The 218,755-nt window shown below is 42.5% G+C and overlaps 2 protein-coding genes and 1 long non-coding RNA gene across 12 annotated transcripts; 2 read left to right on the top strand and 1 right to left on the bottom strand.

The window, feature by feature from the left end:
- Nucleotides 1-21,170: 21,170 nt before the first annotated feature.
- Nucleotides 21,171-34,957, bottom strand: LOC148054560 (uncharacterized). Of its 2 annotated transcripts, none has more exons than XR_015706564.1 (6): nt 34,869-34,957; nt 32,604-32,725; nt 31,053-31,231; nt 25,218-25,372; nt 24,739-24,892; nt 21,171-24,607 (listed from the first exon to the last, which is right to left on the bottom strand). It is a non-coding gene; the product is annotated as an uncharacterized LOC148054560 (long non-coding RNA). The 2 variants fall into 2 exon arrangements; XR_015706565.1 differs by lacking the exon at nt 34,869-34,957 and adding an exon at nt 32,950-33,035.
- An 8,922-nt stretch (nt 34,958-43,879) lies between these two features.
- Nucleotides 43,880-141,371, top strand: OSBPL8 (oxysterol binding protein like 8). Of its 9 annotated transcripts, none has more exons than XM_087768159.1 (25): nt 43,907-44,028; nt 71,464-71,631; nt 77,687-77,792; nt 83,258-83,294; nt 87,986-88,123; nt 107,896-107,966; nt 112,558-112,638; nt 113,556-113,657; nt 114,914-115,117; nt 119,679-119,763; nt 120,925-121,096; nt 124,423-124,657; nt 126,045-126,229; nt 126,998-127,079; nt 127,780-127,878; nt 128,296-128,392; nt 128,746-128,844; nt 130,026-130,123; nt 131,496-131,585; nt 132,168-132,304; nt 132,634-132,819; nt 136,651-136,738; nt 137,127-137,229; nt 137,831-137,936; nt 138,192-141,371. In XM_087768159.1, exons 3-25 carry the CDS (start codon nt 77,751-77,753, stop codon nt 138,325-138,327), a joined length of 2,673 nt encoding a protein of 890 aa, XP_087624285.1. In that variant the 5' UTR covers nt 43,907-44,028; nt 71,464-71,631; nt 77,687-77,750; the 3' UTR covers nt 138,328-141,371. The 9 variants fall into 9 exon arrangements, with proteins under 9 accessions (XP_087624287.1, XP_087624283.1, XP_087624285.1 ...); XM_087768162.1 differs by lacking the exons at nt 71,464-71,631; nt 83,258-83,294 and adding exons at nt 93,177-93,280; nt 101,141-101,383 and having other exon boundaries at nt 43,979-44,028; XM_087768161.1 differs by lacking the exon at nt 71,464-71,631 and having other exon boundaries at nt 43,880-44,028; nt 87,989-88,123.
- A 767-nt stretch (nt 141,372-142,138) lies between these two features.
- BBS10 (Bardet-Biedl syndrome 10) lies at nt 142,139-144,951 on the top strand. Its single transcript, XM_087768167.1, has 2 exons — nt 142,139-142,878; nt 142,967-144,951. The coding sequence occupies exons 1-2, from the start codon at nt 142,694-142,696 to the stop codon at nt 144,918-144,920; spliced, it is 2,139 nt and encodes a 712-aa protein (XP_087624293.1). The 5' UTR covers nt 142,139-142,693; the 3' UTR covers nt 144,921-144,951.
- The last annotated feature ends 73,804 nt before the right edge of the window (nt 144,952-218,755 follow it).

Raw genomic sequence — 218,755 nt, 5'->3', positions numbered from 1 at the left:
CTTATAGCAAGCTACATTGTACAAGCACTGTGCTGTTTGATTAGAAACTCACTCAGTGCTCATAGTTTGCCCTTTGCAAATGTTTGGTTCTTATCCTAAACCCTGGGCAGATGCAGACAGAATGCAGAGCAGACATGCAAAATACAGCGAACGCAGCTAGCTGCAACTGTGTTATTCTTTAAAAGAAGCAATACTGGAAGACCCACAACATACCTGTAGTCATTTAAGGGTGAAGGCTAGCTCTCATCAGGCTTGAGCACTTCAAACATATGATTGTGAGCTTCGTTCTTACCAAGACATGGGTTTTCCTACACACAGGCAGCTGCCAGAATTGGGAAGCAGGCAGTTGCCAACCCTTGCAAGAAATTGGGTGGAAAAAAAAAAAAACAACAGTGAATTTGAAACATGAAATATTTTACTATTGACCATGAATATTTATCTCCTTCTCAAATTTGTTACCTGGCAAGAATGAAGCCTCTCAGTGTTTTACTGGGGAGACAGGTGATTAATGGAGGAGCTGGCCCAATTTCTCCCATGCACCCTAAGTAGATAAAAGCCAGTCTCTCTGGCTGGTGGGAAGGACCCTACATCCTGCCTGTGGCTGGTATTGCACCGTGCAGACATCAGCTCAGCGGGTACGGCGTTAGGATGGGAGAGTATATGAGTGACCCCAACAGAGGCTATCACCCATGGTACTCCCTGGCGAGGGATATCACTCCACCCTATCAGTCCTCTGAGTGCTATTTTTAAAAATTGCCTTGGCTCCAGAATAATGTAGGTGCTTCTGAAAATAATACGTATGTGCAAAAGGATGCTGGCTTGAATTCATGTGCATTTGTTTTGTAGTGGTATTTCAAGTGCTTGTCAAATGCACAGGGAAGAAGGTGTTCAGAATGACAGAATCAATAAATAAAATAAATTTGGTATCAATAGTCTCAAATTGTGGAACTTTTGCAGACATAAACCCAACATTTTTTCACCAAAATCAGAAAAATCATTGTAGTGGTTAGCCTTTTAGTGAAAAACCTAATGCTACTCTCTTACATGCTTGCGTAAGGACCCACTGGAATTATGTTAAGAAAGTCTATTGTGATGGTCTTGCCATTTAATATCTCAAGCTGTTGCCTTCCAGGTTCTCTATCTTCTCCTTTGATCCCAGAATATGTCAGCAGTCTGTAGTCTTGACAAGTTGGCTACTTCATAGCAGCCAGCTGGTAGGACATTTCCCAGATACTGAAACTGAGAAGTCTAGCCTGATTCCTTCACGTGCTGTCCATTTATTTCATTAACACATGTATTCCTTAAAATATCTATTTGAAAATGCCCACTATATGAATGAAATATGTTATGTGCAATGCTCCTAAGAAGTCTCATATATATATGACGCTGCTACTGTGATGACTGGAGGAAATAAAATTTTTTCCTGCCATATTTTCAGGATCCCCATTTTCAAATACAGTCTTAAGTAGCATAGAAAGTGAAGGCTGGAATGGCAGGTTAGACTTAATATTAATTAGAAAGGTAATTAATGAATTTGACACCTTTGTTTGAAAGCTGAGAAAATGCTCTTGCGGGTTTTTGCTGTGGAAAATGCAGGGCACAACGGACAGGTCTGAAGTGTCTTATTCTGGGGACAGCATTAACGTGCTTTTTCACTTGTGATCTTTTGGGGGGTTAAGACCACCTAAGGTGGGTGATGCTTGTCAGTATGTGAAGAGGACAAGGTATAGGCATGGGCAGAAAGAACAGCCAAAATATGAAAGCTTGCAAAACTATCTGCCGTCCTGTAGCCTGTTATTCTGCAGTTAAGGGGCTGTGTAAGAGATGAGCCTGGCCTCTCTGATGCATCATAACACAGGAAAAAAAGCGATAGGTGTTCTGTTTATCTGCCATGAATCAACAAGAAGGAGGTCAGCAGGAACATGAATTTTTATGAGAATGCTGGACATCAAAAACTATTCTCTCTCATGCCTGGATTATCACTCCAGCTCTTCTTTCTGTATTTATGTTTTTGACTTCTAGTGGGAACAATTAAGAAAAAACAATGAGCCTCTGCTGTCCTGACATAAAATCTGCAATAAAATCTAGCCTCTGGAAGAAAAGCTTAGAATCCATCAGGGAGAAAATACATCCTCCTGATAATTGTTTAGCAATGGCAGAGCGCTGAGGACACTCTGAGGATATGAGGCATGAGATTATAGATCTAATAAAAATGTCTGTAAAATAGAAAGTAATTGAGATGTTTTAGAATACATTCAGCAACCATGAACTGACACAATAGGACAAAAAACTATCAGTCTGCTTGAAAGAACAGAACCAGCAGCCTTGCAGTGTTCCCTTCAAGGACAATAGCGTTGGTTTTTTTTTTTTTTCTGTACTATACCTTGGAGGAGTTTCCAGTTTTTAAAGCACAATAGTGCCAGAGCAGGTTCTGTCGAACATGAATAATTGAATTTGAAGAGAAATGCAGAGACTCTCAAAAGACAACTGAAGATTTTGGAAAACACTCAGAGAAAATATATGGGCTAGGTTCACTACTCCCGGTCTCATTTATATCCCTAAACTTGGCCTATCTCCACTGAGATCAGTGAAGACCTCCTGGTGCAAAACTTCAGCCAAAATAGCTGTGAATCAAGTCCTGTATTTGCAGGAGTCATCTCCTGAGAGAAAGGGGCCGTCGGTGTCTTTGCAAGCACTGACGTAGACAGTATGATTCCATGAATATCAATGGAATTACTTAAGGCTTCCATCAGTCAATGCTCAGAGATCAGAATCTGCTCTTCCCTTTTGCTCCAGTGATATGCTATCACTCCGTGTTTGTGCTTATTGCGTTAGAACCTAATGAACCTCAACGCTGTCTCCCAGGGCATAGTGCAGATTACTGAAGCCTACTGGCTTCCCAAATTGTTCATTCCTTGAAGAGCTCATCTATGGAGAGAAGCCAGGTCCTCCCCTCTGCCAGTAGCCCTGTCTTAAGTCGGCAGCAGTCTCAATAAATAGGTTGAGAAATAAAAAGCGGAACAGACTAAGACAAGGTGCAAAACGAAAGGGTGGACTACAGGGAGTGGGGGGCACATGAGAAACCAGAAAAAAGACCCTTGAGTAGAAAGGAAAGAATATGAGCCAGTAAAGCTTTGGAGAAAAGAGAGAAAATGACAGACAAAGAAACCATTAAAACAGGCAGTAAAAAATAGAGAAAGGAGGGTACTAAAGAAGAAAAAGAAGGGTGGCTGGGAAAAGAATAGGGGCATTTCTTACTCGTCTTCTCTTGAAATAAATTTTTCTTTTTCATCAAGTGTTCGTTAATCATAAAAGCACTGCTCTTTAATTTTTGAGTTGTACTAAATCTTCTTCCACAGAATGTATACAGCCTTTGGGCTGGGGCAAGGGAACAAGGAAGCAATGGGGTCTCAGGCACCTGGAGCGGAATACTAGCCATAATCTCTTCTTTCTCTGTGATTAAGCAGTATTTGACTTTTAGCTTAGCTGACTTTTGAAATGTCAAGAACAGCATCAAGGCTTTGGCCTGTTTCTAGTGTTCACAAGTCCCAGGCACTCATAAATGGAAAAGAATTTACTTTCTTCCCCAGGGCTTTGCACAGCAAGGATGTTTCCAAAAACAATGCAGACAGGATTAGAAAATGAGGCAACAGAACCTCCTTTTTACCCAAGCAGCTGCTATTAAAACTGAAGACTGTGTGCACAGTGTGCCATTAGTGCCATTGCCCGAGAAGTGCATGTTTAAGAGGAGCTTTACACTCACCATGTAAGCCTTTGAAAAGAAAGCCTCATGCAGACAATTCCTCTTATGTAGCTATGTCTGCATTTCTTACTCTCCCACACTAGGAGAACAAAACCTTTTTATTTAAAGTTCTGTTTACTCCTGCTGGCTAGTCCTTATTTCACCAGGGCTGGATGATATCCAGTAAGTGGTTCAAGACACTTGAGATGCAGAAAACATCCTGTCCTGTCCAGAAAAAGGCCTGCGTGTTTGCCTGATTTGAAAAGCCATTGACTATTGATGACTCAGGATCACCAAGAACAGAAATCAATGCTACATGCCACTAGAAACCTAATCATCCAGTCCAGCCTTGCAAAGATGTACAGCAGTTTGTCTTCTAGGCTCCGTGGTTCATGAGATTTTGAAGATAAAAATCACATTATTTTCACTAACATCCTCTCTGCTCGCATTGATTCCCTGGTTCTGACCCAATTTAAATGGCTGCTGCCTTCAAGTGATTTAAGTTTGAAACAATGCCGTGTTTCATCTGAAAACATATAATCACAACTTCCAAGCTAGATGAAGCATTCATCTCCAACTCCAGCAGTTTGTGGAAATATTGGCTCCAAAGCTAATGCAGGAATTGAAAGATATGAGTGAGAATTATCAGAATGGTATCGTTTCAAAGGATGGTATCATTAACCATATTCACTTATTTTGGAAATATTCTGTTTAGACTGTAAGGTAGTCTCATAAGCAGATAGAGAAACATTTATCTAAAGAAAAGAAAATTGAAGAGGGTCAGAGAAACAGGAAAATGAGACAGAAAGGGGGACACATGAGTTGTCTGAGCTCGCAGTGGGTGAGGCAGAAGGTGGGACTGGAAAGGAGCCTCCGAGTCATTGAATTCAACTCCCTGCAATCACACTGTGATGGCATCGACATTAGGCTCAGGCGGATCCTCAGAGTACCTGCACCCCCACCTATATCTCGTACCATAAAGCAGTCTCGGAGGCCATGTAACAATTGCAAGACCATTAGTGCAAAAGGCAAAAAGCCTCAAAAATTACACTATGGCATCACTTTAAAGAGAACAGAAGAGATGCACAGCACTGCCATTAACTGAAACATCCCCGGAGAATTTCTAGCAGATGGACCCTGCATCATGCCCCGCAGGAACGCAAAAGCTGCTCAGCCTCTGCCAAGATGACATGAAGGAAAAACTTAATCCTCAAATAAAACCCAAATCTGGCAATTAGTTTAGCCCTGGGAATGTGAGCAAGATATGGCAGCCAGCAACCCGAGAAGTCTGTCATATTGTGGTCCTGACTTAGCGGTAATTGTGGCCAATGATGTACTACATGTCAGAGAAGGTGGATCCACAGACCTTTCTCTCTGCCCATCCCTAGCTGTGCAATTGCCAGATATCCCCTATAACAGAGGATATCAGGAATAAGGAGCAAAAATTTAGGGACATATACAAGATATTGCTTTCCCTCATTTGTCCTCTGCTTTCCCGCTCAAGGCCAGACCCCAGAGTTGCAGCACTCCCAGAAGTCTGGCAAGAGATTGGGAGATTTGGGCATTGGTCCCAAAATCCTGGCCTGGTCTCATGATGAATGCAGTGACTACTGCTCCATCCCTATGCCTGACCCGGGGCCTGTATCCCTTCCCCCATCACCTTACTGGTCATTTTGGGGCAGGGAAACTTCCTACCAGAGCCTTCTCCAACCTATATTTTAACAGTAAAGTATACCAACCCTGCCCAGGAGTTTTCTAACATTAGGTATCAAAACCTGCCTGGCATACGTACCCCAGCCAAGCGAGGCAGTGCTGTACATGAACCCAGTGAAATGCAGCCAGCCCGGACCTAGTGTACCCTATCCTTTTATGTACAGCCACAGCCTTTGGCCTTCAACATGTAAAGGTGAAATAATAAACTTCACCTCTATCTTCACCTTAGGCCATCATACCCTGCCAGTGTAGGACTTGAATCCATCCAAGCAGCCCATCCCAGTGTTCATTCAAAACCCAGTCCAAAGACCAGCTCAAAGGCTGCTCCTCTTTCTTGCTGGCAACACCCTCTCTCCAACAGCTCTAGCTCCAGCTCCAACCAAATTCTAGCCAGATAACCATCAACAGTAGCTAAAAGGTCAGAGTCCCTCTCCAGTTCCCCAGATTTGAAAATATGAAAGTTTAACACTCAGACAGTCCAGCCTCATTCTAGGCTACTTTCTGCTTCCCTAACTGGTGGAGTTCAAACAAGGCCAAGAGAGATGAGGTCACTGGTTATAAGTATTGATAAAGAGAAATGGGATCAGCACACAAACAAGCCGTTTTCCAACTGCACCTGCAGCGAAATGCCAGCCCTCTTCAATGGAGCCAATATTTTCATTTGTAAGGAATAGCTCAAGCAAGTCTATCTTAGATTTAAGTTGTGGTCACAACCAAAGGTGAAGTATCACTCCAGTAACTGAACCACAGGCAAGGATAATGCTGTAGAAGAGGTTGGTTTTATTATAAGGACTTGAGAAGTTCATTTTTTATCTCAAAAATGTCAAAGAATGTCAAGATATATTGTAATTTCATTTAACTTTCTCTGTTCAGTTTTGAACAATTTCACCATCCTATCTTCAAGTAACTTGCTTGTCATTAAATAAATGTACTTGGTCTCTTTAGATTATTTACTTCAGCAAATTCACCAAGCAAATATAATGAGTAGTCTTAACATAGCAATAGGGGAGTCAGCACTATGTTATCCCACTGGGGAGCAGTATATAGCACCAGCAGATATTTAATACCAGTTCTGAATCTAATAAATCCCGTTGCCCTGGTTGGAGGCAGCCCAGTTCCACCAGTTCTGAGTTTTAGAGAGACGTGTATGTTTGCTTAGGGGAAGAGGAGCAAGGGACAATTGATGGGATGGACAAAGAAGCTGATGCCACATTTCCTCAAGGACTTTTGTGACTCACTACCCCCAGACAATGATGACTTCTACTCAGAAGAACCACAGAAAGAAATCTACGTTGAAAAGCCTGCTAGATGTACTGCCTTGTCACTGAATGAAGAAGAAAATCTTAGCAATACAAGAGGAAAAGAATGGGACTGAATATGAAAGGAGTAAGTTGTAGCCTGAAAGTGAAACTTTCCATCTTAATACACTCTGGAGGACTAGAATAAGTGCTTTCTAATTAGCTTGCATTTCACTTGGCATATTTATAGCTGTCGTTGCACGAGTAGACCAATATACGAGGCTTTTTATTAAGCAGTCTCCAGAGAGAAGCATCCAAACCTGCCAGCAACCATGTTTCAGAGGTTTAACCTCCCTAACCTTTATGGTTCAGTTAAAGTTCTTCTTCCACACGTGCCGAATACATCATTCTGCCGAGTGAACTGTAAGCTTGACTTGGGCAAATACCTGCTCTATTTAACATGCAATTGCATTACTTTTTATTTGTGGTTACATTTTATCTGATTTGCTCATAAAAGTTGCCAAATTATATAAAGACATGGCAACAGAAATGCTAAACCTAGCTATGGAGTTAGAGAAATCAGATGCGGCAAGCAGACGCCGTGTTCGCGACCAGAAGACCATTGTACATCAAGGTGTGAGTGATCCACACAGCAGTTAATCCGAGCATACAATCATAGAATCACAGAATCATAGAATCGTTAAGGTTGGAAAGGACCTCTGAGATCATCGAGTCCGCCCTGCACTGCAGCATGGTCTTCTGGCCCATGCTGCGTGGTGAAGATCCCTTGGCCGCAGGGTAAGCGTAGGTGGTTGCTTGTAACAGCAGAGCCTGCAGGCAGCTCCCGCTCGGTACCTGCAATTACACTGCCTGCGTGTCCTTGCCTTTATCTAAAACTGCAGCAACAAGTTCTCATGTGAGCATCCTTTCTATCTGGCAGCAGCAATGATGAATACAGTTGTTTTCTTTTAAGAAAATCCTGTAAGAGCTCGAATTAACAAAAAAAAAAAGTGGTGTAACTCCTCCGTGGATGGGATCTGGAGGCCTGTCTGAAGCTGAACAATTCAGGGTTATCAGCACCTGATTATCTATACTACCCTCTCTTTCTCTATAATGTTGATGCTAATAAATAGCATTTTAAACAGTACTTGTCAGAGTCTGAGTGCCTTTCTTACTGTGACCATAACAAACCAGCACCTCCTGGTACAAAGCAGCAGTTAAGAAAGCAGTATCCGAGTCTCTACTCCTATTTATTTACAGGACTGGTGTCATTGTTCCTTCAATTTTCCTCTCAAAGGGTGCTTAATCAGACTGGAAAAGCTATATCTTGCTTGAAGTGCTTCTTCCTCATCAATTGGGAGAACCATCTGGTTTGACTTCTAATTTTGGTGGCTTTTGTTTGCCTTGTTCCCTCCAATGCAGGGGGTTGAGACTACCAATACAACCTTATCAATATCAATCTCTTTTTTTTTCTTCTTCAGGTTCAGTGTCACTTGATTATCTGAAAAAGAATTTTCAGGTCACAAACCTCCATGTCACCGACCTCCTGGCCACCCAGCCCAGCGCTTTCCTGACAGACCCTTGCTTCTCCATGGATATTCATCTTGGGCACTCAAAAGCTTTCTCAGGATTGACTAGCTACCAAGCAAATGAGACAGCTGCATGTTTTACCCTCAGAGTGAACACTTTTCAGCCTAGTTCTCTTCCTGTTCTCCACTGAACTGGAATACACAGATGTTAAGATATTTGTATCTGGCACTAATTAACAAGTACAACCCATCAGAGCTGCTAAACATAACCTTGTTTTCAAAATCCTGTGGAGGAATTCTGTGATTTTGTTCCATGTAGTGCTGGGCCTTCCTTCCAGATTGTTCCTTCATTTTCTGCTGTGGTAGAGCATCATCTTTTTTATCATTTGCTTTCAGCCAGAGACTCCCTAAGGGAATCCCTCGGATATTTCTTCAGGCGTCTCCCTTGTGTCTATAAAGCACAGTGGAGCGTGATGTACTGGTGCTGACTTGGAATCAGCTGAGCGGAGCACAGCTCCCTTCCTGATTGTGCTCGCTCGGCTAATTAGCTCTGCTGAGAAACCAGAGACATTAAATCCCAGGCAAATGGCACAGTTGATGCCGCTATCTTGTTTCCAACACCTAAACTGTGCATTGTGCATTTTTTTTCCCTGGGCTCCTACCCTTTTTCTGCTTGCACATCCAGTTTGAGCAATTGTGTATGCAAGCATGTTTTGAATATTGTCTTTATGCTAATTATTCCCAAACCTGTCTCTCTACATTGGACCTCTCTTTCTCTAAACTGAAATCCTGCTTTTTTCTTGGTTTGGGTTGTGGGTTTTTTCTCCGTATCTCTTCATGGACTGACCACAGTAAAAACTTGCCCAAAGTAGAATATACTCTTCCTCTCCAGCATGTCCTCATGATGAATATCCTGAGTGAGCTGACAAGAAGATTAAGAAAGATCATTAACTTTGTTTCCACTGCATATGTTCAAGCAAAGGGGAAATGAAAATGCTTTCAAAGTATTACTGAACAATAAACTCAAAAGATAGCTTTGTTCGGTGGTGACTCAATAAAAAAGAAATTATAATAGATGTATGATATCTAGATAAGAACAAAAAAAACCCCCTTGATCTGTGGAAGAAAATTAATGCAATCAAAATGAGCAGGCTCAGAATCCATATGTAAGTAATATACCATAATTCGTACAGGGTAAATATTTTTTGCTTAAACAAGAAGTTTCAGCATTGCATTGCAAGAATTGGGCAAAATCCAAATTGTTTATTGGCAAGCTGTAGTAGCTGTGTACAAACAAGAGATGAAAGATTTTAGCTTGTCATTCATGATATATTCTGAAAACATACCATGAATCATTCTCAAGTAAGCCCTATGCTGACTAAAGCAAAAGGGGGAATCTAGCCTCAATTTCCATAAAATAATAAAAAAAAGGCACATTTGTCACTTCTGTCTTTGGCATTGGTTTAGTGCTTAATAGTAGTTTTGGAGGTCTCGGAGATTAAGGGTTGCTTCCTTGCAGCATGGAACAATTAGGGGAGCATGAAGATTAATTTGTGGGGGGAAAGGAAGGGAAATGGGTTTCAGGAAAGATTATTTGTTTTGTAAAGTGAAACAAGCAATGAAAAGGTTGAGTAAACTTTGGATGTCAGTATCTAAAATTAAATATGTCTGTCTGTAAGCAGTTTGGGAAATAACTTAGCAATTAAAGTTAAATCCCATCCACAGTTCTGGCAAAACTGGATGAGTGAAACAGATCTGCGAGACACATAAGCAGAGAGAGAAGAACCTGGGTGAACACAGGGCAGCCCCAGGGCCAAGCTGCCCGGTGGTGACGTCCCCGTACGCGGGGGAGCTGCTGGGTGAGGGGATTACGTTGCTGCTGCCTTCCTTCGGCAGTACAAAAACATGACCAAAGAAAAGAAGTGCTGTTCGTATCAATGGGGCTACACCATTTTACGCTGTCTAAACCTTACAATGACCATGTATCTGCATGAAATGGCCAGTAATTTCCCTTTGGTTTTGCTGTCAAAAAACAGGCTGCAGCTATCGGATGTCCCTTAGAGTGATACTGAAGTGATCCCTTAGAGTGATATTGATTACCTTTAGTAATAACTTTACCAAATAATTTACTCTTTTTTAAATGAGATAGAACACAGGGATTTGGTCGTGCTGTTGCACAGACAAGCCTGGTGTGTTTGTGTACATACATACATACACACATATATAAGTTTGTACACTCACACTTAACACACACACAAAAACACACACATACACTTCTCTGTATTTTGATAATGCTTTGGCTACTGTAGTAAGGATGAGCCAGAGACACCTGGGTGTATTAAAGGTAGCATCTGAATCAATTCTAGCCTTCCAGTCCTCCACTTTGCTAATTATGATCTTCTAAATTGCACATTTGAGGTGAATTGCCTTAAAAGTACTTACTGGAGGTTGGGGGGAAAAAAAAAAAAAAAAAAGAGTAATGTTCCATAAAAGCTATGGAGTATTTTTTTTTTTTGTAAAACATTTCATTATAACTCAGAAGCCATTTTCTGCCCAGGTTATGGTAATTATGTTGATTGTCATTAACCATGCAACACGGAATTGTGTTTAGCAACCCTGTAAATAACACAGACATAGCTCATGAATACTGTATACTTAATTGGGGTCTTGGTTTGAGATACTCCCCAGCTGACAGTGAAAGATGGACAACATTATGCTAGGTGTAACCCCACTGAAGTAATGCACCACAAATATCTTACTTTCATGTATTTAAGGGAATTGGAAATAGTTTACTGAAACTGATATAAAGAATACGCAAGTCCAAAAACCTGACATGCTTGCAAAGCTGTGCCATGGATTCTCATAATGGTCTTGGACTCCAAATAATTTTCACTGTAGGCTCTAGAGCATTTCCAGTCTGACTACTGTTGTTAAAATGCCAAGAATTTATTCAGAAACTCATTTGCTGTTTTGCTTGTGTTAGATAGACTAGGACATAAACACTTGAATGCCCTGGTAAAGAGGAAATTGGAAAAGCCAGCACCATCCTGCAGAGGGTCTGCAACACAGGGTTTAAATTAAACAATATAGACAGATACTGTTTCTCAGACACCTCTATAAGCTTCTCAGTGGGGCCAGAAAAAATAGATAGGTTGTTGAGAGTTACAGTTACAAGAATCCAACTGTATTTCCAACAAATAAGGCAGGAAAAGCATCTTTTATTAGCTATCTACAAACAATCTCAATCCCTGTATATGTTCAAGGGAAAGTCCCCCAGTAGAGAGGGACTTTCTGCCAAGATCATAAAATCATAGAATAATTCAAGCTAGAAGGGACCTCTGGAGGTCACCTAGTCCAGTTGCCTGCTCAGAGAAGGTATGGCTAGAGCAGATTGCTCAGAGTCCCGTCAAGTTTTGAACATCTCCAAGGATGGAGAGTCCATAATCTCTGAGCGCAACCTGTTCCAGTGCCTGACTACCCGCACCCCCAGCCTCAGAGTCAAGCTTTTCAAAGCCTCTGGGTGACTGTAGCCTTTCTATGTTACTGTGCTAGTGTGAAGAACTTTTAATGTCATCTTACTCCCAGTGGTCTTTCCAAAACCAGAGAAGTCCCCAGTGATGCAGTGGATGGAGCTGGCTTGATCCTGCATCCCCTGTCTCAGCAGTGCTCGAGCTGCTGATGTAGCCCTTTGAGGCTGTAGGTAGCTGCTACAGTTTAGGTTAGCGGCAGAGACTATTCCTGAGGAAGGCAGATGCGGATACAATGCAAAACCACTGTTGCTCCCACACTGATGTTTTTGCTAACAAAATTAAGAATATAAAACTGAAGGCAGATATTTTTAACGGAGATTTAAAAAAAAAAAAAAAAAAGAAGACAGCTTTAAGAAAACATCACTTTGCAGCTTTCTTTGTAGCCCAAAAAAGTATCTCTATAAACTTGGGAAATAGCTTAATATTTACATTTATGCAGTGCCTTAATATTAAAATATAAATGCAGGGTTTATAAATAGATAAATACAAATACAATGCACAAAATATAAATATATAAATGCAGTGTTTAATATTTATATGGTGCTTTTCATTCTCAAGACTTCCAGCTTGGCTCTTTTGACTTAATACATATAGACAAGGAAAACCTTAATAAAATGAACAAAACTCCTATCCAGTCGTTCCTGCTAAGGATATGAGTTTGCAGGCACTCATTTCCATGTAGGCATCATGTTTCTATCTCAATAGTTATCATGGCCCTTTACAGCTGAGGATTCCTTTCTGTTCTGGTATACATTTCACCAGGAACATGGCAGACACTGACCATGCAGGGGCAGAGGACCTGTAGCAGGGCTTCCAGAGACTTCACTCCTCTGTGCCTACAGCAAACCTGTTGGCTCCAAAATTGCTTTTCAACAGCTGATAAGAATCAATATTTGCATGGCTTCACATAGCAGCCCTTTTCCTCTTGGGCCTGGGTGCTGACAAGAAAATTCACTGATTCTGGAGAGTAATTCAGTTCCTGGCACAAGGACTTAAACATGCTTCTCTCAACTCTCCACTGGTTATCCCAAGCTGCTGAATGATGTAGTCTCACCAGCTGATACTAATTTTCCAATTCCATACCCTCCTCTTGACAAGATAGCCTGGGTTATGGCTTAAATCCAGGGAAAGGGAGTGGCGCGAACATCTCATGCTTTCCCTGTATATTAAGTAACTCCATCCATCCATCCCTCAGGATGGTTTGTACCCAGCACAGATCTATCTGGCTCTATGTCAGGGGATGAAAATGGCCTGTGTCAGGCCTCAATATCATCACTGTTGAGCAACAGCATGAACTGCAGTAGCAGCTGAGCATTGAGCAGTCACTGACCTGGGCATTCGGGTTGTTCCCTATACAGCACGTGCTGGTCTGATCGCGTGATGTGCATGAGTCGGGCAAGACACGAACGCATCTGCTGAAGAGGCCAAGGGCAAGAAAGGGCAAAGGGCTACAGCAAACTATTGCACTGTGGTGGTGGCAGGGAATTGTGCCTAGCAGGAATGAGCAGCCTGTCCCATCCAGATCACAAACCCTAGCCTTGCAGTGTATGGGCACAAGGCAGTCCACACCACCTGGCTCAGGAATGAAAGCTTGCTCGCTGGTGTGGGTATCAAAACCAATCCAGACAAGAGTCTAGTAGCCTCGATTCTTTCCTTCTGCTACCTTGCACTGTTTTATTATTGCATCCCACCACCCCGCTAGACTTTTCCAAATGGCACCGCTAACAGCCTTGTCACTCCGTAAGGGCTGCTTTCCTGCCTGCTGAGTCAGGACAGATGGCAGGAGGGAACACAGCAAAGAAGCTAATGAGATTGGGGAGAAGAAGGAGGACAAAATAGTGAGTGGCTTCAAAAAATATCCAATTAATATTTTACGAAAGGGAAACAGTGTTTGTGAATTGGAGAGGGCTATTTTACTTCTCCCAGCTTTCCCACCTATTTCACTTGCAGAGATACCTTTGATGGCATGTCTGTCCCAAGCAGCCAGACAGGGCTTGCAGAGCCGTTCTCCTGATGTGTACGGCGCTGTCAAACTCCTGCTGGCATCAGTCTCCTGAGTGTCTCTTCCCTAATTCCCCATCACCCTTGCCTTTTCCTTCCTTTGTTATCTCACCTTATATATATACATATTGTGTATAATATGTATATATTATATACACGGAGCTCAGCAGCTAGCAGGAGAGGGCTCTCCCAGCCTGCCGGCATTCTCAGCCACAGTGAGCATTTCTTGGCTTTTATCACCCAAGAAAGTTCTCCAGTTGGTATTTTATCAACCCTGGAAGGAGCAATAACCTTCTGCAGGTTATTGGCAAAACTAAGCTTGACAGTTCGTCCCACCTGACCTGCAGTTCCCATAGGGTGAGATTTAAACAAGTTCAGCAAGCCATTTTATCGCTGGTAACTTGTTTCATTTCTTGGGGGACAGCGATGAAAATCCCCCATCCCTTGCTCTCATTCTCCACATTTCTTCCTGGGTCCAAGTTTGTTGAAGAAACCATCTACTTACTCCAGGCTTATCTGGTTCTCTAGGACCCTAGATACTGTTCTCACAAAGATTTCCAGGAGGAGACAAACACTGATTAAGAAGAGTTAAGCCAAGGCCACAGTTTTAAACCCAGCAGAGTGGGTTTTTTGAGTGTGCAAGTTGCAATACTGAGAGAAAGGAAGCATCACCTTCTGCATTAGAATTTGCCGTCTCCTGGTGGCTGCCTGCCAGGCGTGTGCAGGGCTTCCTACCTCATCTGCAATCTCTATCTCACTCCTTTGCAGAAAAGAAGGGAAGAGAATGAGAGAGGTTACAACCACAAAACAGGGTCACCTCACCCGAGTCTATCCTGGCACAAGCCTGCTCTGAGGCAGCTTCTCACGCTTTTCCCCTGCTTCCACACTTGGCTTTCGGGCAGACCCCCTCTCCCCGCTGCATACCCCACGTAGCCCCTTTTCTGACCGAGGGGGCATTTTTCCTGTGATCTCCCACCACAGCCGCTCCCTTTGGTACCTTCTCTTCCCTGCCACCAGAGGCTCATGTGGCCCCTGGTAGGGAGCAGGTTACACAGGCCTTCTCTTACAGGCACAATGAGCCCTTTTCATCCCGCTGTTCCCGCAGGATAATGTTCCTGCGTTATCCTCTGCTCTTTGGCACAAGTGAACATCTGGTCCTTTTCTGTAAGTGATGCTTTCCAGAAAATCAGAGCAACCTTTCTTGCAGAGATCTAGCAGCCAAAGGGCTGCAGCGGACAGCTGAAATGTGACACAGAAACATCCCCTGGTGAAAAGAAGTGCCTACAGGCACTATATTTAAAGCTGCCTTTTAGCTGACTAAGTTATCAGATTGTGTTTAACAGCAATAAGATATTTGTGATAGACAGAAGGGTTTTGAACATATACTGTTGTAGCAGAACAATTTGCATGTGATATTTCGTGAATGAATACAAAGTCTAAATTCAGTTCTTTGCCAGCTAAAAGATGGATCAAGAGGATCAAGACTAAAAGCCATTGCTATTAAGAATGCTGTCTCCCAGGCTATCTTTAGAAATATTGCAGCAAGAGGCTCAGGAGTCACCTCATGCAATGTGACTTCTCTGCCAGGTTAACCACCTAATATTTCATTAGTGACTTTTCCTTCTCCAGTCTTTTTGTCTTCTCTTCCTGTTTGTTAATATTAATTCCATTTCTCCACTCTTATTTATCTTCATCACAGCTTTACTCCTTTAGGAAGAAGGGGTCACCATGAGTTTCTTAACGAATATGATGATCTGGCATTTTGTTTAAGATTAATGTAGTTACTTCTGTGAGTTGTTCTCCATGGGATTTCTATGGTGCCAAGGATGTCCTGTCTGCCAAATGCTCCGCTTGTAACACAGGCCAAGATGCATCACAAATAATCCAAAATCATCCATTAATTAAGAGTTAATCAACGATGAAAAGCTTTAACAGAACAAAGTTAAAGTTGCCTAAATAGTACTTTGTACCCTTCCAGAAAGTCACAATAAATCAAAACTCAAACTTTCAGAAAATCAAGAAATCAAGAATTAAACATGAAACCCCAAACCTGATAACTCATCTAGACTCCTGCTTCAACGTAAGAGGAGCATATGGAATACTAGAAAAATACAGAGGCCCCAATTCTTTATATATTACATTGATAAATTATACAAGCTTCCTTCAAACAACAGCATCATGCTGCCATAAAACCAGCATCATGTTGGTTGGTTTGATAAACATCCTTCATTTCAAGTAAATTTGCAGTTCAACTTTTCTTTATATTGTTGCCAGGTAAATACCATTAAGTTTTGCTCTTTGTTGACCACAAACTTGATTTTACCTGTTGAATTGCAAATTGGCCCAGCTGAGCCCCAGCTTACAATGACCGGCAAACTGGACTTGAAGCTTCCCTCAAAGCCATAGACTGCTGTAGGAGATCCTGCCAAGCTCACATTATCTCTCTGTGTAATTACAGCTTTTTAGTTCAGTGGGGTGTGATTAGCTCAAGCTGTAACTCATTTAGTGCACTATAATTACAGTGCACTCAGCTTCACAGTTGGTTTTGACCTAGAAAGGGTGCGTTCCTGGGGTTATTTTTAACAATCTGTTGGCAGTGCTTATAGGTATTACCAAACCTCACAACAAAAAACATCTGAAATTTGACAGTCTCGTTAGTGGCTGCCAGTGTCAAACATGTCTAGATATTCCAGAGTATTCTGCATGTTGGTCTCATTTGTGTGTCTTTACCTGTCATTTCAAGACTTTACCTGTCATTTTAGCAACAGACGCCCAGTGAAACGAATCTCAGATAAGCGGTCTGATGGACGAAAGTGACTGGAAAGGGTTCTGCTTTAAAAAAAAAAAAAAAAAAAAAAGAGAGAGTTTATTTATTAACTGTGAGATTGTTAATTCGTTAATTTCTGATTAGAGCTATCAAAAAGATAAACATGCAGTAGTGCTGGAGTTGTAAAAGGCAGTAAAAAATACAAGCTGTGCACAGGAAAAAGTCTCATTTTATGATGGGGAATTATACCTTAGTGCAATTAGGGCAGCAGATGCTTAATGACTGGCCTGAAAAAAAAATACAGCTTCTACTAAAAATCTTCTATGACAATTTACCATTATAGATGTGTATAAAAGAAATAGCAACAGTAAAGCAACCCTGAAAAGATTGTCCTCCATTTTTTGCATGTTTTTTTAAAAAGAGCTTATTTGAATTAACATTACTAGGTATTGTTGCATCAATTTTACCACCCCTGTGTAGAAAGGCTGCCAATTCATTTACATTATGGTGGTGGCTTGGTGACGCAAAACCTTGCCTGCCGGTCACACAGAATAATCTCTCTTTTTTTCTGTGTTAAAAAGAGTCTTCCTGAAAATCTCTCTCCTCTGTGTTGCTTTCACCAGATATTTCTGGACATATGAATGCTGATAAACTACTTCTGCAGGAGCAGAATTGCTTTTCACCTACTAGGAAGGAAGAATTGGTTACGTGAACTATAGAGGAAAAACAAAACCGAATTAGGTATTTCTTTGATCAGTAGGAAAGGAGTATTCTCCATTCAAAATAGTCTGGAGGACTGGGCAATGTTTTTAAATCACACATAATTAAGCACAATGGCCTGCAATATTGTGAAAGCTTGGTGTAACCTTCTGTTGGTATTTTATACCTTCAGGTGGCAGAAAGGGATGCAGAAAAGCAGAGCTGGTATGGATGTAATTGAGAAGTCTGTAGCATAATGTATAATAGATACACTACACCGTTGTTGCAGAAAACAAACTTTTCCTCTTTGATGACATCAAAAATATCCTTGCTCTGCAAGAACTGATGCTGATAATTGGCTTTATTAAAGGTCGCCCTGATATGACGGGATATTCCTATCAGGGAGGAGCAGCAGAAGAGCTCAGAAGTATGCCCGCTTGCGAGGAGAAGTGGCTGCCATGGACGTAACAGGCAGATTTCTCTCAGCAGTGAGTTAACTTCACTCTTTTGTGTGCAAGGCTGAGCTCTCTGAATTGCTCTAAAGTTCTCCTGTCACTTACGCCTTGCTGATCTGGTCTTTTAGTCCAAAGGCCTTCAAGGCACCCCCAGCCAAAGCATGAAGAAACGTCCTCCCCACTAGATGATGAGGGTGTCCCAGCACATTAGCAGAGCACTGCTTGCGGCAGGCAATATCTGTGTGAACTGTGGATTACAAAGCCAAGCCAAGGGAATCTGAAAGAGATGAAACCCAAGGACCTTCAAGAACTCCTTTTCTTTAGGCTCTGCATGCCCGTGCGTGCTGTACAGCCTCTGTGGCTAATGAACATAAACGATGCTGGTTAAAAGCGACAGGAAACTAATGTAATCCTTCTAAAGTGACATTATTATAGATGGCTACTGTGGGAAAGGGATTCATTTACCATCCATGATAAATACAGTGGCCAGTCTTTACACATAATGACGCTATTCTTACATGTCCCAAAGGATTGCGTAATTCCAACAAAAGCTTCTGCTGCTCTAACCCAGAGTGGTTGGGATTTGAGAAAGTTTTCCCAAGGTCTCTTGTGCTTTAACGTGCATATTATTAAAAGCCCAAGTCTGCCACCGTTTGCCATGCAGAGAAATGTTGTGGGCAGTCAGGACAAAAGAAAATTAGGTAATGGAATCCTTATAATTCGACAGACTTGACTCAAAGTAAAAATATATTAGCCCCTTCTTTTTGTCCTCTCTGCATACTGGGTGCCTTTCATTTTTCCCCTGTCACTTTCCTAAGCCATTATTTCACAAATTCAGTTCCTACAATCAGGATGGAAAACTCCATTTATAGCAGCAGTTACTACTTCATGAAACATTGCCCAGCTGATTTTATTACCAGGAGTCTTGCTAAACTCAATAAATAACTAAACAGAGGAGGAGTGTTTCGTTCCAAGCAGAGAGTAAAGCATATATCATAAGCTAGTTATTAAAACAACAGTGTGCATTAATACAGACAGATTCACCCATTAGGTGACATTTTGATGACAATGGCACTTCAATGACTTTATTAAAACTTAATTATTTTTTTTTTTTTATTTTGTAGTGGTATTTCAACTGTTCCAGCTACCAAGTTAAAAAAAAAATCAATCGTCTTTTGTATTAGAATTCCAAAGACGTACTCTTCAAAGAAAACTTATTTAAATATGAGTTGTATCTTTGTACAAGGTGGTGCACTAAAGTCAGCAGAAGTTTTGCTAGAGTGAGGTCAGCTTCTCAAATGTTTAGGACATCTCTAGAGAAGTGGTTTCTGCAATTCAGCTGCTGGGGTAGCAGAGTAGGACATATGCAACTTGACTCAAATCTCTGTTTTGGCCAAGTTGGCCAGAGTAAATAGCCCTTTTTTTCTAGCAGTGTTCACTTACCTACACAACACCAACAGCAAAGAAGATGAAAAAGAAGAAAAAAATGGTACTTAGTCTGCTTGTTAAAGCTGGACCAGCATGCAGCAAAGATGAAGGTTCCTGGAGCATGGAAACCAGAGAACAAGAGGCAACATGAACCTGCAGACCAATGATAAGAGGACTTGATCTGATCTCTCCTCATTAGGCTATGTCCAAGCTCCTCCTTGTCTCCAAAATCTTGAATTTCCTTCTATGCTGTGTGCCTCTAAAAGGCAAAATGAGGAAGGAGAGTACCCAAAAGTCAGGTTAGGTGCCTAAGAGAAAAGGGAGTCCATCCTGGCATCAGGAGAGAGCTGGGATTCAGGAACACCCCCTGCAGTCTGCTTTTTTGGTGGCTATGTTTCCCTCAGTCCATCTTATCAGCACACAGGCTTGTCTTCATCCCATTTCTGGATTTCTGTCTCCCCACACAGAGAGCAGAGGTTCCTAACTCCAGGGTATGGATTTGAGGATCTGGCTCCAGCAATAGTGTGTTGTGGATCCAAATCAGTAAGAGGAAGTACATCAAAGATGACATGCTGCTTAGTTACTGGGGTATTGTCCTGGTTTCAGCTGGGATAGAATTAATTTTCCTCCTAGTAGCTGGTATAGTGCTGTGTTTTGGATTCAGGATGAGAATAATGTTGATAACACACTGATATTTTAATTGTTGTTGAGCAGTCCTTATGCTAAATCAAGGATTTTTCATCTTCTCATGCTCTACCAACTGAGAAGGCTGGGGGTGCACAAGAAGCTGGGAGGGGGCACAGCCAGGACAGCTGACCCCAGCTGGCCAAAGGGATATTCCATACCATATGACATCATGCTGAACAAAAAAACTGGGGGGACTTGGCCAGGGGGGCGCAGCTGTTGCTTGAGAACTGGTTGGGCATCGGTCAGTGGGTGGTGAGCTACTGCATTGTGCATCACTTGTTTTGTATATTCTTTTATCACTATTATTATTTTCCCTTCCTTTTCTGTCCTATTAAATTGTCTTTATCTCAACCCACAGGTTTTACCTTTTTTCCAGTTCTCTCCCCCATCCCTCTGTGAGGGAGCGAGCGCACCACTGCGTGGTGTTTAGCTGCCTGCTGGGTTAAACCTCGACAGGTATCAGGGGCAATTTTCATGCCCTTTGGCCATCTGCCATATGTAACGCTGCATCAAGGCCCTCTTAAAATATAACAATCACTGGAAGCAACTCAGACCATCCCAGCCTGTTCTATTTCCCATATTTCTTTTTCTTTGTGTGAATAAGTATTTTCCCCTTATGAGGGACGCAGGCACCTAGCTCATCTGCTCTCATGCTCGTTCCTTTTTCTTTGTCATTTTTCTGGAATGCATTCCAGCTCCTCACTCCGCTTGAACTGACTGGAGTAACGAGCAGTCTTATTCAACATCTCAGCTGTTCTCTGCCTTGTGTTTTGCCTCTTAATGAGCTGAAAGGGTCAAATTATTAGCATGAACTTGCTCCAGTAGCTGGTCTGACTATCCATACTTTCACGCACTGCGACTTTACTGGTGCCAATTATAGACATTCTTCTAATTTGCTCTTTCTTGCCAGAGTCAGCATCCCACTGCTTGACATCTTCTTCCACAGTTTCTGTGAATATTTCCCTCTCCAGCAGTTCTGACCCAACTGTGCCCAACTCTTCAGGAGGACTCAGACATTTGCATTACATCACCCTGATCGTTTTCTGGCTTCCTTCAGTGTGTAATGTAGTCAGTCTCTTTCCCCATCACACACAGGAGAAAGTGGGAGCCAAGGGACTTGTTTCCCTTGCTCTGCTTTAGGGAAGTGCAGGTTCCTATGGCACAGTTCAGACACACACTTGCTGACTGTAGGGCTCAAAAAATTACCTCCGTATCGCAGTGAAAGAATGGGAGGTGATACTCCCCCCACCCCCAAATTAAGAATCGCAAATGTGAGGCAACAAAAAGAATGAAAAGTACAGGTCCTTTTGTTAGACTACAATTTGAAATGTCTTCTAATTTGACTTTCCATCTTTAAATCCTTGGTCTGTCTATGGAAACATCAAAAATTCAGAAAGGGTTAAAAGTTACTGAGACACATCTGTAGACCATAATTAAGTCTTTCATTGATTTTCTGTACTGATATTACACTCCCTTGTGCATCTCAGTTTTAGTCCTGTAAGTAAATGAACATACATGATATTCCTCTTTGCCTGTGTCAGCAAGGTAGCAGCTATCCATCAGTGTCACGTTTGTTTATTGGTCTGGTTATCACCCACCCAAACTTGTGCCCTACAGAGGTGTCCTTTTGAGAGATGTGGCCTTTCTTTTCTGGCTACTCCTTGGCAGACAATTGCTGCTAATTTAGAAATAATTGTTTTGTTCAGACATGCATGCCTCTTGCTTACTTTTCCAAGGTATCACCTTTTTCTTACTCCTTGGAAACCTATGCAGGTATATAAGTGAATTTGCATAGGTAGATTTGAAGAGAGACCAAAGGCACCCTCTCTATTTAGAGAGTAGCATAACACCACCATCCAGTGGATTCTGATAATTTAAACTGCTTTCTGTGGTGTTAGGCCCACAGTAGATGCTGTAACTGATGCAAAATATTTACTGCCAAGTGAAAATATACGGTCATAATAAAACCCAAACAATTAAGCACTTTTTTTTTAAAAAAAAAAAGTATTTTCATATAGTTCTACAATCTGAAATGAGATTTTTGATTACAGGGTAGGGGGCTACACAGGACAGGACCAGAAATATTAAACAGATACAACTTCTTCTGCTTGACTAACTTGTTTTCTACTTGACTGGAAACCAAAGACCATTAGTAGAAGATGGTGCTCCTTAAGTATAACAAACCTGGATATATAATTTGTTAAAGCCTAGAAAGGTCATTCAGGGACCTGCTGAAAACACTACATTGGTCTTTATTAAACTGGATAACACACACAAATTCTAGTACCATCTGTACTGGACATCTAGAGATTAATATAGGATTGCAGCATTATAGTTGTCATTGTAAAGCCTTTCCTCCAAAGATAAAAGAGCTTCAGAGTCATTAGTAAATGAGACCATACGGTGTTCCTCTGAAACAAGCTTTGTAAAGATGAAGCACAGAAGCAGCAGCGAAAAGGGCCCCTCCGAGTTCTTGATTGCATTGAAAGGTGTGGTGGAGCTGCGTGTCCATTTGTGGTTTCTCACAGAGGCCTTTTATCAGCAGCAAACAAGACACACCTGCAGAAGAAGTTGCCGTACTCTGATATCTTTTCAGAACAGGAACAGTACTACATTTGAACACTCACTCTTGCCCTTAGGCTGTACGGAGAGCTCTGTCCACCTCCGATCTCCTCAGTGCCAGGCAATGTTGGGCTCCTCGAGTCCTGAACCACACATCTTCGGCCAAAGAGTTGGGCCTGGCACAAAGAACAAAGTCTGTGCCAGCTTCTAGGTGGCAGGGGTGAGAAAGGCAATCCCACATATAAGTCAACCATATGAACAGTATCATTTTGGCAAGTCAGTGACAGAACGAGAAACAGAATCCCATTTCTCTCCCACTTTTCTTCTAGATAGGCACAATTAACTTAAATGCTCACTACAAAGAAAACATTTGAGAATGCTAAGGCTATATTCAGTACTGCTCTGTCTCCAGCGAAATCAATGGATGGGCAGCAAGGATGAATTTTATTTTGGTCTAACTTACAGTACAAGAGAGTGCCTAATCAAATAGTTAAATGTGCTAAAGAGTCCACTTCCACTTCTCTCTTTGTTCTTCCCCTTTCATTCTCCTCTTCCATTTCTGCAGTTAATTTAGTTTAGTCTTCCTGCAAGAGCTCTACTGAGAAAGAGTAATGAAGCTACCAGTACCCTGTTAATTGAACTCCCTTGCTTTACTTATTGTGCCTGGAGTGCTCTGAAGCAAAGGGAGAATTTTGATGATTTTATTGATGACTGAACATTACCGGTTCCTCTACATTGCCAGCACTATAAAAGAAATCATAGGCCTAACTGTCCTACAACAACAATTAGCGTAGAAAGCAGGAGGGCAAATTCTTCTAGAAAGAACAGTTGTATAAGAGAAGATAGGTATGTGGTACAGTCTTGTAGATGTGTAGCAAGTTGCTGTTTCTGGTTTTAAAGCTGGTCTGTAAAGCTTCATGACAGCTCATGTCATCTTCATGTTTATTTTGTTTATCCATCATCAGTCTCCTATTTCAAATTACTTTCCTATTCTCTTCCCTCTGCCCCCCCCAGTATCCAGATGTTTCAAGCAACATCTTTGCAGCTCTAATTTCTTGCTCCTTCTGTTTCTTGTCCTCTCCTTTCTAAGTTCCATTACTAGCTAATTATTGGGAGTTTTGCTTCCATTCTATTTGGAAAGCGATCATTGCTCTTTCATAGTGTCACAATGTGGTTTCTTTTCCTTAGGAGAACCTATTTTTTCTTGTATTCCAGACTTGTTTCTCAAAGCACCTGAAACACTCAAATCCCTTATCCTTATCCAGCATTACACAGGTCCCAGTGTTTGCCCTCTTCCAACAGCTCCCTGCTCCAGTCTTCTTTCTAGGTGCCTTGCCCCTTTCCACCACTCTGTGCCACCTCCCCATCACTCCTCACTACTCCAGTTCTTGTCCTCTTGCTGCCAGGATTGGTGCAGTAGAAGGAGCACTGAAAATCCCTGAAAGACAAGCTCATTCCGCTCAGCTCTTGCGTCAAGTACCACAAAGCCTGAACCAGCCAGAAGCAGTTGCTGCAAGACTCTCAGTCCCTCCATCTCAGCTTGGGCAACATACGTGCTTACGCAGATCAAATTTACTGGGAAAATGGGTACCAAACTCTGACAAGTCTTTATGGAGTGGGGTATTATTCCCAAGCCACTCCCTCTGCTAGCTCTAAGACCTCCTTCCTTCTTCCTGTCTCCAATCTTATTGCATCTCCCTCAACACAAGAAACTACCCCCCTCAATTCTCCACTCGCCCTGCACCTTGCAGAGAGCTCAACTATGCTCACAGCTTCAGTTCGGAGCAACAGAGAGGACAGCTGCTCCTCTTGCAGATAGATATGCCCAGAAGACACAGCAAATTCACTTTCACCCTTCCTCTTCATCCCTATTCCCAGGTTGCACAACAGTAAATTGCTTTTTATTTGCTGGGTCAGCTGCTCTGACCAGCAACTAGATCAAAATGGAATCAAGGCTCTGCCCTCCACCCAGCTACACATGGTGAGGGGAATCATACTAACAGCTCTGAACACTTAGGTGTCAGGTCCTGGTGGCACCCTTATGGTTGTACCTGAGCTTCTTATTTCCCAGCACAGGTATATGGCTTTGACCATGGTCTTATTCCAAGTCTAACCCTAATCCGCAGGGCTCTGAAGCCATTAATTCCTCCTGCTTGCCTGCCAGCTCCCAGCAGCACCAGCACACAGCAGAAGGCTCCAAATGTTGCTCTTGCTGTCAGTGAAAGCAGCAAAATCTTCTGGGGCATATTAGTATTGCTGTAGGTGAGAAGGCAACAGATGGAAAATAGGATTAGAAGCTCTGGGGACATCCATGATGCTCCAGGGACTGCAGATGGCTGGGAACGATCACAGTAAAAGCAGCAGTAAAATTATTCAGGGCCTCTTACCTTACTAGAGCCGAAGGAGCAACTTGGCTACCTTTGTCGTTGAGCATTGTTTAAAGCTCATGACAGATGGTTGAATATCTATCTATTCAGAAGTTGCTAATACAGGGAAGTATTATGGCAAATGCTGAATTCTGCTAATCCACAAATTCTAAACCTGCACAAAAGATAAAGTTCAGGTTCACTCAGAAATCAAAGAACGTAAATAAAACCTACACATCTGTAGAGATAAATTAGTACTTTCATACCCTTATCTAATCTGGTTCATTAAAAGAACAAGAAAAATATGTGAGCTGATTTTTTTAAGTGACTTTCTCTCTGTTCCACTGACCTTGATTTTAAAAAGAATGCATGAATTCATGCAGAACCACACTGCATTCAAACCTCTCCTACTACCTTCGTGAAGAGAAGGGAAAAAGTTCTCGAACCCCCAACTATTTTAAATTCTGCTTATATTAAGAGAACACAGACAGAAGCATTACCTTTTGTTGCAGGGTCTTACAGCTGGGCTACAATTTGAGAAAGACACAGAAGCTGGCAGGAGGGCAGGGGACAGCATTCTAATTGCTGAGTTATCCCATCAATTCTAACAGGTTGACTTGCAGAATAGGACTCCATATAAGAAGGTGCAAGAACCCTGAAAAAAAAAAAAAAAAAAAAGTATTTTATTTATCTTAGAAAGCAAGCAACACAGAAAGAGACAGCATTGGCACAAGTTACATGAGTACCTGATAACTAGTTGCTGCTCCCAGTGGCTCAGGAAACCCTTCCAACCTGGGCTAGTCTATGATTCTATGAAGTTTCTAAACCCTCAGACAACAATTTCAACAACAAAATGGGAATTACAGACAAAAGCCTTGTATCATGAAGGAGAGCTGTTCTTACTTTGCAGAGCTTCACCTCTCCAAACGCAGATGTGTTCTGTGGTCCTGTGACTCTGAGTGGAGGTGAAAGAACGCCACGTAGGAAATGAGCGTAATGGTTTCAGCAGTTAAGTCAGAATAAAATAAGAATTTAAACATGCAAATCCACCTAATACAGTAGCAATATGTTAGAAAAAATAATGATCTATCCTACTTGTACAGGTTACTCCTGCTCGTAGTTGTTTATGAGGAAGATGGCAGGCCTAAGTCTATTTTGCGACTTTAAATTTGTACCAGTACAGTTATAGTGGCTGAGCACCTTAAAATAAATAAATAAAAATTTAAAAAAAAAAAAAATCAAACCTACCTAATCTACCATTTTAACAAGAATGAGTGGTTATTGTTAGCAAAGCCGAAATAAAGCATTTGGTAGAAGATGAGATCTCAGGACTTCTTTCAAAGTTTAACTAAAAGGACTTATTTAGATAAAGAGTTCATGCTTACAGTCCACCTTCCTAGCCATCATTCTAACTCTTCTCTGTTTTATCTGAGCACTTAATAAAGACGAAGTCATTCAAAGAATATATCCTTATCTCTTGAGGGCATTGTACCCAATTTGCAGGTAGAAAGCTGAAAAACCAACTGATGAGTGACTTGCCAAAAGACATACAGAGAATATCCGTATCGATGCTTGCAGTTCAAACCTTGCTGCCTTACCTACCAGCTCCTTCACCACATAGTGGTGAATAAGAACTTAAATAACACCTGTAGCAAAATTTTATTTCCTCACATTGTTTAAATAATTACTAGAGTAAGTAACATAGCAAAGTATCATAAGAGAAGCCATATGGGGTCAGATCAAAGGTCTGTCTAGCCCAGCATCCTATCTCTAGCAGGGGCTGAAAATAGATGTTGAGAAGTGCCACACCCAGAAGAGTTCAGATCATTGGAAAAGTTCAGACTCAAAAGCTGAAATATCCTTCTACTCAGCACATTTTCTTATCTGATCTCTCTAAACTGCATGTCAAAGGTATGTGCAAAAACACTGTTTGTGGGCTTTCATACATATTACAGACAAGCTATTGCATTTCAGCTGTAGTTTAAACCTGAGCTACATGGACCACTGCTAGCAGTCCTGATCTCTTCCAGCAGCTTTTGTTGTCTGCTGAACTCCTAACTCCACCAGATTTTTTAGGAATCTGCAAGTGAAAAAAGGCTGGAGATCACTTCTTTAAAGATTAGGTTTCGGGTGATTCTTCTTGCTGCTGCCTGTTTGTAGCTGAGAAAATCCTACCATCTGCTGGAGAGAAAATAGAACCAGAGAATCATAGAATAGTTTGGGTTGGAAGGGGCCTTTAAAGGTCATCTAGTCCAGCCCCCCTGCAATAAGCAGGGACATCTACAACTAGATCAGGTTGCTCAGAGCCCCATCCAGCCTATCCTTGAATGTTTCCAAGGATGGGGCATCTACCACCTCTCTGGGCAACCCGTTCCAGTGTTTCACCACCCTCAGCGTGAAAAATTTCTTCCTTGTATCTAGTCTGAATCTACCCTCTTTCAGTTTAAAACCATTACCCCTTGTCCTATCGCAACAGGCCCTACTAATAAGTCTGTCCCCATCTTTCTTATAAGCTCCCTTTAAGTATTGAAAGGCTGCAAAAAGGTCTCCCCACAGCCTTCTCTTCTCCAGGCTGAACCACCCCAACTCTCTCAGCCTTCACTCACAGGAGAGGTGTTCCATCCCTCTGATCATTTTTGTGGCCCTCCTCTGGACCCGCTCCAACAGGTCCATGTCCTTGTTGTGCTGAGGACCCCAGAGCTGGATGCAGTACTGCAGGTGGGGTCTCACCAGAGCAGAGGAGAGGGGCAGAATCCCCTCCCTCGACCTGCTGGCCACGCTTCTTGTGATGCAGCCCAGGATACGGTTGGCTTTCTGGGCTGCGAGAGCACATTGCTGGCTCATGTCCAGCTTTTCATCCACCTGTACCCCCAAGTCCTTCTGGTTCCTGCAGCTGTAACTATTCTTCACCTTCCTGCACCTCTTGTGCTCTTGTTTCAGCACCTTTTTTGTTTTGTTTTAAGTAAGCTAATGGTTTAATTATCCTGTGTGCTCAACCATTTGGCTAAATCATTTTGTGTGCGTACACATGCTGATATCTCAGATGTTCACTCTATTCTTTAACTCCCACTGCTGTTTCACAATGAGACAAACACAGCCTCATAGTAATTAGAAGCTTCATGGGGGGAAAAAAAAAAAGGCTTACTTTATCATATTTTTATTACTTCTTGAGGTATAATGTGACTTGATCTAGTAGGTTTCTGAAAAGCAGGCTTTTCATGCTGACTAGAACAGAATATAAGCAAATTAACCTAATATTAACGCTCCAATCCACTACAGCTCTTTACTTGTCACTTTTCAATTTCCCAGTAGGTTACTCCTAGGAAGCAAGGCCAGCAATCCTACCCGTGCCTTTGTCCGGGAACAGAAACAACTTGAGTCAGCTGTTCAAATCCTGGCCAATATTGCAAGTGGACTGCTTGAGCAAAGCACTCATCACAGCAGATACTTCTTTTATACTTTAGAGACCATCTAAGCATGAAAACAAAGAGAAGCTTCTGCACTCGATAACCTGCTGTGAGGTTTGTCCACCATTTCTTCTTAAAGCACACAGCAAATGCAGTGCCGACCCATGCACAACCTTCCCCTTGCAGCAAAAGGAATGCTGTGGAAGAATAACGTGGTCTGACCGCTTTTGGGGAACAAGACATCTCACACAGAATCCAGCTCTTTGGGACCCTTTTCACAGCCAGCTTTCTTCAAGACCCCAACCCAGTATAGAGCATACACCCATTACATGTTTAAAGCATGGTAACAGTTTCTCTTTGTCTGTCCTGTCAGCCTGGTATCAGTTTCAACATAGTTCAGGTTATCCAAAGAAAGAACACATTATGGTGACCCCCCTCTCTACGTTAATACATTAAATTCCACACCTTTATTAAAGAAAACAGAAGGCCGGCATATTTGCCATCCTTAGGACATGGTGTTTACATCCTACTTTAAACACGGGACACTGCTTCTTACATGCCAGCACACATACGTGCCTACAGGCTTGTTCATGCGTCCTGGCTCCAGCTGCCAGGGGTTTGATGGATGCATTGGTAGGAGCCAGAGCAATAGTTATGGCCCTCTTAGACTGCTGCAGCAGCACCATCCTGACTCCTACAGCAAGCCCAAGAGTAAAGACACCAGGAATGCATTCTTGGATGGGCCTGCTGGGGTCACTCGGAGCTTGGCTGTACCACAGACGTTTATTGCAACCCTTTTACCCATGTAAATCCTGTTGGTATTTTCTCTTCCAGCTAACCCTAGCCTTTGTGCTACAATACAGCATAACAAAAACCAGCAGGAAGCCAGGCAGACAGAGAAGTTTTTTCCCCCCATTCTCCCTCAGTTTCACTAAGGCCCAAAATGTAACCCCAGAATCCGATATACATCTATATTTACACTCCTAGTTTTCAAACAGTATTTATAATGACATATTATCCAAGAGTCCAACTCTTCTTTGACTCTGTAAGTCACAGGTTTAAAAAAAAAAAAAAATTATTCATTCTACCATGTGTAAAGCAAGGAAACCAAAGGCAAAGTGACCCATATTTTGAACACTGTTATTCTGCTTTGGGTGTAAGCAGTAAAACCATCAAAAGAAACAGAATGATTTATGGCCTAATATGTAGCTATCTGCATTATGAAACCGTAAAACAAAAAGGAGCACATAAAAATCCAGGAAGGTAGCAAAAGTATCTTTGATCTCATATATTATTTATCTCTTCAAATACATAAAAAAAACCAGTAGGTTTTGCTCTGCATTCTGTACATCTTATACCTAGACTAATAGTACAAAATCATGTAAAAGGACCCTTGTCTAACAATCCAAAATCCTTTCTATGAAAAGGTGAAAATCCATCCAGCCCACAGCTGTTAATTCCTGGACAGACAGGGAAAAATGAAAGAAAAGATGAGTTCTGCAGCTTATCCAAAGACTGAATAATCTAACTCTGGCCAGGAAACGACCAAGAGAAGGGTGCCTGTGCTGACCAGTTTCATCGCGTGTGTGTGGCAAGATGCAGTCTTCACCCAGCACGATTACTCTTTCGGATCAGGACTCCTGCCTGACACAACCAGGAGGACGTACCTGCCCTGGGGATAAGCAAGCAGTGAGCAACAGTAAGTAAACAATAGGTGCCTTCAGAGATCAAAACAGGGGGATTTTCAAAGGTAACACATGCTAGTAATAACATTCAGACATCAGAAACGTTCATTCAGTTTCCAAATCATGTTCAAAAGGTCACCATCATCAAAAACTTGTAAAGCTTTTTAATTAGGAAAAAAGCACACCCATCAGTGGAGATGAGAATTCGCACCTGAGCCTACCTTTACCAAATCAGCAAGATAGAGTCACTGCCTCTCACAGCCATTCTGCTTAGCCTTGCTCCATCTATAGATGTCTTGCCCTCACCCTCAAGCTCTTTTCCTCCCAAACCCTAAGGGTTTTGTTCATCCTATTTTTTTCCTATAGCCTTTTCTCTCTCAGACTGCTTCATGCTATGTTGGTCCCTCTCTGCAACTGAGACAGTTTTAGGTACTTCTTTCACCTGGTGTCTTGCACTCCCTCAAGTAAATATTGCCTTAAACAAAATTCAACATGTAGCACAACCAATCTGCATTTAATGTCATTTATTCTAGACACGATTCTAGGAATCCAAGCCAAAACCCAAAATACTTAACAAGCAGCATGAAAATAGCTTCCTATTGCCAGTAACAGAGTAAGAAGCTGTGAATTCTTTTTTTTTCCTGACAGTATGTTATTTATAGCAAGCAGGCAAGCACGGGGTGACTGCAAGTGACTCCAGGCCAAACAGAACGACAGTGAAATCTGTCAGGATGTGAGCTCGCCATCACTCCCTCTCACTGTAAAGCACAGAAATAGGGAATGAGGATTTCCTGCCTGATACTGCAGGCTTTCTAATAACCTCTTCTCTACCTTGATGAGAGTAGAAAATAAAACAGGCATTTCTTCCTGCAATGGAGTGATCGGCAAAATGCCGAGGCATGGGCTTTCCTGAGGGTTAAGTTCAGTGCCTTCTGCTTTTTGGCAAAACCCTTGCCGTTTGGGATGTTTCCCCGCCACCTCCTAATGAGTTATAATGCCCAAGATGCTGAAAGAAATAGCAGGCAGATGGAGCTAGTGAATTATGCATCATCGGGAACAGAGGATAAGTGAGAGTGTTTATAGGAGCCATCTGCATCTTTATACACTAATCCTACATCCATTATATTTGGGCTTGACAGCAGCAAGAGGATCCTCCAGTACAGAAGCAGCAGTGAACTATAGTGAAAGTGTAGTAAGATCAGTTGTAATGAAAATTTTGAGCTCCCTGGGAAGAGTAGCTTACCTCAGTCTTTTGCTGAAGAAGGAAGCTGCTGCTGAAGATACCCCAATGCATCACTCTCAGACATACTAGTCTTCCCAGGGTAAAGTTTTCCTGTGTTTGAGAAAAAGTCAAAAATCCTGGCATGCTTATCTTCTGTAGCTTGGGTCAAATCCTTTGACTTTCTACTTCAATATTTCCATCTATGAATAAAGAGGATACTTTTTAACCTCATATAGATATTGTGAGGTCATTTTTGTATTTCTATATTGCTTTTAACATACAAATGCACTCTACAGTGGAATACAGCGCATATTACTTTGAAAGGCCACCAGCTCACATTTTAGGACATATGAAGCATGTGTTTCAAAACTGGTTTTCTTATGCACAGTAGAGTTGGGTCCAAATTGTAGTAATTCAGACAAGGCTCACACTGTACCAAAACACTGTGTTATTTGGATTTGGACTTCAGGGTCAGGTCAACCTCTTATGAACAGACATTGTTCATGCTTTAGAAAATATTCAATGAAAAGTGAAATTAGAAGAAGATATAACCATTAGTTTTAATATAAGTGTCCTGATGGATTAGAACTGGAAAATAATAATCAAATGAGACCTTCTGACTGCTCGCGAGTGTTTCAAGGTTCTTTCTGTCCGTCCACATAGCAAAATTTGTCATGACATTCTTCCCCAGAAGTAGTATCCTAATAACTACCTTTTTACATAGGAAAAGTAGAAAGGGTAAAAAGAGTATAAAGGAGAAATCCCATGGCATCTAGATATGGGTAAAATCCTGGCCCCATTGAATTTAATCAGAAGTTTGACAGGGCTTATATTTTAGCACTTTGGGATGGAAAGTTTTGACAACGTCCTTTTGTTATCCCTCAGCCCCTGGCCCATAGATCTAGGTGAGCAATATTATGTTCCAGACTTAAAATAGAAAGAGGACTATCACGGTGCATCCCTACAGCTCCCAAAAACTACAGGCTGGAAAGTGCCGACACAAATGCGGAAATTTATCAGAGAGACATTTTGCCCCATAATTCAATACACAAAGGGAGGGCCCAGGGCTAAAGCACCTCTTCACTGATGTAGACAAATATTTAGTGATGTCCTGAAAAATCCTGAGCAAGGTGGGACAGTCTTGACATTGAGGAAATGAGGAAATCTAGACATTGTGGCATTAAGATGCCAACTAAGCAAGAAAAAAACCCATATACTTTTAGTACTAATGGCAAAATGATTTCTGAGATTGTCCTTCACCCGAGGTCTCCGCAAGTAAAGCGACAGAAGGAAAAACTTTGTGCCTCTGCAGCTTTAGATTAAGATCGCTTAAGAAGACACGGCATTTTCACAACCAGTCACCACCATCACAGAGTGGTATCATGGTAAAACATGGTAAAACTCATGTTTTCTGTAGTACACGATTTGCAGAGATAGAAGAAAGCGGGTCATGCAAGAAGAACTTCCTCTCTTTTTCAAGAAAAAACTTAGACTTCTGGGGACAAAAATAAACTTAGCTACCCTCGACTACATTATTTTTTACAAGTGAGTACCCTAACAGGTGCAGAGTACCTGGAAGTATTTTGCCTTGATTTTGGTTTGCACCACATGGAGCCATATGTTGCAGAAAGGTTTAGTAAGAGGCAATCTCTACCCCATCATCCATAGGCTGATGGCTGCTTTTAGAGTTGTACCTGATGGAAGACAGAGGAGGGTATTTAGAGGCAGAAACATGCAATTACAGTTGGATTTGGTTTGGATGTAATTAGTAGTATTTCAGAATTTTTCACATTAAAGTCTTTTAAAAGCAACATTTTCTTTTTAAAATTTTTTGCATGTATATAATTAGTGGTATCAACAACTCTACCAACAGCTTGCCTAGCCATTTTTGCAGTATCATACAAAACCATGGATTTACCAGAAGGAAAAGGTATTTAAGACCTCTGATACAGTTGGGGACATCATGGAAGATGCTGCTGGGGACATGCAGCCCCAGGGAGGCCTAAAGGGGAGGAGAAGGGAATCAGAGATCAGGTCGGCAGAGGTCAGCCATCACGCACCCACCACCACCTCCCCCTGGGATGACCGAGTGTGACCTGCAGTGAAACAGGGGATTAGGACAGGGGCAGGAGTGGAGCCTGGGGAAGGAAAGGTGTTTCTTAAAGTGTTTAATTACGTTCCCTCTTTTTTTTTCCACCCAATACCTGAATCAGTGAGCAGAAGTTGGTGCTAACCGGCAGTAAATTAAGTAAAAATTCCCTGAGTTGAGAGGGTTCTTCCTGTAACAGGATGAAACCCGCCAATCCAGCCATCTCCCCTCCTTGCAATTCCTGGAAGTTTAAAACTGTTCCCCTATGCTTTTTGTATTAATCCTACAAACGGGCTGGTTTTGCCGAGACTCATGGGCTGGGTACCTATCTGCAGTTATTCTCTCCCCCACGACTTGTGCGGCCCTGCCCTTTGTTGTCCTGCTGCCACGCAGGCTCTCTCTTATTCCTCATTTGCTTTCAGGTCTCACCTCCATATTTTTCCTCCTGTGCCTATTCGTATGCCTCCCTCTGCTGTTGTTTTTTATTCTGTACTTTACAGCTGTATCATTTGTATGAAGTACTGCATGAACTGCAGGACAAAACACATTCCCCTAACAGGAGGGCTCTTCCTAGGAGCACAGGGAGGGCTGGGGAAGGGGCAGGGGGTTTTAGTCCTAACTCATAGTTACCCTGCACTCATCACTCCACTGACTTAACAGAATCCTACCCACAAAGACAAGATCATACTCAGAATCACTACAATTTATTAGAAGTAATCATCTAAGTTTTGATTCAGCCATTTTTAGTGATGAGAAGCATTACTTAATGGAGCTAAGTTAAAACTTTCATTTTAAAAAAATCAGGGAAATCCTGGTTTTCAGCTTTCTGGATGCACCAAGCTTGAATCTGCACCCACCGCCACTGGTGCGACTCAGCTGGAAGAGGTGGGTTCATTTCTGTGGCATAGAAGTATCACGGAGCAGAATCAGGTCAGAAATACACACTGGAGAATAACATAATAAAGCGTCCAACCACAGAGGTGTTTTTTTTAAACATATGTTTCCATGGCTATTGAAGACAATTGAAACTCTGCAAATGCTTTCCTTTAACAAATAACCATGGTGCATAGGCATGTGAACATGAAGTTGCCTTTACACAAGTAAGAAGTTATTAATGAATGTTTTTTAACATTTCTATTGAACACAGTCAAGCTTGTTCAAAACCAGGAACACTATGCCGACATGCTACGTAGGATTTTGTAGCTCCATCTGCCTGGCAGATATTCCCAGACTTCCTCTGTATTTTTTCCATTCCTCCTTCTCTCGGAAAATTTTTATTACTAGAAATTGGCTTCAGTTATGTTAGCAAAAGACTTTAATTCAACAAAATATTTAAGCAGATTCCAGCCTTCTTTTTGGCTTTAATCAGCTAGTTAGATGACTTAACTACGAACCCCACTGCATTACAATTTTTGGAAGTACTCGCTATTCAAGCGAATCATTCATTTAAATTTACGGCCTACTCCTAGACTCTTATTTGTTCAAAAGTCTGTTTTTTCATAGCAACACCTGCCCAGTATGGTACTTGTGAAAGACTAACTTCTTATCAGTTTGGGGTGCTGCTTTCTATACTTTAAATCTAATGATAGAGGAAAATTAAAGTGAGCATAACTATCACTACCAGAGAACTTTCACATTCATTCCAGTAGAGAACATGGAATTAAGAATACTATCATGTTACCCATAGGAGCCACTGACAACTTTTCTGTTTTTCAAACCAGAGAATTAAGGGTAGATTATATCCTTACCTTACAGATCTTGTATTTAGACTGTATCTTCATACTTACTAAGGTGCTACTAAATTTAAGGCATATCACATTGACCTCCTCCTATTCAGAAAGTTCCTCAGGTAGAGGAAATTAAGGTAATTTGACATATTTATTCTGATTTATTAATGCCAGCTGTTGCTCATTACCTTCTTATCTTCTAGTGCTTACCCATGGATAATTTATCCTTGTCTATTTCTAGGAAGGAAAAGTGGGCTAAGTGTAATTCCCTTGGTTGTCTTCTCCCCTTCCATCCTTTCAAAGATGGCCACTGTGTTTTCCATTTTGCAGGCTTCTAGAATTTCCCTCATCCTTGAGATATATATATATATACACACACATATACATATTCTCTTCTGCAAATAAATAAAGGGCTCAGGGCTCCTGGGCTGTGGCTCATGGACAAGTTTCATGACAACTGTACTCACACACATAAAACCTAAAAGGAAAAGACAGTTCAGATATTTCATGAGACAGAAATGCAGAACCATCTGGGCAAATTCCAACTAGATTTGTAGACAGCAAGGTTACAGCAGAGAGGAATGACAAGAAGTTTCCTGTAGCTGGGGCAATGATGAGTATACACATCATATTTCATTTGTGGTGTTTATAGCTATTAAACATATGACAAAATGAAGCACATAGCTCTCAACTTATCAAGATCAGCCTGTCAAGGTCCAGATGTGAGACACTGGCCTTTAACATATTGAGAAGGTAACAAAAACATGGTGAAGAATGAAAAATAGCATTGCGTAACATGGAAAGGACCTAAAAAGACATGGGATGAGTTGCTTTTACATAGTTTTCTATGCATCAGGCTTTCTTATACCAGAAATAAAGTGTCAGATACCACAGGAGCTAAAATAGAGAAAATTGACTGAGCTGCCTTCCTCTGATTAGAAAATGTTTCATGAGCTTCTGACAGGCTGGAGACCACATAATCACAACACACATTTGCAGAGGTGGATGGAGTCTTGATTCAATTGCCCTACTGCTAAATAAAAATCTTAACAAGACTCTGAGAGATGCCTGTGCTTTGCACTGAATTAATGAATGCTTGTCTGTGAGAGAAAAATCAAATGTGACAGTAGACTTTTTTTGACAAAATACCCCAAGCGCTGACTAGATAACCACCCTGAACAGTGAATATATAAGTTTTGTTTTCAGTAATGATGTGCTAGAGACCAAGCATTTACAAGCTAAGCGAACTTAGCTATCTACCGAGAAAATGAAGGAACTGAGACATGGCCAACTCTGATTAAGGTTAAGATAAGGCCTGGAAATAGAATATGCTTTGAGGATTATGCATTAAGGACATACAATATAAAGACATAAAACCAACATACATTAAGGGTATGAATCAAGCTAGCAATCAAGGGTCAGGAGGGAGTCTTACAGCAAGACACAAGCTCTAGTTTGCAATCGGCTAAGGATCAATTGCAGTTGCTGCTTCAACTGAAGCATTGATCTCAACAGCTAGTCACAAGGGGACCATCTTGGTAGCTGTCATGGGCTAGCTGAATGGCCTTGCTTAGCCAGCAACTGATAATAGGTCTGAGAACAGGGAGGGCCTGGACTCACTCTGAGTTAAAAGCACTTCCTTTTGGTAAAATTTAGGCCATAGAATGGTATTGCATCCAATATAGTAGATAGCTATTGAAAAAATAAGAGGGAAAGAATCATCCCAGGGAATAAAAAGGACCACAAAAGGAGACTGAGAAGAAAGCCTTGATGAAAACCCTGTTATGGAGGGACCAGCAGCTATTGCCCACTGACTTGACAAGAGACCAGAAAGAAGCCTCACAGCTATGGAGGTCCCTTCCTCCCTCCACAAGTAGGTTATCTCCTTTTGGAAGACAGGCTTATGACTTTGAGTATGTTTTCTTCCGTTCTGTACAAGAGTCCACACTGAGAAGGAAAACACAAAGAACATGTCAGGAAGAAGTTCTGGAAAAGAAGGTTCAGCCTGGAGCACCTTGATCTTAATGTGCGCATGTCTGCCTTCCTTCCTGCAAAATCAACATGTGGTGGAGGAATTGTGCCCATGGGTTAGCCCTGGCCAGCAGCTCAGCACCACACAGCCACTCACTCACTCCCCCCCTCGGGTGGGACAGGCAGAGAATCAGAAGGGTGAAAGTGAGAAAAGTCACTTTGAGTTGAGATAAAGACAGTTTAATAGGTAAAGCAAAAGCCGTGCACACAAGCAAAGCAAAACAAGGAATTCATTCACTATTTCCCATCAGCAGGCAGGTGTTCAGCCATCTCCAGGAAGGCAGGGCTTCATCACATATCAGTTACTTGGGAAGACAAACACCATAATTCCTAATGTCCCCCCTTCCTCCTTTTCCCCCCAGCTTTTATTGCTGAGCGTGATGTCATATGGTGTGGGACATCCCTTGGGTCAGTTGGGGTCAGCTGTCCCAGTTGTGTCCCCTCCCAGCTTCTTGTGCACCCCCAGCCTGCTCGCTGGCAGGGCAGCGTGAGAAGCAGAAAAGGCCTTGACCCTGTGTAAGCACTGCTCAGCAATAGCTAAAATATTGTTGTGTTACCAACACTGTTTTTCTCACAACTCCAAAACATAGCCCCACAGGAGCTACTGTGAAGAGAATTAACTCTCTCCCAGCCAAAACCAGCACACAACAGTACTCCAGCAATCCCACAGATCTCTGTAAAAGCTGCTGCCTTACACTCTTGACAAGCCATGCAAGTATGGAGCAAGTGCTGGACCACTTACATTCTTCCCCCTCTAACATTCCACCACTTGGAGTCGGGGGGTGGCAGATAAGCAAGGGGCTTAATGGTAAGCTTTGAAAGGACAAACGTCAGGATCAGATGGGAGTCCTTGATCACAGTATCCATCTGAAAATAGAACACATGGATGACAGCAGTCAGGCAGGTGGGATAGCCTGTGCAGAAGGCTACCACCGTGTAGTCCTCCAGGTGTGGTTCTGGCTACCAGCTTTTTTGCCATGGCTTATCACCTTCACAATGAAATGGTGCTGCTGCAGTGAATGTTCTATGAAGAAATCCAGTTGTGATGGCCTGATCACTGTCATGATCCTGGTCCTGGACTAGGAGAAGACTGGCACCACAAAGTCTTGACAAAAAAATACCCTTGGAAGCAGGGGAGTTGACTTTGACCAGACACTACAGAGGCATATGCAGCACCTGCAAGAATCCCATCCCGTCAGCATCGGCTAGCAGGTTGAGAATTTAGATTGATCTCAACCTTAGAGTAGTCCAGTTCAGAAACTCACTTCAGTTTTCCATGATACCATTACAAGGACCTTAAGTTTCTCCCTCTGCAGTGAGTATCTCTTATTTTAAGAACTTTGATTACTTCATCAGTGAAGATCTTTTTTGATTTCTCACTGAAAAACTCTTTCAGATTACTTTTTTAGATGGGAGGGATGATATTAATTGTTTAACTGTTTTTAGGCAGAGGAAGAACAATCTACATTTCCACCTAGGAACAACTGCCAATGATATGTGACGGTGCAGAACCAGACCTATACTCTCCAACTGCAAAGTTCAGATTTGGATTCAGGAACGACTGTGTACTCTTGGCCTAACAGCTTCTGGTCAGTATTGCTGTCAACCAGATAGAACTGTATGCTAAGAACTGTGCTGGGGCCTTTCACCTCCTCCCTCTTTATTCCCTTCCTCCCCTTCAAGACCCTGGCCAATCTGAACTTCTCAAAACAAAAAGAAATGTTTCAAACCTGGGGAAGAGCTAGTCTGATGGTGCCACTTAAGCCTGATGCATCTGGTATTGGCAGAGAGCCTTATAACCAAAAGTTAGGAAATTTATTATTGGCAAGGGTTATTTCAAAGCCAGGAGAGAGCTGACATTCTATATGACGTGAATGTTTTACATCCTTTATGCACCTTTACCTTTTAGTGCAAGAGTGGATGCATTTTTGTTTTCTATTTCCTCACAATACCAAATACTAATACAAAGCGTTCTGAGAAAACTGACTGCAAAGATATGCAAGCTAAGTGGCAGGTGAAACAGGTGCATTAGGTCTCCTTGCTGCCAAGAACTCCCTCTCAGCAGGATCATTGGATTAAAATCCTACTGATACAGCTAAATATAATCTTATCAAGCTCAGTTCACTGTACATGAGAAATGTGAGGCTCTCTACACGAAGGTTTGAGGCTAAAAAGAGACAGATGGGGAGAAGGAGCTTTTCCAAGACAGCAGAGGAGCTGATACAGCAGATATTTAAAGAGGACTTGTCAGACAAGAGCATACTGAAAACTGCAAAAATGACAAGCCAGATCAGGGCTAAGAATACTTGAACACTGGGGATGCAAAAGAATAAAAATATGCTGGTGCTTGAAAAATGCCTGAGTTGAATTAAAACTCCTATAACGTCATGTCCTAAATAACTAACTATAATACAGAAGAGCAGGACTGACATATTTCATAGAGACAAGCTTAGACCGAAAGGAAGGAGGAACATACGTAATGGCATTCTGGAGCGCCAGTGCCTGTGACAGAATGAGTAGCTCTAGCACCTTATAAAATAAAAATGTGATCTAACAGTGGAAAAATAAGTTTGGATTTTTTTTTTTATGTTAGCCCCATGAATGAATGGAGTAAATTATGGATTACTGTGGGCAAAAGGAATTTCATAAGGATAGCAGGTGTAACGGTGAACAAACTGAAGACAATGAGAATTACTGTAAATGAGAAATACTTCAGATACCTGCAACACAGCTTTTTGAATCAGAGTAGAAATGTTGTCATCTTGTTTTTAATTTTAATTACTACACCCATGCTGACTTCAAATCATAAACTCAAACCATTCTTAGTAATGTCAGTAGTTTTAAAGCTTCAAAACATTTATTCCGTACCATACGTCACCAAACTCCATGATACAGAGGGGACTACAAAACGTTGTCTTCATCATGAACGATGTACTTACAACCAAATAATAACCCTCTTAGATTTTAATTAAAATTTTCATTTTTCTAATGTCACAATGCAGGTAGTTTCTCTAAACCCGAACAGAGCAATGCAGCGAGGGCAGGAGCGTTCAGCGGCTGCTCGCCGAGCAGTGCTCAGGCTCTCCCGCAGAGGGCAACGGAGGACCTCCGAAACTCCTGTTCTTGCCATAATAAGCAGCTGAAGCCCTTTTAGGTGAACATTTAGCTAAAAAGTCTTTTGCTGTTCCGCCCAACCCCAACTGCTTTTTAATTATAACCAAGCTTCGTTAATTATAACTAAGAGCCCAATTTTGACTTTTATTATAAAAATTGTTTTCAAGCTGAGAACAAAAGCCTCAGTTCTCTTTGAGATGTGGGAAGCTGAAACTTCCAGGAAAAGCAAGGAAAGGGCAGCTTCCCTGGAAACATAAAACTGTTGATATCTTTCATAGTAATGGTTTTAAAACAATATTTCTAGTTTATTTCTGTTTTTTTTTTTTCTTTCTAATTTTCAGAGCTGTCTGCGCCTACAGATGTAGCAGGAGGCTATACTACATGCATCAGAGAAACAAAAAAAAACCCCAGGGGTCCAGAAGGCTCCGTTGCCAGGACTGCAGAATTCTCACTTTACTTCAAACTCTCCTGTTGCTTTTAGTCTTTCTCTGTTTTCCTTTATCAGTAAAGCCCCATGTGGTATGTGTTACCACTAGATAATAAGATAACACCTAGCGGGGATTACAATGAATAATCCTCTAGTGACTCTGCAAGTATGTTATCTGAGAATAATGCAAATTTTCTTATCTTCGTTTCTGAACAGAGCTTGTTTGTATTCCTATAGCACCTACAGGCCCTAATCATAGCCCGCAAAGATATGCACAACCACAAACCAAAACATTCTGCCTTTTTGTTGTTCACCTTCAGCTCTAAAGTACTTTATCTTGTTTTCTGAACATGCAGTAGAGAACGCATGAATTTGGGAAGGAACAGTGAGATGGCGGCACTGTCATAAGCTCCCATGCTCCAGGTGGAAGCTGTTCTTGCCTGTGGCTGTGCCTCACGTCTAGCATACAGCTCTTCTGCTCACCATTTCACCCTTCCTTTTGCAAGAGTTGAGTCAGGAAGGATCAGCTGTAAGCAACTGAGGTGAAAGGCTTGCTTCAATATATTATTTCAAATTTTATTCTGTAAGGAAGAAAGGGGCTAGATGAACCCTTTGCATCTCCTGAGTGCACTAATAAGCCTTAATGGCTCTGAGCAGCCTCACCTGCAGCTTCTACTCACACCCATGGGCCCAGGAGCTCTATTTAAGCTCAGTCTTCAATCTTCATCTAAGCTGTGTTAGAAGAGTACTGCTTTCCAGTTCAGTTGTGTCTGTGCCATAGCAAATTCTTGATCTGTGCTTCAACTTGTGGACTGACTTCCTGGCTTGACTTCAGCCTGGTCTTGCTGCTATGGCTCTGCCTTGGTGGCTGCTGGACCTGATCCTAACTGTGACTGAGGGATTTTGTTCCTGGCTTTGCCTTGGATCTCTTTCTTCTTCATTGTGGTGTTGCCTTATGAGGTGTACTCTTGGCTGAATGTGACCTCTGTCTCCAGGTCTGTTGTCCTGCATAAGTGCTGTGAGAGTGGGTCCTGGATGGTGAGGTCCCTGCCCTTGCTAGCTATTTTGAAGGGGGTGGAAATATGCCCTAGGTAAAGGCTTATTTCAAAGCTGGAACAGAGCTGCTCCCCTTTCACGCAATAGTTTCCACCTCCTTTTCCTGACCCCCAAGTTAACAGGGGTTGGTAGCTGTAGCCTTCCTACAGGAAAAATAGATCATTCTTTCCCTGCTGCCTGTGGCCCTCTGGTTGTTTTACACCTGGTGACAGATGCATACAATGCAGTCAAATGCTCTCCCTAGTCCGTGTATTTGTGGTGACAGTTCAGTATTTCTTCCACCTGACAGCGCTGATGAGCATGAGGTACAAACTCGCACTAGTCATCAGTGCTCTGTGTCCCCAGATCTGAAAACATGATACTTTGTGGTCATTTCCCCCCATTTTCCCTATGAGAAGTCCTTTAATGCAAAATTTCCGTGACATAATTCAGCTTTGTGCAAGTTATGAAAACCTCAGCATTTATGTGATTCAGTTCAAGCCACGTGAGCAGAGGCCTGAGCTCCTCTATCAACTATCGCTGTTTTGGTGTGCTGCCAGCCTCTGCCTTCGATAGGACAGACAGGAATACAAGAACTCTGTAAAGCTAAGGAATGAGTAACAGGAGTTTGCTGGCGAGGTCCAGGAGAAGCTAAAAGCGCAGTATGAACTCACCTGGCATACTCACTAAGCGAACCTGTTCCCAGCTGCCCACAACTGCCTGGTATCGCATGCTTTGTACACCTGAAACTGTGACCCGTCCACGCGTGTTTAGCCCAACTCAAAGAACTCCACGCTTTTTACGGAACTCTCAAAGCGTGAAAGTGCGAAATACGGTGTCCTTGAAAATAGCTTGAAGAGAATTGCTCCGTCACAACGCAAGACACGAATTCGAGTCACGACTTGCACACGTGAGCGGGACTGCCTCCCAAAGCTAGACTCGGTCCATTCGCTAGACCACAGCCAGCCTTGCGAATCAAACCTCTACAGCGAGAAAGCCCACGTGTGTAACTCTTGTCGGAGTGAATTATCTCATCCCAGGGCCCTCCTTTGGGGAGAAGTATTGTTTAATTATAGCAAGCTTCGTACAAAGAAACTTCCTATCTAATGATGAAAACAAAATTGTTCTCTGCGTTTTTCAGCATTTTATACCTCCCTGCTGAGAAGAAAAAGCAATCTTCCGCAAACAGGAATATACACTTATCTTCCTACAGAAGCATTAAAAAGAAAAAAGTACTGAGGAAAGAATATTCGGCCTTTTAATTAGATTATTCAAGGAAGAGAATGAAAAGATTGTGAGTGGAACATCAGCTTGAGATAATGGACTCCTAGCAACACCGCTACGTAATTGAGGTACAGCAGATAACTCTATGAAAAATAGATTGAGCTGGAAGGCTTATTTTCAGAGTTGGAAACATTAATCCTTTGACAACTTTCCTGCGTCATCAGTTAGCAGGTTTGCGCTGAAGGTGCCAAACGTTTTCTGAATGTCCTGACGGTACTTTCCCTTGAAATAAGCGGAAAGAAAATGCTCAGCATTTCCAAAAGTTACTCAGCATTTTGCAACTGTTTTCGGTGATGTCAAGCGGCAGGAGATGAAAACCTGAGGTGCGCACTGATTTTATTTTAAATACGGCAACATACGTAAGCTGCTCACGGTGGTTTCGTATTACCGAGGACATGTTTAAAACTGCTGGGAGGGAACACATTTTGAGATGGGGAAAAAACCCCCGAAGCGGGGTTCCTGTTGGTATGTCAACTGGCGACCACCTCTCCTGCTGATTTACGGGTATTGTTCAGAGCACGTTTTATTTCTGTTGATACTACTTTTTGGCTGCCTAAGTTATTGCTTAAAACCACACCTGACGGTTAATACAGTGCTGCCGTGCTACTTGTGACCGTACTTTTTCCCGCAGCCTGTGCAGTTCACGGTTCCTACCCGAAGGCCTGGCGCCGCCTGACAGAAAGGGGTTTCTTGCACAAGAAAGCAGCACAGCACCGACACTGGGAGCCTCGGCAGCTCCCCCGCCCTCCCGGCGACCCCCAACGCCTTTTGCTTCTGCCCGCCGGACTATACCGTGCCTTCCGCTCCCCGTGGAACGACCTCCGGGCCCCCACTCCCCTCAGCCCCTGTCCCACAGGCCCAGAGCCGCTCCGCCTCCCGCGGCCTCCCCCCCCCCCCCCAGCTTCCTTCTGTTACCCCCCTTTAGCGACCGGCCCCGGGCCCTCCCGCCGCGCCCCGGGGCCGCCTCAGGCGAGGGGGCGGCCCCCCCCCCCGCCGCCGGCCGCCGCCTGAGGGGGCGGAGCGTGCCTGCGCTCGCGCCCGCCGCGGCGGATGAGCGGATCAAGCGGCGACCGAGCGCCGCGCGGAAGGGAGCGGAGCGCGCGCGTGCGTGAGGGAAGGGGCGGTCGCTGCCGCGCGCGGCAGGCGGAGCCCGCGGCGGGGAGGGGAGGGGTCCCGGCCACCGCCCCCCGCCCCCCCCCCGTAGCCGCCCCGCCCCGCCCCGGCCGGGCCGGGCCGGGCCGCCCCTCCGCTCCGCGCCGCGCCTCCCGCCGGACCCGGCTGCGGGGAGAGGTGAGAGAGAGCCCAGTGATCCCCCGCCCCGGCGGGCCCTGGGCCCGAGCCCCCGCCCGTGCCGCAGCGGCGGGTCCGGGGCGCGGGGGAGGGCGGCGATGCCGCTCGGGTCCCCGGCGGCGGCGGCGGCGGCGGCGGGAGGGGGCGGCGGGGCGTCGCGGAGCGTGGCCGCGTGCCGGCTCCCCGCGGGCGGGAGGGGGGTTCCGGGAGTCCCCCCGGGTCTCCGGTAGCGGCTCGGCCTTGCGCCCCCCCGCCCCGGGGGCGGGTGGTTGGTGGGGGGCGCCGGGAGGGCGCGGGGGGCAGAGCTGCCGGCGGAGCGGGCGAGGCGCAGCGGCGGGTTACGGCTGGGTTTGCTTCAGCCCCGCTGCGCAGCCGCGCGCCGCGGCTTCGGGCGCTGCAGCCGCTTGGCGAGGGGGTGGCTCTTAGTAGTTGCCTCGCTGCCGCCTTGGGCCCGCGAGGATCCGCAAGCCACGGTCCGAAAACAGCCGGGTTAGGTACCGGCTGCGGTTAAAATTTAGCTCCTTTGATTGTGGGTAACCTCCTTCCCCTCGCCCTGGGAGAATCGTCTTCTGATTTAGCAGTGCCCTGGGGAGCGACACCTAAATCCCTGTTACTGTCGCCAGTCCCTTGCCGCTGCCAGCCGCCCTTCGGTATCTCTATTAGCAGGCCTTATAAATGGCTGGCTTCCAAAGGAGTGCACTTGCGTGTTGCCTAAAGGTGTTCCGCTTAACGTACCCGGTGGTAGTGCAGATGAGCCTCAGACATTTGCTTGAAATAATAGTCTTCGTGAATCGTACGGTATAGAAATGCTGTATAGAATCCCTTTTCTGAAAGGAGGGAAGCCGTCGGTTCCTGTGTGTCACTGGAGACGTTTCTGACGTGAGATACTGCCGCTTGTGAGCTGCCGTCCAAACAAGACCGAGTTCTTGGGATTGAGAACAGGAAAGCTTTCAAAACTGCCGATTTTCACCTGGATCTTTTCTTAACTTCAATCTTTTCAACTTAATCACAGGAAATAGAAATCTGTTTGATCCATTAAGTGTTAACCCAGTTGAGGTCCTGCTGATGCTTGTTTGATACCAACCTAATTTTCGAAGTTTTGACAAGACAGTAGTTGATACGGAGCTGTTAGCCTGCAGCAAACCTTGTGGGCAGGAGGAGAAGTGTGTGTGGAGGGTTGCTCCCCGCTTGTCTTTGTCAGGTCTGGTCTCCAGCTAGTGAGAACTTAGAGTTGATATAGTACTGCTCTTAAATGAAGGGGAAAAAAGGAGAGGAGAAGAACATGATTTCACTTGTCAGCTATCACGTAGCTGTAGAAGGGACTGGTGAAATTCTCTGTGTGCTGTTTGATTTTAGAGTTCCCCGCAAACTTCTGAGGATGTTTGTTGTTTTGTACTAGTACTAGTTTTTCATCAAAACTCCTGAGCTTTGAAGTAATTTGTTTTGTGAATATACGATTTTCTAAAACTCAGCCGTAGAGCCCTCCTTTCCAGGTGCTGATTTAATGCAGCCTGCTTTGAAATTGAAACTAGTTGAGAAAAGAGAGATGTGTGATTGTGGTCGCTTGTGGGCTCTTTGGCTTCTTCTTTCTATTGTTGTGGAGTTGTGAAGGTGTTGTAAGTATACTGAATTTGTCAAGACTGATACAGCTTAGACCTAGCAATGAATAGATCTTTCTCCTGCTTTAATCATGGGTCAGGGAAGGAACTCCGTTTAAACATGCTGCTCTGTCAAATTAGTTAAAAACTGACTTTTCAGTAAAGGGCCATCCAGCTCATATTTCTGCCACAAGCGTGAACTTCTGGGGTACTTCAAACACTGTTTTATAAATGCTTGTTAAAGCTTGTTAACTTTTACAACATAAGGAGGAGTTTTCTGATGTTGCAGGAAAAAATGTTGGACTTCTACACTTTTTACAGGGAACCGAATTGGGATAGACAGTCAGGCTGCTGTGCTCCTGTTCTTTCATTAGTGCTTACTGTATTATCTCAGGGTTTTACTCCAAAGGGAAATGAAATGCTGAAATTAATAGAAAGTAATTTTGGGGGAAAAGAAGTTTATTTAAGATTGCTCTTTTTTAGATTGCCTTTTTTTTTAATTCTGTTGAAGTGATCAAGAAGGGTCTTAGGTGATGCAGTACTTACCCTTTTTCTTTTGTCTGCTGTTATGCTTTCAAAGAAATGTTTGTGCAATTACTTAGTACAAGAAACTATGCATGTTTTGTGTTCAGTGGTGTTCCAGCCCCCTCTCCCTCCAGTAAATCTTTGCATAGAGCACTCAGCCAAGTTTTAATAAACTGTGTCAAGTCACTTACTAGGTTTTCATCTCTTCTACTACTCTTTTACCACCTGCCACCCCCACTGCATTTCCCACAACTTCTGTTTCTTGAAGCCTGCAGGCGAGTTTTCTAAGGGGTTTTTCTCCCTTCTCCCTCCCCGTGCTGTGAAATTTCTCTCACTTCAGGCTGTCTGTCAAATAATTTATCTGTTAGTCTCTTGGGCTTCTGTTTCAGAACAGAAAATAAATTTGTTGCAGAAATTACATGCCATCATATAGTTAAGACTTCCCAATGGGCCAAGCAGTGTGGTTTGGGTGTGGTGTTTTGTTTTTTTTTAATTTGTTTTTAATGAACCTGCATCAAGCTCTGGGTTACTCAAATTTGTGATCAAACACAGAAGAACAACTTCTGGTGTTCAACAACCCAGAGAATTGTAAAGGAAGATGGAAAAAAGCCTTCAGTAAAGAAATAGTGACACCTCTTTTCTGGGAGACAGGATAGTCTTACTACCTAAAAGTGTGAGTTTTTCTTCAGTACGTGCGATATGATAGAAGCAGTACAAACACAGAAGTTGATGATCCTATTCTCCAAACTGTAATGTGGGAATCTCAGTCAGGTAGATTGTGGTTCATAATACAGTATGCTGTTAATGAAGATCTTGCTTCTACGGCAGACGTACTGTTGGGGCGGAGTGGAGCAGTAGCTGAAAGCTTTTTGAGGTGGGTATTTATACAGTCGCTGTTTTTACAGGAAATGAAACAGCACAGTTCTTCACCTAGGCTGTTTCACTGAACTGGTGAGGAAGTAAAAAATGCTACTTCTAAATGTCAAACAATTCTTTACTGAGTGAACTGTCTGTTTTTGTGTTTGTTTTTTTTTTTTTTCCCCTCTCCCATTCTGGTGTGGTCATAATGACGTTAAATTAATAAAGCTTTTCTGTTTCGTTAGACAGCATTTACAATTAACTTTTATTATAACAGGTAGCTGATGGTAATATAGTTCAGAAATATCTCTCTTTTAAGATACAAGAGGAGATGGGCACAGTCTTGGTGGTTTTTTATATTTTTTTTTTTTTTTAAAAACCCAACCAAAGAAACCCACAACAATAACAAAAATTTTTCCCAAAGGCTTTGACTCATTTTAGAGGACTGTTTCTGGATTTTGCTTGAGTGATTTCTTTTGCTGTTCTCTTGTGTTTTGGGTAAAGTTGATAAGCTCTCTTTAACTTCAGCTTGTCAATAGTGTCCTTCCTTCCCTCTGCTGCTTACAGCTCTTCCACCAGTACAGAGTGGAGAGTCGTGCTCAAGAGTTTACAGCGGGAGCAATGTAAAGGACTATGTAAACCTCTTGCTTCCATTGAAAACATATGAACAAATATTGAGACTAGCGTGACTTTCACAAGTCTTCTCGATATTGGAAGGTCTAATTGTAACCAGAAAGTAGAAAAAATAAGTTATTTACTTTGAAAAATTAACGTTCACTTTCATGGTATTGGGAATTAGTAGAGGAGATATATTGTTGCTGCTTTGTGGACTTACTTTGACTCTGGACTTGAAGAATCTGCATCATTTTGGTGATGTTTTTATAAATTAACTTCTGATCAAGGAGACGGTTTCTCCGTCAGTTTAGACACAGTAGAAGCAGCTCTGTGTAGCTTTATCTTAAAACAAACACTCGGCCAGCTTGTGGGAACAGCAAGTGCCATGCTTTTCTGGTAATCTGTCTCAATTAATTAATTTTTGTAATTTCATACCATAGTAGAGTGACTTGGTGGAGCTTGATGTTTTGAGGACTGACATTGACTTTTAAAAGGCAGGCATATGTGCAGTGTTGAACCCCATAAACTGAGTGATGTTTAGGAAACAGTGCTTGTAACAGGGCACTGATTAGCAGCAGATACATTAGTCAGAAGTGTTTTATTCAGAGTAACTGGTTCTGGATTGTACACAGTTGAAATTCGGTGCAGTATTTTGCTATGTTTGTTATAAAACAATGTTTTATTCCATCTGTACTCTACAACAAGAAAATCTGTTGCAGATGTAATGTATATAGTAGCATAAGAAGCCTTTTGAGAGCAGCTAAAAGTGTTTGACAGATGGTAAGAGGCATTTGGGAAGTGAGACTTCCGTTTTGAGGAAGTAGCTTGGACTTCGGGTGTTAGGAGAGGAATAAATAAACCTAATTTTCTTCACACTCTTAATTGTGGATGTGAGGTTTTATCTCAGCTTGTTCCCTCAGCACAGAGTGCAGCACTGATCCTTCATCCTCTAAAAATGCTACACCTGGCTCTTTGGAAGTTCTTACTCTTCTAGGGGCTTAGATACACACAGTCCCGTATTGTGTCAGATCTGCCCTTTTTTTTTTTTTCATTCAGCCATTCAGTCATCCATTTTAAAGCGTTCCCGTTGCATCTAAGCTTGGGCTAGTTCTTATGCTATCTGTACATTCGTACATTTTCCTGTGCAATAATCCCGTCGCCCAGTGTTTGTGTTTGAGTCCTGCAGAAGCTGTTAATATGACTATTCAGTTGAGATAAGGGCAAACAGTGTGTTTCTTCCAGAGTTATCTTTTGCTTGCCTGCAAACTGAAGCCATAGTACTTTGAAGGTTATTTTAAAGACCAGCAGGTTGCTTTTTAAGAGGCTTGGACTTGGAAGTGCAGCTATATTACTGATCATTTAAACTTGTGAAAAACTATTTTTATCGTATTCAGTGTTCTTGCACAACTTTGGGAAGCAAGCATATTGTAGGTGACTGGTTTTGATTAGACAGTTTTAGCTATTTAGGGAATTATGCATCAGAAGAAAATAGATTGGGTTTAATATTCATATGTTTAAAGCTGATAGTAAGCGTGTGGTCCAGTAAACTGAGTTGGGTACTTGGCTGTGGCTTGGACTTTACTAATCTTAGGAATGCTTTTTTCATCTTAGGAATAGCTTTAATAAATTAAAGGATATTTTCCACCTCTCCTTTACCCTCCAGAGTAACAAATAACACCTGTAAATGATTTACTTGACTCTTCAAATGGCAGCAGCATCATTCCAAACCTGGGTTTGTCTCATGGACAGTGGGTCTTTTTTAAGTTCCTGCAGAGGGCCTCATCTCAGTGGTTGACATATTTTTCCTCAAAAAGATGTTCCTCAGATGTTGTATTTCTTATAGATGATGTGGAGAGTTAAGACAAACAGCTTATTACTTACAACTTGATGATGCTACTTAGAAAGAGTGTTATATTGTTAATACATGATTTTTGTGGTAAATTATAGGTTCAGTTGGTGTCTAGTTCATGAATTATAAAAGATTCCTGGCTACATTCTAAAGGAGAAATGTGACATTTTATGTTTCATGAAACACTTATTGCCAGGTACACAGCAAGTTCCTTTGCTTGAAATTTTACGTGGAATTTTTATTTCTAATTACTGTTAAGACATGTAGTAAAAAGGATGCTTTTACAGGCAAAATGAGTACTTTTCTAGGTAAAATATGGGCAACGTTTGCTTAAGTATTGCATTGACTGATCTCATTTTTTAGTTAATATATTCAGACTTTATGGTCTTGCAGTCTTTGCAAATTTAAAAACAAAAAGGTGTGATGATGCTGTAAATCTGTGACTAGATACTCCTCAAGTGGCACTGAATTAAGAAACACATTTACTTGAGAGCTTAGCTTCCCTTGTCCAGTTGTGGTATAGTGGAAAAGATCACTCAGTATGAGCATACGTGGTGATGGATATAAGCCCCTTTTCAGTACTAAATAGCACATTTTTTTCTTTGTCCTTGCACGTTAAATTCTAGTGTAAATACCTGCTTATGGACCACTGCTTTTTCTTTGAAGCAGGCCATAGTGTGAGAAATCCCTCCATGGTCTGTTTCTGCAGGTGATGTGAATACTGTAGAGCAGATGCTCGGAGTTAGGGGAAAAATATTGCTCTCAGTCTCAAATAAATCTCCGCAAGTTTCTCATCCCCGGCTCAAGCAGTTCCTTCCAAACCTGTCTCAGAGGTGGCTGCCCAAGGGACCTGCTGTGACATGCTCCTCCGTACGTGGGGACGTGTGGTGGAAAGGAGCAGGGTGGGAGTCTTTTTCCTTGAGCAGCGGGGTGCCGGTGCTGCCGAGAGGAGGAGGAGGAGGAGGCAGTTTGCTCGCAGTGGAGGTGTCAGTGCAGCTCGTGAACCTTACGTGGCATAAAGCAAATACTGTCCTTAAACACAGAAGGGATAGCTAGGATATGGTTTAGACGTTAAACCAGTGAGTCTGCATAAACTGCAGTTCGTTGTTTTGCAACTGTGGGAGTCGAATCCCGCAGCGCCGTGCTGTACCAGGGGAGTGGGTTTACCATTGTTCGTCACTGGAGAACTAGTCTAAGAGAAGGACTGCAGCCTGAAAACAAATATTTAATGTGGCTCTAGAAGATTGCCAGCCTCGTTCCTTGTATGACTTTACCTTTGTCCGATAAGAGCTCCATTATAAGGCTTTCGATGTAAGCCATTTCTTTGGCATAATTGAGACCTCTTGTGATATTTCTTTCAATATTTTTTCCAGTGGAAAGCAATCACAAGAACAAGTTTATTTGTGTGTCTGAACTGAACTGAGCCAGTTTAGATATCCATTTAGAGTAGCGCAATATCAACTGCATAATGCATGGAAAATGTTTTGGCTGAAACAAATGTATTATGACTTGATGTATATAATGCAGTATACGTTACTTGGGCCTGACTCTGAGTGTGAACCATTTAACTTTTTCTTTCTCCTCATCCCCACCCTCACATGTGTAGCATGAAAATAAGGCAGCTCATTTGCTTGATGGATTCATTTATTTGTCCTTTCTTAGGCAGTTTACCGTTGGTGTATCTCTCAACTTGCAGACAGGCACAGATAATCTTTGTGCTTCTTGTGTAGGAAGACGGCAGTAGTGCCAACTCCTTGTCTGTATTGCCACCTGCACCCTGGCTGCTCAACGTGAAGCTGCATTTGTGTGTGTGCTTAATGAACGCTGGCTCCCTGGAGTTACAATTGGCAGTTAAACTAAATGTCATTGCTAGGAGTGGTGCTGTGTGGAGGTGGTGTGGATGACCAGGGAAGCTTTGTTTCAGACTTTGGTCATTTGCAGGTGAAGAGAGACTCTGAAGTGAACCAAGCACTTTAGAAAGCAGACCTCTTTTCCCCTGAATGGTGGATGTATAATTTAATGTTTTTGCAATGTTTTGCTCTATGCTCTCATATGACTAGTGCTAGTGTTATCCTGTTTTTCCACTAGTCCTGGAAGCTGCTGCACTGCTCTTTTTGAGGGACTATTGGACACTCAAGATTATGGAATTATTTTTTTTACAATCTAGAAGACTGAGTAACTTTAAAAAAAGAATATGTACTTCAAATACTTAAAACACACTGATCTTATTAATACATAGTCCATGTATAAATACAGAATGCAGTACCCACCAACATTAGGATGATGTGTATAGGATGGTAACTAAGGGAAACTTCAACTTTTTCTAGTATACTCATCCTAGAAATGTAGAGGTGGTTCCGAGTTGAAATATTAACATGATGAAAATGACAAGAATTGCAGAGAAGTTGCATAGCTATTGTTCTTTTTAGCAAACAGTCTTTGAGTAACTACTAATACGTTTAATTCAAGTCCGGAGGAAACAAAGTTTGCATAGAAGCTGAAGCAGAGTTAAAAAAAAAAAAGCTTTAAAATGATTTGTTGAAAACCTCAAATAATAGCTAGTGATAGGGAGGAAAAACTGCAGAGGAAAAGTTCTGTAGACTTCGGTCAGAAACAGGCATCAACTTGGTGTGAATTCATTGTTCCTAATAGCTCGGTCTCTTTCCAGCTGACATTGGCACGTGGAGGTACAGCACATCAGCTAAACTTTGTTAACAGTCTTTGCACTGTAAACCTGGGGCAAATGCAGTGATAATTTGGCTTTGACTAGTCTCTGTGGGCTTGTTACATGCATTGTACAGGCGATGTACATTTATTCATAGAATCATAAAATCGTTTAGGTTGGAAAAGACCTCTAAGATCATCGAGTCCAACCGTTAACCTATCACTACCAAGTCCACCACTAAACCATATCCCTAAGCACCACATCCACACGTCTTTTAAATACCTCCAGGGATGGAGACTCAACCACTTCCCTGGGCAGCCTGTTCCAATGCTTGACAGTCCTTTCAGTGAAGAAGTTTTCCCTACTATCCAACCTAAACTTCCCCTGGCGCAGCTTGAGGCTGTTTCCTCTCATCCTATCACTTGTTACTTGGGAGAAGAGACCGACCCCCATCTGGCTACGACCTCCTTTCAGGTAGTTGTAGAGAGCAATAAGGTCTCCCCCGAACCTCCTTTTCTCCAGACTAAACAACCCCAGCTCCCTCAGCCGCTCCTCATCAGACTTGTGCTCCAGACCCTTCACCAGCTTCCTTGCCCTTCTCTGGACACGCTCCAGCACCTCAATGTCCTTCTTGTAGTGAGGGGCCCAAAACTGAACACAGTACTCAAGGTGCGGCCTCACCAGTGCCGAGTACAGGGGCACTATCACCTCCCTGGTCCTGCTGGCCACACTCTTTCTGATACAAGCCAGGATGCTGTTGGCCTTCTTGGCCACCTGAGCACACTGCTGGCTCATGTTCAGGCGGCTGTCAGCCAGCACCGCCAGGTCCTTTTTCCTCCAGGCAGCTCTCCAGCCACTCTTCCCCAAGCCTGTAGTGTTGCATGGGGTTGTTGTGACCCAAGTGCCGGACCCGGCACTTAGCCTTGTTGAATCTCATACAGTTGGCCTCAGCCCATCGATCCAGCCTGTCCAAGTCCCTCTGTAGGGCCTTCCTACCCTCCAGCAGATCGACACTTCCACCGAACTTGGTGTCATCTGCAAACTTACTGAGGGTGCACTCGATCCCCTCATCCAGATCATCAGTGAAGATGTTGAACAGGAGCGGCCCCAGTACTGAGCCCTGAGGAACACCACTCGTGACTGGCCACCAACTGGATTTAACTCCATTCACCACAACTCTTTGGGCCTGTCCTTCCAGCCAGTTTTTTACCCAGTGAAGAGTACACCCATCCAAGCCGTGAGCAGCCAGTTTCTCCAGGAGAATACTGTGGGAGACAGTGTCAAAGGCCTTTCTAAAGTCCAGGTAGACAACATCCACAGCCTTCCCCTCATCCACTAAGTGGGTCACCTTGTCATAGAAGGAGATCAGGTTAGTCAAGCAGGACCTGCCTTTCATAAACCCATGCTGGCTGGGCCTGATCCCCGGGTTGTCCTGTGTGTGCCACATGATGACACTCAGGATGGTCTGCTCTATAACCTTCCCTGGCACTGAGGTCAGGCTGACAGGCCTGTAGTTCCCCAGATCCTCCTTTGAGCCCTTCTTGTATTCTGAGTATAGTATACCGAGTTCTATCTAATTTTGGATAATATGTTAGATTTTGCTAGTATGTGCTGTACAGTTGAGTAACTGGTTATGCTGCAGCAGAAGTTAATGCAGAAATGCTCTCTTCCCTTAATGCTCATTCTTCTTAGTGCTCTCTTCCCCCTTTGGGAGGGGAAGAGAGGGGTCTCTTCATCAGAAGAAGTCATTTAGGTCTTGTGTTGGGGAGCCAAGATCCAAGGTCTACAAGAATAAATTTCAGGATCAATAATAGTGTTAGACTTGTGTGATTTCCAGCTCTCCAGAAGCCAGACGATGAGTAAGTCTCTGAATAAGAGATGTGGTCTTCTGCTATTTCCATTTCTTATGGGGAGTTACTTACAGTGCTCTGTTCTTCTCTGTGGTATTGCCTTGGTTTTTTACCCTGCTCATATTCTTTTCCAGTTCAGGCAGTGTCATGAAAGTTATGGTAATGTGGAGAAGGGAAGCAGAAGAAGGATTGAGTAAAGCTGTTAAATTATTATCTGAAGCCACAGGTAGAATTAATTTAGTGTGACTGAACATCTGGCCATGCTTCTGGTAGCTGACATCTAACATACTTAAGGTGGATGTAATGTGCACATCACTAATGGAGGAGTATCTCTTGTGAGTGAATATGACCTGCATCACTTTCCTAACCTAATGGCATCTTTTCTGCCAATGTTGAGGTGGCCTTTTTGCTTCTCTTCCATTCGTTCTTCTGTGTAAGTAGGATGGTGAGGGCCTTCTGCTTGTTAGTTTTATTGAGGAAAAGACATCTGGGATTACTGTTGTCTTCTGCAATTCCAGCTACACTACCTATTCCAGTTTCATTGGTTACTTACCAACTTTCTCATGCCTCAGTCTCCTACACAGGTCATGGTTAAATTGCTGCAGGGAATTTTCTGTTGCATTTCTTGTAACTCCAGGCACCATCTGACTAATCATGACTTTAGCTGTTTTCAGAACGTTATAGTTTTAGAAGAGGGCATGATCATAACCTTGTATTCCCTGCAGATAGCTCAGACACTGCGGAGAACTACTAGCGGGGGGGTGGTGGTGGGGTGTTGGTTTTTTTTTGTTTTTTTTTCAAGCGATATGCTTGCCTGTGCTACATAGACAGTGGTATGTGCTGTCTATATGGGATACAGGCTGTGCCTATGTAGTATCTGCTTTACTTCAAGGATTTGCTTAACCTGTCAAACATAATCTGTGTGTGTGCATGTATATATTTGTGTGTATAAAAGAAGTGTACTAGTAGTACATCAGAAGCAGATAACCTCCTGCAAACTGCTAGCTGGCAATCCTCAGTGTAGGGCTCTCAGCTAGGTCTTCAGGCTGACACAACAGTAGGGGTAGCTGTGACCTGAAGTCCTTCACGTTATTTGCAGTCTCCTTTAGAAAGAGTAGCTTTTTGTGTGGATAAGCAAAGCAACTTTAATTAATCTGTATGATGCAAATTGTAGACTTTCAAGGTAACTCTTTGCTTTGATCAGCATCTTTAAAAAAAAAAAAAATTCTAAATTGAGCCTGCACAATCCATGAGAAGAAGTTGCAATTCTAGGCCAGTAATTCTAGCTTCAAAATTTACACTAAAGGTTTTGCTAGGTTGTCCATTATGACCTGTTGGAGGCTGAAAGATTCTTGTAACAGTACATATTTCCTGTACTGAAATTATAATTCTGTAATGTTTCTTTTGTGATCAAATGAAAATCTCATCCGTAATTAAAATGTAGTCTTTGTGATTGTAGAGAGAAGCCAATAAGCTAACAGTTGACTCTTGTTTTGTACATAGAATTAAGGACCCCATACTAACCTACCTATAAAGATGTACTGCCTGCTGTTTTTAAAAACAGTACCTTGATTCTGGCTTGCAAATAAGATTGTACTTATACTTAACTGTCACTAACCTGTGCTGCCTTGAAAAAGGACTGGATAAATCTTAATGCAAACTATGTTAAAATACCAGCGATAGAAAATCATCAGGGGAAAACACAGGCTTGAGGCCTGTGATATTTACAAGCAAAAAGGAACCTCAAATGCCAATTCTATCTATTTGAATAACACACAAAATTGCTGAGTGTAAGGAGAGGTTTTAAAACAGATTTTTTGAAATCATGAACAAGAATGAATGTTCTCCCTTGATGAAAAAGTTCTCCTTTCATTGAAAAAGAAAGCCTGCTGAGGCAAAGAAGCATCGAGTAGGAAGCTTATACATGTTAATCAAGGTAGAAAACAGAATGGAGAGCAACGAGCTGCCCTACAAAATAAGGGAAAAACTGGTGAAAAATAAACCTGAGAGAGTGTACAGATGGGTCTGTACCATCTCAGCTACTTGAATTAAATATTAACTATACATTCTTACTGTCAGTGCTTTAAAGAACAGTGCTCGATATTCTTCTCTATGCGTAACAGGAATATTTTCTTTTAAGCTTAATAATCAGTTCCTTTCAGTGTCATCAGCTCTGGTTCTCAGCTTGGAACAGGAAAACATGCTTGCTTTTTATGAAAACTAAGAGCCAGTGTAAGGAAGTCAGGCCTGTGGTGTGAGAAGGTTTGGATTTTGGTGGGTTTGGTTTATTTTGTTTTTTAAATTTGTAGGAGACCTCTGGTACGGTCACTGTCAGATCACAGGTTGCCAATCGTGCTCCTTCAGTTTTCAGAGGCATGTTCTTGTTGAATTAAAACAAGCTTTAATACTTTTTTCCCCTGTTTTTGGCATAAAAACGATATTTGTCTTCAGTGAACTTTAAAAAGTTGTCCTTGTATATCTTATTGTTTATTTCTACTTTCTTCCCAAACTGAGCTTGATTTATATCAAAAAGAAGATTAAAGATCTGGTAGGTGGTCATTATTTTTCAAGCATAACAAGTCAATGAATGTATATTGTAGCATTTTTTGAGTATAAATATTTATTTTTTGTTAATAAAAAGTAACAACAGAATTTTTATGCATAACTTTTGACTATGTATTTTATTAATAAATGATATTTGATCCTTCTTTATGAAATGAAGAAAACTGGTTGTTTTTTTGCTTACATTAAGCCACTTTCCTCTGTGACTGGCAGATTGTTTTTGTAAATACAACCTACTTATGAACAGGACTTGTGTTATCTTGTAATGTAAATACACTGAAGTAACCTCTGTTTTATTAATTGTCATATAAGCAGCTTAGATGGAATCGGGGCATGAACAGAATAAGGCAAAAGTCAATATTCAGCTGTACTGTTTCAGTTGTTCTAAGCTGTGAATGCTTCCAAGTATCACCTGTGGTCTTTCATTTGAAAAAAGAAGAAATTATTTATCTTTACATCCTACATATATATTAAATATTTGCCAATAGGAAGCTCAGAAAAAGGTAGAGCAACATCTGCAATATATATCTTCCTGCATTGTAGTTCTTCTTTGTTCCCCTATGTGGATTTATTTCTGAACTCTGTTCCTTAATTATTCTGTGTAATAAATTGCAGAGTCCTCCTTCCTCTTATTACAGGTACCAGAATTCATTATGCCTCTGAAATTCTTACCAGCATGACAATACTCATGCTGTGAACAGTTAAAAATCATACCTTTCTAATACATTTTTTCTTCTTCAGCAGAACTTGCAACAATACTTTATGCATCAGGTTATTGAAGATCCAGCAGAAATATTAAACTTCTGCATGGCTTAGTCTACTTTTGGAAAAGGAGACCAGTAACTCTTCTGTAACACCGTGTTCTCTCGGTATTGCTGAGTAGCAATGGTAGGCTCAGGCTTCTCAGACCTCTGGCTCTTTTGGTTTTTGTTTTTAATTTTAAACTTCAGGAAGCTAAGGCTTATTGTATCTTAATAGTGTAAAGGGTAACTTGGTTGTGTATTGTTCGTGAGAACTAAACACTAAAGACAATGAGTTTTTAATTTTTTTAAAAATTCTGAATACGGAATATTGTCTGCCAGTTGACCTTTTGTGAAGATGGTTGTGTACAAAAGCATTTGTGCTGGCAGGCGCCGTAGAGGAAAAGGAAACGAGAGTGACAGAGACCTGACATTACTCTCAATGTATGGTGTCCAGCAGTGATAGCTGAAATATGTCTGAGGTATTGCACGTAAGTGTGGACTTATTCATTGTAGACATTTTTGTGGGTTTAAAAAAATGCTTGCATTTCCAGTGTTAACAATCAATTTCATTTAATCAGTTTGGTTTTCTTTTTTACTATTGGTTTCTTGTAGGTGATTAAAACGTAAACTGCTTGCTTAGCGGATATTTCTATCTTAAAAATGCAGACTTAAGAAGCTTGGGTTGTCTTTCTTGCAAGATGAGTAGCATCTGTTGTGATTCATACGGCTTTAAGGTGTTGGGGGAAGTGGTGTAGAAGCAAGCTCTTGACTCGTGGAATGATTTTTCTGAATATAGTTTAGTGCCTTGATAGAAATGATGCTTGAATTTGAGCCTCTATCTGTTAATTCTTGGGTGGAGGGAAGGAAGGGAGGTGTATTTTGGGTTTGGTGTTTTGGGGCTATTTTTTTGGGTGTGTTTTGGTTTTGTTTTCGGTTTGTTTTTTTTTTTTTTTTTTTGTTAGGGAGCAGCTAGTGTTTTCCTGACTTGTAACTTGCTATAGCCGACCTTGCGCAGCCCGCACTGCATGTTCTGCAGCAGGGCAGCCCGGACAGTGGAAATTCTAGAGTAGTGAAAAGTGATGGCTAAACAAGTTTCATGTCAGTGAAAATTTGGAAAAAAACCCGAGTGAAGGAAGATGTGTGTATGTTATCAGGGTTTTAACTTGCAGTCTGAAAGCCCTCACTGAATCCTTGCCCCCTTCTCCAGTGTCAAGTGTACCAAGAGTTGAGTCTTGGAGGAGGAGAGAAGAGATGATGGGCCTTTTCTGTTACCACTTAAGAGTGTACTAGGTACAATTTTCCAGCTTCACTCAGCATCCACCCTCTCCTTGTGACACAACGTTGCTGTTGCCATCCATACGGAACGAAAGCCTTTAGCTCTGGCGGGCTTATTCTCCATCCTGTTACAGGATCATGCTTGCTTGAAATTTATTCTAGGTTTTTAAAAAAATAGATATTTTTTTTTTTTTTATTTCCATGTTTTTCCAGTTGTAGCCGTCTTTTAGACGGTTGCTCTGTGTCATTAACTGTTTCAGTTATACTTGCCTGACACTTCCAAATGCCTTTTCTCCATCCCAGCTTTATTCTCAGGTTTCTGCTTGGATAACCATGTTGTTTAGCATCACGCACAACTACCTTGCCTTACCGTCTGCTTCCATGTCCATAATAGTTTTATCTTTAGCCCCATGCACCTCTCTTTTTCTTCTTTCACTTAAGCATATAGTAGCATATTTGTTTTTCTTCTTGGCTGCTATCCTACCTGCCTTAGCAACTGGTAGCGTTCTTCTCTGTTCTTCTGCTTTTCTTTACTTTCTCTGGAGAAAAATACAGGTGTTTACTGACTTGAGCTTGCCAACATACATGCATATTTTGCTGTTGTGAAATTTTATATGTCTCTGCTTGAATCCTGTGTGTGGCAGTCATCTTTGCTGCTTAACTTGCAAAGATTGTGCTAGAGGAACAGTGTGGGAGAAGCTGCAGTGGAGGTGCTTATGTCAGGAAGTGTTTCCTCCCTCCCCAAACAAATTACTACAAGCAAAAATAGTAACACTCCACTCCTCCCAGTACTGTGGTTGAGGTGGTTATCAGCATAAATTTATTTGCTAGGACCAACACTTGCAGGAGCCTACTGCTGATACTCTGGTGGAATGCAGTGATACTAGTCTGCTCTCTGTTGCGGCCTTGGACTTTGTTATGTTTGCAGACTTAACGAAGATGCAGTGTTGTTGTGTCTTGGCTTCTGCTCCTCCTTCATCATTGTTTCTGATGTTTCGTGCCTCTTGTAGTTCCCAGCAACTGTTTTGCTGAGTAGTGATGACAGTAATTTTGATCTTAAGAGAAGCAGGCTGTCCTTTCTCATGGGAAATGGAAATGCTGGTCTTCTATGAATTCTGATTTGTGAGCATTATGATGAGAAGCTCTCCTGCTTGGTGCCCTGGGAGAACCTGTTTGAGCTAGTGTTTATGTGCTTCTCTTGAGACGCATAATGAGGCTGACAGCTAGGAGAGTTTTTAGCTTGGGGACCATTGAAATTGCTGTTGAGATGGTTCCTAAAACTATTGGCTTGCTAGTGATTGAGCTGTTTTTCTACCCATTATGACATAAATATGAACCCACCATGATGGCGGCATGGGATTTTCATAGTTGTGCTCTTAATTCAACCTGTGCCGCAGAGTCTGTGAGAGTGTAGCAGTGGGATATAGCATAATTTCCTTTTCTCAAAGAACTCTAGTTAAAATTTTAGGAAGAAGGCGAATTACAGGTCAAGGCAATATATACCTGAATACATGTCACTTACGTTTTCCAAGAGTGAGGGGTGATTCATTTTTGTGAAGCTCATGACATGAAGTGGGCAAAGTCACCTTTTAGACCAAAGTGACTGCTTTTGGGAGGTTCTGCATGGAAAGCTTGTGGCTGACGGACTGGAGCCATCTTAAAGAAAGGAGTTGGAGAGATTAGTGTGGAACTCAGGTGTCTGCTGTGCAGGCCAGTATTTTCTGGAAAGTCCGTGCCCTGATTCCAGGCAAACTGGAAGCCCAGAGGATCCAGATGTACCCTCCTACATCCTGACTTTCTAGCCAGGTATTTGAGGCTGTTACAGAAAACTTACGGTGATTTTTGGTCAGCTGAAGTAAAATGTCTGAGTGTGTTCAAATCCCATACACAGGAACAGTTTGTTGTGGGTCTCTGTTGTAAGGATGTTATCTCACCTGCTGTAACTTAACATTCTGTTTAATTGGCATTATGGTACATGCCTTTAGCTAGTCAGCTGAGAAGGGACCAAGATTTTGTTTTTCAAGTTAATACATCTTGCATACTTTCTTACTACGGACGGTATGTTCTGCAAATGCTTAAGCTGAAGATTCTTGCAGCAACCTTACAGTATATTCTGTATATCCTGCTGCTTAACCCTAGGTTAAGGTAGAGAGCTGAGCTGTGTAAAATACTGCCATCTACAGTACAGCTATGTAAAATAGCTGTCCAGGGTAACTTGACAGCAATCAAGATAAGTCCTTATGGGAGTTAAATGCTTGAAATATGTCTTAACTTGACATGAAGATGATTCTGACTTTTAGCCGCCTCGTAAGGGGGCTGCTTTCAAAATGAATAGCTAATTCAAGCTTGTCTGAATACCTGAACAGATGCTTGTTAAGGAGATACATTGTGTATATTTGAAAAGAAATTTTTAAAATGCAAAAAAAAAAAAAAAAAAAAAAAAAAAAGCAACTCTGAAAACTCTGAACTCCAGTAGTGAATGAATGAAGTTATACTAAGATATAAACGTAGATCACTGGAAACAAAATTCTGATGTTAAAACTGAATAGTAACTATAAAATGGTGATACTCAGTTCAGATTCACTAGAGAATCAGAAATCACTTTGTCTACTTTTCCTTCTGTTGGAAAAGTTACGTTTCTACCTCGTGGCAAAAAACCCATGAATTTATTTGTTCTGACACTAAGCACTAATAATGATGATTAATGTGAAGGAACAGATGCAACAAGAAACTAGAAAGAGATGCAGATTTTTCTTCTGTTGTCATGATGTGACAACCTTCTATACAGAATATCATGGAAAAATTGTGATGTTATTAAAAGAGCAGAGTTTCATACCTGGCTTAAAATCTTTTAGTATAATATGAATTTCAAGCTCAAATGGGAAAGTGTGGAAACGAAGAATTATAGTAATTTACTTTTAAGCAAAGCTACAGAGTGCTTTTGGTCTGCACCTGTGACAGTATTTGTCATGCAAAATAGCTCTTGTTCAGAGTCTGGATACGCTGAAAGGCTCTTGTAAGTGGCTGGAGATTGGTCTACTATAATCTTTTGTTCCTTTCATTATTTAGGGGTGTGACTATAATCTTCTATTCCCTTCATTATTCAGGGGTGTGGTAATAGAATAACGTAGTGATTGCCCCAGCTGCAACAAAGCCAAGGGGTTGAAAAGAAACCTGATCATCAGCTAGAGATCCACATGCAACTGAATTTCACGGCAGGTCAGCTTGATATTTTTCTTTTGTAAGAAGAAATATGATACCCATTGTAAAGTTGCTAAAATGTTTTTGTCTCAACAAGGAAGAAAAATTTAATATTCAACAAAATGTTTTAAAAGTTCAGAACCACTTTTGATCAGTTTAGAGCATTTTGTGTGTCTAAACTGGAATGCTGCCACTCTTGGAGATATTCTTGAAAATGGGCAATTGCTTGTAGTTTTATGGTATTTCTTATTATTTTAAAGCCAGTTGGATTTAGAGAGGTGATCTCCAAGGACACTTTACCACTCTGAAATGTGCTTTTATATTTTTTAATGAAGCTTTCAATATGTAGGCTTTTAATTGGCTGTGAGGCCTGTCTGAAGCCTTACCTTGCAATCAAATATTGTAGCCCAGGATTTTCCGTGCTTTTCACATCTAGGAAAGAAGGCGTTAGAGAGAAAAATGCGAATTCCAGGTCTATCTGTCTGTCTAGTCGTTCTGCTAATTTAAAAATGGCAACCATAGAAAAAGGAGGTTTGGCAACATAAGTTTTAAATAGCTTTCCTTGTCAATACTCGATCCAAAAGGCAGAATGAATAAGGGTACCTTACTGTGGGAGAGTGAAGTTAAGCTCTGTGAATGTGAACTGTGCTGTGCAAGCTGAGAATGAGTTCTGGCCCATATTGATACAATTAATATCTGTTGTTATAGATGAGCATGAAAAGGCAAAATCAAACTTCATAGCCCCCCTAGCTCATCTTTATCCTTTGTTTCTATGCCTGGTTTTTTTCTGTTAAACCTTCAGTTTTGCTAGGATCAAAGAATTCCCTTCATCAACCTTGAATGTTTCAGGGTCTTCATGGAGAATTGAAGAATTCTTCAGTTCTTGTTAAAATGTGATTTATTTATGAATTATGATTTTTAGTAAAGCAACTAACAGATCCTTAAAGGTGTCTAAGGAGACAATTGTGCCTTGCTTTTTTTTTTTTTTTTTTAATGGAACACAGTATGCCATTCTCCAGTCCCAAGTGGATAGACTGCTTAGCATTTTAATTGGTTTTCAAGCTGCATTCAGCTTTAATGTTCAAGGCCAAAGACAGGGTTATGAAGGTTAATTACACTTATCAACGTTTGGAAACAGTCTATTCTCATTGTGTGTGAAGGGTTGGCACAGTGCTTTTCTCCTGAGGGGGAAAGTGGCTTATTACTTCATGATGTAACTGGAATGCTTGTGTGCTTATCTTGGTTAGGTGGTTTCGATGGATAACCTTCTCGGTTACTTTACAGTTTGGTGCTTATAAATGGCATTGAAATAGCCAAGTGGGTGGATTTTATGAAGTTAATAGCACTCCTGGACTTACCAGGTCTTAATTTCATATTCCATGTGTGTTGCAGACAATCTGGATATGAAAAAGCTTAAGTTATGAATGTCACACAGACTTTCTAAAAGCTGTCATGGGAGCATAAAACATGCCATTGCATTAAGAAACTATTGTCTTATTGTATTTTTTCTCGAGGTGTGATCATTAGGAAGAGAGGGCAGCTCATCCTTCTCTGAATTCTGTTGAGGGCTGCAAAACGAAGCAACAAAATCCTTTCTTGTGGGAAAGGTTATGCATGCCTAGGTGTTTTTGAGAATAGGGGACTCTTCACACTTGTTGCTTTCATTGAAACCAGTATTACATGTGATTTTGCTTGAGAATTTGGGGGAAAAAAACCAAAAAACAACAAACCTTTATTCTCCTACATGTTCATTATGAGACTTCTTGGAGAAATCAGAGTTTGTAAAAGTTAAAGCCTCTAGTTGTAAGTACAGTGTACCTGCTGAAGTTCAGTGGTTCATATCTGTGACCACTGGTTTTGGATATTCAGTCTAGGCACTCAGTTAATAATGGATTGAAAACGCAGGACATGAGATTTCTCCAGTCACGCCTTTTAGCATAGCACATGGTTGGAAACGTGTAGCGCCGGTTATTCTTACAGCTACTCCTGCAGGAAATCTAAACGGGTACGTTCAGGTTTCCTCCTTCTGATATGGCAGTGCGGTGTGTGAAAATGAGCGTCAGAGACGGGATGTGCCCCAGGAGAGACAGGATGTGCCCCAGGACGTGGGTGCTCGGCTACGAGTACGTTGGGACATGGATTTCTGTTCAGTTATAGCTCTGAGACCCGAGCTATTGCTGCCTAGCTCCATCTACATCATGAAGCATGGAAATTAGTGTTTCATTCTTTTCCTAAACGCTGGACTTTGAAATACATGGGTAAGCTGCCTTCAAGGGAATAAAATGTATAACATGATACTTAGAGGTGTAGTTAACTGCTGTGGCAGAGATACAGGGTATTGAATTGCTTTATGCTCATATTATCTTGGTAGTTAAGCTCGTGTTATCTTGGTATTGTGTGATTTTAAATGTGAAAGTAAACTATGAAATGCTATTAAACTGATAACTCTTGTCAGTTTTGGTGACAATATTGGAATAAGGTAATGCTGTGAAGGGAAGGATGTAGTTTTTCTCTTTTAAAAGATAAATGCATTTTCTCTTGGAAGTATTCTTTCCCTTATTTATTGCAAAAACACCAACTGAATTTGCTGGAGCTCACAAGTGTTGCATCCTTCCTTCCAGACGTTTGTTTCTGCCTTCTGTCTGTCCCTGGGTTCCCAAACTGTGTGATCTCTCTCGCACCCTGCACCGTGCCGTTCCAACTTCCCTTAACTAGCTGAGTATTGAGGGGATGGATAGAGGATGCTGGGGAAGCAGGATTCAAAACTTTGTGTCACATAGTCCTATGGGATGGCACAGCTGAGAGGATAGCATTCACCTTAAATCACATGCTCAAGCTATCTGATGGCCCCGTTAACCTATTTTATGGGTAACAGAATTCCCAATACTTGAGTAGACTTGGGTGGAAGGGCAGGAGGAGGTGCCTTGTCCATTCAGTATTTGTTTGGCCCAGAATGGAATAATTCTTTGTCCAGGATGATAGTTTTTTTTCTCTCTTTGTTTTCTTCTCTGAAACATTTTAAAGAATTTCCAAGGAATTGTCAAGACTTTGTTTTCCTGGCTGTGCTGTGTGAAGTGACCTTACAACCGCTCCCTGGTTGTCAAGGAACAGAACCCTATTATCCCAACTGTGACACATACGTTCTTTTCTGCTTGAATGAATTTAGTATCTTCTATATTGGTCCCTTAAGCAGAACGTTAAATGTACCCTGATAATGTATGGTTCTTGCTACGGAGAATCTTGGTGTTTCCTCCCAGTACTGGGAGCAAAAAGCATTCTACTCTTCAGAAATGGGGTAGCTTTGGGAACAAATATGTTTAACTCCTGTGCTTGAGGGCTGACTTTGAGCTGTGAAAGGCTTGGCTTCTATTCTCTGGCAAAAATTATTTTTATGTAAGTTGCTTGTTTATTGTTGCCAATAGTGTGAGCAGTTGCCTTCCCTAGATTAGGCGGCGATATTGAGCTGATTTCTGAGGGCCATGAACTGCAGGTAAGTTGTCACTTGATTACGCTTGTATCTCTTCCATAACTGCTTGTTCTGGCAGGCTAGGTGCTTCTCATCGCCCAAAGAAATGTCATGGGTGAGCATGTAATTTGTTGAATAGGAATGGGTGGGGAAACGAGGTCTAGTGCTAGGTCACTTGCCAAGTCTGCAATGCGACAGTATTTTACAGTTCCTGTAGATCAGGTTATATCATTTAAATGCTATTGATTCATCCTGTTAAACTAAAAGGTATGATGTGAGATTCTTGCAGCAGTTCCAAATCAGAGTTGATCGGCAGTTACTCAGGAGCTTCAGACAGACAAGCTTGGATGCTTGGTGCTAAAAGCACTAGTCCTTATTAAGCCTGTACAAAGGCTATTTGAAATATTTGTTTGTGACTTAAAACCGCCCTACAAAACAACAAAAAAACACCGACCAAAAAAAAAATCACTTCCCCCCTAATACCCCAAAAAAACTTCCCAAACAAAAAACAAACAAAAAACCCCAACCAGGAAACCAACCCTCCCTCCCAAACCTCAGAAAGATACTGAGTTGCAAACATGTAGAATAGCACTAACACCTAAAAAACCAGAAGTTAGATTCATCAGCTTATTTTAATTAGGCAAGCAGTAAAGTGAAAAAAACTAAACTTGGCATATACAATGGAAATCTAAATTAGACTTTCTAAATCTTTTTAATAAACCATGATGTGTAAGCCAGATACTATCGCTGCCTGTTTGAACCTGCTGCTACTTTAAGTTTGAATTTCTAGGGTTTTTCCTATTGCAGTAGGCTTCTCTGACCTTTTGTTCTTAAATTCTCGTAGAGATATCCTGTATCTTGAAATTGTGGAAACTACCTTCTAGCACTAGACAAAAGAAATCCAAATGAAGGCCATCTCTTATGTCATCAACTCTATTTTAACATCAAGAAGAGACACTGCTGCTAAGATAAGAAAACTAAATTGTATGTGAGAATAAACATTAGGTTCTTCTTTGAAATATCCACCACATTTAATTCTGCAGAAAGTCCATTTCGTAAAAACCTCTCAAACATACTATAACTCTATTGCAGCAAAGCACAGCTCGCCTTAGACTTGTTTGTCTGTGTTAAGTCTGCTTTCACACTTTTAATGTTAGAACTTGCATTGATTTTTCTATTTTATGTATCTCAGGTTAGAGCAGAAACTAGGATTGTAGTTGCTCTCTTAGCTGAGCCCCTGTGAAGTGTCTTCATGGTTCTTATTAGCAGGACCCAGAGAGGTAGTCTCAGTTCTTTGGTGAAGCTAAGCCACTGGGGTATAGAAAAGTGATTCTGTACTGGTAGGTCTTTGGGAGCTCTGGATGAGGAAAGATGGTCTATTTTATTCAATTCACATTAATGCTATTCCTCCAGAGTGCTTCCTAATGAAAAAATTATTACCACTGTTAGACCTTTGGAAGCCTGCAGTCTGGTGGTATTTCTAAGTGAATGCAGTTAAATGGCATCACGCTCAGAATGTGAACCATTGTATTCTTCTTGGGCAGGTCTTAGTGAGTCACCTAAGTCATATTTTGAGATTTTCTTTTTTTTTCAGTGCACAGAACCAACTGCCCATCCCTCCCCTTTATGAAACTTAAGGTGTCCTTTCAACAGGTATGAAAATTTAAAAGAGCTCTTAGGGTGTATTTCACCTCTTTAAAATGAGTTAGCCATCCTTTTGAGTTCTGAGAAGCAGAAAAATGCACAGTGCAAAGGAAAGATTAAAAACCTAGTAGAATTGCCTCTTGGAAAATTGGTCCTTTGCACTGACTCAATTTTGGAGGTATATTAGTCATTTTACGAATTTGGTGTTCTTCTTTTTGCTGTAGATGCGATTATTCTCTTCCCCTTCAACACTCTGTTTGTTCAGCAGTAGTTGTTTATATTGCTTTGAACTTGAGAACCCTCATCACATTTGGATCAAATTGAACTTGGTAGCACACAGATACAGAACAAAAGGATAGTCTGTACTCAAAGGAGCTTACAGTCAAACACTGGCAGTTACTGGTTGAGTTAAGAGATACGGTAAGAAAAGTAAAGATTGGTGTCTGCTTTGGTTAGTTATTGTAATTTCTGGGAAGGCTGTGGTGGAACCTCATGTGATACCAAAAATCTGATACTGTAGGTCACTTGTAATCACCTCCTTACACATCTCTGCTCTTCTGAAGGCATGTGGGTTTGGGGGGTTGGTTTTTTGAGTATGGTCTGTCCTGCATATTCTGAGCTTTGACCTTTACAGCTGAGTGATTCAGAGGGTACCTATAGCCGTGAATGTGGTATTAATTTGAATTTGCTTTAGTTGGTTTGGATCTGTGTCCATTGTAAAAGAATGTACTGAGAAAGATTTGATCACTTCTGAGGAGGATGGTCATCATGTTCCCTGCAGGTGTCTGTAACTCCTGCAAAGGTGAGGGAGAGATGGCAGGTGAGAAAATGAGGTGGCTCTCCTTAAGCAGAGGATTGTGTAGTCTTTTGGACACAGTCTTGGAAAAATGTTCTTGTCCATCCCCTGGCAATAGAGACTTTTGAAACATAAATGGTATTCTAGCATAAGTAATACATACTCTAATGCCTGAGATAGTTGCTTAGTGCTCATGTTAAAACTGCAAATTGTTTGTGAACTCTTAGTAAGCAAAATGTTTTACAATGACTGTCTGACCAGGACAAGCTGGAATCTTGCTTGTGTTTCCTGAAGTCAGCTCAGAGAGAAGCAATGTAGGAAATCAGCTGCAATAGCTTCTGATGTGGCTATGAACCGTCTGCATGACGGTGCCTACCTGTCTAAGCAAAGTCACTGCAGCTTCTGAGATACAGAAACTTTACAGTAATTTAAGCTAACTTTTTACTTTATTTGCAGTAGGTAAAGAGCACTCATCTGGTCACGTATCGTTCATTTGGAAGTTGCTAATTCGTTGATCTGCAATAGTATGATTACTTGCAATCGTTTATATATAATCTCAGAATAGCTCTCTGAAACTTTTATTCCTTATGAGGTTGATTGTATTCCTGATGAGCACGTGAGACTTAAAATATTTCTGGGTCTATGATCGCATTATAACCAAGATGTTCAGAGGGTTTCATCACTGAAGGTAATATCCTGCATCATTTGAAGTATTAAAGCAGACTTTCAGCATCCCCCTATTGAGGCTTTTTCAGCACAATGAATTAGTTCTTATATGCTTAAAGTGTTTTTCATAGGCTTGAAATAGTAAGTGTCCTTTTTTTTTGTTTCTTCCCCTTTTTAATGCTTTGACTCTGTATTTGGCAGTCATGTCTGTCAAGGGAAAAAGAGAAAAATGTTCCTTTTCGGAAAAGCAAGGTTGGATTTTGTTTTGGAAAGTTCCACGCAGAGGAAATCCAGATCTATCTCGTGTCTCAGGACAGCAGCTGATTCCAGTTTGGCGTCAGAAACGGAAGGACTTGTTCTGCCACCTATCCATCTTGTCTGTGGAAACATCTCTGCTGACTTATCTTACTTTTTCATTTCAGAAAAACTTCTAACAACAACACTGCTTTTCCTTTTGCCTTGGCTTGACTCCTTCATTTCCTGCAGGAGTTTCCAGTCGGTGTTGGGCGAGTCTGTAGCTGTAGACATAGTCCATGCTTGCGCAGGCCGTTATGGTTGGAACGGAGGTGGGTTAAGAGGTAGCCCTCAGCTGTTCATTACCACTGCTGTGCCAGACCTGCAAGCAGAAAGGCAGGTGCAAAGTCCCATGGCCTGGCTCAGTTTAAATGATCTGTGTTTTCAGAGTGTCTGTTTAAAATAATTTGCAATAGTGGGTGTCCCTCTGACAGGAGCAGGTTAGGGAGCACCTGCACAGAGGGGGCTGTGGGCAGGTCAGAAAGGCAGCAGCTGCAGTGGGGAAGGTGGAGGCAAGGACCAGGTGTAGAGGATGAGTAATCTCTTAACCCCTTTCAGCTGTGTCTAGAGGAGCGTGTCACACTGCAACTTCATCCGGCTGCCAATGTGAGAGATGAGGAACCACAGGGAGTACCAGCTGGCCTTTCATCATAGTGCAGAACAACTTTTTTTTACTGAGCTATTAATAGGAGCAACTTGGCTTCTAATGCAAACTGCTAGATGAACATGAGTTCACTAGATAGATGGGGGAGCGTGTGAGGCTATCGGTAGTGCCTTTACAGTTGTGAAAGAAAGCTTCTAACACTGTTAGAAGAAAGGCAGGATTCCCTGACTTAAAATGATTACATTTGTCATGTTGCTTTCTTAAACCTTTTGGCAGGAAAAACACAAATAGCAAATGTGCCTTGGTGTCTGGGGTGGAGTTCTGAAATGAAAATGGTTTGCAATGGGTCTAACCATTTAGTCTGCATCTTTTTTTTTTTTTTTTTTTTTTCTTCAAAGGCTGTTGTTGACCAATTTAACCTTGTTTAAACAATGCTAGTATTGATACAAGTATATCTGCTGTAAGGTTAGTTTGGCATCCACTTGGTTATTTTGCTGGTTGGTACTGCAGCATCTTGAAGTGTAAAAATAAAATGCTAGATTTGGCTATGTAAGGTTCAATTGAATCTTCTTTTCCTACATCGTCACACAAAAGCAGAACAAATCTTTCGAGTATGTTATGAAACTTCGTAGGTGCTCTCTGGTTCAAGCTTAATAAATGCAAAGAATTTAATGATTTAATGCCTCTCTTGTTCTTATCCTCAAAAGTTAGACTGAGCCCTAGATAAAACTTGCCTGTAGACGCAAAGTGGGTAATGGTCTGGGTAACCAAGACACCCTTATGTGAAGCAATAACCATTTTTAGTACTGAGACCTGCAGCTCCTTTGGATTGTGGGAGCAATCTTGCAAAATATACGTCATGAAGACTAGGACAGGTTGGGGAGCTTTGAAGTGCATTTTAATGGCCAAAGGGCTCCAGAACACTTGGAACTTGAGCTTTGAGAGGATACTGGGTTTTAGTACCTGGAGGTAACTCTTACCACCTCTTCTGTACTCCTTCATTTTTATCAGGACAAGTTTACCTGTGGGACACCTGTTTAAGGTAGTAATTTATTAAAGTGGCAGCGGCTGTTCAGAAGTTTTCTATCCTTTTCTTGGCATTCACTGCCATCTATCACTCTCAAAAGATAGCTGAGGTATCTGAACTATGTTTCTGCTTTCCAAGTTTTTTCTAAATGAGAGATGTTTTCAAGTCTTGTTTTTAAGCATTTCAGTTTTTCTGGGTGTTTGTTTCCCCCCTCTGCCCTTTGAAAACAGCAATACAGAAACAGAGGAAGCAGCTTGCTTTGCACGTGGACTGTTTATTCAGGAAATGAGAAGGCAGGTGATGAAACTCGGGGTGGAAGGAAGCGTTTCATAAGGGTGTATTTGGGGGCTGATAGCATTAAGTGGTCACAGTGTGCTTGGGGGACATAGGTGAGGCAGTTGTTGAGTCTGATGTGGTTATACCTTAGCAGACCTTTGAGCATTCAAACATTGCAGTTCAGAGTTAACATAACCATGCAGTTAGTCATCTGTGACTTCCCCCATACTATTACTGGTTTTGTCAAGCTCTCCTATTTGGCCTGACTTCACAGCAGAAGGAATCGAACCTAGCGATTTACTCAGCTCTCAAATTTTTCTTCTAGAATTGCAGAATAAAACTTCTTCCTAGTTCTTCCAGGTTCTTGTTAGCGCGTGTAAGATACTTAGTTTGAAAGTTGAGAAAAATTTGTGATTTCTTTGTTTACCAGATCTTCTGCTGCATCCTTTGACCCTGTTGGCCCCACTCCATTTTTATCAGTAACTCACCTTCAGTTCCTTGGGTCCTTGGCATGCAGTGACATTGTGTCATGTGCAAGAAGCTGGCCTGATCTGTAGCTTGCTAATGAAGTGTACTTGGTGTGTGGACTCGGGAACGGAGAGAGACAATCTGTGGCCTCGTACTACAACCAGGGGCCTGTACTTCCTCTGGTGCACTGGATTCAAAGAGCCTTGAAAGCAAAACGTGTACCTTTATTACCTTCTGTGCTAGTGCTGCTCCCCCACTGCATGGAGCAAAATGAAGTGCCTTCACCCTGTCCTGTGACTGCTGAATGACACTTAGGTTATTTGAGAGACTTGGTTTGATCACTAGTTAGATTTAGGATGTAGATTTCCTTTAATCTCTTAAAACTGATCCTGTCCCCATTAGCTCTTAATTTTTATGAAACTACTTGTTCCTTTTTTTTTTTTTTTTTTTTAGCACTTAGATACCTTTCTCAAGACTATTACCTTAAACTTCCTTATGGACCTTACTGAACTGAATGCACTGATAACCACACCTGAGAACTGCTTACCTAAGGGCCACCTGGTGATCCTGATGGGCAGCAAGTTGAACATGAGCCAGCAATGCGCCCTTGCCACAGAAAAGGTGAATGGTATCCTTGGATGCATTAGACAAAGCATTGCCAGCAGGTCAAGGGTAGTGATCCTTCCACTCCACTCAGCACTGGTGAGGCCACACCTTGAGTGCTGGGTCCAGTTCTGGGCTCCCCAGTACAAGAGAGACATGGACATACTGGAGAGTCCAGTGAAGGGCCATGAAGATGATCAAGGGGCTGGATCATCTCTTATATGAGGAAAGACTCGGAGAGCTGGGGCTGTTCAGCCTGGAGAAGAGAAGGCTCAGGGGGTGTCTCATCAATGTGTATAAATACCTGAATGGAGGCTGTGAAGGCGACAGAGCTGGGCTCTTTCCAGTGGTGCCCAGCGATGGGACAAGAGGCAGTGGGGACAAACTGAAACACAGGAGGTTCCCTATCAACATCAGGAAACATGTTTTTACTGTGAGGGTGACCGAACCCTGCACAGGTTGCCCAGACAGGTTGTGGAGTCTCCATCCTAGGAGATATTCAAAAGCCATCTAGATGCCCTCCTGCAAAAGGGGGGTTGGACAAGATGACTTCCAGAGGTCCCTTCCTACCTCAACCATTCTGTGATTCCCTGTGGAACAGCATTTCTCTGGTACGGTAGTGACTCTGCTTTCCAGCAAGGACTTAGGTGGATTTTTACCCTTCTTGACGCCAATGTAAACATCTAGGTTTCCTTTCTCCTAGTGTGCCTTGCCCACGCTTGTTGCCACATTGATCTTTGAAGTCAATGTATTATGCATGTGTCATCTTAAAGAAATTTACAATATGCTCTTATCTGATACCCACCTTGGGCAATTTGAAGTGCATTAACTTATTTTAGGCCTTAAGGAAAAAAGGCAGGCATCTAGCAGAGCTGAGCAGGTCAGTTTTGGAGGCCAGAGCCGTGGAGAGCGCTTCCCCTTTGCAAAGGCCGGATCAGCATGCAGTAGCTATTTCACTGTGCACTCAGTGCAGCCCGTTAGCAGGTCACAGGTGAGGCCGTACCTTGTCTATGAGGTGTGATGCTGGAGAGTAAGTGGGTGCTCTGATACTGTAACAGATCACAAAACAGTATCGCAGTGCAAATGCCGTACCTAGTGACCGTAGGTGATAGTACTTAAGGAGAAAGCTAAAACCTGCCTATATAATACAGTATGCAGGTGTTCAAGTAACTTGGTCCATCGATTAAACAGAAAATGTATTAGATTCAGGGGTCATCTCTACCACTTTCACTTTGTGGCTGCACCTTGGCTGAAATTCAGGAACTCACGTGGGGGACAGTGAGGATACAGAAGGTAGCATAGCAAGCATCTCAGCCATGAGATCAGGCAAAGACTCTTGATTAAATTCTCCGAATTTAGTGGAGTGGAAGCTAATCTTCTGTGGGAGAAGGGGAAGAAGAGTCCTTTTGTGAATTGAATTACAGTATTAATGTTAGAAACATGCCTCCTATAGGGTATTACTGACATGGAGTCAGGTTTAAACTCTGTAATATGCCTGGAACAAGTTACATAGTTGGTGAGGAGCCTTTCTTATACTGGAGGAAAAAAGAGTTTGTCTTTCCTAATAACCCCTTTATTCAGGTAAATTAACATATCCCTGCAATAAACACTGATATAATCTGGTTAACATACAGGATTTATAAGTCAATACAGAACACTGCTTGTCTGTAAAGGTGTGATTAAAGGCGTGCTGCCACAGAGACTTCTGACACAGCCAAGGTATCTGGTTTCTGCTGCTTTTGCTCTGTGACCTGTGCAACTATACCTCAGAGAAGATCATGTGGTATTACGGAGTCATAGAATTGTTTAGGTTGGAAAGGACCTTTAAGGTCATCGAGTCCAACCGTTAACCTGGCACTGCCAAGTCCACCACTAAACCATGTCCCTAAGCATCACATCTACCTGTCTTTTAAATACCTCCAGGGATGGAGACTCAGCCACTTCCCTGGGCAGCCTGTTCCAATGCTTGACTACCCTTTCGGTGAAGAAGTTTTTCCTATTACACAATCTAAACCTGCCCTGGCACAATTTGAGACCATTTTCTCTAGTCTTGTTACTTGGGAGAAGAGCCCAACCTCCATGTGGCTACGGCCTCCTTTCAGGTAGTTGTAAAGAGCAATAAGGTCTCCCCCGAACCTCCTTTTCTCCAGGCTAAACAACCCCAGCTCCCTCAGCCGCTCCTCATCAGGCTTGTGCTCTAGACCCTTTGTCAGCTTCCTTGCCCTTCTCTGGATACGCTCCAGCACCTCAATGTCCTTCATGTAGTGAGGGGCCCAAAAATGAACACAGTACTCGAGGTGCGGCCTCAGCAGTGCCAAGTACAGGGGCACTATCACCTCCCTGGTCCTGCTGGCCACACTCACTCTGATACAAGCCAGGACGCTGTTGGCCTTCTTGGCCACCTGAGCACACTGCTGGGTCATATTCAGCTGGCCATTGACCAACACCTCCAGGTCCTTTTCTGCCAGGTAGCTCTCCAGCCACTCTTCCCCAAGCCTGTAGTGTTGCCTGGGGTTGTTGTGACCCAAGTGCAGGACCTGAGGCATGCTCTTATGGCTTTTGAGTTTTTTGTTTTTTTTTTTTTTTTTTTTTTTAAGGGTGGGAGTTAGGAAGAGGTAAGAAGTCATGTAAGACATTTCAGTATGCATATGTATGGATAGTTAGATAACATCCTGCTCACACAGAACAGTGCCTTTTATTGATGCATGCTGTCCTTCCCTTCTGCTTTAAATATATGCTTCTGAGCTGGTCACCCTAGATCCTCTTCACAGTCGAAGAGAAATACCTTATTTTGTGGCATGATTTGTCCCATTGGTACAGCTGCTTTAAAATGAGCAGTACCTTTCTAAGTGCCAGTTTGTATCCATTGTCTATAAAAGAAACATAGGTGATTAGCTGGGATGCCATCATATAATTCTGTTCAAATAATTTCAGTTTGCATGTGCCCTTCTGAACATTTAAACTCTTAAGAGTTGTGATTGTGAAGTAGGAACAGCTGTTAATTAAAGCACCAAACCAACCGACCAGGCAGACTACCAAATTGCAAACGCTTGTCAATGTGGAGAGAGGAGCAAAGGCATGTCATAAATGTCTCCCAGAAGCTAAAAAGGTGATGATTTAAATTTGGGGTTGTGTCTTCAAATCTAATGATTGGGTTAGCCGAAGTAGAAAAGAGCTCACTTACTGGTGGAAGCATCCCTCATAATAACCTGGCTGCATTTACAAATAAATAAATAAATTCCCCTTCCCTACATTGATCAGAAAGTTGTTTCAAAGCCTTGGGGCTTGGATGGGTGGAAGCATTCTGTAATTTTCAAAATAAATCTGTTCTCCAAGTTCATACTTAGTTGCCTTTTTGGCAATATCATTTTGCTGAGAGATCCCTTTTCCTTCCTTGGTATTTATTTTGGCATATTTCAGAAGCAATGTTGTTCACTTTCAGCCTTCATTTTGCCAAGAAAAATAAGCCAAGCTGGCTGTCTGCTGGTAAGCTAAACAATGTGGGGGAAGGTAATCCTTAACCATTTCTGCACCTGCTTTACTCTGCATTTCTGTTCAAACGTGAGCAGGCAGAATTTTCTCCCTCCCTCTCCCAGATAACGTCTCTGCAGTCTTTGGGACCCTGCTGGATTATGAGTTTTCTGGGGACCACGGACATCCATGACTGCTAAGAATTAGACATCAGGATACCTGTCTGATGATGCCGCTCTTGAGACTGAGACAAGGAAGGGTGTAGTGGCTGTGGTCATGTGAATAAACAGAGGAGCAGAATACACCAGGAGTGTTGACAACAAAAATTATGAGCTTAAAAATGTCTGTTAAAAATAGAGATGGGTTGAAAACTGTTTTAGGGTGAATGTTCGTGTGTCAGGAAAGATCTGTTCATTTGGATAACTGAGTAGGGTTGCGAGTTTGTGTAACTAAAAAAGCTGACTAACTGCTTTAAATATCAGTGTATACATCTGTTTACAACACCACTCATTTTTCATCCTGTTTAAGAGAGTTTGTGTTTCCGTAAATTGAATATGTATGCAGTCTGGTGTTGCTGAATTTCCTGCTAATAATAGAACCTAAAATGGGTGTTGGGGGGAGGGATGACAAGGAGCAGCCTCCAAGAGACATCACTGCATCCGCGCGCTGGTGTGTGCAAGGTGTGTGTTGCAGTGCCTGCCGCCCCGGGAAGCAGAGCTGCTGGGGTGAATTCCTCTTTCCGTGGTAATGCCATCTTTCATTTTATTAATGCAAATTAATCGCTTGTAGTCGTCTCCCTTCAGATGTCTACTGTTTCTAATTTATACGAAAGCATCTAGCCATACGCTTCCCAGTTACGTGCCACCTCAGTAATTACTTAGGCACTTGAGTAAGATCCTCATCAGTTCTTTGAACCGAGTCATAGGGAACTATAAACTTCGCAGTTTCTTTAGCACGCGGTCTTTTTATTAAACTTTTTATGTGTTTTAACACATAACTTTTTAAATTTCTTTAACACAAAACTTCCTTTTGTGTTTTAGTGGCATATGTTATGGTAACTTGCCATAGTGTGTTAATACTGTATGTTCTTCCTAAGGGATTTTTAATTCAAATGTGCTTTACGTAATACATGAACAAAATTATGATAGTAAAAACGTTGAAAGCTGTTGAACCAAATGGTTGTTCTTTATAGTGAGATTTGTTTTCATGAGTGTGTGTTTCCTGAAGCAGGCTTTGAACTGCGAGATCTTGTTGTGTCCTCCACCGGTCCTCTCCTTGGTCTTCTCCTTGTCCTTCTCCCATCCTCCTGCACCCAGACACTCCTCAGGCTCCCTGGAGAGGCTGTGATGCCCCCTCCCACCTCACCCCCTATGTCCTCAGTTAATCTGTTTCTGCTAAAGCTTGAGCTGAAGCCATAGCTTGATGTATATACCCTAAGCATAATATGCTAACACCGTAGCTTAAAAAAAAGTCACCATTTCCATCCTACCCCTGCTCTTGCACAAGTGATGGTTTAGCAACGTGCCTTGTAACTTCAGCTGCTTCCTGCCCCCTCACCACACCCAATACAAAAAGAAAATTGAAAAAAAATTGTTCTTGGGCTAATCCTCTGATCAAACACTTGCACTGGCTGGAGGGAAGGGCAGTGTGAGCGTGGCTTCATGGAGGGTGGGACCGCAGGGTTTTCTCCCTCCGTGGCTTTACTGTTTTGAACAGGCTAGCTTACAGCCGTCATGTCCACTTGTATCTTTTGCTGATGAGAGCCTTGGAGAGAGAAGCAGAGCAATGGGCTGTGGATGGGCATCTCTGCAGGCATCCTGATCTGCTTCCCTCCTCAAATCCATGAAACGAATGAACGGTTAAGGCATGTTTTTTCCATCAAGTTTTGCTTGATTCTAGACCATTTTCTTGTCTCACCGGTGACTTCAAATGTGGTATGAATACTAAGGTTTATTGTAGCTTTCATTCTTTAGCAAAAAAAAGTAGATAGGAAATGTCTAGAGAACAAGGCATTGCTTTCTGCCTGTGTGTGGTGACCACCAGCTGAGCGCCCACTCTGCCACAGAGGGTGCTGGCTTGCACAAACGATTTAATTTCTGTGTCTCTGTTCCACACAGGAAAACGTGGCTGTTCCTGGAGTTATGCTGGGAAGCCCTAAGCTCTGACTGCTCCAGAATAGCTTTTACGTACCCAAACAGCTTGTGTGTGTGTGCCTGCGGGGTGGGAGTGGTGTGCTGCTGGGGACTCTGGAACAAGCGAAAATACAGGGCAAAACCTATGGGTTTGGTTTTATTTTATTTTATTTTATTTTTTGGTTGTGTTCTTCCAGCATCCTTATTGGATGAAAGTGTGGTTAAAGGTAAATACTTGCCTCTGTGAGTAGCTTTTGTTTTGGCCATTTTATTTGAGACTATCCTCTCCTTTCATTCCTAAAAAGTTGATTTTTATGGGTAATGTGCATGTTTTGCAAGGAACTGTAATATACACAGTTTACAACAGGAGACTATTTACCCTCTTAAAACATAGAGGGGAGAGAGTGTGGCTCTTTAATGGATTTCAGCCACTGGAAGTAAATTACTGTGTTTTTTCTTTCCCCCTCCAGGGTCTCGGGTAGCAGGATGGAAGAACTCTAACTGACGGAGGGACAGACAGCACGCCCTTTCAGCATGGAGACCGTTCCGGTTGATGGGGAAATTGATCGAAATTCAGTGAGTAACTTAAATGTGGTTTCATATAATCAGATGCATGTGAAGATGCTTTTGCAGGGAGAGGATTAAATGGCTTGAACCTGTTTCTAGTTTCGTTTGAATTGATACTTTTCTGGTGAGTGCATTTGGAGTATCATGTTGTATCACCCATCGTTTGCTAGATTCTCAGGGCAAAAGGGCTGGATGTCAAGAAACATTCGGTTCTTGGATTTGATCCTTGGTGTCTCTGAGTCCCAAAAGAAAAAGGTATTCCTCTTGGTCTTACTATTTGGCACTTTACTAGTTAGTGACTATGGACAAAAGAAAAAAATAATATATTTCTTGGAGGAATGAGGAGCAGGAAAGGTATGAGGAGTGATAATTATATGTTATCAGAGTCATTTCAGGTGTAAGAATTGATAATCTGTGCTGATAATAAAATTTCTAAAGTAGTGAAAATACCAGCTCTTTCTTTCTAAGCACAATTTAAAAACAGGAAAGGCTAGTGGGTACTATGACACTTCATCATCATCATCATGTCGAAATTATTTAAGAATTTAATTTTTCCACAAGCTGTGTTATATGGAAACACTCTAATAGCTGAAGCAGGAAATGTTTTTTAGTTTCCAAAGCTGCTTTCTGATATAAAGCACTGCCTCCCAATGGCAAAATAGGATATTTTTTCTGTAACTGAAAAGCTCAAGTTTAACACCTCATTAGTGGCCAACTTCATTTGTGATGGTTCAACTATTACATAGAGATATTAATTTGATTAAGTATTTTATTACTGTTTTTATCTTAAGTGATTAGTTTGGAGACAAGATATTTTGCGGTGCATTAAGAAAATCCTTGGCTTTTGTCTGTAATAAACTTACTCATTGATTTGTTGCAAGGCCAATGCATCCGTATCCCAGGCACAACATACTGAGTCTCATCTGTCAGCTGTGCAATAGAATACATTTTTTTTTAAAAATCCTATCAACTCAGTTGCTGTGCTCCTTGTTTCCTAAAATAAAAAAAAACTTACCAGTTTACAAAAAAATTGAAAGTAACTTGAAATGTGTTAGTTTTCTTTCTGTGACATGCTTTCACAATAGTGTGATTTTAAGAAGCTGTCTTGAAATGAGGATCTATATGTTTTACCAAGTGTGCTTCAGAAAAATGCTGAGTGTAAGGATAGATTTGCCTTTCATCGTGTGTGCTTAGGCACCTGAATTGTCATCTCAGAATATTATTTTTTAACTGATGGTATGCTGTGATTGGCTACTCTAAGCATTTCTTACCAAAATATCATTTAGTGGGTCTATCTTAATTGCAGTTACAGTATGAAGCTTTGTGTGATGCACTACAGCTGTTAAAACCATTTTTGAAAGCTTATCTGGGAGTCTAATATCTTTGGTCTGGTGTACACCATAGTAAAAAATTGAAACTGACATACTAAAAAAAAAAAAAATATTATAAGAGAGATTGGACCAAGTAATTTTGAAGATCTGGAGTGCTGGAGTGTACACAAATCCTGACACTTCCCAGAATTTTAATTTTAATTTTTTTGAGGTTGTATTCCAGACTTTTAGCTGCAATCTGATTTTTTTTTTTTTTTCAAGTTCCATTTGTCTGATTAAAATTCATGAAATACATGAGTTGCAAATATGCATGAAGAACACTGATCAACATTTTGCTACACGGTTTAAGTCATTTGGGGGGATTTCTAGGAGGTACCTTAAAAAGCCCTTTTTAGAGGTGTCAGCTTTCTAATGTGTTTTTGGCTTGCATGTAAAACAGAGGAGATCACAGAACTTAATATTGTGGGCTTTTCTTTCCAGAATCAGTCTAGGGCGAAAAGTCTTACATGAAATGCTTTTCTTCTCTGATAATTAGGTTTATATATACTGTATCTGAACACAAATTTTATGACAGCTCAGCAAACTATTTTTGTAGTCTGGCACCATTAAAGCAGTGCAAAATCATAGAATCGTTTAGGTAGGAAAAGACCTTTAGGATCATCAAGTCCAACGATTAACCTAGCACTGCCAAGTCCACCACTAAACCATGTCCCTAAGCACCACATCTACCCATCTTTTAAATACCTCCAGGAGGATACTAGGCACTGGTTTGAGTTCTTGTTTCGGAACAGTTTTTGTCTTTTTTTCTGTAAAGTAATAATTTAATTTAAACAAGCCTGACTGGCCCAGAACTCAGAACATTACATGGGAATGTTTAGTTTAAACCATTCTTTTTCTAAATGATTTTTTTAGAAAACTTTCTAGTTGGCTCTAATTTTTACCAAAACATGTATTTCATAAATACATTGCCTTTGATATAACTTTTACAGTCAGTCCTTGCTATTTAAATACATCAGCAGACATAAAAGTACCTTTTTTCCTTGAAGCATTGAACAGAGGTCCTTTTTACTGATCAGCTTTGGTGGTCCTGAATTTAAATGTAACATGATTAATCTTAGGGATTTTACATGTATTAGAGACTGCTTTCAGGAAAAGTCCATCTTCAGCAGGGTGAAAACTCTAACTTGGCTTGAAAACGTGCATTCAAACTCCATTAAGAATTTGGCCGTAGGTTTAGATTGTAAATCCAGTAAATATTTTTAACAAATTTACCTTTTGTAGTGTGAGATTCAGACATGCTAGCATGACATATGTTTTTGCTTTTACCCTCATCTTGAACAGGAAAAGGATTTTGGTTTGTAGGACAAGTTGGCAGATATAATGTTAGGCTTAGTAGCAGTTGTTATAAGCTTTATTGCTGAGAAATTAATGTCTAAAAATAGTACTTTTCTGAAGCACAGAGCTGCTTTTGTATGAAAACAGAATTACGGCTGCCGTCTCATGTGATAGTTTTATTCCTCACCCTTAACCTAAAACTTTACTGGGAGGAGGGCTAGGTTTTATGTGTTTTGGTAGTAACATTTTTAACTAAACGTGCCTCAGCAGAAGCGAAATCGATCATGTAGTGTTGAGAACCTCCCTTGTCAAAGGGCTCGTTCTGTAATCTGTAACCAAAGTCATCCATTAAATGTGGAAATAAGGGTAGGCTGTGTCTCTGGAAATAAGTGTATACTTTTCTTAATTTTGTATATTTAGAATAAACATTGTGGGGGATGATGGACAGAGAAAACATCAAAGGAGTAAAACTGTCATGTTTTATTCCCTTAGGGGTTTGAATCCCCGATCTGCAGTGATAGGAATTGCAGACAATGAGGTGCAATAGGCTATTGGAACATGAAGAGGGTTTTTTGACCAGAATAGTCTCGTTTCAGTATCTTGCATCAATATTTAGAAATACGTAGCCTGCGGGTTTTAGGTAAATACACAGGCCCAAATAGCTCTCATGAAGAGAGGGGGTTGACCAGCAACGGAGGCGGTTTGGTGTGTAAACAGAATGTCTGTTGGAGAAGATCAGGGACAGAGTTAGACAGGCTTGTGTTTCAGCCTCTGGCGTAGGAGCTGTTTGTACCAGTTCGTAGGATTAACCATGCAATGCTAAAATATTTACATAAAAAGTCCCTGCATCGTCTCGGGTGACGGGTTGCCCTGCTCTGTGGTGTCGTGTTGTATCTTGGTCAAGGCTGCTTGAGAGGCAGGCAGTGAGACAGGACCTGCTGCGGTGCCTTTTCGCTCTTCTTTCTTCAACGCGTAAGTATGCACTGCGAGTGAACATGCTGTCTGAGTCTCAGAAACTTCTGATCCTATATGGCTGTTAACAGTTTATTTTTCCAGTTCTCTTCTCTTGCTTTCCAACTTTTAGTGTGAAATAAAGCAAACCAGCGCTGAATAGCGGTGTTCCCAGTCCTTCAGTCGGTTGCTGGATCTCTGTACAGTTACTGCATGCTCCTTTATCTTGCTCTCATATCAGTCCCCATTCTTTTCAATCTAAAACCAGGATAGGGTAATACAGTTCCACTCTGAACATAAACTGTTTCCTAGTCTGAAGTAAGTTAACCCGTACGTTAAAAAAAACCCACTTTGCCTTGAAAACCATTGAATTCTTGAATGCATTTCATGTACTAGTACCTAAACCTGTCTGGTAAGTTCATGGGTTCCCTTAGCAGTGTTTCACTCTTTGACCTAAATTTAGTCTCTGACAGGGATAGAAGGTTGTTTACCAAATGCACTTACAATTTATTTCAGCTTCTCTTGTTTAATCAGGTCCTTTTCCAGAAAGTGCAAAATTATGAATGAAGGGTTCCCTCACCTTTTCAATGATGTGTACTGCAATTGCTGTATTCTCATTGCAGTACTTTATATGTGAATGTTGCAGTGTCAATTTAACACCCCTAGGCAGCTGTGAGGAACAAAAATCTGTGTTTTGAGATCAGGAGTGTAAGACAAGACTCCTGCTTGCTAAGATTTTTATATTTCTTTTTTATGTTTCCTGCTGTTTAGTCCTGATAACAGAGAGGCAAGATTGAATCCTCTTTAAAGCAGAGAAAGGATTTCTCTCCATAAAGGAGCAGAAGTTTTTTCTTTGGGATACAGAAGATACAGCATGTTTGGATTTATTTTATTTTTAAGGAAGAAATGTTCATGCTGATCAGTATGCTTGTTTTCTCCTCCTTTTCTGTTATTTGTGGGTTTCAAAGCTAGTAAATCCTTTAAGACATAGGTGGAACTTACCTTATATCAGTACGTGGCTGAACGCAGTGGCATCTTAGCCCCGATTGTGGCCTTGGGTAGCAATGATTTATAAAAGATTCCAGATCAAATGTCAGAAAGGAGTACAGACTATTACTATGTAATTACTCTTCTGTAGTGCCTATATTTGATGCATTCAACAGGACAGATAATTTTGTATACAACTTGATTCTTTGGAAATACTTTGATGTAAAATGTCCTCTTAAATTTAAAACTGCACTGCTTGTCTTGCATCCTAAGCAATTTAAAATATTTCCTCTGTTTGTAGATGAACTGAATCTGTGGCTTTTAAGTTCATGTTTGTGTACAGAAACGGTTAGGCTTGGATCTGGCATTAGTGGGTACTTGCACATTACTGATGGCTTAAAAGTTTTTGTCTTTCCAAAACACCTGTCTGAAAGTGGAGCCGTTTTGGAAACAAATTTTGTGTTATTTCAGATTTCTTCAGAGCTTTAGTCTTCTGAAAACATTCCAGCTAAAAATTTCTTAAAATATATTGCGTATAAAGTCATATGAGCACTAAATTGCTGATGGAGAGGTTCCACTCAGAATTAGCAATTGGGGCAGTTGCTGTTTACTAACCATATATGATGATGGCTTCTAATAATCGCTTCCCTATAAGCATATTTGTCAGTTTTGTTGCTTCAACTTTTCTGAACTGCTAAGTCTCTTGAGGTCTTGCCTTTGGTATTGAGGTGCATGTTGTATTTTAGTTATGAACTAACACTGTTTTCATTGTCCTTCTTTCCCGCTGCTGCTGCTTTTGTGCACTTGCTTCTTCCTGGTCTGGATTTTTTTGTTTGCTGTTCTTCGTTCTTCAATTGTATGTGTACACAGCATCATGGTGATAACAGAGACTGTCATGGACCATCAAGTAAGTGACTCTCCTCTCCTATAGTATGTTTGCACACATGTTCATAATAGTTAGCATAAATCTTTGCATATAGGCTATTGGGCTAAATACTGGGTTTTCTTCTGTACTGTAATTGAGAAGCTGAAGTACTATGAAAATTTACTGTTGGAAAAGTACTTTACCTGGCATACTACTCATCTAAATGTTTCCCTACATTAACCTTTTTTTTTTTCAGTGGGAAAAGTTTATTCTTCGCCTTTCCCAGTCATGGCTATAAAAAAATAACTCTTTTAAATTTCTTACCTGGAAGAGAAAAAGACATATTTATCAGTTTGAAATGAAACCTTCAAATGTTATTGTAGCATAGATAATAAAGACATGGAAATAATGGTTCAGAAACATTTTTAGTTTTGAGCTTGTCTGTTTATAGTGCCATATGGTTCACTTAATTTTAATAAATTTACATCTTCAGAAATGAACAGGTATATATACTGTAATACTCAAATAAGGATTGGATCTGGTGTGGTGGTAGGGAAACTTCAGTGTTTTTGTATGTGCGTGCCTGCAGCCAAAGACTTATAGTGCCATTGGTTCATGGGCGTTAGTATGATTGGCAGAATAATTTTGCCTGGGATTAAGAGTTTGCATATGTGGGGAAGGGAAGGATGCAGGCACCAATTCTTTCTTTTTGGTGAGAAATCTGTGCAGAAGCCGTGGCCTTAGCTGATACCGCTTACTATGGACATTCAAAAATAATGTGGAATTGAATTATAATAAACCTTTTTCTATATCTGATGTCCTTGTGCTATTTTCAGGGGTGTAGGTACTTTCAAATGCTCATTATGGAAACAGAAGAACTAGGAATCTGCCACTTCAGATACTTCTTTTTTTTCTCGTAGCTTTATCTGATGAAATAAATTGGCTGTAAAGACCCCAATTTGTGTTTCTTCTGATGCGTGAATCTTACTTAAAACCCATATATTAGTAATTTTATGGCCAGTATGAGGAAATTGAACAAAGGATGTATTATTAACTCTAATAGTTCTGGTGGTATTGAAATGTGCCCTCGAAGGAGTCGCAAGAAGGCTTTGATATTTACTAAGTGCTGTTTCTTCTCTAAAATAACCCTCTGCTCATCTTTAAGGAGATAGATGGTATGTGTTTAAACTCAGGTAAAGGAGGGGGTGAACGGAGATGATCTTTCTCTTGGATGAGCGCTCTGAAGCCTGAGTGAAAGTCTAAAAATAAATCACCACTTTGAGGCCTTTGAGTGGAAGGAATGGTTGGCAATGCTAATGTATGTCTTGTCGGAGACGTTGAGTATATGCCTACCAAATCCATCTTTCAAGTTGCAGAGATGGCATGTGAAACCTAAGAAGAATTAGAATCATAGAGTTGTTTGGGCTGGAAGGGACCTTTAAAGATCATCTAGTCCAATGCCCCTGCCTTGGGGAGGGACATCTGCTAGATTAGGTTGCTCAAAGCCTTGTCCATCCTGACCTTGAACACTTCCAGGGATGGGGCATCCACAACTGCTTTGGGCAACCTGTTCCAGTGTCTCACTACCCTCATTGTAGAAAATTCCCTTACTATGTCCAATGCAAATCTATCCACTTTCAGTTTAAAGATGCTCCTTGTCCTGTCACTACAAGCCTTGATAAAAAGTCTTTCTCCATCTTTCTTATAAGCCCTCTTTATATATTGAAAGGCTATAAGGTCTCCCCGGAGCTGTCTTTTCTCCAGGCTGAACAACCCCAACTCTCTCACCTTCATAGAAGAGGTGTTCCAGCCCTCTGATCGTTTCCGTAGATGAGGCATTCCCCAGAAACATTTAAAAAAAAAAAAAATCATGTTTTGGTAGTCCTCACCAAAACTCACTAGAAAGTGTGAGTGCTTTGAAGATTAGTCAGAAACTGAGTGTGGTTTTTGAGATACACTGCAGGTACATGGGCACACGTGAGTCCAAAACTGTAAGTTTCAGTTTGGTATTTTGGGCAAATAAGAAAACGTTTGACTAGGAACATCATTTATTCATTCATGCTAACTTTTCTTTCACAAGAAGCAAGGTCACTAGAGTAAATGACCATTGCTCTCTTTCAGTATCACGGCTGGTTTTATTCTGTGAATGTAATGAAATTCCAGGATAAAATCATTCTGTGCTTCAAATGGGTTCATGCTTCAAAATTAGCTGTAGGACCATCAGACATTGTCAGTAAATGGATGACTTAAGTATGTACCATGCATTTTTATAGTGTTTATAGAATCAATCCATCAGAAGCTATAAACAGCAGCCAAGGAGCCTCTACAAATTGCTGACTTATCTATTAATATGTACTGATTAAATCTACTCTCTTAAAAAGATCTGCTTCTGAGTGGTAGGTGTTTGATTTAATGGCATCTTGAAAACTCAGGTTTGTTACTAGCGTAACTTTTGCCGCTCCTCTCTCCTTTCCAAGTACGTTCTCCTTTGTATCGTAATAGCTTGCTTTCTTTCCATCTCTGTCTTTTAAGGTTCCAGAGCTCCTGCTGTAAGATGTTTAAGGCATATCTTTACAGAGCTTAACTGCCTGAAGGTCTTGCTGATTTTACAGTTGCGATTACACAGGCACCTGTAAAAAGCAGATCATTAGTCAGTCTTTTAGAGAAAAAAGATGAAAGCCTCTTAGTAATCTTATTCACTGTCCCCTGCTTAAAGCAACAGGTATGTTCTGCCTTGCCTTGTCTTCCCCCTCACCCTAAAGCAAACATCTGGGCATCAGGATAAGGCATTTTGAATGAGGAGGACAACTTCTTCCTAGTGACTGCTACAGTGTGAATAGACATTTATGTTCTTAACTGATTTGTTTCCATTTGTTTAGTACTTTTATAATGCTTTGTATAAAAAGGAGATTTTAAAACTCTCCTGCTAATCATCCTTCAGCTTTATAGATTGAATTTCTCAAAAGCCCGCTTGATGTACAAAGTTCCTCTTGAATCCCCAGGCATGCAAACTGCTTACCACGAGATATTCTATGTTAGGTGATACGTAAACTGTGTTTTGTAGGAAAGGAGCCTTTCTGACACTGCTAGCAGTCTTCCCGCTGCAGAGCGGGTCTCCGACATGGCTGGCAGCGCTGCAGGCGAGGTGCCCACCCGTGGGGTGCCCCCCCATGGGGTGCCCCCCTGCGGGGCCAGAGCGCTGCCCACGGCAGGGGGCACCTGCCGGGAGGGGCTGTGAAATCCCGTTCCTATGGAGCTAAATGGCCAGTGGCTCTTCGAGAGCAGCTTTCAGCTAGTTTATTGAAAGCTGGTGCTACTTCAGCGCACCTGAAATATTTTTAAAACAAGTGAGTATAGCTCATTCCCCTCGAAGGGACCCATTTTGTGCAAGCCTGTGAAGCAGCTGTTTTCTGGTCCCTCTTTTATTTTTCAGTTCAGATACCGGACCTTTGGTGGTGCAGTCCCTTCCCAAGGCTTCAGCAACTCCCTCGCCCTTTACCTTTACTTGTAGCTGCAGGAAAATAAAAAGCTAGTTTGGTGCTACTACAAGTAGAGCAGTCAGTCACTGCTTTGAAGTATTGTCCTTCTGACACTGACAGACTTGAACTCTGAACTGGTAAAATGAGCTCTTTACCCCCTTGTCTATCTCCTCACATATTTTTCATGAGCATCAGTCTGCATAGGGTGTAGTTTGTCTGGAGCAGAGCTTTAGATGGTTTATCTGATGTAGAAAAATAGTACAGGTGGGTATCCTGGCATCCTTGCATTCTTCATACTGCCTTGTGTTTATGCTAGGCTTTGCTGGAAAAATGTTTCCGTTACTGTAATAATAGTACAAATAAAGCTACGAGGAGGGCCTCTGTACTTGGCGGATTCCATCCAGAAAATGGAATTTGTTTGCTTAGACTAGATCTTCTGCTGAACTTTTAAATCTGTTTGAGGAAAGCTTGAGAACTCTTAAAATGAGCCACGTTGTAAGTTCCAATCTTTTAGGCAGGCTCTTCTTTAGTAAGCATCTTTTGTGTCCCCCTCTGATGTCTTTTTGTCAGTACATCTACTTCCACAGGACAGGTGTTACTGAGTCAGCCATTCTTCCACTATCAAAAAAGGTACAGTTTTGTTGTGTGCAGCTTAAGGAAATGTACAGACACCATAAACAGGATGGCTGGGCAGGTGATCTTACAAAGAGCTAGAAGACATCAAACAAGTCTTTCAAACTGATAAGGTTCAAGGAGAGTAACTTCTGCTTTAAACCTTTCCCCTTGACAGAGTCTATACATGATCTTTATTAAATAGACTTGTTTCTTGTGATGTATGTACATACGTTCATCTTAGCTTTCTGGGATGGTGGCACAGCTTGATCCGGCAAGCCATTTCCTGGGTTGGCTGTGTTGTGGCTAGTTAAACCAAGAACTATCACAAAAGTGGTGAAGAAAGCAGGATTTCAGAAGTTAAGTAATAGCTCAGTGCTGTACCTGTATTCAGTAGCAGCCTTTCCTACCTCCTCCTAGTTTTTGTTTTCATCTTCTGCCTCATGTCTTAGACCAGTCTTGTCAGCTCCTTTCTGCTGTCCCCTCAAAGGAAATCTCTGGTTTGACATCCTCATTTTCTAGAATGAAAAATTTTTTGCAAGACAGCATTTGAATACTAGTTTCATAAATAGTGAAGCTGTTAGTAGAAGTCTATGCAAAAGTACTTAACATCATTGAACAAGCATCCATTTTGTATTCCAGCAGTGGTAACAAGCAGCGATGAATCACAGCTTTTAACTCCAGGAAAAATGAGCCAGCGCCAGGGGAAAGAAGCCTATTTTACTCCAACCAAAGAGTTACTCCAACCATCTCTCAGCCCAGGAACTGCCCACAGTCATGGTAAGACAAAGTTATTTTTTACAAAGGTTTTAACTTAAATGCTGGCATTAATTATCTGTTCCAAAGTTGGTTCAAAAACACTGCCTTTTACAATAAAGAGGTAAGGAAGAAAGCATATTGAAATATTGTATGTAATGCTTTGTATCCTTATGTGTTAATCTGAAAGAGAAAAAAATGCATTACGTGGTGCACTAGTTTATTAAAGCATGCTAAGATTTGTGGGAGAACAGTCCACGTGATGGTAAATCATTATCTGTGTGTAATCCTATAACCGATGGTCACGTTAATGTCTCAGGTATTTAAGTTATGTCTTTACGCAGCAGTGTTACGATACACCACCTAAGCCTGGAACCTTTGTGTAAAGATGTTTTAACAATTACACCTACTGAAAGATCCTTCTCTTTAGGAAAGGGGAAAAAAATGTCTCAGCACTGCTTTTTGCCAGCTTTCAAACTGTCCCTCTGCCTTGCTAAACGTGTTGAAAAGAAACTCTCAGTGGATCCATGTGAACTGATTGGATGCAGTGAAACTCGTCAGTAGACCTGACATGTTGATAATCTGTTTAAAAAAACAAAAATGAAAAACAAGCCATAGTTGCTCTCCTTGTGCTTATTTGCATTTGAACCTGCTTGTGTTGTCCTATTGCTTAGGATATCCTTAGACATGTTTGTCATGGTGCGTGGAGTCCTTAGTGAAAACTTCAGGCTTTTTTAATTAATATTCTCTCCTCTTTTACTCTTGGCAGCCATGCTAGTAATCTATGCTTCCTTTAGTTATTGCCATGAGTAGTGTTCCCGAGATTGATTCTTTTGTATGAGACTCCCTAAATCCCATCGTTTGCTTTGTCAAAGTAATGATATTAGTCCATTAGAGTAATGAAGGCAATTTCTCAGGTAACTTTGAATCATTTTCCTGTTTTCCCATCCAGTACTGTTCAAATAAAAAGAAGAAACTTTGAAACCAAAGCTAGCTGTTACCATGTTGAATCTGGTAGTCTTTTAGTGTATTTTAAGAATTATTATGGTAGTATTTTCAGTGCTACCCACAGCTAGCTCTGATATACTTTCTAAAAGCTGCTGTTATCTCACTAGAACAGCACTTGATGTTCTCTGGCTTGTGTTGTGCTTAGTCTGGAATTATTTTCTGTAGAGTGTACATATATAACTCGTTAGAATTTTTTATTATGTTTAAGGAAATTTCTGGTTATTCTCTGTGTGTCCTGTGTTGTATCCCTTACTAGACAAATGTTGTAGTTATATAAGTGTATTAGAATATTGTAGTAAAGTCTTCCTTTTAATGTTGCTGTTCCCACTAATTTATAAAGGCAAACTGTTGTGCCTTTTAAAGGCTTTCACTCATAGGAAAGTCATTACAACAGGCTTGAAAAGCACTAAGACTTGATTGTCCTGCGTCAACCTCCTTTGAGATATTAAGTATTCTCTTCTGATTTTTTTTTTCCCTCTGATTATTTCAGGGCTTATATAAGTGATTTTAAGCTGGTTAAATGTATCTGTACCTTTTTTAGCATCAGTCATCACTGACTTAGTCTTCCAGGAGCGCTACTAGAAAAGAGACTGTAGTTCCATGAAACAATAATTTTGGCTTGCAGTCAGTTTCAGTAGTGAAAAGGTATGATGTGGGCTAGGCTTCAGCAACCTTTAATTACTAACTTCTAGCCTATCTGCGACTCAGAATGTTTAGGTTTAACTTTTATGGAGGTGGTTGACCCACATTTAGAAGTTGAGTGGTTATTCTGTGGTAGTTATTCCTACAGGGAAATTACAGTGCTGGTGAAAATGTGAGTTTATTACATAGGGAAAAAGATATGCTCTGCAAGCCTGAAAAATATGAAGTAGAACAGAGTTTAAAGTGGTGGAGTACTCAAGACTGACTGTTGTAACTGAAATCCAATTAACAAAGGTCTTTGCAATATACCTGTAGTATTGTTTGATGAGAATATGCAGAAATATAGGAAATGTTTAGATATAGTGTTTAAAGGCATGTACAATGAACTAAATGGAGATGCTTTTTGTCACTGGGACCTGAATGCATCCTTAGGAGATGGATAATGTAAATAAACAATTCAAAAGTATGCTAAGCACAGGATAAAAGAGAATCGAAACAGAAAAACGTATGATACAGTCTACAAAGAACTGATTAAATGTATATAAAGGGGAGCTGTGACATGGGTACTTGGCTTTTGCCGCTGGAGAGTTGGATGTTGTTGGATGCTGTTTGGCCGCCATTACCTATGTTTCCTGCTGCCTGAAGAAAAGAGCCTGTGTGGCAAAGCCAGTTTTGTATAGAGCTTCTGGTTAAAAATAAATGAGTCGGAATGAAAAGAAACCTGTGAAGAGGCAGTCTTCAGAGCAACCAGCACTTTGGCATTAGCGGGGAGAGACCACCACGTGTGCTGGATTCTTTGGACGGCCAGCAGCAGCCCAGGGAGAGGCATGCTCAGTGCCCATCACTTAGAAAATCTGCTGGAACAAGCTTCATTTGCGTCTTCTGCTTGTGTTTTAAGTAAGATCCTAATTACAAGTATTAGGAATATGATTGAAAGTAGATGACAACTTGAGTCTCGATGTGAGGGAGTGGAGGTAAACATTTAATATCTGTTTGGGCCATTGGCTCCTGTTTGGAACTAAAGGTGAACCATGTAACGTGTCACCGTGAAGTTGCAAGTGTTATGTATTTCATGCTTTTAAGTGCTCCTGTGTATAAATACTGGGTTTTAATTTATGTGACCATATGTCTTTTAGGCTACAGACTGGCCTTTAAAGGTCTGGAGGTCAGACTTGCTTCCATAGAAAGCTTCAGCAAGGTTGTTTGACAGAAATGTATTAGAAAAACTGGTGGTAGGGATTATGCTTGTTTATTATGCTCACCAGTTTACATAGCCAGTTCAGAATTTTAGTATTGAAGGCTAACTCAGCTGTATATGGCATTGGTCCTGAGATGGACTTGTAATTTTAATTACTGTGGATTTAATTTATTTCTGCCTTGCCCATCATTAGTTGACTAGAGTGTCAGAATAAGCCAATCCTGATCATAATGCTGCAATTACAATTTGTTCTATAAAATAAATTTATTAAGCCTCCAAATGTCAGTGGCTTTAAGCTGGAGAATACCAAAATCTAAGTGCCATCTACTGCAAAAGCTGATAACACTCGGATGCGCTGAGGTTCAAGAGACATCAAAACAAACGTAAAAACTAGCTTTTTGCATCCACAGCATGCAAGAAGGGATTTAATAAAGGCACAAAGTTGGCTTCACTAGACAACCTTTAACATTCTGTGTGGTACCACCGTTTCTAGAAAGCCAGCAATACAACTTTGCACAGAAGCTCTAAGCTCAACTACACAAAGGAAAGCTTTCCGATTATGGAGCTTCTCAGCATCGTAACTCAGGAACTCCTTGTGAAAGTGGCCTTGAAGCAGCTCCACATTGAGTTGATCTTGAAAATTTTCACTGATTTTCCTCACTTTTCATTCTGTATGTTTAAGAAAGCAGTTTCTAGACTCTTTTCACTCAACAGCTCACTCAAATGGATTACTTTGCTTCTCAAATCAGGGTGGGAAATGATCAAACAGTGATAAAGATTTGGCAAGAATTTGCAAGATCAAACTTTCTGAAGGAAATCTCCCCCTTCCCCCTCCCCCTTTAATTCTAACTTTTGAAGTCTTTAATTGTCCTTTCATAACATCTGCCAAGTTAGTCCTGTCTCTAACTTGTCAATGCTGTATATTACATGTGAACGTTACCTTCTGGTATGTTGTATGTTCAGATCATTGTTGGTTTTCTTCTGCCTTACCTGCTAGGCAATGAAAGCTTCCTACTTCTCTGTGCCTTGCACGTACTAAACAATTGTACTGTGTTTTTTGCTAAATATTTTATTTAGAATTGTCAGACTTGGAATTGGACCTAAATAATTCGGTAGCTTTTTGATGGAAACTTTAATAGGTTTGGGAAGTTATCTTTTGCTGTAAAGCTTTGCTTATGTTTGTGGGATGGTATGTTTTTAGGCTCTAGTGAGGTAGCGTTGCCTTGCCAACTCACCAAGACCGTATTTTTGAAGTGTAGTGCATATAGATGTTAGGACTGTTAAAACATCTTTCAATTCTAGCAGTTGACACATAGATTGAACAATGTTAATTCAGCTCATTTTCTGTATTTGCATTCTATGGTTGAAAATGTTATAACCATTAATGGGCAAACAACTAAACTTCTATCAATCAAGCTTATTTTTGGGTTTTTACTTTTTTCAACCTACCATAAGTGCGACCAAAAGGCGTCACTGACAAAACTATTTTATTACAGTTAGAAAATGAACATGAAAAATATCGAGTCCAAGACTGCATTTTCAAAATCTGTAGAGCAGAACTCTGCTTGCTGATGTAAGCTGTTTATGTTGTTACACAAATTATCCCTGGTAAATTGGATTCTTGTAAATCTTGTTAACTCAGACTTACATTGGGATACCGCTTTATTTGTTTGATAAAATGGATTAATACAGAAACAGTGATCACTTAGAATTTATTAAAAAATCAGAAGTCTCCTCAGAGAGGGTTTTTCGTATTTTCTAACTTATAAATATGCTGTTAAAACATATTTCAACCTTTTTATGAAACAGCATAGATGCTTAAATAATAATAAGCTGTACTTGTGGTAAAGAGAGAAATCTAGCTGAGATAGTAATATTAAAAAATTCTGTAATAGCGTGTTTGAAAATGTCTGACTTTTCTTTTTTTTTTTTTACCAGTATTCATATTGTCTGTTCGTGGCTTTATTAAGTGAGAGTTTGTGCTGTTGTTCTTTGTGTGCCTTTGAGTGTATGTTGCAAAGTATACATGATGAAATGCTTTTCTAGTTTTTCACTTGCTAGTAATTTACATACGTGTTTATCTGCTCAGGAGTCTCTGGGCTTATTTTTTAAGAGTGTGAGGAGGTGAAAATCCGTATGAAGAAGAATGCAAAATTCACAACATTCGTTATAGAAAGATTTTTCCATTTTAGTTTTTTGTGGCTTTGAATGAAGACTCTTAATTTGCAGGTGGCACTAATGGGGGCATCATCCATACTTAAAGAGGAACAAACAGCAGTGGTGCTTGTGTTGACAGTATTGTATTTGATACTTTAAGGCTGGAAACTCAGCAGGTAAGATTTTGGAGCTCTAGTTTCTGTATTTCATGTGGAGAACGGTGACCTGTGCAGGCAAGCTTCCTGGCTCCTGAACTTGACTGTGTCAGCCCTCAGTATTTTTCCCATCTTTATCCAAAGCATTGATGAGATGCAGATGGGGTGAAAATGTGAGCAGTATCTGGGAAAAGTGTGTTAGGATGATAAAGCTTAAGAAGGAGATATTTTACAATAATGTAAATCTTTGAGCATCAAAGCTGACATCTTGCTGTCGTCTGTTTTGTTTTGTTTTGTTTTGTTTTGTTTTAAGTCAGCTCATCAACTAAAGGTAAGCAGCGAAAGTGTGTGCCCAGAAGGAGCTTGAGCTGAGATAAGAAACAGGATCTGCCCCTCCTTTCCAGTAGGGCAGTAGTAGCTGTTAATTCAGTTTGCAGTATGATGAAAATGTATTCTGTGTTACATGACTGAGAGACGGAAGTGGCTTAGGTGCAGGGAGGTGGATTGACAGTGGAAGCAGAATTATAGGTCTGCCAATAATGGTGATGATCACAATGGATAGAAAGCAGGAGGGGAAAGTGCTTTTGGTGGAGAGTAAGGGCATTTTTGGCTGTGCTGAGCTTGTACAAAAGGCTGTTTGCTTCAGAGTAGACATCTGAAGGACAGGATTTGATTTTAATCCGTAGGATGCTGCATTTGGGGAGAAGATACAAATTTAACTGTTTTTGCACGTGAGAGAAGGTGGAGAGTGAAAAAGAGATGTTTTCAAGCACTAGGTCCTAAGGAACACTTACTAACTACTGAAGGGATGAGATGCCTTCAGCACGGTGGGATGATAATGACCAAGAAAATGCAAGACTTGGACATTGCTGTCTATCTGAGGCAGCTAACAAGTTAAAGGTGATTTGTTGTAGACCTGTACAACTTGCAGCCTTTAAAAAAATGTTTGTTTCAGGTGTTTGGCTCAGTTGACAGCAGCAATAGTGCATTTTGTTTGTCCGGGTGGTAAGAAATATCTGGAGCTCCTGACTCGTCATCCCTCTTCTGGCTCACCGGTGGTCAGTATGCAAGAAGCTCTGGAGATGTAGCACACATCTTCTTTTATCAGCTGTTAGGGGAAAGAGGGATTACTGTGGTCCAGTGGAAGGAAAGATACAGCCCTGTGTCAGTGAACTCAAAGCCTTTTCAAAGAAGGGTAGACGTGGTGCTCAAGGACATGGTTTAGTGGTGGACTTGGCAGTGATAGGTTAACGTTTGGACTTGATGATCTTAAGGGTCTTTTCCAACCTTAATGATTCTATGATTCTGTGATTCTATGATTAGCAACTCTTCCCGAGATGGGCACTTGGCTTCAGTGCTTTGGCCAAGTTTCTGCCAGGAGGTTGTGAGAGCCTGTTCCTTCAGGTGGGTGCACGAGGCTGAAGCCAGAGGCGAGAGGCGCTGTGTTGGAGCTGGTGAGAGAAATCCTGCATGCCTGTGGTTGCAGCAGATGCGTGCATTGAGCACAGGGGAGGCTGTAACTCCACTGGTGGAACACTGATGACTGCTTAAATGCCAGCTCCTGCTTTTCTGTCAGCTAGCACTTTCAGTGTGTTAATATTTCTTTTTGATAATGGTATTTGGCTTGCCGATGATGAGATCTTGCCAATCTATCTGGATCCAAATCAAGCTGTTTCCTGGGTAGTTGGGATATATCTAATCTTTGATAATGGTTTCTGTTTTTCTTCTCATGTTTCCTTTGACTTTACGTTCTACATCTAGACACTTAGTCATGGAAGTAACTTCATGCAATCTCCTGTTTACCTCCACTGTATCTGTCCTTTGAATAGAGAAGCTGAAGAATGGCTAAATAATTTATAGTCTTAACACAGTAAGAGCAACTTCCTACTAAGCATGACATGCTTTTTTACCTCACTTCATCTTTCCATAAGTCTGTCTCACTCTCTCAGCACTAGAGAAAAACTGCTAGAGGGCTTGTTGAGGCTCTCCAACAGGCTTATTTTTTAACACTTCCATATGAACAGTAAGTATTACTTCTGAAGTCAGGCACCTTCTCTGTAGAGTAAGTGCATCTAATGACTTAGAGAAATGTTAATGCTTTTGCTTTATCCTCCCACGTGGGAATTCTGTCTAAAACCTTGCCCTTGGAGAGTCTTGGTGTCTCTTGCTGTGTTCTTGGGAGGTGTTTTGATTTGTCTTGTCTTGTCTTTTGATGCTGAGGAAGTATTTTGTAATCAGCAGTGTATAGGAGCCATGGGGACTGGTTGTTCTTTCGGTAGTTCTGGATTAGTATCTCTTGTACTGCTGCAGGGACCCGACCCCAGTGACACAGGTGGTCACTTTTAAGTTTTATGATGGAGTGTACCTCATGGAGGTGAAGCCCCAGTTCTGCAAAATTGTGTGACTTACTTGGAAGAGCTTTAGTGATGCTTGTCTCAAATGGGATGTGAGTGAGGTTCTGGTCACAGTAATCAAGGAAGGAGTTTGACCCCTAATTAATCTGGTTTTAGCTTGTGTTACCAGACTGAATTTCTTGTGAAATGTTTTAAGTTCTGCTGTGTGTGGTTAGTCTCCTGAGTCTATTATCCTGGCCTCCTGCTTTCTTACTGTAATGAATACTCTGGCACATTCCGCTCTGCAAGTCATTGTGTGTTTATTAAAACCTGCCATTTCTGAAATGCTGCTCCACCCAGTATTTGTGGCCTGGGTAAATTGCATGTACTGCTTTCTGTGCGGGTTATAGCTTTATGGAAGTGTGGTACTGGGTTTGAAAGGCACGGCAGGGCTGATTGCTGTGAAACTTCTCAAGCAAGTTCTCTTTCTCCATGGCAATCTCTGCAGAGCTGGCCTACTTGAACCTGAGCTGTGACCTTGAGAAGTTCCTAAGGGCTGAGATGAAAACTGTTGAAACCTGAGCAGTGAGCAAGCCTATTTACTTTGGGTGGGAGGAGCTGAGCAGGAGTGTTAGCAAGCAACGAGGTGCAGCCCATGCAGTTGCTAACCGGGCTCTGGGAGCCTTGGTGTTCATTCATAACCACTGTCGGGCATGCCTCTGGAATTACTCCTCAGCTAAACTGCACTTGACTTGGAAATACCAGAGAACAGAAGAATATTTGGTGAGAAACTTGCCGCTGTAAACTACCGACACAACATCATGGTTCAGATGTCTTTTTTTCTGAATCAATTAATACCTTTTCTGTTAAATAGGGGAAGAACACTCGCTTAAAGTCCATGTGCAAAAATTAGGTGTTGGATAAAACACATTTATAGGTATGATAGTCTAGCAGCTTGCTTCTTCTGTTTTCTCTGTATCAGAAAGAGTGTTTACTGCATGTAGAGAATTATTTATGACCTTTTCTCCTGTTGGACTGGGAGGAGAATTGTACTGGAAAATGTAGTGTTGGTGAGATGTCAGGGCAAATTATTGTCAGACTTGAAGGGCGAGTCTAAAAAGCTTCCATCTCCTCTGCTACACCATCAGTTTTCCTTCCTCCTCCTTCTCCCTTTAGCTTTTACAGAGTTTGGTTTTAAGAAGGTTTTGGGTTTTCCTGGTATATCTCTGAGGGGAAAAGGAATATTTTTACTTTGTATCACTAGATATACTCTTAGTTGTATTATTGCATCACTATCAGTTTGTATAATGTGTTCATTATTTTAAACTTCTAGAATCTGTATAAAAAGGATTATTATATTTAAAATTCCTCAGTTGGATAGTTCAGAATATATTTGATTTGAGTTCAGTTTCCATGCTTGGAATTCATACCTGTACAATTCAGAGAGGTCTTTTTTGATAAGCTTATGTTTTTTTCAGCTGTAAATATTTTTCAATTGGAGAAATGTATTAAAACTAAAACCAGGCTTTGTCAAAAGTGTTCATGTGCTGTTGGAATTGCACGTGTCTTCTATTTGCCTTTGTTTTGTATACTGAGAATTAAGTTTTGCCCCAGGCAGTATCCTGAAAGAATGTCTTAAACACAGGATTATGATTTGTTTTCCAGCCAGCATTTACTACTGAAGAAACCCCAATTGATTAACTGATATGAGAAATGCATTCTGTCCTTTAGAAAAATGTATGCAACAGATAAGTTTTCCTCTAAAGAGATGTTCAACAGATTGACTGAGAATGGATCCCCCCCACTCCGCCCCCCAAGACAGATGAGCTAAATATTTCAGTTGTGTTTTTTTTCGTCTTCATGCTGATTTAGGTATTATATAAAACAGAGAAACCAGGAGACTTTTTCTCCCTTTCAGTGACATATTTAGCCTAGTGCCTGCTTTCATGAAGTACTTAACTTTTGTTATGAGGAACCTTATTTTTTTCATGTACAGATACACTGTGGCATACACCCGATGCATTTAGGCTAGAGTGCACATACTTTCCTGTTCATGCGGGCTTTTCAGCTGTGTCTGACTTCTGCAGCTGGACTTGGCTATAGGTCTATTTGTGAGTATTCTGAAACCGTGTAAACTTCCAAGCTGTGTATGTTAGTGCATTTTCTAAGTATGTCAATTATTAAGGCACTGGGAACTGATATGAAAAGGATAGAAGGCTTCCTGGCGCATTTGTCTAAGATCACCTAATGAATGATACTAATTCTGATTTTATCGGTAGATTGACCTATTCTGTCTGAATTTATTTTCAGGGAGGGGAGAAGAGGAAAAAAGTTTTGTTTTTTTTTTTTTTTTTTGTCCGTCTAATATGTGATAGCTAATGAAGTGCACCTTTGCATTGTCATGTACAGAACATGTAAATAAAAGCCAGCTTCCAACTACTTAAAAGTACCTCTGTCCCTTCAGGAATCAAATTTATTGCAAGGAATTAAAAGGGTTTCTAAGACCTTTGGGCGCTGAGCGTGTGGAGAGCAGAAACCCCTTTATTATTACAGGCTGATGCTCAAGAGTTGCAACAAACTTTAGCTTAGAATCACACCATGGAGAAGAATGCTCATTTTTATTAAATGTTACTGATTCCTTTTGGTCTAACAGCCTTTCAGTTGTGTGTCAGCTATCTCTCTAGCAACATACACTGCTTTGAAGTAGTTGAAGCAAATCAGCATGTGTATACAAGTATCAGCAGGCATAATAAATCACAAGCTGTTGAAAAGGTGGAGAACTAGTGAATTTTTACAGCCAAACCATGTAATTAACTGTTTTACCACTGCAGATTTAAATGAAATATGAAGATGACTTGGTGGGGGGGAGAGAGATGAAGGAGGAATCTTAAATTAGATTTTTTTTCTTTTCCCCCTCCTTTGCGGTGGTGAGACAGTCATATTTTGGCAAAAGGCAGAGAGTCTGCCTCTCCTATATTGCTGTTGAGTTAAAGCAGAAGGTGCTTAGTCAGAATACCCAGATAATGGCTTCCTTGGTTGGGAGATATCTTCAGAGAGGGGAGGTGTAACATTATCCATATTGAAATTCTTAATTTTACCTACCCAAAGATTTCAGTTGCGCTTCTAAATGGAGAAAAGGGCATAGGAAGGAGAAAGAGGTTTTTAATCTGTTCTCGTTTACAGTTTGGCTGCATGAACAGTGTCAAGGGACCTGAGAGGGCATGGAGAGAATTAAGGGGAAAACCTTCAGGATTACACCGTTTCATCAGACCCCTGGATGTCTAGCCAGTTTTTAGTCACATGGACATAAGGTGGTAGAGAAGACTGTGCTGTGGAAGAACCTGGTAGGCTGGCAGAGTCATGCTCGGCAGCGGCTCCAGAACGGGCTGGCGCAGTGGCTGGAGGCCGATGCAGACAAAGCGGCAGGGGTGGCTGCCGGCGGAGCCTCCCGTTCGGCGGTGCGACCCTGCCGTTCCAGTGCAAGACATGGAAACGTCCTGATACCAGTGTCAGCAGAGCGTTCCCGGGCAGGGTCACAGCCCTGACTCTGGAAGACGAGATAACAGACCCATTAACTGGGCAAGATAGGTCTGTAATGAGAGGATACAGTTCCTTCTGTGTGTAAGAGGCGTTTTTCTACTGCAGCTTTCTCTTGATTCTAATTAGAAAAAAGAAAATGTGTATTTTGAAGAGATTTGGACCAAGGTAGTTGCTTTGTTTTGTAGTTAAAAAGATAGATTTGGAGAAGTGATGTGGAGATGTGTTTATTTAAAAAAAAAAAAAAAAAGAAGAAGAAGAAGAAAAAAGTGGTGTTCTCCCTCCTTGCATTTCCTCCTCATTGCCCCACCATTCCACTCCTTAAGTTTTTCAGCTGCTCTTTCTGTTCCTTCCGGGACATCTGGACAAGGACCGCTTCATCTGAGGGAGGTGTGAGACACAGTAATGGATAAATGGAGACAGGCCTGAACACAAGACATGCTCATCCAGTTTCTCCCCCTCCCTGTGCCCAAGTGAATGGAGTTTTTCACTTCTTGTACAAAAGAAGTGAAGGTTATGTATCACATATAATGGTTTCTATTGATGGCTCACATTTGGTTTTTTCAGTTACATCTTTTTTCCTTGGCATGTATTGGGACATTAGTCTGTTAAGAGGCATGAAGAAATTCTAGTGATTCATAGGATCCTGGAAGCTACTATGCTTCGTAATAAGCAAAATTATTTTCAGTGTTTTTTGTATGTGTCTTAGTGTATGTATCTATAGGTACTAATGCACATACACTCCGCACAATTAAAACTTAGATAGGGGTTATAAAATACTTCAGTCTACTGTATTATCCCTGAGCCAATGTGAACTGAAATAACTGACCACAAATCATAAGTACAGCTCTTTGCATAAGCAACTGGAGTAAACAGTATTATTTGAGGATTAATCAAATTCACACTACCATTGATGTAATTTGTGGGATATATTTCACTCTGTAAGAAGAGGAGACCTCTAGTATGGAGTAAGGGAGACCGCAAGTTCTTATTTTCAAGCCAGTTCTTAGTGTCTTATTTTTCTGCTTTCCAGCAAACAGAGTAGGTTTCAAAATGTATTTTGTCAGAAATAAGATGTGGTGGGGAAAATGGGATCAGCAGAGAAGCACCAGACAGGAAGGAAATTCCAAGTATGGAAGAGGGTGGCCATGCATGCTAGTCGTCAGGGCAAAGCAGCAGCTGATCTAACGAGCAGCAGATGAAGGAGGTTAGGGAGAGCTTATTTGACTTTATTCTGGTAGCCATCAGCAAGAGCAGTTTGGCTCAGCTGATTTCTAGTCTTGAAGTACAATTTACGGGGATATTTTATGTTTAAAATTTAAGTTGGTTCATTTAGGTGTTTTATTCATTGCATCAAATATTTGGGGCATTAATAATAAAAACCCCTTTTTGTGGAGCTTATTTTGCGCAACTCTTCCAGGAGTCAGGCTGTTTTGTATAGATAAATACGAGAGAGTCTTAGACAAGAAAAAGCTATTACCTCACCTTTTAAATAAAAATAAGAAATGAAGATGCAGAAGCCACGGCAATCAGTTGATGAAAACTAACTAGGTAAGTGCCTAAACAGGAAAGTTCAACATGGCTGCATAATGCAAAACATTGACTCCCTTTTCAGGTTCCCATAGCATACCACAATATCAAATAGGGAAGCCACATAGCTCGCGAGCTGTGCTTTGTGCAATATAAATTTGGGACTTGAAAGACTAACAGGAAAAAGAATCGGTTTAATGAATCCTTAAAACCTAAATAATCACCATTTTTGTGTGCTTAGAAAGCAGAGATGAATAGGACCAAAACTGAGATGTAAATAATGAGATGTGGTGTATTTGGGGAGAAGAGGAGCTGAGGCAAAGCCATTCTGCTTTAAGTGTCCTAATGGGTTTGATGAGAGGAGTATGGTGTTGCTTGGCTTGCTGCTGATTTGGCAGCCTGTCTCTTCACTGCATTTTTCACATGCCCTTCGTTTGTTTCTTTTTTTTTTTTTCCTTTCCTTTTGTATCTTACTCATCAGAATGTGAGGTAAAAGGCTGTTACTGCAACACTCTTGTTCCAAGCAGCTAATGCTAACCAGCTTTCACAGAGAACATAATCCTTACACAAACACCTTAACTCATGAAGGAAGAGGGTCCAGTGCGACGTAGGTTTTCTTCATGTGCTGGGATTTCATCTGTGTTTTCTCCAAGAGCTGATGGCCGAAAACTTGTCCGGAATGCTTCATTTGGAGGATATAACGAGCTCTCTCCTGCTTTACCAGGTTTGTTTTGGTCTTGCATTTCTTAAAATGTACAGAAGAGAATATAATTTCCACCTCAAATTTTTCAGCTTGAATGAAAGTAATGTACTGAGATGTTGGTAGAAATCAGAAAGAATATTGCTTGTATGCATTTAGATAACAGCCCTTTGTAGCGTCAAGATTTGTAGATAGGCGAGTAAGTTAGCTTACACCGCAGCAAATCTCTCTTTAAAAGGCATTTGTGTATTTGGTACTGACTGGAATATTTGTTTTGCTTATTTGGGCTTTTATGACTGAAGTGATGTGGTTTATAAATGCCTGCCTTGTACTTTCCGCTCCCCCTGCACACAATGGACTTGCTTTAAAATAGTAAGGTACAGCAGAAGGTTTTAATTTGGCTGTAACTACTGGAGAATCTGTGTGCTTGTTATCAGTGGTTTGACATAAACTGACAAGATAGAATGAGTTAAGGCTAAAAGCATAGCCTTGCTAAACTCTGTAGGGCAAGATTTTTAAGATATTTAACACCAGAAAGGGCTTAAATCTCTTTTTGCTCAGATTTGTTGTCTCCTGAAAATCAGTACTGGAATATTGAAATTGATTTCTAGAGTTTCGTTGTCCATAATGTGCACTTCTGATACTGGTACCTGAATTTCAGCAGTTTACTTCAGGAAACTTTGATGCTTGAAAATGTGTTACAAGGTCACCTCTTCCTGAAAGGGGACATTGTAGAAATCGTACATTCTTACCAGAATTACTCTCTCTGTGTGATTTGTCTTGTGCACGTGCACATACGCGCTTTGCTGCGTAGTCCCATGGGGCCAGAATGCTGGGGGGGGCGGGTGGCAGGGAAATAAAATAGTTTTCCCTTTTTATTGTATGCCTTCTGCAGAATGGCTCCCTGAATTTGTAAGCCCTGGCTCTGAAGCCATGGAAAAGAGTTGGGGTGCAGAGCACAGGGGAGGTTGCAGGCTGGCGATGAGGGAGCTCTCTGCATCGCTGGCCTGTGCTGGCTTGCAGAATCACTGGAGCAGCATGTTCAGCCTCGGGCAGCTGGGGGCAGTTGCTTGGGGCACCACATTCTATTAAACTTCATGTTTTACCCTGTGACATTTCCTTTCACTCTGCTTCAGGAAATGATTAGCCTTCTATCAAGAATCTAACACTGAGTTTTATTCAAGCTACTCAGGAAATAAAGATCTCAAAGCTTGAAAGCGTGGAGTTGGCAACCAGACAGATCCTCCCTACCTTTAAAATAAATATGTGTAGTCTGGTAATTGCCGAAACAAAAAGGGATTCATTTCCTGTTTGCTTTCTTCCTGTATAGAATTCTACATTAAAGCTGATCACTGCCCAGAAGTGGACAATGAATGACTTCTTAAAACACAGAACAAATGGAAAACAGTTTTTGATGAAAAAAAGTCAAGTGTAAACATATGACTAAAAGATGTTTTCTCTTTTGGAATCTCCCATATATCTGAAGAATTTAAACATTATTAAAATGCTGGAAGGTATACTCTTTCAGTTTGGGTTAAGCAAGAAGTAGTTATTATCTGTCTAAAAGATACTCATGTATAGTTACAGTGAGGACAATCTCTGGTTATTATTGCTTATTTTATATGGTGTTTGCAAAAGAAAACATGACCGTGAGAAAATACGTAAAAGGACTTTGCTTGCTTTTCTGATTACTTCAGTTTCAAAATCCATTGAGGAATCTGAATTAGTTAATATGGGATTGTATTCTTAAAACTGGTTGTCAGCAAGCTTTTGAAAATCAGTCAGTTAAAAAGACTATTGTCTCCTGTTCTCCTATCCTTTAAAAAGATTTTTCCTTTTTTTTCCCTGCTGTGTTTATTATTTAACACCAGTATTGATACCTCCCACTAAGTACAGCTCATAGTTCTTCCAGAAGCATATAGTTTTTCAGCTCAATTATTTGTTCTTCAAAACTACACATGCACACCAGTAATCGAATCAGGTTGTTCCTTGCTTTTCATTTGGAAGTCAGTAATGTTCTTGCTTGGCTTGCTATTTGTGATCGTTTCATGCCTTGCATTGCTTTTTTACTAGTTCTTCTGTTTGTTAGAAAAAACCTCCAGCAGATAGTAATTATTTCTTTTTGGATAAAATAGATCTGACATTAAAAAGTAACGTGTTTTTTCTGATGCATTTTTCTCAGGTATCCTAATTGCAGATGGTATTTGTTGAGAGGTACAAAACCAGTATTTGAGGAGATGTTATGTGATTGGTTTTGGTTTTTCCTTTCCTTCAAGACTGATTGAAGGGACAGATTGTGGGTGCGACTTTAAAGAACGACACCCGGGTTATGCTTCAAAATTGAAATCTCTTAACTAAACAGTTTTGTTTTAAAATGTACACTACCACAAACTTTATCCTAAAGATTCTTTAATGCTAATCCTACAATGTATATACTCCTTGTTTTTTGTCAAAGACGGGTGTTTTGGAGGATTTTTTTCTTTTGCTATTGACTGCGTATTCCAGCTCAGTCTCTAAAGAAGCGCTGCATGATTTTGTTTCGTTGACATCTTGCGTGTATGGAGCTCTGGCTGTTCCAGTTGCATGCAGTTGTTGGCCTCTTGCATCTGTCTGAAAGCTCATCGTGAGTTTTCACGTAGATTTGTGCCTGCAAGGTTTGGAAGGACTTGCTGAGTGCTCATGGTAGGAACATACGAATGGACCAGTTTGCCTTGGCTTCTAAGGTCATACCATGAACTGTGGCTGACTGCACTGGGGTTGGGATCAGCTTTCAGAGCCCATGGGGCCTGTGATGTTAAGATAAGGAAGGTCACACTAGGAGAAAGTCTGTTAAGACATAGCGTTGCTCTGAACACAATCCCTGATGTCCAGGACTGCTTTAGAGGCTACAGTAGTGGAGCTTGTGTTTATAAAAAAAAAAAAAAAATTTTTTTTTAAATCTGCAAGTGTCTTAAATAATACTGGGAGCTCAATCTGCAGCTCTGAAGGTTGATTCGAACGGCACTTGCTCGCTGTCTCCTAAGTCTGGGGATTGCTTTCAGGATTTTAGGTAGAAAATGATACACAAATTCAAGATATTTAATAGAGAGGAAATTACAGAAAGGGACTGCATCTTCAACACCTGAATTTCTACATTGTGAAATGTGAGCTCAGGTTATCTTGTTAGAGTTCCTGATTGAATTACAGGATGGGAAACAGCAAGTAAGCTAAAATATTAAGCCCGAAACCACTGTTGATAAATATTGAAAAACTTGAAACTCATTCTTTTTATTAGACCCTGCCTCTAGCCTCTCCTACCCTGGCAGTCTCTGCTCCAGATGCTGATTCAATGACTTTTTGTGGTGCAATTTTTAGTACCTCTGGGGTGAACAAAACTACAAAAAGAGGAATAACACAAGGCATCATTTAGAGGCACAGCTTTCTTCGCTTTGCTGTTGTCTTTGTCAGAAATCAGTAGAGAAATTTGTTCTTCATAACTGGTAGCAGGAAAGGAGAAAACAGTCTTTCTTATTAATGATCCTATGAATATAATTGTTCTGTTGTTGTTGTTTCCTTGACCAAGTATTTCCATGGCAAAGCATGTATCGTCCTCAGTTTGGGCCCATATATAGCTTTTTGTGATGTTTCAGTACAAATTTCCCTTCAGGTATTAGTATCAAACTGTTCTTGTCGGAAGAAGTAAGACTGCTTATGGTATTGAGGTCTCTCCATCTTAATAGAGGCTCCCTGGAAAATGCGTCCTTACGGTGGGTGAGGCTGTGTCTGGATCGGCACCTTAATTATGTTGGGTTTTTTTTTAACATATGTTTTAGTACATGGGGAGAAAAGCCTTCTGTCTGTATTCTGAGTGAGCTTACCCCTTCTACAGAGCGGGAGTTTCCAAGTAGGGTGGTGTGGGATGGGAAGCTGACTGGTTGGGTTTCCTCACAGACCAAGATGGAGCAGTGCAAGGTGTTCCAGGATCTGCAGCACCCTGACTTAGGTTTGCTAGCAAACCTCTCAGACAGCCCTTTGCTGTTTGTGTGAGTAAGGAAGGGAACAGTGAGTGTGGTGCTGTGTTTGTAAGTCAGCAAACACGTACATCTCTTGGGCTCGAGATACTGGAAGCAAGGAGGTGAAGTTCAGGGAAATGCAACTGAGCTTTGGTCTTCGTGTCTGATTCTCTGTACTTCGTTCTGTACTTCATTCTGGGATGCAGTACTTCATTCTGCGTTCATTGGTGATGCCAATGGAAAGCTTGTTTATGAAAATAAAAAGATACGTATGTTAGATGAGGATGTGTAAAGCCTTTAAAGCTGCTGTGCTTTAGAAAGCAAGCTGTGAATTATAGCTTCTCTTCTGTAAGAACAATCCTGACTTAGCACTTCCTCGCTGATTCCCATCACTAAGTCTTCTGTATGTGCCTATAAATAAATAAGTAAAAACGGGAAAGCCATTAGAAAATGCCTGCATTACATTTTCAGTGGAACTTGGTTCCTAATGAGGGATTTCTTTTGGGTATGGAGGTGAGGAGAAAACCTCATTACTATGGTTCTGGTGTGTGTTTGACTGCCTAAGATGGGTATCGAATCTAGTAACTTCTCAGTGAACTAAGGCAGGTCTGTCCTCTAAGGCTTGAAGCAACTTTTGTCTTGTTTCAGCACCTGATGACTGGTGCTATAGAAAATGTGCTTTTGTATTTGGTGTTATATAGGAAATGTAGCTTCTGGCCTCTGGATCATGACGTGCCTTTTTGGTTTTTTTCTGGATTCCGTAGTACTACAAATGTTCTGCCTGCCTACGTACTTCTCCGCTGTGATCAAGTAGTCTTCTGCATTATAGGTTTTCATTAGCTGAACAAACCTATCACGGATGTGTTGGAAGAATTTCAAAAGGAAGGGTTTAATGAACTGTGCACAGAGGGGCTTCTATAAAGACATGTAAAGATTTCTTTAAAGGCATGTAAGGTTTACTTTGTGTAAACACAAAATGAAATATTGTATTGCAGTGTATACTTTTAAAAAATCTGTTCTTAAAAAAGAAGGTATTTTTACCTGCAAAAGGTAAAAAAATACAAACAAAAAACCCCAAGAGACTGATTACCAGACCAAAACTAAGAGTAATCTCAGATTTCTCATGTAACCTGAAGACCAGCCTAATGCCTCTATAACTCAGTGAAACTTCCCAAGATGTGTATTTGTGATAGATGAATCAGTTCTATCTTAGAGTTTCTGGGTGTTGTAAGTTGTGGAAGGGTGAAGATACTAAGTTAAAAAAAAAAAAAAAAAATCCTATGCCGAACAAACTACTCAACACTGCTACAGAGAGTTATTAATTCTTTTAAAGCTCATAGTTTCACCACACATACCCACACTCCCCTGAAGAACGTGAAATCAAACTGTTTCTTCGATAAATCTTCTTATTTTAGAGATCCGAGTACCGATTTCTATTTCATAGTTCAGAACATGTTCAAAGGGAAGCTCAGGAGAGCCTTTGGTGTCCGTTTATGCAATTTATCTGCTGATGTAGTGCCCTCTGGTGGGGTAAAGCTCTAGGGTACCACTGTCAGGGCCGTGCAAGGCTTTTCAGCTGCGTGGAATATTCCTGAAATTCATGTATGACTTCATACTTATCTGCCTTCTGTCTGGAGGGCATGCAGATGATGGCATTTTTTACTTACTCAGATAAATGCATTGCACAATTTCTTTTATTCCTGTTTATAAAAGCTTTATGCTTCCACCAGCCTCTTCAAAGAAAATGCATCACTGAGATGCTGTGTCTCACAACCAGAGTAGGTTATTTTTCCTGAAGAGGATGCTAGGTTCTCGGTATGTGTTCTGTGGCATGTAGCAGCTGCGCAGCAGCACTGATGCCAGTTGCGACCCCCCTTTCCAGTGTCACACGTACACTGGCTACGGCCATGTCTCGCTTTGCTTTGGGATATTGGGGAAGCGTGGGGTTTGTACTATGAGTCACTCACAGAAGAGAAACGTGGGGTTTCAGCAACTGTTTTAATATAAAGCCTTGTAGTTACGCTTATGCAGTGTCAAGTTGAAAGCATAAATTCAAGGCTAACATAAGCAACCTTTTTCATTTTCTTGTAAAATACTGGCGATCTTAAACTGTGTTTCAGATTCACTTTCATGTAGGTGGTATTTAACAATTTTTTTCTAGCTACAGAAATGAATAAACCAAAAAAGGCTTTATTTAGCGTCCTGCTCTGTGCATGCATGTATGCAGATAGGGGAGAATGAGAAGATAAAAGATCAAAAGTTTGCACACCATATTTATGATTTGTTGGGTTATTGGATCGGGTACAGCACCATCCAAATACAGTGGACTGTTCTCACCCCTTAGTGGGTATTAAATTAGTTTATATTGTAGTAGCTGGTATGTTTTTAACTGATGTGATGGACTGGTATGTATACGGTGTTTGAAAATCCAATTTGCTTGCACTTTTTTATGCTAAACACAATTAGCAAATTTATTTCAAAGGCTAGCTCATATAAAATGTTATGTCTTCAAATCATTTGCAACAATGCTGTCTTTTCTTTAAGGTTTTGACAAAGGGAAGGACGATGTGTCACAAAGCAAAGAGGATACAGCACATTCTATGTCAAAAAGCAAGGTAAGGAAAGCAGCCTCCTAATCTGTCTTTAAAATGTCAGCGTGCAAAGGAGTTGAGTGCGTTTTTAATTAAATGCAAATGTATTTAACTTTCACTGTAGATAATCTTGAAGATTACTTTTCAGATTTAACAATAGACAAAGATCAAAGGGAATTTTTAATATAGTTCTTGAGATGACATCATATGAAAATCTACAGTTCAAAGTAGTGAAAATGAAACGTGGAAACTTCTCATTGTCATTTCGGGGTGGGATGTTGGCTCGCCAAATGTAACGATGGATGGAGGCCAAGTCTTGCTATGGAACAGAATTTAAAATCCTTTTAAGCTGTAGGTGCAGATGCTGTTCACTGAGCTGTAGCAAATCTTCTTATAAGAACGTTAAGGAAACTGTAATTGCAAAAGGTTTAGTTTAATGGCTTAAATTGCCAGAGTAAAACATAGTTAAGTGTAATCTGTTGTCCGGTCTGTTGCAACGGCTTCTGTACCTCAGAATTCAAGTATAAAGGCCCCTTTCGTTGAGGCAATGAGAGTGCAAAGGAAAGCACGCTCAGCAGAACATTAAAACATTAAAAGGCAGGAGCCAGGCAAATTCATAGTCATCATTGTGTAGTCCCGAGGTGGAAAAGGCTCAGTGAGATGCAGTGAAAACTGAGAATGTCCAAAGTGGAGTTGGGAGATGGACACTGCAGTCACCAAAACCATAGCATCTTGAGGTGGCTAAACTTTGAAAAGGAAGAAAACATGAACTACCTGAGCAACCAAAAAGGCTCTTTTTATGTAGTTATCCCAGGTCTTTTCTCTCCAGAGCTGTGTTTTGTTCTGATTGCGATTATTCACATGAATAGTTTGCAATAGCATTCTTATTCAGAACAAAATGTTCTTATCTGATGATATAGAAATAGTATGAGAAATACGATGAGAGATTTGTGTAAAAAGTCGTTGTAGTAGTGTAGAGAAAAATCTACCACAGCTGTCTTTTCCTTTCCCAAATCCTTTTAAATTTGTAGGTTACAGTTATAGAAGCTGTCAGTTTTAGGACATTGTATAGGTCGCTCTGATGACACCTTCTTTATTTGTTAGCCTGTTGTAAGTGTGTGAACATTTTGGTCAGCAAAAGTGCCTGGCACTAAATTTTTATCTAGAGATTTTTATGCATTAAGAATATGGAATTCCAGAAAAAAATATTTTCAGCTGGGCGTCTAGTAAAACAGGTGTCTCTTTCTATTCAAGAAATTAAAGATTAAAGAGAAGAGGGAAAGACTGCATTTTGCAGAGGGGGAGGTTGTGTATGGTTTGATCACTGAATGGAGTAGCTAAGTTCACTTGTTTTTCTTATTTAGGCATCACTACATGGTGGAGTTTAAAGACTTTAAATTATCCAGCTGTGTGGTTTCCTGTTTTCTGCTAGGAGGTCCACTGGTTTTTACAGAGGCAAATGTGGTAACAGACACTTAAACAGATTGTCGGAGTGCGGCAGGCGTGGGCTGCTCTGTAGGGGAAGGGGAGGACCGGAGCTCGAACACAGCTGGCTCCCAAGGGAGACGGGGGAGATGCCGGCTTCTCACCGCTTTCACGCACAGCTCTTTCTGTAGGGATCTGCTGCAAGGTTCGCGCTGCAATCTGTCAGGGCTGGCCCTGGGCACAGGCAGCTGCACCCCTGGGACACAGAGAGATTGCACTCGAGGTCTTGATGCAAATTTTCCTGTGGTATTTCATGTGTCAGAGCCTTAAAGAGAAACGTTAGAGAGGTATTGAAGGAAATCAAAGTGACTTAAAGATTATAGTAGCATTTCCCTGCTTAAATGGTGTAATCGGAATTGCACTGGGGTGAGCAGGTTAGTTTCTGCAGCTGATGCTGCAGTTCTGTGGTGTGTAGCTAAGCATTTCAAGCTGTTGGTGTCTTACATTTGACTTGGAATCACAAAACTTTGCGTCTTTTCAGCCTTACTGCATCCTAGAGCCTCGCTTGTCAGGGAGATCAAGGAAGCATACTTTACCATCCAGCTTGCTTCTGATCAAAGTGTTTATGTTCGTCCAGAAACCTCTAAATAATTTTTTACTTGGAAATCAAGTTAATACTGTCTCTTTTAACTTGGATCTATTTCAAACTCTATCAATCATTTATCTTTGACTATCCAACTTGTTTTTCCTCTTCCTTATATTTATTTTTCTTGGTTCTTGTCTTTCTAGGATCTTAAGTCTTTGTGTGCTTTGCCGTTACTTTTGTTTGTGTCTTTCTACTATCAAAGATGAGAGCAATATTCCTACTTCTAATACGTATTTTTCTTCATCTGTATTTTTGCAATGACTGCATGTTGGGCTTGATAAGACTAGTGGCTCCTTTATAACCCACAAATAAACTTCAGGCTGGCAGAAGATGGTAACTGTCTGTCACAGCTGTGGAGGTGAAGTAGCAACCCTTCTTTCTAAGTAAGGGTGGAAAAGCAGTGATGAGACTTGCCTGGAATCCGGTAATGAATGTACCTCGCTGGGAGTTGCAGTAGGTTCTCTTCTTTTAAATTTTGATCCTATCCACTTTGTGTGGATGTAACACTGAGAAAGTTACGAGCTTAAAAATATATGAATCACTGATCTGTCTCGTAATCCGTTGGACAGGTACATACGGACCTTTACTAAGTGTCATATTAATGAGCTTTAAAACCGAGATACTGAGAAGATGAGTTTTTGTAACCTGTGATACTTACTGGTTTGGGGCTTTTATATGCATGACCTTTAGATTGCATTAGCTTTCTGTTAGTGAGCAACTAGAATATTTATGAATGTTTTACTTAAGTTGCTCCATTATAGCTTGCATAACGAGTTCATTAGCTCTTCTTATGTGACAGTGATAAGCATTTTTCCCTCTTCTGTTATTACCTTTAAAGTACTGTATTTCCTTTAACTTCTAGGCAGAGGAATTAAATTTCAGCTTGTATGCTTGTCTTAAAGCTAAATTTTGAGTGTTAAGAACATGTCTTTACTACAAAATGAAGAGGTTTTCTTCACTTTTCCAAGACGTATATGGAAGTTAGAGAACATTTACTTACCGTTGACATGATTTTGAGATAAAATTACTTTTTGCCAGTTACTGCACATATCTTTTTGACACTAGCTATCTAAGCAGACTCCTGTAAAGTCTTAGTTCTGAATTAAAGGCATCAAAGTAGGATCAAAGTTAAATTGCCTTGTCCCACTTGTAAATCTTTAATTTTTATTTCTTTGGTTTGAGCAACTTGTGTGTTAAGAAAGAGAGTGCTCAAATGCACTCTTTTTATTATTGCAGTAAGTTTTCTCAAAATGTGCATATTTTTTGACTGTCATTTTATAGTATTCCAAAATAGAAATTCGGTTAATATACTTTGCATTGTAGTCTGAGATTTGAAATGACCAGTCAGAAATATTGAACAGTTTGAGAAGCAGTTCTCAAAAACTGTCCTTGAATTTACACAGTTTTAGAAGGTTACATTGATTTTTCTTTTTTCTTCCTTTTTTTTTTTTTTTTTTTGACTAGGCAGGAACTTTGGGTCAATCAGGCTTATATTTCAGTGCACAATGGAATGCAACTCTTTGTAATTATCTGAAGTTTATATATAGTGGATACCTACTCAGTGTTCTCTGACTTGCAGTAGGAATGACATGATAACTCTGTGACAGACTCCTCTTTTTTCGTTGTTTTTTTTTTTGTTGTTGTGTTTTTTTGTTTTTTTAAGAGCTCTGTATTCCAGGATGAATCTTTGGTGGCTCTAGTTCCCTTTCAACTTAGAGGCAACAGATGCCAAGGAATAAACTTTGAACTTTACAAGATGTGGGGAGAGGTGGGAGGGAGAAATCATGTGGTGCTGAGGCAGCATATTGTCTTGCCATGAACAAGGACTTGGGTTTCATGAACAAACCTGAGTCTTGTTCCCCTGTCTGTCACCACTGTGAGCTTCTCAAAGATGACTTGCAAAAAGTGATTAGGGAGGAAGGAGCAGAACGAGTGCCATTGGTGGTCGGTTGTACTCTGATAATTTATAGAGCACTGAATCCTAGATTGAAGAGGCTGTGTTTTCCTTCATGGGTCACGGGGTAAGTGCCTCTATAGCGATCCATTCAGAGGAGATGCCAAGTTATGAATGAAGATGTTGGGATTAGTATGTCATGGGAACATGGGAATGACTCCTGCGTTTAAACACTGGGATTCTCCTAAAACCTTCTCTTCTGCTAAAATAATGCCTAACTAGTCAAGACTATGACATATCAAGTAACAGGCTACATGGACTAAATATTTACTGTATATAGTTCAGCTTCTACTGGAATCTCAGACTTCTTTCCCATAAAACCCTTAGGAAAAAAGACTCCATAAATAGGTGGTGAACAGCTCATGTTACAAGTTGTGGTTTGTTGCAGGGTTTTTTGGGGGGAGGTGGGGGGTGTTTGTTTTTTGTTGTTGTGTTTTTGGTTTTGTTTTGGTTTTTTTTTTAAGTGGGAGAAACAGTAGAGAAGTGAGTGGGAATGGGAACCTTACAAACATAACTCTGCACTTCAAACACTTTCTAAAGTGCCTGCAACAGTAATATATCCTCGTATCTATCATTTTTGTGAATTTCAGTCTGAATCCAAGCTTTTCAATGGCTCTGAGAAGGACATCTCTTTATCTTCAAGCAAACTTACAAAAAAAGAATCTCTCAAGGTGAATTGATTTCCAAGTAACTCCTCATGGACTATAAATGCATTCACATAGTTTTACTGTATTCTCTAATGAGAAGACAAAAATGCCAAGTAGTGATGAGACCTATGGAATATTTAAGTATTATGAGAAGTTGCGGTGTTGATCCTCTTCAAATCTTACTGTACTGTTACTTGAGTATGGGCTTCTGTAATGCAGTCTTTAAGATGGCACAAGATTATAGGAGAACTCAGAAGATTATAGGAGAACTCAGAAGATTATAGGAGAACTCAGAAGATTATACGATAATTCAGGTTGGCAGGGACCTCAGGACTTCTACATGCAATGAAATGATGAATTGAATTATCAAAGTTACAATTTGGCTGCAGTGCCTGTGGGTTTTTTTACTGCCTTCTTCCCCCTGTGTTGTAACAAGACCAAACTCCACTGTTTGGCAGATACCATGACAGGAGAAACATGAAATTATTTGCCTCTAAAAGAGGGAGATACATTGCTCCAAATTTCTGCTGGGGATGGAAAGTAATTGGTGTGTAAAGACTACTGATCAGATAATGTACCTGTAAATCTGAATCTAGCCCGAATTTGGTTTTGTACATTACACGAGAAAGCGGGGGGGGGGGGCTGGGCTTGTTTGGTTCGTTGGTTTTCCCCCTGTGATTCTAACAGGAGTTTCAAAGTCCTCAGTCTTAAAAGCAAATTGCAGAAGAATCTGAAATTGGTTACGTCATAGCTGCTCTTGAAACAGAGCATGAAATAGTTGTTTACACCTTGAAGTCAAATACTGTGTTTTAAAGCTACTTCTCTGTGTCGGTATTGCAAATTTAGTTCAGCAGTTTTTTCCTCACCTTGTATTGATAGATATCTTTTTGTGCTCTGGTAACTGGCTGTAGCATTGTAAATATTTTTATTATTATTTACAGGTTCAAAAGAAAAATTACAGAGAAGAAAAGAAGAGAGCTACAAAAGAGTTACTTAGCACTATCACAGACCCATCGGTTATTGTTATGGCTGACTGGTTGAAGGTCAGAATCCAAGTGTGAAACCTGAGTTGAAGATGTAGCAGCTGCTTGCTGCTTTCTGGCCAGAATAGAAAAGGCTCAATCTTTTACTTGCTGTTAATGTTTTCCTACAAGCACAGCAGCCACTAATTGCATCCCAAGGTCTCTGTGCTCAAATCCTAGGGGAATAATAGAGGAACCTAGCTCCCACTTAAGTGGAAGAGTGCAGTCACCATAGTCACATGTATCTTGTGTGTGTAGCCATTAACTTCAGATGAGTTGGCTTTACAATTCTTATTTTGTCCTTTTTATTTTACATTTTGAATTGAAGCTCTGTTAGCCTGTAATAATGGTGAAAATGGTTCAGTCAGATATTCGAATACAGATTTCTTTGTTTATTTCTGGTAATTTTCATTTCCTCTCTTAGGAACTAACTGTCCTCTAATACTGGTACAAAAAGTGAGGAATTAATTTCTCAAAGATAGCATTCAGTGTCATCAACAGTAGTGCAGTTTATATATTTGTATATAATTCCTTAAATTTGTGAATATATTCCTTGGAAATCATACAAGAAAAAAGATCTGTTACCCATTTATATAGTTATCTCTAAACAATAGCTTGTCTGGAAAAAGTTTCTCTAGTTTTTGCAAGAATCTATATAAAGAGGCTAAAACATTGCTCAGAGGTCAAGTTGGCATTCAGTCCTACAGACACAGAAGTAATTAAAATCCAGAGTTGACAGAATTGATGCAAGCAGTCTAATCAGATGTGCAAATTCAGGGACTTGAAAGGACCTTATATTTCACATATGGGTTGAAGCAAACAGGTGTTATAAGAGGTTTTATCTAAGAAATTCAAATACATCTGAGTTATTTTGTGAATATCTTATTTTTCTTCTTAGACGTCTGCCCTGTTTTCAGGGGAACTCTGTTTCCAAAGTTTATCCTGTCTTCATGCTAGTGACAAAATATAGATATATACATTTCCTATATATAGGAAAATTCATGAAGGTTTCAGATGAATTGTCATACTGCCCATATCTGGATATGTGTATACCCATTTGTAGAACAAGTATTCATCAAGAAAGAATAGAAGAGCGAGCACTGAAATTGTACCATTGTATTGTCTTTGATAAACCTGGATAAACTTTTGATAGACCTGATAAACTTTGCTTGAAATAAAAACTAATAAATAATTTCAATTTTAATTTTCATTTTGTTGAGGAGGATGGTTTTGGTATTGGCTTCACTGAGATATAACTGTAACTATTTATCTTCTAGATTCGTGGTACCTTGAAAAGCTGGACCAAACTGTGGTGTGTACTGAAACCCGGAGTGTTGCTTGTTTACAAAACCCCCAAAAATGGCCAGTGGGTAGGAACAGTGCTCCTGAACGCTTGTGAACTCATTGAGAGGCCTTCTAAAAAAGATGGCTTTTGTTTCAAGCTTTTTCATCCTTTGGAGCAGTCCATATGGGCTATAAAGGTTAGTGGTAGCATATATGGTTCTTAATAGATGACTAGCATTAACCAGCTATGAGTAAAGACAACCTTAATGAAAATCTGAACTGCATTTTCTGTTATAACTTCAATGGTTTGTTTATTCTGAATATAAGCCTTCAACATCTAGTCCTCTTCATCACAAAAAGTATTTGATTTATGCTGCTCTGTATACTTAAGTAGCTTCAGAAGTGTGGTGTGCAGAGGGACTCCATTAAAGAGGTTAATACCATTACTGGCAATCATGTAAGCAGAAGGAATGAGTGTATAACGTTGTATTTTACATCAATCAAATCTGAGAAATTAAGGAGGGAAGCGATTTGCCAAAATGAAAGAGTTGAGATGTGTTATAAACACTTCTTGGCTTCCAGCCCTATATTCATGTGATAAAATGTCAGCCTAGTTCAATTTGCCTGTAAGAGTAAAAATTCAAATTACTTCCTTGTGCAATAATAGCTTATATTGCAACTTGCTAGCCAATGGTGTTCCTTTTTGGCTACAATTTTAGGAAGATAAATGTTCTGGTGTCTGTTTGCTTTGTCATACATGGCATAATATTGTGAGCAGCTCTTATCTGGAAGTGTTGAAAAGCAAAGGTGTTCTGCACAGCAAAGGTTTATTTCAGTTTCTCGTAAGAATCTTTAATGTTTGCTCTTACTCATTGTTTATACTCTAGTAAACAAACTATTGTAGTCCTTGTTTTGTGTTTGCATATGGAGAGGGGGTGTGGAAGCACAGCACAAGTGAACATATTTACCTCCTGAAATGACATCTTGCTTTAGATGAAATTACTGTACAATATTAGGACCCTTCTCATAATAAATGAATTATGCCCTCTGCAACATACGTCTTAAGATAGCTACTAATTGTGAGATTGTATCTTCTGAATCTTAAATCGATATAGATGTACTGTCACATCTGTAGAATATGCTGCATTGATTTTGTCTTCCTTATCTCAGACTGGGAAGTCAGTCAGCTAGTATAATTCCTGATGTTTGTTTGTGGTCTTTCTGAATTGTTATCATTATCAATGTTATCTAAATTTACCAAACTTGGATCAAATCTTTTGTAGTTTCTTTTGAATGATTTTATTTTAATATTGCTTAGGAGGACTTGTCACTAACTAGTGGTGATCTCACATTCGCAGAACACAAACTTCATATCCTTTTTCAAAGCCATAGGGTTTGGTGTTAATGTGCTTTAATTATTTATGATCATGTATACATACATTGCAAAGTGGTGGCCTGTCTGCAGAAGATCACAAATCAGTCTTATATTTCTTTATTGCTTGGCAATGAGAAATGGATTTGTTTGTTTTTTTAACTAGATATTTAGAATTTAGAGGACATGCCCCACCAGATTTTTACTTTTTTAAGGTAGGTCAAATTTTGAACCTGAACAAATTGATATTGTCCATTCTAAATGTGCTGAGAGCTGGAGTGGCGTTTGTTCATTTTGGTATGGCTATTTGCAGTTGAGAATTACTGGATTTAATTAGATGAAAGGCCTTGAAGTTTGAAACCTTTTTCTGCCTTGTTTTCCTATTCAATTATAATGTCCTAGTTACAGGTTTATTATCATGAGGCAAACTTTCGTAAGCGGTAATAGCAATTGACTGATTTAGAGTAGATTTACCGGAACGAGCCTGAAGTCTAAGGCAAAATGAGCCTTGTTTGCAGTCAGTGCAGGAAAATGACATTGCAAGAAACATTTACACAGGTATAAGTACTGCAGGAGATTTTCCCACTTGAACACACTTCCCATAGTGTGTCCTTCTGGCAGACTGCAAATTCTCTTCTGCAGTAGTTTGTGGCCAGTCACTTCACACGCTCCCTTATGCCTGTTGCTGTGGTCTTTGATGTTCCTCCTGCACTCTGAGGTAGCTGATGCGCTGTACTTTGTTCTGTCTTCCTCATGTGCCCAGTCCTGATGCCATTTCAGTTTTCTAAAATCAATAACTAGGAAAGTTACTGCAAATAATTTTTCACGAGTAAATTTAGTCCAGTGTGACTGTTTATCAGTTTTTATTGCTTTCTCTGGATGTTCATGGCATTTGAGTTTTATTGGCATGAATATTCTGTAGGAAGTAAACTTCGAAGTTTTTTTTTTAATCTAGTGGAATTTTTAACTTGCCTGTTACCTTGTATTGGAATAGATGTACCATCATTCTGTCAGGAACAGAGACAGTTCAAATAAAGTCACTGAACAAATGAAAACTAATGTCTCTCTTGTACAGAACACTAACATACCGAAAATTGATTTTGAAACCGTAATGGATGATATAAAAAAAAAAAAAAGTCCAGTGCATTTTGGAACAGTAATAAATTAGAGGAAATCAAGATCCACGAGCAGTTGTTCCAAAATAAGTCAACTTTGTCAAAGCACCTAGAGGAGTATAGCTTTCTTGCATTAAAAAAGAAAAAAAAAAAAGAAAAGCCAAACACCAAAACCATGCTTCATCTCTAAATTATAGTTGCTTGGTACAGAGTAAGTAGTGTACCCTGCATTTCTACAGTATAACTCTAAAGGGGAGATCTCACAGGCAGAGGTCTGCCCTTAGTGCGTGTCCTGTGACCTGAGAGTTTTGAGGACTTGTGATGGCCGAGGTGTTTGCGCGGCGCTGGTGCACCCATGGTGCTGCCGTCCGCTCCGTGCAGCGCCCCAGCACCTCTCCCACCCCTGGTGCTGCACTGTGGCTCGGTGCTCTCCCCTCCCCTGGGGCCTGGTGGGAGCAAGACCTCTTCCCTGCCTGCCCCACCCTCATGGCGAGGGTTGCTCATGCATGGGGTTGTCCCTCCTGGTTCTCATAACTCGCTAACTCCTAATCCCCGTGTTGCGGCTTCACCAAAGACTTTTCGTAGGCACACCTTTCTGCTCGCCCCGAGGGGGACTGAGGTTTGGAATCTTGTTTCTAACACCCCAGTTGCTGTTACTCTGTGCTGACTATTCGGGAATTTCTGAACATCATTTACACCAGCGCTAGCTTGCCTGTTTTGGTATTTAAGTGCCACCAAGACTCCTCGTTACTCACCTCTCGCCCTCAGAAACGTTCTGGCTGTTTCATTTGCTTGCTTCTAAAATACCTGCCTTTATCTGCTTTTGCTCAAAACTTCTGCTGGCTTTCCAATTCCCTCTTCTAAGCCTTGTACTGGCTTTTCAGTAGGCTTCTATCTGGGGGAAATCAATCCAGACCAAAATGTGTTAATTCATCAGTCAGGCAGGCTTAACCCAGCTTTCAGTGATAGCTTCAAGTATGTTTAATACAGCCCTCTTTGCCTACCGGTTATCTTAAAGTTACCATACGTAAACCTTTTTTGAAGGAGCTTTAAGATAGTTGTTAAGCATTTTATTCCAAAATGAAGCTCAACAGAAATGGAAAGGTCTTTTGGATTTTTTTTTTCTTTTAATTTGGAATGTGAAGAACTTCATAGTGAAAATTAAACTTCGGCATTTGAACATCCTCTGTGTGTCTTGTAGTTGAACATAATGTCATGGTGTCCTGCTGATACCCTTTATAGATTGAGACTTAAGCATCTAAATGTCTTTTATGGACCTGGGCATGATCTTTTTTTTTTTTTCTTATTTAAATGCCAAGCCTGCAGTTAGACACCTAAGTATTATGTAGAATTGACAACGGGATAGGTAGAGAGGTTAAAGGGGAAGGAAAAAGGATGAGTGGGTTCCTATAGCAATATAGTGTTTAGGTGGGAGGAGTTATTTCCATTTTATTTAAATAGCAATTGACTCCTCTGTCTTCAGAAGACAGGCAAAAATCGTGCAGTTCTGGAGCATGGGATGCTGCTGAGACACCAAACACATTGCCATGTAAAATAAGCATGAAGTGGATCACTGAAGAGGGCCTCCCGTTCTCTGCAGGGGTTTGGCTTGCCGTCGTGTCTCTCTGTGCTATGAACCGTAGCATCCTCACAGGACTTGAGGGGAACCTTTGCTCTCATCAAGAATGAATGGGACTGGAGGGGGAAGAGCCAGTTGCTGTACAAATGTGGGGTCTTCCACTAGGCAGTATTTGTTGTAAATCAGCTCTCTTAAAGCACCCGACAGACATGTCTTTTGTTTTGCTTGCTTTCAATCTTACCTCTTCAGCTGAAATATTGAGCTGAAGAGGAATGGCTTGTCCCTTGTGATCTCTCTACACGCATCTGCAGGAATCCCCGGACAGTGAGGGTGATTCCCCCATGGCATTCCTTTTGATGCTTTTGTCGTCTTGCTGTAAGTAGCATCAGCAGAGCATTTCCAAGTTACTATGCCAAGTCTGATTTACAAAAACAAAACCACCAAAAATTATTTGAATCCCAAAGACCGTTCTTTTTATAGTGGGGTTGAATTGGGAGCTATACTTAGAATGAAGTCTTTCAAGAAGAATCCAGTAAAAGAGGGCTGTCCATCTTTCCATTCATGTCTTCATTAGATGTTGCTGAATGACAGTAGATAGCCCTGCAGTGTGTCAGCTTGTTACTACATTGAATGATAAACTGTAAAACTGGATTAAAACACCTGATGCTGTTGCTTCTTTTGTGTATTTCAAGGGTCCCAAAGGCGAAGCAGTTGGTTCTATAACTCAGCCATTGCCCAGCAGTTATTTGATCATCCGAGCCGCTTCAGAATCAGATGGTAAATAGATATTTCGGTGTTTTTCCACAGTGACAGCAGTTAGTTATTAGAAAGAGATGGCTTCAGTTGTCTTACCATGTCTATTACAGCACTGTCATTGCAGTTTAGTCGCTGTTAAGGTTCTCCCTTAACTTAGTGCATTCAATTGTGTTGATGCTAGTAGTTTTTCATGGTTATTAAAGGAAAATTTTGACCTGAAGAAACTGTCATTGAACTCCTTGCAGTTGCCTTGCATTGGCTGGCTAGAGGAGGGGGAAAGGTTTATTTCAGATTTAACTATATTAATGTATGTCTGAATACTTAAGCTAGTGCCTTTCTAAAATGCTAATGTGGGCGTACTTTCTTTCTAATAAAAGCATTTGTGTGTTATGAAGTGCAGCAGTTGCACAGAGTTCTAGTAGTAAAAATTCCCTCAAAATATAGTTTTATACCACCCTTCATCACTGGGAATGTGGTGGTCAGTATCAATGCAACCACCGTCAAAGGTTACAATGTGGAAACAAAATTTAAGACTGTTGTGTAACCTTTCTAGCAGCTGCTTTCCTTCTGCTGGTTAATTAAGCATACCCCTGCAGACTTTAAAAATAGGACTCTATTTACCTTCTGTATTGAAAAACGGATTAGATACATGGAAACAAAGAAATAAGGAGCAGAAAGAACACAAATTGTTTAAATATTTTTTGCCAAAAAAAAAAAAAAGTCTGCTATTTTATATTGAAATGGCGTTTATATGCTCTCATTATAGCTCCTTTCCCGCATTGTTATTGTGTTACATGAGCAAATTTTGCCAACTGATGCAGTTATTTAGTCTTCAAAACCTAGAGCAGGGCTGCAGACAACTTTGCAGGAATTCAACAGTCAGGGCGTGGATGGAACCATACTTGCATTAAGGACGAAATGCTGGAATGTGCTCTAACAGAATCATGATTTACCTTGCTTGTCCTACCCTGAAGCATCCTTTGTACCAGAGCTGGGTAGTTGTGAGTTGTTTTTATGTCCCCACCAAATTATAAAATCCAATGCATGTAACATGGAACAACTCTGAAATATGTCTTCAAAGGCAATGTAAGGAGACCCAAAAGGATTGTGAAATCAGGAAATGGAAGTTGTACAGTTCGGTTAAATCCTTCATTTTCAGTCTAATAATAAATTTGTCTTTAGGCAGGTGTTGGATGGATGCTTTGGAGCTGGCACTGAAATGTTCAAGTCTGCTTAAACGTACAATGATTAGAGAAGGTAAAGAACATGATTTGAACTCTTCAACAGACAGTACTCATGTCTCTCTCTATGGTCTGCTTCGTGCTAACAACTTGCACAGTGGAGAAAACTTACCGTAAGTGAATTAATTACTAAACCTGATTGTCCCTTTGGCAGAACTTGTAGTGATAACTTCTCCACAGGGAGAATCTCCTTCTAAGGTTGCAATTCTTTTTGCTCCTGAATTTTCTCTATATGCCTTATTTGCACTGTTTTACATTTTATGTGGATAAAATGAAAAAACCTTTTTTCAAGCAGAGTGGATACAGAGGAAAGTTTGACCCAAGGAACTCAAAGTTGAGTATCACATGAGTAAGTTTAAGTACCCGGTTAAACTGTTAAAGTTTTAAATTTTTGTATCTTGAAGTTGGTCTCTCTTGTTAGCTTCGCCTGAAAATAAGTTTTGTACACGTGATAAAAGTTGGTAGATGTGAATATAAGTTGCTGTTCTTTGATTAAAAAAAATTAATAATCCTATTGTTATTTAAATGGTTTCAGCACGTCTCAGCTTTGAATCATCAGATGAATGAATGATGATTCAGTCACCATATTATATTGAATTAAATGCACAAAAGTTGAAATTATCTGGTATCACCTGGTATCTAATGTCCGAGTACCCTTCAGTAACTCCCTGTTTATTTCAATAAATACTTTCAGCCAGATTTTTGGGAGCATAAGCTTTTGTGGAAATACATTATTAAACAAGCATGGCGAGTGAATGGTGTTTTCAAACACTTCAATTGTGGTACCAAAGTGCATTAGAAAATATAAAAGATTTAGTCCTTTATTTGAAATAATTGGGTCTGAAGCTTGTGCTATGCACAGTTTCTCTCAGTAATTTTCCACCAATTCAATGTACTTTCAGGTGGAAAAGGTGGTGTACTTATTTCAAATAATCCCTTCCACCCATGAAGATTTAGCTGCCCATCTCTCTTTCCTGGGTGGGCAGGAATTTTGTACTGCTGTTAAGAGTACACATCTGTATTTGAGACAGAAGATGTGGACTGGGAGAAATGCAGTTCTTTCTGGCATAGATAGTCTGAGAAAAGCACAGAAAAGGCAAATTATTGCCCCTGGCCCAGATTGAAGGCCCTATCCAGATGACCAAGCAGGCTCAGCTACGGTTTTGCTCCTTCCATTATCTCATGGAAACAATAAAACTGCTGTGTACAATTCAGCTGGAGATCTGTGCTCATGAATAGTAGTTTAATATCAGCAGCTGGCCCAGATTACAATCACAGCAATTAGCTATAACTGTTAAGTCTAATTAAGACTAATGGATTAATTAAGTAGATCTTTGGATATAGCATATTCTAAGAATATTCAGTGTGCTTAACTAACTAAGCAACAAACCCTGCAGGCCTAGTTTTAATGAGGTTGGCAGGAGAGGGAGAAGAACAGTGAAAGCAATTTTAGCTTCAACTGAAAGCTAGCTTTTTTAAGTACATGAATAGCAAGAGGAGGTCCAAGGAAATCATTGGACCAATACTTGTTGAAGATGGTCACCTGAAAAACAGGGATGAAGAAAAAGCAGAGACATTCAATGCTTTTTTTGCCTCAGTCTTCAATAATACTGGTAGACCTTGGGCTGCCCGGTCCTCTGAGTTAGAGGACCACAAGTGCGGGAACAGTGACTTTCCATTTGTGGACACTGAAACTGTAAGAGACCAGTTGTATCAGCTGAATATTCATAAGTCCATGGGGCCTGATGGGGTTCATCCCAGAGTACTGAAGGAGCTAGTGGATGTTACGGCAGGACCCTTCTCAATCATCTGTCAAAGGTCTTGGGAGTCTGGGGAGGTCCCTGCTGACTGGAAGCTAGCCAACATTATTCCAATTTACAAGAAAGGTATGAGGTAAGACCCAGGAAACTACAGACCTGTTAGTCTAACCTCAGTACCTGGAAAAATTATGGAGCAGATCGTACTGGGTGCTATAGAAAGATATTTAAAGAACAGTGCAGTCATCGGGCACGGTCAACATAGGTTCAGAAAGGCGAAGTCCTATTTAACTAATTTGGTAACCTTCTATGATAAGGTCACCCACCTAGTGGATGAAGGGAGGTGGTGGATGTAGTTTTTCTGGATTTTAGTAAGGCTTTTGATAACGTCCCTCACAGCATCCTTCTGGACAAGTTGTCCAGCTGTGAGATGAGCAGATTCACGATGCGCTGGGTGAAGAACTGGCTGAATGACAGGGCTCAAAGGGATGCAGTGAATGGGGCTACATCTGGCTGGCGACCAGTCGCCAGTGGCGTTCCTCAGGGCTCAATCCTAGGGCCTGTTCTGTTCAATGTTTTTTCAATGCCCTGGATACGGGAGTTGAATATACCATTAGCAAGTTTCCTGACGATACCAAACTGACAGGTACTGTTGAGTCTCTCGAGGGACAGGAGACCTTGCAGAGGGATCTAGATGGACTGGAGCATTGGGCAATCATCAATGGCATGAAATTTAACAAGGACAAATGCTGACTTCTGCAACTGGAACAGAGTAACACCGGACACAAGTGTAAATTGGGAGAGGAGTGGTTGGAGAGCAGCCCTGCAGAAAGGGACCTGGGGGTGCTGGTTGACAGTAGGTGCAATATGCATTGTGCCCTGGCAGCCAAGAGGGCAAACTGCATCCTGGGGTGCATCAAACACGGCATAACCAGCTGGCCAAAAGAGGTGATTATCCCACTGCATTCAGCGTTGGTACAGCCTCACCTTGAGTACTGTGTGTAGTGCTGGGCCCACAATTTAAGAAGGATGTTAAGATCCTTGAATGTGTCCAGAGGAGGGCAACAAAGCTGGTGAAAGGGCTGGAAGGCATGTTCTATGAGGAATGGCTAAGGACTTTGCGTTTGTCTAGCTTGGAGAAAAGGAGGCTTAGGGGCGACCTCGTTGCTCTCTCCAGCTTCCTGAGGAGGAGAAGTGGAGAGGGAGGTGCTGATCTCTTGTCCCTGGTATCCAGGGATACGGCACGTAGGAATGGTTCAAAGCTGCACCAGGGGAGGTTTAGACTGGACATGAGGAAGCATTTCTTTAGTGAGAGGGTGGTCAAACACTGGAACAGGCTTCCTAGAGAGGTGGTGGATGCCCCAAGCCTGTCAGTGTTTAAGAGGCATTTGGACAAGGCCCTTAATAACATGCTTTAACTTTTGGTCAGCCGTGAGGTGGTCAGGCAGTTGGACTAGAAGACCGTTGCAGGTCCCTTCCAATGGAACTATTCTAAACTTGGTGTGTTTGACAGTTCAGTGAGAAAAGTACATCCTATATGTTTCTAGCGAAGCTAGTTTGACGTTGCTACCAGATCAGGCTGGATATTGGCAATTTTAGTGTGTATTTTATTAAGATCCTGGTTTGGAAACATGAAATTATTGTGTGAAGTTGAAGATTCATTTAGCCTTTATTTTTTGTAGGTTAAACGACAGTGAAATTGAAAGGCATCACTTTAAAGATCAAGACATGTACTCTGACAAATCTGATAAGGAAAATGATCATGATCATGAGGAATCAGATAACGATGGACTGGGGAAAAGCGAAGAAAGTGATAGTGACACATCGGAGCGACAGGATGATTCTTACGTCGATCCAGAACCAATTGATATCAAGGAAACTACTTATTTAGAACAGTGTCATGAAGAACTTGGGGAGGTAAAAGTGCTGTTGATGTAGTGAGCAAGCAGCTTCGCCAAACAGAAAGCTGATATTTTAGGGGTCAGACTACACTTAAAAGCTGACTTGCAGGATTGGCTTTCATATTTTCAGCAATAATGGGGGGAAAAAGTTCTGTTCACCCATGTTCTGCTCTGCTTTGCCACCCTTGTGCTTGTGTCTGAGATTTTGACAGAGATAATGAGATTATATGGAATATTGCTCAGACAGAGGGTGCTCAGTTTGAAAGGGCCACCTGCAGCAGAAGTTGGCCATGTCTACCTATCCTTTTGTTATTTCTATTTGGGTTTTATTAACTTACTCCTGGTTTTTTCTTCAAGTAAAAATCTTCAAGTTGAAGATTTTAATGCAAGCTGACACCTCTGTTTTTCTACTGCAAGAGAGGAGTTAAGCAGCCATAGGGTCTGCAGAATTCAGTGGAAGGCTTTCTGTGTTTCTGATGTCACCTTGCTTTCTAATATGATGCCCCAGAGCTGCCATTCCACTTCTGCATGTTGTCTTGCGTATCTCTACAGGCAAATATGACAGAGATTTATGTTTTACTTGCTATAAAGATACCAAAAAACTTAGTAACAGAAATGGAGATGAGCTTTTTCACAGATCTCCCCTTTCTTCTCAAGTGCTAACTATGAGATTTTTTTTTTTCATACCTATGGGACATACATACTTTGTACTTTATTGCTTTCTAGCATTGTTTCTAGAAGAAGCAGTAATTTAGGAAAAGTTGAGGAGTTTAAGCTGACAATAAATTCTTGAGTATGCGTTTTAGAACTGTTCTTGAAAGAGGGATGCTTTTTCTACAGCCTTTGCTTTGGATTTCAGAAACTGTAAGGAAAAATATCTCCCCTCTCCTTGGACAGAAAGGATCATATTGGGGTGTGGCTGATCATTTTGCTCACTTAGCCCTAAGCAGTGGTTTTCTTTAAGGAAAATCACTGATACTGTTGACTGGTCAAGGCAGTGAAAAGCATAAATGTGGCAGCTTTCATGGTGGGGAAAGGTTGGTAGAATGAAGAGCCCTTTGCTATGTAAGTCCTGCACATGAGAACACAGGGTGGTGTACTTGATGCCTAGGAAAGGACTAAGGGCCTGTTTCTGAACAACATTCTACCTCATTTTTTTCTGTTTTAGGGCTGATGAAAACAAATGCCATTTTTAATGCTGAATAGTATATCTGTCATACTTCATTAAAGATGTATCATAGGTGTATTTAGAGAAACTTGATTGTTCTCCCATAGTTGCTTCAGCTTCTCCGAGTTGTTCATTTTAACTATCCATTTTCCATTCTCATTGCGACCTTAGAATGTGTTGACCTGTCGGATTATTTTCTTTTTCCTTTCTGTAAGCAGTTTTTTGTTCATCCTAGGCAGGGGAGGCTGCTCAGACAGAAGTGGTGTCAGAAGAAAACAAAAGTCTGATCTGGACACTGCTGAAGCAAGTGCGGCCAGGAATGGACTTGTCCAAGGTTGTACTGCCTACCTTTATCTTGGAACCTCGTTCTTTCCTGGACAAGCTGTCTGATTACTACTACCATGCAGACTTTCTGTCCGAGTGAGTCAATCCTGTCTCTGGTTTTCATTCTTTTCATTTTTTTTTTAACTAATATGGGGTAAGTGTATACTGAAACGTTCGATCCGGTCTACTTAAACAACATTGTAGACTGCTTAGAGTTTGAATGTTTGTCTGACAATGTATCAGTCATCAGATATCCTTGTTTTCTGAAAGCTAACTGCCTGAGAGCTCATATGGTACATCTTGAAGTCTGGCCCCTCTTAGTAATAGCGATTGTGTTGCAGACACTTCTGGTTTCGCTTTTGGAGACTGATTAGAAGACTTCTCAAAATTAGTTTAATATTTTTTCTCTAGGAGGCATATTTAAAATGGTAAAACAGTACCAGTTAGCCTTTTAAATACAATGTTAAGTTCCATTCAGGTTTATAGTTGCCTGCTCAAATGTAGCTAATAAATTAAAGACTGTAAATCGAAATATTATTCAACGATGAGTTCTGTACATGAATAGGGCGGTTCTCTAAAGTAGTACCTTTTATAGATGGAAGAACTTCAGTGGGGGTGGAACAGGATTTAATGTTACAGACTCAATTATGGGAATACCATTTCTGATTTTTTTTTGTTTGATTTCCATTTTCAGACAATTATTTGAAAACTGTGAATTTGATGCAATCAGGCTGAAAGTTTTACAGTACTGCAAAACCTTTGTTTTAGTCAACTCCTAGGTACAAGATCTATCACAACGATTGATAGCATGTTATAACTGAAACAATACTGATATTTGATCTGTGTGTTCTGTTTCTTTCATAGAGCTGCTCTTGAAGAGAATGCTTACAACCGCATGAAAAAAGTAGTGAAGTGGTATTTGTCAGGATTCTACAAAAAGCCAAAGGTGTCCTCTCGCATATTATTTTGTCTTTACTTTAGTTGTTGTGTCTATTTTGAGGGTTTAGGAATGTGCTGGAGTAAGTTTTTGTTTTTGAATTATATTGTTCTGCATTTTTTAAAAGCAAGGTTAGGTGTTTGTTATTTACACAAATACATTGTGGACCTTTTTGATCACCAGCCATGCTTAAAATAGACTATATTCAATTGGTTTGGTTTTTTTTTGTCCCTTGGAGTAGAATTTGAACTAAACATTTTGTGATAAAGTTGAGCCACTTCTGTGTTTGCCATTCTTCAGTGATAACATGCTGCAGTTGGAGTAATATTTCCACTACTTCATTTAGCTTTACACTAAATATTCTTTATAGTCATGTTGGTGGGAAACAGTATTGAAAGAAGAAAGTACTTACTACGTAACTTCAGACAAAAGGTCTGTAATAATTCTCCTACAAAAATTCTTATATTTTGTTTGACCTTACGTGTAGCCTGGAATAGTTAGCAGATATACTAAATCTATGACAATTTCCTTAGAATAAGAAGCAGAGTAACTGAGCATAATACTCAAATGATGAAATCAAGTACAATGTGCTTCAGTATACATATTACGATTTTTTGTGTGAGTCTTACTTTATCAGTCTGTCACTGAAGATATTTTGTAAGTTCTGTACCTGCATTGTATGGTTACTCTCTGTTCTGTTTCTGTTTAGGGACTAAAAAAGCCATACAATCCTATACTCGGTGAGACTTTCCGCTGCATGTGGATTCATCCAAGGACGAATAGCAAGACCTTTTACATTGCAGAACAGGTAGCTGCGATAACCAGCACAAATATTTTGAAGAAAAATAAATATATCGCATTTTTGTGCTAGATAAATGATGTGGCAGTTTCAGAAAATGTATTTATGTGTATGAATAGTATCCTAAAAGCTCTCCTGATGAGTGTAGGTTCTTTTACAGATGTCTTAGTGTGTCTTCCTAGAGAGACAGAGAGAAAGGTGTTTCCAGCATTTGTGTCCTCTTCCTCCAGTAAAAGTCAGGTGCTAATTTTCTTAACTCTTGAAGTTCAGTGAGAATGTTTGCTTGATCTTTAAAGATTATAGTCACATTTTACATATATTAACTGTATTCTATTATGTGCAACTTGAATTTTGCATTCTGTCATTATTAGCTCAAAGTTTATGCTATCTTGCTCTTTGTTTAAAAATACGTGTTTTTTTCAACAGGTATCCCATCATCCTCCAATATCTGCCTTCTATGTTAGCAACCGCAAGGATGGTTTTTGCCTTAGTGGTAGCATTCTGGCCAAATCCAAATTCTATGGTAAATAATGGTTTTGGTTTTTTTTTTTTGGTTGTACCTTTATTGAGGAGTGTAAAATCGGTGCAAATGAGCTGTGTTTTGTGGATGAAAGAAGACTGTTAGAAGAATCAGAGGTTTGATCATTGTATTATCCTTTCCTTACAAATTTTTGCTACTGGTCTTTGCAATATTAATTTCTAGTTTTGGAGTATTTTAATTTTTAATTGGAGATGTGTGTTATAGTGGCTTCACTAGACAGGATAGATTGCAATGCTAAATGTACTGACGTTCTTAATTTTATTGCTCTGTTATTAGGAAATGTTGACTGTTGTCTTGCAGGGTGAGAAATGTGATTTTCTGACTTTGAATTTCAGGGAATTCATTATCTGCCATACTAGATGGAGAAGGACGGCTAACATTCCTAAACAGGGGAGAAGATTATGTAATGACAATGCCATATGCTCATTGTAAAGGTAGTGGTTTTTTTCATTCTCTAGATGGCAAAGTTATGAGAACAGAAGTTTATTACTCTAATTAATTCATTATTCTAAATAGTATACTGTGTTGGATTCAAGCTTGTCATCTGAGAAGAATGTTCTGAATATTGGCAACATTGGTGGCTCTAGGCTTCCACATATTGTATCAGGAGAAGAATTGTTTAAGCAATGATCTATTTTTTTTGGCACAGAAAAAGATTTTTTTTCATAAACAGTAAGAGCATATCTATAGCTATCTGTCATTACATGACAGTAATTTACTGTTTGAGTTGCTTCTTTTAAAGAACAGTGTTGAGCTTTTCCAGTATTTTCCTCTTGTAAACATAAAACCCAACGTAGTAGTTACACCTCACTGTGTGATCTGAGCGTAAGTCATGACCATTTGTCTTTACTTTCACTACGGTAAACCAGTCAGTAGTCGGTAAAGCTTTCTGGAAGGTCAGCAGTAGTATGAAATACATTGCAGAGTTGCTGATTTTTAAACTGTTACTTATTCAGGTATACCTACCCTTATATTCCCTGCCGGAATTCTTTTTCAGAAGCCTTATAGTCAGCAACTACAATATTTTCTTCATTTGAGATGTATGAAAATGACTTAGCAGAATTAGGTAATTTCTCTTCTTTTTCCATTGTTCATGGATGTTTTTAATACTCTGTTGGATTTTGGTTTTTTTGTATGGCTTTGGTGACAAAAATAATACTTAACAATTAAAAAGCATGTAACATACATACATGCATTCAAGTCAAATAGGAAGAAGGAGAACTAGTGTGACTAATAAAGCTGACAGAGAGGGAGAAAGGTAGAAGAATAGAGTTATTTTCCTGTCTTTATTTAACCTCAAGAGCTTCCCTTCTCCAATCATCTCCAATAAGACTAAATGCCACCCTTGCTAGAGCCAACAGCATACGCTGCCAAAGATATGTCTTAATAAACTGTTTTTCCCGGTTATCTGTAATTCACTTAGATCTTTTCATTTCTGTTTGGGTTATCTTACTTGGCAGAAAGACCATGCTTATCATTAGGAAAGGTCATCTGAAAAGATGCTTTTTCCTCTGGCACAGACATGTTTACTCTAGGAATTGCGCCCAAAGAACTTAAGTTTTTTGTCTTGTTCAGTTATAAACATTCATTTTAGCTGTTTCTTTTTCTCTTGCAGGAATTCTTTATGGCACAATGACCTTAGAGCTTGGGGGAACAGTCAACATCACCTGTGAGAAAACTGGCTACAGTGCAACAATTGAATTCAAACTTAAGGTTAGTAAATGCTGTGAGTGGGCACAAGAAGGAAAGTGAGCATAATGATGTAAAAAAAAAAAAAATTACTAGGTCACTCCTTAGATATGATCTGATATAATATGGAATTGTCTTTCTGGAAATGGAGGAATTTTCATTTTAACTGCTACATGTCCAGCTATGTGTATCTAGCAAATAGCAATTATTTTTTTTAAAAAAAGGAATTCTATTGTCATCTCTCTTTTTAATGTATTCTTCTGGGCCCAAAGGTTTTGACTGAAACTTACAGTGCTGTCTTCATCTCTAGGCATAAGAGATGCAAACATATTGCTAGTTGTATGAATCTAAAGAACAGCTCTAGCAGGGAAAAAGCAACAGTCTGTCTTATCTCTAGCAGTGGCAACAGTGTGTGTCTAGGAAAGTATAAGAACAGGGCAAGTGTTTAGTGATCTGATCAGTGGTTCAGGTATTTTGTGTGTTGTTGTTAATACACCTTGGTGATTTTTAGTTCTCTAAAAATGGTCACGGTCTTTTTAAATTCCTGGAGAGCCCTTGGAGGAGAACGCAGACCCAGGTTCTCCTCTTCCATCCTGGGTAAAATTTAAGTTGCTTATGACACCTCGAATCAAGATGATGCAAAGGCTTTGGCTAACATTTATATCAGCCTAATGCCTAGTGCTAAGCAACAGTTTACATGGATTATTTTTGGCAGCTGTGCTTGCTGTAGGAGCACGTTCCCACTCACAAAAGCTAAACAAAAGTTTCTAAACTACTTAGAGATGGCTTGCACTTCATAAAATACATTTGCCATCTTTGAGGCAGAAACTGATTTAAAGCTGAACAAACAGTTGTTAAGGAGAAGTGCGCACATGGAGCGGGAAACTGTATTCAGTTGAAATTATAGGGGAAGCATAAAAGTTAGGAGGCTGTGTTAATTGATACTTTGCCTCATCAGCCCACAGGATACATGTGCAGACTATCGAAAAAGCTGAAGAAAATCCCTGGCAATCATTTTTGTTGTTGCTTCTGCAAGAGTTAATCTCTAGTAACAAATGGTCCTTGGCAAGGTGGTGAAATTAGTGTAGCAAACGACTGTTTCCTCCAAGATACCATTGTGACACTGTTTTCTGCATTATTTTCCGTTTTCTTTCCACATTTCTTAGAAAATGCTTTTGCTCAGCAAATCTTTTATGAAAATACGGCATGAAAGAACAACATACTGTGTTTTTAGACTTGTTTTGGGGATTAAATGGGCAGAAGTTACAATATTAAAAGCCATCAGGGCCGTTTACATCACATTTCCTAAATGCACTTTTTTCCTTAACACTAAACATAAATGCAAAAATAATTTGCTATTATAACAAACATGGAAGCATTTCTTCTTGTTTTGCAGCCTTTTTTGGGTAACAACGACAGCGTTAACCAAATATCAGGGAAAATTAAGCTTGGCAAAGAAGTTCTGGCTATTTTGGAGGGTCACTGGGTAAGTAGTGAGGGATGGTATTTTACAAATTCTGGCTGATAGTTGAGACAGGTGAAAATAGCACTTAGTTACAAAAAAGACTCAAGTTTAAAAGAAAGAGTTGATTAAGTACCACTTTTCTAGAAAGTATCTCTTTACAGTTAGTTCTCAAGAAAGTATGGAATCAACATAGTGTTATTTGCAACCGTTAAAAGATGGAAAAGTTGTGTACGTTTGAGCAGTTCATGAAGAAAATACATTTCAGCTTGTGAAATGTTTGTAGTATACGTGTTAGTGCTATGAAGAATTGCTATGGCACCAGCATGAAATGTTTAAACTTGTTTCAGTTCTGGTGAGGTGACACTGGCACCACTAGTTTTTGGACGTGGTAATGGTTCCATTGCATCTCTGTTCCGAGTTAGAACTAGCGCAGAGTGCAGAAATAGAATTTTAAAGTTAGCGTATCTAATTATTCTTCACTACATGCATCCAAAAGAAAAGAAATTCTCATTACAAAAAAAATTGCTTATTCCTCCCTTTTGGGTTATTTTGGCACTCTTTGAGATTGTTGCAATTAAGGTAACTGAATTATATATGTTACAGGACAGTGAAGTTACTATTAGTGACAAGAAGACAGATGTTTCAGAGACTTTCTGGAACCCAACATCTGATATTAAGCAGCGTAGATTACCTAGATACACAGTGAAGTTTGAAGAGCAAGATGACTTTGAGTCAGAGAAGTAAGTTCACTTTAGAACCATGTCTAATTATTGTGACAAAATAAAACTCATCATCTTCTCCAAATTATGAACAAATTATGATTTATTTCTTTCCCACGTTTGCTGATATTGGTCTGTAAAACAAGAAAGCAACACTGTTAAATACAAGATCATTATTTCCAAACCTTACAATCATGGAAAGTCTTGATGGAAATGTAGATAAAACATATATTACAACATGATAATATTCCATTTAGAGGTTCATTTGTTTACTTAGCCTATAATTAAGGAAATGTTTGCAATTATTTCTGTCAACCAGATTGTAACTCTCTCTATTGCTCGTTTGTCAGGCTTTGGCAACAAGTGACAAGAGCAATAAATAATAAAGACCAAACAGAAGCTACTCAAGAGAAATACGTTCTGGAAGAAGCTCAGAGAAAGAGTGCCAAAGAGAGGAAACTCAAGGGTGAAGAGTGGACGTGCAAGCTGTTCGATCAGGATTCAGTCACAGGAGAATGGCACTACAAATATGCTGAGTGAGTCCTGAAGTGCTTGTAACAAAAACTGCTTGTTAAATGCTTGGTAGTGTCGCTGAGCCTCTTCCTGGGGTGTCAGGAGCAAAAGAACTCAGATATATAGCGAAGTTCAAACTTGTGAAATATACAAAGCTATTTGATATTCTTATTTATGTATTTTAATTAAAATGCATAATTTTTAGCTGAACTTGGTTGGCCCTTCTAGTGTTGCAAAGGCAGTGATTGCTAATGCAGCAAACCATGTTTCGTGTAACCATTGCACTGGGCTTTTTCTTTTTTATCTTTATGGTTATGTGCCTCTACAAGTCTGTGCTGTGCTCTAGAGTTTCTTGGACATGGCACTTCAGGATGCACTGCGCTCCTTTTCCCCCCCACCCCAGACTGACTAGAGCAGCTACACAGATTTTCCCAGACTGGAAAATGTGGTACATATGGGCATACCAACTGGAAATCAGAAAAGCCTCTGCTTAGTTGAACTGAGCTATTCAATTTGTTATATGTTAGAATAACTCTGAGAACGAGTGTTGTAAACTGAGGGGGTGGCTCTGCTCAGCCGTCGAATGTGCCCTGTGCACATGAGTGTCTGTGATCTCTTTGTGTGGTGCTCTGGATCAGAAGATGAAGATGTAGCTGTCTCCCTGACTGCTGGGATGCATTCTGCGTTCTCACCAACGCTTGCAAGAGTCAGCTTGGAGCTGAGCCCTTTACTAGCGATGGTTTTCACAGAACACCCACGTTCTGCTGATTCTTTTTCAATACTCAGCACGCTTCTATATTGCAGGGATTGTAAAAGTAAAATATCCAAAGATGATACACTCTGAGTTAAGTAATTCTGAAGCCATGGATGCTGGAAGTGTATTCCCGTGGCTAAGCCTAGGAACCCTTCACCTTTCTGTACAAGAATGGCAATACTGGGGCAGTGGCCTAAGTGTATGTATAGGGAAGAGTACAAGAATCCTGAGTACTCTTCATGTCTCCAGCAAATTTGCAACTCGGAGGTTTCCTGGAAACAAGCAGGGATTCTGTGTATTTAGCAACTCTCAATAGATTTCTTTTCCATGAATTTCCTTGGTTTCCTCTTAAGTCTGTGCAGGCTTTTGCCACCCAAAACATCCTGCAGCAGGGAATTCCCCAACTACAGTAAATGCTCAGTGAAACACCCTCTCTTGTTTTGAACCTTCTAGTGCTCTTGATGCCTCTTCCTGTTGGAAGAGTTGCAATTAGTCCAGCTGAATTGACTGCCCGTGCTGTTGAACCCTGTGTAAAACCGTCAGGAAAAGTACTGCTCGTTAAATCTGTCGGACTGTCCCCTGGAGCTTTAAGACCTATCTTGTTAATCCGAGCTATTTCTTGTCTCCCTGACGCCTTGTGGTTCAAGGATGCGCCATGGAAATTTTACTATGTGCTAGAAAGCAGGCTGCGCCGTCAGCAGTCCTGGGAAGAAACTTCTGTTCCCTTTTACGCAATAATGCCGGTTCACGACCTGGTGCATGTTGTCACGGATGCGTGGTTAGGTCACTTAAATAATCCCCACCAAAGATATTTATAAAAAGTGATTTTAGTAGAAATTTATAAAAAGGTGATTTAACGGAGTTTGATGCCAAGGTTCACTCTATTTCTTATTAAATTAATGGAGTATATACTTGGGGGGGGGGGGGGGGGGAGAGAATTGAGATAGAAGAAAATACAAAAGCGGGGGGTGAAGGAGGCCCTCCCATTGAGTCACGAGGTTCAGAATGGACCCCCTTGCTTTCTAAACTCCTTCTCAGAGAGGAGCCTAGGTGCGGCTGGATCCAATCCTAGTCTCAGACTTGGTCAACGGTTTATGTCTGAGGATTATATGTGTATAGCAGCAGTTTTAAGGTATGCTTACAATAAGGAGAGAATCACAAGAATTTAGCAGTAACTAATCATTGATTAATCTAGCATCTACAAAGCGATGAAATGAGGTTTATTACAATATTTGAATCCATTCATACACACACACTCACACAATAGGTCTAATAAAGGTACCTAGTAATTTGTCACGACTTTAGCGAAACGCTCACTATACGCGCAGATGAATTTAGTGAAAATGCAATATGCGCAGATAAAGGCATCTATGAGAATTCCCTCATGTTTAGTGAAAATGCAATACGCGCAGATAAAGGCACCTATAAAAATTCCCCTCGAGCTCAGTGAAATACTCACTTTAAATGATTGTCTCAACGGGCGAAAGTCGAGCCTCCAGGAGCGAAGGGCACCAGAGACCAGCTCAGGTCCTGTTGCCAGGCCTCCGTATGCAAACTTATGAGTTTGCAAACTCCGAGAGGCGCCCCACTCAGAGGGAGATTCTGGTGCAGCCCGCTGCGGTCCAGGAGAGCTCAAAGGGTCTCACTTGGTACCGCTGTTTTATAGGGTCGTGAGATGATTGACTTCAGGCATCAGTAAATTTCCATCCTGTTTTCACAATCCGAGATGGAAATTACTATCGTTCTCAAAAATCCCAGTGATGCTGGTACAGATCCTTCTGAGTTACAGCCCAGATAAGATATGCCCCAAGGCTGTCAGGGGCAGCTGGTACAGACGTAAAATATGTTCCAAGGTTGTCAGGAGGCGACTGGCTCCCTGGTACAGACATAAAATATATTCCAAGGTTGTCAGGGGGTGATTGGCTCCCTGGTACAGACAGTGCTGCTCCCACCTTAGCCATGTAAGAGTTTCTGATACAGTCAAGGGATGCTTAACTGTCAAACTCATTACACAAAGGCCAAGTTTGACGGGAGTTACCGAGATTGTAAAGCAGTCCAGGAGGGGGGGGCGGGGGATGCACCACCACACGTGTATTACGCTTACTGTGAAAGATGTGTTCAGTGAGCTGTGGCATTTGTTAAAGTATCTGGATTATGGATTTAGGCATCTGGATTACAGATACAGAAGACCTTTGGGAGAGCACTGCCTTGTTCTTACCCAGTTACCTTAGATGACATTTGATTCAAGTCAGGTTAAGCTAAGATGTAAATGCAGGTCTATGTTCACAACATCTGAAACAGCCACAACTGTTTTAAAAGGCATACAGGAGGAGATGAAAGGAAATCCATGCTTAATCTGCTCTCACTAAAGCTGTGCATCAGAACCATCTTAATGCAGCTGACTTGCAGTTTCTATCCTGAAAAGGCTGTAATCGGTGGGGATGTCACGTTTTGCCTTTGGCTGCCTGTTGTTCTCCAGTGAGCTATGTGTCTTTTGCTAGATTTTTTTTTTTTTTTAACTCTATATCAACCTGTACTTGGAAAAGCATTCTTAAAACAGAACAAGCAAACTGTGCGTAGCTCATTAGTGCCTCTTGAAACCAGTCTTGATTACTATTAGCCACTTTGGGATGAAAGCAGGTTTGAGGTGACTGGTTCTTAACCTCTCCTTCCTAGGCATCTTTTAAAAGAAAAAACAAATAACAGTCAAAAATAATAATAATAATAATTTTAAAAATCCCTTAATTTCCCTGTAGTTCTAGAATAATAACTGTACATCAAGCAGAAAACCTTTCCATGTTTGACAAATATACATTTCTAGCCAGATAATTTCATAATTATATTGTTGGTTAATACAATAGCTTCTACTCTTACCAGCTGGCTGAGTGTTTGACCTGGACGTGAAGTTTATTTTTGGCTCTCTTGGCCCTTCGGTCTAGGACTGGTCTATGGGTGGAAGACGGGATCATTTATTCCATGTCTGACTTCAATACAGGGAGAGAGATAGCTTTAACCTGTTCATAGCAAATAGTTTCTGAGCAGGAAAATATTTCTGATTTAAATCGCTGTGGTATTAATCAATTATATTCACTTTACCTAGTACCAGACCATGGGACCCTTTGAATGATATGATCCAATTTGAAAAAGATGGCACCATCCAAACAAAAGTTCGACATCGAACACCAATGGTATGTTCCAGTTCTGTTAGCAGGTGTATGTATTGCATTATATGTATAAAGGTCATCAAAGCATTGGGAGCAATAGGAAATACTATTGTTGTCCTACAAAAATGTAGTTTACCCAGTCCATAGTCTTTCACTTCTGCGTTGCGTGCATCTTAAAGCAGTAGAGGTGACTTGTTTGGATAGGAGTATAAAATATGCAAACTTGAACTCAACAGTTTAATGTGTATTTTCCCGTAAGTGGGAAGATGCACAAACTTCAGACTGCTTATACATTAAAAATTTTAACTTGGTCTTCTATTAGATGTTGTGCTTTTAACTATTGCTGTTAGAATGTGCTGCTCTGCTACAGTTCTGGTTCTCTGGAAATAATTCATAAGTTTATCAATTGCAGGTCAATGTTCCAAAAATCAAACGAAAGCCAACCAGTCAGAAGAAAGGGGAGTGTGGTTTCTCATCCCCGGAGCCTGATAACCAGGATTCCTCTGGGAGTGAAGGTAGGAAAAGATACATTTGCATACAGAAATAATAAATTTATTTGACAGTGAAATGGAGTTCTGTAGTCACACATACTCTTCTTATCTCAATGTTTGTATTATGAAATAATGCATGCTTTAGATCACAGTTTTATCCAATGTGAAGCACATTCTGGAAAAAACAAAAGAAGGAGAATGGTTTAGCATTTTAATTGCAAACTTTCCTGTCCTTTTAAACCTACAGTGTAGATAGGCTTAAGTGCTGCGCATATTTAGTATCTGGGGGAAAAATCGTGTTTGTAAACTTTTTCCTTTCTTAAAACAAGATGAATCGTTTTAATTTGTAGATCAGTATGTTGCTAGAAGGCAGATTTTTGTTGTTAATAATGCTTGCAGAAATTACACAATACAGTGAGTGTTTTAAGATACTTCAAGCGCTTACCTTGCTGTCCTTCTGTGCTTATAGGTGACTGAAATAAAGCTTTAGTTTTCAATAGAAGCTTGGTTAGAAAACTTTCTCCTCCTTTTTTTGCAGCTGTTTGAGTTTGTCATTAGTACTTTGTTTCTTTTTTGACTTAGCAGTCACTGCTGTGAATTATGTCTGGTTTTCATATCTTTCTAGCACAACTTCTGAAGCATAATACAAGAATAAGGAAAAAAGGGGCAGACCTTGGTGAACTGCAGAGTGCCATTGAATCTATAAAGGAAACACAAGAAGACATTAAGAGGTAGTAATAAATGAAATGCTTTGCAATGGCTTAGAGAATACTAATTTTCTAACTTTTTTTTCCTTGGAGGCTGGTACCTATCTTTCTGCTTTAGGGCCTTGATGTCTTTAAACTACCCTTCTTCCCAAATGTTGATTGCTCAATGATGTTTCATAATTTTCCTCAAAAACTGTCTTCTGTAGGGAGCTCTAACATACTAGAAAATGCCAAATTGTTGAGATTGTAACTTACAGGATATTATTTTCTATCTTACAGAGACATTATGGCTCTACGAAATAGAGTCACTTCTAATTCACCACCTGTGGACTACCATTTCTTGCAGTTTAAGCACTATGTCTTCATTTTACTCGTGGTTCTGCTGCAGCTTATCATTAATTTCTTGTTCAAATAGGAAGTGTGAACAAGGGCCTTTCTGAACTGGAATGATCGAACTGTTACTGGGGACCATATTTTAGGTTGGACTTTAAATAATGCAATATTATCTAAAAGAGGCCCATAGCAACAACTTACAGAACCTTGCCTCAGCGTCCATGGTTCAGAATCATACTCCTGCCTACCCAGTGGAAGTAAGAATTGTGTAAGTGCCAGTACACTCTTTCTCCTGGTGTGTGCCTCTGTCTCGCAGACATACGACATCAGCCTTGTGTTTTGTATTACGTCATATGCTGTACTGATGAATCGTCACCACCGAATAGATGAAGTTAAAAATTCAGAGGTCAGACTCTGTAGGTAGGATGCGATTCCTGTTATGATAGAATGATAAACGAGCATACTTTGTTACATTTAAACTTACCATTTTTGTAACAAAGGAACTTTTGAAGTAGCCAACAGTTTTTGTAAATGGCATTGGGTGTTTGGAAGTAAACTTTTGTTTAAGGTCAGACAAATACATTATTATACAAAGATCACGAGAGTTAGGAACTGGCAAGTAAAAAGCTGAAGTCTTTGGGAATTCTGTAATGTCATGTCCTTGATCTGTTTTGGAAGTATGACAGTTTTTATCCTGAATTACTCTAGTGGCTTGTAAGCCAGCTGTTTTTATTTTTATAGTTTTAAAACTTCAGAGTCTTCATAAAAACATTCCTGCATCTGCTGTACAGAGCACATTCTTAACAGGACAGCACCTGGGAAGGTACTGTCTTGGTCCACTCTCTCTCATGAATTGCAAATGTCAAGGATTTAGGGTGTGTTTGTAAGTCCTGATAAACCTACAGCTTTGAATTTACATTTGTGTATGGCCACGTCACAGTAAGCAGACAGACTGCTGATGCCAGGACCCTTTCTTATTTTTGAAACAAAATGTGAAGATGCAAAGGTGTGCTTAGTATGTAGCTTGAATTGAACCTCCCAAAAGGCAGACGATGTAGAACAGAATTCAGGCACTGGAGTTCACTTGAAAATGAAAACACGTGCGTTTACAAGGGGAAAGTCTTCAGAAATTGCAGGATGGCTAACGACACACGTATCAAAACAAATGAGAGTGAAACCCTGAGTCTTTGTTCAGTTCCTCCTTACTGCAGTATGTACTACCTAATAGAATACACAGATGCACCTATTCATTATGCCGTAGCCATACAGATTAATGTGAAGCTTAGGTTTCAATTTAAAACCAGGGTTTCTAACAGTTTTATTTGAAGAAATACGTGCATGTATAGAACTTGTAAAATTCCAGAAAAAAAACCTTAGCGCCAGTGTTTATCTGGTGAATTCCTTATGCCAGTCAAGCGTACCAAGTCAAAAAGGGGCTGTAGGATGGTAAAGGTACTCTCCGTAACCCAGGTGAGACAACAGGAGGATGCGCGGCACAACGCGAAGGGCAGACGCGTTTGTTTTCAGAGGATCCTCTCGGAAATCAAATCCGTCCCGGGCAGTGGAACAGTTCAAAGGTCACTTTTGGCTTTTTGCCATGGCCCAGTTATCCCTCTGCCTTGGGCAGCCTCCCTGACTCTCCAAGTGATCTGCCTTTCTGTTCTGCATCAGTCTCACCCAGTATTTAGTGAAAATACAATTTACTTGTTGTTTGTCGGTCTAGCTCGTATATTCCTGTGGCTGACATCTTCACACACCTCCCCTTTTACCTTTCCCCGTCTTTGGGCCTCAGCTACGTAAAAGTTTATTGCTTAAGCAGTCAACTTCGGCTTATTTCTTACAGCTTCATATTAGCAAAGTTTGGTCTTGAATAATTTTCTGGAATGCGGTACCTTAACCAGAGTGATCTTGTATACGTGGGCAAGACCAAACTTGATTGGACTTCTATTATATCTACAGCTGATGAGGTAAAATTTGTGAATATAGAAAGTACCTCACTGTTTAAAAAGAAAAAAACCAAATCCCTCAGTTAGGCCTCTAAACAGAAATTGAAGTTTTATACATGTATGCCATGTATAAAATGGCATAAAGAAAGCAGAATGTAATAGCATTAATTTCATGTTCTCAGCCTGGAATCTGCCCATTCATTATCGCATTCAGATGTCAAAGCTTAACCTGTCTTAAGATCCATTACAAGCCTTTAAGCGTACTCTGTACGTGGGAGCAATACAAGAGGAAATGAGTGAGAATTTGGGCAATAACTTCAATCCCCTAAAATAATGCTCTGCTAAATTTGTGGTGCTCAAACTCTTGACTGATAGGTACAAGCTTTTATCTCCCTTGTAAATAGAAATGTCCTTCTGCCCTCTCACATTGATATATATTTTTTTTTTTTTAATTACTTCTATTCAAGATCAGTTAATAACAGTCTGTGTGTATTTTTACACAGACTGCATGGTAGTAGGTGTGGATTTGACCCAGCCAGCTGGCTGGCAGCGTGGTGTTGGACAATGTCAGACTAAACAGATACTCCATATCTGAAATTCGTGCTCAGCTCAAGATAAGTAAAAGACTTGAACAGAGCGAGACGAAATGCCTGTGCTTATTTTCCTTTTCAACTTATTTTTTAGAGTTTAATTCTCTTGTAAAAGTGGTTTTAGTGATGGCCCAGGAAGGTAAAGGATATATGATGAAACTTTTTGAAAAGTAAAATAGCAGACTTCTGCTTGACTGTACGATTAGATAACTGAAATTCTAAAAAGTACATCAAAAAACCTAGCAGTTCCTGTTTTGCTGGATTTTGTATGTTGTTCCCTCTTGTGAAGAACAACTTCATAATTTCTTGCTGGATTTTTACAGTACAGCTGGTCACAGGCATGTATGAAGCCTTTTCTTTAGCACGTCATCATTGTCCGTATAACCATGATGCGTAGCTCATCTTGAATGTTATGTACTTAAGCTCTGCACATAGTTACAAAAATTGATTGTACAGTTTGCAGATGTTTGAGGGCTGTGGCCTCCTACTAGTTTTTAAAGTTTAAAACAGCACTTGTTTTCACATTTGATTTACAAATCTTGTTTTGTTTGGTTTTTTTCTTGTACAGAAAATATTTTCAGAATTTGTTACCATGTGCTCTTGTTTTGTTTTTTCAAATGCACTCTAAGCCTTTAATTTGCCATTTGGGTACAGATTGCCTAGTTAGGTACAGATGACCTAAGGCAAGAAAAAGTAAATATGCCATGTGAAATGTAGCAAGTATCAGTTTCAGCAGCAGATGATGTTTCTTCCATTTCACATGTTGATTCCTTTTAAATAATTGACATTACTTAATGAGGGTATAGCCTGGTTGTTCCCCCCCCACACACACCCCAGTTATATCTCATAAATTATTTGAAAGGTTGTCCCATAAAATGTGGTGATGGTGGTTTCTTCCTTTTTTTTGTTTGTTGTTCGCTGCCCTCCTGTGCCTTTGGGATTTTTCTTTTTTTTTTGCTAGACTGGTTTATGAAACAGACTTTGGATTCAATGTTTCGTAGTTTCTTGAAGGCTATTACTTCACCACTGTTTGTGTAAATAACATGTAACAAGGATTCTGTACATCTGTTAAGTTTTAATTATTGTTATTTCAAGGGTATCCTCAAATCACAGAAAATTTAGCAGATATTCAAGTATTGTAAACAGTGCCTTCTTGATGGGTTTCTTGCTGTTCTGAGACATGTAAAGAAGATTTGTCAAGTTTGTGCCATATGTAACATCTGACCTTTTGTAAGGGCTTTTGTGTTTGAAAACAAACTTTCCTGCTTAGTCAGACTCGGGGCGGGGGGGGGGGGGGAATCAACGATTAAAACGTATGAAATTATTCCCTCTCCTGGCTGGTGAGCCACGAGTGGAGGATGGCCAGTGTTTGGTACCACGAAGCTGCAGTACTTCGTGGCATCACAGAAACAGCCGTACCAAAATACCAGCCTCACAGACAGATTATTTCGGCTTTTTATCCTTTTAAGGTAGCCGCGAAGCAGGGCGAGGACAGAGGGCAGGCCCCTGCCCACCGCTCCCCGCTCCGGCAGCGGCCCCTGCCCGGGCCCGGCGTGCGGCCGAGCGGGAAGAGGAGTCTTCACCACAGGCGGCCCGCCTCGCCTCCTTTGTCTCTGCTCGGCCGCCGCCGTTCCCGTGCCGTACCTCACCCGGCCTCGCCCTGCGTTTTGCCCTGTTACCGGACGGCGGAGGGGGCCCGCCCCGGGCCCGGGACTGGGGCCGGCCCTGCCGCCGGCCCTGCCGCCGCCGCCCCCAATAAAGCCGTGTCGCGCCTCCGCGCCGCGCGGCTCCGTGTGCCGCTCCCGCTCCCCCGCGCCCGGGTCTCCCCTCAGGCGGCGGGGCGGCCCCCGCGCATGCGGCCTCCCGCGGGCGGCTGGCGGAAGGGGCGCGGCGCGGCGCGGCGGCGGCTGCCATGGCGGGGCGGCCGGAGCTGGGCCGGCTGGCGCAGGAGGCGGCGGCGCTGGCGGGCGCGGTGCGCGGCGCCCTGGGCCCGCGGGGCGGGCGGGCGCTGCTGGTGCGGCCCAGCGGCGAGGCGCTGCTCACCCGGGACGGGCGGCGCCTGCTGGAGGCGCTCAGCCTGGAGCCGCCGACGGCCAGGTACCGCGGCGGCGGGGGGGGGGGGGGGGGCCGGGGCGGGCGGGGCGCGGCGCCTTTCCGTGCCGCCTAACCGCCCGTGTGCCCGTAGGATGATGGCGGCCTGCGCCTGCGCCCACCGCGCCGCGACGGGGGACGGCGCCAAGACGTTCGTGGTGCTGCTGGCCGGCGTGCTGGGCGGCCTGCCGGCGGCGGGCGGCGGCCTGCGGCGGGCGCTGCGGGCCTTCGAGGCGCAGGTGCTGGAGCGGGCCCTGGCGCAGGGCCTGCGGCGGCACCTCCTGTCGGCGCTCCCCGGGCGGCGGGCGGAGGCGGAGGGGGACGCCCTGGAGGCGCTGCTGGAGGCCTACCTGGGCGGCCGGCTGGGGCCGGGCGAGCGGCGGCTCCTGGCGCGGCTCTGCGGCGAGTACTGCCGCCGCTGCGCCCCGGCCGCCGCCCCCCGCCCGCAGGCGCTGCGCCTCCTCGGCCGGCGCTTCGGCCAGCTGCACGCCGCCGTGGCCGGCCTCCCCGTGGCGAGCTCCAGGGTCCTGCCCGGCCTCGTCCTCCGCAGGGACTTCGCGGCCTACTGCCCGGCGGGCGGGGAGCTGCGGGCCGTGCTGGTCACCGAGCCCCTCCGGCCTGCCCTCTCGGCCCCCGGCGTCGAGTTTGTCGTCAACTCCGAGGCTCAGTACCAGGCCTCCCTGCGCTGGATCTCACGGAGGACAGAAGCCTTAATGAAACACTTGCAGAGCAACGGCATTAAACTGTTACTGTCGAGCGTGAAGCAAGAGGAAGTGGTTATCTACTATGCAAAATTATACGGCGTGTCTGTGGTAGAGTGCTTGTCGTCGGAAGAAGTGGCCCTTATCTGTGAAATCACGGGAGTCTCGCCTTATGCTCCTTTTGGCGATAACCTACACAGAGAAATCACTGAAACCGCAGTGGCGACGTTCTGCCAGCCCTTGCTGCTGGGCTCAGAGAGATGTGTTCACGTTGGCTTCACCAGCGTGTGTGCCTTTCAGCCCCATTGCCTGATTCTTTGTGGGCCGGTCGATGGTGTTAATGAGCAGCATGCTGCTGCTGTACAAGGGGCATTTACAATGCTGCAGCAGCTATTTAAAAGAGTTGATCAGAGGGAGGACTGCAAAGCAGAAGGTGAAAGCCAGAATGAAGCCGCAGATGTTTGCAGCTGGCATTCTTCAGCCGCTCAGAAGCAACTCGTAATAGAAAATATTTCTTGCAACAGTAATCAGGTTTCTGAACGACAACTGTATGCGCATAGGGATGAAACAGAGACACAAATTGTAGACCCTGACTTGCAGGGAAGCGAAAATCCAGCATGTGCGCAAACAGACTCGCAAACACCCTCAGATCCCATCTCGCACATTGAAGAGTTCCATGTTGCCACCGAAGCAGGCGGCTCTTCAAGAGGCGTACAGAAACCGCATGCAAAAGGCGAGCATCTGGGTGACATGCATGAGAACTGTAAAAGTGATTTACTTATGGACAATCAAAAGAATTATAGCACTGCTGTATCAGCAGCACATAACGCTAATATAGTCGCTGCGTGTGAACGCCTAGATGTTGGCAAAGATCTAGAGAAAACAAGTTGCAATATAGTTCCACTTAAACATGAAAAGAGTTGTGTAAGTATTGCGCAGAATTATTCCAACTCCCTCATAGAAGCAGGATCAGTTTTGCCAGTAGGAGGTTACTTTGAAATCCTGTTACATTATTATATTCAGTACTATGCAAAGCAGTTCCAGCAGTCAGAGGTAGCCATCATATCTAATGCAGTTGCTGAAGCTTTGCTTAGTATTCCCAAGTCCTTATACAGCACAACAGAACGAAACAGCTTCACCAAATTCTATCTCAAAGCCATAAATGCACTCAGAAAAAATCAGCCATTGCCTATGAAAGAGAAAGGCTTAGAATCAGTGTATTGCAAATACCAGTTAGTCATTTCAGTTCTTCATTGTGTTACGGAGCTTCTCTCCATAGATTTAATAATTGGTGTTAAGCGGCCACTGCAAAAAATTGAGGATAATGACTCAGAAGATGATTTCTGAAATCATTAATAAAGAACGTTTTGATTATGTGTTTTCCTGTGTCTTCTTGTCAAATGGACATGCCTCAAAATTCAGTGCTAGAGACTAAAAGATATCTTTTTAGGCCCAAGGACCCAACATGCTTCTTCCCTCTTAGAAGAAGAGGAAGAAAGAGGCTGACCAGCTGAGATTTGTGGAAAACTGGGTTGTGAACAGCACAAATTTGAAGTTTCAAACATGAGAAAATGTAGCTGATTTCCACTTCGGAAGATCTGCAGTGCTTTTTCCATCCACATGTGGAGAATCCTGTGTACGTTCTAGCCTAGGGTGAACCTTGCCTCTTCGGGAGGTTTGAGTGTTTATGCGAGTTCGATAGGATTAGTTTGCCTGGCACGTTAAAAGTTGCCAGTATGACATGAGCCACTGAACTTGCAAGTTGTAAACAAGGGGTATTTTTAGCCTTCATAATAGGCTGGATTGAATCTTATTTTAAATAAAAATATTTCTGTGTGTATTATGGTTTTGAATATAATGGGGAAAATATAACTGTGGCTAGCCTGCTCAGCGCTGGGGCAGGCAGTGGTAGGCCACTGCACTATAGAATTTTCTCGTCTGATAGGAGATGCCCCATTTTTATCTTCCATTAAGTTCACTTCAGTCAAACCAGTAGAACTAAGAATAATGTCATGTCGTGACTGGCTGGCATGTGCTCTGGCAAATTAGTTTATGTGACATTACTTAGTACAACTATTAATTTTAACTATCCTGGGTTGAGTTGTGGGGCTACAATAAAAGGCTGTGTAATCATGGGAAAAGTTTACACAGGCAATTAATGCAGTTTTGTGTGAAAAACCTGAGACAATGTTTCCATTCAGACTTCAGTCACTTGGGATTTTATTCTGGTGGTTTTCTGTTTGTTTGTTTTTTCTTTTATTCTTTTTTTCTCCACAGAATTTTTACCCTAATACGATTTGCTTTAAGCTCAGTATCCCCTAGATGTCAATATACCTCCCTTTCTGCTGTGTCTTAAAAACTTTTGGTTTGGTGTGGGAGGTTTTGAGTAACTGAACAGCTGCAGCTGATAACGGTATCGCATCGGTTCTCTGGGTGCCGCTGCCAGTATTGTGTAATACTTAGAATAACTGGATTTTTTTTTAATCTGCTGTTAAATAAAATTTAGTGAGGATATTTAAAATCATAGTCACAAATCCTGTTTATCTGCTATACCTGAGATGACTACAACTGAAAATCCGATTTTTTTTCGCATTAATTTATGCTGTTTCTTTCCCTTTTTCATTTTCTTTGGAAGAGTCTGTTTACCAAAGTTGTTTCAGGTGTTTTGGCAGCAATGCTTTGTTTGACTACAACTTTCTGTTGGAAGTTTATATATATTCTTGGTAATATAAAATATTGTAGTAATTCTTTTTTTCTTGACTAATACAGTCTTGGAGACATCCGCATATGAAAAACAGTGAAACCAGAGTGATTCTTTAATGAAGGACTAGGGATGGTAGTTCTTTTTTTTTAAAATCATTTTTGGTGGGTGGTGCAGAGGTGGGGGAGAATTAAACATGGAGGAGGGGAAAGAAAATCACATTCTTGCTGTTACCACATGCTTTTGGTAGCTGCTTAATGTGACAGGTCCGGTATGAGCGAAGAGCAATCTCTGTCGTGGGAGAGCCGGTGTTTCGGAGCTGCGTGCCCTGCTTGCCCGGACAGCCTCCGGGCCGCTCGGGAGCTTCCCTCAGCCTTGGTGCTTCAGCAGGCACTTGGGTTCTGCATTTTGACTTTGTAGTGAGTGGTCAAGACAGTTTTGCTCTCGCACAAGTTTCTGCATACTCTGTTCAAACTGCTGACCAACTTGCTGGCCCAGGATTAATGATTTGCTTTGTGGTAGTCTGCAGCGCAGAGCATGTGAAGCCTGGCAGCAGTGGGGGTTGTCTGTAGAAGCTGCTTTTGTATTCTGAAGCTAGGTATTCTCTAAATACAGGTAAAATAAAGAGAACACTGTACCATTTCATGTTATTTTATACCATTTGCACATCTGCACACTTTCAGATTTACTGCAGTTCCTTGAAGAAGGTTAAACCAGAAGTATTTTGTTACACGAATGGCCTTCTGGCTGTTCAATTTAAATTGTGTCATTCTTATCATTAAGAAAAGAAAGTCCAAATATTTTATGCTATACAAAACTCTTATTTTTGTATGCCAGAGATTACAAGGGAGAATTTAAAAATGACAATTCCATAAAACTTCTTTTTCTGACCTGTTTCTGGTGAAACCTCTCGAGTCGAAGGCTCATGAGTCAGCTGCTATATTTCATTGACTTCTCTGTCCTTTTATATTTTGTGAACGATCAGATTTCCCTTTTGAACTACCGATTCCCTGGTTTGTGTGGAGAACTGAGAGCATGGCATGCCCTTCCCTTGGAGAGGAACGTCCCTTCTTTGTCCTGGACTGCTGGGGTGGATGCTTGTTCAGGACATGGCTGTTTGGTTTCCAGTCCTGGAGTCTAAGTGCATTACGAGATGTGCACCAGCTCAAGGAAAAAAAAGGCATTAACTCAGTCTTTGACCTGCTTCAGCAGCTGTCCCCCGATTGCAGAGGCTGTGGTTACCCAGTCACCCTACTCAGGCTGTTACTGCTCATTGGTACCTAAGCCTCAGGTATGCAATTATTCATGACATCTTGCAGCTGTCCCAAATTTTAAAGCTATTTATAAATGTTACTTGTCCTTTGACAGGTGACACGGGGACAATTCGAAGAGTGATCTCTTGACATAGTGGCGGGGACAAAGGGGTTACTTGGGGCAGCTTGGAAAAATACGTTTACTCGGTCAAAACCGTAGAGCGCGGTATGTTTGGGCATGCACTAGGGTTGCAAAAGCCTATGGGTTTTCCTTCTTGTGCTGTTTCCCAGAAATTATTTATGCTATTATTCTATTATTTTTATATTTCTAAGTATGGATTGGCCTCTACACAAAGTGAAAGTCAGGTGCACGTGGGCATGTGTGTGGACTCGGATCCAAACTCGAAATACGATGTAAAGTACAGGGATACTGGTGGTAACAGCTTAAAATTAAAAGAATGGTTTTAGAAAAATCTTGTGTGTTTAACTCTCCTTGCTGCAGCCCTTCGCAAACCTATATTCTACCTCACATGAAATTCATCTGTATATTTTAAAGGTGCTCACCCTAGCCACAAGGAATGTAGGTGTATTTTAAGCAAGGTAATCCCATTTCTCAGGTAGCAGATTCACATACACAAGCAGGTAGTTTCTTTTTTATTAAATTAAAAAAAAAAAAAAGTTTTAAGAGGCATGTGTAGTAATGTACAGTGAGACTAGATTGAAACTGCATCCTGCAAACAGCTCTTGAGAATGGCAATAATCTGTTTACATGACAAGGAGACACCATTTTTATTTGTTGATTTGGATCAAGTCTCAACAGACTTTTACAGGTGCTGGGACAGCACCAAGACAGCCTCCGTTCCCCAGCGCTCCTCTGGCTGCCTTTCCCCATGGCCGGACCCCGGCAGCTCACCGCTCAGCGCCTTCCCACGCCTTTCTCATTGATGCCCGGCAGCACCAGCTCCCTGTTACCAAATGCATATTGCTTAACTTCTTTAGTGGAAGTTATTCAGCCTAAATACGGCCTTATATTTTCATCCATGCTTAGTTGGTTACTGACCTTTTGCCTTTTTGGTAGCTATAGAGAGAGTATTGCTAAGAGGAACCAGTCGCAACAAAGAATATTATTCTGTTCTGTCACAAATCACACGCTACTGAATCACGTTTGCAAGAGGGAGTAGGGGAATGCAATATTTTGTTTAGGAGCATAACTGTATAGTGGCATAACTCTGGTAATTTTACATTGTTTCTGTTGTTATCTTTATGACAGTCATCTTCCAGAGTTTACAGGTGGGCGATTAATCATACCACGTGAGAAGATTAAGGAAGATTAAATTCTTCACTTGCATATATCTCCTGGACTTCACTAGAATTGCGTTCGTCTGAGCCTGTACTTAATTTGCCTTTCGTTGTGTAACAAATCTGCTATTAACGCTAGAGACTTCCATTTTTTATAACTAAACTTATTTCTATGCTTGTTTAGTTTAATCTGTCCCCTTGTGTCTTTTTTGGTGAGGTTCTTTTAAATCTCATGTTAAGAGAGAAATTATTTCAGTGTTCAGTTGCAAAAATCTCTTTAGTTTAATTATCCTGAACTCTAAGAAACTTTTTTTTTGTCACCAGTAAAACAAAAGATTAAATACTTGCTTTGTTTACTATGCTATTTATCGCATTGTTACTGTTAAGACTGAGCAAATCAAGAGAGTGATGTCTGAATTTATAAACAGTAGCTTTGGAAATGTGTTGGCCGTAACTAACTCTATTACAATTTTGCAGTAGCATTTTGTGTAAGGCGTCATTTGTATTCTGTTAATCATAGAATAGAATCATAGAATCGTTTAGGTTGGAAAAGACCTAAGATCATCAAGTCCAACCATTAACCTAGCACTGCCAAGGCCACCACTAAACCATGTCCCTAAGCACCACGTCTACCCGTCTTTTAAATACCTCCAGGGATGGGACTCAACCGCTTCCCTGGGCAGCCTGTTCCAATGCCTGACTACCCTTTCAGTGAAGAAGTTTTTCCTAATATCCAACCTAAACCTCCCCTGGTGCAGCTTGAGGCCATTTCCTCTCATCCTGTCGCTTGTAACTTGGGAGAAGAGACCGACCTCCACCTGGCTACAACCCCCTGTCAGGTAGTTGTAGAGAGCAACAGATGTTTGGATTTAGGATTATACAAATTATTTCCCTCTGAGAATATTAAACTAATAATTACTTCCAGGAATAAGAATTTTAATTTTAGCATTCCAAAACTAAAAATAATGATAGCCAAAATGTAATAGATTTAATATATGGTGGCTCCTTCTTTATTATATGATTCAATAGAAGACTAGACTTTGGAAGCAATGCTTATTCCTGTGATAGATAGAGCAGTGCACTCTTTTTAAAAACAGTCCTGGCAAAAAGAATACAAAATAGTTTTCCATAGGAAAACCATTCCTGCTGGTTCAGCAGAGAGTTTATTTCTCATGAAATCACCAGCAGATAAAAGAACTGTTACGCTGAGGCTTTGGTTCAGTGCGGGGTTAAAGGCACATCAGTAATATTGCTTCCTGTGTGCCTGCGTCCTAAGCCACCTACAGCAGAGCTCACTATAAAAGATAATATTTCCATTGAAGGTATTTTTAAAATACCTTGTTTTTTGTTTTACCGAACAGAATCTCTAACCTGTTCTGACTTTGAGATTCCCAAGAAAACAAGCCAGCATGGTGATCTTTCTTTTGATAATAATCATGACCTACTTTCAGTGGGTGTCTTCATTTTCCAGGCGAAGCATCTGATTAAATATTACCTTAAAATGTAAATGCAGAGAGTGAACACGTGGCAGGGATTTCTCTGTGTACGTGAGGAAAAGGCAGCTCCAGATGAGAGTTATATCCGTTGAGATTTTAACATTAGACTTGGTACGTGTCTGGTCTCATGTATGAGGATTATATTTAGGCTTTTGGAGCAATGAAAGTCATTGTAGAAACTGCTGAATTATATTCACAGGGCAAATAAACTGCATGGGATCCATTCCTAAAACCAGAAATACGCTGAGGCTCTTGATTACCGATGCAGTACTGAAAAAACTACAGAACAGTTACACAGTGCTGCAGAAAAATTTAATGTTATCAGTGTTGACTGTATTGGAGATGTTTATTGGCATGAGGGTTTTTCAATGTGCTGGTCTTAGGAGTGCAATGCTGAGGACCAGTGCCCCGCTGCAGGGCTGCTTCTGCCGTTCCTGTCGGTACCAGGGGTAGCTCTGCCCTTGCTCTCTAGCAGTCATCTGTTGCCTCACTTGTCAGTTTTTCTAGTCCATGTAGCTTCAAGTAATGTGGTGTTTCAGTGTGACTGGTGCATTTTTAATTCACAGAACAAAATAAAGGGCATCTTATTTAATTTTGTGATTGATGAATCTGTGTATGTGAAACCTTTCTTCGCAACTTGCACATCTAAAAAGAAAAGTTTAGAACTGTGCTACTGTGAAGACAATTTTTAGTAAGAAGTACCCAGTACTTCTCATTATGGAAGTCAGGTTTTAGCACTTGTCATTCAGCCTGGATGCTCTCTCTCCCCACACTGTACAAGGAGTGACTGCTTTCTGCTGACTTACCTGGGAAATGTTGGCCAAGCAGTTCAGTTGTTTCCAGAAAACAAATTAGAAAAGATACTTTGCTTTGCCTTCGTTTTGTGTGATTGATCTTTTATTTGAGATTCTGTGCAATCCTTTTGCTTCACTGCTGGGAGCGCAATTCTCTACTTCTTCTCTACTAAGAGAGCTGGCAGGAGATACGAACCAGGGAGCAAAGCAAATCTGAACCCAAATCCTCTAGTTCCTGCCCTGGGTCTCCGAAATAGCGAGCTGCTGGGCTGCCTCCTCACCAGGCTTGCTCTGGTGACACTTCTGTATTGAAAAAAGCAAAAGCTGCTCAGTCACCTGTAAGAGGGGTCCTACTGTGCCAAGCTTAGATGCGATCCAGTTCAGCTTACTGTCATGTTTATGGATCAATTTGGGCAGCTCAGTAAACCTCGCAAGCTGTGATGTGTTTAAGTGGAGGGGTTTTGTGGCATTTCCAAACAACCGGTGCTTATAATACAGCAAGTATTGGAAATTACGTTCCCTGTAATCTGAGGCATTTTTATCACCTTGCAGAATTTTTCAGTGAGGCACATTTTAAGCCTTGGTGGTTATTGGCAAGTATTATCAGCACCGTTTTGTTCTAGGAGACCCCTCCATTTCAAAAGTTTGCCACCTTGGCTATAGTCCTAAGTGCTGCAGAAAATACATGGCTTGGATCTATGAAGATGTAATTGAGCAGAAAGCAGGAAATTTTCTCCTCCCGTTTCATTGGGTCATTGCTTCCACTCTCTGCTTGACTGTAGAGCTCATGGGACAGTGTAATACAGTAACAGCTCCACGGGGGCGTGGGTGGAGAGAAGGAGGGACAGGACTAGGAGAAGACAGGAGATAAGAAGACCCAGTTCAAAAGGAAGAGAGGGGGGGGGGAAAGATGAAGGTTGAATGATGAATATAGCTTAGAAAAGGTCTGTCGTGTAGAAGGAAGAACGTAGAGTCTCAGATACGTGGATGGGAAGAAGCAGCCCCAGCTTCCACACGTCCATCCCTGGAGGTGCAGGAGCAAAGGGAAGACATTAAGTTCTGCTTTCCCCTTGGAAGAGTGGCAAAAGACGGTTGCCAAATGGAAAAAAAAAATAAAATCCATGAAACTGATTTTCTTCTGTGCTGATGTAGGAGAGTAGCTACCTGGGAAAGCATTAGGAGCCATGGAGACAGCCTGTCTGCGCATCCCAAGGCAGTCTGGGCTGTAAACTTGCGACAGCCTGAGATAACGATTCACATCTCTGTTCCTGAAGCTCAAAGAGCCTCAGGGTGAGTGCAGAAATTACTGGGTGTGGATTACATTTATCTAGATAGCGCATCTTGCCCTCACTGGCCTGAGCCTCTGGAACTGCTTTGAACCTGAGATACTTACAAGATGCAGGCTGGAGTCATCCATAATACTGCGTTTCGCTCCCCAGCCTCAGTGGAGAGGGGTTCTGGGCTTCAGCTTGGGTGGTTGCTTGTGCCTGGGGAATGCTGCACAAGTTCATGTTACAGGTCATGCAGCAAATAGCACGGGATTGTAATAGGAAGCCGCTGGGTTTGCTGCTTTGAAAATAATTGTACAAACTCTTATTGAAGTCATAAATCATCATCTGATAAATTTGCCATCTGCTAGGCCTTAGATAATTAATTAAATTTACTTGTGTTAAAGTGCAGAAAGCCTGACTAGGACCTCTAAGCTTATTTTTCATACTGAAATATAACAGGAGTTCAGTGCTTTTAGCCTCCTTATTGAATTGTAGGGAAAAATGGATTTTCTTGTATAGTTCTGACTTCTCGTAAGACTGAAGAGTTTCAAGAGAAACAATTATTCTAAAAATTATAGATTTCCAGCATCTCAAATGCCAATCTCTTATTGATAGCGTCTTGTTTGTTTAATAGCAAGCACTCGTGACCACGAAAAAGGTTTATCCTCACTGAAAACAGCAGGTTTCTACTTCTGTATGTTCAGAGCCCAAACTTCTGATCCAAATGTCCTCAAGTGATTGTAAACAGAAGATACTGAATTTACACGATACCAGACCAGTAAAATTAATTACCTAGTACTTTGGAGCAGAAGGTGATCGATACCAGTTTTTTCCTAATTAATAACCCTCATTGTTTTTCCCGCTGAAAAAAACAAGATGGTTGAAATAAAATGCATGAACAAAATCATAGATCGTTGTCTTGCTACTGTATTTAACGTATTTGAGTTTTAACCATTCATTCTGTGGTGCCTATAGGGTTTTGTAAATATGATTAATATCTGATTTTAAAATCTTTTTGTTGATTCAGTAACTGCCTGACTTTGGCTGTAACATTTTATCTGCAAGGATCAAATTATAATAAAAATGTGGCAAACATCTCTGAATATCATGGAAATCTATTACTGTGACCCATTGGGGAAAAACAGTGAATTTTGTCTTCTGGAGTTTTATGACAATGAATACCTGAGGTTAGGATTGGGTCCCAAACCAGCAGCATCTGCAAACTGTGTTTAGTATGTCATAAATTGTACAGCTTTTTAACAATTTTACCTTCACATTTTGGCACTGCTCAGGTTTATAACAAAGTCTGAATCTGTATCAAAATGCAGAGAAATAAATTCCTCATCGTTATTCCCTCTGGATTCCTGTTGTCAGAATGAGTGGGTGTTCACGTCAGAAGGTAGAATAAATGCTACTGCCTTGAAATGCTGCCTCTACAGCTCCTAATGTTATTGCACTTGTCATCGTGAGCTTTCTAAATGCTCCAGTTTTGAGCTTGGAATAAATCTGTTCCACTCGTAAAAACACCCACATGTGTAGGAAGAAATGTATGTGTGTACCTTTCTTTAGTTTCCATAACGAGACATGTATTTTCCCTCACTAATTTTCCTCCCTTGCACTGTTTTGATGTGCCATGTGACACTGGCCATTATTTATCCAGATTTTTTCCTCAAGGTTGAGAGTTGTCACGTTTTGTTAAAATCTGAGATGCCAGAATTTCTCTTGACTTACTGCTTATCTGTTCACATATATTTTAATCACTCTGCTCAAAAATTATTTTAATATAAGAGTCATTGAATGATTCAATAGAGAATAGCAGATATGAATATTCAGTTTAAAGAAGGCAAGTGCTAAGGACTTTTCAAACTTTTCACAGTAACAAACAGCACAGGATTAATATCTTAGAGTTGATGATAACTGGACTCTCCTAAAATGGTTTTCGTTTTCCAGAAATTTTCAGGATGGCTTTATAGTTGGACAATATTACCCTATAATTAGTTTGCTGCTACTGGTATAATTAGTCAGTGCAACAGTAATACAGCAACCTACATTTCTTGTAAAAATAACTAACCAACAGTTGGTGTTCTACAGGAATAGCTGTTAAATATCATGGGGTAAAGACATCAGCTAGAGGAGGAGGCAGAGGTTAAGACCCCAGGGTTTTATCCTCGCCAGCACTGATTTACTGCAGAGCCTGGACTAAGTCACTTAATGCCCGTGTGATTAATTTTTCATCATGAGATAGTAGTGGGCTTCATATTCATAAAGGTTTCAGGCCATGCTTTAAATCTCTGGGAATCCGAAGATGGATGCAGACACAATCATTGTGTGTTAAAAAAAAAGAAATACAACGTATTGGACGTCCTCTCAGTCTCTCAATGATCTTTATAAAGTGTGGAAAACTGTTTCTACCAGGATTGCAGATATTGTATGTTTTATTCTTTTACCCATGACTACTGTAGGAAAACTGAGATGTTAATGAGGAAGCAGACACCATTTCTTATGTTCCTTTCCTTTCTAATACAAGAAAAACTCCCTTGCATATTAAGGATCTCTGCATGCAGTATGGTGAAATGTTTAAAATGCAGTGGTTTTCATGAGCTCATCCCTTTCCCTTGCTGCAGCCATATATTGTTCCTCTATTTCCCTGAGCCATTGCACATGACTTGAACTGGAGGCAGCTCAGAAGAAGCGGTAACCAGAATATCTGGCATAGCCCAGCCAGGACAGGTAGCGGTGACTTCCAAAAGGTGTGAAGAGGAGCCCCGGGTCCCCTGGCTGAGCCAGCCTTCAAGGGTGAGCTGCCTCACCTCCGGAGCTGGCTGGAGGAGGGCTGTGCTTCGTCTTTCTCCGTATAAGCATCCTCAGGCTCCTAAAAAGAAATATAGGCAGAATGTATTGCTTACGTTATAGGCAACTAACTCTCCCCTTTACCCAAAGTACCAGGTGCAGAAATACCCCAGGCAGCCGTGCCAGCCACGGTTCGGTCTGCATGGCAGGGCACAGCTCTGGGCAGGGATGTTAGCAGGGTCCTGGGAGCAGCGTGGCCGTCCCTGTGCGCACAGCCCCACGCTCGCCTGCTCGTGCCGAGGCCTGTGCAGACGGCATGGAGCTGGACTGAGGCGCTAGGAAAGTCAGCAAACTGCGAGGTTTTGGCCTTGGCCTCCACATCTGGATGAGGTGCTTGGGATTTTGTCAGAAAGCATGTCTGGGAGCATACGTTTATGACCCTGGAGGTGCTCTGTGGGTTCCCATCTCAGCTGCACGGACCATTTAATTATCGGTCTTCTGCTCCTCGTCACCTGGATTGACACAGGGCTGTTTCTGCACCCAGATCTGTGGGCGGCCCTGAGCGGTTCAGCCCATGCCTGACACACCCCAGCAGCACTGGGTTCAGCCCAAAGTCCCTCGCGAAGGTTGAGGCGGTCCAGGTGTCCAACCTGACAGCTGATGGCACAGCACAGCAATTTTCCTGCAGCGCAAGCCTTGCTGGGGCCCATCACCACCCCCAGAAATGCTATCAGGAGCAGGTTCACTGCCTCCTTGCTTTTTTGTCTAAACCTTCATGCCCGCCATCTAAAGATGCCAGTGTTTGGTTACAGCCAAGTAAAGAATAACATTACTTTTGGAGAGCTAATTGGTGGGACACTGGTCTCAAGGGCACTACGCAGCGTCTTTGTGGCTGCACGACTGCGTGCCCTCACCCTGCATGGATGTCCAGAGCTCCAGCACAGCGTGTGCATAGGATAATGGTGTCTAGTTCAATTATATGACCTTCTCCATAGCCGACTGACCAGGAGTCCTGTCATACAGCCTGGCACCAGCTCTGTCTCCTAAAAGCAATGGAGGAAAGGTGTATGGAAAACCACCGCGTGGGAAGCTCTGTCTCTTCTTCCCCTGCAGCCGCATCTTTTGATTTGTTAGTTCCTTAATCCAAGTCCAGGTCTAATTTTTGAGGGAACAACACATGCCAAATTGTTATCTAGTGTGTCATTTGGTTTGCTATGAGAGAGCCTTAAGCGTGCAGCGGACTATCCATGTAACACTGGATGATTATATTAGAATAAAACATAGAGACAGAGACCATTTAGTGGGTTATGCGTGTCACGTAATTCCAAGATGTGCTTCTGTTAAACATCAGCACAGGTAAAAATGTCTTGCGATTCTCCTTTGACTGCTAAACTTTAACAATCTTCATGAAATAGTCTATACTTTGGAAGACTTATTACTGCCATTAAAATAATGAGTCCAACACCTACATATTTCTCATTTATCTATGGAATTTTGCTTCTTTCTCCTTAGATATTGGAGATCACATTTTTTTTAAAAGACTAGAAACTTTGTGTTTACACTAATAACAGGTCCAACCCAAACCTCTAGATCAAAATAAGATACTTATCTGGGATCCTAATCCACAGTTTTTTCCATTTCAATGCATTCACCCTAATGTACACGGGAAAAAGAAGCAATTTTGCTCAGATTTTTATCCCACTGGGCAAAAAGCAACCTTTTTTTTGGGGGGGGGGCGGATATGAGAGATGATTTGGGTTGCTTGGGAGACAGCTGTATAATACCTAATTCACAGGATGCCATTTCTATAGCAATTCTTGTACTCTCAATGTGTAGACTATTAGATGTTTATTCACAGGTATTAGATTCATTAGATGCTTATTCGGATATATTCGTTGTAGTCAGGTTTTTATGATGCTCTGACTTTGAACTTTAATTTCCACAGGCACCTTGACACAGCATCCTAGCAGCAAGGAAAAAGACAGAGAGTTATGACTGTAGTAAAAGCTGACTAATTATCCTGAAGGTTATATGGGAAAGTTGGAGAAAACTGAATCATGTGCCATTAGCAAATGAAACCCCAATTTTCTGTTAAAAAAAAAGGTTGATGCATATTGTTGCTCATAAAACAAGCAACAGACTTTGGTTAAAATCCGACTGCTGCTGCAAAGGAGATTGACGGGAGAACCACATCCACACCAGTGTGCGGGTGACATTAAATGTCAGAGCATTGATGGAACTGGGAAGGAGGGGAAGAGGTTTTTTGGCTTTGCGTGCCTAGGAGGGACAGACTGGTCTCATGCCCTGGGTTGTGCGTAGCTGGAAAGCTGCCTTGCCTTACTGCCTGCTGAAAGAAGTCACTTGCAGTGATTTGTCCTAATAAATAAAAATCAAATTCCAGAGTACAAATGGAAAAGATACAGAGTGTATGGTCCTGGAGCCTAAACTCCTCTGTGTATTTGGTGAAAAGGAGACCTCTTTTAGGTTTTATGTTTTGTAAATTTCTTTCCTAAATTCAAGGTATTGCACAGAACATGGTTCCCGCAGGACGGAGGTTTGAAGGGTTCGGTTTTATGAGGCAAGGGACATTTGGGAAGGGCTGATCCTGAGCTCGGTAGAGCTGATGAAATGCTCGCATTGACTCCACAAATTTGAATTCAGATGATAAGTGATGTGAACCAGGCACAGAAGTCGGGGATTGGACTGAGGGGGGCTATTTGCAGTTGTCTCCGGTTTCACTGAGAGCACCGTGCTTGTTTAGCGAGCCAGGGATATCTGCTGTCTGCAAGGCAATGACTCCCAGTTCCTGCTGAGCTGCCAAAGCTGCAGGAGCCAGAACTGGCCGTCTTCCAGAAGCGAGCTACCAGCGCTCCCCGTGATGTGGCAGCCTCCCGTGCCGAGGCTGGCAGTCTCTCTTTCACTGCTGTGTGCAGCTCTAGAAAAACCTTCCAAAGAGGAATATATTTTAAAAAGAAACAACGCTTCCTATTAGTAACGAGAACAGATGTTGACCTCAGATGCCATGTCTGCTTCAGGTATCCTGGATGCTCTTCAGTGCCTTATGCAAAAGCAGTGCAGGCACATTTATACCAAATGAACCTGTCTCCCCTCTACCTCTTTTTTACCCCAGATGAAGGGAAGCCTCTTTCTTTTCTCTTTCCCTAGAGGCCCTTCTTCCTATCCCAGACACCGCATCACAGCATGTGATACCACTTAAAGGTTGTGTGTGCTCCCCATGTCGTTGGTCTGCTTGAAATGACGCCAAGTGGTGATGGAGGCACCAGGAGTCCTGAGAGGCTTTGCAAGCATTTACTTGGGAGGTGTCAACCAACAGGGAAAGGTCCGGAGAGCCCCTTGGGCTGAGCTAGTAGTCCTGCTGTTATCTTCTGGTGCCCTTCTTCCTGTCCCCTTCCTTCTTTATTGTTAATACATTTTTGTAAACTGTTTGCCAGCGGCTCTCACTGAAGCATCTGGTCTCCTCCAGGCTGCTTCTTGCTTCTGGTTCCTTCAGTTCTTTGAGGCTGAAAGGAAAACCAGCTCCAAAGTTTGGAATAACATGGTATTTTTGGTGATGGACAGGGTTTGGATTTTCAGGGTTTTTTAATCCCTGCTTGTCTCCAGATTTTAGGTGTGAGGGTATGTGTCCCCTGGATTTGTCTTAGGACAGCATGGGAGCCATGAGCTCTCCCTGCTTCTCATGACAATTATGCAGTAATCTAGATTTTGGATGCAAGAGGGAGGCAGACTGCAGGGCTCAGTGTTTCATAGCTGTCTAGGCAGGCTGCCTTTCAGTTCACATTAGCTCCCTGTAAGACAGACTGGCACAGCTCTGTCTACAGTTAATATCGCTGATGGGATGGGGTGGGAGGGAGAAGAGCACGTCACACACTCAGAAATCTGCCTAACACTCCCTACTAAACACAAGCCAAGAAAGGCTCGTCTTCCTGATGATTGCATAGCAGGCAATTGCGCATAAATGCACACTGTTAAAATTCATATCTGTGTATAATTATGTTGTGTCCCCCGCTGACTTTGTCTGCTTTTCTACTTGGTTTGTGTACAGCATTTGTTCAGTGTCTTTTTACTAAACGGTGGTCTTGGTGCAGTTGGCAGTTGCAAGAAACAGCAGAGGAGAAAATTCCTTCCATAGGAAAGCCACAGATTAAACGTAATGGCTCTCCTGGAAGAGGCAGTAGTTGATGCTGAAGCATTTCAACTTCCTTCATTTGCTAATGCCGTAAAAGTTGGCAGCTCTTTAAATTGATGACGGCCCTCTAAATTCATCAAGCTTTTAATTTTTTTAAATAAGTAATCCATCAGAATGGCAAAGTACCTTTGGAAAGAAGAGCATTGTGATATTAAGTTCACCTAGAAGTTACAGGGAAAAACACATCCTATCTGTTAATTGTTTTACTTCAATACCATTTCCTGATATTGAGAGCTCAGAAGAGCTCAATAATGATTTCAATTACTTGGGTATAAATCCAGAAAATGACAGTGGAGTTGGTCCAGATTTACATAAGTATAAATGAGATTTTAAGAAATGTCTGCATAGTTTCTTTTCAGGCTTTAGATCTAATTAACTTAATTAGCCTCTCAATTCAAGGGTCTAATTTCCACTACAGTTAATGAATTGCACTTATACTTGGTGACTGAATTATCTTGCCATTTTTTTAGGGAATATTCTGAAGACTCCTAATGAGAAAAATATCCTTAAAGTTCTCCAGCTTTGTTTTTCCAAGCATGAAGACTAAATATAGTATGTGTTCCTCAGAAAATGTGAGTGACAGGGATTAGTAATTCATGAACGACATGGCCCATTTACAGTCCTAACAGCACAGAATTCACCGTGGCATGGAGAACATCAAACAAAACAACTCGGTTGACTTTCATGCATTTAAAACAATGAGGAATAAAGGCTTAATCCAGGCTAAACCTGCAAATGCTCCCTGGGTTTAGTTAACACTGATGAAAATATTGAATAACAGCTAAGACATAAGATGAAAACTGAATTTTAAAAGGCTGAAAAATAATGAAGAAAAGCCCCAAAGTATTAAAAGTTGTAGTTGAAAATGAAGTTGTGTTCTGTGAGAAGGCTGTCGTTTGCTCGAAGAAGTCTTTTAGAAAGTCCTCCCCAAACCCATGGCTTGTATTTGATGGTCAGTGTTTTAAGTCCCTGCCAGCCCATTACGAGAGGTAGCACACTGCCGCTATGAGCAGCCCTTTGAGCCTACGGTATTTATTAGCTGTTGATCATCTTCACATGGTTTTCTTTGAAAATAGATCTCAGTGCTGGGTTGCAGGTTCCCCAGTTCCTCAAGCCTCATTTAGGAAGGGCTGCCCTTGTATTTTAAGCTTGACGCCCTGGGCAGGGGTGGAAAGGACAGCAGAGCAGTGCTCCTCAGCAAAGTGACTGCGTCCCACGTGTTATCGGTGGAGGGAGGTGGACTTGTGCGGCAGCTGCCGGAGGGGCTCCAGGCTGTCAAGGTGATGGCGGTGGCTCTCAGCGAGGATGGCAGAGCACGCTCCCAACCCCCGTGGAGGGACATGACACCAGGCAGGCGCTACCGTGTCACGCAGCACTCAAGCACGGCAACAGCCTTCATGCCTTGCTATCTGTATAGTCCTCCTGCAGCGCCAGCAAAGGAGCAGCAAGCTTCAAATGTCCTGAAATGATCAGGTAAGCTACTGGATCGAATAAACTTTAAATGACTGGCATAGCTTGAGCAGGAGTTACGGTCCTTCCCAACAGAGGTAATATGAATTATCCAACAAAAGCACTCCTACTCACCGTCTTAAAATATTGCATATTGTATCCTCAGAACTGGCCCTTTCCCTAATTACCGCCTCGTTTTGTTCTCCCCAGCCAGCTCCTTAGCTATTACCTGCTATTTAAGCCTGCCTCGGTGCATGACTTCAACCCAGTCTTTTTCTAATGTCATGCTTCTGGAAAAGGTGAAGTTGGTCCAGCTGCACCTCCAGCAGCTGTGAGTAGGAGAAAGTATTTGCTGGTTTCCGTTCCCTTACAGAAATAACCCAGCTCCTTCTTGGAGCAGATTTGTAACAGTGCCTTTGAGTTTCATTGTGTACCTCTGCTTTGCTTCAGGTATAAACCAACCACAGCAGGCATTTGCTGCCTGCTATACTACAAAACATCAGATACTATCCGTAAGTGCTGCACAAAATTTTGCGGCGTTTGGTAAACAGCGTACATGGCTGCTGTGCTCCGAGTGAGTCAGAGACCTAGAAATGAGCTGTTACTAAACAGCAGGGTATAAACTAGGCTTTTCTTTACTCAGCTGAAGCACACAAAGCAACGTATTGCTGGAAATATTCTCTCTGGCCTTTTCTTCACTGCAAAAAGAATTGCATTCCTAATGGCTGTTAAAGATCCAAACCACATATTTGCCTTACTTATAGCAGCATTTTAGTCTGTGAGCTCCTGTGATGCTAATACAAATGAAAGAGGCACCTTCTCCCATGCGTGGTTTTGTTCTTGGTGTATCCAGTGCAGCACTTTATCTCTGGAAAACCCAAACCCCATCTTTTCGCATTACTTTTTTTTAACCTATTAGGAAAAAATCTTTATGTTTCTTGTGCTGGAATCTGCTAATAATCCTGTGTCTGTATGCTCCACCAAAGAAAGCGGCATAGGATGAAAACCTCACCTGGGCTTGGCCGCTCTCAGGAGCTGGGTCTGAAGGAGGAGTTAGGCTGGCAACCCGGCCACTGGTCCCTGGTGGCACAGCTGGCTCTGTCTGAACGCCGACCCCGCTTTTCCCTGTGTTTCACCGCATGTGGGCTGATGAGAAAGCAGCTGGTATGACGGGCGTTTGATTTGTCGCTGTGCTGCAGTAACCCCTGGCATTAGAAAAGCACAAGCATAGGTTTGCCGCTGAAATCTCCAGCCTTTCCTCTGGTTAAGCCCTGGGTTGAGCAGTAGGAGCCTCCTCCAGTACGTGTGAATGGTGTAATAAAAAGAAAGCAGATTCCAACTGTATTTGTGATGGCTGATGGCAGAAGCCTCACCGTGCCTCACCTTCCCACCCAGTTCTCCGTCTCCTGACATTTCTGTCCCCCCTTGCCCAGCCTACCACTGGATGCCATCCCTGCCTGACCCCACAGCCAGCCACTTCAGCCCTCCTCGCCTCCTCTCAGAGCCCCTGAAGCAAAACATCGCTGGTCTTAACACGTCACTACCCAAAGCTTTGCAACCTGTTCATTTTGTGGGAGAATGAGAAACAAACCTAAATCCTCAAGGGAAGGAGCCAGGGAGGGCTGAAGGGGAAACCTGAGATCACTCACTCGTACGAGAGACTCCCCTAAGAGCTGGTTAGCTGTAGACAAGCCCGCAATGCTGTCTGTGTGGCTCTTGTGTGCTGCTCTCGTTACCTGCCAACACACAGACCCGCCAGGGACATCGAGCGCTCAGATAATTGGGGAGCTGCTGAGAAAAAGCTTCATATCGTGGGATGTAGCCTAGGGTCATTCCCTTCTCCTGCTGGAGTCCCTGTTCGTCCTGGACATCAGTGTCTTCTGCGTCTCTCTGGTACAGCTCCGTAACCCACCACACAGCAGCTGGATTTTTGGTAGTAATTAAACTCTTTTTTTTAAATCATAATTACTCATTTAATCTAGGCTTTTTGTCTATTCCTCCTAACTGTCTTGAACAGGTATTTTCAGGCACTTATTCTCCTCCCCACCTTCTAATGAAAGACATCTGTAGGGCCACTTTCTCACCACGTCTGAAGAAAGGTTTGTCCTTTTAACACTGTTTTTGATTGCCACCGCTGGCCTTATTAGGATAAGTTGAATCTGTCTACTTGGTTTTTGAACCAAGATCAAAACCCTTGGGTTTTGCCCCCTGAGGCAACATATTTATAGTGCAGTGATGGGTTGAGTGAGGCCCCACTTCCTCTGGTTTACCTTAACCCGAGTGGCAGGTCACTTTCTCTGTGTCCTTTCTAGGGGCACTAGGGATTTTATAGCCCTCATACCCCTTCCGCTCCTTCATTTCTCATTTCCAAGCAGAAAAGTCTAGTCTTTCTCATGCAAAGCCTTGCTATGCCTCTATGATATTTACCACCCTCACCTTTATATTTTCTACCCCTGCTATATATATACATATATACATTTAAAAGAACTGATTGGAACAGTGCATGATACTTAAGGCATGCACATGCCCAGGCTTGTTACAGTCACAGAACGGTATTCCCCCTCCTCCTCGCCCCTAACATTGCTTCCCTTGTGACTGTCGCTTACCTCTGAGCCGGCATTTTGTGATTCCCAGTGCCACTGAGGTCTTGGTCCTGAGTGCCCACAGCTGGCCCAGTGCCAGTGCCGTGGATGGAGAGCTATGCCCATGCATGGGCGGTGGTGGGGCCAGCGCTGTGCGTGCACTGCTGAACTTCATCATCTCTTCTTCCCTACCTAGCTCGACACCACGGAGCTGTGATCTGCAGCTCTCCCCGGGCATCAGCATCGGAGCGGGTGGTCCTGGCTGTCCCCGAGCAGGCCCCTTGTCAGGACCTGCCCTGTGTTGTGCTTGCAAAGGCTGGGCAGTAGCTGCTGAGGGCAGACGCCAGTGAGCGGTAGGAGAATACAGAGAAGGCAGCATCTGCAATTGTCCAGCTGTGCTGGTAGGCAGTCCTGGCACTCGGGTGTTTTATCACCTTCCAGAAAGGAAGGATCAAAAATGTCACACGTGGTCCCTTGTCCTTGTGCCCTCTGCGGGGAGTATGGTCCAGATGAGCTTGTGACATGACAGCAAAGTCCCTCCGGTCCATATGGGAAAGGGGAATGTGCAATCTGGGCAGGAGCCAACTAGTGCTGCCAGGCCCGGCTCTTTGATCATATCTTGAAATGATTACGATGCTGAGGAAAAACTGACATCTGCTGACGAGCGGTGCTGCCATTACCCTCTACGAGCATAACTACGCAGCCCGGCTCGGCAGGGTGGGCTGTGCAGGCGGGAGCACTGCTCCTCCAGGCCCTGAGCAGCAGTCGCTGCCCGGGTGCCTGAGGAACGCCGTGTCTGTGCCATGTTTTTACCCGTGGCATAAAAACACCCCGGCTAACAGAACAAACCAAGACCGAGCAGTTCAGTGACAAGAATTTGTCATCGCTGTAATATCGAGCTAGCAGGCAACCTTTTGCAGGGCAAGTTGTTTCGCAGGAATAGCCAGCGTTTGCTTGTAGAGGTAGTAACGTGAGAGCTGAGCCAATATGGTGCCTCTGTGCCTCTGGACAGATTGGTTTGCGGTGATAATTACGCCTTGTACAAAGCTCTTATTCAAAAGGACTGCATTCTCCCCAGCCTGCCCCTTCAACCAAGCCTTCTCTGAGCTTTTAGTCTTACTTCGGGAACGTCTTGACTCCTACTAAGTGGTGGTACTTCAAGTGTTTCAAGAAGGCTCTGCCCTGAAGGTCTGGGTTGCCCTTGGATGTCCCAACAGCCCCCGGGATGAGAGAGACACCTCTGAAGGGTGGCTTTGTCCCCTGGGAGCTGAATCGCTCCCTGAGGGGTCCCCTCTTACCCCCACACAGGGAGGTCCTGTCTGTGTGTTCAACGCCTGGTAGCATGTGGCATGAAACCAGGCTCTTTCCGAGTGCCAGAGAGAGAAGTGTCCCATCCCTTTTGGCAGAAGGACAGGCACTGGATTCTTCCAGAGAAAAATAAATCTTCAGGGATAATTAATAGCTCCCTTACACTAGCACAAATCTGCCAGAGTCATTAGAGCACATTAGAGCACAGTAGCAAACTGAAAGGACAGTCACTCATCTTATTCTGAGGGGGGAGAAAATCTCTGGAGAATTTTTTTTCTTAATTTTGATTCTTTCCCTTTTGATTTTAATTTAAACCTTTTCTCAACAAATAAAGACCTCCAAATAAAATTTGCTCTGCATGAATGAATCACTGTCATGCTTTTTCCCCCTTGCCTTTAAGAAATGTTATAGGATGAACAATGTTGCCCGTGTTGAATAAATAGAAAATAATGAAGAAAATGAAGTGAAATAAGTGAATCTCGCTATCCATTTTCAGCTGAGATGACTGTAAGACAGAGGCAGGAGTCATGAGCTACCAGCTGTGTGTGGCCTGCAACCAAAAATCTCCCTGAAAAGTGGGAGCAAGCTTTGTGTGCCTTACCTGCACGCAGGCAGCAGACTTACCAGTTACAAAAACTGAGGACTTATAATATATTAAATCAGACAAGAGGAGAAAATGCAGATCCGTTTTGCTTGCTGTGGAGGTAGCTGCTGGCACAGCGGCTGCAGGGGAATCATGCAAAGCTGAGCAGTAAGGCAAACGCCAGGAGAACTCTGAGCCTGTTACTTAGCTGACTCCTGCATGAGCAATTGGCGTCAGGCCGGCAAGAGGTCAGCTGTGAGAGAGGCACGGCAGACTGCCTGGCTTAATTCTGGGGTTTTGGCTTGGGGTTTTTTGTTTCCATCTGGGCTGCTTATGCTTTTTTTCTCTTTTCCTTTTTTTGATGCCCTGTGTGCCTATGGCTCTTTCTCTCTCTCTCTCCTTACTTCACCTGTCCCTGGGACGACAAGCCGATGTTATGCTCTGTCAGCTCAGCCGCTGCAATGATTTTTTCATCCCATGAAACTGAATCCGGAAAAATGCTTTGGGAGAGCTGACGTCGGAGGAGCGCACGCGCAGAGACCATGCAGGGGTGGCCTCCAGGGGAGAGCAGCTCCAGCAGGACCTGACTCCCCCAAATCCTCTCCTGAATCGCTTCTGCCTCTACCTCGTAGCGCTTAGATGGGGTAAACCTGTTCAGTCGCAGCCTGCCTGCTGGCACATTTCGGTTGTAATAAACCCACAGCAATTGTACATTACGCAGGCAGCGCTCACCTTCGCATTCGCAAGGGGCCGTTGTTCCCATAGTGGAGAGCATGTGGTGGATGGGGCTGGTGGCCCAGCTCTCGGACCAGGCCGTCTGCTCACTGGTCTCTCTCCCGGGGCATTTCCACACTCGGCATGGCCCAAAACAACAGCTTTGGTCTCAAGGGAGGGATGCAGAGCTCTGGCAGTGGCGTCCTCCCGCCTGCCTGCGCCTCTCCCACCGGGTCTCTGGAGAAGGGCTGCTGCAGATGCTGGGAAACCCGCTCCAGCTGGATTTGAATAAAGCTTGTCCTTTGCACCTGGGAAGGACAACTGCAAAGGACACCTTGCATTGTAGTCTCTTGCAGCAAACCCCTTCATTTTCCTGTTCCTCATGCATGGCTGCAGACCTATCCTACCTTGTGCTTCCAGCAGTTTTAATGTCTGTACCCATCTGCACATAATAAAAGCATCTGTTCCCCGAGATAACTGCTGAATAAGCTGCAGATGTGTGGATTCATTGAAATGTGGACTTGGGGGTTTGCTTCAATGTCCTATGCAGATTCACTTTCCCATTTGCTAATTAGGGCCACAGTGATGGCAGAAGCATTAGTCCTCAGGCAGAAACTGCTGCACAGCTCGTGGACGTCTGATCCATTCGTGCTTCTGGTTCGTTTACATCGCCTAGCACTGACCTGATGGTTGGTGTGCATCAGGTAAGCTCCAGGGGACCTCTGCCCGCCGGTCCTGCCTGCGCGGTGCCCGCAGCAGGGCTCTGGGATGTCCGGTCGCACAGCTGAATGCTGCCTTCAGCTCACAGGTGCCCTCCAGAAGGGGAAGGAGATGAGTGAAAGCTGCTCTTTCTGCTGTGTCACCTCAGCCTTGCTGAAGAATTGGCTGCCGGAGCGAGCCGCGGGGCTGGCAGAGGGGCAGGACACGCTGCGCTCCAGCAGGCAGCCAGCTTGCTGCAGCTGCCAGCTCGGGCTTACTCATGGGCAGTGCGGTCATTTCGGGACAACTCAGCAGCTCCCAGGCAGCTCTGATGGGGGTGTGCTGCCACAGTTTGACCAGGCGCTGCTAAATTAGCCAGAAGAATCATATATTTTGGCTACCGGGCACAAGAGGCATGGCACCTGCTGTCCCTGGGGATGCTGCATCCAGGCTCGGACCTGTTTGCCCAAAGCAGTGGGAGAGGGGCCTTGCCATGGTGCAGGCTTGTTCGTGGGCAGCTGCCCACTGGGGCCCTGCCTGCTGTTTCCACGCTGGCCGCTGCACCAGGGAACGGCTGCCTCATGGCCCTGTGCCGTGGCTCTCTCCGCACCACCAGAGCACCGTGCTGCTTGCACGGGAGGGGCTCGGCACCCATCTGGGTCTGACAGGACCCGCACAAGCGGCGTGTGTCCATAAAGCCTCCTGCCTCTGGGCACAAGCTTCTACGGCCCACACACAGGACGAGTGTGTGTACACCTATATATATGTATATATACATGTGCATGTGTATATGTATGTGTATACACATACATATGTGTAATAGCAGGCTGAACTGGCTACATAGCTCAATGCCCTCGGTCTTGATGAACAGCTACCCCTTCTGCACAGGGCCAGGGTTTGGGAGAAGACTGGTACCTGGTGGCAGAAGTGGGGATGCAAAGGTGGAAGGACACCATGGGAAGACGTTCAGCGTGGGCCATGCAGGCATCATGGAGACCTGTGCTAGGCTTATGACTCATTTCAACAAGGACCAAGAGTGCTGTGGTGTTGAGAGGAAAGCTGCACAGCCATTTGGAAGCTGTTAATCTCTTGTTTCCCATTGCGGGTTGGTCAGGGGCTAGAAACTGGCAGTAGGAAAGTGATTTGGGAGGTAAGGTCTGCTGTGTGGGAAGTTTTCATCTTGCATCTTCTTTAGATGAGGACATACAGGTGATCAAAGGAGGTTTGGCTCACACAGGCTCCTTAATTCTCTTTTTGCTTCGTTAGCAAGGGATATCACCACACCATGGTAGTTGTGAAGCCCCAGCAAAGGCCCAGCATTGCTGACTCCAGCTGTTCACCAGCAACTTGGACTCTAACCGAGGCAGCCTTCAACTGGCCCCCGAGGAACTGCCCAACAGATACCGACTGAATGTCCAAATGGGGGTATATTCGGCAGCTCATTTCTCACCTGGGAGACCAGTCCAGGAGAAATGACACCAAACCTCTGGCTGCCTCTTGCGCTGTGAAGGTGTGTCTGTTCTGGCCTGAGAGCTGTCACTCAGCCTCCTCTGAACCTTTTTCCTTCAGCCTCTGTTTTCTACAGCCGGTTTATACTCAGAGCTGGGCTCGTGGTCCTTGACAGCTGAGACCCGCGGCCTAGGCTGGCTTCAGAGACTGCATAAACAATAAAAAAATCACAGCTGAGCAAAAGCCACAGCTGCCCTGTGTGTCCTGAGCCCCAGCTGACTTTTGCTTTGCTTTGTCCAGATGGTCTACCAATGGTGTTGGCCATTGCCAATTTTTCTTTGTTTCTTTCTCTCCCTTATCTCTAAAGAATTACTCTTGTGCCATTGCTGTTGCCCAACTGCTTTGTAGTCACCTTGAGCACCCTCATTATTTTCTTGTAAAGAAGAGCCCAAAGGGTTTAAGTTTCCTTTCAGTCCCAACCATACCAGCTTAAGGCAGCTGCCCAGGCTGTTGGTGGTTCGCAAGGGCTCAGCTGTCCAGATGTGCATTTTCCTACTGTGCTTGAAAAGGGGAATGTCACACTGGGCTTGTTCTGCCTTTTGGGTTTCAGGAGGAATACGGATCCTCTGCCTCAGCTGGCTTATTTTTTGTCATCGCAGCCTGTTATGTGCTGTGCTGTGGTGGTGTTGATGCAGCACCAGACCCCAAAGGGGTGTCCGCCCTGATGCTGGGTGTGTAGCTCCAAGTCTCAGCTCTGCTGCTGCTCCCTGTGCACGTGCCCTCAGCCACTCTGAGTCCTTGCCCTCAGGGCGAGTGATTGCCTCCCCTGGCGTGGCTCACAGCCACCTGCCCAGGGCTAGAGAGGCTTCAGGTCCACCCCGGGTGCCATGTAGCACCACCTGCAGCAAGGGGCACTGGCCACGGGTGCAGAAACTGGCTGTCACGCTCTCAGAGAGGGTGAGTCACCCGCAGTCATTCTCATTTTACCACTCTGAAGCTCAGCCCAGACTGTGGCTCCTAAAAATAAATGTATTTGGAGGGCAGGATCCTCAGGGACATCTCCTGGCTGGGATCGGAGGTTAGTGAGGCAGCCGCATCTCCTGACTGACTGCCCAAGTGCTGGTGGTTTTAGTGCTGCTCTCAGGACCTCTGGAGCAGAGTCATCCTTCAGTATAGATTACCTGGCACATGCCAGCCCTGCAGACATGGCCTCCATTAAGCAGAGACACCGTTTGCCCAGGGAGAGGAAAGCAGGCTAAATCAGCACACACTGATCCCTGCTAGACTCTCCACTCCCAGTAAGATGAGCTGCTGGTATCTGGTTTACCCCTAGATCCAGTGTGAGACAAGCAAAATCCAACCAAACACCCCCTGAGACCCTAAGCCACCTCCAAAAATAGCCCCTGGCCAAAAGAGGACAGGCTCAGGGGGTTCTTGGCTGCGTGCTTCACTTTAGCATGTGAAAAGCAAAATGCATAAACTTTGTGGAGGCGAGGCTGCAGGGGGATGTGGGGTGCTCAGGGCTCCCCCCGGGCAAGGCAGGAGGGTGAGCAGTCCCAAGGTAAAAGCAGAGCCGTGCCCCAGCACCTGGGTTTCACTGCAGGGTGGTTTGCCAAGGCCACCCGCGGTCCCGTCAGCGCTTGTCCTCGTCCTCAGCACACGTCTCCTCCAGGATTGCTTATGCTGGCTTTTCCCTTTCAGGTTGAAAAAAAGATAAATCCATCTCTTTCTGCCTAGCAGACCTCTGCAGTTTCCTGACATTTATTGCGATTTGGGTCTAAGGCAGATTATCATGTATTAACAGGAATAACCAAATGGGTTTCCACAGCTCAGACTATTCGGGGAGCTGCCATTTGCATAATTTTGATGAAATGCTGAATCAGAGCCCTGAGGCTGAGCAATGCTAGAGGTGACCACAGGTGAAAGGAAACTGCTCACAGCTAGGTGTGAAAATTGAACACACAAAGAAGCTGTGTTGTGGCCGGTGCCCCACCACCACCCAGCTGGGGACTCAGCTGGCTGTGTTAGAGGGAAGAGAGCTCAGGGAGGAGCAGTTGGTGCAGCCACTGCCTCCAAAGAGCAATCTGAATACAAGAGCAAGAAAAACTTTTTCCCTGTTTTTACCCTCTTCTGATATTTCTGCAAAACTGAAATCAGTCAGAAACCGCAGCAGGCTTATTCTGGTGAGCTATTTAATTCTGGCTCAAGGAAACCAGCATTTTCAGCAGCGGCTGCCCCACAGTCTGTCAGCGCTTGCTGCTCACTCCTGCTGAGCTGTAATCATTTGCCCTTGGGGCAGGAGGAGAAATGACTCTCCTCGTCGTGCTGCCATACCAGCCCCAGCGCCCAGGCTCCCAGGGGCCCTGAAAGTGCGAGGCGAGACACTGTCCTGTCCCTCGTGTCCCCTGCACCCGGCTGCTCCTCGCCGGCAGCCCCTCTCTCCGAGGCAGCGAGCAGCCACGTGCTTCCCCGGGGGCTCCGGCTTTGCAGAGCCCCTCACTGGCCAAGGGGGCACCCAGCCAAGGAAGCACCAGGGGCCGGCTTGGCCTGCACAGCCCAAAGCAGGATAGGCCTGGGGCGGAAAAAACACAGCGCCCTGCGGAGCTTGTCCCCTGCACTTAAACCAGCCTGTCTACCAAGCATTCTTCCAGGCTGACGGCACAAGTCTCACACCTGGGACCTGCCTGCCTTTGCTCCCTTAGCCGGCACGGCTGGCCGGTGGGGATGAAGACAACTGGCTGGCTGTCTTTTCCCCACAGCACATCTCTAAATACCTATGGTGCATCATTGCTCTGGAGTTTGTCTATACATGCTGGAAGGCACTTGGAGACATTGAGCCGACCAGGCAGCTCAGCGCACCCCAATAACGCGTCTGGTCATGCAAGGGGCTGCTTTGCACAACAGGGAGGCTCCTCCAGCTCAGGAGCTCTGGGTCTGCACCCACCAGAGCACGTGGGAAGGGTCCCATGGGGCTGCTGAATGCAGAGGCAGAGCACTCCATGGTCCCTACACTGTCCAAAAATGTTAGGGCAAAGAGAACAGCCCTTGGCGTCAGGAGACGGGCTCTGTCAGGAGAGCTCATATCTTTTATTAGACCATCAGACACAGGCAGAAAAAAAAAGCTGGCAAATTTTGTGGCACACGGGTGTCTGTTTTTTTCTAAGCCTATCATTTGGTCTAATAAAAGACATCATCCATCGCTGCAAATCTTGCCTCTCCTCTGACGTTACACCATGGCAGTTGCAATAGCCTACTTGGCACTGTGTTCCTCTTCACAGAAATGTAGTGGTAAACAAGAAAACGGTGGGCAGATACACCTGCTGAGTGCTCCAGAGAGGAGAAGCTGAGATGAAGGGGGAAATCCATTGCAAGTAATTAAAAATGAATAAAATCCCACTGTCTGTGTCTTCCCCACTGCTTCTTGGTGGAGATGGCAGCAGAGGAGAAGGGCACTGGCTGTGCTCCGAGCCTGCTTTTGTTCTGAAGGCTTCCAACAACAACTGGGGTTTATTTTTATCCATAATGATGACTCCCATCCTGCTCTGAACTAAGCAGTGTTAAGCCTGAACAACTGGGGTGTCCTCGCTCAAGACTGCAGTGTTTTGTTCTCATTGACCAGTACAAATCCCCAGTCACCCACTGTCAAGCAGATATTGTTGTTGTTGTTGTTTGAAGACGTGTAGTTGATGATTGCTAGCTACCATTAGGCTGTAAGATGTATTTTTAAGTTGGCAGCCTCTACAAACAGAGGTATTGGGCTGGGGTGGGACTCATTGAACGCTCTTGGGAGCGTTTTCACTTCACCTTATTCTTTGCACACACAGACCATGGGCTGCAACCTGTCCCCTTGTGCTGGGGGCAGGTGGTCCCTCTCCGGCCGCAGAGACCGACGTGCATCGCTTTCAGCTCTCCTTCTCTTCCATCCCTACTAAAACAGCAGCCCCAAAACCTCTGGGGAGCCCTTTTCTTGCACAGCTTTTCAGGCTCTCCTCCTGCAGCTGGGCAGCGCTGGAAAGCGGAGCTGGCGCAGGGACAGAGCGAGCTGTCAGGATTTAAGGTTGGCATTTAAGGGGCTGGGTTTCTCCTCATCCTGGGGAGCTGGAAAGGAACAGCTTTGAAAACACGGCACGTGTTTAATCAGGATGGGGAAAACCAGCCTGTGCCCTCCTTCCTGCTGTGACGGGCAGGTAGGGATGCAAGGGGCTGGGGACCGGTGGTAGCCACCTCCCCCCTGCCTTTTTTTAGGGTATTGTCAGCCCTGGGCGGCAATGGTGGCTTGCAGCAGGGTGGCCACGCTCGAGCAGCCTCTGCGATTCAAAGCAGTTTGCTGCGATCATTGCTTCCCTCTCCTTAGGGCTAATGGTTTTGTGGTGTGTGAGCTACGTCCTCCTACAAAACCCTGAGCGCCTGGCTACCATGGTGAACGGGCACAAACTGCAGCTGGTGGCCCCACTGCACACATCCCCAGGGTCTGCTGCCATCCCACCCAACTCCTCCTGCAGCCTGGCCCTGGCTAATGGCTCACACAGGAGGTAAACAAACTCTTCTATAGGTTATATATATGAGGGCACACAATAGCACATTCACAACATTGCATGTACCAGAGTGCCTGCTTTGACCTACAGCAAACAAAAAATCATGCAAATAGCTGGTTAAAATGGTCAGCCTCTGGTTTTGTCCCTGTGCTCCCCCTTACCATAAGTGGTACTCGCAGAAATTTCTCCAAGCGCATTTTCCTGATCATTGCCACAGAAAACAGGATGAAAATGCCCACATTTTGGCTTACAAGGAGCCTCTGTATGGTGGCTTGGCTTCAGAAACATCTAGTATGGAAGGCCCCTTGGGCTGGACACATCAAACCTTTGTCTCCCAAACTTTGCTGGAAAAATCAGTTCAGGTTATTAAGATTTCATATAGCTAAGCATTTGTTAGAGTAATTCATACTTCACTCGAATGAATAGACGTTTCCCCACTTCAGCAAGGTAGCTGTGTATCAGGACGATATTTACTAGAGAGTAATCGTCCACTAGCCATTGACATTGAAGAGCAGTCAAGTGTTGTCTTATAAGAGAAACACATTTGTCACTTGAATGTATTTTCAATGCGTGACGTTCATCTTTCTCATTGTTCACATGAGAACTATTAAGTAAATTACTGCTAATTAAAATAATTTTCTAGACAAAGAAGTTTGTTACATTGCTCCTGCTCAGGTGAGGCTCAGAAATGACACAAAGTGAAACCTGAAGCACAGAAGGAGGGAGAACTGCCTGTTGGGAGAAGTACCCCGGAGGGAGATAAGGATGAGCAGATGCTGAAGCAATTAAACCCTTAAACTGACACACGAAGAGGAGCTTTGTAGCATCCCTACAGAGCTACAGCAGAAAATCTCACCCACCTGAGGCTGAATTTTTTCCCCACGTCACCACAAACCTGGAGCCCAGGGAGATGTCGCACGTGGTGCCTCAGCCTCTCTTCCCATGAATTCACGGGTTTCCCAGGAGGAAGACTGGGGAAAGCATCCAGACCTTGTTCCTGCTTTTTGACTAATTGCTAAAGGGGCTACTGTATTTATGGAAGAAAAAAAATGAATATCTTTTGAAAAAAATATTTACTTAATTTAGAGTCTTTTTGCACCAGGGAATGTTTTCCCATTTGCTAGCTGGCCACAGCCCTTCTGGTGCTTGCTGGTGTCTCTGAGCACATCTGGAACTGATTTCTGATGAGGAGTTGTATGCAAATATTAACATAAAAATAGAGGCTTTTGCTGCACTCCCATACCTTTGCTGGAAAGCTCTCAGACAAAGCAAGTTGAATACTGGAATTTTTCCAGCAGCGCTTTCAGCACTTTCCTGACATGAAAGTGATGGGAAAAAAAGTATTTTCAAGGACACTTGAGCAAAGTGCATCAGTCTGTGTCATCTTTCCAGTTGAAATTCCCCAAATGGAATAATTTAAGATTTTTTCACATAGCCTGATGACTGCCAGAAGTCTTTCCACATCAGCTTTGCAAAAGGTTGTAGATATTCTCATAAAACATATATATAAAATGCGCCAGATCATGTTCAGATCACGCTTAACCTCTAGAAGAATAAATGCTTGTTTTGCAGGGTGTTTTGCCACAAAACAACAAGCACTAAAGGGAAATGTAATACAGAGGATCAGCAACCTGACAAAAAAAGCAGGAAAGATCACTAACGTGACATTCAGAAAACATATTCCGACTAAAGACTACAGAACAGCTGCTGCAGCATCTGCATTTGCATACCACAAATTATAATTAAAAAAAAAAAAAACTGAGCTGTCATCTGCTCTCAGTTACTGGAGCACGGCCTTCCCGTTTCCTCTGTGCTTGGGGTAGGCTGCCGCGATTGCGTGACCTGGCTTGTGACAGGAGGACAAAGTTTGAGCTGGTGCAAGCTACCCTGACCTCCTCAGAATCGGGCACTGCCAATGAGTTGCTGATGGGTGACGGGCACAAGCTGCAGATCCCCCCAGGCGATGTTTTTGAACAGCACTGGTGATGTACAAGGGTAGAAACATGGATCTAAGGAGGGGCAAATTCCCAACAGGATCTTTCTGTCTCCTCACAGCTGTCTAGGACTGGTATCAATCATTTTTCTCACCAGCTACACAAAAGCACAGTTTTATTAGTAATATACCAGTTGGCTTATCTGTTTGACTGTTACCTGCTTGCCTGCAGTGCCTGACTGCTGTACCCTGTTTGGCAGAAGGGCTGCTGCATCCTGAGCCCTGCAGAGGCTTTTTACGCAGCCTTACTGAAGCCCAGAAGGAGTGAGCTATTTATTCATTGATTTGTCATACACCGTCATACATGGAGAGCAAGATCTCAGCCAAATTCAGGGCCAGATGTACAAACACCTCTTCAGAAGCAGCTCGTGGCCCAAAGGGACTAGTCTAAGCAGACCAGCCAGACAAAGCGTTAGGGACAGCGAAGTTCTGGGAGGGTTTGTCTCTTTTTTGCAGCTTAAGAGTTTATATAATTCCCTGCCGAGAACACAGGAAACATTTGGCAAGGCTGGGATTTGAATTTATGATGCTTGAACCCTGCTCTAATTTCAGCACGAAGGGCACCTACAAATCTGAAGTGATAATGAGCACAGAAATAAAACCAGCCTGCTTTTGCCCGATGCTGCTGCACACCACACCCCACCTCTGGGCGCCAGCATCGGGTGCTGGGTGGCACTGCGGCAGGAGAGCGAGCGACCAGCCGCGTGTACAGCACCGGTGATGGCAAAGCAATAAGTCTCTCAAGACATAAATTACCATTCACGGTCATAAAATGAGAAGAGTTGTCCATAAAATAAAGAGCTCTTATTTATGATGGATATGTCTCAAGCAGAGCTTTCTGCTGCCTGTAAATCAGAGCCTATGGATACTTTAAAAGAACCCCCCCAGCTGGGTATGGAAAGATCCCATTTACGGTAACTATAGGACTCTGTTTCTACAGGAGAATTTGCCTAGTGTGTGATTTGGCCCCTGTTGCTCACCAGGCATGGGGCAAGAGCTACCTGGTCACCCATATTGGTGACATCAACCACTGCTTTGTCAGGCACCTCTGCTGTCGAGGATCCATGTCGCTGGCACGGGACAGCCCGCGAAGGCTGGTCCCAGCCTGGCTTTGATGTGTTGCCAGTGCATGAGCTGGAGCGACCCCTGGCCATCCAAGGGGGGTGTCCCAAGCATTCAGATTAGGGGTTTGAGGACCCCATGCTTCTGAGCCTCTCAGCCCTTGCGCCACAGCCCTGGAGGCACCAGCCTGACAAGGACATTTGCTCTGAGCCACCTCCGTGGAGCTGAGATGCTCAGCTGCAGTATCAACCACAGCCAGCGAGAGTGGCCGGTGCAGCTTTGCTCATCTTGCTCCTACGTGCAGAAGAGTAGCCCAGAGCCTCCGCACATCAAAGTTTTGTAGCTACTTTTCCTCCAGTGTTTCCAGGGTTGGCTGCACCCAGCCATTTACATCAGGCCTCTGTTGCTTCTGCAGGATGATGGCTCTCCTAGGGACATTTGCAGTCAACCAGGGGACTTTGCTTTGCTGGATTTGGGGGCTACAGCCTTGCCAAAGGCCTTTCCTGCATGCCAGGCTGCAAACAGGCTCTTTGTAGTAAGATGGGATTTTACTTCAGACTGTTGCTAACTGATGCAATAAGCAAAATTATTGAAACATCTACTTCGGATGAATTTTTTGCCCAGGCCTAATAAGAATCTGCAGTTATGAGGCTTGAGTAACATCTTTCAATATGTATCTTGAAAACAAGATCTTCAATATATATCTTGAAGACTTACACAGTTTGCACAGCAGCCGGTACTGAGCGTGTTGCTAGCCCAACCGCCAGCCAAGCAAAGCCTCTTTCCCACCACAGTTTTGGTTTGGCATCTGAGGAGGAATGGTTTTGTGCTACATTTTTCAAGCCTGGTTGGACTTAAATGTGTTGGTTTTTCTTCTCTCTCTGTCAGATACTGAAATCCATGGAGGACTCCAGCCTGGGATTTTGTAGAGTGCCGATTTCACCCTTGCGATCCTGCCCTCATCTTATTCCCTCCTTCTCGCTGATGGAGGAGGCAAAGATACTGGGTTTGTCTTTCCTCGCTCCTGCTGCTTCTCCTCAACCAGGGAAGTTCAGCAACGACTTCCAGGAAAATCGGAAAGGCCCCGGGCGGCTTTTCTTCATTAGTTCTGGCTCCGACTGTGGCAAACAGGGCACAGAGCCGAGCTGCCATCTGGCGCTCCTGCTGCCTGGCCAGGAGCTGCCTCACCCGCGCTCCATCTGCAGGGCCCGCGGCGCTGATGCTCACAGCCGCAGCAGCGAGGCTGGGATGGAGCTGGACCAAATTTGTCTCTTTATTCATGCGATGGCACCCTTAGCCAAAACGAGGACCCATCGGGCAGCTGTGGGGGACGCCTGGGCTCACAGGCCTCCTTTCTTCCTTGCAGCGAGGATGAGGTCTGCCGCTGCCTGGACCAAGGGCCAGGCTGAGCACAGCGCTGGACTGCACGAGTGAAACGCACCGAGGCAGATCGCAAGTTCTCTCTTTGCAGGGCACCAGACCTTTAAAAATTAATCTTGTTTCTCTCGTTGTGTATTCAGTACCTCTATATGCAATAGCTGCATTCAGTGCAGCCTAAAATGTCTCTTTAAAAGGTGTGGGATCTGTCGGTTTAATCTAGTTAAAAATAAAAGGACTAAAAATGGAATTTTTGAAGCAGCTGCAGCAGGACGTACAACACATCATCAGCTTTGCACCAATGCTGCCCGTGCTAGTACCGCTCTTTCCTCAGTAGTGACGGTGCAGCGAGCAGCGTGCCCATGGTGACTGTTAGGTACCTCTCTAGTTCTCAGGGGCAATGGATCATCAATGGCATCGGAGACTTTTCTAAAATTGGCTCAGACTATTAAAGGAAGGGCAGAGGCAGAGAGAGGAATGAAAAAGTGACAAGCTGGTAACATGTTCATTCAGCTCCTCTTTCTCTACAAATGAAGTGTGTAACTGAACTTAAAAGGGACGGCTGAAAAAAAGGCATGTAGAGACCATTAATAATGAATCACCCAAGGAGATGAGCGTCCAGCGAGGAACTTTCCGGAGAATGAATATCTCCTGTTGTTACTGGGTTATCTCCAATCCCAACCACACCGTCGGTGTGTTCCAGTGATGACCCCTACCCCAAAGAGTTTGCAATCTAAGTAGGAAAATCAGATGGGGAGTGGGGAGATGTCCACATCGCCTTTTCCTTGCTCTACCCGCGCACTGACTCTGATGTTGGCAGGCCCCTCTGCTCCACAAAGCGAGCAGAGCCCCTGCACCCGGCGCTGCGCGGGGGCTGACAAGCCGGGTGTCCCGGCACTGCTCTGGTGCCACCGCACCGCTGCTGGTGCCAGGCGGCTCATGCCCAGCTGCTACAAACAGAGGTGTGCTGCCTACAAAAAGGGTGCCAGCATCCCTGGGGAAGCAGACCCACAATGTCAGATCCCTGTTGGCTTTGGCTCGATGAGTCCAGGGGATGGCAGTTCCCCAGGAAGTCGGGCACTCGGGAGGAACAGAAGAGACGTTTTGTTCCTGCCCGGCGACTTGCGAACGCTTGACCTCTCTCTGTCCGGCCGCAAACACCACTTGTGCTGCAAAGAGGCAAAACATTACAGGCAGCGTTTTGCAAAAATGGTAAGTTTCCCTGTTAAATCAAAACCACTACCATCTCCTCGCCTGTTCCTTGCCTCTGACATGCAGCAGATATCACCTGAGCTGCTTGGGGTTTGGAGTTAGGAGCTCCTGCCGCGAGCCCCGTCCGCCCCTTCCTTCCCACCAGCCTCTCGCTCGCCCTCCCCAAGCACTCCTGCCCGCTGCCTCCTTCTCAGCAGTTATTTATCAAAGTGCAAGCTGACTTGCCAAATGAGAATGAATAAATATTAACACTAGAATATTTTCTAGCCCTTAAGGCTCTGATTCTGCAGTTTTCATTTACATGAAGGCAGTGGGAGTAGTCATGTGTTTGGGGGCTGTGGGAGTGGGCCCAATGAGTGCCGTGCCCCCCTTTTTGCTGCTGTGCAGAGGGACAAAAAGGCACGTAGCAATTGGCCAAACGTGGTTCGCTAAGACTCAGCACTGCAAAGAAAGAACGTAAATAAATTATCTCAAAGGTGGGTCAGGCCATGCAATGTGTTTTGGTCAAGGGCTAGAAGCATGGAAGCAATAACTGAGAAGAACAGATAAACTAGACTATAAGTTCTACTAGAGCATAGGGTACATATTTATATGACTCGAAAGGGTAAAGAAGTTGTGAGGAGGTGGCAGGGAAGAGCTCTGCCCGTGTGTGAGGGGGGGAAGCGCCTGCGTACTCACTCTTGTTCCTTTTTGTCACATCATTTATTCATCACAAAGTGCTGTTCAGCATCTGTCTCTTCAGTTTGGGGGAATTATTTTATGGCATCTTCAAACCATTTAAGTAATGCTCATTTCCAGTTGAAAGGTGATGAGGAACTGGAGGTGGGTGCAGCACTGCACACCAAGTGCAGTGACCTGCCGGGAGGGACGCTCTTGGGTGGGGAAGGACCTTGTTCATGCTTTGCCCTTACATCTCCCTGTGCTAGTCCCTCAGAGCACCATCTCCATGAATGTCCCAGAGGTACATCCCCCACCAACCCGTGCCTACACCGCTACCCTTGCCAAAAAGGCCTGCTGCCCACATGGCTGGGACTGCACGCTGGCCTGGGTGACCAGGCTGCGTGGGTGGGCCGGGAGCCAGTGTTTGACACATGGTTTTGCAGCCCCACATCTGTGCCATGGGAAGGTGGCCCTGCTCAGAGGACATCCAATGTAGCTGGCAGAGCCTCTATGGCATCCTGTTGTCCCGATTGTCATTCCTCCCTTTGCTTATACTCACAAGTGCAGGGGCCTTGCAAGCAATGCATCCCCCTGCCTGGGATCTGATTTATTAATTCATAACTCCAAGATGGTCCTTTTCCCTCCCACAGCTCGGTCCCCTCTGCCACAGGGTGCTGGTCTCTGCAGTGCTACGTGCTCTCTCTTTCTCCCTGTCTTCATGTGGCTCCAAGGAGCCACACACCTTCTTACCCTCCCTGTGAAAGCCCTGGCCTTACTGACATAGAGGGGCCAACGCCTCATATGTTAATGTCTTCCTTCACTTTCCCTGTGTCTGAGACAGCATCATACTTCGTCACCATCAGTCAACGCCTGCAGCAGTGCTGGCTTTCCTTTTGCAGTGACCCCAAGAAGCAGCCTGATGGCACAAACGTACCCCTGCCAAAAATTCCAGCATATTATTCTAATCCTCAGCAAAATAGACCAGATTTGGGAATAAGGACCGAGACGTCGCTGATCCAGAGGCCAGGATAGAATCATAGAATCATAGAATCATAGAATAGTTTGGGTTGGAAAGGACCATTAAAGGTCATCTAGTCCAACCCTCCTGCAATGAGGATGCTCCCAGATACATCAGAACCCCAGATCATACAGGAGTGCATAAATTATAACACCAGAATTTGCCAATGGTCTCATATTTCTCCAGAAGTGACCTATTTCTGAAGTCACAGAAGACAAAAAAATCCCCACACTGTAATGCTCTTGGGATAGTGAATATGATCGATAGTAGATATGTATATCTATATATCTATAACTGTATCTGTATCTATATCTATATCTATATCATCTATATCTATATAGTAGATATCTATATGACATAAGGATACATTCCTTCCTGATCCCAGCTGGCAATTACATTGTAGAGATAAAAACATTTATAATTATAAGACCATGAAGGAACTTGGGAAAATGTAGCGGATACTTTATAGACTTAGAAAATCATAGAATCATAGAATCATAGAATCGTCAAGGTTGGAAAAGACCCTTAAGATCATCGAGTCCAACCGTCAACCTAACACTGCCAAGTTCATCTATACCATGTCTTCAAGCACCACATCTATCCGTTCTTTAAATACCTCCAGGGATGGAGACTCAACCACTTCCCTGGGCAGCCTGTTCCAATGCTTGACCACCGTCTCGGTGAAGAAGTTTTTCCTAATGTCTAACCTAAACCTCCCCTGGCGCAGCTTGAGGCCGTTTCCTCTCGTTCTATCACTCGTTACTAGGGAGAAGAGACCGACCTCCACCTCGCTACAGCCTCCTTTCAGGTAGTTGTAGAGAGCAATAAGGTCTCCCCTCAGCCTCCTTTTCTCCAGGCTAAACAACCCCAGCTTCCTCAGCTGCTCCTCATAAGACTTGTGCTCTAGACCCTTCACCAGCTTCGTTGCCCTTCTCTGGACACGCTCCAGCACCTCGCTGTCCTTCATGTAGTGAGGGGTCCAAAACTGACCACAGTACTTGAGGTGCGGCCTCACCAGTGCTGAGTAGAGGGGCACTATCACCTCCCTGGTCCTGCTGGCCACACTATTCTTGATACAGATACAAATGCATTCCTTGGTTGAAGTGCTCATTAATAAAACTTATAGGTTGGTATTAATCACAGGAAATTGGCTAATCTCTGTGCAAGTTTTATTTAATTACTAAGCATTATGTTTCAAAATCTAAGTTCTTGGATCGCTTTTCTGCCCTCAGTGAATCTGAATCACTGTCAAAGGCAGGGAGGGGGAGCAAAAAGATGGAAGACCACCTGGCATGGAGTTCTCCTGCTCCAAAATGAAAAAAAGGCATAAAATGCACTGCAAAATTTTGCAAAATAGCTTTCACAGAATGAACTGGTCTCCACCAGAGAACAGCTTCCAGCTTAGTAAGGATTCACAAGCTAATGGAGTTGTATGGACCCAAAATGTGGTCAAAAGCTATCCAATACAGTGAGATATTTCCCCCCTGGAGTGAGAAGGGCTTTATATTCAATATCAAGTCCCATCATTAACTTGCACACAGGTCCCCCTAGCATGTGTGTTGACTCCTGAAACATGAAATGGGGTGGAGCCGACAGGAGTGGATGAATCCCTGTCCTTCTCCTGCCCCTCCCTGTGCTTTCCCCAGAGAGGCTGGCTATGGAACACAGGCTCCCAACATCCTCTATGAGCCAAACTCATCACCTTGTCATCCTGGAGGCCAGCCACCAGCCGTCAGTTAACTGGAGATGTCCCCCTCTCTGAGATCACACCTGCCAACTCTGCTCCCAGAGTCAGGAGATAAATTGAAAATGCAGCGAGAGCAAATAACTTCTACAAACTACAGAGCTGGCAAATATGTCAAAAGCATTTTGGTATTGAACTTTCACTTGAAATCAATGATCCAAATGGGACTCAACTTGTTCCTTATAAAGGGCTAAGGGCAAACTTAATATTTCGGTCTTCATTCACACATGAGCTGGATGGACTTTATAAGTAATTGCTGTATGCAGCACTTTCCTGAATCATGCATTATTAAAATCCCACAACGGGAGGAACAAAAATGGATGGGGCTTGCTCACCAATCCTCATCCAGCTCCATGGCAGGAGGGGTGACCTCCGCATCTCTGCACCTCAGCACCTTTGCCCCACGCTAAGCCCCCGGCCTCCTGCCCTGGCCTCTCCTGGGTGCAATCCCAGAGTTTGTCCCCTTATCCTTTTGCACTTTATTGCTGACATGAAAGGAGAGAGGCGATCCTTGCCCTCCCCCAGATTTCACTCCTGGAGTGGGACTGAGGGAAGGCTGGGAGGAAGCCAGGAGCATCTGAGCCACAGGTGGTGTTTTTCCTGCCGTCTGCTTTGAAGAAAGTCCTTCAAAACCAAAGATAACTGTGCGGACCTGCCTGTCGAAAGGGGAGCTCACCAGAAGGCATTTCTCCTTGCAGCCGCTGCCCAGTCCCGGGGTGACCCACAAAGCACGAGCCAAGCCCTGCCTTTGAGACCAGCCCTGGCTCCCGCTTTTCCTGCTGCTTGCGCGGGAGACTGTCGTGTCACCGTCCTGCAAGGAGGCAGTGCAGCATACAGCCTCCATCTACAGGTTTTGCCTGTGCAATCAGCAAGGTGCCAGGGCTCAAAAATCAGCGTAGGGAGCTGTGTATTTCATGTAATCAGGCTGCTAAATTACAGCCCTGCAAAGCTACGTTGCTGCCCCTAGTTGCTGGTTCCCGTTGGCAGGGGAACATGTGTGGTGTATGAAATGCCTTGGAAGCCCTTTAGAGAAGGCTGTGGCGGTGTCACTTCTGGCACTGCAGACCCCAGGTCAATAAGAAAACTAATCTAGGAAACCATCAGGAAAAGCCTTGAGGTTTAAAAGCACCATGCACACCAAACGGTATAAAATAAATTCGGGCCCAAGAAGACTGTCCCTTGGTCAAAATTCATGCTCTACATTGAACAGCCACTGCAACACTGCAGGAATAAGCCCTGTTCCACTTCATTAAGCTATATGGGTCCTTCATTCTTCTGATGTGAGTGTACGCAGAGCTACAGAAAAGCCAGAATCACACCAGCACACGCCAAGATTGCACACTTCTTCAAAGTAGAAGATTCAAGTGTGGACCATGGCAGACGTGGGCACTAAAAGCCCGCTAAAAGGTGCTGCCCATCGCAGCCCTGGTCAAAACATCATATGTTAAACAGTTGTAAGGGAAACCGTGCAGCTGGTGAGCCCTTCACATGGCATGTGTTTTCAAGGAGATAAAACAAGTGTTCACATATAGTGAATTTGTGGAGCTTTTTGTGTTGCTGACGACTGGATGGGCAAGTAATCTCCTAAACCCATTGCACAACCCCCCACAAGGCTGTGGATGGGCCATTTTGCAAGGCATCAGTGTACTCCTCGGGGTGGTGGAGCAGGCGAGGGTGGATGGGGGAACAAGGAGCTTTTTTCCCTTGCGACACCAGGAAAGGAGCGGTGCCAAAGGCGTCTCTCCCGCTTTCGTGACTCAGTAACCAAGCTACTGCTGAGTCAAATCTGCCACTCCAGGTACCCTGTAAACACTCGCTACTTCTGAAATGAGCTTCAAAAAGAATCAAAATGAGTTAAAAATACCAAGGCAACCTGTGAACGCCCAGTTGCTCAGAGGAGAGGTGAAGGCTCCTGCAGTTGGACACCATCTCCTTTTGCCCCCAAAGGAGGCCAGGCACTAAGCTTGCAGCTGTGGTGGTGCTCCCTGGGACGATGCCCCTCCTGTCCTGTGCCTCCCCTCAGTAAGGAGGGCTTTGCGGCTCAGGCTACGAGCCAGCAGGCATCCCGGCTCCACCTTGGTGTCCAGTCCCAACTGACCAGGGCTGAACACAACCCTACCTACAGCATCCAGCAGTTCTTCAGAGCGCATCCCTCAGCTCATCACGTTGCCCTCATTCACACACACCCACAACAGCAGTTAGCAGCCCACGTGGTCCTCACGAAGAACTCCAGCTACATACAAACAACATATACCCACTAATTATGAACAAACCAGCTCTGAGACCCCTAAGCCATCCCGAGTCTCCCCTGAAGCTCCAGCATCCCAGTTCCTTGGTATTGGTGGGATCATTCCCAGGGCCCCTTTATCTGGGGCACAAACACCCTGTTGGTCCTCACCATCCTCCTCCAACACTTTCCTCACATACATCACCTTTCATCTCACCTTCTCCAGCCCCTTGCAGCCATGCCTGCCTGCCAGGCTGGCCATGCTGGTACCAGTAACAGCAGGAACTGCCACACAAGAGGGCCTCAGCAAGCGCTAGCTCTGGAAAAATAAAAAGCCAGAACATATGTGTGGTTTTGCCCAGCCACTGCTCAGAAAGGCCTGTTCTACCTCCCTAGGCTCTTCTGCATGCGCAATAAGCGTTAGCAATTTATCAATAATGTTGTTCATCTAAGACCAGTATAAAATATATCTGGTTCTTTACTTAGACTTCTCAATTCCTTAAGGAAATTAAAGGAATTAAGTTAAACTAAATGGAAAGGCCCAGATTCAATCTTTTTAACATCGCTTCCTGTAGTTCCTTTGAATGAACATCCTGATGCCTTTGAAAAAAGTCCCATTTAGCGCTGAGAACTTTCCCATACACCCACAACAGGGGCTGGGAATGTGCCACCTGGGCCTCTCAGCGCTAACTGTTGTGACAATGTTTTTGCAGGGTTGTGTCCCATCATGCAGAATTATGTACCTGATATTATTGTAGCCCACCAGATCTAGTTGAAGATGTCCCTGCTCATTGCAGGGGGTTTTTGGACTAGATGACCTTTCAAGGTCCCTTCCAACCCAAACTATTCTATGATTCTATGATTCCAGGATCTGTCTCTATCCATAGGCAGTGCCTCATTGTGCTCCCCTCTTCAAAATGCTGCCTATGGTACCGTTACTACTCTCAATCGTACCACAGACAGCAGCGTTGGTGTGGCCTCACCTTGAGTGCTGTGTGCAGTTCTGGGCCCCACAATTTAAGAAGGATGTGAAGGTCCTTGAACAGGCTTCCTAGAGAGGTGGTGGATGTCCCAAGCCCATCAGTGTTTAAGAGGCATTTGGACAAGGCCCTTAATAACATGCTTTAACTTTTTGGTCAGCCCTGAATTGGTCAGCCTGTTGGACTAGATGATCTTTGTAGGTCCTTTCCAACTGAAATATTCTATTCTATTCTATTCTATTCTATTCTATTCTATTCTATTCTATTCTATTCTATTCTATTCGATTCGATTCGATTCGATTCGATTCGATTCGATTCGATTCGATTCGATTCGATTCGATTCAATTCTATAAAAATTAAAGCATAAAAATAGTTTCTTGGGAGAGGCCTCAGCTGCAGGCCTCAGCTGCCCTTCCAGGCAGTCCCTACTTGCAGGCACCTGTCGTAGAAAGTGCAAAAGTCCACGCATTGGTGTGTTGTGCAGCAGGTCACTGGGTATTTGCCATCACTTCATTGAAAAAAATTATGAAATAATATCTGAAAGGGCACTGGAGGCAGAAACTGTTCATGCTGGCTAGAGGCGCTTATTTTGCCATCAGCCAGGTTCTCCTATGTTAAAGAGATGCAGAGCTAGAAATAAACACATGGCCCATTAACCTTCAAGTGCCTCGCAGCAATTGCCTAGGGAAAAAAGACAAGAGAAATGGGTACAGTCTGAAACAATAATTAACAACGAACAGACACTGAAAGAAAACCATGGATGAGGTGGGAATTACAGAAAAAGCCTTTTCCCAGAGGAGCTCTGCTCTTCATAGGAGGAAGCTCACTTGCATCTCCCTGGCAGGGGCTTGCAGCAGGACTGGTTTCTTCACAGCCAAAGGTTTTCTGGAGAAAGAGCCCTTCTTTGCCTTTTGGATTCGAGAGTGGGTCCTTGCCTGCATTTTTGCTGTCAGCCTGGATTTCCGTGCCCTTAGCCTGACCACACACCTGGGACATAAGGAAACCAGTGACTCCTATTGCATGGAGAGCAGCAGGAGGGGGGGACCTGACTCACTCTCAAGGGCACAGAGGAACCACCCATCTGTGCTGAACTCATTGACAAAACCTAGAGATACCAAATGTATTTTGAAAAACAGTCCCTTTCTGCCATATAAAACATGGGTGCAAATTTTTTGGACCAGCTGTGCTCCTCGTGAAGACAAGGAGGGCTGTGAATCCCATGGCTGAGGTGATTGACCGCATCCAGGGTCTGACTCAGCCATCAGGCAGCTCCTCGCATGCCAGGTTTGGCCCTTGCCCCATTCTTGTCCCAGTAAGGTGCTGGGGGTGCCTCCATCTTCCCCCATGCGCACACACACACACGCCCATGGAGCTACTGCTCAGCCCCCACCGCCCAACGCCGAGATGCTCGGCTGGAGGGAAGGGCACAGCTCTGTCCCCTCTCCCTTTGGAAGGAGCATGGCCCAGGCTGGAGAAGAAGCTGGGGACAACAGCTGCAGCCGTCAGCTGTGCAAACACATAGAGATATACTCCTTGGGCACTGCCTCACGCCAATGCACAACACGGAGGAGGCGTGAGATGCAATCCTTAATCCCTTAGTCTCTCTGTGCCACCTACAACCAACAGCGCTAATTATACCTAATGATCTCACCTCCAGGTATTGAGTCATGGTTGCAAAGGGCTCAGAAATGCCCGCCTGGAAGATCCGGCAGAGGTGCGTTGCTCTCCTCTGCACCCAGTGCCTGTACAACCCTGAAACGCTAAGGGGAGGGAGGCCGTATATGAATCCATAGTATTTCATTCAACACAGCTGAAGTCTTAAATGTGCTAAGCAGAAACTGGCTTCTCTAATTAAAAAATAGCTCTTGTAAAAGGATAATGATTTACTTTTTTTTTTTTTTAAGGAAAATGAAATTTTAATTACATCTGTGTAACTCAAGGCAATTTTCAAGTAACCAGGGAGTTTTTGTTCACCGTTTTTTGGAGTGTTCAGGATTCAGCATCTCAGTCTTTTAAAGATATCTGGCTTCTAGTGAAAAATAATTAATGGCTACAACCATTTGATTAAATGGTGCTCTGAGGGACTTACCTGCAGCCATTTGTGAAAGAGGTGCCCTGTCAGATCAAATTTCCTACAGATCCCACAGTGATTGCCATTCTTCTAACAACTGGGGTGCCTGTGATACAATAAAGCAAATAGAAAAGCCTACACTTGTCGCAGTTAGGATTTAGAAAGTCTAGCTAATTTTTCTAATTGGTTTCTCTCTTCAGAGAACGGAGAGAGAAGCACCACTAGGACCACTGCAGCTTTCCCAGAATTACATGAGCTTTGCATTTACACCAGCCGTAGCATCTGGGGGACATTTTCAAACCCTGCCAAAGAGATACTGACCTTTTCTTTCTTGCAGCTTGATGGGTATTCCCAGAAAAATAAACTCAATTTGATCTCTTGACATTTCTTCTTCTATACACCCAGGTTACTCAAAGGCCATATCTACATGGTATAGAGAGAGGGAAGAAAACAAACTGCATTCCCAGGGCTCTGCGGCTTTGCATTAACCCAGCCTGGAATGATGATGGCCTCTCCCCTGCACTCTGCAACACGTAACAGTGCCTTCCCTCTTTGGTATCTGAAATTAAATTCTTGAAGATTATTGGCTTTGTTTTGGCCTAGTTTTGCATGCTTTTCATTGCCTTTATTTCACTTTGGGTCTTTAGTTTTGCCTACTTGAAACTGGAAGAGCATCAAATCATATATCCAGACTGAAATGCAGGAATCTTTGCATTTGTTTAAGAAAAACTTTCTAGTCATGTTGTTGGAAATGATTGCTTGCTAGAGATTAAAAGACACCACTTACAAGACAAGTGTAAACACTTATTCCTCAGGGCATAACACTCCCTTCATTTAATACAGGTACGGAAGCAATTTTACAGAGAGGAAACTATCTGGTAATAGCAGCATCCAGGTTTCTTGTCCTTTCTTGGAAGCAGCTCGTCTAAGCTGCTTTTAGACAGAGGATACTGCTCTCAAGTGAATACCAGTCCCAACCAGTATTGCCAATCCTCTGCTCTTTGCTAATATCTGGTGGTTTATACTCTGCCTTCTGTATTTTTCCTTTTCATTTCAAAGCAGATGTATGTGGGTAGACATGGCATCCCAACAGGACTTCCACTCTTTTCCATCCATCCTTCGCCCCAAATCCCAGCCCATCAAAAAGCTGCATTTAGCGACATTTACTCAGCACCACAGCAAGCAACAGCTGGCTGGAAATAACACCGAGGCAGATGCCAGGGAAACCCAGCCTAAACCCGGCTCCCCTAAACACATGGCTGGGCTCTCAGGACAGGGAGAAAGCAGATGTACTGCCTGCCAGGGGAAAAGGGGCTGCAGGTGAGCTTACGAGCCCGAGTGTGGCACTGAAAACAACTACGACACGTTGTCAGAATAAAATCTGTACCAGTGACTGGTGCAGCTGCATCAGAGCAGTACCACCAGCACGGCAAACTCCATGAGGGCTCTGTTGTTTTCCACACCACATTATATTAATTATTTACATTTTTCTGGGACTTCTGCAGGTAATCTTAAAAATATTTCCATGGTGAATATTTGTTAAATTATGCATGGTGTTTACTTTCATTCTTCTGAGGTTCTGCCATCTTTCATGAATATGAAAAGCAGAAATCTAGAGAGCTGTCTTTCTTTTGATGGCAAAATTTTTCAGAGTGATTGGCCAGGTTATACAAATCTGTACTTGTGCTGGGGCTGCCATTTACTTCAGCGGGACTTCTTCAGTGAGTGGGGATTACCTGTGTGAATACGGGACTGAAGCATCACCTCCTCTGATGAGGAAGGATGGGAGGGCAGGTCTGCACTGCCTGGAGATTGCCGTGTATGCCTGAACCACCTCAAAACACCTCAAGCAACATAATGGAGTCCAACAAAATTAATGTTGAAACCTCAAAATAATGGCAAGGCTCAGGTATAATAAATAATGTCTGTCTGCTAGGGACAGAACTGGCATTTCAGCGACAGTGAAGGAAGGGGCACGATCACAGCCAGAAATGAGAAACCTGTCACATGCACTCTCTCCTGTTTTCCAAGAAAAACTGCCCGTGGCTTTCTCTTGGAAGCGCTGGTACATCTTCAGGCCCTGGTCCTCAATATATAAGCTCCATGTTCCCAAATGTGCTTGTTATGGGGAATTTGGGAACATGAATCCCAATGCACGAACAGGTAATGTCACCCCAGGAACATACCCGGGCATCACACCTGCTTGCCAAATCAGGCCTTTAATTGCTTATGAGAAAAGAATGAAACAGCAACTGAGTTTCCTGTAACCAGTGTAAAACCAAGACAACTGACGTAAAAATCTTGCTTTTTTCTCAGTTGTTGCCATACTGAAATGAAAAATGTGTCAGTCAAAATGACATCCAAAATCTGCGACTGGGATCCTCATGAACACTCAGAGCCAGCTTATGTAATTTGCACCAGGGCTAGAAATCCCTTAATTATTATATCTTTTTTTAAAAATCCCAGTTTTCTAAAAACAAGTGTACAAACTGCCACAATAATTAAAAACCTTGCTATTTTTTTTGAAAGAAACTCAGTTCCTCAACAGCTTCCAGCAAAAATACTTATTCTTAAACAAGTAGCAATTTCAGTTGATATTTGCAGTTCAAAAAGCCAAATGTAAATTCTCCCTCCAAACCCATTAAGGGATTCTGAACAAAAATATAACTAAATAAATAATACCTCCCCAAAAAGTAAATAAAATTTTAAAAATACTTGTGTATATTGAACGTCAATAGTAATATATGGAGAGGAATATGTTTGTCTAGCAAAACTTTCCCCTAGTCAGCTGGGCTGCATTTACACAGCTGAACCTGCTGACGGCAGGGTGGGAGTCATCGGAGCAGATGAAGATGTCTAGCGACGGAGTGAAATAGGCACTTCCAGGACATGATATGTCTTATCCCAGAGTAGCTGTCTAAAATAGATCAGCCAGATCGCAGCTCCTGAAATACCTGCTCCATTTCAACTTTAGAGCTCTGGTGGAGGGGTCTGGATGATGTAGGGGTTGTCCTTAAAGGCAGCTGGGGCAGATCCCAGCCAGGAACGAGCTGGCTCTTCAGATCCAACCCGCTGCAGTAGCAGGTAGCTGTGCCAGAAACTGACCAAATGCCACCCCAAAGGCAGGTGGGAGGTTTGCTCTGCTACTCTATTTTATGTTCAGTCTTGATGTATTGATAATCTGTAATATTTATGATATTAATAATTCATAGTATCAAACTATTATGGTATCTTAAGATAGCCACTGTCTCATATTTCCCTGCCTCTGGAGATACCTCCCCTGGGGCCATTTGGAGGCATCACACTGCCAGCACATAGTCACCCTGAGTTTGGCTGCTGTACCCAAGTGTTCCTCCTCCTCTGCAGTTTGCAGCTGATGACTCTTATGAGTCCCCTGGTGCCTGGTCCTCCACCTTGTGCTGCTGGACGCAATTTGATTCCTGCTACTTCAGTCCTCTGGGTCATCCAATAACCACCCCCATATCTCCCCCTGGACCAACAAAACCTCACAAGTTTGTGTCAACACCAAATTTAATTGGCACCCTCAAACACCGTGCTAGGTGATTACTGAAGGGCTGACCCCAGAACAGATGTTTTCTTTAAATCAGACATAATAAAAAGGGTACCCAAGTTGTTGGATTCTTTTTCCCAAACTGTAGCTTAAAAGTATTCTAGTCCTTAGATAGTCACTGGCAAATTATGCCTCGTCACACTAAAAGGATCATTTTATGAATTGTTCTTTTTAAAAACCAAGTCCATACAAAGGAATTCAGGATTATTTGGAAGGATGATACTGGTAAAATTCTATATTTTGTTGTGCATATTAATGCATCAAACAGGTATATTCCTAAACAAGTCTTCCTGTATTGCAGTATGACAGAAAAGTGTTGTAGCCCAGATTACTAATACCTTGCCAAGCATCTCAATATATTGAGATCATCATTATTTACCATTCAGACTCCATAGCAACACTGAATGTAAATATATTTACTAATATTCTTATAAATGGAGATTAAGGCTTTGCACATTCCAGCTGTGAACATGCTGGGAGAAGAAACAGGGACTCCATCTGCTATTGTGTTTGTTCAGTTGGCTGAAAAGATCAACTCCTAATTTAAAGGATTATTTTGTTAAAGGAAAGAGATTTTATTCTTTGAAAAAAATTCAAGTTATTGGTCAGCTTCTTGTACTCTCCTAGGCCATTTGGAGCTGCTGCTGGGCAGGAAAATAATATCAATCTCTCTGTTTTCACTGCAATTGCTTCTTTGTCCGAGTGCATTAATTGGCAGTATCAGTTGCGTACTGTGGGATTTCTGTCCGGGGTGTCCCCTGCAATGCCGCACCTACCCTGCGGTGCCGGGCACTGTCAGCGCTGCTGTCAGCTGCTCACCGCAGCAAAGGCAGCCCCGCAGAAATGCTGAGTTAGCAGGGGAGCTGAGAAGTGCTGGGAGCACCGGGAACAAACACGCATCCATCATCCTATAGGTCCAGCCAGGAGAGGTGGGCTCACAGTTCTCTAGTTGATGTGTTCTGCCCATGGTGTTTAACTACCAGCAGCATCGCATTAAGATATTTTATAAAAATTCCCAGCCCCCCAGCGTTATGTGAGTTTTGGTTCCTCTGTGGAGGTGACGGGAGGCTGTGCTTTTAATGAGTTTCCCTGCCACCTCTGTCAGCAGCCGGTAGTTTCTTGCACTAGAGAAACATTAGAGGAATCCAGAAGAGAAATTAGCTGCTAGCAAGAAAAAATTGGCATAAGAAAATGAGACTCAGCAAGGAAAGAGAACAAATGTACGCTACTGCGGCCTGTTTCCGCTCTCCTTCCCAACAGCTCTGTGCCATGTTAACCCTTGCAGTCTCAGATGAGTCACTCCCGCTGCATAAGGGTAAAAAGGAGCTCGCAAATAGGTTCTTGCTTCTGTCTCTTCCAATCTGAGTATTTGCATTACAAAGCAAATGCTTGGTTCTGCAATTTGAGCTGTACCTGTGTACTTCCTAAAAGCAATTTAAGAACCAACTTTAAGAACCAACAAGCAGGCTCTGCCAATCCCCAGCAGGCAATGATATTTAAGCATGTAAAGGCAAGATAGTTGCTTCCTCATCAAATTGCAGAGATGGAATTAAGTTCCGGATCTTTGTCTCAACTAACAAAATCAAGAATTAAGCCTAACGTATCCGGTCCCAGCATCAGGAAAACTGATTTGTCTTGCAGGTGCTAGGAAGGTAATAAAGCATGAAGTTGTCACGCATTGGGCATCTTTTCTGATTCTCTTCTGTGAATATATGAGCCTGATTAGGAAGAATGAAAATTATTGCTCACAGATTTGCCCCGTCCTCTGGAAAGCTGCACCCGGCTGCTCCCCGCTTCCCCCACTAAGCACTGTTAGCAGTGGTGTGTGTGATTCAGAAGCTGCAAGTAAAGAACAATCTGCAGCCAATGTATTTATGCTGCTGCAAAGAGGGCACCTGGAAAGACTGACACAAATTCAGGTATCAATGGCTCCCATAATCTTTTCTTGGCAGGAAGGATGGACAAATGACCTAATAGGTCTTTTTCATCTGGAATATCTATGAACCTGAAAATGGTGCTGAATTGATTTCCTAAAATAGCACTTTCATCACCCGGCTGTGTTTCTTAAACCGGTGCTTCAAAACCAGAGCATTTCTATGCTCACTCAACTTTGTTATTTGTCCCCATGAACTCCTCTGGAATTGCCAGTGTTTGAAAAAAAACCTGAAGGTGAATGATGACAGAGTCGGAGGTCTGGGGCCCACTGATCGATCTCCATCTAATATGATTAAAATATTATCTCAGATTTATGCTGTGTATCACTGTCCTATATTACATTACATATTTCTACTACAAATATAACAACTGACTGAAGGATGACAAAGCAAATTACTGCAAGCTTTTGATAAACATGAAGAAAGTACTTGCTTATCCAAATATAACTAGGGGCTGTAATTTCACCGCCCTTTAAGAAACAGCCCCCTGCACTCCTTCAAGTCTCTTTACCTGTGCGTGGAAGTCTCCCTGTTACGGGTGGCAGGGAGGAACACCAGGTCTCTTCCATCCATACTTTCAGAGATGGGATGCAGGGACCTTCTTTCCCTCTGTGTTCTCAGGGGGAATATCACCATGTCCTCTTGGTATGGAGAAGAAATTCAGATTGTTTCCTATATTTCAGAGGGATGGAAACCCACAGAAGACAGTCTGGCTGGTTTCCTGCAGCATTACTTGGGCTGGACCACAGAGGACTGGGGCATTACTGGGCACGTCCACTGCAAGCAGTGGAGCAAGGCGCAGATGTGGCGGGCTAGTGCCAGGCTGGGCTGCCATGTCGCCACGTGCAGCCTCACATCTGGGAGCCTCCTGGGGAGGTGACTGTGCCAGCAAGTTGCCTGCAGCCTGCTTGGCATCGTGCCGGGCACAGCTGAGAAGTTCTCAGTTCTGCAGCAGGGTCAAGGGGAGCTCAGAGCTTTCCGGGCCACGCTCTGCTGCACGCTGGGGTCATGCCTCTTGTCTTGCCTTGCTGCACTGGCAATACGATGTTTCCGACCTCCCAGAAATGCTACGTGGGTAGGTCTTTGTGAAAACCAGCTATTACAGCAGTGGGAGCATTAGAATAAATAGCAAGACAAGATAATTTCCAGGCCTTGTTATGAGAAAGAAAAAGGCATCAGGAAAAGGGCCAGAGAGAAATGTGCTGCTGCTGGGAGTGATAGGACAACATGACAACAGGACCCTTTCAGCACAGCACCTTTCCAAAAACAGGCTGGGGTGGGGAAGACCAAGCTCTCCAGTCTTAATTGTCTCTTGACTCACAGTCCTGTGCAACCAGAAATATGTGGTGTCCTTGGGTCTCATCTCCCAACCCACAGCCTCACATCCCAGACCCAGCTGCCTGTGGGATCTGCGATCAGCTGCAGGTAGCAGGGCTCCGTGCTCAAAGCAGCTTGGCAAGAAGGCTCCTTCCTTGTCCTGTGGTCTCTCTCATGAACTTAACGTGTTACACATTAGGTCTGATGTGTTAAGACGGGCCCATGTGTTCACTGCATGGCCCAGCAGAGTGTTGTCCCCCCCCGGGTGGAAAAGAAGATGCCGGCATGGCAGGGAACCAGGAGATCAGGTTGGAGAGCCGGCTAAGCAATAAGCACAGCTGGGGCGACCACAGAAAGAGAAGCAGAGCAGCCGCATCACTAGAGAGAGTTTTGGATAACTTTCCTTGCTTAAGCACTTTCCAGCATTGATGAGGAAATCACACACAGTTCATCGATGGAGAAAAGGCATTTTATCAAACTGTGTTGTTGTGCAAACTAATCAATTAATGGTGTTTGAATGGTAACATTTCTAAATTCCTAAACTGGTAGCATCCCTGCACTCTGATGTTAGCGGAGCCATTTAAGTGATTTGCAGCCTTGTACTGAGCCCCAAAGCCATCTGTCATCCTGTCTGTAATTTAGTCTTGCTCAGAAGATGAAACATCTTTTCAAAATTCATCACAGTTAGTGACATGGAAATAGCTACATTTCTATTCAGCCTCTTTTAATATTTTTCTTTGGCTTTTTCCCCCCATTCTGAGAGCATAAAAAACACTTGGAAAAGCTATTTCAAGAAGCATCTCTTGATTCTCTGGTGCTCGGTTAGGACAGACCTATGCTATTCCTTTCCCTTCACCCTCTTGTGACCAGATGAGGAATATGATTTTACTATGGTTTTCTAAAAATTTAGGGTTTCACTTTAGCAATTCTAGCCTTATCCTGTAGACACTTACATGGGAATGATTTCTACTGAACAGTTCTTTGTAATTGAGAAAAAAAAAAAAAAAAGTCATTCTGCTTATTCAGGAAGGAAAATGACCTTCTATCTGCAGTGGAGTGCAGGATCCTTCCTTTGATCTTACTCCTGGGAATGTTGCAAAATAATAATAGGATAACCCTATCCTTATGTCCATCCATTTGTTACCAGCCTGGGTGGGGCTCTGTATATTCAGTAGGGCACTGATTTTGCTAGGCTGGGGGAGAAAAATTTGCCTCCCCTCCTCCCACCTATCTGTCTTTACCTGCCATTTTCTAGCTAAGCTCTGCAGACAATCGTGTGCTTGAGTCTCTTTCCCTGAAAGCCTTCTCTCCACCATCCATCACCCGGTCTCATACTAACGCTGTGCCTCTGTCTCACTCCTCAAGCAGCTGCCTCCTGCAAGCTCCATCTCTGCATTTCTTTCTCTCCGGTGCAGCCTTGGAAAGTCTCAATGCCAAGTTTTTGTCAAGGTTGTCCAACCAGTCTGGAGTACAACTAGAAACAGAACTTTATTGTGCTGTCCTCAAGGTCCTGCTTTTATTAGACTTTGCTCCCTGTTTGGCTGCAATGTTTGAAATCGAAATGTTAGCTCCACCTCAGCTTCGCTATTACACAAACTAAGTGGAAATCTGCTGATCAAAACTCCCAGGTACTTCAACCAGGCTAGGATTTCAGCCGGCCATCTCTTTGAAATACATCTTTCAGTACTGGATCCTTGCCTCACACACTCCCGGGGAGGTCAGTCCTTGGGTAAGGTCACTGGCAGCTTCCACCCCACCTATTTTATTGTGTTTCTTGTATTTCTGAAATCATATTCTGACAATGCACTGGAGTACGAAGATGACCTTTGGTCTTCAACCAGTATCCTGCAGCGAATCCTTGACCTAGAGTGTATCACTGGATTTTAGTGAGGACACCATACACAGCGCAATACCACATCAAAGTAATACACAAATGCAAGTTTATTTATTAAAGAATGCAGCATTTTTTTGAGGATGTCTTTCACAGTCTGCCGCTGTAAATATACAGGAAGATACTGCCAGCAGTGGAACAAGACGGATGCCCATCCATGCCTGCCAGTACTTCTGTAAGACCGCATGCAGCACACAGCACCTCCATTACCTCTGAGCTTTCCCTCTGTGTGCCAGGGCAAGCCAGCGGGATTTTGCTACATTCCACTTAGCTCTGTAGCTGAGACGGTTTGGAAAGATCTGGGTCAGGTTCAAAGGAAAAGCACTTTAGCAAGAAAAGCACTAGGTTTTTTCAGAATGTACTTGTAAAAATCAGGCACAATGTGCAGCCAGGAGAAGCTCTCACCCTGTCCTCAGCAGAGCACACGGACCTTGCAGAGGGCAAAGCTCCTTCTTGTCCTGCAGCACATGGACCCTGCAAAGGGGAAAGCTCCTTTTTGTCCTGCAGTCTGTCCTGCTAGGACACAAAGGCTCTGACCCATAAAGTGCTACAAAAGAACTAAAGAGAGCAAGAGAGGGGGATGAAGAGACCCAAGTGCTTTCTCCAGCACTACCAATTTCTCCAGCACTGCCTTACCAGGTAGCCCTGGGCCCGTTACTATACCTCTATGATTTTTTTTCCTGTTGGTAAAAATGAGGCTGGCGTTACAAACTTCCTCACCGGGTCCTTTGACTGGTCAGTCATGCATCTGCATTAGCCAAGTATTGTCATTTTGAATGTAGTGTTTGCATACCTGGTTCCTACAGCTCCTCTCTGCTTCTGGCCTGCCCTCCTTGGTCCTATTTCCTTTGTACCCAGGATAACCACAAGCATCTGCTACCCAGAGTCAGCAGCTTTCGCAGATTATGCAGCTTCTGAGAGAGTGTTGGCCTATTTTATTTTGTCAATATGAAGACAGAGGCTGTGTTTACCGCCCGAGCTGCTGCAATGCCCTCTGAGACGTTTGTGGAAGACCTGTGTATTTCACATTTTTGTACTCTGCCAGGCACAGAGACAAAAAGGGAAGAGCAAATTCTGGGAAGAAAGGGCACAACACGAACTAAAACTTAGTTTGTCTGCTATAGGAGGTCTATATCTTAACCTTATAATGACACAAAGAAATAAATAATGAGCTTGGGGTGCTTTGTATGATGAAGCTGCATTAGAACAGGGCACTTCAAAATAGTGCAGAAAAAAGGGGGCCAAGACAGTGCTGCATGAGGCTGGCGGTCTTGGGAGTAATGAACAGCTCAGGATATATGGATCAGAATCCTGATTTTGCAGGTCAGGGACAGCTCTTATTTTGCAGGTGAGGTCCAGCTCTTGGAAAGAAAGACAAGGGACCTGAGAGAGTACTGTGATACCTGGCTGGCTCATCTATGCATGGAATGAGTCAAAGATAAAACACCTATTCATCCAGAAGGACAAATTATCTTTTTTTTTTTTTTTTCCCCAGGGAAAATACAGGGTAATTCTGTTGGTAACACTGGAATTATCTGCAGATTCACTGGTCTGAATGGGCTCAGCACCTTCTCCTGTGTAAGCTGAGGGCTGCAGCACTGAACAGACCAGTCAGCAGTGTGTGAAAGGTAAGAGTTTGCCTGCCAGAAGATGATAATAGCAGGGAAAAGGAGATTTTCAGAATTCAGATCCATGGGTAACTGGTTCCACGTACAAATATTTTCATAAAAAGGCTTTTAGTCCTTACGTTGTACTCATTTCTGAGCAGCCCAGATTATCACACTTTGCCTTTCATATTTGCTTGCTTGCCAGGTTATATTAGTTGTTAAAAAGACTTTGCCTCTAAGGCTTTCTGTGCCCACTATGCTGCTGCCCAAAATGGTAATACTCTTGCCTGTTCCTGAAATGTCAAAATGTATTTTTCTCCTATGGGATAGAAGTAATTTCTGAAAAATAGACATTAAAATACTCAGCTAAAATGACCATTTTCATCATATTGACCAAAACAGATTGCAGTCTTCTATTCCTACTTTTATCTTCATTTTTCCATATTGTATTTTTGTATGTAGCATCCATAGGCACAACCCCAAAATATCAAAAGGAGATAGTAGTAGTTAAAGACAGCATTGGTACCATTACTTGTTCTTAATGGCAGTTTACATTTGATTTTCATGGAAATTCATTAGTAGCCAGGGAATCTTTTAGACCATCTTCTGAAAGATTGTTCCTAACAATTTATGTTCTAGTGTTCTGGCCAGCCAACCTTTGAAGTCCATCCAGCATTTAAAAGTTGGATTAAACAGTTAGGCAAGACAAACGTGAAGGTGATTCATATCACCTCATTTTAGCCATCTGCAAAGCCATCCCACCAGAAAAAAAGACTCCCCCCAAACCCTGCAATCTACTGTTCAGTGAAACAGTTTGGGAGATTGGACAAAATTTCACTAAAAAAACCTTCACAGAATATCTGAAAATAATTTGATGAGCTGCTGAACCATCGTGTTTATTATCTTCACTATCTTAAATTTGTTTGCACTCACTGCCGTAGATTTATATCAGAAATTTGCTATGGGAACAAGTGTCTGAGACGCATCACGGGTTACACTGGCAACATCCTGCCAGCTGTGTGATTGTGTTTCACCTAGTAAACTGCAGATGTGTAACAGAGCAAGATGCATCTTTAATGCAGCAAGGATTACAGTAAGCCGCAACATCGGTTCCATATACAGTATCCTACGAAAACAAGGAACAAACTGAAAAAAAGGATGGACTATGTCTAAAAGGGAACTGTCTCTTTCTTTGCAGAAATGTTGGAACAGTGTCAAACGTTGCAGCCAGATACGTGCAGGCTGATGTTCCTGTGCCCCTCAGTGTGCTCCTCTGCAAGCTGCACATTGAGCATTGTATTTTTTTCATTCTCACCTACAGATGCCCCAGACTCAGTTCCTGTACACATGCAGAATAAGACACAACAGCATTGGTTTTGACAGTTTTGTCCTTCTGAAAACCAAATGGCCAGAGAGAAAACAAAATTCCATAATTTTCATAGCTGATCTGTGGTGACACCACGTGTCAACCCTGCAGACTCCGGGGCAGAGCAGAGGGCCTCAGTGAACCACTGCTCTGCTGCTGACCAAGGGCGCAGGAAGCAGTCTAGCCACTGCAACATGGAACTGGGCACAGATGGATTGGTCCTGCTGAGACGTATACATTATAAATAATACCAAGACGTGGAGGAAATGAATGGCTCTGAATGCCTTCTCACTTTGGAAACCCACTGTCACAGCTCAGGTAGCAATATTCAGTCTCAGGGTGGAGCTTCAGGCTGGATTATTGCTTTCTTGCCCTCCTCCCCAGTATGCCTCTTTGGGACTGCTGGTCAGAGATTTTGCAAGAGGAACTTTAATTTGAGATGCACTACAGAAATGTCAGATTACACAGCAACTCCCCTGCCGGAAGATATTCTTCTTCCCCACTGTCTGTGGGAATAGTTTCAAGCCCAGTAACTTGCTGGTATTGGCAATGTTGATAGACCAAGAAAATAATGTTCGAAAGCATGAGGTACCCTCTCACCCATGAGAGCTGACGTACAGTAGTGGAGCAAAATGCAGCAGCCTGCAGATAAACGAAGACTCTGAGTTTCCAATGCTGTCAGTCTGGCACCTTCTCTGAGCTCTAAATTCTCCTGAAAATGTAGATGGGGGTGGTGAGAAGGAGAGAGCTAAATGCAAAACTGGTATCTTTGCTTCCCATCAAAATGGTAAAATTAAATCCTTTTTAGTAAGAACTTCCATTCAAGAGTAATTTCAACTATGAGAGACAAGTACATTGTTACTAAAAGAATATTTTTTTTTTTTAATCAGGAGAGAAAATAAACTAGCAAAGAAATTCTAGGATAAATATAAATCCATTTAATTAAAATATAGCATTCCATATAAGTTTGTTGGTTTTTTTTTTCTTGCGCTTGGGATGCTTCCAGCCAAAGCTCTGGCAAGTTATAAATAAACAGATCAAGGTATTGCAAACATTTTTTTCTCCTCTTCAAAAGTGTATATAGAAACAACAATCTAAAAGGGAACAGGGACAGAATGATCTCTAAAGTTGCTGCAAGGACTGCCTGCTCAAAGTTGGAATTATGGGATCTTTATGCATCATCTGACCTTGGTCATTGAATGAATGAAATAAAGCAAAAAGGCAAGATACAGTTTTCTTGCTTAAAATAATTTATAGCAAAAGCATGTAATGTGCGATAGTATACTAGCATAAGAAGAGGTGTATGATGTCTGCACATGATGAAAGGAGATGGGGTTACCTTGTTGCCCTCATTCTGCTGGTGCTTCCACTGAGTCTGAGCCTTGCCTGGATAAGGACTGCAGAACCAGGCTTGCATCTGCTTTGGAGCCATTCACCTTCCTACTTCTCTCTGCCAGAGAGGATTCTTCCCAATGTTCACACAGGATCAGGCCTTTGCTAGGCCTACTGAGAAACCTCAGCTGTTACAATCTCCATGAAGAAAAGGTGGAAGAAAGGAAACTTCATTATTCCCATTACAGAGAGAAGGAACAAAAGCCCAGAAGATGTAGAGCATGCAGAATTAAATCTCAACTGGTTGAGTCCCAGCCCATTGCTGAAATATCCACCCAGTATTTCTCTCTGCAAAAGCTCTGGCTGTTACTCTCAACTTTATGACCCCACGACTAAACTCTGCCAAAACCTTTGTGGGCCGTCTGTGTGTGTGACCATGTGTGTGCCATTGAGCAGAGAGAAGAGGAAGGGAGAAAAAGAAAAGACTATGAGACAGAGCAGGAATTCAGAATAAAATACTGATACCTGTCACTGTCATCAATAGTACAGACTTATAGTATCAGCACTGTGTGATAAGGCAATTGAAGGAAGGTATATAAACAAGTGCTGTTGAGCTTGGTTTCTTGTAAAGTCATTGTAACTGCGGGCACTCACTGAAGGCTATCTCAAAACTGGGCCATTGATAAGCTCTCTCTTTTACCTGCAGTGTTTTGTGACCTGATAAGAGAGAGGTGGTTCTTTCTGTGGCCTTGCTTATGTGCCCATGTGTCTGGTTTACAGAGCTGGCAGGAACTGTGTTACCTCTCTCTTCTTCACTTCTCCCTCGACTTAACTAAAATCCACCAGCAGCTTACGACGTAGAGTGGGAGGAATGGCACAGGCAAGAGACAGACTGGTAGGCAGGCAGACAAAAAACATGAGCTCATAATTACAATTTCCTTCAGAGAAGTACCTAAGATTGTCTGGATTATTTCCTTAACGTTTGAGATCCTGCAAATGAAGATTCAAAATAATTTACATGAATATTGCATCTAAGGAATGGCATAGCATATTTTCACATAGCACATTTCTTCTCTCCTCAGCATCTCTCACCTGAAAATAGTGGTGCTAAATGGCACTAAGTTGCTTGACTGCTAAAAATCCATTCTACCCGCACACCATTTCTGTGAAAAGTTCAGTGGGATCTGAAATTCACATGAATCGGGGAAAAACACATTTTTCCTCCCTCCCTCCCTTCCTTCCTTCCTTCCTTCCTTCCTTCCTTCCTTCCTTCCTTCCTTCCTTCCTTCCTTCCTTCCTTCCTTCCTTCCTTCCTTCCTCTCTCCCTTCTTTCCTCTCTACCTTTCTCTCTTTCTTCCTTCCTTCCTTTCTTTCTTACTTTCTTTCTTTCGTTCTTTCATTCTTTCTGACTAATACATTAGAAACCATGAGGATTAAAAGAATCAAAGGCAAAAATTTTTATTGCTTAGGGTTATTTCTTGCTTCTCCAGAGAATTATTACTAAACCAACTCACCTTGCTAAAGTTTTTTCTTATAAGGAAGGATCACTTGTACAGGCCACTTGCAATGTGGATCCCAGCACTGGAAGTGCTTTCCCATGTGGATATGCAACTGTAGAAAAATGAACACAAACAAAACCTGGAAGTCCAGGAAATTTCCTTGTACTTAACGTTCAGAAAACATAATTGTGGCCAATCGTGCAATAGAGCTTTATTCAATTGCATTGACTGGGAATAAAAGAGAATTGAAGAAACATGAGGGAATAGCAAAAGCAGTGTCCTATGAGAGTTACAAGGAAGGACCCATTCAGTGCAATGATATGCTGACTCTAGGGATTAAGCACCCATTTTATTTCAGCTGCTTCAGATTTTTTTGTCCCTCTGTACTCGGCACTGGTGAGGCCGCACCTCGAGCACTGTGTTCAGTTTTGGGCCCCTCACTACAAGAAGGACATTGAGGTGCTGGAGCGTGTCCAGAGAAGGGCAAGGAAGCTGGTGAAGGGTCTAGAGCACGTCTTATGAGGAGTGACTGAGGGAGCTGGGGTTGTTTAGTCTGGAGAAGAGGAGGCTGAGGGGAGACCTTATTGCTCTGTACAACTGCCTGAAAGGAGGTTGTAGCGAGGTGCGGGTCAGTCTCTTCTCCCAAGTTACAAGCGATAGGATGAGAGGAAATGGCCTGAAGTTGCACCAGGGGAGGTTTAGACTGGATAATAGGAAAAATTTCTTCACCGAAAGGGTTGTCAAGCATTGGAACAGGCTGCCCAAGGAAGTGGTTGAGTCCGCATCCCTGGAGGTATTTAAAAGACAGGTAGATGTGGCGCTTAGGGACATGGTTTAGTGGTGGACTTGGCAGTGCTAGGTTAACAGTTGGACTTGATGATCTTAGAGGTCTTTTCCAACCTAAACAATTCTATGATTCTATAGCTCTATTACAAATCCTTATTCTTACTTTTTTTTAGGTCTCCTAAGCTGCCATGAGTTCAACAGTATTCTTAGAGGGATTCTGACTCCCTTATCCTTCCCATGAAAGGATGCTCCTTTGAGCAGAAGTAGGTATCTTGTTTCCTTCCTACCACCCTTGTTCCTGTCATGAGCTATTTAATTCAAATAGGAATTATTTAAGGGATTTAGGAGCGTGGCTTTCTAAACCCTGCTTAAATCAAATTAAATTAAAAACACATTCTGAATAGTATCTAAATTCAAAATGAGGGCAACTCACCTTGTCCTGCTTCCAAAGAGCAAAAAGCAAGTTATGTTTTTGCCTTGAGCTCAGTCCTTTCACTGTCTCCCTGGTGTGCCTGGAGGGGATTCACTCCACACTGATCCTCAGATTTCTCTGTAGCTTTGGACTGAGAGACTTTTTTAGGCCATGAACACCCCTTCCCAAAGAGCCATGTTGCTCTGGGGAGCAGGGGGAGAGTTTTGGGATGTAAGCATCCCCCTTGAGGCTCTGTGCTGTTGAGTTGGGAATGCAGATAAAACATTTCCACCCTGAGGATCCCTCCTGCATCAGGAAAAATAAACACCTTGAGTGGCTCCCTTCTCTAAGAGTTCCTGCTGTAGCAAAGCCTAGTGGCTCAAGGAACTTCATATACAACGTGTTTCTACCCTGGCAACACTGGACCTAGTTTACTTTTGCTCATCAGCAGATTAACGATGAGGTTTTTAGGGCCTCTGATCAGTAGCCAGTTGTAATTTCTAAGCAGCCCAATTTTGAGCTACTAGAGGGGGGATCTGTACTTTAGCTTATCACAATGTTTTGACTAGTTGTAATTCAGGTTGACTAGCCCACCAAAACTATAAACCACAGGGCTCTTTTAGAGGGGTTACAATTGCATGGAGAGGTTTAGTTAGCAAGAGAAAAGGGAGTGTCCCCTTCCTCCTCTTTATTTGGAACCTGTGAAAATTATTAATTCTGATAGTTTTGGGGCAGGTGTAAAAAGCAGGTAATTCTTTTTTTAAAAATTCTCACATTTTAGAAATATTTTCATATTTGATCAGCTCTAGTTCTACTTCATTCAGATAACACCTGCCTTGAACATCACTGCACAAATAGTAATTCTTCCCTAATCTTTGAATTGAAAATGTGACCCATCTTACCCACACCCAGAATGGATAACTCTTGGACAGAATTCTGTCCCTTCTTTAGAGGCTTCTCCAAGTTTTTATGAGATTTTTGTCCTAGCTCCTCACACTGTTGTTAGTACTATTATTGCTAAGGACAAAGAAGCAACAGCAATAATAATAGTAATAATTACGATAATTAATAATAATTATGACTATGATGTCTGATATCTTTCAGTCTAGAAAATTAGATTTCAGTTTTCTCTTTTTATTTTCACTCATTTTCTATTCTGACTTTTCTTCTATTTTCTCCTCATTCATCAGTCAAATATCCCACTCACCTTCCTTTCCTAGCACTTTCTTGCCTCATTGCACTTTGGCCTTGTAACTCATACACTGGCCATTTAGTTGCTGATCCTGATCTTTGCTTGTCACACCAGAAAGAACAACTCTGGTTCCTCTGGAACCTACCAAAGACCACTGCTCATCTCACATGCAACTCACATGAGTAAAAATGTTGATGATGACAAAGCCTGAGTTAGTATCTTCTTGAATCTGTTGGCTTAGAGGGTACATTACCTTCCAGCAGACTTTCCCAACTGGTGAACATGTACATTTCAATATAACCATTCATCACATACTTATAATTCTTTGTTGCACAGAACCATTGCTCTGATGAACATGCAGAAAGAGCACTGGCTTAGGCAGGAGTACGGAGAAAGAAAAGGAAAGGCAAAAATTCTTTAACTATGCTAAAATGCCATAAAGCATTTCAGTGCACACAGGAGAACTATGTATTGTTCCTAGGTTTACTAGAGCTTGGTGGGACTTTGGGAAGAAGATGTTGAACCAGAGGGCAAAGATATATTTTAAAGTATCTCAAAAAGAAGAATCTGATGCTTTCAGAATAAAACAGACTTAATTCAATATTTGGTTGAACTGATAGTGTCTGAAGGTTGATCTCTGAAGTTTCCTTCTCATCCAGCTGTGACTCTTACAAAATGTGTGAAACACTCCTGAGAAAAATACGACAAGAGCTGATACCACTTCCCTATTGTTTTGTTAAGGTTTGGGGTTATTGTCTTTATCTGCTACCCTTTTTTAGCTCCCATTGCAGAAAAACAAGAAATGTCTTCCTTATCCCATGAATTTTTAAATTCTCATGAAGATGGGATCTTTCTGTTTTCATTGTTTGAGGCCAGCATTGGCAAAATTGATCTTGAAGCTGGGTCAGCCCAGAATGTAGTCTGTGCTAGGTGTTCCTCAGTTTCCTCTCTTTCACTTTCTATGAATTACCATGGAGAAAAAGGACCTATTTATCTAATATCCTCAAGGCAAACCCTCCTCATGAATTTTAGCTATAGGAAGGCCATGTTAGATCCAAAAAGTCTTTCTCAGCAGAAATCAATGAAATATGCATATTTCCAATAAAACCAAAGATTTTTGAGAATTCACACTTTCCAGTGAACAGCTCTTTCATTGGAAAATTCCTGACCAGCCACAGCATATGGAAAGACAAGGTCATCATGACTCGGTGTTGTCATCTCCTGTTCCTTAGAGGATTAATATGGATCAGTAATAACTGCAGCAGCCAGGGCAATTAATAATTGAAAATGTACTAATGAGCGCATTGATGAAGTCAGCAGAGTCAGAAATTTCTTACCCGCAATATTTTTGTCTCTTTTTGATTCTTTTTACACCATGTGCTGAGCAAAAAACTGAAGTTTTCCTGCTTGCAAGGCCTCACCATCTTTTAATAAATAGAATTATGTCTGATGATACTATGACTGCAAGTAGGTGCCTGGCCATTAAAATCCTGCCTGAGTTTCCTCAGTTTTCCTGCAACCTGTGCTTCCCCTTTGAAGTTCCATGAAGTTCCTTAACCTCAGGGACCTGAGACCATCTTTATTCTGTACATTACTTTATCTATGTAATATGCAGGTCATCAAAGAGAGGTGACTACACATTCCCTGTACATGGCTTTCTTTTTCCTTCAGGCTGAGCAATCCTACCTGGTTAGGCCCTTTACAATGCTTGCACGGCTTCTAGTAAGATCCACCACAAGCAGAGAAAAATCTTACTCTCTAGGTTCATCTGCTACCTTCATCTTTGACGTAAAGTCAGCTTGAGCTGTAATCCAGGAAATCCTTGCTAGATGCTCAAGCTGATGCTCTTTATGGTCTTCCTCTGCTGAGAGCTCTGGGCTGGATGCTGTTTTAATGAGATAACTGTGCTGCACAGGGGAGCTCCTACCTCTCAGATTGACTGCAGGGAACAGAAAAACCTGCACCGAGAGCGGCCTGTTTTTGGTTAAGTGCAGGGTAAGGAATGATAGAGCAAAGGAAGAGCAATAACAAGTAGGTAGTCTCATTTTCCCAGCTGCCTCATCCTTTCCCTTTAGAAAACCCTTCCAACATCACATTCTTCCTACCCAAAATGTCTTTGGGGCTTTACTGGAGATAACTTAAATTAGAGTTTGCCTTGTTGTTTATTTTTCACCATTGCACATTTAATTTATGGCACCTGCAAAATGCCACCTGTGCTTGACAGGGATTATTCTCAATGCAAAGTACAGATAAAATGCAAGGTCTAGAGCCCTGCAGAGTGTTCTAAAAGCATGTCATAATCATGAAGTTAAGAAAGGGGTACACAGCCTGCAAACCTAAAATTTTCCCCTAAAATTACACAGCAGCCATTAGTAGCCACCCGTCGTCCTGAGGAACTTCTGAAGCACACCAGGCTCCCATGGAAAGGAGGAGAGAACAGAAACAGAAGCAGTGTCAAGCTGCAGTTCGCAGGGCTGCAAGCAGAAATTTCTGTTTCCAACAGGAAGAAACCAATCTGTCAAGATAAGAAATAATACAGAGCAATATATAATGCCCCTTGGTAGACAGGAACATTGGAGAAGAGTAGCAAGTGCTATCTCCTACCCATGAAGGCAAATGCATCAAAACAGCCAATGTGGGAGAGAACCGGGAAGGACGGTAAGTGTGGCTGATGACATGCCATTACTTAGTAAGATGCAGTGCATTCCTGCTCCAAGTGACCCACTTAATGGTTGTATACTCCCAGCAAACATGACTAGCGCAGAGGAGGAAGATAAAATACACATGCTCATACTAAGGAAGAAAAGAACTTCAATTATATTGTTCCAGGGCAATAATCCCAGGCTGCATACAGATGTGCCACTGATGGATGCACACTAACAGGACAAAAAATCAAAGGATGAAAAATCAAAGCAGTGAGCAAATCTAGGTATCACTGAAAGACACCGAGCTGTTCAGTTCAGGATCTATGCAGGAGTGCTTCCAAGGACCAGAGCAACCATGTGTAACTCTATCCTTTGCTGATCCATGCGCTGCCTCCTGCCTGCCCTGAACCTCTGATAAAACAAATGTAAAGCTCCCTTTTAAAATTATTGGTGTCCTCTCACCTGTGCCCATGTGTATACCTGTGTAACACTGGGAGCCTGTTGCCTAAGTGGGAGAGTGCCACCCTGAGCTCCCAAACCCATGGAGGAGCCTTAATTCTGGAGGATTTCGAATCCTCTTCAAATGGCTATGCGGGACTTTCAATACCTGCTTTTTCCACAGACTCCCTGGAGTGTACAAACACCTATCCCAACACTTCAGCCAGTGTTGACAGTATCCCTCCAAGCCCAAAGCAACAAGTGCACATTTTACAGTCTACGAGCCAACTTCGTTATTTTTCTTGCTAGGTAATGCACAAAGATTGGGCCCACAATCACCTATCACTGCCTGTGCTTCAAATTTTTTTTCCAGAATACTCTGAAGGCAAAAAAAAAAAAAAAGCTACTGAGAGTAAAGAACATACTTATACACATAGACAATGCAAGTAGTTAATTAGCTGCGGCTTCTGAATTAATATTCAGGAGGCCACACACATTTTTATTTCCTGAGAGGCTGGTCTCCCATCTTAGTTATGTCTAAGGTGTCTTTTATTAAGGTACCAAAGTTCAATCAGCAAATAGTTATGATTTTGTGAAACTTTACATCTTTCCTTACAGAACCCTCAGGTCCCTGCAGATGCACTTTGTTGTACCTGCCTTCCCAGCCACCACCTAGCAGATGTTTTCAGTTCATTGGTAGGAATATAAAAACAAATATGGGTAACATTAATGAGGTAGTCTGACCTTAAATAACAATTATCAATCACAGTTATTGATTACAGGAACTGAAGGCTAAAACTGTGTTTGGAGCCAGGTATGGAGACTGCACTGAGCTGCAGTCGGCACCAAGGGAAACCACGCAGGAGTGAGACTTGAGCTGGCTTCAGGCCACGACCGCCACGCAGGCAGTGACACACCAGACCAAAGAGCAAGGCAAGACCATGACCAGAGGCCGAGTTCGGAGGAGCAACACGTCAGTATTGCCTGTTTTGGCTCTGGACAAGGAGCCAGCAGGGCTGGGGTCAGACTGGTTATTTAGGGGTAGGAACGTGGGCAGGAGGAGCAGAAATGTGGCTGGCACACTCAGCAGCTAATAAGATCCTACGAGACTGAAAAGCATCCGGGTGGCTGGCTACTGCCGTCTGCCTCGTGGGATTTGGGACGAATAGCTGTAGATTTAGATATTTTTTGAGTAAGCAATCACAGACTCAATTTAATGAAGCAGGATTCCTCCAGTTCACAGAGTGTCAGGAGCATATATTTGCAAAGCAATATTTCATCAACTCATATTTTACCATTTAGAAGAAACTAGAGCTTTGAGCATGCTAGGCATTCATAAATATTTGGAGCAGTACTTGTCTGTGAATTTATATCCCACTTACAAATGACTTAATTATTGTATCACTATCACTCTAATACAAATAATTCCACTTTAATGTTATAAACTGCTCTGTAACATGTAAAGTATTTTAAATACTGTGATGTTCTAATGCAGATATTAATGTCTGAATAGCTAGTAGAGAACAATGTAAAAAAAAGGTTTTACTGTTAGGTAGCATGACACAATGTAGTAGTTTATAGTAGTAAATGTATATATTAGTATTTTATAGTACTTAATATATTGATATATGAAATGCACTACTTGGATAGCTACAGATAATTTAAAGATAATATGTTAGCGTAAATGTTAGGTAGAGAAATCACAAGAGCTCTGGGGTACAATTTACTTCATAAACAGATTAATAGCTTGAAAACTAACAAAACTTCTCTAGAACTTTATGAATTCTGGAATTTACTGAAGACTTGTCATAAAATTCATTTATATAATCCTGAATTTACACAGGACATCTCACTTTTACAGAACGAATTTCATTGTGCCTGTCCCTTCCTAAATTGAAGGTAGGAATCATTTTTAACTACCTCTGTATTGCCAGTGATGGCTGGTGCTTATAAATTATTTATATTGAAATCATATTATTTTTCACTGTGTGTTAGCAGTGAATTCATGACTGGCTGATAAGCTATTAAGAAGTAATCAGAGAATCGGTACTTGGGCCCTTGACACAATAGGAAAGTTTCTTTCAGAATCCCTTTAGGGATTTTGCAGAAAGCCACTTTTCACCACTTCTTCTGAGTTCCTTGTTATTTTATCCGCTATTAATTATTCCTCTGGAGCTGAAAAAAAGCTATTCCAAAGTGATATTTTTTCAAGAAGTGGTTTATAACACATGCACATTTGGATTAACAAGTCTGCTTTCTGTCTTTTCTCTCTGCGTAGTTTCCCTTTTGGATCAGATTACCTCTTCACCTGTACGGCCTCTTGTTTGGATGAATCCGCCATGCTTAAATGCTGCTTTATAACCAGGTATTTCTAGCTCGCTGCAGATTCATTCACCCAAGGGACACTTACTCACTGTAGCAGCTCTAGGTTATCATCTAGACCTTTCAGGAATCTTGACTATCTTTCTTGTCCTCCTGGCATTTGCAATAATACTGAGAATTGTGGCTTGCTGGCACAGCAAATTCATGAGAAAAGGTATCCTGAGGACAAGGACCACATCTGCCGCAAAACAGCAGAGCTGCGATAATGGAAAGGAGTGACGCATGTGATCATATTTGCACATCTGCCCACGCCTGGAATTTTGCAGCCACCATCAAGTCCCAGCAAGTAATTCCAGAGCATCTGAGGAAGAAGGGACCCAGGTGGCCGCTGAGGGCAGCCAGGCGACCTCGGGAGGAGATGTCACCCTTACAGCCCCAAACGCAAGCCAAACAACCAGACCCTATGTATACTCTCTGCATTTCAGACCCAGACACCACTGTGGAAAACAGAAAGGAAAACCAGCACTAAATATGCAAAATAAATATACTGGGCGATTTGTGTTCCAGGTGCTCTGGGGCACCATCAGCTTTGGCAGGTATGAGCTGCCTAGACTACTTCTGCTGTTTGGCTTCCTTTTCTTCACTTTAGGTGCTCAAAATAGCACTAGAGAATTTAGGTTGATTCAGTAAATGCATACGCTTACATTTGAGCTCATCCTCTAGGCCATGTATTGTCAGTAGACAGAAAGAGGCATTTCTAGGGCACAAGTCATCCCACCTTCAAGCAGACAATTAAAGCAGCCCAGGTGAATTACACTGTACAAGAGCTTATCTTTCTCCTCTATTAAGGCAACCCAGGAAAGCTGAGATATTGAAGCTGAGAACATCTGAAGTTAGGTGGAATTAATTCTACCTGTTATTTTTAAAGGCTTTGGTTACTTCATGTAGCAAATCCCACAGCTCTCGCTGAACTTCCTCTCCTTTGCTCTTCTCCCATCCTTTGCAACTTCCCTTTATTTTTCTGCCTAATTTCTGCCCTTCATCCTTTTTCAGCTAATGTTGAAATACCACAGAGTTCTTAAGAATGGCAGGTCTGCTTATTGCAGTGGGAGACAGAGAAAGATGAAAAGTAAAAGCATCAAAATAAAGCAACAAAACAAAATGACAAGCAAAAACTCCAAAGCAGTTTTATCAGTACCCTCAGCTTTTAAATACTGTTATATTTCATAAGAAAACTGCCTAAATTAGGCTACAGATATGATTTGAAATGCATAGAGATTATAAGACTAAATGATGCAGAAGCAGTCTGCTCTTCTGCAGAACACTAAAATGCTATATTTATAACCAGGACCCAGCATGGCGTTATAGAAAGAGACCTAATAAACAGCAGAGAATATAGCCAAATTTCAGTTCCCCAAGTATGAAGGCTTTCTTTACCCATGCAAATCTGTCACGCAAATCATAGAGAACAATTTTGATCCGCCTTCTACATGAACATTTTGGAATTAAACAGACAGACATGTGAGTGCCGTGTATGTTAGACATGCTGTGCTACGGTTATGGTGGTTTTAAATTAATAGTATTACACTGCATATTTCATTATGAAAAATTTAGCTGAGATTTTTTTCACAGCGTTTCAATCTCACATCCCCAACCATCAAATCTCAGCAAGGCTTTTATGTAAATATTACAGAATCCCATAATAGTTGAGGCTGGAAGGGACCTCTGGAGATCATCTAGTCCAAACCCGACTCAAAGCAGGAACACCTGGAGTTGGTTGCTCAGTGCCATGTCCAATTGGGGTTTGAATATTTCCAAGGACAGAGACTCCACAATCCCTCTGGGCAACCTGTGCCAGTGTTTCATCAACCTCAGAGTAAAGAATTTTTTTAATATGTTTAAATAGAATTTCTCATATGTCAATTAGTGCCCATTGCCCCTTGTCTTTTTGCTGGGCACCACTGACAAGAGTCTGGCTCTGTCTTTACTACCCCCCAGCAGGTGTTCATAAACATTGATAAGATCCCCCTGAGCCTTCTCTTCTTGAGGCTAAACAGTCCTGGCTCTCTCAGCCTCTCCTCATATGACAGATGTCCCAGTCCCTAACCATCTTCATGGCTCTTTTCCAGACCCGACATATATGACCCTATCTCTCTTCTACTGGGGACTTCACTGAGTCCTTCTACTGGACTGGACCCGGCACTCCAGACACATCTCCCCAGAGCGGAGCAGAGGGGAAGGATCTCCTCCCTTGACCTGATGCAACCCAGGAGGCTGTCAGCCTTCTCTGCGGCCAGGGCACATTGCTGGCTCATGTTCCACTTGGTGTTCACTGGGACCCCCAGGTCCTTTTCTGCAAAGCTGCTTTCCAGCCTATCGTTCCCCACCTTGTCCTGGTGCCTGGGGTTGTTCCTCCTCCAAGGCAGGACTTTACATCTCCCTTTGTTGAATTTCATGAAGTTCCTGTCAGCCCATTCCTCCACCCTCTGGAGGTCTCTCTGAATGGCAGCGCAACCATCTAGTATATCAGCCAGTCCTCCCAGTTTTGTATCCAAGTTTGCAGATTTGCTGAGGGTGCATGCTGTCCTACCATCCAGGTCATTAACGAAGATGTTAAACAGTATTGGCCCCAGTGCTGACCCCTGGGGTACACCACTTGTGACTGGCCTCCAGCTGGACTTTGTGCTGCCAATCACAACCCACTGGGCCCAGTCATACAGCCAGCTTTCAGTCCACCGCACTGGCTGTTTATTTAGTCAGCAGTTTGTCTATGAGGATGTTATGGGAGACAGTGTTGAAAGCGTGCCTTCAACATAAGTAAAAATAAACATCCACTGCTGTCCCTTCATCCTCTAAGCCAGTCATTTCATTGTAGAAGGCTACTGGGAGGGCAAGACACAATCTCCCCTTTGTAAATCCACGCTGACTACTTCCGATCACCTTCTTGTCTTGCGTGTGTTTGGAAATGGTTCTCAGAAGGATTTGGTCCATCACCTTCCTGGGGATCAAGGTGAGGCTGACCAGACTGTAGTTCCCTGCATCTTCCTTCTTGCCCTTCCTGAAGATGAGTGACATTTGCTTTCTTCCAGTCCTCAGTAACCTCCCCTGATTGCCAAGACCCTTCAAAGACAATTGAGTGGCCTTGCAATGACATGAGCTGCTCCCTCAGCACTCATGGCTGCATCTCGCCAGGTCCCATGGACTTCTGTGTATCCAGTTGGTTTAAGTGTTCCCTAGCCCAATCCTCCTCCACCACGGAGAAGTCTTTCTTGCTCCAAACTTCCCCCCTGTTTTCAGGGACCTGAAATTCCTGAAGGCAAATCTTATCTGTTAAAATTGAGGTGAAGGCGGCATTGAGTATCTTGGCCATTTCTGTGTCATTTGTTACAGTTTCCTGGTCCCATTCAGCACTGGGCCCTTCCTGCTGAGATACTTGTAGAAGCCTTTCTGATGGCCCTTCATATCCCTTAACAGATTCAAATCCTGGTGGGCTTTGGCTTTTCTAATGATTTTCCTGCATGCTTGGACAGTGTTTCTACATTCCTCACAGATCACCTGTCCCTACTCCCACCTCTTGTTATGGTTCCTTTTTATGTCAGAGTTTTGTCAGGAGCTCCTTGTCCACCCATGCAGACCTCCTGCCACCTTTGCTTGACTTCCTGCAAATCAGGATGGACTGCTCTTGAGCTTGGAGGAGGTGGTGCTTGAAAAATCAGCAAACTCGCCTGGACCCCTTGTCTCTGCAGGTCCATCTCCTATAGGATTCCTCTAAGTAGGTCCCTGAGCAGGCCAAAGTCTGCTGCCCTGCAGTTCAGTGTTGCGAACCTGATTTTGCCTTGCTTTATCCCCTCAGTATCCTGAACTCCACCATTTTACAGTCACTGCAGCCAAGGTTGCTCCCAAAGGTTGCTTCACACCCCTGACTGGTTCTTCCTTGTTTGTAAGTATGAGGTCCAGCAGAGTGCCTCCTGTCATTGGCTCCTTCATCATCTGTGCCAGGAAGTAACCATCAACACACTCCAGAAACCTCCTGGACTGCTTTTGCCTTGCTGTGCTGTCCCTCCAGCAAATATTGGGGTGTTTGATGCTCCCCGTGAGGACCAGGGCCTGTGAACATGAGGTTTCTTCCAGTTGTTTGAAGAAGGTACCTCACCTACTTCTTCCTAATCAGGTGTTCTACAGCAAACACCCACAATGTTGCCCTTGTTGGTCTGCCCTCAAATCGTAACCGGTAAACTCCCCATTGGCTTATCAGCCATCTCTAGGGAGAGCCCCACATATTCCTGCTGCTCTCACATAAAGGGCAATTCCCTCTCCTTCCTCTCCTTGAAGGACACCCAATGCACCTGGACCCTCTGTGGCAGCACTCCAGCCATGTGACTTATCCCACTATGTCTCTGCAACCCCAATGAGTTTGTTGCAATGGCACACGGAGCTCAAATTCCTCCTTTTTGCCCTCCATGCTGCATGAGTTAGTGTACAGGCATTTCAGAGAGGCATGCAGTTGTGCTGATTTCCCAGGAAAAGTGTGAGAGCTTTCCTCATAATGTTGTTTTCTTGGCACTTCCTTATTTGAGCGTATATGTTTGAGGTCCCCTTCAGTCCTGTACTGCTGGTTTCAAGGTCTCTCTTTTCCACCCTGCATCTTTTGCTTGCCAAGCCGGTCCACCGCTTCCTCACTTGACTGTGGGTTGTCATTGCCCTCTCCCATCACTCCCAGTTTCAGTCTGTCTTCACCAGGTTGGTCAGCCTGTTGGCAAAGATGTTTCTCCCCTGCTTAGTCAGGTGGGATCCCATCTCTTCCCAATAGTCTTCGATCCTCACAAAGGACCCATGGTCATAAAAAACAAATCCCTGTCATTGACACTGGCTGTGCAAACAGAGGTTGATTCAAAGGATGCATCCACTCCTTGTCAAGCCCTTCCCCCTCAGGAATCACAGGATCAAGGACAAACCCATTTCAGCCACCGTGCCCGGAGTCATGTAGTCATGCTCAATACACTCCAGGTCTCCCCTGGTAGCAGCATTGGTGTCTACCTTGAAGAGCGGCAGGGGTTAACAGTCTGAGGGCTGGACAAGCCACATCAGTATCTCCACAATATCCCAGATCTGAGCCCCCAGCAAGCAGCAAACCTTCCTAGACAGCAGTTCAGGTCAGTAGATGGGGGCCTTCATGCCTGAGGATTGCAGTAATATTACTATCCAGCACGATCTTCTGGTCAAAAGTTTGCATTGGTTATTGCAGTAAACAGGATTTGAGCATCTTAGAATCCCATCAGTACAAACTCTTCCAGACGCCCTCTGGGACAGAATGGGTGTCAGTCCGCGACAGACTGTCCTGAGAAACTGTATCTGGGAACATGCAGGGATAACGTGAGATGCTGCAGCCGTTGACCCAAACTCAAAGACCTTCAGCTGAATATCTTTCCCTTTCCTCTTTCCCCCTCTCAGCTCTAGCCCCAAGCCAAAGCAGCAGAGGAAGCAGTATAGGAGTAAAGAGAGAAAATGATAGAAAAAAATTTTAAATATGCACCTTTTCTTACAAATTTACTTAAAAGAGCTTGTTCATATCCCTATTTTGACATTCTTCAGACAGCTTTTGCTATGCACCTGATCAGTCTTTGAATGCCAGCCACCTGAAGTGCTGTGTTTCGAACTATAATTTTGAGACACTAAGTTATATAAAACCTTAATTTTTTTGCTGACTGAAGTTAGGTAGCTGCAATTCTTTCCACCCGCATTCTGTGCTGCTATGTGATGCCAAGGCACCTGCCTTCAGGCAGAAATGTTGTCCATGTTGCTAAAAAAACAAAGTTTTAGAAAAAGGTATTGAGAAGAGCAAGTAGTCTATATCCGTGTCTGTGCTTACTGAAGGTTCACCGTCTTCTGAGAAATCAAGCTGCAAGGAAGGAAGGAAGGAAGGAAGTAGCTCTCCTGTGCCAGGTCGTACTCTGACTAGAGCTGCTGAGAACTTTTTTTTTAAAGGGCAAGGTCAGAGATTAAATTGGTAATTGCCAATTCATTGAAAATTAAATTGCTCCTCTGAAAGGGTTAGTCTTAGCAAATGTTCCAACTCAAAAAGAGTACAGGACGAAAACTTCTAAAATTGTCAGGGTTTCCTAATAAAATGGAAGACTTGAGCTTTGTCATGGTTTTTAATTGCAAAATTAGATTTAATGCTAGTAAAGGCATAGTGAAGTGGTAAAAATCAAAACAAAACAATTGCAGATGATCTAAATGGAATGTTTGGATTTGCTCCCCCTGTGATGTTTTGGGGGGGAGAAGAGGAGGAAGGGACTACAGTCCACGACGATGGGTTATTGTCTTTTCCTCCCTATTTGGGATGCTATGTTTTCATATGGCTCAGAACCATTTCCTGCCCCGTTCTGGGGCTGAATATGTATATCCCAGCCCTGCCAGGGGTGCGACTGTGGGCATTTTTAGCAGTTAACAGAGAGTTCTGGCAGTGGCAAATACACCCTGCTACAGTGAAAAAAACCATATCAAATCAAACTCCAAACCATTAAACCCGTGGAGGTCAAAGAACCAGAGTAGTTTAAGGGAGTGAGCTTCCTCCTCGCATGTATAAGGTAACTATGAGAGAGTTGGGCAGCCTTTAGGCAATATATTACTTACATCCTTACGAGACCACAGCAAAACCCTTGACTGTAACTATCAAATTTCATGGCATTTTATTTTAGCACGTGACGTGACCAATAATACTAGAAACAAGGACCCCTCTGTATGTAGTTTTACTGTTGTGTTAGATACATGAGGACCAACCACAAGCACTACAAGAGATACAGCTTCTTCTATTTAATGTCTTTTTTTCTTATGACTTAACTAATTTATTTGCATTATAAAGAGATTTGTTCTAATGTAATAACTTAATAATTCATCAGTTTCCACACACGGCTTCTTTAAAAAGTCTATTCTACAGTGATATTTCAGTTAGCACAGTTTTTTTTTTCTGTTAGAATTATTTCACAGTAAGGGCAATATTTTACAAAAAACACCACAGTGAGTTCCAGCCCCCAGCAATGACCCTAAAGAACACCAAGTGCACCGTACTTGGCATTTTAACTTCTGTACTATCTCTGAAGTACTTGTACATCCATTTCTTCATCAATTTCAATACACCTGTATCATTTACTTTTTTCCCCAGTTTATCACTCCACACTGTATCCCTATTTTCTTCATCTCTCCCCTAGGTTTTTGGTTTGTTGGTTTTTTTTTTCTGTTACTTTTGGTTAATATGTTCTGTATCTATGAGCAATCCCTATAGTGTAAGGTAAGAGTCACGATTTATTCCCTGGAGAGTTAAAAATATTGCGAAATGAAAGATGTTGAAGGTTTATTATGTCAAAAAGTGTATAATCACATTTCAGCATTTCACTTTTTCCAAACCATTTAATTTTTCTTTGTCTTTTACTATAGTATCTCAAAGGTTACGCACACTGTATTTCTTTAGTTTGCTGCTACCCCTGTCTGCAAATGTGTTCCCTGAGGGAAAATTTGCTCTCCTTTCACAAAAGCAGAAGCAAGTGCAAAACAGAAATCTGTGAGAGGTGTTCATTCAGCTCTACACGGGGATTTGCATGATTTGCCATGTGACAGTTCAGCAGAACTTTCTATGCTGTCTGTGGCACTGTTTATAAACTATGACTTGCTTTCTGGGATGATGCACTTTCCTTTAGAAAACAAGTAGTTCCTCAAAAAGAAAACAATACGTGGAGGAACTAACGACAGCCCCGTGCCGTATCATTCATTGGCTAGCCACGTAATTTGGAATAATCATTCAGTAAGAGTTGAAAGAATTGCTTTTTGCCACAAGAAAGCAATTCAGTCTTTTAAAAGGAATACTCTGGATTCACTGTTTTCATTGTGTACTGGTAAACCTAGTACTTCCGCACAGGATTTCATCGCGGTTTGAAACTGTACCGAGGAAAAGGCATCTCTTTGTGGCACTTGGGGAACCTTGGGGTTTTTATTTTGTAAATGGTTCAGTGAGGGTGTTCTCATTTTCGGTGGCTGATGATAACTTCCATGGTGATTGTAACTCAGCCAGCGACCACAGACAGAAGCAGACAAGGAGCACTCATATCATCCTTCGTTGTAACTCAGTGCTCACATGAGGAACGCTGCCAACAGATTTCAGGAGAGGGTAACCTTGGGCAATCAGTACTTTGGAAAACAGTCAGGGGTGAGCTGATCTGAAATCAGCTACGATCAGAAGAGAACGTGTGGTCATAGCTTTTCATACATTGCAGGTTTGAAGTGCTGAGCAGGTCCTGAGTCCTGTAAAACTGAGCCTTTGGTAGGTGCCAAGCGCGCCTAATACTCTGAAGGGGTGCCTAGGTGTTCATGTAATCAGATCCAGGTCCATACTAAGGACCTTTTGCATTTTTCTGTTGGTACAAAAGGGACTGAAAGCAGCTTAAATGTTCAGTGAATCGCCTGCCACAGAGGAGTTCTTGATCCGAAGTAAACATATCAAGCTCCGTGACCAACACATTTTCCTAAGCTAAAGCACGGTCGCTTTAGCTTAGCTGTAGCCTGAACGCAGCTCAAGCACACAGGATGCATGCTGTGCTTAGGAAGAGTGAGCCTGGATGTGAGTGCCAAACTCATTTGTTGCAACAGGCTGTTACAGAAATACTGGCTTAGCCTTCTGCAACTGCTTCAGCGCTTGACCTTCTTCAGGCCGCTCCACGTACAAACCTAGGCCTGTGCTCCGGCCCCGAGTGTCCTCATGGCCTCTGCCTGGAGATCGCCCCTGCCTGAGCCGCCCTCTACAGCCAGCGTGCAAGTCGGTGATGCAAGCTGTGGGGGGAAGGACTCAAAAGTGAGGGTAGCTGATAAGGCCTGTGCACTCATGGGAGAGGTCAGATTGCCTGATATTTAATAGCTCCATGAGTAAGACACTCAACTAGCATGTGAGGGACCCGGTTCAAACTCTTCTTCCTCTGATTTGCAGCAGCGATTTGACCTCAAGTCACTGTCCCCAGGAGACTTGCCCCAGCTTCCATGCCACAGGGCAGTTCTCCTCGTCTCTCTTACCAAAGCTCTTCCAGCTTGGAGAAAACACTGTGTCTCTGCACATTCAGTGACCACATCTGCACATTTCTTACATGTATGTTTTATGGCTTTTAAAAAGCTTCCTTTCAAGATGTAACATTTTGAAATATAATGCATATTTGTGAGAAAAATATACCTGTGCCAGTAACTAATGCGTCCTCGGGTGATTTAATTCCCATTATTCAAAAAAATGACGCTAGTTTGACTTTCTGTGCAATACCAGGGCAATACTCCCAGCTATCCAGCCAGATTGAAACTAAAAGTTGCAGAGCATGCTTTAAAGCATGGGAAACACACAGGAAGATGAAAATTCAAAGC

This window comes from Nipponia nippon, unplaced genomic scaffold, assembly GCF_047370975.1.
Source record: "Nipponia nippon isolate SJK-2023a ecotype South Korea unplaced genomic scaffold, ASM4737097v1 scaffold_3, whole genome shotgun sequence".
NCBI classification, from domain to species: domain Eukaryota; kingdom Metazoa; phylum Chordata; class Aves; order Pelecaniformes; family Threskiornithidae; genus Nipponia; species Nipponia nippon.
This window is presented reverse-complemented; position numbering and strand designations above follow the sequence as displayed.

What these genes read in the sequence shown, in the direction of transcription:
- OSBPL8 (XM_087768157.1), top strand. Translation starts at nt 77,751, where the DNA reads ATGGAGACCGTTCCGGTTGATGGGGAAATTGATCGAAATTCA. An exon ending in AGACTGTCATGGACCATCAA is followed by an intron (nt 83,295 to 87,985) that starts GTAAGTGACTCT and finishes TTTGTATTCCAG; the next exon opens with CAGTGGTAACAAGCAGCGAT. An exon ending in GTCATGAAGAACTTGGGGAG is followed by an intron (nt 124,658 to 126,044) that starts GTAAAAGTGCTG and finishes TGTTCATCCTAG; the next exon opens with GCAGGGGAGGCTGCTCAGAC.
- BBS10 (XM_087768167.1), top strand. Translation starts at nt 142,694, where the DNA reads ATGGCGGGGCGGCCGGAGCTGGGCCGGCTGGCGCAGGAGGCGGCGGCG. An exon ending in CTGGAGCCGCCGACGGCCAG is followed by an intron (nt 142,879 to 142,966) that starts GTACCGCGGCGG and finishes GTGTGCCCGTAG; the next exon opens with GATGATGGCGGCCTGCGCCT.